Source organism: Stenella coeruleoalba (assembly GCF_951394435.1).
Source record: "Stenella coeruleoalba genome assembly, chromosome: X".
Taxonomy (NCBI): Eukaryota; Metazoa; Chordata; class Mammalia; order Artiodactyla; family Delphinidae; genus Stenella; species Stenella coeruleoalba.
In genome coordinates, this window is record NC_137152.1 from 120853198 (window position 1) to 121141555 (window position 288358).

Consider the following 288358-nt stretch of genomic DNA (forward strand, 5'->3'; position numbering starts at 1 on the left):
AAATTGGGGACAGAGCGTTCCACCTTCCACCGAGGGCGGTGGGGTGGGAGAGAGAGAGACTAGGCTTTGTAAGCCGTGCTTGTCAGCGAGGGAAGGGGTGCCCAGGGTCTGCCCCGAGTTGAGGAACAGAGGGACCTGTTCAGTGTTGGCTGACACCCCTCCTCCACAGGGATGACGTCTTTCCTTGAGCTTCCAAGTCACACCTGAGGGAGGTACGGGCTCGTGTTCCTGGTCCTGTCACATCACAGGGACCCATAGGGTGACCTTCCGCAACAGGGCCTCCCTCCTTTCTTTTATGCCTCCTTTCCTGCTTTCTCCCATCTGTCCACGCAATCTCATTTCCAGTTCCTGTGTATATCACCATCTTACCTGCAGCCACCTCTGCATCTCATCTGGGCCCCACTGCCTTGCCTGGGTGGTGGCGAAGACTGATCTCTGGACGCACTCTGCCCTCGCCTTGCTGGGCTTGTGGGCAAGCAGGCAAACAGCAGGCCTCTGGTAGATTCCAACTATGTGCCAGGCCTTGGGCCAGGGAAGCCATTCCCCTCCCCTCAGCCCCGTGGCCAGTGCCTTGGCTTCACCATCTGGGAAATGAAAGGGTTGGATTCTGTGATCTTGAAAGTTCCTTCCAGCTGCAACCTTCTAGGGGAGTATTTGAATGCCCTCCTTTTGAAGCTCCGAGTTCTGTAGGGAAATGATTACCATAAAAATGTTTCCAGGTCGGTGCACTGGCTTCTGTCAGGGCCTCACTGTTTGACAACCACTGTGCAGACTTAAGTGATATTTACACACAAAAATGTTTTACTGTGGGACGCCATCATTACTCCAATGTCAGGGGCCAAGGATAACACCCCATTACAGGCCTTCCCTGTTATATGAAGAAAGAAAGATTCATTCACTCATTCAGCTAAGCCCAACTGTGTACACAAATCTGTAGTAGGTGCTATAAAAAATAGGCCTGATCTCACCAAGGGCTCAGACAACACGAAATCATCCGATCTGGGGAGGAAGGGACTCGTCACCTAAGAGCATCCACCGTCCGCTTCCACCTCCACCCCAGGGGACGAGCCGACCAAGGGGGCAGATGCTTGCGTGCAGAAGCTCTAATAGTCTGACAGGTAGAAAGTGATTCTTGAGAATGAGAGGAAGCAAACTCCCCGTGGCTTCTGCCCTTGGATCAACTTCTCTACCTGCTCCGCTCTGTACTCCCTACTCATTTCATCTCCCTTCCCTGTGAAAGCCCTTCAAACACCTGAAGACAGAGCTCTTCCCGTCCTTTTCTTCCTCAGGCTACATGGCCTGTTCCTGCAGCCATTCCTCAGGTGACGCCAGTGTGCCAGAGGCTTACCACCCACTGTACTGACTCTCTGCTCTCATTCCTCTGAAGCAGCGTCCGGTGTTTCATCCTGGGACTCTTTCTCTTGCGGCAGATCACAAAACTGTCCGTGGAACAAAGAGATGCCTTGGCTCTTAGAAAAGAACGTACGCTCTCAAAAAACAGATGAATCTCCAACTGCCACCTTTCTTCACGTATCCTGGAAAGCTAACTGGACATGCCTTTGGTCCCAGCCAGATCCAGTTCAGACATTGACCGATGGGAAAGTGAAGAGACTTGCTCAAGGGCACACAGGAGTTGCAGACAGAGTCACACGTGGCCCCCAGCTCTTTTTGCCCCCAGCCCAGTTCTCTGTCTCCTGTGCCACATCAGGGCTTTGCAGTTTATCCAGTGACTACTACACCTGCTTGGTCATCAGATCCTCATAACAAACCGTCTCCAGATGAAGTAAACGAATGCCCAGAAAGGGATATCGACTTGTGGGTGGTCCCACAGTAAGGAAGTGACAGAGGAACCCAGATTCAAGTCCAGGTCCTTGGCGTCAAGTCTAGTCCTTGCCACCGTAACCCAGTTGTTTCCCCCACTGGCTCTTGTGTGTTGGCCTTGTGGACACAGAGGTGAGATGCCACAGTGACCAATGTGAGGACACACCTTTGGCTCTAAAAATCCACCTGGGACAGGACAGAGAAGACCTGCAGGGAGATGATTTGAGGCCCTTGTTGACAGTGAGATGAATGTGTTTCAGCAGTGAAATGTGGTCAGCAACAAGTGTTGGCAAGGTTAATAGGAGGCCACCATCCACAGGATACCTATGGAGGCAAGAAAAAAATTTTGGCCTTCTTGGGAGGCACTGAGCTCCTCGTTTCTGGAAGGGGAAATAGAGGCGGAATGGCCACTTGGCTGCAGTTCTAGGAAGGATTTCTTTTGTGGTGGTGTGAGCCTCCATTGCCTCACACATTCCCAGAGGCAATGTTTGCTCTAACTTGTCTCGTGGGGCTCAGGGCCTTTTTGAGAGGAAAGATAGGGATGGTGGCTGTCTTGGCCAGGCTCTAGGACAGGTGGAAAGCCAGATGCCAGTGCCATGTGTCCAGATAAAGTATGTGACACCAATGTCAAGGTGGCGCTCCTAAAGGAAATTGGGTGGTGGGTTGCTGCCAGGCTACCTTCTTAGTGCAGAACTTTCCAGGCAAAAGTTCTTTTAACTATCCTTCTCCTGCGGTGAGATCTCAGCCTGACCTGGAATCAGAGGACTGAGCATACAGCTTCTCCAAATCAGGATTTCCAAAAGAGCCGCAGCTATGTGGTGCAAATTTTGGCCTTCTTGGTTGACAGGGCCAGGGATGGACCCACCTGGACAGGCCTCTCCAGGAAGCTGGTTCCTCTCTCACCCCCTCTGACTTCCTCAGGCTTGAAGTACCAACTTGTCCCCCACAAGGGGGTGCTGGACATAATTCCTCGCAAGAAAACCTAGATTCCCTGGGGATTAACACAATGAATTGCTCAGAGCCTGGAGGGTGGGAGGCCACGTGGGGAGGCACGAAGCTTGGCCCTGAAATATTTCAAGTGCTCCGGGTCAGCTCTGTACTCTAAGGATTCTTAGTGGAATTGTTTTGGGAACAGATCTTGTAAATTCTTATTCTTCTGGCTTTAATATTCTCAGAGCAGAGTTTAGGGAGCAGGGAAGCAGATAGAGGGTGGGAGGGGGGAAGCCAGAGAGGTGGGCCTAGCAGGATTCTCAGTGCAGCTCTGACTGAGGGCACATGTTCAAGGCAGTAGAGAGATGAGGTAAGGGAGGAGCCAGGATATGTAGGAATTTTTGCTAAAAAAAAAAATAGTGTAGTTGAACATCAAAAGATTACTGTTAATCACAAAACCCAGACATCTCAAGTTAATGGATTTAGTGCTTTTCTGTGTATGGGAAGATGCAAGAGTCTAGGCTCGTTGAAATTAGTCCTTGGAGATGCATCCTAACTATCTAGGACCAGTATCCTGTTTTTCTCCATCCTGAATGCCCCTTAGGACTCACAGGTGGGGGTGGCTACGGCAGCTGATGGCTTGATGGCCGGCAGCATTTTCTTGTCCACAGCAAGATCGCAAACTACCACGTAGGCCTGAAGTGCTACAGGGGATACTGAAAGGAGAGATGGCACTTGGGAGGTGGCAGAAATGGGGGCAGTGTCACTTCCGGTGGGGACATGGAAGCTTCCGATCCATGACCGGCCTGTTTTGGATATCCTACAAAGTGGTCCAAGGTGTTTGTGTTGGGGTGAGGGGCGAGCACACTAGAGAGGTGGGTATCTTGGGGCCACGTGGGGCCAGCCCTGACCTGGGAGCCGAAGGAGCCAGCAAACGTATTCTATATAAATGTTTTTAATGAGTTTTGTTAACTGTAGGGTGGAGCTCATTTCTGTTTTCTTCACGGCTTAGTTCTTCAGACGCCACGCTGTGCAGAGATCCCTTCAGAAAGCATGGGTTGGTGTTTCAAGTATGACTGTTCCTCTGCAACCCTATCGCGGGCCACCCAAAGGGGGACTTGAGGGGGAGAGGATGTTATGGTTTCGAGTCAGTAAAGCAAATTGGGGATTGTTGTCAAATTGAACTTTGCGGGAATTCCCTGGCGGTCCAGTGGTTAGGACTCCGTGCTTTCGCTGCCACATGGGGGTTCCATCCCTGGTGGGGGAACTAAGATCCCCAAAGCCGCGCAGTGCGGCCAAAAACAAAATAAAACAAACAAAAAAAATTGTACTTTGGGTGTACACTTTCCATGTCACTGGGTTTATACTACAGAGTATAAAACGATACAGTGGAAAATAATTATTAGAAGAATTAGGAACTATGAATTCTCTAATCCCATCACTGATCCAGTGGATTTGAAGCAAGTCATTCCCCAACTTTAGCTCTCACTTTTCTCAACTCAAATGAAAGGGCCTGACTGGCGCTCTTTCAGTTGAGAATCATTTTCTGATTCACAGGGGGAAGACCGGAGGTGCTAGTTCCGGATGCCTCCGTAATGACCACGCCCCCTGACATGCCATTTCATTCCCATGGCAACAGCTCTGTTTGGGCTCCACTGGCCTCTAGCTCTTTAGCAGCTGCTGCAGGTCCGAGGTTTCAGGACTTTGTTCAGGGCCACAGGACTGGCTAATTTCTGTCTTTCTCTTACAGTTTCTGAGTTTATGCTGAAAGTTCTCTCTCCATTTACGGTGAGGTGAGCTCACAGTAAATCCTGGTAGAGTGTAGAACTCAGCAAGAAAAAGAGGTACAGAGGTTTAGTTTATATGAAACACTGATGTGCAAATAATATCAGCCAGGCATTTTGTCCCCCCTCAAATCTCATTTATGAATGGTTCTTGATTGAGTTATCACACAACTGCCCCAGAGGCTGCTAAGGTGCCATCCTAGGAGGCAAGACTTGAGCTACTAGATATATGTGTGACTCCTGAAAAGTCCCTTCCAGACCCGTTTCCTCATCCGTACAAGGAAGAGTTTAGAATACTGCTATGGGCTGAATCGTGTGCCCCCCTCCATCCCAAGTTCATGTGTCAAATTCCTAACCCCCAGTACCTCAGAATGTGACCTTACTTGGAAATAGGGTCATTGTAGTTGTAATTGGTTAAGATAAGGTCACACTGGAGTAGGTTGGGGGGTCCCTAATCCAATATGACTGGTGTCCTTATAAAAAGGAAAACTTTGGATACAGATACAGACACAGGGAGAACGCCATGCGAAGAGAAATACAGACATCAGGGGGATGCGCCTACAAAACAAGGCTCACCAAACATTGCCAGTAAACCACCAGAAGCTGGGGGAGAGGCACAGAACAGATTCGCCTTCATCACCCTCAGAAAGAACCACACTTGCTGCCACCTTGATCTCAGACTTCTATCCTCCAGAACTATGTGACAATAAATGTCTGTTGTTTAAGCCGCTCACTTTGTGGTATGTTGTTATGGCAGCCCTAGCAAGCTAATACAACTACATCAGTGGTTCCCCATCTTTTCACTACCAAGAATCCCTTTGCTCTTTGTCCTTTTGTGAACTCCATTTATTTAACAGATATTTATTGAGTACCTACTATATGCCAGGCTCTTCTCTAGTCATTGGAGATACACAAAGTCAAAAAGCAAAGATCCGTCCCTCTTGTGTTCATTCTATGTTTTAAAACATTTAGTTGGCCAAGTATAGTAGAGTTTATTTTAGTTTAGTAATAATTTGGGTATTTTCTCATGAGATAACCAGGATTACCTCATCAGTGTGATATAATTAGTGCCAAAAATCAAACGAAGGTGATGTTTTTAAGTAGCTGTTGATCCCTTATGGCAAGTAAATACATTCAATTCATTAGGTTTCTAAAAATATTAAAAATTGTCAGAACCCCCTTTACTACATTTATGGATCCCTAGGGGTTCAAGGGCCTCATCACAAGGTGATTAGCTAGAGCAGGGGTCCTCAAAATTTCCTGGTAAGGGCCAGATAGTAAATACTTTAGGCTTTGTGGCCCATACAGTCTCTGTCACAAACAACTACACAATGCTGCCATTGTAGCATGAAAGGAGCCATAGGCCATACAAAGAATGAGCATGGCTGAGTTCCAATAAAATTTTATTTATGGACACTGAAATCTGAATTTCATGTAGTTTTCTCGTGTGACAAAATGTTATTCTTCTTTTGATTTTTTTAAACCATTTGAAAACGGAAAGACCTTTCTTAACGCATGTGCTGTAGAAAAACAGGTGGCAGGCAGGCTGTAGATATTTGGCCGTCTGGCCACAGTTTGCTGACCCATGAGCTTAGATTCTAATTCTGCTCTAGTTCTGGCATTAGGTGGTTCTTATACCCCCAAGGGTCTAGGTGAGGACCGGTGAGGGATTACAAATTTAGTAATTTGAACTCAGACCCGGGCTTCCTGCTCTCCGGTCCGAGGCCCCTAACACCGCTCTAAGCTGCTGGTTTAGTCATGATTTCAGATGTGGTCTTTGTATCCATGTGGTGCAGAAAATAGATGTGCGGTCAGCGGCCCTTTCCAGGCGCTGACCATGTAAGGGCTGTCCTCTTATTAGCAGCCAGTGGCAACCTAATTCTGTCAAGCCTGACCCTAGGCTTACGCACCCTTTTCGTTTATATATCTCTCGGGTTGCGCAGCCCGGGAGGCCCATCTGTCCCTTACTATTTGAGTCCCTGTTGTCTCATTGGCAGCTTTCTGAGCAGCTGCAAAATGTTTTTAACTTTAAGTGGAAGCTGGGATCACCAGCGTCTGGCCTGGAACGGTCTCTCTCAGCAAGGGCTCTTTCAGCTCTGACATTCCCTAGCTTTACGGACTCGGTGAGTGTTAAACTAACTCCTCCCAGCTTGCCACGGCTGGACTTTCACTGGGGGCAATAATTAATGAGGCATTTACTCAAGGACTGGGGAATAATGTGCACTACTTTTTTGTGTTGTTGTCGTCGGAAACTGCTTGGTTGCCTAGCACCCCAGTCGTCTGCCTGGTCTTCCTTGCTCGCAGATCATCTGTTCCAGTCGCCTCGCAACCACAGCTCGGCGATAGGGGCCGGAACGGGGACGAGGAGTGCTCGCGCGCGCTCAGGGGGCGGCCGCAGCACCGCCCTCTCCGGAGGACCATGCTGCGAGGCAAGTCCCGGCTCAACGTGGAGTGGCTGGGGTACTCGCCCGGCCTGCTCCTGGAGCGCAGGCCTCTCTTGGCAGGGCGCACGCCCCGCAGCCCCTGCCGGTAAGTCACGTGAACGCTCGCGACCGCGCCTGCGCCTGCGCCTGCGCCTGCGCCCGGCGTCACAACGGCGCGCCGCGCCTGCGCGCTGCGGCCCAACGACCGGCGCTCGCCGGCACTTCCGGCGCGGTCTGCTTCGACCGGTCTCCCGCGGAGCCGATTAAGCGCGGACGCCGAGCCCAGCTCGCTTCTGAGCGCCTGCTGCGGGCGTGGCGACGCCATGGAGCGTTTTGATAAAGCGGCTCTGAACGCGCTGCAGCCGTGCGACTTCAGGTAGTCCGGAGCAGGGGCGGGGTCGGGCGGGGGCCTCAAGCACGAGGCGGACCGTCCCTGGCTGGGAGCGGGGCAGGAGGGAAGGCCTGGGCCGACCGGGCTGACCTGCGGTGGGTGGGCGTGAGGTCTGGACCCTCGGGGCCGGAGCTGCGGGCTAGAGGAGAGAGGGGAAGTAGGTTGGGACCTGCAGTGTTTGCATGCCCGGCCCCTACCCTTCGCTCGGGAGCAAGGGGCCCGGGGTCTTGGGGGATAGGTAGGGAGGCTTTCAGCTCCTGTTTCTGGCCTAGCACCACTTCTCGCTGTTGTCTATATTGCGGTCTTGCTGTCTGCAGTCTTTTTCCCCACTGCAGGGTGAGCTCCCTGAGGACAGGAACCTGGCCTTCTCCATCTCCGTCTCCCCCACAGGGCCTGCATCGTCGGGGCTTAATAAATGTTTGCTGTACGCATGAACGAATGGAAGGGAGAAAGGGCTCTCCCTGATTTGAGCCTTCTTCACTTGGGGAGTCAGTCGGATGGGGGCTGGTGGCCGAGTAGAGGGAACCTGAGGAGAGAGTGGGTGGTTCTTGATATCTCACGAGGCAAGAGGATGGGGAGGGGTTTAGCCGCCATTCAGTGTGTGCCAGGCTCAGCTTAGGTGCTTTGTTATACATACATTATCAGAATTAAGAAAGTGCTTAGTTTCCTGATTTTTAAAAACGATGAAGTTGACTCAGAATAAGTGACTTGCCCAAGATCACACGGTTAGGTCACACAATTAGTAAGTGTTAAAGCTGGCAGTTGTCCAAGCCCACTGACTCCAAAGCCCGTGATTTTTGGAGCCCCGTGATCTTTTTCACTCTCACAATGGCAATGTAGGTGTTTATTTTTTTTATTACTGTTTAGTAGTGACGCTACCAACAGGTATTTTTATTAAGTACACTTAGAATACAGTATAGCCCTCCTAGACTGATTCTAGTGTTTCCTAATGGAATTTGCAGTGAAATCTACTTGCAGTGGAAGTCTTGCTTGCCATAAAAGGGAACATGGTAAGCTCTATCTGCTTAGTGTTTGCTGCAGAAGTTTATATGAAGTGGGTAAACTCTAGATGGTTTTAAGAGTGGGGACACAGTAAGGTTCATCCTGAATTATTTGTTTTGTGTGAGGCCAGTTCTAATTCTGAATGTTCTCATTCATTTCTAACAAGTCTCAGTAACACCCGATCGGAGACACATAGGAGAAATCAGTTGAATGACATCAGTAGCTTTGTTTTAGAATAAATCACCTGTTATACCCAAGCTGGCAAGGAGAAAATGTCCTATAAACACTAGAGGAAGTTTGAAAAACTAGTTCTCAGAAGTTTGTGTGCTTAACTTTGTACTTAGTCCTATATTTGTGAGACTGAAAGTCAAATTTTTGGAGCTTAAGGTAAAGAGAGAGGTGAGAAGGAGTTGGAGATAAGCTACAAATTGTTAAGATATGCTATGTGTAGAGTGCGTGGGGCTAGAAATTAACATGCAGAAAAGATTCTGTTTGTGTGGTGGGATCATAAGTGATTTTGTGTGCTTTAAAACATTTTTATGGTATTATATCATCTTTTCAATAGTAAACTTTTCTCAAAGCCAGGCCAGATAATAGATATTCAAGAGATGATCTAAAGAACAGGAGAACCGGTTAACCTTCCCTTTCTCTAGATTCTCAAGCTTTGTTTCTTTATCAGGTTAGATGATCTGAATTTTGCACACCAAAAATACATACTTTATTTTATTTATTTATTTTTCTCTCACACACACACACACACACACACACACACACACACACACTGTATTTTATTTTTACAAGAGATAAATAAACTAACACCAAGCATTGTAAATGGGTGACCACAACAAAAGCAACAATGATTGCAATTACCAAACACGAAACACACTCACACTATGTCATAATACTGACATTCAGTCCAGGAATCCTCCACTGTAACAGCTCCTTTACTTTGCAGTGAAAACTGATTTGTATATTTTTTGCCCCTGAGTCCTTGTGGGATTTTTTTTTTATTCAAACAGAAAGTCACAAAAATTATAATCATCCTCATCAGTTCACTCAGTCCCATGTAATTAATTTTTTTCATCTTGATCTTTTGTTGGCACTTTTATGAATTCATCAGTTTTCCATTAGAGTTCTGAAAATGCTTATTCATTCAGTTCAGCAGTATAGTCAGTTACCAGAAACCTGTACTTGTCAGAGTCTTTTCCATGAATTCCTTGAAGATGAAACCCTTTTATAGGAACATTTTTGCAAAAGCATCAGAGTACACCCAGAACTGTCTGTAATGACAAAAGACTTAAAAATGACCACGGTTAAAGAGTTGATGAAAGTTCATAATAATGCAATTGACAAGGAAATTTAGTTACCTTTGAGATATACATTTTAAAGTAATAACTAGAATTATGACTTATAACATTATAGAAGAACATACAAGATTTTTAGAAATTTCATGTAATGTCTGAAACATTTATATTAACATATTTCTGTACAAATAACCCAAAGAAAGTTTAGTATTTTTTTTTTTTATATACTGCAGGTTCTTATTAGTCATCAGTTTTATACACATCAGTGTATATATGTCAATCCCAATTGCCCAATTCAGCACACCACCATCCGCACACCACCATCCCCACCCCACCGTGGTTTTCCCTCCTTGGCATCCATACGAAAAACACATACTTTAACTCCCCAAAGAAACACCATGAAGGTCAAGTTTTTTGTTGGGGTCCACAAAAGAATTGGCCAAATACCGACTTTATGTATGTATGTATGTATTAATTTTTTATACAATTTTTAAAGGGTTACACTCCATACATAGTTATTACAAAATATTGGCTACATTCCCCGTGTTGTACAATACATCCTTGTAGCCTGTCTACACAATAGTTTGTACCTCCCACTCCCCTTCCCCTGTATTGCGCCTCCCACCCTCCCCACTGGTAACCACTAGTTTGTTTTGTATATCTGTGAATCTGCTTTTTTGTTATTTTCACTAGTGTGTTGTAGTTTTTAGATTCCATGTGTAAGTGATATCATACAGTCTCTGACTTATTTCACTTAGCATAATGCCTTCCAAGTCCATCCACGTTGCTGCAAGTGGCAAAATTTTGTTCTTTATGGCTGAGTAGTGTTCCATTATACGTATGTATTGATATGTTTGTGTCTGTGTGTATACGTATATATATCGTATCTCCTTTGTCCATTCATCTGTTGATGGATACTTAGGTTGCTTCTGTATCTTGGTAATTGTAAATAATGCTGCTGCGAACATTGGGGTGCAAGTATCTTTTCAAATTAGTGTTTTTGTTTTCTTTGGATGTGACTTTTTGTATTTTTTATATAGAACTCCTGCAGACACTCATATTATTCATAAAGATTATGCAATAAATTTTTCTAAAATTTTTCTGTTAGGAAACAGTGTAAGGGAGCTTATGTATGTTAGATGAGAATGTATAGCTGAGTGATCACCGAAGTGGTATGTATTAAAAGATGATTCACTGAAGTATGGAAAGAAAATAGTAGAATTTCTACATAAATTAAAAAATTTTTAACCTTATCCCTTTTAGTGTCTGTTTTTTCCAGAAAGAATTAAGTTCAAGTGTTGACTCTGAGCATAAAGTTGGACGTGTGTTCAGGTTGTAGGGGAGCGACACTTGCCACCCCGAAGTGTCTCTTTGCTATGCAGATTATTTCACACTGAAAACAGTCAAGGCCCAAAAGACTCAGGAAGAAACTTTGACCTTCCCCTTAATTGCCTAAAAAAATTTAGATAGAGGGCCTGTTCCTGGAAGAGAGCTATCACCAGAGATACCTGCAAAGAGTATGGGCCAGGTGTGGGGAAATGGGGCATAGAGACCGGTGTCCACTTTGTGTCCCATAGACTCTGCATGGCCCAGCAAGCACTTGTTTACCAAACATTCGCTTTGCCATCTTCATGTGAATTGCCACCTTCCCCTTTGAAGTCCCCAATCCCTACCCGCAACATCCTCTTTTGTCTTTAGCTGAAGATGGTATTTAAGGCAAGGGTTTCGGCCATTTTGGCGAGTTACTCAGTTCTCCTGGGTCTCTTCCACGTATACATGTTACTCAACTTTGTTTGATATTTCTCCTGTTAATATGTCTCATGTCAACTTAATTCTTTGAACAGCCGGAAGAACCCAGGAGGGTAGAGGAAAATTTCTTCCTCTCTGACAAGGTAGTGTGAGGATGGTTGGATTTAAGGAAAAAAAGACTATCTAAAGGTTAAAAGCTGTAGGGCCTACTGCTTTTAAACGTAACGTATGAGGTGGTATGTATGAGGTATGTGTGTGTCCAGGGTTGCTGGAAGCTTACTATGCTTCACTGTCAGTAGTTGCTCATTTGTGACAGTGCATTAGGACAAATGCTGACGTATATCTACTTATCAGTAAAACAACGTTAAGGAATATTTGAAAGTGGGGAAATAACTTTATTATTGTGTATTAATCTGGAGTCCTTTTTCATGTGCACACATTTTTAACATAATTGGAATAGTATACATCGGGGTTCGCGAAGTTTTTCTGGAAAGGGCCAGATAGTAAGTATTTTAGGTTTTGAGGGCCACGTGGTCTGGCGCCACCACTAAGCTCTGCCTCTGTAGCTCCATGAAGTCTTAGGTGATGCGTGGACAAGCGGGTGTGGCTATAATCTTTACATTGCTAATGTTTTAAGTAACAGTTTATCTGACTTGTTTTTCTTTAAGCATATAATTTTAAAAGCTTAATTGCGTTCTTCAGAATCATTTTATTGTATTGTGGAACAAAACTTCCCATTGCATTATTTCCATTGATTTTAAAATAGTCTGGAAGAATAGAATTCACTGAACAAAAAGTGTCTCGATATCAAACTTTTAATGCATCCATGTGTGAAGGCCATCTAAGTTGTACTGTAGCTACTTAATTACAAAGACATTTGAGTACGTTTCCTTCAGCTGAATTGTTCTAGGCTCCTATTTCTTTGGAGATTCCCAAACCTTGTCTGTACTGTATTCAGCTAGCCACTGATAGGATGCTTTGTGAAGGGACGTTCATTAGTTGTTTTCGGTGTATCTTCTCCCTTGCTACCTCCATTGTGAATTCTGTAAATCGTGTACATTTGCATAGCACTTGGGAGATTACAAACCACTTTTTTGTACTTTATACTTCCTTTCACACTGGGTCTGCTGCTGGTTTTCTAGGATCTTCTAATTTTGAGTCCCTGGCACTGCCCCTTCTTCCTCTCGCCACTGCTTTCAAGGCAGGAGCAGTGTTCCCAGCATCTTTTCTGTGGGTATTTATAGCATTTATGGACACAAGAATAGTTGGAAATGGCTGTGCAGGCTCTGATTTTCTCTTTGTTTACTTTATTCCAGAAATGAAAGTTCATTAGCATCCACTCTGAAGACGCTCCTGTTCTTCACAGCTTTAATGATCACTGTACCTATTGGGTTATATTTCACGACTAAATCTTATGTTTTTGAAGGTAATCCTAGACCATAAAACAAGACATTTTCCCCCTTAACTATATTTGAGATTCTGTGCTTTTATGACTTCTTTATATCTTTAAACTGGGTATTCTTAATTTTGCTTCTTCTGTTTTGCTTTTCAAAAATCACGTTGCATGAAATGAACTTTTTCATCACTTGGTTATTTCAGTTTGACATCATACTTGCTTATGGTTTTCTGTGGAATAGCTTGCAGATCCTTTCTTTTAACAGCCCTTTGAGAGCAAGAGTTGCCTGACATGGGAGGAGGAATTTGGGGGAACGTACCTTTGGTGGAAGACATTGGAAGGAAGAGAAAATAAAGCTCCCTTTTTTAATGTCAGAGTCCTTAGATGAAGTGATCAGTTGTGGTTTTCATTCAACATAATGTTCTTCTTGTGTAGAATGTATTCAGATCTTTAAGTGAATACTTGATTTATCACCATGCAAATCATTCCTTTTTAATTGTCTGACTAGTGAAATATATAGCTACTAAAAATTAGTATGCTTTGTTTTTTGTATTTTGATACATTTTGGAATAAAATGGAAACTTTTTTTCTCTCGATAGGCGCCTTTGGGATGTCCAATAGGGACAGCTATTTTTATGCTGCTATTGTTGCAGTGGTCGCTGTCCACGTGGTGCTCGCCCTCTTTGTTTACGTGGCCTGGAATGAAGGCTCAAGGCAGTGGCGTGAAGGCAAACAGGATTAAAGTGAACATCACCTTTTGATAGCATTAAATTGATTTTTTTTTAAATGGTAAATGTGTCTGGAGTAAATGATTTTATGGTAAGTGGTAAATGATTTTAATAAAGTGAAAGAACATCAATCTTATGGAATCACGTTTGACTAGTGTAAATTTTGATCCTTCTAAAACAGTGGTTTGTATCAGTTTTAACTGTATGAGCCTCTCATTTGCAAATGAGAATTTGGAAAAGTTAAATTGGTTACAAATACGTATGTGAAATTAGTTACACATTATTCTGGGAGGAATTTGATTATCTTACAACAAAACAATATTTTATAGCATTTCGTCTTTTGGTTGGCTTTGAGTTTTACTCCTCTGGATATATTCAGATGTACATAGTGGAGCAAATCTAAACTTTATTTTTCGCTGGAACACTTTTCCTAACTATCATGAAAATACCACGTCATTGGGTTTTGGGTTGTAAATGCGTATGGGAAATTGCTTAAATGGTGGACACTGGAATTAATCTGAATGTTACTGAGAAATTTTGCATAAAGTGTAATCCCTCGTCGATAGAAATCTTTCATTACATTATTTCATGGGGAAACTGGGTTGAATCACACCCATTCATGTAAAAGGACTGGGTTTATTGAAGAATGCAGACGGCAAAGCAGAGAGAGCTACCTGCCTAGGCACCCAGCCTACTCCCTAAAGGCCCCTTTCAGGCCAGCCTCCTGCTTTCAGACAAACTCTGTAACGATCTGCTTTGCTCTGGTCATTCAACAATGAACTTACTCTTTAATTACAAGGTTGTGTGAACTCCCTTTAAATTTGTTTTTCCTACTTTTTAATAATGTATATGAGTGAATTTACATTTAAATGTGTTCATTTTTGCATAGTTAGGGAGTGTAAACAATCCTGAAAATAGGTTATTTTTATCATCCAGGAAGTATTCTTGGAATTTCTACTCTAGTCTTTTAAGTCAGTGCCGTTATATCCCAGATACATCAATAGATAATGTATCTAAGTTAGATAGTCCTTGAGGTCCTTTCTGGTAGAAAAAGACCCTGTGGTTTTACTTTCGTTTCCTTGCTCTGTGTTCTTTCTAGCCGCTTGGTACTACTTGTGTGCAATCTAAAAACACCCCCCAAAAAAGTGCATATTAAAAAGGAAGAAAATTTAAATTCCCTGTAATGTTGCCACCTGGAGATAACCACTATTTTGGTTTACATCCTGTGCGCATTTCTTAATGCTAGTTTGTTACACACTAAAACTTTGGTTTAAGTTCAAATTCTGCCCATTTTACCTGGCGGCTATTTGCATTTTTTCAGATGAGTGATTATTGGCCGTTTTCTTAAAAAGCACATTCTACCTTTACTTTTTTTTTTTAAATAGTAATAGCTTTCATTTATTGAGTCTTTTTTTTAACATCTTTATTGGAGTATAATTGCTTTACAGTGGTGTGTTAGTTTCTGCTTTATAACAAAGTGAATCTGTTATACATATACATATGTTCCCATATCTCCTGCCTCTTGTGTCTCCCTCCCTCCCTCCCTCCCGATCCCACCCCTCCAGGTGGTCACAAAGCACCCAGCTGATCTCCCTGTGCTATGCGGCTGCTTCCCACTACCTATCTATTTTACGTTTGGTAGTGTATATATGTCCATGCCACTCTCTCACTTTGTCCCAGCTTACCCTTCCCCCTCCCCGTATCCTCAAGTCCATTCTCTAGTAGGTTACTCTTTTAACTAGATATTTCATTGTACAAATTTCCTGTCATTGATAATCCCTAATACAACGGCTCTTGCTGTGAGTGTTTGCCATTACTGATTTTGTTTGTTCACCCCTACTTTTGATGTTGTGGAACTGGACTAAAGGAGTAGAGTGGTAGTTAGGCATAAAAGCAAAGAAGGCATTTGTGTTTATTTAATTGTTGAGAAGAAATAAAAGATTATTGTAGGACTCTTTTTTATTCTTGCTTATAGTTAAATGTTATCTACAGTTTAAATGTCTTAAGTAGTTATTCTAAATGTAAAATGTTTTCTTAAAAAGACTACAGTTTTGGTATAAAATTCTACAAATTTAATACGGAATTGTAGGGTACTCCAGATTGAGTCTAGTGTACTGTATGGTAGATTTCTAGATGGTCCCCTCTTTAGATGCCTTGTTGTACTAAAATTTGTCCACCTAATTTCTTTTTCTATAATGTCAAGGTTTTTCTTGTACTTTTGGGATCTTATGCTATTTGTAAAACGTTAATGTCCTGTGTTGGATTGTTTTGCTTGATTTCAGACATTTGCTGAGTAGATAACATGGGTGTGTTTCTGCAAGTATTTAAACCGGGGATTCATGCAAGAGCAGATGTAATTTCCTCTTGGAAAAGGTACCCAGCATTTGAAAGTTAGAATCGGATGCTAAGGTTGATGTTTGGGGTTATTACAATATAGACTTGTTTTCACACCAGTTAATATTTTCTTAGGGTTTTAACTGTTAAGTGAGTAGTTTGCTGCTGTTGAAATAACATGGTATTTGACAAGTAGATTTATTTTTCAAGATGTCTCAGTGATTTCCTCTTGTACAATGTATATACTTCCGGATGTATAGAAAGGAAAGCTACAATTGAGCCCTTATATAAATGTTATAAGGTAGGAATATGTTCACTATTGTTTGAAAACTGATTGTAAGAATAACCTCAATTAGGGAGTGTAACTTGAAGTGTCAGTACAGGCTACTGATTTAACACATGACCTTATTCACCTCACCTCCCATGTTGCCCCCCAGAATATAATCTTTATTCTCATTGTGCTAAAAAATGAAAAGTCTGCTGTAGAATGCATCTGATGTCATTAGCTCTTCAAGTGGATACCATTTTACATATGACAGCAGAATTCAGTTTTGAATTGCTGAAGAAATTGAAACCCTCCGTAAAAAAGAAAAAAAAACAACCTGCGTTTCATGGGAATATAACAGAAATATACTGTAAGATTATTTTCATCATAAAGGTCTCATCAGCTTTGCCCAAAAAGCAACTGCTTGACTTGTTTGGTGTTTATTTTCTGTTTTCGTGTAAATTTTATATATACAGCTAGAGTACCCAAGGAGACCAGTAAAAACAGTTAAACAGATAGGGTGTACCCAAGGAAAGATGAAAGCTGAAGGTACGTGAGACAAAGAATTTATATCCTGTTTTAAATGCATCTAGCGTATATGTCTTGTCTCCAGACAAGTTCATGTTTATTGTTTTATTTATGCTCAAGTGAAGTTGTACATTGTTGGTAGGCCATTTTATAAATGGCTTGCCTATGGTACAAGTTGATTCACGCAGCCTCTGCTCTTCCATTTAAGATAGCGTTTGCAAGAGCTGGCCTGAAGCAGCACGCTCAACAACTTGACAAGATTTCTTTTTCCTTTTTGTAGGGGGAAGGGTCACCTGAGAAAATAAATTATTTTCAGGGACTTTGGGAACCTAACGATAAATATTACGTGTAACCTGTGAACAGATTAAGCCTTTATATATTCATTAAAGTACTCTGGAATTCCTCAACCTAACATCACTCCTGGCCACACTTTCCTTGCCTGTTTTGTTGCTACGTGTGCTTGAAAGTAATATCTGCGTTCCTTTGAAGATGTTCTGTAGGTCATATTTGTCAGTTACAGACTAGTCTTCCTTTTTCTCAAGTTCAGTGAAATCTCACTGAACAGTAATAATAGCAATAGCTAACATCTGCACAGCACCTTACAGTTTGCAGAAAACGTTCACATTTTCTCGTTTTTTTTGCATAGTGAACCTGTTATGAGATTTCTCTTGACCTTGATGCTAAAAGTGTTAGAATCTTTGAAGTCGCTAGAGTCACTGAATATGCTGTAGTCTTGAATAGCGCCCTGACAAGGGGCAGATTTTAGATGCGCTACCTTGAAAGCTGCGTGTGATTATCCAAATGGGGGGCTTGAGTTCTTTACCCACTTGAATCAGATTTACTTTTGTGAGTGATGTTTTTCTAACTTATCTGGATGGATTTTGTATTCATTATATTCTAACCTGTAACTTGTATAAATTTACCGTCTGTTGTCATTAAAAAAGTGTTCGTAATTACACTTAGATGTCTCCTGATTAAATTAATAGTTAAGTTTATTAACCTCTTCATTTTTTTTTTACATTTGTTTGCCTCTCTGTTTATACTGTATAGAATATGAATAGAGCTGTCAAGGGAAAGCTTTTATGCAGTAAATGTAGGCCAGAGATGCTCAAATGGGTGGGGGCTGTGAGGGATGCTGAGACTGGAAGGGCTGTGCTGGGCCTGTCAGAATTGGTGTAGGTAGCAGTGGGGAAAAGAAAGCAGCTCCTTGCCTTGTGCCTTAAAAAAAAATCATTTGGGGGCGAATGGGCTTCAAATACCACTGAAGGAGTGACGGTGGGGAATACCTGTGGCTAATTAAAGACAGGGATAGTCAGTTCCTGGCAATGTCCAGCACACCACTCCCTCATGCCAGTGCCCTGTTTCCTCTGTCCTCTAGGCCACTTGTGGATTGTACAGTTGACCCTTGAACAACACGGGTTTGAACTGCATGGGTCCACTTATTCGCGGCTTTTCTCAGTAGTGAATACTACAGTGCTACACAATCTGGTCGGTTGAAGCTGCAGATGGGGAGTGTGGAGTTAGAGGAGTTCCCACTGTGGGGAGGGTCGGTGTCCCTAATCCCCGCTGGTTCAAGGGTCAGCTGTACTCATTCCAGCTCCCTGCTGCACTTTGGAGGGTTCCAGCTAGTTCTCATTAATAAATATCCACTCCAAAAAAAGATTTGAGACATCTTAGTATCAAAATGTACAGGTTACGTACAATTGTATTTATATACAAAAGTACAGATTGTAAAATGTCCAGGGAACTCAGGAGACAGGTAATGACAATGCAGAAACCACTGGAGTCACCTTGTGGGATTTAGTGCCCAGACCTAACCCAAACCTGAGTCAGAACCCCGGGGCGGTGGGGCCTGGAAATACATATTTATAACAGGTTGTGCTCTGATGCAGCCGGTTTGAGAACCACTGCTAGAGATGGAGAATTATACATGGATATTTTTAATGCTGGACTTGAAGATGTTTGTATAAAGCAGGCCTGAAATGGCAGGCACTTTATTAGGCAAAGGTAGAATCCTGTGTAATGCTATATTGAAGGTTTAGTTTAAAATCAGAATTTACGGGCTCCTTGACCATCCATATTGACTTTGCTTCACTATTAATGAATTATGTTAACTGAAAACTGTAGTACAGGAAACAGCCCACTTGGAGACAGCTTAGGTGTGCCAAGAAATGGCCACTGCTGCTCCTCTGATGCCTTCACCTTATTTGGAATCCTCACCGCTGTGGTCTTCGGAGAGAGGCGAAACCTAACCCAGGAGTTCAAGTGAATTTGGTCTGAACAGTAAAGGAAGTAGCGGAGAAAACCAGAAGGGTTTCCTAGGCATATCTACTCCATTAATAGTATGACTCCCCTGCCCCCGAATATTTTTCCTCGCATTGCTGCCATCGTTCCACTTCATTTCACGCACACCCCGCTGTTTTGCCCATTAAAGATGCGTTTAGGTTAATCCTCGTAGAAAATACAGGACTTGGGTGGAGAGCAGCTCACATCCTGGCGACTCACTTGATAGCGTCCCTTCAAAGGAGCATCGGGCTACCCTGAGGGAATGCATGCTAGAGATGAAAGTCCCTGTATCTTTCTGCTTCTCACCATCTTCCCTGCTACCGCCTGGGTCTGGACCAGCTTCACTCCTCCAACTGTAGTCATTTCGCCACAAAGCAGCTAGAAGGTTTCTTCCTTTAAAAATCTTCGATCGAGGGCTTCCCTGATGGCGCACTGGTTGAGAGTCCGCCTGCCGATGCAAGGGACACGGGTTCGTGCCCCGGTCCGGGAAGATCCCACATGCCGCCGAGCGGCTGGGCCCGTGAGCCATGGCCGCTGAGCCTGCGCGTCCGGAGCCTGTGCTCCGCAGAGGGAGAGGCCACAACAGTGAGAGGCCCGCGTACCGCAAAATCTTCGATCGATCGGGCATGCCATACCTCTGCTCAAAATCCTCCAAATAGCTCCCAGTCTCCCTCAGAGCGATATCCCGGCTCCATGCACAGCCTACAAGCCAGGCCTCCTCCCTTTGTTTCATTCGCTCCCCCTTGCTCAGCATTGGGCAGCCTGCTTTCCCTTCCGCAGATCTCCCATGACCACTCCCACCGCACAGCTTTGCATCGGCTCTTCCCTATCCCTTAGATCTTCCCTCTCCCCTGGCTCCTTCTCAGCCTTCAGGTCTCAACTCTCAAGTCACCTCCCCAGAGAGGCCTCCTAATCGAAAGTCGCAAGTCCCACATCACTCTCACAGAACATTGATTGAAATGATCTTATTTGTTTATTATCTGCCTCCCTCCATGAAAGCATAAGCTCAGGAGAGTAGGCACTGTCTTATTCACCACTGAATCCCCAGGGCCTAGCACTGGTTTTAATAAGGATGTTCTTGGTTAACTGCAAGTAACAAAATGCTGTTCAAACGATGCAGAAGGCCAGAGATGGGACTAAGCCATTGGCACAGTTAATTAGGGTGCCTGCTCCATTTCTCTGCGATTCTTTGCATGTCCTTCTCAGTGTGTTGGTAACATCCCCAGGCTTCCTTCCCTCATGAGGACAAAATGACTGCGGCCATTCCTGGGCTTCATCAGCACACCACAGACAGTCATCCAACCACCGAACAGCCCCCCTGGGCTCTTTACTCCGGAGTAACTCAGTTTATGTGCCCACCAGTGAAACAATCACTTTGGCCACGCAGTGCCAAGCATTGGTGGGTTTATGCCTGGACAAGTGCCCAGTCCCAAACCAATCACTTGGGGGTTATACTGGTTAACTCAGGCCACTCAATGCCCACCCCTGGAGGAGGGGTTAGATACTGGTGAGGCTCCCAGCAATGTTTGCTGCAGGGCTCAACTGATTTGTTAAGTGGATGAGGCAACGTGCAGTGTATACACGTATATGTACAATAGATTCGGATATGGCTGCGGGCGTGGATATGGACATACACGTAGATATGGAATGGAGGTGTGAGAGGCATGCATTTGGGGGTCAGGACAGGGCAGGGCCTGGGGCGGGACCATCTTCCAGAGGACTTTACAGCTGCATGAGGGCTTGGCCCTAGTAGGTGGCAAGATACCAATACAGTCCCTCTACGAAATTTGGTCAGCTCTGCCTCGGGAAGAAGGCTGAAACAGTTGGAGGGTCATCAAATTCTTTCTCCCATCGGCATCTGTGGCTCTCTGTTCCCAGGGTGTGCACTCTGCTCTGAAGCCCTAAAACACACTCTCTTTCTCAATCGCTCCCCACTCCCACCCTTCAGCACTGCATCTGTGTTTCAGCTGGGGTCCCGCTGAAGACATGTCCCAAAGACAACAGTGGCAAGAGGCGGCCAGACATCCCGGTCCAGGAATACTCTCCAGTGCTCTACTATGTGATTCTGCAATTATCGGTAACATCATCAAGTTCAGCTCTGGCCTGTTAACATGCACAAAAGCAGAAAGAATGAGAGTAGAAACAGAATCTGATTTTCTCAGCTATGTGCAAACTATACAAATATGTATTTTAAAGAAAAACGTATGTGGCATAGCCAGACTTTGTTATTTTAAAAAGACTCACAATAGAAAATGAAAATGTTTTGGGACTGTGAAAAATGAAGTCTGTTCACATTTCTATATTCCATTTCTTTCCGAAAAAAATTGGATGTAGGACAGATTGAGAGCGCTGTGCCTTTTTTCCTAGTATTTCTGCTGCTGTTAGCTAGAGACACAGTTCTCATCCTCCACTCTTTGCTCACTCTTCCCTCCCAGCCCACCTTGAACCAACTAGAATTTAAGATTAGTAAGCTGAGTGATCAAGAAAATAAATTTTAACAAAAAAGGTGAGTGGGAAAGGCATAGAAAGCTCGGTAAAATGGAACGAGCAAAGAGAAGTTAAATGAGTTCTTCTGACTGACTTGGCAAAAAGGGCTGGTGGGTAAGGCCCCCTGTGGAAGGCAGAATTGTAAGATACCCCCAAGAGCCCCATTCCCTATATACATGCTTGTACAGTCCCTTCCCCTTGAATATGGATGAAACCTGTGAATATGTTGGGAGAGTAGCTCCCTTGATTTGGTTACTGTATTAGTTTGCTCACGCTACCATAACCAGGTACCACAGACTGTGCAGCTTAAACAATTGGAAATGTATCTTTTCACAGTTCTGGAAGCTAGAAGGCAGAGATCCAGGTGTTAAGAGGGTTGGTTCCTTCTGAGATCTCTCTCCTTGACTTATAGATGGCTGTCTTCACATGGTCTTCCCTCGGTGGGTGTCTGTGTCCCTGTCTCTTCTTACAAGGACACCAGCCATATTGGGTTAGAGCCTGTCCTATTGACCTCATTTTAACTCAGTTATCTCTTTAAAAACCCTATCTCCAAACACAGTCACATTCTGAGGTACTGGGGGTTAAGACTTCAACATTTGAATTTTGGGGGAACACATTTCAGCCCGTAACAATTATGCTGTATATGTGGTGGGCAGAATAATGACTCCCCCGAAATGTTCACGTGTTAATCCCTGGAACCTGTGAGTATGTTACCAGACCTGGCAATGGGGGGTTGAAGGTGAAGATGAAACGAAGGTTGCTATTTAGCTGACCTTAAGAGGGGGAGAGTATCGTGGATTACCTGGGTTGGCCCAGTGTTATCACACAGGCACCCCAAAGATATATTCACTTACTAATTCCTAGAATCTGTGAATGGCAAAAGAGTGGATCTTACCTTGTATGGGGAAAGATGTGATTAAATTTAGGATCTTGAGAGGGGGGAGTGTATCTGGATTATCCTGGTGGGATAATCTTTGCTAATCCCTGATAACCTAAATGCAGTCTCATGTATCCTTATAAGAGGGAGGCAGAGGGAGTTTGAAAGAGACCCACACAGGGGAGAAAGCCATGTGAAGACAGAGGCAGAGACTGGAGTGATGTGGCCACAAGCCAAGGAAGCCTGCAGCCACCAGAAGCTGGAAGAGGCTTCTCAAAACACCAACCGCCCAGTGGCGAGTTTAAGAGAGTTCAAGGGGAGCTTCACTATTTGCTTCTCAACGGGCCTGACTCCCACCCCCAGTGTCTGCCTGGGCGAGCTCTAGTGTTCCATGCATTTCCACGCGGGCAGATACCACAGCAACCAATTTTGCTCACACTCTGTTTGCCCAGTGCCCTGCCCTGTGCCTGACACAGAATAGTTGTCCAGTGCGTATGTTGGGTGAATGAATGTTATTCCGTATCATGTGCCTTGTAAGAATTCTTTCTAGTGAGTTTGACATTTATATATGCTTCCCGTTTCCTTGAGTCCCTGAGGCAGCTGGATCTGCCATGGAGGGGGAGTCCTGGGGGCAGGTGCAGCCCTGCGAAGAATTCGGCCTCATATCTGCCCTCAACACAGTGTTTGCTACAGAACGCACATTATTCATATTTGACATCGTTCAAACACATGGTTCTTCGTATGTCAGAGATAGATGTAGTTTTCATTCTAGAAGGTGTGTGTTCTTTCTGTTAACGCAGTGGGTTTAAAAAGTTTAATTTGTGGCAGTTCCATAATAATAAGTGATAATTTTTGTCTTCTCATCTGTTTCATTAAGCTTTGGTTTTACTAATAGTAGTTAGTCTCCTCCTTATAATAACCTTCAGGTAACTTGATGATTATGTCCAATCCAACAGGCTTAGCGTAGACTGCTAGGGTAGCTGTTTCAGCATGACCCCTCTAACCAGAAATGACAGATGTTTTAATCATCACATTCAGCTCAAGGAACAAGCTTCCTGAATCCTGATCACACGTTAAAATGTATTTAATTGTTTTAACAAAATAAGCATTGGTATGTTGAATCTTTAATTATTTTCATTATGAATATGCCATGTGGTTGTTGATGCTTAAAGAGATCTTCTCTCTGTACTAAACATCAACTTCTTTGGGGTAAAGTCGTGATCTTTCATGTTCCAAAGAACGTTTAGTGAATTTTCTGAGAATCCATCTGACTGTCCCTTGTAAACTGCCCCAATGGTACACTCGGTATAAAGCAATGAACCCACACCCAAAGTCCGTAGTTTACATTAGGGTTCACTCTTGGTGTTGTACATTCTATCGTTTTGGACAAACGTATAATGACGAGGATCCACTATTATCATACAGAATGGTTTCACTGCCTTAAAACCGCCCCTGTACTCTACCTATTCATCCTTCCTCCCTCTGCCCCCCCCACCCCAACCCCTGGCAACCGCTGATCTTTTAACTATCTGCATAGTTTTGCCTTTTCCAGAATGTTATATAGTTGGAATGATACATTATATAGCCTTTTCAAATTGGCTTCTTTCACTTAGCAATATGCATTGAAGGGTACTGCATGTCTTTTCATGGCTTGAAAACTCATTTTTTTTAATGCTAAATAATATTCCATTGTCTGGATGGACCACAGTTTGTGCATTCACCCATTGAAGGACATCTTGGTTGCTTCCAAGTTTTGCCAATTATGAATAAGGCTGCTATAAACGTGTGTGCATGTTTTTTGTGGAGTTCACTTTTCAGCGCCTTTGGGTAAATACAAACGTGTGTGATTGCTGGATTGTATGGTAAGAGTATGTTTAGTTTTGTAAGAAACTGTCTTCCAGAGTGGCTGTACCATTTTGCACTTCCACCAGCAATGAATGGGAATTCCTGTTCCCTCACAGCCTCCCTAGCATTTGGTGGTGTCCGTGTTTCAGATTTTGGCCCTTCTAATAAGCGTGCAGTGGTATCTCGTTGTTGTTTTAGTTTGCAATTCCCTAATGATGTATGATATCGAGCTTTCCATGTGTTTGTTTTCTGCTTGTAGATCTTCTTTAGTGAGGTGTTAAAGCACATCTTTATAACAAATGCTTTAATAAAGATAAAAAACCTGACAAACTTTTCAAACCCTTTTTTTTAAAGTCATCTTGTTCGTTTCACTGTTGCTTCACATTACCAGTAGTAAGAAACAGTTTGTAAAATCTAAAGTCTACTAACTAAATATATACAGTTGACTCTTGAACAACGTGAGGGTTAACCCATGGACCATGCAGTAATGTAATATCTACTATTGAAGAATATTTGTGTGTAAGTGGACCTGTGCAGTTCAAACGTGCGTCGTTCAAGGGTCAACTGTGTAAATTAAGAATGTCCGATTTGGGGGAGGTGCATTGGTCAAGGAGACAGAAGATCTGAGTTCTGGTTCCGTCTTGCCACCAAATGTTTCAATTGAGGCAAGTCACTTCCCTTTCTGAATCTCAGTGTCTTCTATAAAGTAAGGGTGATGTCTAAGATTCAACTACGGCTTTCTTTTTCTTTTGTATTTTAAGTCAGTCACTATAATGGCCCCTGTCAGCACAGAGACATGTGAGCCCCTTGATTGCCTCATGGTAAATTTTATATTATCATCTTGAAAATTTTCCATATTTCTGTTCTGTGCTGAAATGAAGAGCTTTGAATGAGGCTGAAACCTAGCAACCAGCTCTCCTGAAATGCCTCATTGAATGTGTCGTACATAGAGTGTATCAGGGGAGAGTATATACAGCAAAAATGGTAACCACGCTTCAGCATTAATTTCATTTGATGACTCACCCACTTTGTCATCCAAAGATGGCATTGATCTAAATTGTGACCTTTTCTTCTACTTCATGTCATTAGAATAATGCCAGTAAAAGGGCAGTGACTCACCACTGGAGCAGATTCTTCTTGAGAAAATTAGCAGAGCTTTGTCATGGAAATCTTGGTCAAAGGGTCTTTTATTAACTTCATCAGGTGAGAAAGCCCATCCCTTGCCCAGCTGGTTAAGGGCCTCTTGTATAATATGTCCCGTGGATTCCATCTAGCCCAACCATATTATTTTGTTGATGTTTTCCCCTTCTGTCTGTAATTTAGGCTTTGAATGCACGAAATAATTTTTCACCGCATCAGTTGTTAATTGTCATTGCGTCTGTAATTGGAAGGGTCTTAGGGGGCTAGTTTTGCACTCTGGACTAGTTTTCATACATAGTTGGTGGATGCAAAGCCCTTTACGCATGTATGTTATTTGTGTGTCTGCACTTGTAGAAGTGGATACTCGATGGCAAGAGTGTTGAAATTATTGTTTTCCACTTACGAAATGAGCACATCAGGAGTTTGGGTATTAAAAATAAGGCCTTGTCATTAGACACAGTTTGCTTATTATTTCAACATACCCTGGTCTTATTCAATTATATGTCAAGGCAATATTTAATAAGTATAATAATTATCATTTGTGCTTAATTTAATCCAAACTTCTCTAGCCTACTTATATTCCTCTTGTAAAATACTAACAGAAAATCGCACGTACTTGAAAATTTGATAAATACCTCACACAACTGGAAGCAACTATCTCACGATCGATCATCTAGTCTCACCCTTCATGTGCATTTGAGGCCCAGAAAGGGGAAGTAGCTTGCTGAAGGTCACACAGCAAGCCATGGAAAAGCTGAGGCAACACTTTAATTCTCCAGCTCCCAGGCCAGCCCCTTGGTATCTCAGTAGCCCCTCTGAATCGGAGCCCCTGGGGATAATGTTGAGTGTTCAGGAGAGTGTTAAATGATATTCTGTGCCATCTGCTTGAGAAGTCTATAGTATATTTAGAAACATTGCTTTTCCAAGTGGTCCCAGCATATAAGGTCTGGGATTCAAAGAGGGTAAATTAAGATATTTTAAAAATTCCTTTCTGTGTTGCCTCTTGGTCTCTAGTAAGCAAGATGCTTTTAGATTCATGATGTGCTTGTAAGTCAGTAAGATTGATTTCCACAAGAGACACAAGAAATTTAGAGTCATAACTTCACGGAACACCATGTATAGACTTCTGCTTTGGCATAAGGTACTAAGAAAATCTTTTCCTCAAAGTAGTGGAAATAAAATCACTAATGTGTAGTCACTGGAACAGATCCTTCTGGTGAATAAGGGGCCGATTATCACCTTTTGGAGGCTATATTAACTCTTTTATCCCTGGGTTAGGTTACTAGTTAGTCTCTGGTCATCCTTTTTATAAATTCGCTTCCTAGTAGATACGGATTTTCTTCTTCCTAAAAATTTACATACTTTCACAAGAAGCCTGCCTGAACTGAAAGTAGATAACTGAGTCGATTGTTTATGTTTCCAAATCGTTTTAAATGAATTTTAAGAAAACTTAGGCAATTCAGTAATTGGTTGAATCATCAAGCAAAGCGAAGCTTCAAGGGCTATAAATAGCAGTATTTACTGGTTTCAAATATCCATGGGGAAGAGTCAGTTAGATTGGACTCTGTCACACACATCCTAGTCTGTGTAATTCTTGAATTCATCTTTCTGGGGGCTAATGCCATAGAGATCAGACTTTTTATTCATTCATTCAGATATTAATTCTTCAAATAGATTTAGTGAGTAACTTCCATTTGCCAAATCAGGGGTGAGGTCCAGAGAGGCATGAAGGACATGGTTCCTGAATGCAAGTAGCTCCCAGATTGGAGAGGGGAAGTGGCAAGGAAGTAGGGGTACTCCATGTTTAGAGGTGCTGGGAGGAGGGCATGTCAGAGACAGTGCAGAGCAGGAGGTGGCGTATCAGGGTGGGAAAGGGGAAGAGGGTGTGGGGTTTGGGGAGGTGGCAGGCTCAGGACACAGAGGGCCTTGTGAGCGCCATGCTTGCCCAAAGGAAAAGCATGTGCCAAGGCCCAGGGGTGGAAGGGAGTTCAATATGGCTGGAACAGAGCTGCAGATCTTCAAGGGCAGAGAGTAGGGGCAGAAGCACAGGTCTAAGGGTCATGAGATTGGGCAACAGGGAACCAGCGAAAGGTTTTTTGGCAGGAGAAGGACATGATCAAACCCGTGCTGTTAGAAAGCTCCCTTACCAACAGTGGGGAGAAGTGTCGGGATACTTTGCTAGTTTCCATTATTTTGCTGATACAACTCTGCTGCAGTGAACACCCCCATATAAGTCTCCTTGAGTGCAAGGAAAAGCATAGGCAAATGACCAACTTCCCCCCAAGCTGGGGAACCACTGGATGAATTGTGACTTATTCATAGAATGGCAAAACTGAATGAACCAACTGCACATGTATCAATGTGGATAGTATCGAGGGGGAGAAGGGAAGTTGAAAATAGGCTACGTGCAGTGCAATACCACTTATGTGAAGTTTAAAAACACACAATAAGGCACATTGTGGATAAGCAAGTGCATAGGGTGAATAGAAGAGCACACACCTACCTCAGCTATTGGGTGCCCCTGTAGTGAGAGGGGAAGGGAGCAGGGTTTGGCCTTCAGCTGTTTGGTAAGGCTTTATTTATTTAAAAAAAAGTATATGTCAATCCCAATTTCCCAATTTAGCCCTCCCCCCCTTTCCCTCTTGGCAACCGTAAGTTTGTTTTCTATGTCTGTGACTCTATACGTCTTGTAAGTAAGTTCATTTATACCATTTTTTTAGATTCCACATATAAACGATATCATATATTTGTCATATACACACTACTATATATAAAATAGATAACTAGTAAGGACCTGCTGTATAGCACAGGGAACTCTACTCAATACTCTGTAATGACCTATATGGGAAAAGAATCTAAAAAAAATGTGGATATATGTATATGTATAACTGATTCACTTTGCTGTACAGCAGAAACTAACACAACATTGTAAATCAACTATACTCCAATAAAATTTTTGTTAAAATTAGATAATAACAAAAAATTATAAAAATAAATAAATAAAAATAAAAAGTAAAATGTTAACATCAGTGAAATCTGGGTAATGGGGACATAGGTGTCTGTTGTATTATTTTCTGTGTTTGAAATATTTCAAAATTCAAATTTATAGTAGAACAAAGAAAAGAAAAATACTATTGTATCAACTATTGTACTCTTGGCTGCAAGTAAGAGAATAAGAAAGAGACCTAAGAATAGATTTTTAATTATCCCATTAAGCGTTGATAAACTACAGCCTGCTGTGGGCCAAATCTGGCCTGCTATTTTTTTTTTAAACATCTAATGATATCATCACTTTTTTAAAAAAAAGTTAATTAATTTTTGGCTGCATTGGTCTTCGTTGCTGCGTGCGGGCTTTCTCTAGTTGCGGTGAGCGGGGGCTACTCTTTGTTGCGGTGCGAGGTCTTCTCATTGTGGTAGCTTCTCTTGTTGCAGAGCACAGGCTCTAGGCGCGCCGGCTTCAGTAGTTGTGGCGTGCAGGCTCAGGAGTTGTGGCTCACGGGCTTAGTTGCTCCCCGGCATATGGGATCTTCCCGGACCAGGGCTTGAACCTGTGTCCCCTGCATTTGCAGACAGATTCTTTTAATTAATTAATTAATTTTTTTTTGAGGTATGCGGGCCTCTCACTGTCGTGGCCTCTCCCGTTGCGGAGCACAGGCTCCAGACACGCAGGCTCAGCAGCCATGGCTCACGGGCCTAGCCACTCCGCGGCATGTGGGATCTTCCCGGACTGGGGCACGAACCCGTATCCCCTGCATCGGCAGGCAGACTCTCAACCACTGCGCCACCAGGGAAGCCCAGCAGACAGATTCTTAACAACTGCGCCACCAGGGAAGTCCCTGCTCTTGTTTTTATATGACCCATGAGCTGAGAATATTTTTTACCTTTTTAAGTGGTTGAAAAAATTCAAAAGAAGAATTTCCGGGTTGTGTGAAAATTGTATGAAATTCCAACTTCAATGTCTATTAATAAAGTTTTATTGGCACACAGCCATGCCCATTCATTTACGTATTGGTTATGGCTGCTCTTGCATACCAAGGGCAGAGCTGAGTTGAGACAGAGATAGACTGCAAAGCCTAAACTATCTACTGTCTGGCCCTTTAAGAGTTTGCTGACCCCTGCTATTTAATGAAATGATCCAAACATCACGTATCACATGACAATGTCCAAAGGTTGAGGTGGGTTGGTTGGGAGGGGTGGCGGTATTGCCTCATGTGTCTCTCACTTTTTTAACAGGGAGGATATTCTTTCCCAGAAACTTTCTAGCAGATTCCACCTTAAATCCCACTGGTCAGAAGTGGGTCACATGGCTATCCTGGGGCTGAGGGAAGAAGCAGTCAGATCTTCTGAGTGTAGAGAAGGCTTCAGTTAGGAGGGGGGAAGGGATAGAGCAGCAAACAGGCAACAGTACCTGCTCCAAGTATAAAGTTAAAAATGAAAAGATTGGATTAGAACGGGCAAGAGGGGATGTGGGGAGACCACTTAGGAGGCCAGTGGCCAGTGCCATCGTCCAGGAGAGAAATGATAAAATGATGGGGCCTCGGACCCAGGGACCTTTCACAGAATGAAGGTGGTTGGATTCTGGATATAACTTGAAGGACAAGCCAATGGACTGGATATTGGGGGAAATAATTACATTAAGCAGGACCCCCAGGTTTCTGGCTGGGACAACCGGGTGTCATTCCAGGAGATGGGGCAGATGCAGTTTTGATGTAGATGTGAGGAGCCAGTCTCAATGTCTTGTTTCACCATATTTTCACGTAATAGAGGTGAGAAAATAAAGCAGAGGCAGTGTTTTTGCTTAAAAGAGCTATAACTCAGAGTGATATTTTTCTACTCGGAAGAAATAGAGCTGTTAACCAAAACAGGTTCATTTTGCCCAGACACGCAGCAAGTCAAAACGCTGACACCGAGGTTTGCAGCAAAGGCAGTGTTTATTCGCAAGGAAGCCAAGCGAGGAGATGGGAGAGCAAGTGTCAGATCCACCTCCCTGAAGGCAAGGGGTTTGGGGTGTTTCTGGGATGCAGAATAAAGAAGCAGGGTGGTCTGAGGCATGGGGAGCAAGGGGAAAGGTGATTGGAAAGAAAGTGTGGAAATTGTCCTTCTGGGCAGGTGTAACTAAGCTCCAGGCCTCTGCATGTTCAAAAATGGAGGTGCTTCCTAGGGTCTAAGGGTAGAATTTTCAGCCCTCTGGCGACAAAAGTTCCCAGCTGGAGGGTCAGTGGTCCTGCCCAGTCTTAACCCGCTCAGCTCCAACTAGACACAGTTGACTCCAAGTTCCTGGAAAACAACTTGAGCAAACATCTTATTGTTTAGGCTCCCTGCCAGTTGGAGGACCTGCAAATCTTTTGTAGCAACAAAACGACCTTGATTAGTGAAGGCAAGTGAAACGGATTTGACTAACGATTACCCACAGGTTCAGAGTCATTCATGAGTAAGTGGAACAATGTCATATACGGGTCCAGCATTCTGCAGTTTACAAAGTGCTTTCATATCCACTTTTCCATCTGACTCTCAACTCTGGAAGTTGGTACGACAGGATTCATCCTCATTTTCCAGGAGAGGAAACTGGGATGCAGAGAGGGGGAAGTCCAAAGGCTGGAATAGGAGGTGTGTCCTCTCTTCCTAGGTCAGAACAGGGCTGTTAAAACTGAGCCTTCAATAACAAAAAAACAAACAACCCAATCCAAAAATGGGCAGAAGACCTAAATAGACATTTCTCCAAAGAAGATACACAGACTGCCAACAAACACATGAAAGAATGCTCAACATCATTAATCATTAGAGAAATGCAAATCAAAACTACAATGAGGAATCACCTCACACCAGTCAGAATGGCCATCATCAAAAAATCTAGAAACAATAAATGCTGGAGAGGGTGTGGAGAAAAGGGAACACTCTTGCACTGCTGGTGGGAATGTGAATTGGTTCAGCCCCTATGGAGAACAGTATGGAGGTTCCTTAAAAAACTACAAATAGAACTACCATATGACCCAGCAATCCCACTACTGGGCATATACCCTGAGAAAACCAAAATTGAAAAAGAGTCATGTACGAAAATGTTCATTGCAGCTCTATTTACAATAGCCCGGAGATGGAAACAACCTAAGTGCCCATCATCGGATGAATGGATAAAGAAGATGTGGCACATATATACAATGGAATATTACTCAGCCATAAAAAGAAACGAAATTGAGCTATTTGTAATGAGGTGGATAGACCTAGAGTCTGTCATACAGAGTGAAGTAAGTCAGAAAGAAAAAGACAGATACCATATGCTAACACATATATATGGAATTTAAGAAGAAAAAAAAATGTCATGAAGAACTTAGGGGTAAGGCAGGAATAAAGACGCAGACCTCCTAGAGAACGGACTTGAGGTTATGGGGAGGGGGAAGGGTGAGCTGTGACAGGGCGAGAGAGAGTCATGGACATATACACACTAACAAACATAAGGTAGATAGCTAGTGGGAAGCAGCCGCATGGCACAGGGATACCGGCTCAGTGCTTTGTGACCGCCTGGAGGGGTGGGATAGGGAGGGTGGGAGGGAGGGAGACACAAGAGGGAAGAGATATGGGAACATATGTATATGTATAACTGATTCACTTTGTTATAAAGCAGAAACTAACACACCATTGTAAAGCAATTATACCCCAATAAAGATGTTAAAAAAAAGATAAAATACAAAAAAAACCAAAAAAAAAACTGAGCCTTGTCTTTCATGGATGACATGTTTGCTTTTGTTTACCTTTGACATGCACCCAGCTAAGAATCCACTTTGGGTTTTTCCTCTTTTAATATTACATGAAAACTTTGTTATTTTACACTTTAAAATATCTTCCTATTATTTTAATACTCCCACACCAAAAAAAGAGACAGTAATTGCGTTGTTCACTTATTTTTAGACAATTTCACGTGTTTTGAATCATCTCTAAAACCTTATTTCCACAGCACATAACAAAATTAATTAAATTGCTTTTTGAAGCAAGGCTGCTTTGTGTCCCACTGAAACGATGACTCATGAGGTCCGACTGAGTCTCATTGATATTCCTCCCCCAGCAAGTAATTTAAATGTGAGTTATATAGAAAGGAAAAGAAAGAACAAGGAAAATGAACACACAAACAAAGAAAACTTTCCCTTGCTTACCTCTTTGACAAGTTTTCCTGGTAACAGTATTGATAACCAGCATCTCCGTGTCCCGGGCTGTGTAAATGGGCCAGGGAAGGTAGATTTTGGCCCAATATGAGGAGACATTTTCTGATCCACTGAGATGCCCAGTGTTGGTACCATTTGGCTTTGGTGCCAGTGAGCTTCTTGAAACATGGATGTAATCATGGCTGCCTGGTGGCGGTGGTGGTGGGGTGGGTATAGGATTTTTTAGTTAACAGTGCATGGACTTGGCATATTGAAGGAATAGGAGGGAGCCCAGCCAATCTGAACCTTGGGAGACGAGGGCAAGGTAAGTCTGGGTAGTAAGATGTGGCAGGATGATGGGATATCTTGAGTTGAAACAATATCCTGAAGAAGAAAATGCTTTTGACAAAATCACTTTTTATTTTATTTAGAAACTTTTCAGCATTTGGAAACATAGCACCTAGCACACGACAGACATGTAATGAATGTTTGCTGAATGCGCCCCTACAGGGATTAGGGAGGAGGAATGACAGAATGAATGAGCCAGCGCTTAATAGAGCATGGTGGACTGCAGAGCAGTGGGAGGGATTCGGGATGCTTTTATGTGGACTTTTGAAGGCTGGCTTTGAACTAAGGGGAACTTGGAGGCTGCATTCTATATGAACATTGTGACTTTGCTACAAGCCTGTGTTCTTTGAGTGACGGGCCAACTGGGCATTTAACCTGGTGCTTCTTCTGGTGGCAGTGGGCATCAGGAGACTGTCCAACCTTCTACTTAGAGACTATTTTTCTTTGATTTTCAGAAATACAAGGGTGGGTAGCACCCAGGAACTGAGACTTGATGGAGATGATTTGGGCCCACGTTTGTTTTTTCCATTTTTAAGAGGCATGTCTCATGGACAAGCAATAACATTAGGGAAAGTGTATCACAAGTTTCGGGGGACACTTTTGGCTAATTCCCATAATCACCCTGTGTCTTAATGTCCTCATGGGTGAGCATGCTGCAGGGGGTGGGGTGGTGAATTCAATGTGCCCTTATTGAGATGATTACTCCTAGTTGCTGATTAATGGTGCTTATTTTGAAATTGATTTTGGAAAATGTACCCAAACAAAATGAAAATCCACTCCTGTGGCTAGCATGGTCCACTCTGTGAACTCACAAATGTCCCTCAAAGGCTACATTCTGCAGAAAATAACTGCAATGTAAAAATATGAGCCTCTACTAGAACCACCTTGGAGTCTGCACCTATTTCACTACCCTTCCAGCCACAGCACAATTACCTCCTGAGCTGTTTGCTAGCAACATTAATTAACTGCAGGCCTGGGGACAGACAGACACATCCAGGTCAGAATACTTTACCAGGCTGACACTTAGATGGTGAGCAGAAACCTTGCTTTTATCATTTCCAATGGTCACTGCTCAAGCGAGCTCTAAAAGAAACCTAACATTTTCTGTATCTACAGAAAACATTTTTTCCCGAGTGAACCTCACGGCCACCTCGGACCAAGTCAGATTACATAACTGCCACCGAATATCAGGAATTAGCTGCAAAAGTTTCAGAAAGACCTTCTTATTTTTCAAAGTCCAACATTTTTTCTTACCAAGTACCTATGAACAGTAAATAAAAGAATAATTCGTAATAGAATAACGATCCCCTCATTATTCCTTAATCTTTTATTAATCTCCTTATTATGAATTAGGGGAATATGCTAGAAAAGAAGATATTATTGCTCTTTCTGCTTCCATAATAAACAACAGTAATTTTCTGGTGGAATGCATCCCCCTTCTCTACAGGGAATGACTTATTTGCTTCAGGACTGAACAAAATGAGGAATTATGACATCACTGAATCCACTTTGAAAATTAATATGAAGCGCTTGTCATGAAAATATGGATCTTCCCAGTGGGGAAAAATGTGACTAACATCAAATGAATCAGAAATCCGAAAATGTCAGGCTGTCACTTACCTGAGCAGTTTGTTTTGGTTCTGTACAAGGAGGCTGGAAGGCAACTGACAATTGGGAATAGAAACATGAAGATAAACAAACAAGACCAAAAATCAAAATAAAAAACAAAAAACAATATTTTCACTGACTTCTTATCGAAGTATGGAACCAACAAAGCTTCCGTAGAGATCATAGAATCTTAGAGCTTGAAGAATCCAGAAGTTTCTTAACAGTCTTCCTTTTTTTTTTTTAAACAGAACATCTTTTCCTACCAGAATTTAATGTCATTATGGGAAAGTTTTGTGAGCAAAACTACCCTGGCTGAAGTGCACACACGTGTATGTGTGTGTGTGTGTGTGTGTGTGTGTGTGTGTGTGTGTGTATTGGGGAGCTGAGGAATGTTCTCTCCACCCATACCCACTACACCCACCTGCAGCCCCTGAGAAACTTTCCAGGAAGCTCATGGCCTTGAAGAGCTTGGGAAAAAAATTCAATCCATTCTGCAGTCCTCTGGTGATGGCAGACTCAGAGTCTCAGAGCTGACTCAGGACAGGCCTGAGATCACCCAGGCAAACCAGAGCCACAGCAGAGCCAACCCTTCAGGCCAGGCGCACGCACCCCACGCAGGGCTCCTGAGCTGAGCTGTGCATCTCTCCCCACACTCACCTTTTTTCTTGGCCCCTCTGAGGAAAGTTTGCCACCAAAGGGTATTGCTATCATTAGCCGGCTCCACATTTCAGATGTTAAGAAACTTCCCAGCTCTGCCGTTAATGTGGATCCCGTCGGAATTGAGTCTTAGGCACGAGTTATCTGTGGTCCTTTTGTCCTTGATTAATTTCGTGACATTTATTATAGAAAGGAAGTTTAGAAGCTTGAAACAGCCTTCCTCATTAATAATAAATTTTCTGGACTTCCCTGGTGGCACAGTGGTTAAGAATCCGCCTGCCAATGCAGGGGACACGGGTTCGAACCCTGGTCCGGGAAGATCCCACATGCCGCAGAGCAACTAAGCCCATGTGCCACAGCTACTGAGCCTGCACTCTAGAGCCTGTGAGCCACAACTACTAAGCCCACGTGCCTAGAGCCCGTGCTCCGCAACAAGGCAAGCCACCGCAATGAGAAGCCCACGCACTGCAGTGAAGAATAGCGCCCCCCCGCCACAACTAGAGAAAGCCCACGTGCAGCAATGAAGACGGAATGCAACCAATAAATAAAGAAATAAATAAATAATTTAAAAAATAATAAATTTTCCCTTTTGGTAATATAAACATCATTCAAGACCCAATTAAAATGTCCCCAGTGTTTTCAGTAAGGAAAGAACATTTATAACTCAACTTTGCCATGTGTTCTTGTCCCAAATGCTTGTCATCTCGATTAAATTGTTCATAACTGTTTGAAATGTAGAAGCCTTGGTGGACTTGGGCAGTCATATTTCAGTGCCTGTATATATAGCATTATCTGATCTGTTTGAATGGGTGATGGTAAAGGAGCCAACTTAGGTACTGGATCATGTGCTATTTTTAGTGCATTTCTGAGACGTTATTAATTGAATTCAGTTCATCTCTGCTTCAACTTGGCCTGCCATCGATTAATTGCGGAAACCTGGGACAGAACTAAAGGCTAGCAAAACAAAGTTCAAATTCAATTTGTTGGTCAGTCTACTGTCTTGAAACCAAACAGCATGATTAATAACATCTCACCAGTTCAGTTCTCTCACTAGAGAACCACTAAATAGGTACTGTGCCACAGCTGCTCCTCAATTCTGGAGCCATTCCAAAGAAAGGTGCCAGGGTCTGGGCCAGAAGCACAGCTGACTCAGCCCACACCATCCACGATGCCCTTACTCCTCCCAGGAGTAATGGAACCCAACCCATACACACCAGCTGGCTTGGCTGTAGGCGAGCAATGCCATGCACTTCCACTGGGCCAACCACACCGAGTGCCTGTGGTTTACCAGGCCCTGTACATGGCAACATCAGTATTGAGATGGGTAAGACATGGTACCATCTGAACGTAGTGACAAGCAGGCCAGTACTACGTGGAAAGTGCACCAAAGGAGGCATGGACAGGGTGCTTTGGGCCCATGAGAAGGAAGCGGCTAACTCAGGCTGGAGGGCAAGGGCAGCAAAACCAGAGATTAAGGGGAGCATCTGGGAGGCAGTGATGCCTGCGCTGAGTCTTTTGTAAAATTTAAAATATATCATTTGTTTCTTATTATCAGAGGATGTATATTCACTGTAGAAAGTTACTATTTCCAAAAAGCAATATATATACATATATAGAGCAAAACCACCACCAGAGATAACCACTGCTTACATTTAAAACATACCTGAAGTTTAGTCTTTCTATCATCTACCTACGTATGTTACACAAATGCTTTAACAATGTGCTCATAGAGTGAGTGACTGATTTGTTGCTTCCTCTAAGAAAACCTAACAATACACAATGAATATTTTTTCATGTCATTAAATACTCTTCCACATAATACTTCGTTGTATGAGGTGCCCTAATTGACTTAACCAATTCTCTATTATGGAAATTTAAATTATTGCAACATTCTCATATTATTAACTAAGATGAATATCCTTACACTTAAGTCTTTTTGCACGTCTATAATTATTTCCTTAGGACAGATTCCTAGAATGTAAAGTGTTGGGTCAGAGGTTCTGCACATTTTAAGGCTAAATACCAACCAGCAGTGTGTGAGAGTTTCCATTTTCTCCCACTCTTGGGAGAAAAGGGCCGAATGGGAGAGAGACCAGCATGCTTGCTGATGCCAAGTCACTTCAAAGTATTAACCAGGTAAAAATATCTCTAGTAGCCAGCTTCCAAGACAGCCTCAATTGTCCTCACTGCCTGATTTTCACACCTTTGTGTGGTCCCCTCTCATAAATAGGGTTGTCCTGTGAGACCAGTGGGATATTGCAGAAATGACAGGTATGTAGTACTTCTTTATTTTGATTTAATTTAATTAATTTTTGAATATTGTTTTCTTTTTTCCTAGCTGTATTCAGGTATAATTAATGCATAAAAATTGCATATACTTAAGGTGTGCAATTTGATGTTTTGATATGTGTTTACACTGTGTGTATTGTTGTATGATCATCACCATCAAGCTAATTAACACCTCTATTGCCTCACATAGTTACCTTGTATGTGTGTATGTATGTGTGTGTGATGAGATCACTTAAGATCTACCCTCTTAGCAAACTTCAAATATACAATATATCAATAGTATTGTTAACTATAGTCACATTGCTGTACATTAGATCTATAGAACTTGTTTATCCTGTATAAATGAAACCTTGTACGCTTTGACCAACGTCTCCCCATTTCTGCAAACCCCCAGTCCCTGGCAATCACCATTCTACTTTCTGCTTCTGTAAATTAAGCTATTTCAGACTCTACATTTAAGTGAGATTGTGCAGTATTTGTCTTTCTCTGTTTGGCTTATTTCACTTAGCATAATGCCCTCCAGTTTCGTTCATGCTCTCACAAATGGCAGGATTTCCTTCTTCCAGGCTGCATAATATTCCTTTGTATATATAACATAGGTACTTCTGAGACTAGGTCATAAGCAGCATTGCCGCTTCTGCCTTGCTCTCTTGAGTTAATTGTTCTAGGGAAGCCAACACCACATCATGAGGACACTCAAGCAGCCCGACTTGCCAGCCATGTGAGCAAATCACCTTGAAAGCAGGTCCTTCAGTTCCATTTAAGCTTTAAGGTCACTGCAGCCCCAGAGACCCTGAGCCGGAACCACCCAGGTGAGCCACTGTCAAATTCCTGACCCACGGAAACTGTGAGATAATCAATATTTATTGTTTCTGTAAGCCAGTCAGTTTGGGAGTAATATGTTATACAACAATAGATAACTAATGCAATATATCACTTTTGCTGTATTTTTTCTTTGAGTTTTAGTGAGGTTTACATCTTTTTCAAATGTCTATTGACCACTTTATTTTCCTTCTCTAGTTTATGCCATATTTTTAGGGTGTTGGTCTTTTTGGTTTTTCCATTGATTTTAAGATCTTCTTTTCCCTCAGTGTTTATTTTCCTGAGATGAGGCGTAAAGGCACCAGGCGAGATTGGATGATAGGGAGAGGACAGGAGATTGCAGGGACATGTGGAGAAGTCACAGGAGATAGAGGAGAATAACGAGGGAGGGAGGAGTGCCGGGAAACTAGAGCAGTGCTGCTCGCACTGAGTGTTCATAAGAATCGCCTGAAAATCTGCTCCAAATGCCAATTCAGTACGCCTGAAGTTCCCAGGTGATCTGCTGCTGCTGATCTGGGCAACACATCTTGAATAGCAAGGATTTAGAGAGACTGCTTAGGATGTGGGGTAGAAATTGGCCATTCCTCTGCATTCAGTGGGGGTTAGGGTTAGAGGGCCGAATGGGAGAGAGACCAGCATGCACAGCGTGTGCCTAGGTTGTAGAGGTGGGGGAGGGTTGGCAGAGAAGCAGGTGGGGCTGGCTGATGGGAGTTTCCATGTATCTTAGAATCCAAGGAGGTAGCTTAACGTTTATTTTTCTCTGAGTTTCGGTAATATCAAGGCGGCCTGACTGATTTCTCAGATAATAGACTAAATTTTATTCTTTCTCGTGAGAGAGCAGCTAATAAGATAAGACGCTCTGAGGTTTCACTCTGTGCCCAGCGATATGTGCATAGATACTCTCTCAAGACCTTGGGAGGTATACCCTATTTTAAAAATGAAGAAATTCAAGGTCAGAGAAGAAGTCAAGCAGCTTGTCCAAGGCCACACAGCCAGTATGTGGCTGAGCTGAGGCTTGGGTCAAGGTATGGCTGACTCTAAAATCCCTGCCCACCTTCTCGGTGCTTCCGTGGGCACTCAGAGGTGAGAAAGAGCCAGGGCGGCAGCCGCTCTAGGTGGGATCGTGGCAGGCAGGGTTGTAGTTGGGCAGGACAGCTGATCTTCTTAGAACGCATGGATCACTAGTAGTGCCACCAAAGTTCGTTCACTGTGAAAGACTTTCCTACAGTGGAGTCATGTCTTCTGTTATGGCAGCATATATCAGGCAGACCTTTGAAATAATCAGGCTGTATTTTCTTCCTCCGCCTCGAGGACTCAGTAGTCTGAGCCTGTTTCATCTTACTACACCGACTGCTACTTCTCCCTCTCTTTTGACAGCTCCTTCTCATCTAATCTCAAGGTCAGAGGGCCATAAGGCTCTTTCCACAGGCGTCCTCACTTCCCTCCCCAGCACTCATTGCCTTTCTGATCTTATTCAAAATCATGGCTTTAAAAACCATACAAGTGCTCCTCCCAAATTGACCTTTCCAGTCCAGGCCTCTCCCTTGAGCCCCAGACTTGTACACTGGACTGTGAACTTTGCATAGCCATTGGGGTGTGCAATAGATACCTCAAATCAAACCCCTAGTCTTCTTCCCTCAACTCACTCCTCTTGCCAACTTCCGCATCTCAGTAAAGAGAAGTTGCTCAGGCCAAAACCTTGGAGTTTAACTTGTTATCACTTTCTCCTACCCCATGCCTCATCCCTCAGCAAATTCTGTCCCTTTTTCCTTCTAAGCATAGCCACTGCTCACTCTCGCTGCTGCTTCCACCCAAGTCCCACTCAGCAGCAGCATCTCTTGCCAGCATCACTACAGTAGCCTCCTCTCTGCTCTTCCTGCCCGTACCCTCATCCCATTTGATCTGTTCTCTGCCCCATTGCCAGACTGACGTTCTAAAAGTAAAATCTGAATCATGTCCGTCATGGAAGCAACATAAATGTCCATCAACAGAAGAATGGGTAAAGAAGATGTGGTATATCTACAATGGAATACTACTCAGCCATAAAAAAGAATGAAATATTGCCATCTGCAGCATCATGGACCTAGAGATTATCATACTGAGTGAAGTAAGTCAAACAGAGAAAGATAAATGTCACATGATATAACTTATATGTGGAATCTAAAAAATGACACAAATGAACTTATCTATGAAACAGAAACAGACTGACAGACATAGAAAATAAACTTATGGTCACCAAAGTGGAAACAGCGGGGGTGGGATAAATTAGGAGTTTGGGATTAACATGCGCACAGTACTATATATAAAATAGGTAAACAGCAAGGACCTACTGTATAGCACAGGGAACTCAATGTTCTGTAATAACCTATATGGGAAAAGAATCTGGAAAAGAATACATATATGTATATGTATAACTGAATCACTTTGCTGTACATCTAAAACTAACACAACCTTTTAAATCAACTATACGCCAATAAAATTAAAAAAAAATCATGTCCCTTTTATGCTCAAAACTCTCAGTTAGAGTAAACCCAAAGGTCCTATATAATCTTCCTCTCAGTCACCCTACCTCCCCCTCCTGCTACCTCTCTGATTCCCTCTTCTACTCTCTCCCCCTTGCACTCAATGAGCAGCATAGGGAGAGGGGATACAATTTGCTTCAAAGGAAAGGTCAGGCATGTGTAGCGTAAGAGCAGACATGACCCAAAGGGAAACAGAGTCTTTTCTGTTTGCAAGAACTTTGCTTTCTAAGTATATGGACTCTGGGCAAGGTACCCAACAATTCTCCTCGCCGTGACTCAGGGATGAAGGGCCACCCACTGTGTAGAGTGATGACTGGGGATTCTTTTATAGACAGAGAGAGGCACTCCTACACTGAGGTTTGGTGTGTTGTAATTTCTGCTTGCTTGTTTGGTATTGTGTTGAGCCTTTTAATCCCCTAGGATGTGCCACAAAAACTGTAATAATCAAATGTAGGCTATGAACACAAAAATTAGAGGACCACTTGTCTTGATTACAATATTCTTGAACGTAATAATAATTTAAAAATAACAATTTTTGGAGCCTAATAGAATCTGGGATTGACTTGTCCACTGTCCTCTCATTTTGTAGACTGGGAGGTAACCTTATGCTGTGTTACCCAGGGAGTCCTACCCACAGCCCCATCCTGCCTCCTCTTGAGCAGTGTCAATAAGACTATTATGATGAAGGCTCCCGGCAATAGTTTTTTCAGGGGAATTAGTGAAGTACTCAGAGAAGAATTTTTCAAATATCAATGATCTCCAAAACGGGCTCACTGTTTTCTAATTTCACACGGAGTTGAAGTATTTATTTTAGAGGGTAAGTGCTCTAATCATCTACAATATGCTTCATGAGAGGTTTTGATTTAAGCCTTGTCAGTCAATTTCTGCCAAGGTGGTATTTTGAAATCAGTGTATTACTTCCAGTGCCCGTAGAACATAGGGCTGCACTCATGTGCTGCGCTGTCGTGGGAAGTTTAAAAGCTCCTAATGGATCAACAGATTTTCAGCAAAGTAGAAACCATTTAAAAGTATGCAAAAAATGGATTAGAAAATAAAGTCATTATAGTAACTTGAAAGTGATTACTGATCCACAAGACTAAATGGGCTAAAATTGCTTGTACACATCTAATTATGGTGCACTAAATTTCAACTTTTCAAGTAGGTTAGTTTTTCAGTTGTTAGTCTTTGAAACTCTTTGTTTGCACTTGGAAGACATCAAAGCCAATGAGATAAGTACAGACTTGACTGAACTGGGTCACATTGATCCACTGATGTTAGTGATGAGCCTGGGCTACTGTTGAATCTTGATGGTGTCATGTGGCAAACAATACGGCACCCTTCAGACCCGAGGAAGGAGGTCAGTCAAGAAGCACTCTGGAAGTGCCTGCTATGTGCCCTGGCGCTATTAGACAATGTGGGAGTGATGCTCAGTCTGGAAGGAGGAGATGAACCAGAAGACATGACTAGATCTGCGGTCAGGTGTGAGTTGAAGAGAGCGTGGGCTTTGGAGCAAGAGCTCCCTGAGTTCAAATCCTGCTGCTACCATGTCATAGTCATAAACCTGGGTAACTTAGTCTAACTTTTCTGAGCCTTGGTTTTCTCATTTGTCAGTTGGGGTTAATAATGGTGGCCACTATGGTGAGCATGATGTAAGAGTCTGTATGTAAAGTCTGTGCACTTAGCATGCACTAAGTGTCGCTTATTTCCCTTCTTCTGTTCACCTCTGTACATGGTATAGTACCAACATTCAGAATAAGGCAATTCACGGGTATCTTTTCACCTGAACCCTGAGAAGGGGGAAATCCAGCACTCACGTGGCCTGAGTGCTGGGCTGGAAATGACGGAGGAGAAATGCACAGAGGAGGTGGGAACAGATAAGGTTGTCATGGTTAGAGGAAGCAAGGACAACACATAGTCCGTGGCTTCCCAATGACTTTGCACATAAAATCCCACTTAGAAAATGATACTATTGTATGGCAGACTGGAATTAGACAAATGAGGCTATTCACAGCTCGAGATGTCCTTCCCACAGGTGGAGCCCCTGCCCCAGCCTCTGTCAGCCAACAGGAAGACTGAGGGGGTCAACCATGTGAGCCTGTGACTAGTTTGTAGCCCACTGGTTGGGAAGTTCTGGTATAGAGAACTTAAAAGTTCACTGCACTAGCCCCCTTAAGTCCTTTTTGGAATGAGGCAGGGGGTGAGCGAATAAGACTTCAAGCAGTGAATTCCCTACGCTTGGCACTGGTTCCTGAGGTATAGTGCCAGGGACTGGGGAGAGGGGGCCGCCTGTACACAAGGAGCAAAGGCCAAGTGGACGGATGTGTTCGGTGCCCTCCCCTCACTTTCCTGCCTTCTGTAGGTGAGCTCTTTGCACTGGCCTGCTCTAAGCCACTGAAGTTCTCTCTGCGTGGCCCATAATGCTTTGTGTGTCAGTACTCAGTAAATATATGTTGAGTTGGATTGAATATATAAAGCTACTGGCAAAAGGCCCTGACCTGCAGGTCTGAGCTCGTGCACTGAGCTCAGCATTTCTATGTTCTCCTTTATCTGTTTCTCCAAATCTTGCTCACTGAGCTCAGGATTCACCTCCAAACATAATCACTTTTTTTCAAAAATTTTGAAGTATAGTTCATTTGCAGTGTTGTGTTTAATTTTTGCTGTACAGCAAAGTGACTCAGTTATACATATATGTATTCTTTTTCATATTCTTTTCCATTGTGGTTTATCACAAGATATTGAATATAGTTCCCTGTGCTATACAGTAGGACCTTGTTGGTTATCCAGCCATAATCACTAGTTGCAGTTACACTTGGTCCTAGTGGCCTCTCTCAATTGAAAACGATCCAGTGGCTAAGTTTCCAAAGGTAGACCTCTCTCCTAAAAGAAGTAAAAGGAAGGAGATTCTGACACTTGCTAAAACATAGATGAACCCTGAGGATGCTATGCTCAGTGAAATAAGCCAGTCAAAAAGGACAAGTATTGGATGATTCCTCTTACGTGAGGGACCTGGAGTAGTAAATTCAGACACAGAAAGTAGGATGGTGGGTGCCAGGGGATGTAGGGAAGGGAAATGGGGGGCTGTTCAACTGGTGTGGATTTTCGGTTTGGAAAGATGAAAACATTCATGGAGATGGAATGTGCTGATGGCTGCCCAACAGTGTGGATGCACTTAGTGCCACTGAACTGCACACTTAACAATGGTAAACTTTATGTTACCACAATTTTTTAAGAAAAGAAATAAAAAACACAAGGGTAACAGATGGTCTGTAGACCTCAGAAAGAGAAAACTGCATGACGGTTGAACAATCAATTTGATTCTTCCTTTTATTATTAAAAGAGAAAGCTTAGCGTATGTCCAAGTTACTGTAATTTTCAGTCCCATTTTGTAATGAGCTGAGTCACCTCTCTTTATTTCCTCCTTCTGTCTTCTCTCTTATAGTCTGGAAATGGATTTAAAATGTACTTGGGTCGGTGAAAGAACCCATTTCAGTTGAGCTCACTGTCAGGCCTCATGGACACCAGGAAGGGATGAGGGCTGGGAGAAGGCCATGGGAGAGGCAGAAAATCACTGAGTGAAGTGGCCGGGAGTGCCACTCACCTGCCATCACGGCAAGACTTTGGGCAGCCTTCCACTCTGTGGGTTAGTCCTTGGGAAAGGGCACTCCTTTTGTTGTCTTCCCAGGACCTGCCCAAGGCTTCTGGTGCTTTCTAAAAACTGAGTTGTGGCCTCAACTGAGCCACTAACTTATGAATTTGGTATGGTTTCTAGGGATACCTTGTAGCCCTGTCCGTGGGTCCAAGCCTCAAAGTCTCTTACCAGCAATAGACCGTGCAATGTGGGAACAGTCCTTTCCCTCAGGGACCAGATTACAGGCTTGACAGGTTTTATGGGTTGAATTGTGTCTCCCCCATCCCCCCAAAATGATATGTTGAAATCCAAACCACTAATACCTCAGAATGTGACCTTATTTGGAGGTAGTATTTTTATAGACATAATGAAGTTAAAATGAATTCATTAGTGTGTGCCCTAATCTAATAAAAGGGGAAAATTGAACAGAGACACAGACAAGCATACAAGGAGACACAGGGAGCAGACAGCCATCGACAAGCCCAGGAGCAAGGCCTGGAACACATAGCCCTCAGAAGGAACCAACTCTGCCCATACCTCGATCTCAGACTTCCAGCCTGCGGAACCGAGACAAAACTTTTCCAATGTTTAAACCTTCTAGGTTGCAGTATTTATTTTTAACAGTAGCCCTAGAAAACTAATACAGCAGATAAAGCATATTTTCCCCACATTCCCTTCATTCGATGCTGACAATGTGACATATGGCTGTTCATAGTTACTGTAGTCCCCCTGAGAATTCCTTTCACCTCACCTCTCAGGGTGCCCCCACCAGCAGGCATTAGAGACATGTTGTGTTATTGGGCTCCAGGGAGAGTGAGTCACTCTGCAGAAGAGGCCTTCATCTCACTGATCGTTCCTGTCTCTTCCTAATGGGCAGCTTCTAGAAGTGGAAGGAGAGCGAGAGAAGGCTGATGATGAAGGACTTCTTGATCAAAGGGCTTTAAGCACCTTACTTGGAACAGGGGCCGCATCAAGTGTTCTCAGCTCAATGACTCATCACCAGAGCCTACCTGGGAGAGGATCACTTTTCTGATCTACACAACCCCCCTCTTAATATAGTCTTGTCACTTACAAAAGGAAGTAAAATTCCATGCTGAGATGGAGGGGTTATTCTAAGGAATTTAGAATGCTAAGGACTTAGTCATACGGACTCTCAATGCTCCCTAATCAGTATCACTGGGATATTGCTAAGGTTTTATTTAGTAAGTCCATTAACAGCCTCTTACCTCTTCTCAGTTCATTATTTAGTGCCGTTAGAGTGCCTATTATGGGAAATATGTACTGTCATCTGCAGCTTAGACATAAAATTATGCTCTGTGCATACTTGGTCAAAGCACTTCCACTCAGCTCATCACGATTTTTCAACCAGGACTGAGCAAATTGCTGTCTGATTATTCTGTCCAGCCCCATCAGTTAAGGGCTCTTTTCCAATCCAGTGTCTAAAGACTCAGACAAAACAAGTTTTTGTCTAAAAAGATCGGTTTTGAAAAATGAGATGAAGAGCTGTTCAAAGTGGTTTAGAGAACAAACTTCATTTCATCAAAGTACACTGTCTTCCTCACAAATCCTTTCTGGTTTAATTTCTCTCCAGTAAGTTTCACTGCCTCAATTGGTGCAAAATGTGCAGCAGTTGTGGTAGCAATATTGTCGTATTGGATATTAAATCAAATGTGTTGATTTTCTACGGGGATCCTGGCATTTTTCCACAAAGGTTTCTACCTTTTTCCCGCAAAGAACTTACAGGGAAGCAGCACATTCCTCTAACCCAGATCTCTCCTCTGAATTCCAGACCTGGAGAACCAACTGCACCTTGGACACCTCCACTCGGTTACACCCTAAACTCCTTAAACTCATCCTGTACAGCAAGTGAAAAATGAAAATCACCATCATCTCATCCCAACCAAATTTGTTTCCCCTTCAATACCCAGCATCTCAGGAGATGGCAACTACTGATTTGCCAGGCTCTGCAACTCCTCCTTCAACTGCCATCCTCAATGACTTGCCCTTTTCACCCCCATATCAGTAGCCAAACCCTGTTAACTCAGTCTTCTAAACCTCTTCTATCCTCTCCATCCTCGCTGTCTCTCCAGTAATTTAGTGTTGTTCTCTGAACAAGAAGATACCCATCTGGGATCCAAATTTGCTGTGGAGGATTCTCATCATGGCCCCATTCATGCATGGGTCTCCTCAAGTTTCTGTAAGTGAGCGTCCCCATGAAGCCTGTGCTGGCAGCAGATCAGGAATGGGTTTCCCTTTCTCGAGGGGAGGTCTGTAGCAAGGGGAAGGGGAGAAGCTCTGCTATGTGGCATGGAAGCAGGATGGATGGTATTAGCACACTCTACCTCTCCACCCCCAGACCCTGAAACTCCATGAGGGGAGGATGGAGAAGGGGCCAAAGTACACCCTTCTTCCTTGAGAGGCATTTCCCATGCTATCTGGGGGAAAAGGTGGGAGCCAGGACTGAGCCTGAGTCTAAATTAGGAAGTAGATGGGTTTGTCTTTAGTGCCTCCCACCTTCCTTTCTTTATTCTCTTCTGAAGTCCCCTGGGCACCCAGGACCTTCGTGGGATGGTAAGTCACATCAGCTAGACAATGGAAGTCAGCAGTGTGATTACACCCAAGAACGGTCATAGCAAAAGTCTGATTACTCACTGCTCTAGCAGGGGCTGGTTCTTATTCAAAGGATAAGAGATATCACTTTTCTTTTTCTTACTCCTATCCCAGACTTTGGTTGTACTACAGAAATGTTTGTGGTTAATGATGATGGTATTCACATAGATTGACCTTATTCCCGGGGATGTCTGTTTTAGTCTCAGTTCTACCCCAAGAGAATACCAACAAGGAGGAGTTTGTCTCTAGAGTGTGATCAAAGGATCTGGGCTGTCATCTGAGCTTACTCCTGTTCAAGTCACTAATGAAACGCCAGCCCCAAGAGCTCAGCATTCATCTGGTATAGTCATTTTCTATACATGCTGGTGGTCAAGCACATTGGCAGTGTCTCCACTTGGGTAGAGAGCAAGGATGGTGTGTTGCTCCCACTCACTTGCTGCTAAACTCAGAGCTTCTGTACAGTTCTTCTCTTTTCTATTCCACCTGATGATTTACCAGTCCTTTGGATTAATTTTTTAGTGTAAAATGTATCAGACATACAAAAAAGCAAAAAAAAAACCAAACAGAGTAATACAACCAGTGCTTATATGCCCACCATTCAGCTTAAGTAATTAAACAGTACAAAATACAATTGAAGTCCCTTGTCTACCCGACCCTGATTTCATTCTCCTGCCTCCTGCCCAAGGTAATTGCTCTTTTGTATTTAGTGGTTTTCATTCCCATGCCTTTCTCTATTCTTTTATTTTCAACAAAATTTTTTAACATCTTTATAAGGAGTATAATTGCTTTAATGTTACTTTCTGCCGTATAACAAAGTGAATCAGCTATACATATACATATATCCCCATATCTCCTTCCTCCTGCATCTCCCTCCCTCCCACCCTCCCTATCCCACCCCTTCAGGAGGCCACAAAGCACCAAGCTGATCTCCCTGTGCTATGGGGCTGCTTCCCACTAGCTATCTACCTTACGTTTGGTAGTGTATATATGTCCATGCCACTCTCTCACTTTGTCACAGCTTACCCTTCCCCCTCCCCATATCCTCAAGTCCATTCTCTAGTAGGTCTGTGTCTTTATTCCCATCTTACCCCTAGGTTCTTCATGACCGTTTTTTTTTTTCTTAGATTCCATATATATGTGTTAGCATACGGTATTTTTCTCTTTCTGACTTACTTCACTCTGTATGACAGACTCTAGGTCCATCCACCTCACTACAAATAACTCAATTTCATTTCTCTTTATGGCTGAGTAATATTCCATTGTATATACGTGCCACATCTTCTTTATCCATTCATCTGTCGATGGACACTTAGGTTGCTTCCATGTCCTGGCTATTGTAAATAGAGCTGCAATGAACATTTTGGTACATGACTCTTTCTGAATTATGGTTTTCTCAGGGTATATGTCCAGTAGTGGGATTGCTGGGTCATATGGTAGTTCTATTTGTAGTTTTTTACGGAACCTGCCTACTGTTCTCATTTGGCACATTTGCCAAAATCAATTGGTCATATTTGTGTGCACCTCCTTGGTTTTCTGAACTTTTCAGGGCTTTAACGGTTCCGTGTCACATCATGCATTGCCTTAATTTCCTCTGAGATATGTAAAAAGTGAATCATCATTTTGTAATGATACGCATATTGTAATTTAAAAAGATTTTGCAACAATATCTAATTAAGCCCTGATCATACAGTATGAATTTAACTTGATTATTGTTAGGCTCAACTCTTCAAGGGGCTAATTCTAACAATTAAATTAGCCTGAAGCCACAGAGAATCGTGAGGTGAATCAGAACTTAAAAGTATAAAGATACACTTTTCTTTTTTACTTTAAGAGACTAAGCGGGGAAACTTCAAAGCTGTTAGATCATAGAAATGTTAGAAGAGAAAACAGCAGATGGGAGTGGACTGGCTCAGAGGTTCTGCCAGCTAATGAAACTAAATGTCTCTTTTTATTGTATCTACTAAGTGGGCCTTCACTTATTTATAGTTATGTTGCCCTATGCAGTAGTTGTGTTCTTAGAAATTTTGAGTGCATGTCACCTGCACAGTGTAATGTACTAGAAAATAGCCCTCTCTAGACTGGAAGACAGTAGTCCAGGCATCTAGTCCCAGCTCTGTCTCGAACCCACTGTGTGACCTTAGACAATCACTTAGCTCTTTGGACATGAAAAACTGCACTTTATCAAGCACTTACAATAGCTGAGCTGCTATGCTGAGCACTTTACATGTTTGACTCCTTTAATCCTCACAGTAACCTTGTGAGGTGAGCCAATATCATCCCCATTTTACAGATGTGGAAACTAAGGCTTTGAGAGGTTAAGTAGCTTGTCCAAGGTCACATTCTTTTTCTTTTTAAATTAAATTTAATTAATTAATTTATTTTTGGCTGCATTGTGTCTTTGTTGCTGCGCACAGGCTTTCTCTAGTTGTGGTGAGCAGGGGCTACTCTTTGTTTTGGTGCACAGGCTTCTCATTGCGGTGGCTTCTCTTGTTGCAGAGCACAGGCTCTAGGTGTGTGGGCTTCAGTAGTTATGGCATGCAGGCTCAGTAGTTGTGGCTCGTGGGCTCTAGAGCACAGACTCAGTAGTTGTGGCGCACGGGCTTAGTTGCTCCGCGGCATGTGGGATCTTCCTGGACCAGGGCTTGAACCCGTGTCCCCTGTATTGGCAGACAGATTCTTAACCACTCTGCCACCAGGAAAGCCCTAAGGTCACATTCTTGGTGGCTCTTTAATGACCACATTACATCAATGGATGTCAGAGGGCAGAATTCAGGTGGTCAGAGGAGCTCTCTTTGGTCTGGGCTTCATATGTGAGGTAGGATCTTAATCCAGCAGGACTGAGGGTAGAATTTTGACAAGCAGAAGGAGAAACAGAAGTTACTTATATTTATTAGCACTTTACAGATGGGGAAGCTGAAATTTAAAGAAGTTATATAACTTGCCCAAAGTTACAATATTTTCCAGTACTTCAACTCATGTCGTACTTATAAGGGAATCAAGGCTCCTTTTCCAGGCTAAGGCCAACCTCTCCACTTGTCCTATGGATCCCATCTCTTTCTTCTTCTTGGGGAACTGACTCTTCATCAGTTATTCCCTGTCATCGATGAAAATAACTTCTTATTCTGGGCTGTCTCTTTTGCCCCAGCAATTAAATATAAATATATCCCCAAATCTTTCTGCATTAAAAATCCCTCCTCCTATCTTCATCTCAGCTACCTCTCAAGCTCATGAGCTATCTCTCTCCTGCTCTCATAGCCATTCGTCTGTAAGGAGTTGTCTACACTCAATGTCTCTACTTCCTCACCTCTCACTCACCCCCCTCCTACTGCCATCTGCCTTCTGTCCCCAACACTTCTCGTATACTGGGCTTACCAAAGTTATCAACGACATCCTTGTCACTAAGCAATGTTTCCTTTCTCATCTTGCTTGACTTCTCTGCAACAGTCAATGAACTTGATTAATACCCCTTCTCCTGAGGCTTTTCCCTTGGCTTACAAGACATGGTGTTCTTCTGTCATTTTTTTCCTATCTCTTTCTCTCCTTCCCTGTCTCTTTTGCAGGTTCACTGTCTTCCCACTTAGCCACTTTGTATTATTCTTCTAATATGTTTGCTGGATTCAATCTGCTATTATGTTGTTGAGGACTTTTGTGTTTCTGCTCATGAAGGATATTGGTCTGTACTTTTCCTGAAATGTCTTTTTTTTTTTTAAAAATCATGGTATCTCTAGCTTCATAAAGTTAATCAAAAAGTGTTCTTCTTCCATTTTCTGGAAGAGATTGTGTAGAATTCATGTTAATTCTTCTTTAAATGTTGGTAAAATTTTCCAGTGAAACTATCTGGGCCTGGACATTTCTTTTTTGGGACATTAAAAATTATAAATTTAATTTATTTAATAGTTATAGGACCATTCAAATTATATATTTCATATTGAATGGACTGTGTTTAGATTGTTGTTTTTTGTGTGTGTTTTTCAGAGAACCGGTCTATTTTGTCTGAATTATCAAATGTATGTGTGTAAAGTTGTTCACTGTATGCCCTATTGTCATTTTGATATCTGCAGCATCTGTTATGATATCTTCTGTTTCATTCCTGATAGTGGTTATTTGTGTTTTGTGTCCTTTTTGGGTGGTCAGTCTTGCTAGAAGTCTGTCAATTTTATTCATCTTTGCAAAGAACCAATTTTTTAAATTGATTTTTCTATTTTTTTCTGTTTTCAATTTCATCAATATCTCCTCTGATCTTTATTATTTCCTTCCTTCTGCTTGCTTGGGGGTTTACTTCACTCTTATTTTTCTAGGTTCTTGAGGTTGGAACCTAGATTATTTATTTGAGACTTTTCTTTTTTTTTGTATGCATTTAGTGCTATAAATTTCCCTCTCAGCACTGATTCAGCTGTGTCCTACAAATGTTGGTATGTTGTATTTTCATTTCCATTCAGTTCACTGTATTTTTTAAAATTCCCTGAGATGTCCTCTTTGACCCATGGATTATTTAGAAGTATGTTACTTAGCTTCTGTGTGTTCATAGATTTCTCCATTATCTTTTATTATAGATATCTATTTTGATTCCTTTTTGGTCAGAGAATACACTGTAAATTTCAATTATTTTAAATGTGTTGAAGTTTGTTTTCTGGCAAAAGATAAGGTATAGTCTATCTGGTATATGGTCCTTGGGCCCTTGAAATCAGATAATATTAGTCCTCTGACTTTGTTCTCTTTCTCAAACTTTTTTTCTTTTTTTTTGCTATTCTTGTTCTTTTATCAATCTACATAAATTTTAGAATTTTTTGTCATCTATATCTACTAAAAAGTTTTCTGGGATTTTTATTGTGATTGCTTTGAATCTATAGATCAATTTGGTGAGATTTGACTTCTTAACAATATTGTCTTTCAAGCTGCTGACATGGTATATCAATCCATTCAGTTTGGACTTCTTTCATTTCTTTCTTTCTTCAAAGATGTAGTCATTCATTAATTTATCCATTCTACAATTCATTTGTTCAGTGTCAACCCTGTGACACACTGGGGTTAGAGCGGTGAATAAGGCAGATGAGAGCTTGGCCTTTAGGGGGAGACAGACAGTAAATAAGGACGGTGTGATCAGGAGGGACACACAAAGCGTTGGTACATCATCCAGTAGGGGCTGCAGGGGAAGGCAATGAGGGGGGCATCGAAGGCCTCCACCAGGAAGAGCCATCCAAGCTGGGATCTGAAGCATAGATAGGAGTTAGACAGGTGAAGGGGGGAAAGGTATTACAGGCAGAGGAAGTAGGGTGTGCCAAGGCTTTCTTCCAACATTCAGCTGCATTATGGGCAATCTGGTTTCATGGGACACCAGCCTTTGGAGTGTGGAGAGCCCTCAGGGACTAGTTTTCAGAGAGGAACTCTAAAGCTGTGCAGGTGTGTTGCTGCATGAAATGTTAGGAGAACACGGATTCAGTCTAGTCTGACTGTTTGATGGGATGTTAGGAGCAGAAAGGAGGGATGTGAGTGTATATATGTGTGTCCCCATCTCTCTTAGGGAGGGGGCTGGATACCGAGTTTGGAAAGGTAAATTGGGAAGGGCTTGTGAAGACTTGAATGCCACGTTACGAAGCTTGGACCTTATCCTGAGGGTTGAATGGTAGTGCTCTGAAAGGTCAGATCTGTGTTTTAGAAAGAGCAAGCTGGCTATGGTGTGAGAATGGATTCAACAACTGGCTTAACCCTTGTCTCTTCTAGAATGTAAGCTCCATGGGAGGAGGGACTGGATATGTTTTGCTTACCACTGAATCCTTAGCACAGTACCTAGCTCATGGCAGACCCTCAATAAAAATTGGTTGAATAAATGAATGAATGAATTTACTGCAAGTGTCCAGACAAGAGATGTTGCAAGACTGAACTATGCAGTGACAGGTTTCGTGTGGTACTAAGGGGATCAGACCAATAGGACCAGGTAATCAGAATGTACATAAACTACTTAGCACTGGCTCAAGCACAAGGTAAACGTTCAATAAATGGTAGTCGTTATTGGCTTTTTATCAATGATGATATCTAGGCTCCTAAAGTTTCTGGCTTGGGGTTCTAGAAACATCGTGCTCAGCACTCATCAGCAGTCCACTGAGATAGAAAGAAGCTGTTGGAGGAGTAGGTAAGTCTGTAAGTGAAGATAATGAACTTCGTTAGAGACATTGAGTTTTGAGGGACTGTCATGAGATTGTTGGCAATGATGATCTGGGAGGCACTGGAGACAATCCTTAGGTACCATCAGTAGCAGCTTTACATAACACAACCAGGGCCCAAACAATGGAAAAAATGTAAGAGCCACTATCATCCTGAAGGCTTGGATGTGATTTGGGCATGGGGGAGTATGGTCCTCAGGAGCTTATGGTCAGGAGAGGTGGCTCTTGCTGATATTTTGAAGAGCTTGAGATGTTTTTTGGCTAGAGCTTGGAAAACAGGGAATGATGTGGAGTCTGACTGGTCAGTGTCATTGGGAAGAGGTCTACTGAGTAGGCTTACCCATGGTCCAGGCTCAGCAGTCCAAAGTTCTACCTCTTCTAGCTCTTAAGACATGAGAAGGAAGAGAAGCATGACACCTAGTACTCCATTTACTCTTTGAAATTTCTGAAGATCTTCAGCAACTGCAAATATCTAGACAGGACTCCAATCTCATTGTGAACAAATGATTGAGTTCAGGTAGATTATGTCTCCTTCCCATTCCCAGCAGGTCCCTGGGTACCAAGCCAGAGCCCTCATCTGCTGGCCCAGCTACCCACCTGCCTGTACATCTCCCCATCTACCTGGCCAACTGGCTGCCAGGGCTCTCAAAGTCCCTCAAACTCTTTCACTTCCAGTTGGCTTTGGCTGCGTGGGCCTAGAGGAACATCCATAAAAAGATTCCTCCTGTGGTAATTTACTTGCAAGTCTCCCGGTGAAAGGAATGAGTCATACAGCAAAGACAATCTTGTCAACCTAGCCAATTCTGCTCTTTGTAGTCCCTAGGCTTTAGTGAGAAGAGATGACATTTTAGGAATCACCCAGCTGCTTGAGCCAGGGACTGACAGCCTGTTCCCCCAGGGATTCTGCAAAGACTACATGGGGTAAGAAATGAGGAAACCTGGCTCAGAAGGAGGAGGACCAGGCTGGATGATGCCACCCTCCTCTCCGTGGGAGACTGTGTTGTTTTCTATCCACCAAGCATGTTTCCACCGTTTGCCACTGAGCAGTCAACAGTGGAGAGACCTGGCCCTTCCAGGAGCCATCAAGGCTGGTTGGGGTTGTGGGCAGCCTCCTCTGGTTCTGGGCACACAAGGTAAGTGCATCATTTGTGATTGTGACCAAATTGAATCCTACCCTTAAATCAAGTGTTGGCTTCAATTATTATCTCCTCTCTGTATTCTTCTAGGAAGATTCCACTGTTTGGCTTTTATCAAAACACTTACAGGGGAAATTTGAAGTGTGACTGATATTTCCCTGTCCAGCTGGTCACACTGAATTTTGACAGTTACTCTCTCATTAAAAGTGCATAACAATCCAGTGAAGGCCACATAGGGCAGGAATTGTCGCCATTGTCATCCACTTTGTAGATGAAGAAGCTTAAGCTCCGAGAGGTGAAACAACTGGCCCAAAGTAAAATAGCCCCAAAGTGGCTGGGCTGAGACCTGAACTTGGATTGTTTACTTCCCAGGTGAATACTTTCTTTCCCTTATACTAGCAGGGACTTTGCCTGTAAGGGATCATGTGAAGCCAGCTGGCAAATGACATTCATAAGAGTTATGTTGGAGAGGGGTGGCAGCTGAATTGGGCTTGATGTTTTGCTTTGCTATGTTGCAACTTTGCTCAAGTCATGTGGGATCAGGCTGCTTTGATTTTCAGCTCTTCAAGAGCTCATCTTCTGCCAAATACCTGTGCCTTCTACAGATCAGCTAATCCACAAGTATGCTCTCTAGTCTTGGAAATTCAAATCAGAGTACTTTCATTTTTACTGAGAAGAACTGACTTTTAAAAAATATCTAGAGTCATAGAATCTCAGAGCTGGAAGGTAATTTAGAGCATTAATCCAATTTTTTCAATCAACGGTCTAGGAAACCCAGGCTCAGAAGGGAATAACAGTCAAGGTCACACAGCTAGTTAATGGCAGAAATGATCTTCAGGGGCCATGACCTCTCTTCATATTTCAAAAGAGCTGTCATAGGGCAGAGGGAGTAGATTTTCCCTAGGTCTTCAAAGCTTGGAGGTAGGACCCATGGCAGCTTTTGGTGGGCTCTGAGGAAGCTGCCCACTCAAGTTTTTACTCTGGCCTTCTTTGGATTAGGGGAATGCAAGGAAGATGGCTACCGAGGAGTTAAAGAAGGCTATAGGATGGGATTTGGAGACTGTTGAGAAAGCTCATGGAAATCAGGCAGGACTGGGCAGGAAGCCATAACCCACCACTTAGATGTTTTATGATTTCAGACAAGTGGCTTAATCAAAGTTTTTGCTTTTGAGCCCCCTCTTATCTATAAGATGTGTGTAATATCCATTCTTGGGATTATCAAATGAGGGAACAACATGCATATACGTACGTGTATATATACATATATGTGTGCTCCATCAAAACATTTATAGATTATTAAGTATGTGGATAGATGATAGAGAGAGAGAGAGGTGATGGACAGGTAGGGAACCCATGGAGAGAGATCCCTCTCAATTAATGGGCAGCCCACAAAGTCCATGAGATCAGGCCCGTCCTGTCATTGTTACCCCCATCCTCCATTTTTGAAATGGAACCAACAAGCAAGCAGCATTAGCATTAGCACTGAAATCCGTCTGTGTCCTGGGTCTGTACAAAGATGATTTTGTTAACTGTTAGGGCTATTACAAGGATTAGGTGAAGAAAATACCACTGATGTATTTGCGTATGTTTGGGTAGAGTACATCTCCCAGTCTGGCACACAGGAGACCTGCAGAAAAGTGTGGTGAACCAAACATTTGTGGAATGAATTTTTAAAAAGCCATAAGTGCATCAAGCAGTCCTCTCAGTGGCTAGTAAAGCCCATGTGCTCAGATGAGTTGAATAGCGGTATTATATTAGTGTTTGTGAAGAGTCCCATAATCTTAATAGCTACAGCTCTCTAGGGGCACATTTAAGGACCTCAAATGAATTGGGAATATGGCTAAGAGGAAACAGCATTCAAATCAAAGGTTCTACAGTGGTAACTAGTTGAACTTGGCTGGAAATTAAATATGGACACAGATGTGGTCTGTTTCCATTTTTCTCCTATTACTTGGCAACTTATTGGACTGAAGCTAGGAGCACAGATGCCACTGGAACTAATTGGAATCTTCCCAGGCTCTGTGCCCTGAGGTTGGTAGATGACCACAGTGGTAACATGATGGTGGAACAACTAGGGAATTCCAACATCTCATGGTTGGGAGGGAGGAAAGTAGCCAAGACTTTCAGTGCTATAAACAAAATAGCCTGAGTCTTCTGTGGGGTCACCTGCCTATGGAGGAATCAACCAGGTCCAGCGTCTCAGAGCAGAGGAGCTGGGGTGTGTTGTGTCACTTATGAAGTGAGTGCTCCCTTGTGCCATAAAGAACCCAATCCAAGGCCTGGCACCGAGAATGTGCTTAGCAAACATTTGGTGAATGAGTCCAATTGGAGACTCATGGATAATTGAGGACCTCGAAGAGCTTTTGCTTATGTCAACATAATAGAAATTAAAGGTGAAAAATGTAAATATTTTCTTTGTTCATTTAGAAATAACATTTTAATGGAAAAAAACCTGTTTTCCAAAACAAGAAAAATTAGAAGAGTGGCATTGTTTGTTCTTTGCAAATCTCTTTAACATCTGTTTTAATAGAAGAGAGCTGGATTCTCCTACCTCCAATATATTGTGATATTATACGTCATGTAGCCTCTTGAAGACTCCCCTGTATACTCATGAGGAAAAAAATAAACAAGTAATGCCTTAGTATTATTATGAAAAGATTCTTGATCTAGTAGATCCCCTGAAAGGCTCTCAGGAACCCCAAGCAGTCTGGGGAACCATTGCTCTATGGTATATAGCCACCAAGGCAATTTCTGGGCGATAGGTTATGCACATTTTTAACCTTACTAAATATTTCCAAATTTCTCTCCAAAGTGGTTATGACAGTTTATACCATCAGAAGCAGTGTTTGGGAGTTCCAGTTTCTCACATCTGAGTCAAAATTTGGTATTATCAGAATTTTAAAATTTTACCAGTCATGAGGGGTATGTTTTAAATTTGCATTTCCCTGGTTACTAGTGAAGTTGAACATATTTTCATGAGTTTATTCAGGTGCTGTCTTCTGTGAATTCCCTGATTCTATTTTTTTGTTCAATTTTTAATGCATTTGTTTATTCAGCTTTGATTAATAAGAGTTTTTAGTATATTCTTTATATATTCTACTCCCAGAAGATATAAATATCTTCTTAATTTTTTTCTTCTAAGAGTTTTAATGACCTTATTTTCACATTTAGATATTTAATCTGCCTGAAGATTGACAGGTTTTTGGTATGATGTTAAGTAAAGATATACTTTTTTTTTTTTTTTTTTTTTTGCCATGCCACATGGATTTCAGGACCTTAGTTCCCTGACCAGGGATTGAACCTGAGCCCTTGGCAATGAAAGTGCAGAATCCTAACAACTGGGCCTCCAGGGAACTCCCAAGATATACTTTTTTATTTTCATATTTTATATAAAAATAACCAGTTGTCCTAGGATTATATAGTAAATGCACCATCATTTCCCCCGCTTATTTCCTTACATGTGGCGAGCTGTTTCCAGATTTTCTATTTTGTTCCATTAGTTTGAGTTCCCTCACTTTGTTTTCCTTCTGCAAAATATTTTTTTTATTCCTTGTTATTTTGTTATTCCTTTGTTATTTTGTTAATCATTTACTATTAAAAGCTTTTAATGAGATACATAATACAGTTGACCCTTGAGCAAGGCGGGGGTTAGGGGCGCTGGCCCTCCACACAGTCTAAAATCTGAGTATAATTTATAGTCGGCCCTCCATATCCACAGTTCCTCTGTATCCATGATTCCACATCCACAGATTTCAACCCATTGCAGATTGTGTAGTGCTGCAGTATTTACTATTGAAAAATATCCGCGTTGTTCAAGGGTCAACTGTACATACAAAAGAATATATAAATTGTTCACGTAGAGTTTAAATTATAAAATGAACACCTAACTAGCACCTTGGAAGTCCCTTTAAACCTCTACCCAATCACATCATTCTTCATCCCCCAAAGACTACAGGTAAACGCTGTCGTTAGTGTTGGGTTAATCATTCGCCTGCTTTTTTTTTTATAGTTTTACTGTATGTACCCCTACTACATATTGTTTAGTGTTGCCTGTTCCTAATATAAATGGAACCATATCATGTATTTTCTCCTTGTTTTCTCTTGTGACTTGCTCCCTTCCCTCATTATGTTCCTAAGATTCAGCTTTGTGAGGTGCATGTAACTATAATTTATTCACTTTTACTGCTGCATAGTATGCCATTGTGTGAACGTATCACTATGTATTCTACTATTAGTAGACACTTGGGTAATTGTTTCAGGCTTATGCACATTTCAAACAACACTACAATGACTATTCTTTTATATGCCTCCAGATGCCCATATGAAACAATTTCTCCAAACCAAGGAATATAATTGCTGGGTTATAGGGTAAGGGGATGCCAATTTCAGCAGGTAATGTCAAACTTTTCCAAAGTAGTTGTTATATTACTACCAGCAGTGGGTGCAAGTTCCTGTTGCCCCACATCTTGTCTATGAATACTCTCTGTTTTACCTTTGTCAATTTGGTAGGTATGAAATATATCATTTTTGTTTTAATTTTCATTTTCTGGATTAATATGGTCTTAAGCACATGTTTGTATGTTTATGGACCCCATGCAGTTTATTTCCTTCAAAATGTGTCTTTTGTCTAGTTTTTCTATTAGGTTTTAATTTTCTTATTGATTTTTAGAAGTTCTTTACAACTTCTAGATATTAATTCTTTATCAGCTTTATATACTTAAATATGTTATTCCAGCATGTAGCTTGTCTCTGCTACTTTCCTTAGGGGTTCTTTTAATGAACAGAAGTTCTTAATTTTAACGTAGTCGAGTTGATCATTTTCCTTATTGGTTTGTGCTTGTTTCTCTAACCCAAGATCATAAAGTTGTACGCTTGTACGATCTTCTGAATATTTTATAGTTTTGTATTTTACATTTAAGTCTTTAATAGAATTCTAAGTGATTTCCATGTGGTGTGATGCTGACATTTCTTTTCTTTTCCTTTCTTTTCATTTTTTTTGTGTATAGTTAAACTGTTCTCTCAGAACCATTTGTATTTGTAGTCCATCCTCCTCAATGATTTGCAGTTCTTTCTTTGTCATCTATTAGGATACTGTGTACATGTGCATTTATTTCTCGACTCTATGTTTGGGCCTTTGTTTTTCAGCATAAATTTTAGAATTAGCTTTTTGAATTACACACACACACACACAACCTTGGGAATTATATTGGTACTGCATGTAATATATAGATCGATTTGGGAGAGAATTGATATTTTTAAAATATTGAATCTTCCTATCCAACATCACTATATATTTCTCCATTTATTTATGTATTTTAAAAGAATTTTCAAAAAAATTTTACAGTTTTCTCCAGAAAGGGCTTGCACATAATTTGTTAGGTTTATTGCTAAGAGTTTTCTTATTTTTTGACACTATAAATTATATTTTTAACTTAATAGACTTTATGTTTTAGAGAGATTTAGGTTTATTGAAAAACTGAGTGGAAAGTACAGAGAGTCCCCATATGTGCCCTAACACCCACCTCATACAGTTTTGTCTATTATTAGCATCTTGCATTAGTATGGTACATTTGTTACGATTGATGAGACAATATTGAAACATTATTATTAATTAAAGACCAGAATTTACATTAAGGTTCACTCTTTGTGTTGTACATTCTGAGTTTTGACAAATGTGTAATGATTTGTATTCACCATTACACTATCACACAGAATAGTTTCACTGCCCTAAACCCCCCCTGTGCTCCACCTAGTAATTCCTTCCTCCCTCCCCCATGAATCTCTGGCAACCTCTAACCCTTTAACTGTCTCCACTGTTTTGCCTTTTCCAATATGTGGGTTTTTTCAAATTGGCTTCTTTCACTTAGCAATATACATTGAAGTTTCTTCCATGTCTTTTCATAGCTTGATAGCTCATTTCTTTTTAGCACGGAATAATATTGCATTGTACCACTATTTGAATGTACTACTCTTTGTTTATCCATTCATCAACTGAAGGGCATCTGGGTTGCTTCCATGTTTTGGCAATTATGCATAAAGCTGCTATAAACATCCATGTGCAGGTTTTTGTGTGGCCATAAGTTTTTAACTCCTTTAGATAAACATCAAGGAGTGCGGTTGCTGGATTGTATGGTAAGAGTATGTTTAGTTTTGTAAAAAACTGCCCAACTGTCTTCCAAAGTGGCTGCACCATTTTACATTCCCACCAACAACGAATGAGAGTTCCTGTTGCTCCATGTCCTTGCCAGCATTTGGTGGTGTCAGTGTTTTGAACCTTGGCCTCTCTAATATGTGTGTAGCAGTATCTCATTGTTGTTTTAATGTGTAACTCCCTAATGACATATGATGTGGAGCATCTTTTCATATGCTTATTTGCCATCTATATATCTTTGGTAGGGTATCTGTTAAGGTCTTTGGTACATTTTTTAATAGGGTCTTTTGTTTTCTTATTGCTGAGTTTTAAGTGTTTTTGGTATATCTTGGATAACAGTTCTTTATCAGATATTTCATTTGTAAAGATTTTCTCCTAGTCTGTGTCTTGTCTTGTCAGCTATGGGTTGTTTTGTAGATGCCCTTTATCAGGTTGAAGAATTTCCTTTCTATTCCTAGTTTGTTGAGTTTTTATCATGAAAGGGTGTTGGATCTTGCCAAATGTTTTTCTACATCTATAGAGATTATCATGTGATTTTTGTTTTTTATTCTATTGATATTATGTTACATTAATTGATTTTCAGATGTTGAACCAACTTTGTATTCCTGGGATAAATCCCACTTGATCATTGTATATGTATATGTTGCTGGATTCAGTTTGCCTGCATTTTGTTCCTTGTGTTGGATATTTTTACATTCTTCTTTAACTTTTTTTTCTGCTTTGCAATTAGGTTACTTGGAATAGTTTTATCTTTTCTTGTTTTCTTTAAAGCTTTAGGAGGAAACAGCAGCATCTGTTCTATACTTAGTTATTTCCTACCACAGAGGCAAGACGCTTCCGAATACTCTATACTATGCCCTGTGAATCATGAGATTTCCAGTGTGGCTGGTGGGAACTGGCTCTATTCCCAGCTCTATGAGAAGTCCAAGCATAGATTCCCTGAATTTGTAGGAAAGTTCTTTCTCTAGCCTTGGCTAGTTTTCTCATATGCATGTGCTGATTAGTACTCTGCCAAATCCTTGAGCGGGATCCTCTGTGAACGTCCTTCATTTTCTCTCTGGGCAGGTTTTTCTTCTTTTGTACTCTGTCCTAGCTAACTCTAGGTGCTTTGGTCTCCTCCGACTCTCAGAATCCCTCCTTATTTTCAGGGAAACACAAAACAGTTGTGGTGTAATGAAAAGTGAACTGGTTGTGAGTCAAGAGGCCTGGTTTCTAGAGTCTGCCGTACCGTTGCCTCATTGTGTGACTTTGATCATGTATCTGCCACCTCTATGAGAACTCAGGATCTCTCTATTTAACAAGAGGCTTGCTTTAGATGACTCTTCAGCTCTACAATGCATAACAACACATATGTGTTCCATGCTTCACAATTTACAAATAACTCTCATATCCATTTTCTCATTTATTCCTCCTCTGTGTGGTAGTCAGGGAAAGAATCATTGTGCTATTTTACAAGTGAGGAAACTGAGTCTCAAAGATGTGGTATCATAAGACTAATAAATAGGAGTATTTGGACTCAAATTCAGACTTCGTTTCCCTAAATCCAATGCTATTTCTACTTCATATACTAAATTCCATGACCCCACAGTTTCATTTGTTCACTCAACCAATACTAATGGACTATGTGTTCATCTGTGCTTTTGGGTCAGCAGACAACTTCAAGAATATCCTAGAAGTTACCAGAAAGCATGAGTCAATTTTTTCTTGAGAAGAACACTTTTATATTAACTGGCAGATGGTCAGGAGGGTTCATTCAGTATGGTGAAAATCCCCTCATATTTTTGCCATCTTAACTAGGATATCAGAGGGATTAGCCCAACCCAAATGGTTATTTGGTTATTTTTGAGTTCTGGGATCACTGGCTCAGTGTGGTATTTCCTTTGTCCCCTTGGAGGCACTGTACATACTGAGGGGTTTTCCTCTTTTACAATGACTACTTGGAACACATTTGATGTTGCAGTCTACGGAGGCCAGACTTCGATGTAGATCAGCCAGATGTCCCAGGGCCTGGCACTATGACACTCAGAGACCTGATGTTCCCTTAGAGGCTTGGCAGCAGTTGATTCTTGGCAGTGCATTTTCCTGACTCTCCAAATTTACAGTTCCTCTTCACATGACACTCAGGCTGCTGTAGCTCATGAAGACCTTTATAAAGACCAGCTTGGAACTGAGTATTAGGAAGCTGCACACAGAATATTGTTCTTGCGGGAGTTCTTTCAGTCGTTCAGCAAATATTTGTTGAGTGCCAATTTCATTCCGGGCAGTGTGCTAGGTGATTGAAATACATCAGTGAATAAAGCAAAGTTTCTTCCCTCATGGAACTTACACGTAAGCAGGAAAAGACAGATGGTAAACATGATCCATATATGAATTTTATGACAGTATACTGGAAGGTAATAAATGTTTATGAAAATGAAAAAGTAGAACAGGGTAAGGTGGATTGAAAGTACAATGTATATGTGGGGGGGCATGGTGAGGTTGGGCAGGATGATATATTAGAAGGTGGTTTGAATAGACCTCATTGAGAAAGTGATATTTAACCAAAGACTTGAACAAGGTGAGGAAATTAACCTTATGAAATTCTGGGGAAACAGCATTCTAGAAAAAGGGAACCATCAATGCAAAGGCCCTGAGGCAGGAGTGAGACACATGTTTGAGGAACAGTAAGGAGACAAGTGTGGCTGAAACAGAGAGAGCAAGGTGAGTGGCAGAAGAAGATCAGACAGGTAACAAGAAAAGGGACCTGATAGTACAGGGCCTTACAGGACATTTGTAAGGACTTGGAATTTTCCCTTTGAGTGAAATGGGGAACAAAGGAGTGACATGATCTGACTTAACACGTTAGAAGGATTTCTTTGGCTGCTGTATTGAGAATACACTGTAGGGGTCAAGGGAAGACCATTTAGAATGCTAAGGCAGTAACTAGATATGAGATAAGGGTGGATTGAACCAGGGTGGTAGCAGTGGAGGTAGTAAAAACTGGTGGGATTCTGAATATATTCTGAAGGTAGAGTCAATAATTTAGTTTTTCACATGTTGAGTTTGAGATATCTTATGTTCACACAAAGCCCTGTATGTGATTGTTTGTAAAGGTTTTATTCATAACTTTCAAAACTGCAGACAACTCAGATGGCCTTCAGCAGATGAAAGGATAAGCACACTGTGGTACATCCATGCAATGGCATACTAGACAGCAATAAAAGGAGTAAACTAGGGATACACACAACCACATTGATGAGTCTCAGATGCATTAACCTAAGTGAAAGAAGCCAGACTCAAATGGCTACATACTGTAAAATTCTATTTATATAACATTCTGCAAGAAGCAAAACTAAAGGCACAGAAAAAAGATCAACATTTGTCAAGAAATGGAAATGTCAGAAAGAGCTGACTACTCAGGGGCACAAGAGAAGTTTTAGGGGTACTGGAACTGTTCTATGTCTTGATTGTAGTGATAGTTATACTAACTCTACGTGTTTGGCAAATCTCATAAAACTATATACTAAAAAGGGTGAATTTTATTGTATGTAAATTATACTTTAATAAATCTAAGTTAAAATATTATGTAGCCCATTCTTCAAATTGCTAGGGTAGAACACATATTGGTTGAATGAATATAAATGAATCAATGAACATGAGACAGTGTTTGTAGTAGGGAAAAGCAGTCACCTTTTGTGCATTAAGTTTATAAAGTAGTGAAGACTCTTTATTTTGATTCCAAGTGCTAGTGCCCGAAAAGGGGGACCAGTCGTGGCCACTACTGTCAAACGCACAATGTATGACCATCATAGATTCTGATGGTCTTAGTAAGGCAAGAGCATGTGGATTAAAGCATTCACACAAAGCATTTGGCAGTGTAGGTATGATGAATGTTTCTTGGGTCTTTTCTTTCCTTCTATGGGGATTGTAGCTGTTTCATATGTTTCAGAGGGCAGGTTTGAGCTGTGTCGCAATGCGAACGGAAAATGGAAATTTCTGGAAGGTATTTTTAAAATTTGCCTATTATACAAACAGACTTTTCTTGATTTTTTTCTAAATTGTTTGCTCCAGTTTGCATCTGTGGGTTTTTGTTTAGAGAGCAGCTGTAGAGAATTACAGCTCCCAGCCTCAGACTTACAGATTCTATCTTTGCACATTCTGAAATCAGTCAATGTTATTTCAGAGGCTTGCTGCTTGAGGATTCCCTCAGAGCGCTTATGGGACCCACCAAAAAGAAACAGCCTGCCTTGGCCTCCACTCCCCTGCTCTGTCTTGAATTTACAAAGTTCCAAGCAAACACAAGAATTATGGTACCTTGTCAGGCACAGAGGAAGGCTCTACATCTGTCCCAGTTCTCATTATTAGCTTTGATAGAAACTTCCAGTGGGGCCTGGCTAGACAATAGTCCATAAGCCATTGCCATTAGATGGATTACAGTCACAAAAATAAGCCTTGGACTGTGAGCTGCCTGTAGCTTATCTTAATGCCACAAGAGCATTGAAATGACTGCCTCTAATTAGCCAGCCATATGGCTTTGCTGCATTCATGAGCTCTACCAAACACAGTCAATCAAAGTTTATGCGCTTGTTTCCATTCAGTCCCCAGTCTCATCTGCCCTTTCCCACCTCTGTACCATTGCTCTTGCTCTTCCCTCCACCTACTCTCTTGTTCCCAGCCCTCCCAGGTATGCCTGTTGAAATTCTCCCATTCTTTAAAGCCAAGTTCCCATCCCCTCTCCTCTTGGAGGCCTTCCCGAAACTCTGCCCTGGAACACTTCCTCCCTCCATTGACCCTCCTGAGTGATACGTATGTCCCTGTCTTAATACTCCTTCTAGACCACAAGTGATGGGAGGATAAATACAGGGCTTAGTCATCCCTGTACCTCTTCACCTCTCTCCTTCCTCCACCCTCTCCTCTCCATCTCATCTCTGGGTCTGCCACAGAGCCCTGTTCAGAATGCACAATCAGGAAACGTTTGCTGACGTGAAAAACCAGAAGTCAGGATGAGCAAATGATTGAGATTCTGCCCTCTGCATTAGCCCCTGGGAAATCAGACAAGTTTTGAGTGTATACCACCCAACATGCAAATATCTAACATTGTCTTTAAGTGTTTAGAATTGCAGTATATAAACTCAGCTATAATTAAGACTTCAAAACTCTATAGATTTCTTCTACCTCCACATAGAAATCAGAAAAAAATAACATCTCAGCAAACAAAAATGAATGTCTGCTTGAATTTAAGAAACGTGTAGATTCTGATTGTTTAAAGAAAACTTCAAAGCAGAAGGGAACTGAGCAGTATTTAATTCAAAGAGTTCATCTGATTACAGGTGAGACACACAGTTCCCTGTATAAATGGCAGCAAAAGGCTGCATTGTCAATTAGAGAGAGGAACACAAATATGGAGGTAGAATTCATACCTTGTCTGATTTGAAACCTGAATATTTACTGTTGAGATTTGTATGAGATTAGATTTCTCTGCTTAAACACTAAATCAAGCTTAACAGGAGAAGATATTGCATATAAACAATGTTCTCTCAAATGGTATCTTTAATCCTTTCATTAAAAAGGAAATCTAGCTGAGCTTTTTATTGCAGACATTGATGGCTCTATAAATTCTGATGAGCCATGTGCTAGAATTCGTGCACCCTTAATAAGAAAAGGTGTACCTTGCTGACTTATAGATGCAGCAGGGCTCACAAGGCACTGGCTTAACACCCAGGAATGTCTGGGTTCCAGTCTTGTCTCTGCTACCAACTTGGGCAAGTCCCTTCTCCTCCCGGGGCCTTGGTTTCCACGTCTAGAGGTAATTGAATTATGCTGGTATTTTCTATCAATGAACCTTAGGCAATGACGCAAAGTTCGTTAAGTTGCAGTTCTCCTTCTGTTTTATGCTATTGTTCATTATTTAGTCCATTTGCAACCACACCCTATAGTTTTTAAGTATGATAACAACTTAAGAGACTGACATGGTGTCAATATTTTTTAAATGTCTTTGGCGTTTCATCTTTCTGGATGCATTAACCTTCTCATCATTGTGATGAGTGTTAAAGTCAATCAAGAAAATGTCAAACTTCTGTCAGTTTCCTCCCTTGCATTTGTTACTGTGGAGAAACCTCACTGAAAGTATTGTATTTAAAGCACAGTCCCTTAGCTTAACTTCTTCATTTGTGGCAGGGAAGGGTCCAGAAACTGCAGGCATCAAAGCATACTGGGAAATTGGGTTGCTAGCACTCAGCATCTGGCCATTACACCAATATGTGTGCACTACCCCAGCCATGGATGCCTACAGAGTTCTGTTTGTGGGCCTTGACATAACATATGACACTCTCATGTGTTGGGACCCAACCAAGAGTGGCCTGCTCAGTGGGACTAGGAAATGATCTATCTTTTATCCAGATATTTTGACTTCACGTACTGGGCCTTATTACAGTGGGGTGTATTCAACTGGAAGGGCCCATTTTGTTGCTCTTCACTGATTGCCTGTCTAGAGACAGTTTCCTTCTGAGGGACTAAGGGTGTTGAGCAGGAATCTCAGTATGCATGGCCTGCAGAAACAGAAATCTCATGTCTGATGAGTTAGCCTTGCTGTTCAAAGACGTACCTCTGCATCTCTCTCCCTAACCATTTGCACTATCATATTTATAGAATATCAGGGGCATTCTCATCTGCTTCAAGAAGGGAGGTGGAGATGAAATGATTTTTTTAAAAAACCTGGTCACTGCTCTGTAAAGTAGTCAAGTTTACACTGATAATATGAGAAATTTTGACTGCAAAAATAAGGAATGAAATTTTCTTATTTCCTGGAATTATGTCGACACTGGTGATGATGAATATTTTCTTTGGAGTTACATTTTTGCAGTTTGAAATTTTAGCTGGGCTTCCCCCTAATATCTTTTTTTTTTTAAATCAATGCTATTCTTTGAAGAACAGTTAATAAAATTATTAAAGGAAATGAAGGAATTTTTTCCACCTTCTCCATTTTAAAAGAGATACTCATGATAAGGAAACTTAGTGTCTGATGCAAAAACACTCAGAAAGTTGATACCAGCCATTTCAGAAATCAGTGATAGTTATTTTTGTCAGTACAACTGAAATTACTTAGTGAAGTAGTGGTCTGATTATTCTTTTTATTAAACAAAATCCAAAATATTATCTACTTTCATGTCAGAACCTTATTTGAACTTCATTCTGTTTTGAACTTTATAACTTACTTTACAAATTTGGGAAATCCCTAGTGGTCCAGTGGTTAGGATTCTGGGCTTCTACTGCCAGGGGCCTGGGTTTATCTTCAAGCCGTGCAGCATGACCAAAAAAAAAAAATCGAATTACTTTTCTTCTGTTCTTGGTACAATCTGAGGCTCAAACCATCTTGACTTTTTTTGACTTTGAAAAATGTGAATGCAAAGTGATACTACTATTGGTGCTATTACTTTTTTCATTGAATTCAACAAATATTTGTATCATTAGCCAGATATCAGGCACCTTGTGTGTTTTCAGTGGTCTGCCACTATGTCAGCCTTAAAAGGCAGGTTGGCTCTGTGAACATCAGGTATACAGAGCAAAGGGCAAGATTGATTCTGGAAAGTGGAACATACTTATTAAATGGCAAATCCCAAGAAACCCCTCAAGAGGGCTTGTACAATACACTCTGAGAGAACCTACCCACTGAAGGAACATGCACGTGGTTTGATTCTGTAAGGAATGCCAGATCCATTCATGTCTGTCCTCTTCACTTTGGTGTTCTCCAGTGCCTCGGGTAGCACCTGGCGCTTAGTAGATGCACAATTAATATTTCTTTTGTGGATCAGTTATGGAAAGAGCCTTCTCACAATGAGTTGCTGTAAGCTTTTTTCAATAATATAGTCTCCCATAACATTTAAAATCGAATCCAATTTAACAGAAATGCACACTAAACCCTCGTCTTCAGAAACATGTCTCAGGTAAAAAAGACGTGCATTTAAAATATATGACCATAGGTGTGTAGGTTTATTTCTGGGCTTTCTATCCTGTTCCATTGATCTATATTTCTGTTTTTGTGCCAGTACCATACTGTCTTGATTACTGTAGCTTTGTAGTATAGTCTGAAGCCAGGGAGCCTGATTCCTCTAGCTCCATTTTTCTTTCTCAAGATTGCTTTGGCTATACGGGGTCTTTTGTGTTTCCATACAAATTGTAAAATTTTTTGTTCTAATCATGTGAAGAATGCCAGTGGTAGTTTGATAGGGATTGCATTGAATCTGTAGATTGCCTTGGGTAGTGTAGTCATATACACATTACTACATATAAAACAGAAAGCCAACAAGGACCTACTGTATACCATGGGGAACTATACTTAATATTTTGTAATAACCTATAAGGGAAAAGAATCTGAAAAAGAATATATATATGTATATATATATATACACATATATATGTGTATATATATCATATATGTGTGTATATATGTATATATATACATATATATGTGTATATATATATATAAATGAATCATTGCTGTACACTGGAAACTAACACATTATAAATCAATTATATTTCAATAAAAATTTTTAAAATAAAGTATATGACTACTCAAAACCATTCTCGGAATGAAGAGGTTACATAGGTCTCTGTTCTAGTCAAGAGCTGCTGTAAGTCCTTGGTGTTCATCACTTTGATTTCTAACTCTCACCATCCTTGGCATTTGAGCATCTCCATCAGCTGATCTTCTCACCTTTTTGCCCTTTTAAAGACTCAGACACTCTCTGGTTTGGATTACCTGGGAGATTATCTACAGCCACCTTCCATGTGATGACTGAATCTTCTCTCCAACATCGCCAACAAATGTTCAGGCAGCCTCTACTGAGGTGTAGGGGAACAAATGGGCCTGCGCTTTGCAGTCAGACAGACCTTTGGGTGAACCATGGCCAGGTTGTTTCACCTGTTTGAGTGCCAGTAAAATAGGGATAATAACACCTCAGTTCCAGTGTTGCCATGATGATTAAATGCAGTGGTATATGGGTGAAGAGTCAGGGACCTCAGTGACAGTGCTGAATTCTATTCTGCCTGGAGAACAGTCTTCCTCTACTCCCAGTTGAAGATACTGCTTCCCAGATGCTGGGACCCAACCTGTTACTCAGGAAGAGGAGCAACGTCAGGTCAGGATCTCAGCACGCTCAGCTGCTAGTTGGTCTGGCTTCTGGTCTCTCCCTCACCTTTCAGGACCAGCCTTTGTCTGCCTGCCTTTTCCTCTTGTGCTGGCCTTCAGGTGTCAGGGGCAAAATGCCTCACCAGCTCCCCAGATACCCACAGATTCATGAGCCCCACATGGTGACTCTGCTGCCAACCACCTCCGATTCTAAAGCAGTCATCCCTCAGGTAGGCAATGTCAGAGCAAAGTTCCTCCTTTCCCTCCCTGTTCCAATACCATTGTCTCCATAAACTTTGCAAAGTAAAATTGATCATTTTAAAGTGATAAGAATTTTTTTAAGCCGAAAAAGATCTGATTTCTTTTTTGTTTGATCTAAAATTCAGTGTGCAATAACAAATGTAATAAAGACCTACTATGTGCTGGGCATTGGATCAGCCACAGGAAGGGATACAAAGTCAAGCGAGGCACAGTCTCTGCCCTCGAGGGCCTTGTGGAGAAAGGTGAGCACGATGTGGAAAAATACTCAGCAGTGTCCTACATGTGGTAGTAGAACTGCATCATTTGGGGAGGCATGGAAGGGGATTCAAAGGAGTGAGGAGCTAACTTCTACAAGTTGGGTTCAGGAAAGGTGTCACTCTGCTCCCTTGCACTAGGGGTCTTAGTGAAATGTGACCCAAACCACTACTTAGAATCTGCTGGGGAGCTTTTGAAAAACTGCAGACTTCCTGCATCAGACTCTCCTTAGGGCTGCTGTGAAACAGGTGGAGAGCCAGGGCAGTCCTTTAAATGGGGGCAGCAATTTGCTCTTCAGAAAAACAGTATGTTTTAAGAGTTCTCATTTCAGAAGTGCATCCTATACTAGCAAAACTGTTTTCTCCCTTTTCTTTCACGATACGAATTGGAATGTCAAAATAAATCCAGCTGATTTTTTGGAAAAATTAGAACATCTAATTATCTCATGCCTCTACCATTGCCACTGGTATCTGGTCCTCCAATTACAGTTGGGAAACCGAAACAGTTCTTAGGGAAAGGGTGCATATGCTCTGGATACATGTAAGAGAGGGAACGGCATTTTATGTGTGGAGGCAGCGGAGAGATAAGAAGAGGCATAATGCAATGACATTGGCAATGAGCCTAGACTCAGACCTAGACTCAAATCTAGGTTCTTTACCTCTTACTAATGTGTGACCTTGAACAAGTCTCTTAAGTTTTCTGAGCCTCAATTTCTTTTTTTAAAAAAATTATTTATATAAATTTTTGATGAATTAATGAATGGATTGATAAATTGTAGTCACTCTGAAGGCAATCTGGAAGCACTCGTTGGCATTTAAAATATTTGATTTCATATTTCAGAATCTAAAGTATAGTACAAATGCACCGAGAGGTAAATTCTGGAACAATAACTAAAGAGATAACTTTGGTCACCGTCTGGGATTAGTGTAAGCGTTAAGGAGAATCTTTACTTTTATCTATGATTTAAAAAATATTAACAGGGTATTTTGTACATGTACTGCTTGGATAATTAAAAGAATTTAAATTTTAGAAAACCAAATACAGTAATTGTCTTAGAGCCAAGATAAAATAATTATTACCATTAATCATTCCATGCATGTGACTTTTTGGTTCCTGGCTGCCAAAGGAAAATGAAAAATATAAACGATTACATAATATTGTCTAATGAAAGGAAACAGACCAGTTGAGATATTTTATTTCTACTAAGCTCCTCCCAATATTAAATACTACACTTCTATAAATTCTTTGTATAAACTATCATATAAATGACAGAAATAACATTCGGGGTGCTATCTTATTAGAAGTTTTAAACAAATTGCAAAAGCATTCTTCATAAAACATTTTCTTGGGAATTCCCTGGTGGTCCAGTGGTTAGGATGCTGCTTTCACTGCCGAGGGCCCAGGTTCCATCCCTGGTTGGGGAATTAAGATCCTGCAAGCCACGCAGCAAGGCCAAAAAGAAAAGTTTACATAAAGATGAAAGATAAGGGGGAGGCATAAATAAATATAGGTCAAAAAAACACATTTTCTTCCACCAACTAGTTAAAAATGATAGACATTACTATTTGAAGGCTCAGGGAAGCAATTAATGTAATCCAAATACATTATATTCAAGTAGTATAATCTGAATAAGGATAAAGATACCATATTTTCATTATTTTATACAATATGATATATTATTTACATTAAAGTGTTTTCATAATGATGGTTACATAAATGTAACCTTTTTAAATTAAATATTCTCACCAAAAACAGTGGTAGTCTAACAATAAACTCACACTAAGATATAGTAGATGATCTGCTGCTGTTTTTCAATTATTCATCTTTCATGTATAGGTAGAAAAAGTACTAACACATGGGCCACAGAAACATGATTTATAACACAAAGAGTTTATATGATTTCTGAAATGTATGCACCTCTTCTCACCTTGATCAGTTCATGTTTAAGCACTCCTTGATAGAATGCATTTCTTTTTTTATTGAACTATAGTTGATTTACAATGTTGTGCTAGTTTCAGATGTACAGCACAATGATTCAGTTATACATATATATATATATTTAAATATATATTTAATAATAGGTGGAAAGGAGAATTTAACCCAAGTTTTCTCTGAACACTTTGAGGTTCAGAATAACTCACAAAGCTGGAGGCAGGAAATCTGGGCAAGACAGTTAACCTCTCTTTTTTAAAAAACTTTTTATTTATTTATTTATTTTTGGCTGTGTTGGGTCTTCGTTGCTGTGCGCGGGCTTTCTCTAGTTGCAGCGAACGGGGGCTACTCTTCATTGTGGTGCATGGGCTTCTCATTGCAGTGGCTTCTCTTGTTGCAGGGCATGGGCTCTAGGCACGCGAGCTTCGGTTGTTGTGACACACAGGCTCAGTAAGTTGTGGTGCATGGGCTCAGTAGTTGTGGCTCGTGGGCTCTACAGTGCAGGCTCAGTAGTTGTCGCACACGGGCTCAGTAGTTGTGGCTCGTGGGTTCTAGAGTGCAGGCTCAGTAGTTGTGGTGCACGGGCTTAGTTGCTCCGCGGCATGTGGGATCTTCCTGGACCAGGGATAGAACCGTGTCCCCTGCATTGGTAGGCAGATTCTTAACCACTGTGCCACCAGGGAAGCCCGAGACAGTTAACTTCTCTTAACTCCAGTTTCCTCATATGCTAAATGGAGATTCATTTTAAAAATTGAGACATAATTCACATACCATAAAATCTACCCTTTTGAAATGTGTGATTCAGTGTTGATAGTATAGTCACAGTTTTGAAACCATCAATACAATCAATTAACACTCCCACAAGTGTTACAACACTCCCCTGTCCTTGCCTGGCACACACCACAACCTCAGCCCATACTCCTTGTCCTGAAGCCCCTGTTCCTGTCCATCTCCCACACTCTTTCCCCCAAACCAGTGCCCCTCTGTGCTCACCCTGTTGTCTTCCCAGGCGGCCAAGAGAATCATGCAGGTAAAAAGATGCCTTCAATGGAGTTCAAGAAGAAAAGCCTCTCTAAAAACTCACACTCCTTCAATTAAGTCTAAGAAAACTAGACTATTCGGCCATTATCACAGGGTGAATGAGACACTGAATCAAAATCAAACAGCCAGAGCAAAATCAAGAGAGTGTGGAGAAGCCATTTCCAGTGATGACCAGGGCAGCCAGAATTTAGAAGCGAGCCCAGAATCCTCAGAAATACCTGAGAAGTCTCTAACATCTAGCCAATGAGAAATGGCTAACTACTAAGAGACCAAACTATGCACTAACAGGGTACACCCATGGTGATGAATAAAATAAAAACCTGTTGTGAAAATCTGTGTGTGTCTCTAAGTTCTCTGATGGTTGGGAGGGAAGAAGGGAAGAGGTAAGTGTGTGAGAGACAGGTGGGGTTCTGTGAGGTTGGGGGATAGACCAGAAGGTCTACAATTAGCCAGAAATTGAGAATAAGAACCAGGTGAGGTCTGAGAACTTAAGACAAATTTCTCAACACTATCCCCCAGGCAAGGGGATATGGCCTGGTGTTTCTGCATGTGCTTGCAAGGAGTTGGACAGTAGCCACATCACATCATGGTGGAGATTGCAAGAACCTATGTTAGGTGAAGTGTACCACCCCCCGACCCCCAAAGGCAGAAAGATACATCAAATAATCACCTCTAGGCCACCTACCACTTAGTGGTGTTTGTTGCATCCTACCCTGTGCTGTAAGCAGCTAAAGGCCTCCAAAAGGACCAAAAGCCTCACCCTACTAAAAGTCATTGACAACACGCCCAAGAAACGAATAGTGTTTGGAGGCTACAAACGCAACACTGATTAGGCCACTTGTTAAGAATACTTGGGATGGAACAGTTGGCTACCAAGGGTGGGGCAGTGGGAATGATTCCTCCCTGGTGCAGGCAATAAAGGGGGCTGTAGTCTGCAGACAATTTTTTTTTTTTGCTGTACGTGGGCCTCTTACTGTTGTGGCCTCTCCCGTTGTGGAGCACAGGCTCTGAACACGCAGGCTCAGCGGGTATGGCTCACGGGCCCAGCCGCTCCACAGCATGTGGGATCTTCCCGGACCGGGGCACGAACCTGTGTCCCCTGCATCGGCAGGCGGACTTCCAACCACTGCGCCACCAGGGAAGCCCTGCACACAAGTTTTTAATTAAACTTTTTATTTGTAGATAATTATAAATTCACATGCAGTTGTAAGAAATAATATAGATAGATCTTATGTACCCTTTAGCCAATTTTCCACAATGGTAGCATCTTCCTTCTAAAACTATAGTACAATGTCACAAGCAGGATTTTGACGTTGATGCAGTTAACATACAGAACATTTCCTCCAAATGAAGCCTCATGTTGCCATTTTATAGACATTCACTTCTCTCCTGTTATGAATTGGAGTTTTGTGTCCCCCTAAAATTCACATATTGAAGCCTTAAATCCCCAATGTGATGGTGCTTGGAGGTGGGGCCTTTGGGAGGTAATTGAGTTTGGATCAGGTCATGGGGTGAAGACCCCATAGTGGAATTGGTGCCTTTATAAGAGGATGAGGAGACTGAAGCTTGCTCTGTCTGCCATGTGAGAATACAGCAAGAAGGCATCTGTCTTCAGACCTTGAAGAGGACCCTCACCATGAGCCGAATCTGCTGTCACCATGAATTTGAATTTCCTAGCCTCCAGATCTATGAGAAATAAATTTCTGTTAAGCCATCCAGTCTGTGGTATTTTGTTATAGCAGATTGAGCTAACCAATACATCTCCCATACCCACTTCCTCCTCCTTACCCCCTGGCAACCACGAATCTGTTCTCCAATTTATAATTTCATCATTTCAAGAATACTATATAAATGGAATAATACAGTATGTAAGCATTGGGGATTTTTTTTTCACTTAGCATAATTGTCTGAAGATTTATCCAGGTTGTTGTGTGTACCAACAGTTCATTTTTTATTGTTGAGTAGTATTCCATGGCATGGATATACCACAGTTTGTTTGTCATTACCTCATTGAAGGACATCTGGGATGTTTCAAGTGTTTGATTATGGTGAATGAAGCTGCTATGGGAATTCCCTGGTGGTCCAGTGGTTGGGATTTGGGGATTTCATTGCCAGGGCCAGGTTTGATCCCTGGTTGGGAAACTAATATCTTGCAAGCCACATGGCATGGCCAAAAAAAAAAGATTAAAAAAAAAAGCTGTTATGAACATTCATATACAGGTTTTGGAGTGAACAAAAGTTTTCATTTCTCTCAGGTAACTGCACAGGAATCTAACTGCTGGGTTGTGTGATAGTTGCTGGGTTGTGTGATAGTTGCATGTTTAGTTTTTCAATTATTAGACTTTATTTTTTTATAACAGTTTTGAATTTATAGAAAATTGAATACATAGTACATAGGTATCCCACATACTCCCCTCCTTGCCCCCCAGTTTCCCATACTATTAACATCTTACATTAATGTGGTACACTATTGAAGAAATAATGACTGAAAACTTCCCAAATTTTGTGAAAACATACATTTACAGATTCAAGAATCCCAATGAATTCCAAACAATATAAACCCAAAGAAAACTGTACCTAAACAAATTGTAATCAAACTGAAAAAAAATTAAAGGCAAAGACAAAGTCTTGAAAATAGCCTGAGAAGAGTGACATATTACTTATAGGGAAACAATCATTTGAATGACTGTGAATTTCTCATCAGGAACCATGGAGGCCAAGATATAGAGTGGAGCAAAATCTTTAAATAGCTGATATAAAAGAATGGTCAACCCTAAATGCTATCCCCAGTGGAAATATTCTCCGGTAATGAATGTGAAATAAAGGCATTAACAGATGAAGGAAAACTAAGATATCTCATTGCCCATAGACCTGCTCAGAATGACATGCTTGGAGGGATTTCTTAAGATGAAGCTCTTTAAAATATGAATGTCAGTTGAAGCAAAACTTATATCTGGAGGATTTCATTGTATACAATTCATATAATACAATCCATATCATAACTACACCGTTAGAAAGTACAAAGAGGCCTATACAATTGTGTGGCTTCTACATTTTACTTGAAGTCATGTGACACTAACTTTAAGCACACTATAAAAGATTACATGTATACATTATAATCTCTAGAGCCACCATTAAAAAAATAAAAGTTGGACTTCAGGTTTCTGGTTGACATGTAAGGATCTTGGAAGTCACCACATTGTCCTAGCAAGTAAAAAGCTGAACAAACTGAAAAGTCAATCCTTCTTGGATTCTTAAGAGAGGAGAGAATCCAGGGCAAACCACTGTCCTTAAGATTGGAGAGACAGACAGGCAAATACAGGGAGCTGTATTTACAGCTTACTAGGAGAGAGAACCAATAACTGAAACTGTCATGGGAACCAGTGCAGGGTAGGAAAGATAGAACTGTAATTGCTGCATTGCTGGAGGCTCAGTTCAGGCAACTCTAAGGATTAACTCCAGGGAGACCCAGTCACAGGGTGGAGGGGGAGAGGAGGGAGAGCAATAATGTGAGATCTACCTCCAAGACCTCAATCAGTTCCACAGTAAATATCAGAGAAAAATTCCCTTGTGCTTCTGGTAGGGGGAGGGGAAAAGGAACCATTTTAAAATACACCAGATCACTCTGTTATTAACAAGGCCTGCTCTCAGCAGACCCTAGTTAACCAGAGCCTAAATGACCTAGGGGAAAGAAAATACTCAACTCCAGTAAGCTCTAGCTTTCCATGTGGGAAAAAGGAAATACCCAACTCCAGTGCATTCTAGTCATCCTGTTCCAGTTGTCAGGGAACCATTGACCGAATGACACCACCTTCTTTGGCCAGGCAGGATGATAACCACTTGCATGAGCTGTCTCACAACAGGAGGTCCTGATAAGGAACATGGCGCTGCTGCCAAAACGTTTCTTTTTTATGGCTGAGTAATATTCCATTGTATATAAATACATACTACATGTTCTTTATTCATCTGTGGATGGACATTTATGTTGCTTCCATGTCTTGGCTACTGTAAATAGTGTTGCTATGAACATTGTGGTGCATGTCTCTTTTCAAATCAGAGTTTTCATCTTTTCTGGATATATGCCCAGGAGTGGGATTGCTGGATCATATGGTAGCTCTATTTCTAGTTTTTTAAGGAAACTCCATACTGTTTTCCATGGCGGTTGCAGTAATTTACATTCCCACCAAGAGTGTAGAAGGATTACCTTTTCCCCACATCCTCTCCAGCATTTATTTGTAGATTTCTGATGATGGCCACTCTGACCAGTATGAGGTGGTACCTCATTGTGATTTTTATTTGCATTTCTCTAATAATTAGTGATGTTGAGCAGCTTTTCATGTGCCTGATGGCCATCTGTATGTTTTCTTTGGAGACATGTCTATTTGGTTCTTCTGCTCATTTTTTGATTGGGTTGTTGTTGTTTTTTTTAGCATATGCAAAATTCTTTGTAATGTTTTCAGTGATCATAACCAGTTGTGATAGCATTTTATATATAGATGCTGTATGTGTAATATGGGATAAAACAAATGAGTAATTCTGAAATATTTTATTTCTCTCCTCTCCTCCCCTGTGTCCTTGAAAATCAGGATTCTTGACATGGAGATACATATATCACATAGAAGTTGTTGAGTAAAAACCCTGTAGTCCTGAACTGAAATAGAAATAGGATGAACTCACAAGGTATTTTATCTTTTTTTATATGCATTCTTTTTTGTTGTTGTTGGTTTGTTTCATTTATTTGTTTGTAACCATTTTTTTTAAATTGAAGTATAGTTGATTTACAATGTTGTGTTAGTTTCAGGCATACAGTAAAGCAATTCAGTTATATATATATATATATATACACACACAATATATACATATATATTCCTTTTCAGATTCTTTTCCATTATACGTTATTATAAGGTATTGAATATAGTTCCTTGCGCTATATAGCAGGTCCTTGTTGTTTATTTTATATATAGTAGTGTGTGTATGCTAATCCCAAACTCCTAATTTTATCTCCTCCCCCTGCATCCCCTCTGGTAACCATAAGTTTGTTTTCTATGTCTGTGAGTCTATTTTCATTTTGTAAATAAGTTCACAGACTCACAGACATAGGAAACAAACTTAGGGTTTTTTTTTATATTGAGCTGTATGAGCTGTCATTAGTATATATTGGAAATTAATCCCTTGTCAGTTGCATCATTTACAAATTCTTTCTCCCATCCTGTAGATTGTCTTTTTTTTTTAAACAACTGTATTGGAGTTTCATTTTGTTGATGGTTTCCTTTGCCGTGCAAAAGTTTTCAAGTTTGATTATGTCCCATTTGTTTATTTTTGCTTTTATTTATTTTGCCTTGGGAGACTGATCAAAGAAAAAACTGCTACAATTTATGTCTGAGAATGTTTTGCCTACATTCTCTTCCAGGAGTTTTATGGTGTCATGACTTATATTTAGGTCTTTAAACCATTTCAAGTTTATTTTTGTGTATGGTGTGAGGGAGTGTTCTAAGTTCATTGATTTACATGTGGCTGTCCAGCTTTCCCAACACCACTTGCTGAAGAGACTGTCTTCTCTGTTGTATATTCTTACCTCCTTTGTTGTAGATTAATTGACTGTAGGTGTATGGGTTTATTGCTGGGCTCTATTCTGGGTTCCATTGATCTATATGTCTGATTTTGCCTGCATGTGTTTAATATATACCATTTGATGAATGTGGACATATGCATACACCCGTGATACCATCAACATAATCAAAGGAATAGATACATTCAACACTTCCCAAAGTTTCTCTGTGTTCTTTCATTTTTGTTTTTTGTGGTTTTTTCTATGTGTGTGGTAAAAACACTTAACATATCTACCCTCACAATCTTTTGAGTGTACAATAGGGTATTGTTAACTATAGGCACAATGTTGTATAGCAGAGCTCTAGAATGTATTCATCTTGAATAATTGAAACTTTATAACTCATTGAATAAAATCTCCCCATTTACTCTTCCCCCAGCTCCTGACAACCACCATTCTAGTCTCTGCTTCTTTGAGCTTGGCTATTCTAAATATTTCACACAAATGGAATCATGCAGTATTTGTTCTTCTGTGACTGGCTTATTTCACTTAGCATAATGTAAAGAAGAACCATCCTTTACAGTAGCCCAAAATAATGGAATATTTAGGTATAAATCTAAAAAATTATGTGCAGGACCTGTATGCTGAAAACTACAAAATACTTGTGAAAAAAATAGGATCTAAATAAATAGAAAGTCATAATGTGTTTGTAAATTGGAAGACTCAATACTGTTAAAATGTCAATTATTTACAAATTGATATATGGGTGATGTCCCCATGAAAAATCACGGCAATTTTTTTTTGTAGACATAAACAAACTTTTTCTAAAATTTATGTGGAAAGGCTTTTGAAATAGAAGAGGAAAAGTTTTGGAAAAGAACAAAGTTGGAGGACTCACCCTACCTGATTTTAAGAGTAAGTTATAGTAAACAAACCAGTGTGATACTGGTAGGGAGATAGATACATAGATCAATGGGAAAAGACTTTAGAAGTTAGAAATTGACCTACACAAATATGGCCAATTGATTTTTGACAAAGACTGCAATGGTAATTCAATAGAGAAAGAATAGCTTTTTCAAAAAGTGGTGCCTGGGGCTTCCCTGGTGGCGCAGTGGTTGAGAGTCCGCCTGCCGATGTAGGGGACACGGGTTCATGCCCCGGTCCGGGAAGATCCCACATGCTGCAGAGCAGCTGGGCCCGTGAGCCATGGCTGCTGAGCCTGTGAGTCCAGAGCCTGTGCTCCGCAACAGGAGAGGCCACAACAGTGAGAGGCCCGCATACTGCAAAAAAAAGAAAAAAAAAAAAAGAAAAAAAGAAAAATGGTGCCTGTACAATTGCATACCCATGTAAAAAGCAAAAAAAAAAAAAAAGAAACCTTAAACCTTGATTTATACCACAAATCTCATACATAAATTAGCTCAAAATGGATCATATACCTAAATGAAAAGTTTTAAACTATAGGACTTCTAGATGAAAATAAGAAAAAAAATCTGTGTGACCTTAGGTTAGACAAAAAGTTTTTAGATACAATACCAAAAGCATGATCCATAAAATAAAAAATAATAAATTGTACTTTATATAAATTAAAAACATTTTCTCTGCAAAAGACACTGTAAAAAGAATGAAAATATAAGCCACAGGCTGGCAGAAAATATTTGCTAATCACATATCTGACAAAGGACTTGTATCTGGAATTTAATAAGAACTCTCAAAAGTCAAAAGTAAGATCAAACAACCCAATAAAAATGGGGAAAAGATTTGAAGAGACATGCCACCAAAGGAGATATAGACAAATAAGTACATGAAAAGGTGCTCAGCATCATTAGTTGGTTTGGAAATGCAATTTAAAGCCACAGTTAGAACCACTACACATCTATTAGAATGACTAGCATTCAAAGATATATAAAAAAGAAAAAACTGACAACCCAAGTTCTGGTGAAGTTGTAAGACTACTAGAAGCCTCGTACAATGCTAGTGGGAAGACAAAATGGTACTGCTACTTTGGAAGACATTTTGGCAGTTTTTTTTTTTTTAAAGTTAAACATACTCTTCTCATATGACCCAGCAACCTTACTCCTAGGTATTTACCCAAGTGAAATGAAAACCCATGTTCATACAAAAACCTGTACATGAATGTTTATAGCAACTTTATTCATAATTGTCAAACAAAAACCAGAAACACTCAAACATCCCTCAACTGGGGAATGAATAAATAAACTGTGACACATCCATTCAGTGGAATACTACTTAGTAATAAAAAGAACAAACGATTGACAGTCACGACAACATGGGTGAATCTCAAATATGTTATGCTGGGTGAAAGAAGCCTGTGTGAAAAGGCTACATACTCTAGGACTTCATTCCTATGACATCCTGGAAATGGCATAACAACAGGGATGGAGAACAGGTCAGTGGTTGCCAGGGGTTATGTGGGTGGGACAGAAGCTTTGATTGTGATGGGGTAGCATAAGAGAGCTTTTGGGGGGTAGTTATGGAACCGTTCTCTGTCTTGGCTATGGTAGTGTGGCATGACTCTGTGCTTGTGGCTGTCAAACTCATCAAACTGTACAGCAGAAGAATGGATTTTTCTGAATGTAAATTAGAAAGTTTTTAATTTTAAAAATTATAAACTGGAAAAAAATCCCTCCAGGCGTTTTATGGGTAAAAGTTTGTGAGGGAGCAAGGGCAGATGTGAGTAGACCAGTTCTCTAAGTTATTTCAATTTTCCACTGAAAGATACAGGTGTACTGGGCCAGTGTATTGACAGAAGAATTGGATCAGAGTGGACAGATTTGAGAGCTTTAAGGAGGTGGAATAAACAGTGCATGGTGATTGAGTAATCATGTGGCAGTGGGAGTGCGATGAGTCTAGAATGACTCCTAGGTTTATAGTTTGTTAACCAGTCAGTATTGCCGTTTATAAAATAGAGAGCAGAAGAGGAAGGCCAAGAATTGGAGGAAGGATACTATGCTCATCTGGGGACAAAGGACATGGGAGAACAAGTTCTATCTGTGTATGGATGTCAAGGTAGAGACGGTCAGCAGTGGCTTGGATGTTCAGGCTTGGGGCTCAGGGGGAAAGGTCTGGACTAGAGATCAAGATTTGGGAGCCCATCAGCTTGGAACTATATCACCGGTGTATGCAACATGTTCCTGTCCTGATTTGGCCCTTAGTTGCATTTGACAGTTGACCTCTGCCTCCCTTTTGATACCCTCCACCCTCTTAAGTTCTGGGACACTGCACCATCCAGATTCTCTTCACATTTCTGTGTCTTTTCCCCAATCTTCTTTGTAGACCTCCTCTTTGTCCATCCAATAACTATTTCTTGAGAACCTACTACGTGTAAGGTGTCATACTAGGTGTTGAGGATGCAATATTAAGTAAGAGCTAATTTGTGCCCCGAGGACTGTATGGTCTAGTGAACTCTTCCTTGGCCTGCCCTTTATTTATTTATTTTTCCTCTTTTCTTTTCTTTTCTTTTTTTATTGGAGTATAATTGCTTTACAGTGTTGTGTTAGTTTCTGCTGTACAATGAAGTGAATCAGCTATATGTATACCTATATCCCCTCCCTCTTGGACCTCCCTCCCACCCCACCCGTCTAGGTCATCACAGAGCACCAAGCTGAGCTTCCTGTGCTTTATAGCAGGTTCCCACTAGCCATCTATTTTATGCTTCGTAGTGTATATATGTCAGTCCTAATCTCCCAATTCATCCCACCCTCCCCTTCCCTCACTGTGTCCACATGTCCCTTCTCTACGTCTGCGTCTCTATTCCTGACCTGGAAATAGGTTCATCTGTACCATTTTTCTAGATTCCACATATATGCATTAATATATGATTTCTTTTCTCTTTTTGGCTTCCTTCACTCTGTATGACAGGCTCTAGGTCCATCCATGTCTCTACAAATGACCCAACTTCGTTCCTTTTTATGGCTGAGTCATATTCCATTGTATATATGTGCCACATCTTCTTTATCCATTCATCTGTTGATGGACATTTAGGTTGCTTCCATGTCCTGGCTGTTGTTTTTACCCACCTCCAAGAGTAATGAAAATAATGACAAAGATAAACAAATGTGACCTAATGAAACTTAAAAGCTTTTGCACAGCAAAGGAAACCATAAACAAGATGAAAAGACAACCCTCAGAATTGGCCTGCCCTTTAAATTATGGCATGCCTAGGCTCCTGCCCACCATTCTTCCTGGTATTCATACACTGTCCTGTCTGAGCCAGGCCAAATAATTCGCCATGTTTACCCCCCAGACTTCTTTTTAGACTTTGACTAATTGGGCACTATTTATCCTGAGAATATTTGAACCTGTGCTCCAAGTGGTGGCCTAAGAAGCAGAATAAATTGATTTCAGCCCTGGTTCTGCCATTCAGTGGTCGTGAGACTTCAGTATGTCCCTTGCCCCTCTCTTGGCTTCCAGGCCCTGTCTGTCCAAAAAGAGGGTGGTGCTAGGCAATGTCTTTTTAGGACAGGCTATAATTCTGTTTGCTCAGGCTCTTCTCCAGACCTTTATTTAGCTTGCTTTTTCCTCAAATTCTTTAAACTTTATACCATCTATTATATCTTAGAGCCTGAAGGGCACTTACAATTCCAAGATTCTAGGTTATCTCCCAGATCCTGGGCCTTTGGTCCCGTGTGCAGTCATCTCTTGGCCAAAGTCAGCTCATTCCTTGAGGAAGATGTTGGAGCTCCTTCCTTATAATTTTATCAATAAGCACCCCTTGAGCCCCTGATGCCAGCCAACCTGAAACATGTCCGCCTCGCCCTGCCCACCTCCTGCCTGCTTTCTGCCTACCCCCACCTTTCCAAGAATATAGGTACGCCATTGGGAAGGAGTCCTATTCATCACCAAGCATGATATGTCTGTTCTCAGACCCCAGTTCCCACCAGGAGCAGCCATCCTGCCTTGGGTGGAACTTTTAGCCACTTAGGCACAGATACCTCCGGACACACGTCTGTCCATATGGCACTTGGCTTTTGTAACATCATCTTTAATCCTCTGCAAGCAATGTGTACCATTTTAGTCAGGGCTCCCCAGTCTCCCAGAACCTTTTCTAACAAGGATTTAAGATTTCCATTTTTGTGGAAATCCAGCTGACTTGGTCCAGAGTTTGAAATTGCCACCTCAAAGAAGCTCCACTACCAATTTCTGGAGGGTAAAAAGAAGATTTTCATCATACAGGGATGAAAATATTGGGCTCATCTATTCCCCAAGTGGTTTGGGTTCCCAGAGAAGAGAATATCTGAACCTTGTTATCTCCCCAGCTTGCAGAAATGTTTCCATTCCCTTCTTCCTGCAGGGCGCAAACCATTTTCCCAGGCTTGATGGACCCACAGGCATGAGCAGAGTCGCCATGCATTTGGGCAACTTGCTAAAGACATAGTACACTTTTTTTTTTTTTTTGCGGTACGCGGGCCTCTCACTGTTGTGGCCTCTCCCGCTGCGGAGCACAGGCTCCGGATGCGCAGGCTCAGTGGCCATGGCTCACGGGCCCAGCCGCTCCGCGGCATGTGGGATCTTCCCGGACCGGGGCACGAACCCGCGTCCCCTGAATCAGCAGGCAGACTCTCAACCACTGCGCCACCAGGGAAGCCCCATAGTACACTCTTATTCAGGTCCCAGGTGAAGACTTCTCTGTGTAACTGAGGTTCAAGACTCATTGGCCTTGGAAATTGCTCAGATGGCTTTCACTTTGATTTTTTGCTGCCAGAAAACAAACACCATGAAACCCAATAAGCTTCCCTTTATGTCTTGACTGCCAGGAAGCTGCCAGCAAAGGCCAGTGCTCCATGTAACCCCTGACCCCCTGTCTCCATAGCAGGGAACACCCTCTGCCTTTCTTAGCCTTAACTGCCCCACTGGTCACTGTGTTTTGCCTCTAGGTGGCCCCAGAGCATCTAAGATGAAGGGGATGGGGCCTGAATAATAAATCCCTGAGTATTCACAGGGTCCTCGGGAATCTAGGTCTCAGACAAGTACATTCAAAGGAGGTTGTCCCTGGCCTTCATGATCTGGCCTCTGTTCACTTTCCAGGCTCATCTTTCTCCAATTGCTCTTCACTCATTCCATTCTGGCCACGTGCTTCTTTTCTTTCTTCCTCTAGTGCACCAAGCTTGGTCCTGTCTTAGGGCCTTCACTCCTGTTGTTCCATTTGCTCTGTTCACCCCTCACCCCTGCTACCTGACCATCCTCAATCAACTCTTTGGGTGACTCCTACTCTATCTTTTAGATTTTAACTTCTTAAATATGCTTCTGTCTGAGAGGCTTTCTCTGACCTTCCCAAACTGGATCAGGTTCCCTTTTTTTTTTTTTTTGCGGTACGCGGTCCTCTCACTGTTGTGGCCTCTCCCGTTGCGGAGCACAGGCTCCGGACGCGCAGGCTCAGCGGCCATGGCTCACGGGCCCAGCCGCTCCGCGACACGTGGGATCTTCCCGGACCGGGGCACGAACCCGTGTCCCCTGCATCGGCAGGCGGACTCTCAACCACTGCGCCACCAGGGAAGCCCGATCAGGTTCCCTTTTTATTCTCTTTCATAGCACCCTAAACTCTTCCTTCATAACACCTCTTACAATTTATAATTATTTTAGTAATTTTCTGTTCAATGGATCTCTCCTCCACTAGGCTATAAGCTCTAGGAAGTCAGCAACTGTGTTTGGTTTTATTTTCTGCTGTACTTGCAATTCAGGAAAAAATGTCAGTCCTGTAGGTAGGTAACCCAAGAGCAACTATTTGTATTTACCCCTACATTACCCAGGCACCCTAGGTACTCAGGGCTCTTGTAGTTCCATTTCAGCCAGAAGGCTGCCGATCACAATGTAAGCAGCTCTTTGTAGGAAACTAGCCTCAGCAGGAAACCCCTTTTCTTGTTAAGCAAAGCTACACTGTAACGTTTAAATCAGGTGTCCTCTCTGGCCCTAGCACACTTTTCAAATCTTTTGATCACACAATACCTTGCTTAACCTATTGGTTCTTTCCTTAGCTCAAAGAAGTAGAAATGAAGAATAAGTAACTAACAGATGAGATGACCAGATTTCTTCCCTAGCTTCCCCTTCAGTAATCTCTCAAACAAACTGTGTGAACAAACTGTGTGAACAAGGTGGCATCCAAAGAAAAATCATGAGGAGCTGAGAAACCTGCACGCAGTGGGGGACGGCAACGACTGACCTCCTATCCCAATGATTAACTAACATTACTTCCCTGTTTCCCTTTAAAAACTTCCATGGCTGAGCAGAATCTTCAGAGTTGGTTTTGGGGGGACATGAGTCCGCCCTCTCCCCAGATTGCTGGCATTCTGATTAAAAGCAACTTTCTTTTCTACCAACAACTGCCTCTCAGGTATTGATTTTCCAGTGGCGAGTGGCTGGACCTGAGTTCGGTAACAACAGGAAGACTTTCTCCCTCTGAACTCTGGCTCAGAGGTCAAAAATCCTAGATTCTTCTTCCAGCTCTTCTACTTACTAGTTCTGTGATCCTAAACAAGCCTTTTGCCTCCCTGGGCCTCAGTTTCCTTCTATGATAAATGGGAATAGTAATTCTTGTCCTGCTTACCTCACATTACTGGGGTGATTACCAAGTGAGATAAGATATCCTATGACGGGCTTCCCTGGTGGTGCGGTGGTTGAGAGTCCACCTGCCGATGCAGGGGACACGGGTTCGTGCCCCGGTCCGGGAAGATCCCACATGCCGCCGAGCGGCTGCGCCCGTGAGCCATGGCCACTGAGCCTGCGCGTCCGGAGCCTGTGCTCCGCAACGGGAGAGGCCACAGCAGTGAGAGGCCCGTGTGCCGCAAAAAAAAAAAAAAAAAAAAAAAAAAAAAAAAAAAAAAAAAGATATCCTATGGCGCTTTGTAAATAATGATACACTTGTATATGAAAGAGGGCTACCGCTATTAATATTTCAGCTCAATTGTTACCGTTATTGCCATCAAAGATTTCCTCAAAACTCTTCAACACCAAGCACTGTGCAATGCTTTGGGACTCTGGAGCGAGTCGGTTGCTTCCGGTGCAGCCAAAGGAGTTGCTTGTTAGAGAAAGCACATGTACCAGCCCAACCCAGCCTTCTGGAGTAGGTCACACTGTTTTTCTTTCCTGAAATGCTAGATCATAGCAATTTAATGGAGGATGGGACATTTTGAAGCCACATCTCACTCTTCCTGTGGCAGCATGCTTAGAATGGACCCAGGGATGGCCTGGACGGACTAACAGCTCATCCATGATACGCAGAAAGTGGGCAGTGGTCAAATTCCGAGGATGGGTCACGTCACAAGGGGACTGGGTGTTCATTTGTTACACACAACAGAGACTCCAGGAGACATCTAATCCAAGAAGGGCTACACTCAACCATGCCACACAGTAAAGAGGAATTTGCAGCCCAGGCTTAAGGAGACAAAGATTAAAGAACACCTAGCAGTTTTCGAGGATCAAAGCCCCTTTGCCCAGACGCAATCCATCCCCTAGGCCTGAGGAATTTTTCGATGGAATAACAAACATACTATTTGTAACAGCAGCACCTGTTTGGCTTATGGTGGTCATTTAAATATTTGTTAAACAAAAAACAAATTTCTTTGCAGAATCATAGAGTGAGACTTGAAAGAAGCAAGTTACTCTGATTTTCCATAAACAAAGAGAAGCAAATTCCAGAAATTAAAGACTGGGTAATTTTGAGGGCTGGTAGGACATCTATTCCCAAAGTGAGCTGATTAAAAACTTGCTCTCAGAGTGGAGGAACACGTGCCACAAGATCGTCTCTGTCATCGTTCTAGTCACTATTTCTGTTAACACCGTAGGTGAAGACATACGAACCAGCCCATGACATTGGAAGGTTCTCTACCTGCCCTCGTGGAAGTAGACCTGGTCTGCTCTGAGGAGATATCTACTTCTGTGCAAAGGTATTGGCAGGTTCAAGAGTGACCTTGAGTAAGGGAGGAAGAACATTGAAATAAGCAGAGCTGTGGGCGAGAGCACAGCCCCAGTGAGCAGATGAGATGATGCAGGACACTTTCGAGGATCAGGGAGCAAACCGTTTGGGCTGGAATGGAGTCTACGTTGGGAAGGAGAATTTAAGGTGATAAACTTTGTAGGACAGGGTTTGTAGGACAGATCAGGAGAGCCCCGATACTGGCTAAGAAGTTTGGATTTTATGATTCTGGCAATGTGCAACAATTCATTCACTTATCAGTTTACTCATTCAGCAAACATTTATAAAGACTCTACTTTTCTGCCAGCCCCTGCACCTGCTCCTGGCTAGGCATGCAGAGATGAGGAAGATGGGAAGGCATCTGTCATGAAAGGCAGTCCAACTCATCAATAAACATCTGATTATAAGAATGTGCCAGGGTTTCCCTGGTGGTGCAGTGGTAGAGAGTCCGCCTGCCGATGCAGGGAACACGGGTTCGTGCCCCGGTCCGGGAAGATCCCACATGCCGCAGAGCGGCTGGGCCCGTGAGCCGAGGCCGCTAAGCCTGCGCGTCCGGAGCCTGTGCTCCGCAACCGGAGAGGCCACAGCAGTAAGAGGCCCGCGTACCACCAAAAAAAAAAAAAAAAGTGCCAGAGAGCAGGGAGGAGGGGCTGTTAGGAGAGTCGTGGCGCAGTTGCTGGAGTGGAATGGGGTGAGGGTGGGAGTTAAGGGTTCGGTCAGATGTGTTCTTTAGGTGAGTGCTTCCAAAATGCCCGCCCATGGTCCAGTGCTTGCTGTGTGACTGTGTACCACAGGACAATGTGAAGACTTTTTCATTAGTAAAATGTATTCAAAATGTTTTACTGCAAGATTTTGAATTTTCCTACTTTCCTGATAATAAATACCCATCTTTTTTTGAAACAGTGTTGATTAAGTATATGGGAACTGGACATCTTTTATATGTCCTTAGCTGGCAAGAAGTTGAACCTTACATCACTCCCTCCCCAACTGGCTTGTCATGCCCAGTGGGTGCCTTCTGGAGCATGGCAGATGCCACCTTAGAAAGTACATGGGCAGCAGCAGCAAGAAGAATGGAAGTGAAAGGCACACAGCCTAGTGAAGACAGAAGGAAAGGGAACCAAATTGGAACCAAAATCAAGCTGACAGGAACAAGCCAGGTGCTCTCCTGGCCCATGCCTCCATGACACACTGAGGCAAAGAGAGTACAGAGAGCTGGACAAGTTCAGGGAGGACCAGTACAAGAAAGGGGGCTGATTTAAAATGGAAGAGATTCATCTGGGTATCAAAAGGACACAACCATTTAAGGTGTCTGGAAATTCAGAGTGTTCAACAAATAGGGAAACGTTTCTTTTTAAAAATCTACTAAACCTCAGTAAGAACAGTGACGTGCTCCCTTATGTAACCCCCAGCTCGTTATGTTGGAAGCTCAAATTCTCCCAGCTGCAGCTCAGGACCAGTGCGGTCCCTATACCCCCAGCTTCCAGGCCAGGGCTAATATTTCTCCCCAGGGGAGGCAGGCTGTCAGCATTTCTTATCCAGCTCCATGTTGTAGAGATTTGGAGCTCAGGGGAGGGGAGGGGACTATTCAAAGAAGCTGGTTCTCTGAAAACATCAATAAAATTGACAAACATTTAGATAAGTAGACCAAGGAAAATGTAAGAAGACTCAAATTACTAAAATCAGGAATGAAAGAGGGACCATCACTACTGATCTGACAGAAATAAAAAATGATTATAAAGGAGTACTATGCCAACAAGTTAGATAGCCAAGATGAGATGGAAACATTCCTAGAAAGACACAAAATGTGAAAACTGATTCAAGAAGAAATAGGAGAGCTAAATAGACCTATAAAAAGTAAATAGATTGAATTTCATAATTCAAATAATTTCCCACAGTGAATAAACCAGGCCCATATGGCTTCATGGGGCTGAATTCTACCAAATGTTTAAAGGAGAATTAACACCAATCCTTCTTAAACCTCCAAAAAATAAAAGATGAGGGAATGCTTCCCAATGCATTTTATAAGCTTAGTATTACCCTGATACCCAAACCAGACAAATACATAATAAGAAAACTACAGACCAACATTCTTTGTGAATATTAATGCAAAAAACCTCAACAAAATGGTAGCAAACTGAATCCAGCAACATATAAAAATGATTATATTCAACGATCAAGTGGGATTTAGACTGGGAATGCAATGCAATGTTGATATACACACACACCGTGAGATATATATATATATATATGCACATATATCTGTGTATTTTCTACACTATTCTAATTTTCTCTGTAGAGTACTTCACAGATTTTATTATATTGGGTTGGACAAAATGTTCGGGGTTTTCCGGGACTAAATCTGGCCTCAAGTTGCCTGTTTTGTAAATAAGGTTTTAGTGAGACGCATACGACGTTATTACATATTGCCTATCCTGCTTTTGTGCTACAATGGCAGAGAGGAGTGGTTGAGACAGAGACAGAGACTATATGCAGCCCTCAAAGTCTAAAATATTTACTCTCTGGCCCTTTATAGAAAATGTTTGGTAACCTGATATTTTTTCAGAGCAGAAAATTAAATTTCCGAGAAGTTCAATAACCTGCCCAACTCATAGTGCTGTGAGTGTGATAGCGTTGAAATCTGGATTCAGGCCACCTGATTCTATGGCCCAAGTTTATAGCATATATCATACTGCCTCATTTTCCGAAAGTGCTTTTGTTATCCCACCATGTCCAACAGTGGCCCTTCTGATTTAATGTTTCCTTTCCAAAATTTTGCTATTTCATTTTTTAAAAAATTTATTTTATTTATTTATTTTATTTGGCTGTACCATGTGGCTTGCAGGATCTCAGTTCCCCGACCAGGGATTGAACCTAGGTCACGGCAGTGAAAACCCAGAATCCTAACCACTAGGCCACCAGGGAACTCCCCTATTTTCTTTTTAAAATTAAAAAATTAATTTTTATTTTATTTTCACTTCTTAAATGATAACCAAGTCACAAACCAATTTTGCTGTACAGCAGAAATTAAACACAACATTGTAAATAAATTCAGTAAAATTTTTAAAAATATTAAAAGGCATCTATTTACCTCTGAATACTTCTTCACATACATTTCATAGATTTAATATTAAGTGTATTGGTTCTCATTCTTGTACAATCTATAATTTACTGCCTATTTGACCTAATTGTTGTAAGCCCTTCTTATTCCTTCAATTTTCAGGTGGATGCAATTACTTCTTAATTAAAATATAAAAACTTGTAATATTTTGTCTTCCAGTGAGTGTATAGACAGTTTTCCTTGCCTGCAAATGAAAGAATATTTTTCGTCCTATACCTGACTTACTGAGTTGGAGATTTCTTGCCTCTATATAATACATGATTTTTAAATGTGTTCAGTATAACATACTTAGAGAAGAGTGCACAAACCATAAAGAACAGATTGGCAAAGTTTCAGAAAGTGAGCAATCATGTAATATCCATTCCAGACCCCTTGCTCTATGAAATCTTTGGTTAATAGTAATAAGGGTATCTAGCTTGTTGTTATCGAAATAGAGTGAAATGGACTGGGTGGTCAAAGTTTAAAATTGTAGGCATTTTTAATATTAAAAAATCCCCTGCCATCCAGTACAGTGCTATGAGAAGAACGCTGGGTTGAGACTGGGGAGAATTACAGCTTAGTCTCAGCTGTGTCAAGATTCCCTGTGTCACCTGGGGCATGTCCCACGCCCTCTTTGCTAGTCAAATCCCCTTCTGTAAAATGAGTTGAAACCAGATGCTCACCAAGATGCCTCCAAGCTCTGACCATTCAGAAGTCTAGCAATATTTTCATATGTATTAAGCTATTTGTTATTTGATAGCAGAAAGTTCAGGAGTGAAAGAGAAAAACAAAGCTCTGCTGTAAGGAAATATGCCCCCTTTTAAAGTCATTCAAATTCTATTCTACTTCGGAACTGGCCAGAGAAAAATCTAACTGAAGAATTTAGTCATGAAAAACAGTTTTTAGTCATCTTTAAACAATTTGACAATTTGTATCAAGAGCCATAAGACTTTTCTCAACCTTACAATTAATTCCATTTCTTTGACTCTACTCTAAAGAAATAATTTCATGCACATCATTTCTTTGACTCTATTCTAAAGAAATAATTTCATGCACATCATTTCTTTGACATTATTCTAAAGCAATCATCTCATACACAAAGATGATAACCACATTATAATAGGGAAAAGTAGAAACAACCTAAATGTCCAATAATAGGTGTACGTTTAAATAAACCATGGTATCTCCATATGATATGTTGTTATGCAGCCATTAAAGTCAGGTTGTAGACTTTTATTAATTACGTGAGGAAGAAACTTATTGTAATATTAATTTCTAAAAGCAGAATATAAAATTGTATGTGCAACATGGTCTCAATTATGTAAAGGAAACATAAACGAAAGGAAATGTACCAAGATAGAATCATGATTGCTTCTGCCTGATGAGACTGTTTTTGAAACTTGTTCTTCAAACTTTTCATTTTTCTACAAAGACAAGCATTGCTTTTATAATCATAAAAAGAGACAAAGACGATGTATGTTCAATTGTTTCAAAATAATTGGAATAATGTACTTCACAATGATAGTGAAAAGGGCCATGTTTTCTTTCTGACGCATTATTTATAGGGAAAACAATTCCTATTAGTCCCTGTCTTCAAAAAGCACAATGTAAACTCTTCACGCAGTTGCCAATACAATATCGGAGTAATACTGATAAAAAGCACAAATGATAACCCCAGAGATCTCTCTGTTGATTAGGTGACCCTTTGAAATTACGACATGATAAGGTCACTCACTCTCTAACAAAAATAACATTTTGTTTATGTCCTCTAATTTCACACAATGAGAGCGTAATTTAAATATATATATATTTTTGAAAATTTCAATTTCGTTTGAAGAGGTATTATGTAAATATTTTAAATATTCAACTTAAAGTTCAACACAATGGAATGGTACCTATTTAACGACCAGGCTATTCCACCAGGGGACAAAGACAACTTTCACAAGTTTTAACTGGCAGGGGGACCTTTTCGCATAGAAAGGTTACCTTCATTTGGATCCTCTTCGTATTTCTGTGGCCCTAACTGCCTTAATAGATCACGAATCAGCTGATAGAGCATCTGTCCCCATTTGATAGATACATCTCTCAGATGCAGATCAATCTATTTTGAAGGGAACAAAGGGGCAAGGGTCCTTTCTGAGCTGTTGCAGAGTAGATGAGTCTGGAAATGGATGCTGTAAGGGCCCTTCATGCGCCAAGGTGCTGCTGACTCAAAGGCATTATGTTCTGTTTGTCCAGCCGTGTGGATGGATGGAGGCGCGTTCAGCCTGCACATTCTCTTCTCAACTTGGTTTTGGTTCAAGCAGGTGCATTTCCAAAATAGTAAGTTGACAGTGTTTGGGTAGTGACCGTTCCCAGGGAAATGGTACACAAGTCCCACTTCTTGTACCTTATTGTCATAGAAGGTACCAACCAACTAACCATCAAGCTTGATCTGGCCCTGATCTCAGCCCATCCGTACACTTAGTTGTTGTTTTAGCGCCTGTTTGCCCTCACCCCCCTGCATCACCTCTTCTGTCTGTGTTCTATTCCAACCTTCTAACTGCCAGGGTGACATCTTTCTTTCTCAATTCAGGACCAGACCCTGGCCTGTCTCTGGTTTGATTCTGCTTTCACTCCTTTGGAAGCTGATGCCGGTTTACCTATGACCCTGACCTCCAGCTCCTTCCTCCTCATCCTCCACAGGGGTCCTGTCTAGAGACTCAGACATCTGCTGATATTAGCCCTTTGCATGTCACCACCGACCATAGCTAAGACTAGTTCAAATAAACAAAGAATTAGAATTGAAAAGAGATACGTGAATGTTCAGCAACAAACCAACAGGCAACATTATCCAGAAGGGCCTCTAAATTAGAGCTTATTTGACCACAGCAGTAAGGAAGCATACAATTTGAAAACAGTCAAAGGGAATCATTTTCCGCTCTTTTGCCTGACACAGAACATTATCCAGTCACCCGGTCCAATGTTGCACGTGAATCCGTTTTCAAGTATTAGGTGTGAATAAATAGTTAATTCATTTAACAGAAGCATAAAGCTTAGAGTCCTGTAAGGCTAAGCTGATTGGATCCTATGGAACGTAAAGCCATGAAGTGTAAGGGAATCTGTCCCCAAAGGAGACTTGAACATTTTGGTTAAGGCGCTGTTTTGAAGGGCCCTATTGTTTGGACGCACTGGGCAGCTTATGTCTTTTCAGATGCTTGTTAGTTTGGAGTGTTCTCTCTCTCACAGACCGTTAAGTGATTTTTTTAAAACAGTGGGATGCAGGGTGCTAAAGCAAGCTGAGTGCGAGTTTCCACCGCTCCTGATGTATCTGTGGGTCTGGGTGATCAGCTCATTCCTCAACAGGCAGTGAATACTAGCAAGTTCATTAACAATTTTCAACTAGCTGCGTAAATCCAAGAAGAAGCTAATTGCTTGTTTGTCAGGCAGGGTGGGCCTTGTTCTTTGGTTCCTGGTGATGGAGATAACTGAAACTTGTTTGTATTTTTCCAGCCAGAAGCTATTCCACTTAATTCTTTCAATATGGAAACACTCTAGTTAAAGTATTGAGCAGAATTTAAAGGAATTGTTGAGTCTTCGAAAGTAAAGTATAAACAGAGGGCAATTTTAAGAATTTGTAAATCCTTCCTGGTTCTGAAGTCTTTCCCTGGGGCTGATATTAGGCAGGACTTGATCATTTTCCTTGAGGGGAAAGACACTAAGCTAAGCTCCCCAGGAGACATTTTTGACTTGACTGGACGTGAGTTTCCTTTACAGTCAAATGTTACAAATTCTGAATTTATGATAAATCGAGGCAAGAAAGACTGAAGTTTCCTATTTGGTAGCTCTCAGGGTGACCTTTGCTAAGTAATGTGTGTGCATGAATTTGCAGAGTGGGGGATGGTAGGGAAGGGACAGAGGTGAACACAACTAAGGAATACATCTTAAGTGAAGTAAGTCTTAAAGTAAATTTAAAATCATCCAGTTCCAAGGGAGTAGCATCTTGTTTGCATAGCATTCCTATCTTTTTCTCGGTGCAGACTCCTGGTAATTGTTTTCTCTCCTTCATGTGTGTTGCTGGTGAACACAGAAATCAGAAAATTACCTGTCTTTTAAAATATTCTTTAAGCTCAACTTTTGAATGTTTTAGGGCAACTCCCAGCCTCTGCTAGGATTCCTGAGGCTTGACTGCGTTTCTGAATGACTTTTATGGCTTTTCCAGATTTTTAGAGAGTTAATATGTATATCAATTGCCTTCAGTAATTTCTCTGCAGATTTTCTAAAGGGTTAATCAATACACGTTTACTTTTTGTGTTCTCGTGGTCTGCCCAACAGTAAAAAGCATTGAACTAGCAGGCCTGGTCCCCATTTCTTGCACAATTACCATCTGGGTGGAGAAGTAAGTCTTCGAGAATGTTTATGATTAGAAATCGGTAATTCAATACAAAAACATATGTATGACAGACGATCGATATTAAAAGTCAGAAGAAGGGACCTATATTCAATATCCTATGATAAACCGTAATGGAAAAGAATATAACAAAGAATGTATGTATATGTATAACTGAATCACTTTGCTGTACAGAAGAAGTTAACACATTTTAACTCAACTGTACTTCAATTTTAAAAAAAGTCAGAGAAGAGCAAAAATCAGTGCTAGACTAAATGGTTGGGGGGCTTAATTAAACAGGTGAAGCAAGTGAATTTAAAGGAAGTTGGGAATGTGGACACAAAATGAACAGTTATATCAAGCATTGGAAAAATGATGCTCCTTCTGATTTAAAAATAGTTTCTTTTGACTAGAAACTGGAAAGTGGGGCGGGGGTGTGGGGAGAAGTTGAATAATGGGGCATTTCACTTGATTAATATGTAAATAACAATTCCCCCAACCTGAACACCATTGTATGTAAAGTAGCAATTCAAATGTTCTCAGGCTACGTATTTCCCCGAGGAAATAGCTCTGAAATGTTGCTGCTGAGATATTTCTGATGAAATATTCCTAATAAAATATGTTGCTTTGTGTATAGTAGTCAATATGTATTTATAAAATTTAGCTGAATTGAGAATTAAAGCCACTAGCTTAATTTGTATGGTTATGAACAAATTAGTGGAGAAAAAACAGACTCAGCTTCAGAAATATTCAGTAAATAATACTAGGCATGGATTTATTAATTAGGGTAGAGTTTTTGCTTTTCAGTTAATAAAAGATATAGATGAAGATAATGTATATATAGATTTTAAAAAAAAATTCATACCCTTATTTGGCAGGTAAACTGTGCCCCAAATATATAGTTTGTCTAAAACACAGCAGGATTTAAAAGAATAATCTGCATGCTAGTCTTAAAAATCAAACATTTTCAAATATGTTTGGTTCGATTTCATTCAAAATATTTGAAACTGCATAGTTGAATTAGGAGTTAATGCTGATTAGGAAGTGTAGTGACCATGAAAAGTCAAGTCACCGGAACAAAAAAATTGCCAAAAATACGTCTTGCCTCTAACCAAGATGTTCATTAACTCTTGTTCCTCTTTATGTCAAAGTAGAAGATTCAGTATGAGAAATGACACAAACATTCAAATTGACTTTAACTGCTCTCTGAAAATACCTCAAACATGATACCTCATTCAGGCAGCCTTTTAATCTTCCTTATTTATTAAAATCTTCATAACTTCATCTATTTATTTTGTATACTCATTTTACTTTATTTAGTCCTGGAGTCATTCATATAGTGTGTAAAGCTATAATGAGTAGCTTTATGTCTACATTTGTGTTCTTTTGGAAATTATGATCAGGAAGGCGATGACTGTGTCACACATGCCACCATATTGTTTTCTGAGGATTGCCGGACTTACTGGCAGAATGAGTCACCCAATGGTTAGCTACAACACAGAGATGCAAGATATATTTTATTTGCCCCAACTTTGCATAACCGGGGCTTCCAAATCCTTACTCGAGTTATGCAGTTTTTTTGGCTCCCTTTCCTTACCTGTTTTTGTTTTGGTTCTTTCTCATTTGGGCCCCCAGCATATATAGAAACATCAGGCATGCGTTCATCTACTTCACATTGTTTTTCCTGTTTTGTTTTTTCACTTTCTGTGAATGTTTTCACATCTTCTCCCATTGGATTTTGTCAATCTTATGGACTCTGTTCACTGCGACAATAAACACAGTCCTAAATTCCATCCCATCTACTCTCAAACGTACATTAATTAGTGTTCTAATTAGATTTTATTCCACATAGTATTCCTCTGCGTGTTTTACAAAATCATATTATAACCTTTCGCTTATGTGTTCTCTTTTTTTAAATTTAGAGCAGAATTTTTTAATTAAAAAAGATGTAATCTAGTTTGAATATAAAACAAGTCCAGAAGTTGCTAAACCTACAATTAGGTAATTGTGAGCACAATTAGCTACCGGCTGTTCATTCTAAAGTAACAAGAGTTTACCTGTGTCACTAATTATTTATACATAAAATTTTGCACTTTGCAATTTGGCAATTAATTACATCATGCAGTTAAATCACGCATGATAATTGGGCATGAAAGGACAAAATGCAAATAGAGAAAACTTAGAAAAGGTAGCCCTCATGAAGAAAATATTTTCTAGCCATATAGGAAGATCAGTGTTGAGTAGCCATCTGAAATGCCTTTTTATGAAACTAGTTTTGCAGTTAAGGGGAGAGATTTGCTAGAAACTCTTTCCCTTTATGCTGTATGTCCTGGCTTCCCCCAGGAATTTCTGGGGACCCAGGACAGGTTTGGGGGTCTCTGAATGCCCTCCTGTTTATCTCTGCCTGCTGAAACCACCCCCCCACTTTCTGCTTCAAATTACAGAAGTCTCTGGGAAGTGACTTGTCATCTCTTCTAATACCCATTTTCCTGATCTGGCTGTAGGCAGCAGTCACTGTTCTAAGCACTGGAGTTACAGCAGTGAACAAAGCAAAGTCCCTGCCCTCATGGAACTGACTTTCTAGAGTGGGGAGACAAGATAAATATACAAGTAAATGCACACGATTTTAGGTTGTGATAAATCCTGTCATAAAACAATAAAGTAGGAGAATGGACTAGAGATTGGGGATTGAGGTCTATTTTAGTGGTTGTTGGGAAAGAATTCTTTGAAGAGGTGATATTTGATCAGAGACCAGAAGGAGGTGAGGTAGTGAGTCATGCAGATATCTTGTGGGAAGAGCTTTCTAAATGTAGAAAGCAAAGGGTGAAGCTCCCAGAGTGAAAACATGTATGGTTCAGTGACCACTAAGAACACCAGTGTGGTTTGAGCAAAGAGGGTGAGGGGAAGAGTAAGATGAGTCCAGAAGTCCTCCAGATCAGAGGATTTTGTAGGCTACAGTAAGCACTTATTTTGGATTTTACCCTGAGGGTCCTGGGAAGTCAAGGGAGAGTTTTGAACTGTACAAACAAATCACCAAACAGAGAACTTTTTATGGGGCCAGACACTTGACCTCACCCAACTGCAAGGGAGGCTTGGTCCTAAAGTTCTGGTGACAGAAAAGGAGCATGTTTAACACGACTTATCTTCTGGATTAATTAACAACTGCTCTACTGTGGCATAACAAATGACCCCCAAACCTAGTGGCTTAACACATGTTTATTATCTCATGGTTTCTGTGGGTCAGGTATCCAGGCAGGGCTTAGATGCAGTCTCTGCTATAGAGTCTCTAACAAGGCTACCATCACAGTGTTAACTGGGGCTGTAGTCTTATCTGAAGGCTCATCCTAGGAAAGATCTGCTTCCAAGATCACTCACATGGGTAGGTAGCAAAATTCAGTTATTTATAGGTCGTTGGAATGAGGCCTGAGTTCCTCATGACCCGTTGACTGGAGGCATCTCTTGGTTCCTTGCCATGTGTACCTCTCCATAGGGCATCTCACAACATGGCAGCTAACAAGCAAGAGGAGGAGACAGTGACAATGAGAAAGAGAAAAAGAGAGAGCTAGTGAGATGAAATTCACAAATCACAGTCTTTTACAATCTAATCATAGAAGTGTCATCCCATTATTTTTGCCATATTCTATTAGATAGAAACAAGTTACTAGATCCAGCCCACACTTACTGGGGAGAGGATTACACAGGTCATGAATACTAGCAAGTGGGGGTCAGAAGTTGCCTACCATATCCTTTATCTGCAGGGGGCTCTGATTGGCCTACAGCATCTGCAGTGTGGTTCAGACCAAGGCCCAACCCAGGCTCAGCATGTGAATAGGAGCTAAGGACCTGGGACAGAGTGAGCTGGAGCAAGTCAAAGGAGAAGATAATATGTTCAAAAGATCTTACAGTATTCAGGAATATTAGCAATCAGAAAAAAAGAAGCAAGTAACAACCAGAGCAAAGGGCTGGATTAATAACACTCTTCTGGGCACATTCTCATCATAAGTCTATGAAAAGCCCTGCTTACATTTTTATTTACTTATCTATATCATGTATTCATGCATTCATTCATTCATTCCTTTTTTATTTTTATTTTTTAAATTTATTTTTTATTCTTTTTGGCCACACCATGCGGTTTGCAGGATCTTAGTTCCATAACCAGGGATCAAACCCGGGCCCTGGCAGTGAAAGGGCCGAGTCCAAACCACTGGACCACCAGGGAATTCCCCATGCATTCCTTTTTTAAATAACAGATTTATTGTAATATAATTCACATACCACAAATTCATCCATTTAAAGTGTACAATTCCATGGTTTTAGTATATTACAGAGTTGTGTAACCATCACTACAATCTAAGTTTAGAACATTTTTGTCACCCAAAAAAGAAATTCCATACCCATTATCAGTCAAGTTCCTTCTCCCCCCACCTCTAGCACCTGGCAACCAATAATTTACTTTCTGTCTCTGTTGATATGCCTATGCTAGATATCTCATTTAAATGGAATCATACAATATTTGTCCTTTTATGTCTGGCTTAGCATGAATCAATACTTCATTTTTATGGTTAAATAGTATTACATTGTATGGATAAGGCACATTTTAAAAATTCATTCAACAATTGACAGACATTTAGATTAGACTGGCTATTATGAATAATGCTGTTATGAACATGTGTGTGCAAGTTGAGATTTTATATATATGTATGCACACATATATACATATAAATACATAAAAACATACCTATGAAAGGAAAATTGCTGGGCCATTGGGTATACTTTTTAACTGAGTAAAGCTTGACTGCTCTCCAAATGGCTGGCCCTGTTCTGTATTCCCACAGCAAAGCATGAGGATTTCAACAATATCTCAGCTTTGTCAACACTTGGTAACCTTTAGCTTTCTAATTTTTCTGGGCCAATGGGTGATATCACATAGATGTTTTAATTTGCATTAATCAATGAGTAGGAACATCTTCTTATATGTTTGCTTTTAGAGTCGCTTCTTTTATAAATGTCCTGGTCCTTTATCCTTTGCCCATTTTCTATTAAGCTTCCTATCTTTTTTGTAATGCTTTTAAAATATTTTTGTAATGCTTTTAAAATATTAGTCTTTGTTGTTTTTAAATATTGCAAATATTTTCTCCCAGACTACCATCTGTCTTTTTTTTTTTGGTATGTTAGTTTCTGCTTTATAATAAAGTGAATCAGTTATAGATATGCATAGGTCCCCATATCTCCTCCCTCCTGCATCTCCCTCCCTCCCACCCTCCCTATCCCACCCCTCCAGGTGGTCACAAAGCACCCAGCTGATCTCCCTGTGCTATGCGGCTGCTTCCCACTAGCCATGTATTTTACGTTTGGTAGTGTATATATGTCCATGCCACTCTCTCACTTCGTCCCAGCTTACCCTTCCCCCTCCCCGTATCCTCAAGTCCATTCTCTAGTAGGTCTGTGTCTTTATTCCCGTCTTGCCCCTAGGTTCTTCATGACCATTTTTTTGTTTTTTAGATTCCATATATATGTGTTAGCATATGGTATTTGTTTTTCTCTTTCTGACTTACTTCACTCTGTATGACGGACTCTAGGTCCATCCACCTCACTACAAATAACTCAATTTCGTTTCTTTTTATGGCTGAGTAATATTCCATGGTATATATGTGCCACATCTTCTTTATCCATTCATCTGTTGATGGACACTTATGTTGCTTCCATCTCCGGGCTATTGTAAATAGAGCTGCAATGAACATTTTGGTACATGATTCTTTTTGAATTATGGTTTTCTCAGGGTATATGCCCAGTAGTGGGATTGCTGGGTTGTATGGTAGTTCTATTTTTAGTTTTTTAAGAAACCTCCATACTGTTCTCCATAGTGGCTGTATCAATTTACATTCCCACCAACACTGCAAGAGGGTTCTCTTTTCTCCACACCCTCTCCAGCATTTATTGTTTGTAGATTTTTTGATTATGGCCATTCTGACTGGTGTGAGATGATATCTCATTGTAGTTTTGATTTGCATTTCTCTAATGATTAATGATGTTGAGCATCCTTTCATGTGTTTGTTGGCAATCTGTATACCTTCTTTGGAGAAATGTCTATTTAGATCTTCTGCCCATTTTTTCTTTTTTTCGAGAACCATGTAATACGGTGTTTATTTAGATGATCCAGAATATGGCTATATTAATTTTTCATATCTTCATCAAAATGAAAACACAAGAGTTAAAAATTCTTACAGAACTAATAGATGTCCGTGAATATAGCAGCTGATACCACCTGCAAAATACTGTACTCGCATGGTTGATCATTCATGCTACAAATTAGTAGATTTTTGTGGGCTGTCTTGGAAACTAGAACCTCCATATAAAAAGATTTCTCTGAGGATGTGCCAAATCCAAAATAATTGACTTGCAAGTAGGCCTTAAAATACAACCTACTGATAATTTTTTACTGTCTAGATATTTTTTGGATAGTCAGTAGGATCAAAAGATATTATAAAATAACTTTCTCAAATTGTCCTAAAATCTACAATGTCTCCTTGGCATCTGTCAAAAACCACATTTCCCTCCCCCTTTCAGCATTTGGTTTCCAAAATGTAAGACTTCCTGCCTGATATTATACCCATGATTAGTGTAAGTCAATTGTTCTTAACAAATGTGATAAAATGTGGTTCTTAGAAAAAAAAAATAAAAGTGGAGATTATCTCAAGAAGTCAGAAACCTGCTGCACTAAACATTACTGTAATGAAGATGCAGTATCTATACCTTCTTTACATTATTAATATATACCACCAATGGACAAAAAGTTTCCACCCACATTATCAAAAATTCACTATCAATGGGAATAGTAAAGTCTAATAGTAATAAATAAGACCAAAGTTTACAGAATATTGAGCAGAGTTCCCAGTGCTCAATATTCTATAATAACCTAAATGGGAAAATAATTTGAAAAAGAAAAGATACATGTATATATATATATATATAATTGAATCACCTTGCTGTACACCTAAAACCAACACAACATTGTTTTTTTTAAGGCATTTTTATTGGAGTATAATTGCTTTACAATGGTGTGTTAGTTTCTGCTTTATAACAAAGTGAATCAGTTATACATATACATATGCATATGGCTGAGTAATATTCCATGGTATATATGTGCCACATCTTCTTTATCCATTCATCTGTTGATGGACACTTAGGTTGCTTTCATGTCCTGGCTGTTGTAAATAGTTCTGCAGTGAACATTGGGGTGCATGTGTCTTCTTGAGTTATGGTTTTCTCTGGGTATATATATGCCCAGTAGTGGGATTTCTGGGTCACATGGTAGTTCTAGCTTGGCTCCATTTGCATTCACCTTGGTAATTTTCTTCAGTGCTAGGAAAATCATAACTTTCCTCAAAAAAAGAAAAGAAAGAAAGCCAAGTTTGGAAGACAAACCTGAGAAGAGGCTCAGCTGCTGAATTCAGTGTAACAACCCCTTTGGGGAAGAATTAGGTACACTGTGAAGAATATCCACTCCAGTGTGCCACTAGTTCCAAGGAAGGGCTCCTTGTAGAGTTGAAGGCTCAGTTCGGTTTCCAAGAACTTCCTCACTGTTCTTCATTCTAAAAGATTTGTGGCAATTCCTTGCCCCATGAGGCAGCCAGGAACTTGTGTTATAAACTGCTATAAATCAAGAACTTTGATGCTGTTCTGAGTAATCCAGTAGGAACAAGACTTTCTCAAATAGTTTAACTAAATGATGCTTATTGTTAATTTACCCTAGCATCCCATTAGCTGTCCACAGAGATTTTTATTATCCAACATAAATAGTGAGAATGAGGTGGGTCTTATTTGAAAGACATGGAGTTAGGGTATATAATTACCTTCAGGCGGTTTCAAATAGAGTATTAGTATATATTTATGTTATACTTATTTTTGAATCCTCTAGTTAGCCATTATGACTAGTATCAACTGTGTTTTACAGTGATCTTGTGTCATGTTTAAAATAATCATAAGGATGTATATATATTTTGCTCAAACATTTGATCTCCAGATGAAGCCCACCCTTGGTTTGAGCCAACTGTGGTTCATGATTGTGTGCGAGCAGAAAACGATGAGATCTTTGTAGCCGGGCATCATCATCAACTTCCTACCCTTCTTCTCAGTTTCATGTCTGCCATACACACCAGCTCCCACTCCTAGACTTCTATTTTATCATATAAAATTTGTAATCGGTATATGATTCACTGATCCTAAAATATACCCTTTAGAAGAGTACACTTTAGTGGTTTTTCAGAGTGTTCAAAAGGCTGTGCAAACATCACCATTATGTAATTCTAGAACATTTTTGTCAACTCCCCAGGAAATCCCTTACCCATTAGTAGTCATTCACCATTCTCCTTCCCCCCAGATCCTGGCACCAGTAATCTATTTTCTGTCTCTATGGGTCTGCCTATTCTGGACAGTTCATTCATTATAAATGGAATCTATTTTTATTGTGGTTAAATGCACATAACATAAAATTTCTATCTTAACCATTTTTAAATGTACAGTTCATTAATGTCAAGTACATTCATATTGTTGCATAACCAATCTCTAGGACTGTTTAAATCTTGCAAAACCTAAGCTCTATACCCATAAATGACAATTTTCCATTTCCTCTTTTCTCTAACCTCTGGCTACTAGCCCACCATTCATTCTACTTTCTGTCTATATAAATTTGACTACTCTAGGTACCTCATATAAGTGGAGTTATACAGTATATGCTATTTTGGGAACAGCTTATTTCACTTAGCATAATGCCTTCAAGCTTCATCCATTTTGTATCATCAATTAGTACTTCGCTCATTTTTATGGCCCAATAATATTCCATTTTATGGATATTCCATATTTTGTTTATCCATTCATCAATTGACTGACATTTGGGTTGTTTCCATTTTTTTGGCTCTTCTGAATAATGCTGTATGAGCATTCCTGTACAAGTTTTTGTATGGACATAGGTTTTCAATTCTCCTGGGCATATACCTAGGAGTTGAACTGCTGGGTCCTATAGTAACTCTATGTTTAACCTTTTGAGGAACTGCCAGACTGTTTTCCAATGTGGCTATATTGACATTCCCACCAGCAGGGCATGAAGGTTCCAATTTCTCCACATCCTTGACAATACTTCCTCACCCACCACCCACCCTCATACTTTGTGATCCAACCCAGGGCAGAGGGAGCCAGATGAGAGGGGACTATAGCTGTTCCCAAGGTATACTGACAAGAAGGCCAGTAATTGGATCAAAAAAATTTTTTAAACAAGAACTGTTTGTTTTCTATTTTTTTTAAAGCTCATTCTGAACCCTTAGTTTTTGACAGGTGATTGGACTGCTCGTGGTAGGCTGGGTGGAGCCAGAGTCCACTCTGGGTTTGAATGCCAGTTCTATCTCTTGGGACTAGTTATTTAACTTTCCAGGGTCTGTTTCTCTCTTCTGTAAAAAGAGGTCAAATCACACTTACATGAAATGTATGTGAAAGAATCTACACACATCTGGTGCAGAATAGGTACACAGTAAATCTCCATTTATTTGTTTTTTTATTGAATGTTAAAATCTTTTAAAAATTGAATGTTTACTAAAATTTCCTTTGATTTCAGCCCTTGGGTATTTCTTGTTGAGGTCTGCTGGTTTTTCATGACAGGTAACACAGAGAAAGTGGTGAATACTCGGGTGGCTTTTCTGGAGAGAAGAACATTTGGTTGATGTTTTAAAAAGGAGGGACATGAAACCCCTACACATTTCAGTATTTTTTAAGCTTCATGGCCTGAGATGAGCTGCGCACCTTGCGGCTACAGTTGTCACGGTAAGTGGTGTTTTCTTTCCATAGCAATGGAAGCCACAAATAATTACACGAATGCTGAAAAAAAAAAAAAAGACCAGAGGGCAAAAGCTTGCCTTGCTCACAGTCTTTAAGTGAGGACGTTTTCTCCTATGAAGTCGTCTTAGGTTCTGCGCCAGAAGCCTGTGCTTTTGGTTTCAGCTGCCCCAGGATGGCTCAGGCAGTAGTAACTACTTCAGAACAGAGAGGAATAGAGTCCCAGGGCTCTTTACTTGGGGTGGGGAAGTCAGCTCTAGGGTCTTTACCAGCCACCTTAAAAAGATGGAAGAGGTCAGTGATGGCCCAACCTTCCTGAGGTCTCCCATAAAAAGAGAAATGAGCAAAACGGCTGGAACTAGGGTGAGCAAGGGAGGTGCCTAGGGCACAAAATTTAAGGAGGCATTCAGTCTCAGGGCTGTGGAAGACTACATGGGCTGTTTGGAAATATGAAAGGTGGGATGCTGAGGCTGCTCAGAGGAGAAATTTATCTGACCTACCTAACATGAAATCACAAATTAAATTCACCCCCGCACCCTGCCCTGTCCTGTTCCTCTACCACACATGGGCTTGATGCTGTCAACCCCCATGGGATCTCTGGTCTCTGGAGTTGCAGGCGGTTGTGGTGGAGTGGAAGAGCATCAGAGTTGAGAAGCTTTGGGCAGGTGAACAATGCGGCATGGCTAGCACAGAGGTAGTACCACTGCAGGAACCAGGAAGCTGGAAAGGAGGCCTTGGGCTAGATTGGGGAGGCAAAGACAAACTAACATCTATCAAGTCCGGTATTTGTCAAACAAAGGGAAGCCCCCCTCTCTCCGCAAGCCCCAGCCACTGGTTTGGGTGGCTAGAGAGGCCAGAGAAAACCAGGACAGCTAAAGAACCATTGTCATGGTCTAGCACCAAGGTCTACACTAGGGGTCCAGAGCAATGACCAAGATCCTCAGCTGAAACTGACTTGAATGCACTGGAATGGGAGATGTCTTGTGCCCACTCTATTATTTCCTTACCAAAGAACTTCCTGAAGAACTGCGTATAGTTTGGAAGGCAGCTTTTGCCAGAGACCCCTTTCTTTTCTTTCCTTTTTTTTTTTTTGTAAAAAACAAACAAAGACAAACAAACAAATGAACAAAACTTGTTTGCTTTTATTTTTGGCATCTTTATTTTTTAAAAAGAAAGGTTGATCTTAGGAAATTGGGATAGCGACTCATCCTGCCATGTGAAGTCCAGGCCACCTGTGAACTCCCCCAAATCCCATGCCCACATACATGGGCATGCACACACCACGTACCCATATGAGAGTCCTCTTAGATTCCGATAAGAGGAAAAGATGGTGTCAGTGGCACAGAGCCGGGGACTCGCTGGTCACCTTGAACCAGAGTGTTCCCTGTTGCAGATGTCCCAGAAACATGCCCTTCTATTCTTTCTCTTGTTATCAGTTTATTATAAAAGGATATAATTCAGGAACAGCCAGATGGAAGGGATACATAGGACAGGTATGTGGGAAGGGGGACCTCCTTGGTTAAGTTTATTTCTAAGTATTTTATTCTTTTTGATGCTGTTGTAAATGGAATTGTTTTCTGTTATGTCTTCTTAAATTGACTCTTTTATTATTATGAAATGTTACTCTTTATCTCTGGTAGTATTACTTGCTCTGCAGTCTACATTGTCTAATATGAATATAGCCACTCCATTTTTCTTATGACTAGAATTTGCATGGTATCTAGTTTTTCATCCTTTAACTTTAAACTTCTCTTCATCATTGTATCTAAATATCTCTCCTGTAGAAAAGAGTAGAGGTCAGCCTCGATTTATTTCTCCAGTCTGACAATCCTTATCTTTTAATTGAGGTTTTTAGACTATTTTCATTTAATGTAATTATTGATATGCTTCTGTTTAAGTCTATCTTTCTATTTGTTGGGGATTTAGGAAGAGCTTTAGAAGCCCGTTCATCCTCTGTTTCAAAGCAACCATTTTGTAGGGGCAAAATACACGTGGGCATGATAAAGTGGGAGCAGCCCAGGCTTGCCGTCTGGGCACAGCTGAGCTCTAGCCCTCAGATTCTGCACTATCCTTCTCACGGGATTCAATGGACCTCAGTGTCCTCAGTTAGAAAGTGATGGGCTGGGGCCGGGCCACCTAGGAGGCCAGCCTGGATATGCCAGCATCACCAAGGCAGGAGCCCCAGCAAGTTCCCTACTCACACCCACCCACATCATTGTGGGAGCCTTTGGGGAGCTTCACGAACACTCTGTAGGTTGGAGAACACAGGTAATATCAATGTTCTAGACTGATTCTTTAAGTTGGGAGTAGAGGAAGAAGAAAGCATGTTTGTTTGAGCTCTCTGAGAACATATTTTAACATCTTTTTTTTTTCTTTTTAGTTAATGATCTCCCAGAAGGAGAGATTATTTTTTTTCAGGGTTCCAATGTCAGAACATGTCTTTCCATAGTTTGTCACATCAAAATATTTAGTAAAAGTTATAGCAAAGTTATATGTATATAAAATAAGATATATATATATAATATATATAATAAATATCGTGTATATAGTGTAAATATCGTGTAAATATCACCTATATTTATGTATATAATAAGATTATATATATATCTTCTAACTGTTGTGGAGTGAGGACAGAAAAGTAGCCATTAAAATTGGGATGGTATTAGAGGAGGTGAGAATGGGATTGGGCCTTCCCCAATAGCCAGGAATGAGGGAAGCCAACAGCATCCCCGCCATGGGAATGATGTGACATGAGCACTTTTAGAGGCCATTCTGGCTGCTGGGGAGAGAACAGTTTGGAGGGGCCGAGAGTGTGGGTAGTGAGGACTCTAGTCAAGAGTGCAGGTTAGAGCTGATGCCGTCGTGGACTTAAACAGGGCTAGTGATGGGGGAGGACAGTTCACACACCTTTTTCGCCTAAAGAGCATTTTTAGCACCAGAAAGTATGACTCTGTTTTTGGAATTTTTGCACGGTTGTTGCCTGGAGCAACAACCATGCCCTATCGGAGGGGCCTGGCATCTAGAAGCAGATCTTTTCTCAGGCACATACTCCTGGCTTAATGGAGAATGTAGTACATAACAAAATAGTGGCCGTCCACTTTCTATTTGATGGATAGAATGGAAAAGCATAAGGACATTAAGAGAAGATCCTTCCAGAATTCATTAATGGATTTTTAAAACTTCAAAATGAATTAAAATAACAGTTCTTAAGTTCCTCTCATGTGTATATCATTGAATTTTCCGAAAAGTAAAATAGACCATAATTCATTAAGGTATACTACTATATATTCATATCATACGAGGAAAAATGGGGGACTTTTAATGGAACCTCAAATCACACACTGATCAGTGTATTTCAGATGTAGTAGAAATATTACCACAGCTCCACAAAATGAACTCTGAATGAACTGGAGATGGACGAGTGTGTGGGTGTCCTTACAAGCCAGGAGTGACTTGATGTTGGTTTTGTGCAAGCGCGTTCTCTTTTCCCTTAAGTGATGTGAAAATGAGATACTTATCTCCTTTGGGGACGAAGCAAAGAACCAGCAGTTTGATGGTCACACAGAGATAAAACCTTACATCACTTTTTTTTTTTTTGTCTTCCAGGGAATTTCTTTGGAGACGTCCATGGAATTTGGGGGCTTGCTATAGAGGCTACTCATGGCTGTCCTTTCTTTGCAGAGGAGTGCTTACCTAATGTCCGATATCAGCTGGTCCCCTGTGAGAAAGACCAGAGATAAGGTGGTGCCTCTAAGCAAGACCAGTGGAAGCTCCTCAAATCCTGCCTGCTGTGTCCAGGGGGATGGAAGCCCTCCCTGGTTTGGTGAGTATTCTATTGTGAATACTGATGGTAATTACAGCCCCACTGACCAGGGCCTCCTTCCTCCTAGGCCCAGTGCCAGGCACTCTGCATGCATCGTCCCATCAAATCCTCCCAACTCTATGAGGCAGGTATTATTTATTATTGGGCCTGCCATGGCTTCAGAGATGTTAATTATCTTCTCCAGGACCGGCCAGGATTTCTACTCAAGCCCAAGGTCTTCCTGCTCTGCTACTGCTAATCTCTCTGTTTTGGGGGGCGAGTTATGCCTCGTTTCCAAGGAAGCCTGGCTGATGGTTATTAGGATTAATGCATTTAATAATCCCTCTGTTTTGAATGCTGTCTCTGACAACTCAGCACTAATTGCATAATTAAAGTTAATTAATGCTAATGATGTGCTCTACAAATGACAAGCATTACATACCTATATGCTATCATTACCCACTTGCATGCAGTCTGGCACTGAAAGAATCCATTTATTTAAGGATAAAAAGAACATGAAAGTTGGTGAAGATGGGACCTGACTTTTCTGCCCCCCTTGCAACATTGTGCTTTGGCATTTGGGAAGTGTTACCTAAATGCCTGCCTCACTAAACATCTTTTTGCTCTATTGTTTCCTGGTTGTTGCAGATGTCATGCCATGCTGAAGCTTTTAAACTTAATAATTAGAGTTTGTAGTGCTTGAAAGGTGTAATACAGCTACAAATCAGAATGATCTACTTAAAATACACTTCGGGAGGACTCATGTTGTTTCAAAATCAGTCCCTCCTGGAACTGAGTTCAGGAGCTTCTTTCTAAACTCCATGAACGTTTAGGATTTTTATCTTTAATTTTAGCATGGAGAAAAGACTACTCCACAGAGTGGTGCATCCCACCTCCCCGAGTTTTAATGAGATATGATTGACAAATTAAAAATACATATTTAAGGTGTACCACGTGATGTTTTGATATGTGTATACATTGTGAAATGATTGAGTGATCCAGTTTTTTGTTTGTTTGTTTGTTTGTGGGCTTTTTTGCTGCACCCTGCTTGGCTTGTGGGATCTTTGTTCCCTAACCAGGGATCGAACCCGGGCCTTGGCGGTGAAAGCACAGGGTCCTAACTACTGGCCTGCCAGGGAATTCCCTTCAGTGATTCAGTTTTGAAATCAGAAGCATTGCACTGGAGATAGAAAGTTCTGGAGAACTTTTTGTGGCATATCCTCCTTGTCTGAGGGTCAAGAGTTGTCACTATTATGAATTAAGTTTAATATTAGTGGTGTTAAATTCACACTTCCTTTGTTCATCGTGCACTGCATGCTGGATCTGAATTAAAGTTGGGTACCCATCTTTCAACTCATTGAAGGTCCTTTTCACTTGTCACAAAATTGGCCAGCTTGAGAAAACATGTAGTGTTAAATCTTTCCTCAGGAAGGATTATTTGATTCTGGAGGGACTGACTGAGGGAGGTTGTGGAATTGTCTTCCCTAAAGAGTCTTCAGAAACAGACTTGAGACATCAGATCATGTAATGCAGGGCAACCGTGCAAAGCTCTGGTGGGTGTCTCTCCAGGGAAAGGCAGGAAACGAGGGCAGATGGGGAAGGGTGAAAGTAACTGCCTTGCCCTTTGGATGGCCATGCTTTTGGCAGGTGAAGTGCAACATTCTTTAGTTGCTCTCCCTTTGATCTCTGGAGGTTCCAGGCACAGCTCAGCCCACCCTGCAGAGCAGCGAGCAGCGAGAGGCGAGCAGTGAACGGCGAGTGGCGTCACCTGACAGGACTGAATATTCGACACTTCGGTATGGCCGAGATTTTGGTTCCTCTCCAGCTACAGCAGCCCTTTTGATTAGGAGAGATGTGGAACTAACCACATTGGAGCCCAGATTGGACCCGAAAGGGCTCCATCTTCCGGCTCCACACCCCTCATCCGGCGCTACTTGACGGGAATTCGGGGATCGAAGAAGGGCGGAGTGCCTGGCGCGGAAGGAGCTTTCCCAACTTCGGGTTGCGAAAAGGCTTCGGGAGCCCCAGCACCTAACAGTGTGAGTGGAGACGCCCCTGCTTTGCATCCTGGGAGTCTCATTTCAGGACCTTCCGCACCTTCAGTGACGACCGGAGGCCACGGAGGAGCTTCGAGGGCTCACTGTGCCCACCTCTTACGTAAACCCCTGGCCCTCAGCTCCCTGCTCACGGTGGAGACTTCGGACAGGGTGAGTGCGGTGGGCTGGGGCCTTGCAGGTGAGGGCCACTCTGACGCAATGGGCCTTGAGTGGCGGGAAGCCATTTTGCCCCGTGCTGTGTGAACCTCTTGGAGAGACGTTTCCCCTGGGCCTTCGTCTTCCTGAGCACCCCGGCAGGGAGGGCTGGTTGGGAGGCCCACGGGGTGCCTCGGTGTGAAGCCAGGCATTTTGAGGCCTCCGTGTGGCAGCCATTACAGGTGTCCTGGCAGGAGGCACTCTTTGACTCCTCTTCAGAAACTTCGAGAAAGTTCCCAGCATCAACCTAAACTTCAGAAACAGATTGAGGCAAGTGAGCAAGGAACAAAGCCAGAGGCTCTCCTGGGCAAGTGGACCCGGTGGGCCTCCATTAGCACAGTGGAGGGGGTATGGAAAGCAAGAGACCAGCCTGCTTTAGACCAAGCAGTTGGTCTGCTGGGAGGCTTCACACTTTCTGATTCTGAGGGCCGCTTTGCAAGGGTAGCTTTTCAAAGGATCCACTTGAGGGTTTTGTTTGTTCTTGTGAGTTTTTTAATATTAAAATTTTAACTATTGCATCATTTCAGTGTTTTTTTAGAAATTGAAGTACAGTTAATTTATAATATTGCATTAGTTTCATGTTTACAGTGTAGTAATTCACTATTTTTGCAGATTATATTCCTTCATAGGTTATTGCAAGATAATGGGTATAATTTGCTGTCCTATACAGTACATCCTCGTTGCTTATCTATTTTATACCTAGGAGTTTTCATCTGTTAATCCCATACCTCTAATTTGTCCCTCTACCCTCCTCTTTCCCCTTTGGTAACCTCTAGTTTGTTATTCTGGCTCTGTGAGTCTGTTTCTGTTTTTTAAATAAGTTCATTTGTATCATTTTTTAGATTCCACACATAGGTGATATGAGACTTGTCTTTGTCTAACTTACTTTGCTGAGTATGGTAACCTCGAGGTCCATCCATGTTGCTGCGAATGACATTATTTCATTCTTTTCAGTGGCTGAGTAGTATTCTACTGTATTTATGTACTGCATCTTCTTTATCCATTCCTCTGTCGATGGACACTTAGGCTGCTTCCGTGTCTTGGCTATTGTAAGTAATGCTGCTATGAACATTGGGGTGCAAGTATCATTTTATATTAGTGGATACTTTTGTTTTTCATTTTTCGAATGCACTGGCATTCGGATATGTGTGTGAGTGCATCAGGACTCAGAGCACAGAATACCTGGCTACACCAGAAAATCCCTTCTTGTAAAATGCAGTAAAACATACAAGCTGAAGCCACATCTATGTACTTAAAAAGCTGTAGTATATGTGACTGAAGCCTAAATAAATATAAACAAATGCCCCTAGAGCCATAAGTAAATAGGACTCCCCAAAGTAAGGAAAGTCAACAAAAACTAAGTGAACAACTCAGTCTGAGGAAAAGCTTTTATGGTTGGTAGAACAACTTACGTTAAAATGGCTTTATTGTGTTTAAATTGATGTTTCTAAAACTGTTCTTTCTTTGAGGAATGTAGTCGAATTGGTTCAGAGAGGGAAGGAACTCTTGAGGTTTTGAATTCGTTTTCTGTAGAATGGCATGTTCTGGACCTCCTTGTGTGGGGAGAGCGGAGACTGTGGCTTTTAACTCTTCTGTGAATTTTAAAAATGGAGTTTTTACTTAATAATGGGACCAGATGAGCTCGATATATAGGTAGAGTCACTTAATTAATTATTTTCCTGATTTCACTGTGTTACTGGCAAACACTTACCGGCTTCGTTCTATAAATTCAAATTCTGCTTGTAAATAGTGACATCGTTTACAACTCTGAAAGTCAAACTACCATGAAGCCGTGTGCTAGGGGTTTGAAAATGGGAATATCCAAAAAAATCTCCATGAAATGTGATCAGGTCATAAATATTTTAAAACAGGGATGCCTAGATACCCGCGCAGCCTGTGCTGATGTTGGCTGTGGAGGTGGCAGTGGCGAGGTTAGTGGCTAGCAAACTAGGGAAGTGTTTCCTTAAAGGTACCAAGTGATTTGGAGGTTGTAAGCAAGTAGGAGAAGCTAGGATTTTTAAGATTTCAAGGAATTCTGCTCTTTCTCAGGTGGAAGCAAAACCCGAAAGAGAAGAGAATAGATAGATAGCTGAGGAATCTGGCAAGGCTGGGAGAGAAAAAGAAAAGAAGAGAGAAAAAGTAGAGGGCAAGGTCTGTATCGTTTCCCTGCTGTTTTTCTGGGGCTTACTGAGCAGTAGATTGCTAACTTCTCTGACCCCAAACATGAATAAGGAATTTGAAAGCAAGAATAATTATCATAGAGAAATTTTGCATCGTGATTTTTCAACCTATTTCTTTAAACAAAATGAAATAAGAGGATCAACTTTTCACATAATGACTAACCCCTCAAAAAAGGATGATTTTTCCTTTTTTAATTTAAAATGGCGGATGGGGAGCCCCAGAGCTGTAATTGCTTGATATCGAGGGAGCAGTGTGGGCAGGCAGGCCAGTGAATCATCCAGGGGTCTGGATGGGGCAACCGGGGTTACTTTATGCGTAACTGAATTAAAATGAAGATGGCCCTTTGCTTGTATAGCTCAGTAGCTTGAGGTGTTCCCTGCGGAGGACCTTGGCTGGTGGGTGAGGCCAGTGGGGGTGGTGTGATGACCCAAGGAGGGACAGTCGGCTTTTCTCATCGTGGCTGGTTATTTCACCACTAAATGATTCTCTTTTGGGTCCTTGCCTTGTGGATGTTGCTATTTCTATCAGGAAACTGCATTTTTAAACAGTGCTATGAACGATTTTCATGTACAGTATATCTTCATAGGATCTTAATGGAACAAACACCTGCTTTGATCCTACGTATTCTCCCTTATTTTGAAATTAGTTGCTTAACTGAATATCATGGCAGAGGGAATTCTCAGGCTGCAAGTCCATCCCAGACAATGGCAAGACCTCTTAGTAGGTCTTTTCTAACCCAGGGCTGCAGCTGTACAAAGGAGAAAATGTCATTTCCTGAGTAATCACACATTCCTCCTGCTTTATAAAATAAAGCAATTCTGCACTCAGATAGCCAGTTTATTTTAATTACTCTGGAAGGCATGAACAGTGATCACATTTAGAAATAAATACTGTCAACAGAAGTGCTTGCTCCAGAAAACAGTCCAGTTGTGTCTGAAGTACCTAGTTTTGCTTTGGTTATTTCTCTGCCTGTTCTAGAAGAAAAGGGAGGATTGAGGTGTGGCTACACCAAGGCATCCAAAAAGGATCCTTTCCATGAAATTTCAGGGAATAGTTGGAAAACATTTGACCCATGACTTTGAAAGTACTTGGGCCAGTGTGGCCAGGTGGGAGAGGCCTCTGGGCTTAGTGATGAGAAGGCCTGGGTACCAACCCTGTCATCAGTCAGTCAGTACACAAGGAGATACCTGCCTCTGAGCATGGGCCTGGCACTTGCGGGGAGAGGAGGGAACTGGACCCTTCCATCTGCCAAGAGCAGGCTGAGCTGGAAATAAGACCCAGAGTCGTCGAGGTTTCTGTGGACTCTTGGCATCTCTTGATGGCTCTGGTGTGGGAAAACTGAGTCATGTCTACCTGCTCTACCCATAAAAACTGCTCTGTCTGTCATGCCCTGGTCACTTATGCTATGTCTGAATGTTGATAGCTGCAAGCTACGTGTGGCAAAGGTTCCCACTGGGTTTTCAAGGTGATAATCCCGGAACATCAGTCTCTTGAAAGACAAGAGGCAAATAATTGTCAGGTTTTGTAATAGAGCACATAAACCTCCTTTGAAGTTGGCCTCCCTGTTTAGGCCCTGCAAAGAAACTTTACATTTTCCCTTTGTCCTTTATCAAGAGCTTAAGATCTCTGGCAGACTTTTCCTAAACACCACATAAATATTAAACTGACTTACAAATATTGTTTATGAGAAACAGAATATTGTTCTTGTGGTTTGATATATATTTTTGGGTATGTGTCTTGACTTGAGTCTAGCTAATGTCCCACTCGGGAAGGATGCTTTGGAGGTTGATGAGTTTTTCGTCTGATTCTATTTCTAACTATTAAGTGCACTATTTAAGTAACAGGTTGTTCTTTAATTATACAGTGTGCATGACCACTAATAAATGTGCCCCATATTTAAATATACAAGTGGTTCCTTTGGGAGGGCAGAGAGCCAAGGGCAGTCAGCCTTTCATATGCTAATACCTGAGATCAAGGCATACTAGATAGTACTCAATCAAGCCATAATATTTAGCTTTGGAAATTAAAGCATAAATTCATGAATTTGATTAGCATTCTTCTCTCTGCATTATATATTTAACCATAATATATGCATGCACCAATGTTCCAAGATTTTTCCTTTCTGTTTTTATGTCTTGGCAATGTATGTTTTACTTCCTACAGTATTTGTTAAATTTGTGAAGGCTGTTGTTTTTCAGGACAAAACCAAGCGATTTTGAACTCCTAGTGTGTCTTCTTGTTGCTTGTCCCCTTATTAATGTAAACCTTAGACTTTCCATGGAGCTGCCCCTCCTTTATGGTATCTGATGCTACTGAGAGAGACCTTATGGGTTCGTGGTATTAGGGCTTAGCACCATTTTACAGGTGCTCAGAGAGGCCAGGTGACTTGCCTAAGGACACACAGCTACTGCAGAACTGGGACTGGATTCTAAGCATTCTGACTTCAAGAATGTTGATTTCCACTTTTTTTTCTACTTTTTATTGAAGCATAGTTGATTTACAATATTCTGTAAGTTTTGGGTGACAACAGAGTGATTCAACATTTTTATTGATTATACTCCATTTAATGTTATTATAAAATATTGGCTATATTCCCTGTGCTGTACCTTGTAGCTTATTTATTTATTTACTTATTTATTTACTTATTTTCTGGGACAGCGTTCTCTCAGTGGGGAAGTAGAAATGAGGTCTCCACCTCACGCCCCAAACTAACTTCAGATACCAAGTGGCTTAAATAGCTAGATGTGAAAAGCAAAACTTTTTTTTTTAATCTTTATTGGAGTATAATTGCTTTACAATGGTGTGTTAGTTTCTGCTTTACAACAAAATGAATCAGTTATATATATACATATGTTCCCATATCTCTTCCCTCTTGCTTCTCCCTCCCTCCCACCCTCCCTATCCCACCCCTCCAGGCGGTCACAGAGCACCCAGCTGATCTCCCTGTGCTATGCGGCTGCTTCCCACTAGCTATCTACCTTACGTTTGCTAGTGTATATATGTCCATGCCACTCTCTCGCTTTGTCCCAGCTCACCCTTCCCCCTCCCCATATCCTCAAGTCCATTCTCTAGTAGGTCTGTGTCTTTATTCCCGTCTTACCCCTAGGTTCTTCATGACATTTTTTTTTCTTAAATTCCATATATATGTGTTAGCACACGGTATTTATCTCTCTCTTTATGACTTACTTCACTCTGTATGACAGACTCTAGGTCTACCCACCTCATTACAAATAGCTCAATTTCATTTCTTTTTATGGCTGAGTAATATTCTTTTGTATATATGTGCCACGTCTTCTTTATCCATTCATCCAATGATGGACACTTAGGTTGTTTCCATCTCCGGGCTATTGTAAATAAAGCTGCAGTGAACATTTTGATACACGACTCTCTTTGAATTTTGGTATCAAGGTGATGGTGGCCTCGTAGAAGGAGTTTGGGAGTGTTCCTCCCTCTGCTGTATTTTGGAAGAGTTTGAGAAGGATAGGTGTTTGCTCTTCTCTAAATGTTTGATAGAATTCGCCTGTGAAGCCATCTGGTCCTGGGCTTTTGTTTGTTGGAAGATTTTTAATCACAGTTTCAATTTCAGTGCTTGTGATTGCTCTGTTCATATTTTCTATTTCTTCCTGGTTCAGTCTTGGCAGGTTGTGCATTTCTGAGAATTTGTCCATTTCTTCCAGGTTGTCCATTTTATTGGCATAGAGTTGCTTGTAGTAATCTCTCATGATCCTGTGTATTTCTGCAGTGTCAGTTGTTACTTCTCCTTTTTCATTTCTAATTCTATTGATTTGAGTTTTTTCCCTTTTTTTCTTGATGAGTCTGGCTAATGGTTTATCAATTTTGTTTATCTTCTCAAAGAACCAGCTTTTAGTTTTATTGATCATTGCTATCATTTCCTTCATTTCTTTTTCCTTTATTTCCGATCTGATTTTTATGATTTCTTTTCTTCTGCTAACTTTGGGGTTTTTTTGTTCTTCTTTCTCTAATTGCTTTAGATGCAAGGTTAAGTTGTTTATTCGAGATGTTTCCTGTTTCTTAAGGTAGGATTGTATTGCTATAAACTTCCCTCTTAGAACTGTTTTTGCTGCATCCCATAGATTTTGGGTCGTCGTGTCTCCATTGTCATTTGTTTCTAGGTATTTTTTGATTTCCTCTTTGATTTCTTCAGTGATCACTTCGTTATTAAGTAGTGTATTGTTTAGCCTCCATGTGTTTGTATTTTTTACAGATCTTTTCCTGTAACTGATATCTAGTCTCATAGCGTTGTGGTCGGAAAAGATACTTGATACAATTTCAATTTTCTTAAATTTACCAAGGCTTGATTTGTGACCCAAGATATGATCTATCCTGGAGATGTTCAATGAGCACTTGAGAAAAATGTGTATTCTGTTGTCTTGGATGGAATGTGCTGTAAATATCATTTAAGTCCATCTTGTTTAATGTATCATTTAAAGCTTGTGTTTCCTTATTCATTTTCATTTTGGATGATCTGTCCATTGGTGAAAGTAGGGTGTTAAAGTCCCCTACTATGAATGTGTTACTGTCGATTTCCCCTTTTATGGCTGTTAGTATTTGCCTTATGTATTGAGGTGCTCCTATGTTGGGTGCATAAATATTTACAATTGTTATATCTTCTTTTTGGATCGATCCCTTGATCATTATGTAGTGTCCTTCTTTGTCTCTTCTAATAGTCTTTATTTTAAAGTCTATTTTGTCTGATATGAGAATTGCTACTCCAGCTTTCTTTTGGTTTCCATTTGCATGAAATATCTTTTTCCATCCCCTTACTTTCAGTCTGTATGTGTCTCTAGGTCTGAAGTGGGTCTCTTGTAGACAGCATATATAAGGGTCTTGCTTTTGTATCCATTCAGCCAATCTGTGTCATTTGGTGGGAGCATTTAGTCCATTCACATTTAAGGTAATTATCAATATGTATGTTCCTATTCCCATTTTCTTAATTGTTTTGGGTTCGTTATTATAGGTCTTTTCCTTCTCTTGTGTTTCTTGCCTAGAGAAGTTCCTTTAGCAGTTGTTGTAGAGCTGGTTTGGTGGTGCTGAACTCTTTCAGCTTTTGCTTGTCTGTAAAGGTTTTAATTTCTCCATCAAATCTGAATGTGATCCTTGCTGGGTAGAGTAATCTTGGTTGCAGGTTTTTCTCCTTCATCACTTTAAATATGTCCTGCCGGTCCCTTCTGGCTTGTAGAGTTTCTGCTGAGAGATCAGCTGTTAACCTTATGGGGATTCCCTTGTGTGTTATTTGTTGTTTTTCCCTTGCTGCTTTTAATATGTTTTCTTTGTATTTAATTTTTGACAGTTTGATTAATATGTGTCTTGGCGTGTTTCTCCTTGGATTTATCCTGTATGGGACTCTCTGTGCTTCCTAAACTTGATTAACTATTTCCTTTCCCATATTAGGGAAGTTTTCAACTCTAATCTCTTCAAATATTTTCTCAGTTCCTTTCTTTTTCTCTTCTTCTTCTGGGACCCCTATAATTCGAATGTTGGTGCATTTAATGTTGTCCCAGAGGTCTCTGAGACTGTCCTCAGTTCTTTTCATTCTTTTTTCTTTATTCTGCTCTGCAGTAGTTATTTCCACTATTTTATCTTCCAGGTCACTTATCCGTTCTTCTGCCCCTGTTATTGTGCTATTGATCCCATCTAGAGTATTTTTCATTTCATTTATTGTTCATCGTTGTTTGTTTCATCTTTAGTTCTTCTAGGTCCTTGTTAAATGTTTCTTGCATTTTGTCCATTCTATTTCCAAGATTTCGGATCATCCTTACTATCATTATTCTGAATTCTTTTTCAGGTAGACTGGCTATTTCCTCTTCATTTGTTAGGTTTGGTGGGTTTTTATCTTGCTCCTTCATCTGCTGTGTGTTTCTCTGTCTTCTCACTTTGCTTATCTTACTGTGTTTGGCGTCTCCTTTTTGCAGGCTGCAGGTTTGTAGTTCCCGTTGTTTTTGGTTCTGTCCCCAGTGGCTTAGGTTGGTTCAGTGGGTTGTGTAGGCTTCCTGGTGGAGGGGACTAGTGCCTGTGTTCTGGTGGATGAGGTTGGATCTTGTCTTTCTGGTGGGCAGGTCCACGTCTGGTGGTGTGTTTTGGGGTGTCTGTGGACTTATTATGATTTTAGGCAGCCTCTCTGCTAATGGGTGGGGTTGTGTTCCTGACTGGCTAGTTGTTTGGCATAGGATGTCCAACACTGTAGCTTGCTGGTCGTTGAGTGAAGCTGGGTGCTGGTGTTGAGATGGAGATCTCTGGGAGATTTTCACCGTTTGATATTATGTGGAGCTGGGAGGTCTCTTGTGGACCAGTGTCCTGCAGTTGGCTCTCCCACCTCAGAGGCACAGCACTGACTCCTGGCTGCAGCATCAAGAGCCTTTCATCCACACAGCTCCGTAATTTGGGATGATTTGTTGTCTATTCATGTATTGCACAGATTCAGGGTGCATCAAGTTGATTGTGGAGCTTTAATCCGCTGCTCCTGAGGGTTGCTGGGAGAGATTTCCCTTTCTCTTCTTTGTTCCAATAGCTCCCGGGGTTCAGCTTTGAATTTGGCCCCGCCTCTGCGTGTAGGTCGCCGGAGGGTGTATGTTTTTCCGCTCAGAACAGGACGGGCTTAAAGGAGCCGCTGATTCGGGGGCTCTGGCTCACTCAGGCCGAGGGGGAGGGAGGGGCGAGGAGTGCGGGGCGGGCCTGCGGCGGCAGAGGACACTGTGATGTTGCACCAGCCTAAGGTGCGCCGTGCGTTCTCCCGGGTGAGTTGTCCCTGGATCCCGGGACCCTGGCAGTGGCGGGCTGCACAGGCTCCCCGGAAGGGGGTTGTGGGGAGTGACCTGTGCTCGCACACAGGCTTCTTGGTGGCGGCAGCAGCAGCCTTAGTGTTTCCTGCCCGTCTCTGGGGTCCGCGCTTTTAGCCACGGCTCGCGCCCGTCTCTGGAGCTCCTTTAAGCGGCGCTCTTAATCCCCTCTCCTCGCGCACCAGGAAACAAACAGGGAAGAAAAAGTCTCTTGCCTCTTTGGCAGGTTCAGACTTTTCCCTGGACTCCCTCCCGGCCAGCCATGGCGCGCTAACACCCTGCAGGCTGTGTTCACGCCGCCAACCCCGGTCCTCTCCCTGCGGTCCGACCGAAGCCCGAGCCTCAGCTCCCAGCCCCGCCCGCCCCGGCGGGTGAGCAGACAAGCCTCTCGGCCTGGTGAGTGCTGGTCGGCACCGACCCTCCCTGCGGGAATCTCTCCCCGCTTTGCCCTCCGCACCCCTGTGGCTGCGCTCTCCTCCGCGGTACCGAAGCTTCCCCCCTCCGCCACCCGCAGTCTCCGCCCACGAAGGGGCTTCTAGTGTGTGGAACCTTTCCTCCTCCACGGCTCCTTCCCAGTGGTGCAGGTCCCATCCCTATCCTTTTGTCTCTGTTTATTCTTTTTTCTTTTGCCCTACCCAGGTACGTGGGGGGTTTCTTGCCTTTTGGGAGGTCTGAGGTCTTCTGCCAGCATTCAGTAGGTGTTCTGTAGGAGTTGTTTCACGTGTAGATGTATTTCTGGTGTATCTGTGGGGCGGAAGGTGATCTCCGCATCTTACTCTTCCCCCATCTTCACGGAAGCCGCTTATTTATTTTATACATAGTAGTTTGTACCTCTTAATTCCCTACCCCTTTTTTGCCCCTCCCCCCTTCCCTCTCCCCACTGCTAGCTACTAGTTTGTTCCCTGTACTTTGAGTCTGTTTCTGTATTGTTATCTTCACTAGTTTGTTGTGTTTTTTTAGATTCCACATGTAAGTGATATCATACAGTATTTGTCTTTCTCTGTCTAACTTATGTCCCTAAGCATAATACCCTCCAGGTGCAGGAGTGAGCAAGCGTGTGTGCACACTCTTCATGAGTGGAGTCTAGGTTTCCTACAGCCCTCTTGTAAGTGCCACTGGTTTTCATACTAGCTAAGAGGTCTTTGAACTAACTGCTCGCTCACCAGGGGGTATCTCTGAGCCCATGATATGCCCCTCTTCTCCTGTGTCCCCTCGTAGGGGAGTGGGTCCTGACCTGCTCGCTTCTCTTCCCTTCCTACCTGACTTTGTGTGGATATTTGTAGCCTTAGTTGTAGAAGGGTCTTTCTGCCAGTCTCCTGTTTGTTTTCAGTGAGGATTGCTTTTCATGTAGATGTAACTTTGATGTGTTTGTGAAGGGAGGTGAGCTCCAATCCACATCCTCCTACTCCACCATCTTCCTCCTGTCTGATTTCCACTAGTTTTGCAACCTTGTTAAGCCACTTGAGTAATAATTTTTAAAGTGTGGATTAAAGCAAGTTTTTTTTTTTTTTTGGCTTGCTATACTCTAACTTCAGGTCTCCCATTTGGGGGAATGAACTTGTAAGTCAGTTGCTTCTTCATTGAAAGCAATAAATATATCACTTAGTCTAGGCATAAGTTGTGAAAGCTTCACTGTGCTTCCCAGGCTGGGTCAAGACCACTTTGAAGCATTCCTGGGTACCATGCAGACAGAACTTAGTCAAGGCTGTTTATTCTTTGCCTTCTCTAGTATCGGCTCTGTTTGCTGATCTTCTCAGGAAACCTAGGAGCGAGCTCTGCTGTATAGCATGGACCACACAGCGCTTTGAAATGAGGAAGCTTTAAAGTCACAGGCAAGAGTTTGACTGGGAAGTTGAAGGGTCTGTCTGCAGGAAAGGATTGTACTTTGAGGTGAAGTTCACAAACAAAGTCAATCAACATGAAGAATCTGGAAACTCTCAGTGCGAGCTGTTTCATTTTTCTGTGCATTCCACAGGAAACAAGTGGGAACCTCTTGTGTAAAGTTCCAGCATATGTGGTCACAGAAGGTATTTGAACTGTACTGCACAGGGAGGATATTGCAGCTGTCAGTGAGGGCGTTCGCAGAGCTTCCCTTTAACGTGACTGTGTCTTAACCATCAATTCGGAGAAAAGGAATTGTGCGAGAGTGGAACCGGGAAGAGGGTGTTCGGCGTGGGCGCAGCCAAGAGTCAGCAACAATGAGGGAGATCATTTTAAGTGAGGAGGTCCACAGTTTTTCATTCAGGAAGTGGAAGGTTTCTTTGGCCCCTCTTTCTAAGTTGAGAACTGTGTAGCTAATAAATTGAGAACATTTTTAGTAAAGTGGTATGTATATTTTTTAATCTTTTATGTGATATTGGCACATAATTCATATATAGATCTTAAATTATTTTTGTTTTATATGGGTTTTCATTATTGAATATGGCCCCTTTTAAAGAAAATGTTCAGCAGCTTCTGGGAGACAATTTCCCTGCTTTATTGGGTAAGGCAGCCTAGGGTACACAGAAGAATGGAACAGAATTCAGGAAAACTGGGGAATTACCTTAAGGTAAGGGGGTTAAGATAACTTAGGAGAAACCACTTCAATTTGAAAGGGCTTATTTGTTAGTTGAAAAATAGGGATCAGTTAGACTTGCCCGAGAACAGACTGTATTTACAGAATTTTCAGAGCTCCATTAAAAAGACTGGAAAGAAATCATCTGAAACGGCAGCATGTGCCTCTGAGTGGTAGAATTGTTTGCGTTGAGTCTCCATTCTGTTTTGTAAATTTAACACTCTCAAAAGGAAGAAAACAAAAATCAATTTCTTTAAAAAAAATGAAATCACAAAAGAAACCAGAAACCTGGCTCTTTCCCAGCGTTCTAATAAGAAATGATTATAGAGTTCTACAAAACTGTCGAAGGGCCTTCAAGGTGCTGAAAGGTTTTTGATCTCTTTAGCAAGTATCGTAGGGAATGGCTTTGCTGGAGCTCCCAGCTCCCTCAGCCCCTTTCCTCTGCGGAGGTCGGGCCCCAGGACCTTGGTCTTGAGTGGTGAGTGCCCAGCATGCAGCCAGGAGCACTACAAGTAGGCACTCCCTCGTGGAGCACCTTTTGCGTCTGAGGCTGACAATTGTCCTGCCTCGTATTGGGTAAGCCCTCGGCCTGTGGACTGCCAGCTGCCTGAGTGTTACCAAGAGGAGATGGTTCATTCACTCTTTCACTGTGGATTGTCAGCTGAATAAAGCGGCCCACCACAGCCTGGGGGACAAAAGCTCTCCATTAGGATTACACTGCCAGGTTGGAGAATGGCTCTTTAAACGCTGCAAGGCCTCAAATAGGGGCTGTACTCAGCAGACCACCTTTATGCAAATCCCTCTTCTTTGTCCAAAGGCCCCCGTGACAGAGGCCAGCTAAGCCTTTCTGGGCAGATGGGCTTTGTGCAGGGCTGGGAGGGAGATCACCCAGGTTAGGTGTTTCCAGGAAGAAAAGCAGATAGAACTGGTTTTGTAAAATGCTAGTACTAATAAATTGAATGTGTCTGTTGTTTCCAGTTCTCTCCTGGTTTCTTTCCTGATCCTGGACTTCCTCATAATTTTCCGGGGTGGAGAAGCTGCTTGGTCTGTGCTCCTCGCTTGCTTGGGCTCTCTTCTCTCTCCCGGCTGCCGCTCACTCCCTCTATCCTTCTCATTGAATATTTCCAAGGTCTTATATTCCCCTCCTCAGGTCAGTCCCTTGGGGCACTATAGTGATGAATCGAATTTCAAATATTCTTTGTGTGCGTCTTATAGAATAAACTAGAAGAGATCGCCAAGTCATGTGTCCAACTATTGTTCTTATCTATTGGTCAAATCGATAATTCTTATCAAATAGAGGGTGGGTTTTCCTACATGTTTCATTGATGCCTAAACAAGCAAGAGAACCCACAGCTGGTGAATTTTCTCTCCAGACTCTTCTGTAACCCAGTTTCCCTCTAGTAAAGGACACCTTTGACCTTGTGACCTTCAGCCTCTTGAGCCCCCGCTGCCCCCAGGCCCATAACGGCAGTATCACATCTGCCTTGTAACCCATTCTTTGTCTCTTCTCATTTTTGTCTGCCTCCTTTATGCCATGTCTGAAATCTGTCCTCTCTCGCAACTTTCTTCTGTTCCTTCAGTAGACCTGCTAAACTCACGGCTTTCTTCAGCCTGTCTGCTTCAGCCCGTGGTATCATCTCTCATAAAGTTGCTTTGATCGTATAGTCCCTTCTCAGAAATTTGCTGTAGTGCCCAACTAGCTTACAAATTAAATTAAAATGTTAACATCTTCAGTTAGAGAACCCAGCCTGTCTGACCACATCAGTTTCCCCATTTGGTTCTTTTACTTTTCAATATTCCACCTTCTCAATTTTTTATTTTCATTTATTTTTGGCTGTGTTGGGTCTTTGTTGCTGCTGGCGGGCTTTCTCTAGTTGCGGCGAGCGGGGGCTACTCTTCGTTGCGGTGCACGGGCTTCTCATTGCAGTGGCTTCTCTTGTTGCGGAGCACGGGCTCTAGGTGCACAGGCTTCAGTAGTTGTGGCACACGGGCTTCAGTAGTTGTGGCTCACGGGCTCCAGAGCGCAGGTTCAGTAGTTGTGGCGCATGGGCTTAGTTGCTCCGCGGCATGTGGGATCCTCCTGCACCAGGGCTCGAGCCCACGTCCCCTGCATTGGCAGGAGGATTCTTAACCACTGCATCACCAGGGAAGTCCCCCCTTCTCAATTTTTAAAGAATTATTTTGACAGTTACGTAGGTCTTTGAAATAATTATTGTTTCTCTGTAGGTCTTCTAGCTTTTTTTTTTTTTTTTTTTTTTTTTTTTTTTTTTGCGGTACGTGGGCCTCTCACTGTTGTGGCCTCTCCTGTTGTGGAGCACAGGCTCCGGACGCGCAGGCTCAGCGGCCATGGCTCACGGGCCCAGCCGCTCCACGGCATGTGGGATCTTCCCAGACCGGGGCACGAACCCGTGTCCCCTGCATTGGCAGGCGGACTCTCAACCACTGCGCCACCAGGGAAGCCCGGTCTTCTAGCTTTAAGTGCTAACAACAGCAACAAAAACAAGCTGGCACAGTGCCTCGCACATAGTCGATAACTATTTGGGACATGAACAAATAACTAAATCCATGGAAGCACTTGATATTGCTGAAGACACCTCAATTTGTCCAGAAACCAGAAGCATAGGCCTCAATGTCCTGAAAACAGAATTCTTGCTTCCTTGGTAACTTCCTATGGAGTCAAGTAGAGTGAAGCTTAATAAATATGGACCAAGAGTGGCCTAAAATACTCCAGTGTAATATGTAATACTTTCAGGTTCTTGACTCAAATTCAGTATTTCTGTGAGTTTGTATATGTGATTCTTCCTGTTTAGAAAGTTCTGCTATGAAGAGTTCCTGTATAATTTTCTTCAGTTTGTTTCAATAGTTGATTCTCAGATTTTAATCTGAAAATGGACTGAAAACAGAGAAAACTTACCTATTAGATTCCTTTTTTTTTGGCTGCACCACACGGCATGCAGGGTTTTAGTTCCTCGACCAGGGATCGAACCCATGCCCCATGCAGTGGAAGTGCAGAGTCGTAACCACTGGACGACCAGGGAAGTCCCCAGATGCTTAATTAAATGATTCACTAAGATCTCTTTCAGTGGTTCACTTAAAATATACTTTTATGTAACGAGAGATGGCTATCTACATATTGTCATCTCTCCTACATTTTTTCCTACATCTTTTTCTATACCTTAGATTATTCTTTTCCTGAATCTTAGGGTCTCTGGAGAAAGAGAAAACTCTTGTCACAGTCCTCAACGAGCTGAATGCAATTTATTCTTCACAGTTTTGCAGGCTAGGTTCAGACAGCCATGTATTGTAGGGAGGAACTAATCTTATTCCCTGCACTGAGGGGAGAAACTGACAACATGTGACTTTCATACAGGGCCAGATAGGGCAGGTGCCATCAGGACTACAGGAGAGGGGATCAGAAAGTGCTTCTTGGAGAAGGTGCTTTGGAGAATGTGCCTTGAAGGATAGATATGGCTTCAATTAGTAAAGATGTGGAGAAGGGCCTTCTAGGCAGGGAGACTGTCCTGAGCGAAGCCTGGGTGGGTGGATGGAAGAGTGTGTGTGACTGAGTGATGGTGCATACTTCCTGGAATTCAGAAGGCGTAAGCTATGGTGTGGCTGAAGAGGTGAGTTGGGTCATATTGTAGAGGGCCTTGGGTGACAAGCTGAGACAGTTTGACTATGAGGGATGTTTAAAAGCTGCAAAGAGAACACATGTAACCATGATATGATATGCACATTCGCATATTAACAAACATATGGAACCCCTTGTGTTCTCCCTTTAGTAACGTGATCTTATCTGCAATGAGGTGAGATAGAATCAGCCTAGTAAACGAAGCCAAACCCAAACCTACCTAACTAGGTGGGCCCCAGGATCCACATCACTGCTCTTGCTTGCTTCACAGGGGTTTCAGATGACAAATTTTGTCAGAGGCTCTTCCTCTAGGTCAGAGCTGTGCCAAGCCAATAGTTCTGGATGCCAGTCGCCAGTGGAGTAAGCATTGGGTGTGAATGCCACCACAGGCACCCAGTCGGCTTCTTGCAGATGCCCTTTGGCCAATGTGAACTGAGGTCACATGTTGAGAAGCGGCCCCAGTTCCCTTCAGTGGATGCCTCTTGAGCTGCCATCTGTGCCAGGTGCTGGGGACAAGCAGTCACGAGACCAGATTCTGGCCTTGTGCTCACACTCCAGTGACAAAGGCTCGAACAGTGATCAGACATCCTAGAAAGTAGCAAGTGCCCTGAAAGATAAGTAGACACTGAGCTCTAGAGGGCTGAGGGAAGAGGAATCTGGGGAGAGCATGTGCATGATTCTGGAAAATCTTGAGAAAAATGGTATCTTTTTGGACACATTCATATATCCAGATCCCCAGATCCCTTCAGGCCTCATAGATGCTGTGGAGTATGTTTGGCAAACATCAGAAACAGCTTTTTATTTGGAGACCATGCTATTTGGCTTCAGCATTAGTACCATCCAGATAGTACAAGGATTATATGTTTCTCAGAGAAGGTGGAGACACTCCCTGTTTAATGCAAAGAAAATCCATAACACTTGGTAGAAGAAATTTGTGAACATCAACATCACTTCCATATCTAAAAACCATGTAAAGGATTCAAGTAAACTTTTTTTCTAATTACACATAAAGGAGAGTTTGTATAGTGGCAGATCTTAACATCATCTCTAGGCTTGTATCAAGGTGACTGGACAAGTTAGCATGAGAAAGCTTAGTGCCTTCGGTCAAGTAGGCTGCCATTGTGATTGATGGGGAGCTGAAATTAGGGAGAGACTAAAGAAATTTGACTTCGTGGAGAAGCTGGCAGCAGTTTAAGAGCATTCTTGGGTGAGGAGCAATCCCAGTTTCTCCAGCCCATAGCATTGCTATGAGAATCATAGCACTGTGTGCCAAAGTCAGTTCTAACCTGGGAAGTCTTGGTAGTTGAAAACAGGTTCTCTTATCTTTATTTGAAATGTACAGTTACATGATTGTTGACTTCCCTTGTGTGGCTAGAAAGGCTATTTTTGATCTAGAAACATCTCTTTCTTCAAAGGTGAACTGAATAGACTATCCAGTGTCCACAGACAGCACTCACCAGTTTCTTCAATTCTCGTTCTTGGGTAAGAAAATGCCTTTCATCTTTTAGATTTTTGCTTTATACTTACTTTTTATATTGTACTGTGTGTTTGTAATCTAATGGAAGTAAGAGTCCTCTGTGTTTTGAAACTGATTGCCAAGTTGTAAGTGATTGGGGGTAAATCTAAGTAATGAACTGCATTTTAAAATAATAACACCTGAATTAGTCAATAATTCAATAATTCATACAATCAAGATGTGCTCAGTTAAAGCACAGGTCAAGATGTAACACCGTTCGACTAGTCACAATCAACTCTTAACACTGGTGAATTGAATACATGTGAAATTGTGTAGCAAATATTATTTGTGTAAACAAATAATAAAAATATCTGTTTAGAGATGTCATTGATTTTTACCAGCTACAGATTTAAAATGCAAACCGTATCTTATTCTACTTAGACACTCTAAAGGTAGCACTCTACCCATTTCCCTTAGAGAATTATAAAATCAAATGCAGGAAAGAAAAGATGTCTTGGTTTTGGTAAATTGGAGATTTTAGATCAATGATGTGTGTGTGTGTGTGTGTGTGTGTGTATGTATACATGCATGTAAACTCAATTGTAGAACAAATGAAAAGAGAACTGAACTTGAATGCAAATTTTTTGCATCTAATATTATATTTATATAGGTGTGTATATGATGATATACTCTCATAAATGAAAAATCAACCTGAAATCAGGGAGCCTGATTCCGCCAGCTCCACTTTTCATTCTCAAGACTGCTTTGGCTATTCGGGATCTTTTGTGTTTCCATACAAATTGTGAAATTTTTTGTTCTACTTCTGTGAAAAATGCCAGTGGTAGTTTGATAGGGATTGCATTGAATCTGTAGATTGCTTTGGGTAATAGAGTCATTTTCACAATGTTGATTCTTCCAATCCAAGAACATGGTATGTCTCTCCATCTATTTGTATCATCTTTAATTTTTTTCTTCAGTGTCTTATAATTTTCTGCATACAGGTCTTTTGTCTCCTTAGGTAGGTTTATTCCTAGATATTTTATTCTTTTTGTTGCAGTGGTAAATGGGAGTGTTTTCTTAATTTCACTTTCAGATTTTTCATCACTAGTGTATAGGAATGCCAGAGATTTCTGTGCATTAATTTTGTATCCTGCTCCTTTACCAAATTCATTGATTAGCTCTAGTAGTTTTCTAGTAGCATCTTTAGGATACTCTATGTATAGTATCATGTCATCTGCAAAAGTGACAGCTTTACTTCTAATTTTCCAATTTGGATTCCTTTTATTTCTTTTTCTTCTCTGATTGCCGTGGCTAAAACTTCCAAAACTATGTTGAATAATAGCAGTGAGAGTGGGCAAGCTTGTCTTGTTCCTGACCTTAGTGGGAATGCTTTCAGTTTTTCACCATTGAGGACGATGTTGGCTGTGGGTTTGTCATATATGGCCTTTATTATGTTGAGGAAAGTTCCCTCTATGCCTACGTTCTGCAGGGTTTTTATCATAAATGGGTGTTGAATTTTGTCAAAAGCTTTCTCTGCATCTATTGAGATGATCATATAGTTTTTCTCCTTCAATTTGTTAATATAATGTATCACGTTGATTCATTCGCATATATTGAAGAATCCTTGCATTCCTGGAATAAACCCCACTTGATCATGCTGTATGATCCTTTTAATGTGCTGTTGGACCTGACTTCAGACTATACTACAAAGCTACAGTAATCAAGACAGTATGGTACTGGCACAAAAACAGAAAGATAGATCAATGGAACAGGATACAAAGCCCAGAGATAAATCCACGCACATATGGTCACCATATCTTTGATAAAGGAGGCAAGAATATACAGTGGAGAAAAGACAGCCTCTTAAATAAGTGGTGCTGGGAAAACTGGGCAGGTACATGTAAAACTATGAAATTAGAACACTCCCTAACAGCATACACAAAAATAAACTCAAAATGCATTAAAGACCTAAATGTAATGCCAGACACTATCAAACTCTTAGAGGAAAACATAGGCAGAACACTCTATGACATAAATCACAGCAAGATCCTTTATGACCCACCTCCTAGAGAAATGGAAATAAAAACAAAAATAAACAAATGGGACCTAATGAAACTTCAAAGCTTTTGCACAGCAAAGGAAACCATAAACAAGACCAAAAGACAACCCTCAGAATGGGAGAAAATATTTGCAAATGAAGCAACTGACAAAGGATTAGTCTCCGAAATTTACAAGCAGCTCATGCAGCTCAATAACAAAAAAACAAACAACCCAATCCAAAAATGGGCAGAAGACCTAAATAGACATTTCTCCAAAGAAGATATACAGATTGCCAACAAACACATGAATGAATGGTCAACATCATTAATCATTAGAGAAATGCAAATCAAAACTACAATGAGATATCATCTCACACCGGTCAGAATGGCCATCATCAAAAAATCTACAAACAATAAATGCTGGAGAGGGTGTGGAGAAAAGGGAGCCCTCTTGCACTGTTGGTGGGAATGTAAATTGATACAGCCACTATGGAGAACAGTATGGAGGTTCCTTAAAAAACTACAAATAGAACTACCATATGACCCAGCAATCCCACTACTGGGCATATACCCTGAGAAAACCATAATTCAAAAAGAGTCATGTACCAAAATGTTCACTGCAGCTCTATTTACAATAGCCAGGACATGGAGGCAACCTAAGTGTCCATCATCGGATGAATGGATAAAGAAGATGTGGCACATATATACCATGGAATATTACTCAGCCATAAAAAGAAAAGAAATTGAGTTATTTGTAGTGAGGTGGATGGACCTAGAGTCTGTCATACAGAGTGAAGTAAGTCAGAAAGAGAAAGACAAATACCGTATGCTAACACATATATATGGAATTCAAGAAAAAAAAATGTCATGAAGAACCTAGGGGTTAGACAGGAATAAAGACACAGACCTACTACAGAATGGACTTGAGGATATGGGGAGGGGGAAGGGTAAGCTGTGACAAAGCAAGAGAGAGGCATGGACATATATACACTACCAAACGTAAGGTAGATAGCTAGTGGGAAGCAGCCGCATAGCACAGGGAGATCAGCTGGGTGCTTTGTGACCACCTAGAGGGGTGGGATAGGGAGGGTGGGAGGGAGGCAGATGCAAGAGGGAAGAGATACGGGAACATATGTATGTGTATAACTGATTCACTTTGTTATAAAGCAGAAAGTAACACACCATTTTAAAGCAATTATACTCCAATAAAGATGTCAAAAAAGAAAATCAACGTACATATTTCCTTTGAACTGTGATGTATAAAATAAAACGTAACATATATTTATTGCAATTAATGTAATATGGTGTTTAGGTACCCTGGGAACTTTGATACTTCTGTAATGAAAATAAATATGAAAAATAAATTTATAAATCTTAGGATGTAACAGTTATACTCAATGTCACCCATTTCTTCCAAAGGGGGCATTTTCCCAAGTATTCAACTGGTGAGTTCCATAAATAATTGCATTTTCAAAAATTGCATGGGACTTAGATGTGTCTCATGCCAAGTTGCTCATTTTATAAAAACATCTCAATAGATACACAAGTTGTCCTTGTGCACCCTTGAAATTCCATACTGGGAATATTTCCTTAGTATAGGAATTCCAATGTGGTGATACACCTGATGGACAGCTTTTACCTTGTTCCTGGCTTCGAAGTTATTTAGACGTCAGAGATTAAGGTCATATTAATTTATGGTTCATACTGTTTGCAAAAAGGAGAACATTACCTTACATAGATAATTCTGAAAGAGAAACATATGTAATGCACAGTCATTGCAATTGCTCTTTTTTATGTTGGAAGAAAGTCTTTCCTGTTTTCTCTTTTTTAAATTTCAGATTTATTGAAGCATAATGAACATGGAAAAAATATGGAATGCTTCACAAATTTGTCCGTCATCCTTGCAAAGTGCCATGCTAATCTTCTCTGTATCATTCCAATTTTGGAATATGTGCAGCTGAAGCAAGCACTCCTTGTAATAGTTCTTTAAAAGAGAAGTTTAAGTGAGAGTCCTTTATCCATAGTGCAGGCTATGCTGGGCACTTTTTTGGGAGTACCTGGGACTGAGACCAGTAAACTAGTTAAAAGTGGCCTATGTAGTTACCACATTCATCTTTCCCTGGACCCTTTATAAACTTTGGGGGGCTCCCAGACTAGCATTTTTATCCCAGAGCTCATTAAATATTTATTGTTAGGTTTTCAGATTTTCCTTTGTGTCATTCCTAAGTTAAAATGTCTTTGGCCATCGAAGGTGCTTGAGGATGGGAGATAAATCAAAACAAAGACATGTTCCCAGTGATCCTAAACCTATGAAAAGCCCTGAGATGTCTTGTAATCAAGAAATCTGCTTCACTATATTTAACTCATCATTTTCCAAACGTACCCAACCAAGGAACACTTCACTTTTACTTTTGCTGCACACCTTTTAACACCGTTTGGTGCTAGTGCTCTGTGGGAGTAATGACCTCTAGGAAAGCCTTGGGTTACTTGTACTAGGCTATTTCATATATGTGAGCAATGGCATCTGGCCTTAGTATTCTGGAAATCCCCAGGAATAAGATTTGCCAGCCCTTTCTGAGCAAGAAGAAGACCAGCAGTTAATCGCAACTCTTAGGAAAACAGACCATGAATGTTTGCATTGATTTAGGCTCTGGCAGGTTTGGAGGTAGCAAAAACTGCTGGGCTAGCTCCAGTCGGTTCAGAAACTGTCTTTCTAGGCTTAGCACTTTTTCTGCTGCTGAGATGAGGACAGAAAACGACCCAACCCCCCAAACCGAGAATGAGATTTGTTGACATGGTCCCCTCTGTTCTTAGATGCTGCTGCTCAGGGATGCGATTCGCCAGAGATCTCTCCCCTCCCCCTCTCCACTTAGTGGTTTTGAGAGGACAGGCTTTGGTAACTGAGTCCATGTCTTTGGAGAGGAGGTTCAGGGGGACCAGCATCACACCTGTGACAAACAAAGAGGATCCCCCTCTTCCAGTGAAGCCTGGAAAGTGTGTTGCTTCGGACAAGAGTTAAAGAAGAGAGTTTCAGAATATCAAGAATTACTTGATTTTTTTTTAAAGAATCCTTTGCTGAGCCACAGAACAAATTCAATTCCATGTTTCTGAGAACCCATCTTTTTCCACTGTGGAAAAGTGAGTTTGCCTAAGGTTGGACAAATTAACTTTTTTTTTTAAGGAAACAGTAAAAAGTAATTTTCTCATACTGCAAAATTTTGAAATACTTGGCTTCAAGTTTCAGTGAGTTTTCTTTTCAATGAATATGATTTGCATTCTATTTAATACAGAGTTTTTAAAAGTCAGCGTCTGTTTATGTTGCATATAAGGTAGATCTAATGTGGACAGTTTTATACCAAATGTTTATCTTATGAGCCAGTAAAAGCTCGTAAATAAAAAACTTGAAAGTTTAACATAAGCCTTTTATTTAGTTGTGGTGTATCTTGGTCATTTTTATCAAATCTTTGAATTAGATGAGTGACTAGAATAACCTTTAGTTTCTATAAATTCTAATATAATGTGCAGTAAACTTGTACCCCCACGAGTAATAATGGAAGAGTTTTAAAGTGTTATGCAGATCTATAGAATCCAAGTCAAAGGATAAGTTATTACTCAGCTTTTGTAAGGGGCAGAGGAATTACTATGTAGGAAATCTAAAAGCCCTAGACATTTTAGGGAAGGAGGCATACAGATATCGATGTGAAAGTAACATGGGGATAATCTTGATTCAACTAATTATTTATGTAATCATTTTCAAATTCCAATGCTTTAACCAATATTAAAGCATGATTACTTCATTTATTCATTTATTCACTCATCCAAAAACAATTTTTGGGCCAAAGTGAGGAGGGGAGGTCCAAGGCAGGTGGGCAGGCAAGAAAGAGCTTCTTTATTAGCAACTCACTTTAGGAGCAGGATGGACCCTGGCAGCCTGGAGTCGGCCCCGGAAGTCCCTGCCCGAGGCCCAGCCTATCCCTACAGGCTCCAGACCCGGGGAACCAATTCTGGGGAGCTTGGAAGCTGAGTCATGCAGCATGCACCTGCGCAGTTCAGACTCCTGCATGCTGGTCTTCAGGCATCGCGGACCTCTAGGCCTGTGTGGACAGGGGCCACTCACAGCCAACAGCCCATCTTCTTGGGGTCAGCGGTTCCCTACACAGCGAAAAAAAAAAAGAGCTTCTCTTCTCCTGGAATTTTGGAGGCTGTACTTTAGTGCTTTACATTATTTTTATTGTTAGACAACATTATGCACATTGGTTTTCCTCGACGGATTGAAATCGAAGTTCTGTTGAAATACAGTGGATCAAAATAGTTTTTCTTTGATAATGGTTTGCTCTCCTCTCCTCTATCGCAGTTTAGTCTACTTTCTCTGTGGTTCTAAGACTGGCAGCCTGAGCTTTCTAATAGTCAGGGAACCCTGAGCTTCACAGTGGCAGAGTTCAGGGGGTTGCATTTAAGGAAATGTATAGTTACTTTCGCCCAGGTGCACTCTTGCTACCTGTAACATCTGATTCCAGCTTCTGTGTCTCTATTTAGTCCTGTGTTTCCTCTGTGCTCCTTGTCTCTATTCCCTCCTCTCAGCTTCCAGAGCATTTTATATGAATTTAAATCTTGCCGCTTTCGACCTTGTAGTTATCTATTTACAAGTCTGATCTCTCAGCTTCATCTCTTTATACCCCAGAGTCTGCCATAGAGTTCACACTTAGAAAACTTCTATCAAATGTCAGATGAATAAATAGGATTTCACTTACACACAACTCCGCAGGAAAGATGTGTTATCTGATGAGGGGAAACTTATATTTACTTCCAAAATTGTGTCTACTTTTTACATGAGAGCTATCTGGTAAAGAGAACCAGCATATTAGGAGGTAGAATTTTCTCCTGTGGACCTTTTCCCTTTAACATGTTCTCTCTACACTATTTCTTACAGATGAGCTATCTATTATGCTTTTTGAGTTTCTCATTCTTAATTTTTGGTAAATTCCTGGGTTGATTCTTTTAGAGATGAACCAATATTGGAACATGGGGACTAAATGGTGAAAGGGGGGAGAGAAAAATAATAGGGTAGAAGAGAAAAGTGTCCATGACTATGCCTAGAAAGAGAGGCAACGCACAACCAGCTTTGTTAGCTCAATTTTGCACAGTATCAGTGAGTAGCTGAAATGGGGCAGAGTTGTGATGTGTCAAGGGTAGATAAGGACATTTTTCTATTTCAATATCTGACTCTAGGAGACGTCAGGAACTATTCTCAACAATGTGTCCTTGGATCTTGAATGAGTCTAAGAGTCTTAGCCTTAGTTTGATGCCATGGTCCACTTGGATAATGGCAGCAACAAACACTCAGAAGGGCTCTGGGAGATCTCTTAGGTGGGAGAGAGGTGTAGCAGGGAGAGAGGTGTAGCAGGGGCTTGGGACCCATCATCTCCAAGCACTGGAGGAAGGAGAGGTGGGAGGGAATTGATGGAATGCGCTTCAAGATTCTTACCACCTACAAAGCCCAAGTGCTGTTGTGCTTCAGCCTCAATGATGTCTAGAGTCTTGAAGTACACTGGACTGTCACTCTTTGCTATAGACCAGAGATTCTCAAATACTCAAATCTTGTGTCTCACAAATCACTGTCAAGGGACTGGGCTCTCACCAGGATAGAAACCAAACTCCTCTGTTTTTCAGCAAAGGGCATTGATGTGTTTAGACAGTTTGTCAGCATATTTATGATTTTTGGTGAATTTCAAGGACATGATCAATTGCAGAAAGGCTATTGGACGTAAATGTGATTGCTACAGAACTTCAAAGTAATTTGTTGATAGGCTAGGGAACCAGAATTGGGAGAAACATGAGATGTTCGTGCTTATTCCTAGTCAGTGGGAAGCTCACAGATGGAGAATGGAGGGGAGGGTGCGAGGAGAGTAGATGGGAGACGACACGTGACATTTGCAGATGGGTAAAGTGTTGAAAGAGGGCCAGTGCTAAGTCATGGAGAGGCCATATGCTAGTGAGAGAATGCTCAGGCACTGCCACTGACTCTCAGGGTGGCCCTGAGAAAGTTAGCTAACCTCTCTGGACCCCATTTTCCTCATATATAAAATGGGCAAGATAATAATAGGGCCTGGGATGTAGTAAGTGCTTAACAAATGTCACCTAATGTTATTCCTATGTTTAACTTTTCTGAAAAGTCTTCTATCTTCCTACAGTTATAAAGCTAAATTCAGTAAATATGGTTGAATCCGAGCCCTATCCCAAGGGAGGTTATTGCTTAAATACAAGAATAACATAATGAGAATGTTTTCATCTCCAAGGATCTCCTATAGCAAGGGGCCTGAAGACAGCTTGCTAGCAAGTCCCACCCTAGTTTCTTTGTGATTTCAAAGAGGAAGGATAGCAATATACTCTCGGTAATTAAATTGAAAAGTTTGCAGTATTTTTCAGTTTTACATGTTTTTTTCTTGCTGCTGTTTTTGTTTTTGTGTTTTTTGGAATTCACAGACTGTTTTAACTTGATGAAATCCTTTTTAATAGAGGGGTTATAATTAGTGGTTTAAATGCTTCCCTTTATCGACTATGAACTTTACAAGAGCAGAGACTATGTCACCCTCATCTCTGGATTCCCATGCTTGGTATTGCCAAGCCAGGCATAATGTAGGCACTCTGTGAATGCATTTTGAATAAATGCAGTCCTTTAGCTTTTCAAGTGATGGTGCTTTCCATATGTCCTAGTCCTAAGAGAATTCAGATGAAGTCTAGGGGAAATCAAAAGAAGATATAAAAGAGCTATGACAAAAATATACTGATGCTTTATATTCATTCTCAGCTAGATTTTTAAAATGTCAATTACAAATTTCATGGATTAATAGAAGATCAAGGTTGATATACAGTGCCATAGCTATAAATGTAGGGACCACAAAAAATATTTTTGAGTACAAACTTCCCAGAATAAGTTCTGGAGATCTAATGTACAGCAGTGTGACTACAGTTAATAATGCCGTACTTGAAGTTTGCTAAGAGAGTAGATTTTGTGTTCTCACCGCCCCCCCACACCCCAAAGATAATTATGTGAGGTGATGGATGTGTTAATTAACTTGACTGTGGTAATCATTTCATAGCCTATACATATATAAAATCATCACATTGTACATTTAAATATATACAGTTTTATTTGTCAATTATACCACAGTAAAGAAAAAATAGAAATTTATTTCTGGAAAAATTACAACTCCCCTCCAAACCCCACAGTAGATCACTCTAATTGCGAAGTGAAGTCTAGCCCTGATAATAGAGGTTGAAGGATGGGTCAGGGAAGGATAGTACCAGACAGGCCATCCAGAAGCAAAACAGAAATATTATCCCCATGAATCTTCCATCATTAAAGCTCCTTTTCTCCATCTCAGCGGTTAGGGCTTCTCTAAGGATTGGTATGTAGGTTTAATACTAGGACATGCTTTGGGAATAATGAAAAACATTAAGTTATGCAGGCTGATTGAATTCTACTTAAAATGTTAAAAATCTTGTTTGTCACCTGGATATCTATAGGGCTCATTTGCTAGTATTTTCATTGTCCAGCTATAGTAACTAGCAAACATACCATGCACATCAGAGCAGCAGAGACTTGGGATCAATTCTGCTTTTCCAGGAAGTGAAGTCCTCAGAGATGCCTCGTTCTTTTAGCGGAAATCAAACCGAGGCTGCACTTCCTGTTGCGTTTCGGAAATGGAGGTAGCCCTGGACAGTTTAAGATAGTTTGGAGCAGCAGTTTAAAAATGCTAGAAACTTGGAATCCATTTATCTTGTAAATGCTTCCATAGGCCATTACACATCCTCTAACCCTTTGAAACAGTTTAAGACATGCTAGGGTTGGTAAGCCTCACACAGAATTCACTTTGGACATTGAATAGGTTGGATTTTTTCAGAAAGGATTTATTCTCTAAAATCCTGGGACTCCTAGAGACCACATCCCTTTGATTTTTGGCATTCTAAATTCCCATTTCTTCTCTTCTGTCATCTGGGTGTATGGGACCATACTCAGTCACTGCAAACTTTGCAAAGAAAAGGGAGAGCTGTTAAGGTCAAATAGTTTGTGTCAACACTCTCACGAGAGGTAACGAAGTTCTCTATATCGTATTTTGTACTTATGTACATTTAATTGGATTAAACAAATACCCAGTGCTTTGTGTGTAAGGAGAACAGTTCTAGGTAGTTTAGGATATAGAAAGCAGGGTAAGAGTCCAACTGCCCTGAGGAAGCTTACACACAGGACACAGTTTGTGTAGGGGTCTTCAAAGGAAAGACTTAGGGGAGATCTGGGAACACTTCTTAGAAACAGTGACATAAGGATGGAAGGTGGTCGAGTGTAGTTTTTAACGCCAAGGCCTGTCTCTCTGGATTCAAACCTCTGATGTACCCTTCACTAGCTGGGTGATCTTGGGCTTCCTTCCTGTGCCTCGTTTTCCTGAGAAACTGAGATGATAACATTAGAGCAGACATAGAAATGTTGTGAGAATCAAATAAGTTGCTTACTGCAGAGATCAGGGCCTCTCCATCAGTCTGGGATAGCAGAGGACCCAGGGGAGGGCTTTAGGAGGAGGAACAGGATTAGTACAGAGGTGGATGCTGATCAGACGGGCCCAAATAGGGGCAGAGAAAGAAGAGAGTTACGGAAGGTAGCTTGGCAACCTTCGTGTGTAGGACTAGATTGACGATGCTCATGCTTAGGACTTTGGTCCTATAACTGGGATTTTTCTCTGCTACTATCTTGGTAAAGGTGAAGAATTTGACTTTCTACTCCTTTTAGAGAATTACTGTACAATGCATGTGGAAATTTAATTCTGGAGAACTCCTGTAGTTGCAACCAAGGGAAGGAAATATTGAGTCTGTTGATAAATGAGGAAGGGACAGGAACAAACATTAGATTACCTCCCTGCTGTTGATCAACCGGATTCCTAGGTAGCCTTGGTATTTGGGAGGACAGGGTTGTTGAAGAGACAGTCAGTTTGACCATGGACAAATTACAGATTACTTATTGAGATTACTTAGGGATTTCATGTACAACCCAGGCAAAGGCTGGGAGACAGGATGTAGAAGACTGCATCTGAGTGGTGGGTGGCCGGAAAGCTCAGACGTGTCCCATCTATTCGTATGTTGTCTTCTACAACAGTGGGCTTCCAAAATAGTTTAGAGAGCTTTCAGAGTAATCATCTCAAGGTTTAATAAAAGAAAGAAAGTGGGTACTGTAGCAAGACAAGGAGAGCTCATTTTCCCTGAGGTTTGAAAAGCAGTACAGTGGAGATGATGAAGCAAATGTACACAGACTCATTCAAATCCCACTTCTGTCAGGTACTAGCTGTGTAACCTCAGACCAATTATTTCAACTGCAATTTTAAAACTTTTTTCCCAGTTTTATTTAGATATAATTGACACATAACATTGTATAAGTTTAAGGTATACAACATAATTATTTGATATATGTATTATATATTGTGAAATGATGACTGCAATAAATTTAGTTACTATCCATCACCTCACATAGTTAAAATCTTTTCCTTATGATGAGAACTTTTAAGATCTACTCTCTGAGCACCTTTCAAATATACAATGCAGTATTTTTAACTATAGTCACCACGCTGTACATCACCTCCCCAGAACTTATTTACTTTATAACTGCAAGTTTGTGCCTTTTGACTTCAGTCATCTATTTCCCTCCATCCCCCCCTCCATGCCCTGCCTGTGGAAACCACTGGTCTGTTTTCTGTTTCTGTGAGGTTTGTTTGCTTCTTTGTTTGTTTTTAGATTCCACATATGAGTGAGATCATACAGTATTTGTTTTTCTCCGTCTGACTTACTTTGCTTAGCCTAACGCACTCAAGATCCAGCCATGTTGTCGCAAATGGCAGGATTTCCTTCTGTGTTATGGCTGAATAGTATTCCATGTGGGAAGTGAGAGGAATAACACCTTATACACAGGACTGTTGCGAGGATTGAATGATGGTTCGTGAAATACTCACACCTAGCTACGTGTGTAGTAAACCCCATAAACATCGGCCGTTGTGGCTCCACCCTGCTTCGAGTCCTCAGCCTCTCCCAGCTGAACTCCTCAGGTCTTCTAGCCCAGTGCTTCCCAAAGGTTACTGTGCATAGGTGCTACTTGGAGATCTTTGCACCACGATGATTCTGATTTGGCAGTTCTGGAGCAGCCTGAGACTATGATTTCAGGTGGGACCCATTCTGCCGAGCTGGAGACCACATTTTAAACAGCAGAAGTCTGACATCCTTCTTTCAGCCTCAACTTCTTTCTAGCCATCTAATCCACTCCAGGGTGATATTTATAAAATGGCAATATCAGTTACACCTTTTTAAAATACAAGTTCAAGTCATAGCACTTCCAAGTGTTCCCACAGGGCACTTGGTAGATCAAGTTCACATTTCTCCTCAGCCTGACGTTCTGGCTCCCACTTCCCTTCCTAAGTAGTCTCGATTTCAGTCACACTGTGATGCTTTGCCGGGTAGGCCTTTCGCTTTACTTTTGTTTTGTTTGCATTTTTTATTGTGGTAGTAAAATATACGTAACATAAAAGTTACTATTTTAACATTTTTTAAGCCTACAATCAAGTGGCATTAAATACATTCACATTGCTGTGCAACCATCGTCGCTCTTCATTTCCAGGTTTTCATCATCCCAAACTGAAACCCTGTCCCCATTAAACTGTATCCTCATTTCCCCCTGCCCCCAGCCCCTGGTAACCACTATTCTACTTTCTGTCTCTTATCACACTTTGTTTACAAGCATTTATTGTGTCCTTACTCTATATCTGGCACTAGGGTAGGCACTTTGATATCCATTATATCAGTGAATCTTCACAAGCGCCCTGTGAAGTGGTGCTATTATTGTTCTCATTTTATAGATGAGGACACAGAGGCTCAGAAAGGTTAAATAAGTTGCCCAAGTTCACATGCTAGGAAGCAGTAAGGACCATTTGTTGTAACCATGACATTTCACGTTGGTGCCCTTACTCAGGCTCTGTTTTCTGCCTGTGATGTTCTTTCCATCCACTGGTTGAAGGCTTCTGTGTCCATTACACAGTAATTTCTGGTACCACCTTCTGGGAAGCTTTTAGTTCAGCAGTGTTTATTCCCTTGCCTTGAATCAGTGGATTTACGTAGATTACCCAAAAGTCTCTGTGCTTCCAAGGAATAGTAGGGACGAGGATTAAATGAATTGCTGACATTTCAGAACTGGCCAGACCATGGGAGGGGTTTGTAGAAGATCCAGAGACATAATTGGAATAAGACCAGGATTAGGAATCAGGTTCAGTTTTTACTACCCCACATAGAAACTTGAACTATTCTGCCAGAGTGGTGAAGGATGTAAGAACATTTTGCCTTTTAGTTTTCCTTATTGCCTCAGGCTAAGAGAACATGCCAGGCAGAATTCCCCAAAGTACAAAACCAATAAGAGATACACTTTTATTTATTTACTTTTGGCTGCGTTGGGTCTTCGTTGCTGTGCACGGGCTTTCTCTGGTTGTAGCCAGCGGGGGCTACTCTTTGTTGCAGTGTGCGGGCTTCTCATCGCAGTGGCTTCCCTTGTTGTGGAGCATGGGCTCTAGGCGCATGGGCTTCAGTAGCTGTGGCACATGGGCTCAGTAGTTGTGGCACGTGGGCTTCAGTAGTTGTGGTTTGCGGGCTCTAGAGCGCAGGCTCAGTAGTGTGGCGCATGGGCTTAGTTGCTCCGTGGCATGTGGGATCTTCCAGGACCAGGGCTCGAACCCATGTCCCCTGCATTGGCAGGGGGATTCTCATCCACTGCACCACCAGGGAAGTCCCGAGATACACTTTTAGATCTGACTTTGTTTCTCTACAGATCTGGGTTTGCCATTGTTTGTTTGTTTCTTATTTTTTGTTTAACTCATCTGTCTTTTAGGAACAGGATTAGCTGGGTGAGAGGTGTTCAGCAACGTTTGGCTGCTCATCCGCATTTTGGCAGTTAGGACTCGGTGCTTTTTCATTCATTTATTCATTCAACAAATATATATGCAGCATGCATTTTCTGCTAGGAACAGTGCAGGGTACCTGGAAATACAACAATGGACACAGTTGACCTGGCCCTGTCCTCAGAAGAGGCCAAAAAATATGCAGAGAATGAGCCTCAGCTTCCGTCTGGGAAAGAGTGGACGTGTGACCTGTGTAGATGTGTGTGTGCCTGTGCTGTTGGGATCATTTCCTTCATTGCTGGCTTATGAAGGAATGTCCTATAAATATCAATTAAGTCCATTTTGTTTAATGTATCATTTTAAGCTTGTATTACCTTATTTATTGTTCTTTTGGATGATCTGTCCATTGGTGAAAGTGGGGTGTTAAAGTCCCCTACTATGATTGTGTTACTATCAATTTCCCCTTTTATGGCTGTTAGTATTTGCCTTATGTATTGAGGTGCTCCTATGTTGGGTGCATAAATATTTACAATTGTTATATCTTCTTCTTGGATCGATCCCTTCATCATTATGTAGTGTCCTTCTTTGTCTCTTGTAATAGACTTTATTTTAAAGTCTATTTTGTCTGATATGAGAATTGCTACTCCAGCTTTCTTTTGGTTTCCATTTGCATGGAATATCTTTTTCCATCCCCTCACATTCTGTCTGTATGTGTCCCTAGGTCTGAAGTGGGTCTCTTCTAGACAGCATATATACAGGTCTTGTTTTTGTATCCATTCAGCCAGTCTATGTCTTTTGGTTGGAGCATTTAATCCGTTTACATTTAAGGTAATTATCAATATGTATGTTCCTATTACCATTTTCTTAATTGTTTTGGATTTGTTATTGTAGGTCTTTTCCTTCTCTTGTGTTTCCTGCCTAGAGACGTTCCTTTAGCATTTTGTAAAGCTTGTTTGGTGGTGCTGAATTCTCTTAGTTTTAGCTTGTGTGTAAATGTTTCAATTTCTCCGTCAAATCTGAATGAGATCCTTGCTGGGTAGAGTAATCTTGGTTGTAGGTTTTTCTCCTTCATCACTTTAAATATGTCCTGCCACTCCCTTCTGGATTGCAGAGTTTCTGCTGAAAGATCAGCTGTTAACCTTATGGGGATTCCCTTGTGTGTTATTTGTTGTTTTTCCCTTGCTGCTTTTAATATGTTTTCTTTGTATTTAATTTTTGACAGTTTGATTAATATGTGTCTTGGCGTATTTCTCCTTGGCGTATATCTCCTTGGATTTATCCTGTATGGGACTCTGTGCTTCCTGGACTTGATTATTTCCTTTCCCATATTAGAGAAGTTTTCAACTATAATCTCTTCATATATTTTCTCAGTCCCTTTCTTTTTCTCTTCTTCTGGGAACCCTGTAATTTGAATATTGGTGCATTTAATGTTGTCCCAGAGGTCTCTGAGAGTGTCCTCAATTCTTTTCATTTTTTTTCTTTATTCTGCTCTGCAGTAGTTATTTCCACTATTTTATCTTCCAGGTCACTTATCCATTCTTCTGCCTCAGTTATTCTGCTATTGTTCCCTTCTAGAGAATTTTTAATTTCATTTATTTTGTTGTTCATTACTGTTTGTTTGTCTTTAGTTCTTCTAGGTCCTTGTTAAATGTTTCTTATATTTTCTCTATTCTACTTCCAAGATTTTGGATCATCTTTACTCTCATTACTCTGAATTCTTTTTCAGGTAGACTGCCTATTTCCTCTTCATTTGTTTGGTCTGGTGGGTTTTTGCCTTGCTCCTTCATCTGCTGTGTGTTTCTCTGTCTTCTCATTTTGCTTAACTTACTGTGTTTGGGGTCTCCTTTTCGCAGGCTGCAGGTTCGTAGTTCCCATTGTTTTTGGTGTCTGCCCCCAGTGGCTAAGGTTGTTTCAGCGGATTGTGTAGGCTTCCTGATGGAGGGGACTAGTACCTTTGTTCTGGTGGATTAGGCTGGATCTTGTCTTTCTGGTGGGCACGTCCACGTGTGGTGGTGTTTTTTGGGGTGTCTGTGGCCTTACTATGATTTTAGGCAGCCTCTCTGCTAATGATTATGGTTGTGTTCCTGTCTTGCTAGTTGTTTGGCATAGGGTGTCCTGCACTGTAGCTTGCTGGTCGTTGAGTGGAGCTGGGTCTTGGCATTGAGATCTCTGGAAGACTTTCGCCATTTGATATTACCTGGAGCTGGGAGTTCTCTTGTGGGCCAGTGTCCTGAACTTGGCTCTCCCACCTCAGAGGCACAGCCCTGACACCTGGCTGGAGCACCTAGAGCCTGTCATCCACACGGCTTAGAATAAAAGGGAGAAAAAAAAAAGAATGAATGAATGAAGAAGATACAATAAAATAAAATAAAGTTATTAAAATAAAAAGTAATTATTAAAAAATTTTTAAACTAATTAGAAAAAGAAAGAAAGAAGACAACATCCAAACCACAAAACAAATCCACAAATGATAACGAGCGCTATAAACTATACTAAAAAAACCAAAAACCAAACCAAACCAAAACAAACAAACAAAAAATGAACAGACAGAATCCTAGGCCAAATGGTAAAAGCAAAGCTATAGAGAAAAAATCTCACACAGAAGCATATACATACACACTCACAAAAAGAGGAAAAGGAGAAAAAATCATAAATCTTGCTGTCAAAGTCCACCTCCTCAATTTGGGATGATTCGTTGTCTATTCAGGTATTCCACAGATGCAGGTACATCAAGTTGATTGTGGAGATTTAATCCGCTGCTGCTGAGGCTGCTGGGAGAGATTTCCCTTTCTCTTCTTTGTTCGCACAGCTCCCAGGGTTCAGCTTTGGACTTGGCCCCGCCTCTGCGTGTAGGTCGCCGGAGGGCATCTGTTCTTGTGTCAGACAGGACGGGGTTAAAGGAGCGGCTGATTAGGGGGCTCTGGCTCACTCAGGCCGGGGATGAGGGAGGGGCACAGAGTGCGGGGCGGACCTGCGGCAGCAGAGGCCGGCGTGACGTTGTACCAGCCTGAGACGCACCGTGCATTCTCCCTGGGGGAGTTGTCCCTGGATCCTGGGACCCTGGCAGTGGTTGGCTGCACAGGCTCCCTGGAAGGGGGGTGTGGAGAGTGACCTGTGCTCGCACACAGGCTTCTTGGTGGCGGCAGCAGCAGCCTTAGCGTCTCATGCCCGTCTCTGGGGTTCACGCTTTTAGCCACGGCTTGCGCCCGTCTCTGGAGCTCCTTTAAGCAGCGCTCTTAATCCCCTCTCCTCGCGCACCAGGAAACAAAGAGGCAAGAAAAAGTCTGTTGCCTCTTTGGCAGTTCCAGACATTTCCCCGGACTCCCTCCCGGCTAGCTGTGGCGCACTGGTCCCTTCAGACTGTGTTCATGCAGCCAACCGCAGTCCTCTCCCTGGGGTCTGACCTCCAAAGCCTGAGCCTCAGCTCCCAGCCCCCGCCCGCCCTGGTGGGTGAGCAGATAAGCCTCTTGGGCTGGTGAGTGCCGGTCGGCACTGATCCTCTGTGCGGGAATCTCTCCGCTTTGCCCTCCACAGCCCTGTTGCTGCGCTCTCCTCCGTGGCTCCGAAGCTCCCCCCCTCCGCCACCCACAGTCTCCGCCCGCGAAGGGGCTTCCTAGTGTGTGGAAACTTTTCCTCCTTCACAGCTCCCTCCCACTGGTGCAGGTCCCATCCCTATTCTTTTGTCTCTGTTTTTTCTTTTTTTCTTTTGCCCTACCCAGATACGTGGGGAGTTTCTTGCCTTTTGGGAGGTCTGAGGTCTTCTGCCAGTGTTCAGTAGGTGTTCTGTAGGAGCTGCTCCACGGGTAGATGTATTTCTGATGTATTTGTGGAGAGGAAGGTGATCTCTACGTCTTACTCTTCTGCCATCTTGAAGCTCCTCCAGAGTTGTTATTTTTGAAGAAAGTCTTGATTGAAAATACATTGGAAAATCCCACTGACTTACTTGATATATTTATGCCATACACATTTAACATCATTACTGTCTACATAAGAATTGTAAATATTTCACCCTTCCTTGCTGATTAAATATCTTTAATAAACCTTATATGAGTGAGAGTGGATGACTTCAAATTGATGAAGCATGCCATCATGCATTTTTTCCTATCAACTTAAAAAAAAATAAGCCAGCATCCTACTGAGATTTTAAAGACCCCTTTTCTTGAGCAATTGTTTATAGAAAAACGTGTGTGTCTCTCTGTATAAAGACAGAGTTGATCCCTGATGATGCACAGCAAATTTTATAACTCCAAATACGTGGCGTGATTGTCTTCTACAATGTCATTTTAAATACTTTGAGTTTTTTACTTGAAAATAAACAAATGTTCTAACCACAGTAATAGTCAAAGATGCATTCACCCCTATATTCTGCTTTTCTTCAGACCCTCTCTGGTTTTCTTTAAAATTCCATATAAATATTTAAAATGATGTTTACTCGAGCCAAACACTTTCTTGCCATTATTGTGTGGAGGAGGCCACAGGGGCTTCCTTGTCTCTGTCAGGCTGGCTGAGCTGACTGACAGACTGGCAGGGGGCTGGGTGGAGGAAGCTCAGCACAGTTCTGGCTGCTGCTGAAATAGGACTAAATCTGCTTGACTAGCTCACGAGGCCTCCCAGCGACTGCCTGGAATTCAGGCAGCCCCGCAGAGAGGGCAGTTTTTCCTTGGTGATAGGGCACTTCCTAGTTAACTTCAGCCCCTTTGGGGATGTGGAAAGGTAAAGATGTGGTCGCTCTCTCTCGCTCTCTCTCTCTCTCTCTCTCTCTCTCTCTGTGAAAAACAGTATTTTTCATGATTGCATTTGGTATTACCAGAACCGCTGGTGACATTTTCGGCTAATTCTCCCCAGTGATGCCCCTAACCTCCTCTTCTTCCATTGCCCTTTCTGTGATACGTTTAGTACCCTTGCTCATCTCCCTCTTCTAATTCATTCCAGCCACTTGACTGCTGTCCTTTTTCCTCAGGGAACCTCCCCCATCCCTGCCCACAACTTCTTTACTTAGTTAATCTTTACATTATGGTCCAAGACTTCCAGTACTTTTTCTGGCCTATATCTTTAGTGCCTCTTGTCCTCCTTGGTGCCCAGAAAAACTCCAACCAAGGGTCAATCTGTTCATCCCCGCCTCCATACCTAAAGATGGGCAGCTGCACGCTGCAGGAGGAAATGAGGCTTCTGTGCAGCTCGGTACCACTACAGGGTCAGGCTCTTCCACCTCACGTTGCTGATGATGAGGACATCCATTAGGTGTCCTGATGCCGTGACTATACCCAGACCTGAGACACCACTTGTCCATGACATGTTAGATTTACCCAGCTTGATCTCAAGGTTCTCTCCTTCTTGCCCCAACAAGTGGCAACAAGAAACCTCCCTGTATTGCCAATTTTTTGCCATTGCTTCCCTCTCTGAGAAGAATGGAACTTCTTCACAGTCCTTTAGATTTCTTTCTTTCTTTTTTTTCCCCGACCAGGATTGAACCCGTGCCCCCTGTAGTGGAAGTCTTAGCCACTGGACCACCAGGGAAGTCCCAGTCCTGTAGATTTTATCCTGCTGCTAATACCTCTGATTAAAGCTACAACTTATTGAGTGGCTACCATGTGCCACTTTATATATATGTCAACTTAATTCTTATAAAAACCTTGACATGTAAGTATTGTAATCCAAATTTTACTGTTGAGATACTTGAGACTCATAAAGGTTAAGGAACTCACCAAAGGTCACACAATTATAAAGAGGTAGAATTGGAATTTGAACCCAGGTCCAGTTGATTCCAAAGCCCAGACTCTTCACTGTTCAACACTCGCTCTCATATTATTTTTGAGAGGTGTTTCTTAATTTTGAATGCCACACATACTAATTAGAGCAAACTTTAAACATGCAAAAAAAGTTTTAACCTTCCAAAGTTCCATCACCCAAAGACACCTCTGAATGTTTTTGCCCCCTAGTCCCGTTTATACACAGTATTTTATTTCTTCATTCATATATCATGCTTTAAATGATTGGCCTGATATAGTATATACAATATTGTTATCTTTTCAAGCTATACTATAACAATTATTTTTTCATAATACTGATTCTTCACAAACTTGCTTTCCAGTGGACTCTGCATTGATTAAAAAATATGAAAAATCTACTGGGGAGTGTCACAAAATTGCTGTGAAATAAGGAATGTAATCTTGGGAGGAGAAGGATAAAGAGAGCTTGGACTCCTTGTCCTGGGAAAATGTTACTCTATTTCAAATTGCAGAATGCAACAATTGTAGATATTCACATGGAACTTCATTAAAATTCAAATGTATAAATCCTCAAGCAGAACAGGCAAAGGTGGCTGAGTTCCTGTATCTATCTGAATTGGGGGAGAATTTGTTGGAAAGGTCATCAGCCCTGAGATATGTAAGTAAATTCCTTACATTACAGTGTTGCAGTCTTTGTTCCAAGGCTTTCTGCTGCCCTAGGTTTGCACCCAGAGAAAGTCATGCTCTTGCTACTCTGTTGCTCGTTAGCCTGTTTTCTCTGCTTTGGCAACTGCAGAGTGTAGCAACTCTGAGACTCTTGAAAGCAGTCCAGGGATGAGGGAAGGTTGAACACACACGGGGACTAGCTGAGTCCTGCAATAGTTCTCAGGATGTGTTCACTTTGATTCTAATTCAGGATTAAACTTTTAGTGTCATTTAGTCCTGAATTATTTGTACTGGGAGACGATGGCACATGTTATGTGTGTCACATAGGCCCCAGACATGGCCCCTGCAATATGTTTTCAAGAGCATTAGCAGCAGAAGCCCAGATTTGATCATCCAGAGGTGAATACTGCCACGGGGTCTGAACTGTGAGTATGCTAATTTATTTGGTTCTGGCAGGTATGAGACTGAGAAACTGAGTGAAGATTCCTTTGACTGTGAATTTTATCCGAACAGAACATTGATAACCTATGCCATCATAATTGTCACACTAGAAAGTATCTGCATAAGTGATTCTCAACCACAGAGAGCTAATCGTAACCCGTCTATTCAGTGTGCTTTCTTGTGAACTAAAAATATGTGTGTACACGCACACACACACACACACACACACACACCAGAAAATTGAAAGTGCCTTGCCTTCCCAAAAGAAGAAATCTTTGCAAGCATGACCTGCTTGAATTTTGACCTTTATATTATACTTTAGTAATAAAATTTGATGAGATTTTAGGTTATTTCCCATTGTTTTTGGAAAAAGGCACTCACACTCTGCTATTCTGAATGAAATAATTGTTACTTTGCATAGGAAGGCTGGCTACTTTTGGCCTGAGAACTTTTAATTAACTATATTCTTTTTTCAGTCTTTGTATGTTCTCCCCCCCCCCCCGCCCCCCCTACCCCGTGTAAGTTTTTAAGTCTTTGTTTTAGAATGAATTACTGAGTGGAACAGGCCAGTAATTAACAGGTCTGTGCTGACCCTGTCCAATGGATAAGGAAAGTCGTCAGATATTTAGTGGTGTGAGCTTTTTCAAAATAATGATGAACATTTATTTAGTACTCAGCATTTACCACTATGCCAAAGTAATTTACATACTCATTTAACCTTTACAACAAGCCTATGAAAGTGGGTACCATTATTATCCCCGTTTTCCAAACAAGGAGATTGAAACTTAGTTTAACTTGCCTAATCAATGGTGGAGCCAGTATCAAATCCTGCCCCTTATACTTTATATAATCTGAGAATTTATTTGGAGATTCTGGCAGGCGAATTTAATGGTGTGTTTTGAGTGTCTTCTCTGTGTAGAGCTGGGTGCTGTTGGAAATAGCAAAGACATATAAGGCATGATGCTTGTATTTAAATAGCTTGCAAACAAATTTTGTTGCCTCAGTATACAGAAAGGACTATATTAAAACACACACACACACACACACACACACACACTCCATGTAGAAATTTCAAAATTATAATGCTTCTTTTGTCACAAATCAAATTTCAGTTTATGCACCGATCTGTTCCTAATGGGTCTCTTCTGTCCCGTTTTTCTCTACTTATGCTTTGCACCGTTATCCATTTACCTAAGCACTATATAGCTTTACAAGAATCCTTGATGTCTAGTAGAGAACATCCTTGTACATTGTTGTTCTTCAAAATTATTCTAGATATTTCTGACTTTTTGCTTTCCATGGGAATTTTGTAATTAACTTTTGAAGTTATATAGAAAACCAAACCCAAATCAAAATATCTACTGAGTTTTGATCAGTTACGTTAATTTGTAGATTAGTTGGGGAGATGTGATAAAGTTACAATATTGGTACTTCTGTCCAGGGATATGACCTACCTTTCCATTCATTTAGAACTTTTTTTATATTCATCAATAAAGACATTATTTTCTGTGAAATAATTTTGCTCATTTTTGTTAAATTAACTACTAAGCACTATATAGTTTCTTTTCTATATGAAGAAACATAAATGTAATTTTAGAACATGAAAAAGTGATTTGAGCAATTATATAGATTTGACTTTTTTTGTACTTTATTTTTTTATTTTTACTTTTTTAACATCTTTATTGGAGTATAATTGCTTTACAATGGTGTGTTAGTTTCTGCTTTATAACAAAGTGAATCAGTTATACATATACATATGTTCCCATATCTCTTCCCTCTTGTGTCTCCCTCCCTCCCACCCTCCCTATCCCACCCCTCCAGGCGGTCACAAAGCACCCAGCTGATCTCCCTGTGCTATGCGACTGCTTCCCACTAGCTAACTACCTTACGTTTGGTAGTGTATATATGTCATGCCTCTCTCTCGCTTTGTCACAGCTTACCCTTCCCCCTCCCCATATCCTCAAGTCCATTCTCTAGTAGGTCTGTGTCTTTATTCCCGTCTTACCCCTAGGTTCTTCATGACATTTTTTTCCCTTAAATTCCGTATATATGTGTTAGCATACGGTATTTGTCACTCTTTCTGACTTACTTCACTCTGTATGACAGACTCTAGGTCTATCCACCTCATTACAAATAGCTCAATTTCATTTGTTTTTATGGCTGAGTAATATTCCATTCTATATATGTGCCACATCTTCTTTATCCATTCATCCAATGATAGACACTTAGGTTGTTTCCATCTCCGGGCTATTGTAAATAGAGCTGCAATGAACATTTTGGTACATGACTCTTTTTGAATTACGGTTTTCTCAGGGTATATGCCCAGTAGTGGGATTGCTGGGTCATATGGTAGTTCTATTTGTAGTTTTTTAAGGAACCTCCATGCTGTTCTCCACAGTGGCTGTATCAATTTATATTCCCACAAACAGTGCAAGACGGTTCCCTTTACTCCACAGCCTCTCCAGCATTTATTGGTTTTAGATTTTTTGATGATGGCCATTCTGACAGGTGTGAGATGATATCTCATTGTAGTTTTGATTTCATTTCACTAATGATTAGTGATGTTGAGCATTCTTTCATGTGCTTGTTGGCAGTCTGTATATCTTCTTTGGAGAAATGTCTATTTAGGTCTTCTGCCCATTTTTGGATTGGGTTGTTTTTTTGTTATTAAGTTGCGTGAGCTGCTGATAAATTTTGGAGATTAATCCTTTGTCAGTTGCTTCATTTGCAAACATTTTCTCCCATTCAGAGGGTTGTCTTTTGGTCTTGTTTATGGTTTCCTTTGCTGTGCAAAAGCTTTGAAGTTTCATTAGGTCCCATTTGTTTATTTTTGTTTTTATTTCCTTTTCTCTAGGAGGTGGGTCAAAAAGGATCTTGCTGTGATTTATGTCATAGAGTGTTCTGCGTATGTTTTCCGCTAAGAGTTTGATAGTTTCTGGCCTTACATTTAGGTCTTTAATCCATTTTGAGCTTATTTTTGTGTATGGTGTTAGGGAGTGATCTAATCTCATACTTTTACATGTACCTGTCCCGTTTTCCCAGAACCACTTATTGAAGAGGCTGTCCTTTCTCCACTGTACATTCCTGCCCCCTTTATCAAAGATAAGGTGACCATATGTGCGTGGGTATATCTCTGGGCTTTCTATCTGCTTTGATCTGTTTTTGTGCCAGTACCATACTGTCTTGATTACTGTAGCTTTGTAGTATAGTCTGAAGACAGGGAGCCTGATTCCTCCAGCTGTTTTTTGTTCTCAAGATTGCTTTCGCTATTCGGAGTCTTTTGTGTTTCCACACAAATTGTGAAATTTTTTGTTCTACTTCTGTGAAAAATGCCAGTGGTAGTTTGATAGGGATTGCATTGAATCTGTAGATTGCTTTGGGTAGTAGAGTTATTTTCACAATGTTGATTCTTCCAATCCAAGAACATGGTATATCTCTCCATCTATTTCTATCGTCTTTAATTTCTTTCAACAGTGTCTTATAATTATCTGCATATAGGTCTTTTGTCTCCTTAGGTAGGCTTATTCCTAGATATTTTATCCGTTTTGTTGCAATGGTAAATGGGAGTGTTTTCTTGATTTCACTTTCAGATCTTTCATCGTTAGTGTATAGGAATGCCAGAGATTTCTGTGCATTAATTTTGTATCCTGCTACTTTACCAAATTCATTGATTAGCTCTAGTAGTTTTCTAGTAGCATCTTTAGGATTCTCTATGTATAGTATCATGTCATCTGCAAACAGTGACAGCTTTACTTCTTCTTTTCTGATTTGGATTCTTTTTATTTCCTTTTCTTCTCTGATTGCTGTGCCTAAAACTTCCAAAACTATGTTGAATAAGAGTGGTGATAGTGGGCAACCTTGTCTTGTTCCTGATCTTAGTGGAAATGCTTTCAGTTTTTCACCATTGAGGATGATGTTGGCTGTGGGTTTGTCATATGTGGCCTTTATTATGTTGAGGAAAGTTCCCTGTATGCCTACTTTCTGCAGGGATTTTATCATAAATGGATGTTGAATTTTGTCGAAAGCTTTCTCTGCATCTATTGAGATGATCATATGGTTTTTCTCCTTCAATTTGTTAATATGGTGTATCACGTTGATTGGTTTGCATATATTGAAGAATTCTTGCATTCCTGGAATAAACCCCACTTGATCATGGTGTATGATCCGTTTAATGTGCTGTTGGATTCTGTTTGCTAGTACTTTGTTGAGGATTTTTGCATGTATGTTCATCAGTGATATTGGCCTGTAGTTTTCTTTCTTTGTGACATCCTTGTCTGGTTTTGGTATCAGGGTGATGGTGGCCTTGTCGAATGAGTTTGGGAGTGTTCCTCCCTCTGCTGTATTTTGGAAGAGTTTGAGAAGGATAGGTGTTTGCTCTTCTCTAAATGTTTGATAGAATTCGCCTGTGAAGCCGTCTGGTCCTGGGCTTTGGTTTGTTGGAAGATTTTTAATCACAGTTTCAATTTCAGTGCTTGTGATTGCTCTGTTCATATTTTCTATTTCTTCCTGATTCAGTTTTGGCAGGTTGTGCGTTTCTAAGAATTTGTCCATTTCTTCCAGGTTGTCCATTTTATTGGCATAGAGTTGCTTGTAGTAATCTCTCATGATCCTGTGTATTTCTGCAGTGTCAGTTGTTACTTCTCCTTTTTCATTTCTGATTCTATTGATTTGGGTCTTCTCCCTTTTTTTCTTGATGAGTCTGGCTAATGGTTTATCAATTTTGTTTATCTTCTCAAATAACCAGCTTTTAGTTTTCTTGATCTTTGCTATTGTTTCCTTCATTTCTTTATCCTTTTTTTCTGATCTGATTTTTATGATTCCTTCCTTCTGCTACCTTTGGGCATTTTTGTTCTTCGTTCTCTAATTGCTTTAGGTGCAAGGTTAGTTTGTTTATTCGAGATGTTTCCTGTTTCTTAAGGTTGGATTGTATTGCTCTAAACTTCCCTCTTAGAACTGCTTTTGCTGCATCCCATAGATTTTGGGTCGTCGTGTCTCCATTGTCATTTGCTTCTAGGTATTTTTTGATTTCCTCTTTGATTTCTTCAGTGATCACTTCTTTATTAAGTAGTGTATTGTTTAGCCTCCATGTGTTTGTATTTTTTACAGATCTCTTCCTGTAATTGATACCTAGTCTCATAGCGCTGTGGTCGGAAAAGATACTTGATACAATTTCAATTTTCTTAAATTTACCAAGGCTTGATTTGTGACCCAAGGTATGATCTATCCTGGAGAATGTTCCATGAGCACTTGAGAAAAATGTGTATTCTGTTGTTTTTGGATGGAATGTCCTATAAATATCAATTAAGTCCCTCTTGTTTAATGTATCATTTAAAGCTTGTGTTTCCTTATTTATTTTCATTTTGGATGATCTGTCCATTGGTGAAAGTGGGGTGTTAAAGTCCCCTATTATGAATGTGTTACTGTTGATTTCCCCTTTTATGGCTGTTAGTATTTGCCTTATGTATTGAGGTGCTCCTATGTTGGGTGCATAAATATTTACAACTGTTATATCTTCTTCTTGGATCGATCCCTTGATCATTATGTAGTGTCCTTCTTTGTCTCTTCTAATAGTCTTTATTTTAAAGTCTATTTTGTCTGATATGAGAATTGCTACTCCAGCTTTCTATTGGTTTCCATTTGCATGAAATATCTTTTTCCATCCCCTTACTTTCAGTCTGTATGTGTCTCTAGGTCTGAAGTGGGTCTCTTGTAGACAGCATATATATGGGTCTTGTTTTTGTATCTATTCAGCCAGTCTGTGTCTTTTGGTGGCAGCATTTAATCCATTCACATTTAAGGTAATTATCGATATGTATGTTCCTATTCCCATTTTCTTAATTGTTTTGGGTTCGTTATTGTAGATCTTTTCCTTCTCTTGTTTTTCTTGCCTAGAGAAGTTCCTTTAGCAGTTGTTGTAGAGCTGGTTTGGTGGTGCTGAACTCTTTCAGCTTTTGCTTGTCTGTAAGGATTTTAATTTCTCCATCAAATCTGAATGAGATCCTTGCTGGTTAGATTAATCTTGGTTGCAGGTTTTTCTCCTTCTTCGCTTTAAATATGTCCTGCCAGTCCCTTCTGGCTTGCAGAGTTTCTGCTGAAAGATCAGCTGTTAACCTTATGGGGATTCCCTTGTGTGTTATTTGTTGTTTTTCCCTTGCTGCTTTTAATATGTTTTCTTTGTATTTAATTTTTGACAGTTTGATTAATATGTGTCTTGGCGTGTTTCTCCTTGGATTTATCCTGTATGGGACTCTCTGTGCTTCCTAAACTTAATTAACTATTTCCTTTCCCATATTAGGGAAGTTTTCAACTCTAATCTCTTCAAATATTTTCTCAGTTCCTTTCTTTTTCTCTTCTTCTTCTGGGACCCCTATAATTCGAATGTTGGTGCATTTAATGTTGTCCCAGAGGTCTCTGAGACTGTCCTCAGTTCTTTTCATTCTTTTTTCTTTATTCTGCTCTGCAGTAGTTATTTCCACTATTTTATCTTCCAGGTCACTTATCCGTTCTTCTGCCCCTGTTATTGTGCTATTGATCCCATCTAGAGTATTTTTCATTTCATTTATTGTTCATCATTGTTTGTTTCATCTTTAGTTCTTCTAGGTCCTTGTTAAATGTTTCTTGCATTTTCTCGATTTTATTTCCAAGACTTTGGATCATCTTTACTATCATTATTCTGAATTCTTTTTCAGGTAGACTGCCTATTTCCTCTTCATTTGTTAGGTCTGGTGGGTTTCTATCTTGCTCCTTCATCTGCTGTGTGTTTTTCTGTCTTCTCATTTTGCTTATATTACTGTGTTTGGGGTCTCCTTTTTGCAGGCTGCAGGTTCATAGTTCCCTTTTTCTTTGGTGTCTGTCCCCAGTGGCTTAGGTTGGTTCAGTGGGTTGTGTAGGCTTCCTGGTGGAGGGGACTAGTGCCCGTGTTTAGGTGGATGAGGTTGGATCTTGTCTTTCTGGTGGGCAGGTCCACGTCTGGTGGTGTGTTTTGGGGTGTCTGTGGACTTATTATGATTTTAGGCAGCCTCTCTGCTAATGGGTGGGGTTGTGTTCCTGTCTTGCTAGTTGTTTGGTATAGGGTGTCCAGCACTGTAGCTTGCTGGTCGTTGAGTGAAGCTGGGTGCTGGTGTTGAGTTGCAGATCTCTGGGAGATTTTCACCGTTTGATATTATGTGGAGCTGGGAGGTCTCTTGTGGACCAGTGTGCTGAAGTTGGCTCTCCCACCTCAGAGGCACAGCACTGACTCCTGGCTGCAGCACCAAGAGCCTTTCATCCACACGGCTCTGAATAAAAGGGAGAAAAAGTGGAAAGAAAGAATTAGTAGAAGTAGGGAGAAAGAAAGAAAGAAAGAAAGAAGGAAAGAAAGTAGGGACGGAGGGAAGGAGGGAAGGGGGAAGGAAGGAAGGAGGGAAGGAAGGAAAAAAAGAAAAGATAAAGTAAAATAAATAAGATAAAATATAATAAAGTTATTAAAATAAAAAAATAATGTTTAAGAGAATAAAAAACAGATGGATAGAACCCTAGGACAAATGGTGGAAGCAAAGCTATACAGACAAAATCTCACAGAAGCATACACATAGACACTCAAAAAAGAGAAAAAGTGGGAAAAATCGTAAATCTTGCTCTCAAAGTCTACCTCCTCAATTTGGGATGATTCGTTGTCTAAAGATGGGAAGGAAGGAAAGAAAGAACAAAGATAAAGTAAAAGAAAATAAAGTTATTAAAATAAAAAGTAATTATTAAGAAAAAAATTAAAAACAAACCAAAACAAAAAAAAAACCGGACAGATAGAACCCTAGGACAAATGGTGGAAGCAAAGCTATACAGACAAAATCTCACACAGAGGCATACACATACACACTCACAAAAAGAGGAAAAGGGGAAAAAACCATAAATCTTGCTCTCAAAGTCCACCTCCTCAATTTGGGATGATTCGTTGTCTATTCATGTATTCCACAGATGCAGGGTACATCAAGTTGATTGTGGAGCTTTAATCCGCTGCTTCTGAGGCTGCTGGGAGAGATTTCCCTTTCTCTTCTTTGTTCTCACAGTTCCCAGGGGCTCAGCTTTGGATTTGGCCCCACCTCTGCGTGTAGGCCTCCGGAGGGCGTCTGTTCTTCGCTCAGACAGGACGGGGTTAAAGGAGCTGCTGATTCGGGGGCTCTGGCTCACTCAGGCCTGGGGGAGGGAGGGGCACGGAGTGCGGGGTGGGCCTGCAGTGGCAGAGGCCGGCGTGACGTTGCACCAGCCTGAGGCGCGCTGTGCGTTAGCCTGGGGGAGTTGTCCCTGGATCCCGGGACCCTGGCAGTGGCGGGCTGCACAGGCTCCCCGGAAGGGGGTGTGGATAGTGACCTGAGCTCGCACACAGGCTTCTTGGTGGCGGCAGCAGCAGCCTTAGCGTCTCATGCCCATCTCTGGGGTCCGCGCTTTTAGCCGCGGCTCACGCCCATCTCTGGAGCTCCTTTAAGCAGCGCTCTTAATCCCCTCTCCTCGCGCACCAGGAAACAAAGAGGGAAGAAAAAGTCTCTTGCCTCTTTGGCAGGTCCAGACTTTTCCCTCGACTCCCTCCCGGCCAGCCATGGTGCACTAGCCCCTGCAGTTCACGCCGCCAACCCCAGTCCTCTCCTGGCGCTCTCTGAAGCCCGAGCCTCAGCTCCCAGCCCCGCCCGCCCCGGCGGGTGAGCAGACAAGCCTCTCGGGCTGGTGAGTGCTGGTTGGCACCGATCCTCTGTGCGGGAACCTTTCTGCTTTGTCCCCCGCACCTCTGTTGCTGCTCTCTCCTCCGTGGCTCCCCTCCGCCACCTGCAGTCTCCGCCCGCGAAGGGGCTTCTAGTGTGTGGAAACTTTTCCTCCTTCACAGCTCCCTCCCACTGGTGCAGGTGCCATCCCTATTCTTTTGTCTCTGTTTTTTCTTTTTTTCTTTTGCCCTACCCAGGTACGTGGGGAGTTTCTTCCCTTTTGGGAGGTCTGAGGTCTTCTGCCAGCCTTCAGTAGGTGTTCTGCAGGAGTTGCTCCACGTGTAAATGTATTTCTGGTGTATCTGTGGGGAGGAAGGTGATCTCCACGTCCTACTCCTCCGCCATCTTCCCGGAAGCCTCGAGTTGACTTTTCTTGATGGAAATATATGACACCATAAATATGCATAATGCAATTTTAATACATTACAATTAGATTATTGAAGTTTGGGGAATTAAAAGTTAATATTATCATTCAGTTAGAAATATTGTCTAATTTTCTTTGTTTAAAGCTTTTCCAAAGGTTTCTTCTTTGACTCAGAAATGATTTAGAAGTATATTGTTTAATTTCCAAATATTTGGGGGTTTTCCAGAAATTTATTTATTTATTATTGATTTCCTTTTTTTGTTTGTTTTTATAAATTTATTTATTTATTTTTTGCTGCACTGGGTCTTTGTTGCTGCATGCGGGCTTTCTTTAGTTGTGGTGAACGGCGGCTACTCTTCATTGTGGTGCACGGGCTTCTTACTGTGGTGGCTTCTGTTGTGGAGCGCAGGGTCTAGGGGCATGGGCTTCAGTAGTTGCAGCACGCGGGCTCAGTAGTTGTGGCTCGCAGGCTCTAGAGCACAGGCTCAGTATTGTGGCACATGGGCTTAGTTGCTCCGCGACATGTGGGATCTTCCCAGACCGGGGATCAAACCTGTGTCCCCTGCATTGGCAGACGGATTTTCAACCACTGCTCCACCAGGGAAGCCCTACTATTGATTTGTAATTAATTGTTTTCATTAGAGAACATAATCTGTATGATTTTAATACTTTAAATTTACTAAAACTGGTCTTATGGCTCAGCACATTTTGAATCACTATTTCTGTTACAAATTGAATGGTAAATGTGTGTTTTACAGTTGCTGGGTGTAGTATTCTGTCAACAAATGGGGCCAAGTTTGTTGGCACTATAGTAAGTCTTCAATATCCTTACTTATTTTCTGTTTACTTGTTCTACTGATTACTGATAGAAGAGAGTGAACTCATCAGCTGTAATTGTGGGTTTGTTTATTTCTTCTTTCAGTTCTTACTTCATTTTGAAACTTTATAATTAGGTGTATACCTATTTGGGATTGTTTTGTCTTCTTGATTGACTCCTTTATCATTATGAAAATGATAAAGGAGTCAGGTCAATCTTTTTCTCTAGGACCATTCCTTACCTGGAGTCTTTGATACTAATTAGCCACTCAAGCTTTACATCATTAGGGTTACATGGTATATATGTTTCTATTCTTTTACTTGCAAGCTATCTGGGTCTTTATAATTAAAGTGAGTATCCTGTAGACAAGATAGTTTGGTCTTACTTTTATACCCAGTTTTAACAATCCTAGGCTTTACATTTGTGCTTTTAGTCCACTGACAGTTAATATAATTATTAATACGGTGAGATTTAAATCTACCATCTTGCTATATGTTTTCTGTTTGTGTCATTTGATCTTTGTTTTCTTTGTCTTTTTCTGCTTTCTTTTGGATGTAGTGAGTAATTAGTATTTCATTTTATCTCTTTTGATTTATAATCTATATCTCAGGTGAGTTTTATTTGTTGCTCTAGGCAGTTTATAGTATACATCTTTAATTTATTACTGTCTCTGTGAATTAATATTGTGCCACTTCATGTATAATGTAAGAACCGTGCAACAGATTTTTGTTTTCCACCCTCCTGTTTTCTATGTTATTATTGTCATAGGTTTGATGTCTACATGTATTATAAAGCTTAGAGTTCTTTGCTTTTATTTCAGTTATCTTTTAAAGAAATTAAAGATAAAAAATTTTATTTTTATTCCCATATATATTATTTCCAGTGCTTTTCATTTCTTTATCTAGATCTGAGTTTCTATCTGACATCCTTTTCCTTCTACCCGAAGTCCTTCCTTAATATTTCTGGTAGTGCTAGTATGCTGGCCTTGACTTCTTCCAGGTTTTATTCATCTGAAGATGTCTTTATTTTACCTTCAATTTCTTTGAAGGGTATATTTTTGCTGGATATAGAATTCTGGGTTGATCTCTGCCCCCAGAACTTTAAAGATGTTTAATTTTCTTTTGGCTTGGGTTATTCTGATGAGAAGTCAGACAGAGGACATTCTTCCCTACTCTGTATTAAATGTATCTTTTATTTCTGTTTGCTTTCAAGATTTTCTCTTTGTAATTGATTTTCAGCAATTTGTTTATGATGTGCCTTGGCAAGTTTTTCATTGTGTTTATTTTCTTGGATTCATTGAGCTTGAATATATGAGTTTATATTTTTCATCCAGTATAGGAAAAAGATTGGCCATTATTCAAATATTATTTTTCTTGCCCCTTCTGGGAATCTAGTTACATATATTTTAGATTGCCTGATATTACCCCATACCAAAGCTCTGTTAATTTTTTCAGTCTTTTTCCTACACTCTGCTGGATGAAACTCAAATGACTTCCAGCCATGTGTAAGCTGTGATTGTTATTTAGTTTTGAATTTATGGTATTTGTTCCTGGTAGTTATTCTTTGACTGGTCTTGTAGAGTGTCACCTTGCACAGGCAAGCTTAGTATTCAGCCAAAGATTCAAGACAATGTGTATTCAGATTTCTGGAGGATTCTACCCCACCCTGATCCCCACAGGTTCTTTCTTTCTGGTGTTCTGCTCCACAAATTCCCTCCATCTTGGCCTTCCTGAACTCTTATTTCTGTCTCCTAATTTTAGTGAGACTGCTGTGCTCTGCTTAGGATTCTGCTCCCTGAACCATGGTCTGGATGTAACTTTAGGTAGGGCTGCTCTCATTTTTGTTCTTATCTCAGTGATCACAGTCTTGAGCTGCCTACTGTACAGTGTATCCAAATAGGTATTTCCTATGATTTGTCCAGTTTCCTAGTTGTTCATGGTAAGAAGGCTAGTCCCATATCAGTTATTTTGTGGCCATAAGCAGTAGTCCCTATAAATTTTGGTTGCTATTGTATCTTTAAGAATATTTTCTAATTTTGGTTGCCAGTATATAGAAACAAAATTAATTTTTATATATTTTTCTTGTATACAGTAACCTTGCTGAACTATTATTTCTAGTAAATTGCAGAATCTCTTGGATTTTCTATGTAGATAATTATAGTATTCATGACTGAGAACAGTTTTATTTTTCCTTTCCAAGAGTAATTCACTTTATTTTTTTATATTAATGCATTCGTTTGTACCTTCAGCACTATATATTAAATATTTTAGCAACCACTCTTGTTTTTTTTTCCTGAATGTAAAGAAATCTTTAATGTTCCACCTTTAAGTATGTTTTTAGTTGATTCCCTTTACTGGGTTAAGAAAGTTCCTGTCTATACCTAATCTGTTAAGAAAAATTTTTAAAGTCATATATGTATGTTGAATTATATCAAATGCATTTTCTGCATCTACTGAGGTGATCACATTCTTTTTCTCTTTTTGTCTGATATGTTGAATTATATTTTTTCTAATGTGAAATTATCCTGGTATTTCTGGAATTAGTCCAAATTTTTAAATACTATGCTGATTTGGGTTTGATAATTTTATTTAGAATTTTGAATATGAATCACAAATAAAATTGGCTTATAACATTTTCCCTTTTTCCCATTTTCCCTTCCCAGTTTCCCTTTTCTGGTTTGGTATAAAGAATATACTAGCATTATAAAATGAGTTGGGTGGGTAGTTTCCCTCTTTATCTGTTTTCTGGCATAATTTGCATGTAATAGGAGATACCTGTTATTTAAATATTTGGAAGCATCCATCTGTGAAAACATTGGGGCTTTTTTGTTTGAGTTTGGTTAGGTTGTTATTCTGTGGATACATTTTTAATTACTAAATTTCTTTACATTTATAGGATTTATTCAAATTTTCCTTGTATTATTAAATAGGTTTGGGTAAAATACATTTTTTTCTAGGAAAAACTCCATTCTGTCTCTGTTTCCAAATGTGTGGGCACAGAGTTGATAATACTGCTTTTACCATCTCTTTTATTCATAGGTATGCATTTTTCATTCCAAAATGTATCTTCTCCCTTATTTCTTGATCTGGTTATAACAATGTTTTTGGAAAATTTTATTTTAGAAACAGATTTTAAAAGTCTATTATATCTTTATTTTTTATTGCATCATTTTTTTGGTCCTATGTTTATTATTTCCTTGCTTCTCCTTTCTTTAGCTTTACCCTTATTTTTACAATTTGTTTTGATGAGTGTTTAGCTCATTTACTTTTATTTTTATTTTCTGATAAGCATTTATGCATATAAATTCCTCAGTACTGCTTTAGGTGCATTTTAATATGTAGTATTCTTGCAGATCCTCAGTTCTGAATATTTTCTGATTTCTAAAGCTATTTAGGAAATGTTGTTGTCGTTGCTATCGTTTTAAGTATTCAAGTGTAGAGCATTTTATATTATCTTTTTATTCTTGATGTCTAATGCAGTTGTATTAGGACCAGAGCAGATGGTCTGTATGATACTATTCTTTGGTATTGATCTGTTTTATTGCCTAGAATGGCCTAGCTGTCTGTCTTTTGTGTTCTGAAATTTTGCTATGATATTTCTAAATGTGGTTTTATTTTAGTTTATCCAAATTGGGTTGCATTTTACATTCTGGAAAAATTTCAGCTATTGGCTCTTTACTGCCTGTCTCCCATTCTTGCTAGTCTTTTCATATGGAACTCCTATTAGATATATTAGGCCTTTCTATTCTGTCCTTCATGTTTCATAACCTCTTGTTTCATATTTTCCATTTCATTATCTCTCTGTTAAGGCAATATGGTAAATTTCCTCATATCTGTATTTCACTGACTAATTTTCTCATCTGGTTTGTCTTAATATATTGCTTAATCCATTCTTTTGAAATTAAATTCATTGAACATGTCTTTACAGAATTTCTCTTTTATTCTTTTTTACATTACCTGGTCTTTTCCCATATTTTCAGTACCATCTATTTTGTTTTAAATATTTTTAAACAATTATTTTATAATGGCTTTCAGATATTTTAATTATCTGAAGTTCTTGGAGATCTCATACTGCTGGAGGGGAAGGGGGTATATGTGTGTGTCCTAATTCTAGCATATGGTAGATTGGTTTCTTTCTTTCTTTTCTTTTCTTTTTTATTGAAATATGGTTGATTTACAATGTTGTGTTAGTTTCAGGTGTACAACAAAGTGACTCAGTTTATATATATGTGTGTATATATATATTCTTCTCAGATTCATTTTCCTTATAGGTTATTCCAAAATATTGAGTACAGTTCCCTGTGCTATATAGTAGGTCCCTTTTGGCTATCTATTTTATATATAGTAATGCATATATGTTAATCCCAAACTCCTAATTTCTCCCTTGGTAGATTGTTTTCTTATGTATTTTCTAATTTTGGATGGTGAGCTCATCTTCAGCTGGTGCCTTATCTGTGGAAATTCTGTGGAACCTGGCTTTAGAGAGTCTCTCTCAGAATGGGTTTGTCTTTGCTTCTCCTGGAACCCTGAGGTTTACCCAGTCTAATAACACCCCATTTTTTTCCCACCCCGAGAATATGCTGAGACAGACAAACTTTCTTGTTTTCTTCCTTTGTTGGTGGGACAATTCTTTAAATGAAATTGTAGCCCCTGGGAGTCTGGGCTATACCTAGGGACGGGGCGGTGAATTTTAGTTTCAATTCCCTGCTTGGACTCTCCTTCACCAAATAGGGCATTTAATGCCCAAGCTCCCTTGTTGCATAGCTATGCTTCCCCATCCCCACAGCATCACAGGTTGGTGTACTAACCAGCTTGTTCTCAGGATCTTCCCAGTGTTTGACTCCTGAGCTTTCTTTTACTTCCTTGAGAGCATTTAAAGATGTTTGCCATATTTTAAGAGTTCCTTCTTATTTAACACACATGTATTTGAATGTCATTGGCTTCTATCTTGAGGTTTTGACCTTGAGGTGATGTGCGAGTCTAATTATACAGTCCAAAGGAGAGGACTGTGGTGATTTCAAGGTCATTTTTATATGCCGAGGATTTCTGTGATATCAACGATAAATACAGATTTTTGTCTATTGTGACATGATATTGTAGCTAGATCTGAAGCTTTCAACGTACATCTGTCTTTGTTTCACTGTGTTCTTGAAATCAGTGGAAGTTAAAGGAATCTAAGGGTATGCAATTAAACCTACAAATACTTGACTTTGGGATTAAGTTATGTAGCTTCACAGAGTGTTTTTGTAACTTTTTCAAATATATTCATTTGTAATGTTATTGTGACAGACATTCATCGGGGATCACACAATAAAGCAAGTCTTCAGCATCTACATAACGTATGAGAAGGTTATTGGTATTTAGTGAAATTCTATCTTTAAAAGAAGTAGGCATTCCTTGAGGGAAAAGTGCTATGCAATTGAGAACTTTGATTAGTCTTATTGCTTTATGTGATTCATCATAGACTGATTTCTTAGTAAAATGTGGCTCCACCTTGATTTCAGAATTTTTTGTTACAGCACTGAATAATGGATGAGGACGGGAAAAAGAGAAAGAAGAGGTATGAATTCCTAACTGATATTTCCGTCAAAGCCCTCTCCCCTGCCCTCCGTTCTTATTTCACATCTAGCAAAATTCTCCTTCCTCGGGGAAACCTGACTCACAAAGGGAAATGTGATCTCTCTGGCGGGTGTTCCATAACCCCAGCCCCAACTCTATTATAATACTGTGTACACTACCTATGTCCTGACAGCCTCCCTCATCAAACTGTGTCCTCCATGCCTTGCATAGTGGCTGCCCAGAGCTGACACTGAATAAATGGTTTTATAGTTCCTGATCGGTTGAGAAACCTGTTTGGAGGCCTTGGCTTGCCTAGAGTTGAAATTCATTTACATTTGAGAAGATAAATTACCGTATTTTTCCAGTTTGAGAATCTAAAGTAAATTCCAGTCTACTCAAAAAGTTTTGGTCAGGATTTTTCAGAATGGTCTGTGTTTTTTTAAAGGTAAAAAATAAAATCTCAATTAGCATTTCATTGCTCAGCCTTCTCTCTGAGAAGGAACATTGGCTTTTAGAGAGCCTCTTGAATAATTATAGATCATTTAGAAACAATTGTATTTAATCAGAAGTACTCTTGAAAAAGCAGGTAAGAATATATGGTGGAACAAAGACCCACCATTACATTCAAATTATTTTGGATTTATTTTATATAATTCATAGGCCACTGTGCCAGACACTGTGTGGGCTTTGGTATGGGAGACATGGAGACAGATACCCTCAAGGGCCTCACAGTCTGAGGGAGATGAGATTGGCTTTCATTTCCTTATTTTAATATTCACAGTTTTTGTTGCTCTATGAGTTATCAAGGGACCAGATTTTTGCTCAGATGTTGACATTAACATCTCCCTTTCTCTCTTCTTATTTCTCCCCATCCATTATCCATCTTCTGAATTCCTAGCCCTACCCTTATTATTAATAACCTTGATTGTTTTTTGTCAATTAGGGATGCACCTGATGCATCTGAAAACAAACCGAAGGACCGCGTCAGGAACTTCTTCACAGAACTGCGTGCTCTGCTGCAAAGTCACGGTTATCCTACGAAAGGACGCAAAGTTAAAACATCGCAGAGTGCTGCTGCCCTTTCACAGAAGAATGGAGGTTGGAACTGAGCACCCCGACCCATCCTTATAGCTGTGGGTGGGACAGCTGGGTCTCTCCCTTTACCTCAAACATCTCTGGGAGGGATTAATGACGAGATGATCTCCTGAGGCACCTTCTGATACATGGCTATTTATTTTCTCTCCATTCATAAGTTTGTTATAGTCAATGCTGAAAATATTATTGAGGTTCATGCAAAAGTAGAAAAAGGAAATGAGAATTAGTAGAAGTATTCTGGGCAATAACAATGCAAATTTCTGTATCTTAGGCACTTGAAGGCATATGATAAATTTTGCTAAGGCAAACAGAGCCCCAAGGGTGTCAAACGGTACCTGTAATATTTAAGTAGATTTAACTCAAAACATCTGAGCAGGTTATACCCATAGCATGTAACCGTGCTGTAAAGAGCTCTTACCTAAAAAAAATTTTCTTGACCAGATGATACCTTCAGCTGTTGCCTTATTTCTGTGCCCTCTTCACAGCAAAGCTTCTTGAAGTGATTGTATAGACCCTGTGTCCACTTCCTCATGCCCCATTCTTTCCTCAACCCACTTCACTGAGGCTGGAGCTCCCACCAATCCAGGACAACTACTTTTGTCGGGAATAGCAGTGGCCTCCACATTGCTGAATTCTTTGGTCCCTTAACTGTCCTCATCTTTTCTGATATTTCAAAAACATTGGACAGGTGACCACTCCCTCCTTCTTGAAGCATTTTTCTCTTGGCTTCCAGGATAACTGCATAACTTGATTCTGGTTTCTCTCCTAACCCATTGGCCATTCCTTCTCTCTCTCTCTCTCTCTCTCTCTCTCTCTCTCTCTCTCTCTCTCTCTTTTGCATCCCCTATTTCCCTCTTCAACTTCTAATCATTGATGTGCCCCAGGGCTCAGTCCTAGGACCTTTTCTCTTCAATATCTACACTCATTTTCCAGCCCCTTAATTCGAAGCGCTACCTGGATGTCAATGCCCCCCACTTTTTAAATCTATCTACAGCGCTGACCTCCTCCCTGAGCTCCATACTTGAGAATCATACTCATTATTAAATCAGCAAGAGAGTTTCCTCTGTGACTTCTTTGCTTGGATATCTAACAGGAAAGTTAACATGGCTATTCAGGACCTCTTGATTCCTCTCCACTCAATTGCCTCTCACACCCCCAGCCTTGGTTCTCCCAATTTCAGTAACAGGTACCACCATTCTTCTAGCTGCTCAAGATAAAAATCTAGATGTCATTCTTGTGTCCTCCACCCCCTCAACCAATCCATCAGCAAATCCTTTTGGCTTTACCTCTAAAATATATCTCAAATCCATTCACTCTGCCCACTTCCATAGCCTTGGTGTACCACCCTAATCCAGGCCATCATCATCTGTTCCTTTCAGAGAAGCTTTCCAGCGAGACTCCCTTGCTTCTACTCTTGTTCCCCAGTTTGACCTATCTTTCACAAACAACCATAGTGATCTTTTAAAAACATACATCACTCTCCTGCTTAAAAGCACGTCCTGTTCCACTCAGAATATTGCCAACTCCTTACCATGTACCCTATATAATCTGGTCCTACCCGTCTCTCAGACTTCATTTCCTACTGCTCTATCCCTTGGTCACCCTACAGTAGCCCCTTTGACCTCCTGTCTCCCTTTGTACTTAACTGCTTCCTCTGCCTGAGATGCTTTCTTTGCTCCCAGGTTTTCACATGGCTCTCTTCCTGTCATTACTCACCTTTGCAGCAAGGCCTTCCCTGAGCACCCTGTCGAAATTACTGTGCTTAAAGATATATGAAATGATCAGTTCCATGGTCTCTGTGTTGGTTATCTGTCTCCCCCACTAGTCTGTAAGATACAAAAGCACAGTCACCTTATTTGTCTTGTTTGTGCTCTATCATCAGCCTCTAAAAGATACATAGTAGGAGCCCAGTAAATGTTAGTTAAATAAATGAATGAATGAGGTTCAGCATAATGAGAATTACCAAGTCCCTATTGTGAGTTAAGTACTATGCTGTACACTGGGGTTTTAGTGAAGAATTGGGTATGGTGCCCACCCTAGAAACGAAACAAGAACATGTTCATGGGTAATAGTAAGGTAGAAAAGCATTTTATGGTTGCTTTATAAAATACATTGGCTTTATTTTCTGGCAATATATGGACTCTCTTCTGTCTTTTTTATTTCTTTGTAGGGAGTACAGGAGATGAAAGTCACTAGGTGGAGCTGAAAGTCAATGGGGAAATGACCTCAGAAATCAGCCATGGGAGAGTGACATGGGTTGTTTCCCGAATTTGAGAAGTTGTGACCAGAATTGAGTTTCCAGGCTGGGGCAGTGGTCAGGAAGACTGATTTTGAGGCAGTTGTGCAATTGGCATGGTTTATTTTTCATGTTATTTCTACTCTCCATGTAGTTATACACCCTCTTCTCATTCCCTCTTGAGTGAGGGTTCTGGAGCTGTTCTACTCATGCTTGGCTCCCTTGTTATCCACATCTACTCATAGAAAAGGATATGAGACTCCTACCCACCAAGAAAGCAAGTCTGCTGTCAGAGCTGTCCTTGTCAAAGGATTTAACATTTTGAATAGGGAGCAAAGTTTTATGGGTCTCTAACACTTTTGTGAGGAGAAGAAACGAACGTTTATTGACATACATTAAAATAACTGGAGACTGGAGGGCTGTGTTAGTGAGGTCCCTGAGTTACTGAAGTTAGGGGTGTGGGTGGGGTTGAGGGAGGTGGAGAGGGGCAGATGTTGATAGCAAAGTCTCTGAATGAGCACAGGAGCCGGAACACTGCTCAATGGGAAAACCAGAAAACATTGAAGAATGTGTGAGAGATAGAACAGTGTCAGCAGCTTTGGAGAGTTACAAGATATGACTTAAAGATTTTCTAGTTAAGGGCCCTTGCTAAAGCTTAATTCGATGAAACTAAATCATGGAATTCCTTATTTTACCCAGGGATTGAGGAGATTTTAGACGTCTGAATACACCTAGAGCATTCGACACAGCCTGTACCTTATCTGGTATATTATGAATACTGGGTTTTGATAGAATTCAGAAGACTTAAAGAAGTCAAGAAAAGGAAAGAATTGGGGGTTGAAAATCATAATGTTGTTAGAAAGGTCATCATGTAGATCAGTAGAAATTCAGGTGGATGATCTTCAAGGTCTTTTTCAATTCTGAACACTTCTTTGTTTATAATAATTTATAAGCAATTAGTTAGTCTACTTCAGATCCTTCATTAGCACTCAGCATTTTCTCATGAGAGTCTTTTTCATAAAATTATAACTTTGAAAAATCTAATACCCATAAGCTAATCATTTTTTTTTCTTTCTTCCTTTTTCTAAAAAGGCAAAGTCAATCCAGAAGCCTCTAGAGAGAAATCTAATTGGATTCCATCACGTCATAGCTATGAAGATCTCAACCAGATGATACTACAAGTAAGAGGGAGTTTGTTCTTTGATTACTTCATATGTAGAATACGTGCAATAGAAGATAAAGAATAGTGGTTTTTCAAAGTGTGGCTAGGAGACCATGCATTCAGAATTACCTAGGGAGCTTGGTAAAAATACAGGTTCCTGGGACCCACCTTAAACTGTCTGAATCGGAATCTCAATCCTGGTAAGACCAGGAGCCTTCATGTCTAACATGCTGCCCAGATGCTTCTTATGCCAAGTGAACCCACTGATCTTGAGTGACAACAAAAATGAACAACTCTTTCTATAGTTTAGTGTCAAGTTAAGTAATTATCTGGTAGAGTCATTCAGCACAGGTTGCTAGACTCTACTGAATAAGGCTTTTAAGTCCTTATTTTTTCCTCAGTGACATGAGGAAACATGTTCATGGTTTCTATCTCCAATGGAACTGGTAAGTTTCACTGAGTTCAAAGGCCACAAACTAAAGCCCGAATGACCATGGTCTTTCTTTTGAGTCAGACAGACAGAGATATGAATTGTGCCTTTGTCACTTACTCGTTATGCATCCTTGAAAGAATTACTATCTCTGAGCTTTGATTTCTTTCTCTGTAAAATATCTCTGTTTCACAGAGTTGTTATGAGAATAAAGTGAACATGTGTGAAATGTCTAGTTCACTTTTTCACTCTCTTCTTTGTGTCATTTAATTTCTCTTATTTTCCATCCCTTTGTCTCCTTGTGTTGCAGTCTGAGTCACTTCTTCAGCTCTGTCTTCCAGTTCAAAAATTGTCTTTCCAGCTATGTTCTAACTTGCTATTTAACCTACATATTGAGTTTTTATTTTGATGATATTATTTCTAGACATTTTGTTTGATTATTTTTCACATCTGCCTAGTCAGTTATGAGTCTCTTGCTCCTTCATTATGTTTTCAATACCCTTTTAAAATTTATTTAAGCATATTAAGCATGCTTATTTTATAGTTTATCCCTGATATTTCCAGTATCTGCGCATTTAAAATCTGATTTGCATTTTATTATTTATACTGCCTCTTGTTCATGATGTTTCATTTTTTCCTGTTTGTTAATCATTCATTACAATCTCATGTTATTTGGGAATTTATCTGCATGAATTCTTTGAGGGCTTTAAAATCATTCTCTAGAGATGATTTCAACTTCTTTTTACTAGATATCTGGGGTCAGGACCATGTGAAAGTAAATAATAGGCTTGGAGTGTTGAGGGCTACACAGGTAGTTCTGAATTCCAGCTCCGAATCTGTGCGAGTGTAGGCTTCTGTTTGTAATTCCCAGATGACACTCGTTTTTCTTTTCCTTTTCTAGTCTGAGTGGAAGCTGAGGCAGGATGGGCAGGTTGTGAATCCCCTGGCTTCCTTTGCTGGATAAGATCTTTCTATTTTGTCTGCCGAGAGAGTTACCCTTTGGGAGGCCTGGCTTTATGCAGGAGTCTCTGATTTCACCCCCGACCTTGTGCGGGCGCAGGCTTTGCTTTCTGTCCTCCCAGCTCTATGCCATCAGTGTTGTGTAGATATTCCCAAGGCATATGCAAGCTCCGTTATCCCCTTACCTCTGAATTCTCATGTTCTAGTCATTTCTGATGTCAGATCGTTTCCCTTACTTTACCAGAAGCTTGGCCCTGTTTTGAAATATAAGTTTTAATATATTTTAATCATCATTTTAGGTATTCTCTACCAGGAGGCATTTGTCTGGATATCTAATCCATTATATAGCAGGGCAGTGATGGCAATACCCATATTTATAAATAGATGACTAAACTAACCACAAACGAAAATGCCCTCCAAGATATTCTTACAGTTTTTAAAATTAATTTTGAATTGAATATGAAAAACCTACACACGGAAATGAATCTTCGTAGCTTGTGTTGGAGAGTTTTGTGTTAATTGGGTATACATTGAAATTTGTTTGTCTAAGTGACACATCATTTGATAAACGTCTCATGCTTAAGGTTAAGTAGATTCTGTGTAGGAGGCAGAATAATGGAATTTTAATTAAGTCTGTGCCTGCTTTATTGATATTTAAGGACCACAATACACTTTCAGTGTGTGATTATAATTATGCATTTAGAAATAAAGCTATCATTTTATTATTGTTCCACTATTTAATTACATTATTATTCTCTCTTCATTAGTCATTAGATGGCTTTATGATAATAGTGAGCACAGATGGAGTGATAATTTTCGTGACTGACAACATCTCTTCTCTCCTTGGCCATTTACCAGTAAGTTCTCCCAGCTTTTGGGAAAGGATCATTTGCTTTGTCGTTTAGGGGTTTATTATTTGTTTTCAGCAGCGTATAACTCATCAGAGAAGACATTCTCAATGTTGTCAAAACGCGCACCTGTTTTACTGTCCTCTCCATTGGTTTCAGTTTTAAAGCTATGAAAACAAACTCTGATATAAGGTAATGAAACGGTGTGTGTGCGTTGGTGTATGGTTTTTAAACTGCCCCTGAAGGAGAGCTCCAAAGAAGACTCAGGGGATAATCCCCAAGGTGACTACTTTGCAAGACAGCCCTCACAAGATGGATGTGTCTGATTTTGTACATTTCTTGAGTCCACCACATACTGATTAAACAATGAATGTCATGCTTTGGTCATGCTGGCTCATGGCATCCATTTCCAGGTCTGATTTGCTTTTTGTTTCTTTATATTGAAGAGCAAATCCTGATCTCATTTGGAAAAAAAATTAGAAATGATTGCCTAATTTAGAAATGTTGTAAATATTGCTGGAGAGACCTACACATGAGTTATAGTCAGAGTCTCTGATGTTCAAATTAGTCACTCATTCCTGAGCCCTTTGGTGTCACTATATCCCTCTCAGGAAAGCTTTCTATATCTTCCTAGCACCATTGACTTAGAATATATGACTTCCTAAAATTTTTCTGGATCTTCAGGCTGGACACCTACCAGATATATCACTTAAACATGAAAGCACTGCATACCTTCATATTGCATGCATGCCTGTGTGTGAAGAGGGGCTGTGTAGAGTACATCCACCACCACCACTCCTGAATCTGTCACTTGGCTGGTTGTGTTAAACACATCTGGATTGTTGCTTTCATTGCATATTTCTCACTCCACAGAGTTGTCTTAAGAACTTGACCCACAGATCTATAGCACTCAAGTTTGAAACACATAAATGAATAGAAGTTTTGTTAAATTATTATTTAGTTAAGTTAGAAGAAGATTAGGAGCTTATCCCGCTAGTTATGCTGTTCCAGCCGGCATGTTCTACGGCCCACTTGGAAACTCAGAGAGCTTTTCTGCTCTTTTCTTTTTATTTAAAGGTACTAAGGTCCATTTCTTTATTTCTCATTCTCTTACCTTTCTTTTAGAAAGCAGTTTGGATTTCGAAATTCAGCTTATATTTATAGAATAACAGAACAGCTGAATAAAATGCAAATATTAGAGATATTCATTGCATTGGGCCTCAGAGGAGTTATATCATAGGAGAATGGTCTTATTAAATGCACATTAAAAGAAAGAATGTAGGAGTATAATCCATTACACATTAAATTTTGTTATAGTGAAGACCAGAAAACTACCCAAATTTTTGAGGTATTTGACATTACTTAAACCAAATTTGCCATTGACTGAGACTGGAAACTTTTCCCTGAGGATCCTCACATGAAGATTTTTCACAGCAATGGTGTTAGTTATATAATTTTCCTTGATTCCTTATGTATTTTGGTTCAGAGTTTTCACTCTTAAGAGACTCTTTCACCCTTCAACATTTGAAGTAACACACAGACACACATACACACACACACACACACACACACACACATAGTCACCCTAAGGTAGAGGTGTCTGGGACATGGGTTTGAACTGTTAATCTTAAACCATGGACTTGATAATCTGAGACTGGTGTACTTAAAAATAAAGCTATAACTGTTATTGATTCATCTGTACATAAACGTTAAGTGGGAATGAGTTTATATATTCTTTTAAAACAGGCTTGAAAAGGACTATACCTGAGGCACAATTTCACACTTTTCCTCATTAAATCCTAACTTGTAATTTTTAACAACATGCAATTTTTCCCAGGCTTTGATTAAAAATTTCATTTTATAAGTCACTCATCTTATATTTATATGGAAACCAAGCCATTTCTAGAGTATCTGCCTGGCTCCAGGAATCTACAATTTCATTAAAAATCAAGGAACCTCTGTCTGTTGGGCACCTGTCTGTGAGGTGGAAAGAACTTGGTCTTTGGAGTCAAATAATCTGGAGATTAAAATTTAACTCTCACTCACTAACGACATGAGCTTTAGTTTCTCATCTGTCGATAGGGGACAGTATTACTTAGAGAGTGACCGGAGGTGGGATATTACAAATGGTGTGGTTAGTATCACTGATCAGGTGACATTTAGACAGATACTTGAATGGAGTGAGTATGTGAGTCATGCAGATAAGTGTGTTTCAAGTAGAAACAAAAGCAAGTGAGAAGTCACTAAGGCAGGAGTATACTTGGTGTGAAAAGCTATGGTAAAGAGGCCACTGGGACGGGAGTGCTGTGAGTAAAAGGTAAAGTGGTAGGAGGTGATGGGGTCAGAGCAGTAACAGAGGTCCACCGTGTTTAGGGCCATTTGCCTTTTCCTCTGAGATGGGAGGACGCTATTTGGAGCAGATGCAAGAAATGATCTGAACTTGTTTTATCAGGATCACTCTGGGTCTTGTATTAAGAATAGGCTATAGGGGTAGGCATGGAAGTGGGGAGTCACTTGGAAAGCTGTTACAATAGTCCAGGCAATAGATGGTGATGGATTGCATTAAGGTGGATGTGGAAGTAGTCACTGTTTTGTAGGTGAAATAAGTTTTGCAGATGGATTGGATAGGGGTGTGACAAAAAGATGGGAGGAGTCCAAGTTATGATGTTATAAAACACACCATGACTGAAATGATGGCTGTTATCATCATCGTGGTGTTAAACTTATGTCTGAAATCTGGCACCACATTTTCCCAATCACTGATGTCATTGATGGTTTTTCCTTTGGAAAAACTTGTAGTCACTGGTAGTAGTAATGTGTAGTTACTTGTATTCACTACCCTCTGTCTTAGCAGCCTGCTTTCCTAGTCACTCTACTTCATCACCTCCTCAAAAAAACATATAATTGTTCTCTTTTATAATTTTTAACCAAAATAAAAATTTAAAATACAGATTTCATCATGGAAAGAGTTTCTCAGGATTGAGTTTTTAAGAGTCTTTAGCAAATTTTAGACATAGGTATATGGCTATTTGGTGATAATTGTGATGAGTTTTGCTTCTCCCTGCGAAGTTTACAGTGTAGTAGAGAATCACTAGCAATGAGTCTTGTTTGATTCAGGGTGCAGTCTGAACCTCGTACAGAAGCTCTTATCCTTCCTGGTGCCCTATACAGTTGAACAGTTTTCTAATGCATGTTTAATGTGGATGTCTCTGCCAGCAAAACGATGCTGCTTGCCTGGATTCTCAGTAAATGTCAAGGAGTGGAGTAAATTCCTTTATTCTTTTTTTGCCATGACTGAGACTCAACTTACTAATATTTTTAGGACAACTAATGGTTATTTTCAAACTTGGCTTTTAAAAAGCCTTAATTTTTCACTGGTATTTATCCTTGCTTCATTAAGCTCTAAGTACCTTGATCTTTCTGTCTTGTGTAATAAGAAGAGCAAATGCCAAAGATTTACGAAAGTAACATGGTGTTGATAATGCTTTCAGATCTCTGCCCTTTATCTAATATATAGCAGGGTCACTGGGATGATCATTACGTCCACTATTTGTAGTTGGTGGTCAGTTATAAGGCATTCATTGTCACTGTCACCTTCCTTAAAGAATGTAGTTAGTTAATAAGAAACTTATTGCCACTATTTCCATCCAAGGAATGTGCACCATCAAAAGACTGCTCACTTGGAATTCTTTTAGGTGACAATGCTATACTTCCTTCTGCCAATGAAAGAACTGGTGAGCCTTAGCATTTTGTACCTCTTGTTAAGGTATTATTTTATACTTTGCATCAGAATTGTCTGTGCATGTGTTGTCTGCCCTCCTGAACTATGCGTTCATTGAAATTAGAATGAACATGTCAGGTTCATTTTTTTAAACTCTCATAAGTTTCAGCAAAAAAATAATAAATTAATTCATGTAGAATGTCCTAAATGCAGAAACTGGCCCAGTAGCAAATTGGCTGCTCTTGGTGCAGATTGGACTCAAGGTAGCTATGTTGTAGTGGAAGGAACAATGGATATGGAATTAGATGGAGCTGGGTGTGAATCTCATCTCTGAACTTGTGACCTCTCAATAATCGGACAAGCCTTCGTTTCATCATGAATTCAATAGAGGAGAATTCTTCCTCTCACAGGAGTTTAGGTGAGCTAGTTCGTGTGAACATACCTAGCATAATGTTCTGGCATGAAGCAGTTGTTAATCAAGTGTTAGGTGAAGGAATAAATGAGTGGTCTCTACTGACCAGAGGTAACTTGGTTTGGTACCTAAAGTGTATTTTATAACTAAATCAATAAAAGCATTTTTATTGAAAAAGTTAAGTTGAATGAAAAATATCTTTTTCTTTGGGGAAGTCAGTTTCTTACTATGTGACTTTCATTGTCAAAATCTGTTGCCTGGCACTTCTCTGGCGGTCCAGTGGTTAAGACTCCACGCTTCCACTACAGGGGACAAGGGTTCAATCCCTGGTCGGGGAACTAAGATCCCACATGCTGCGTGGTGTGGCCAAGAAAAAGAAATCTATTGCCTGTTAATTTCATGTTTTCTTTGCTAAATTAGTGTTACATTTCTGCCCTGAATTGAGCCAAGACTTTTCTTGATTGAGACAGGATCCATCTGCTAATTTGAGCATTGGCCAACTCGTAGGCTGACTTCTACAAATGGGCCATAAAAATATATTTCTTAATTTTGACTGTAGATTATTAATATTAAAAATTAAAAATTAAAAATCATTTGAATTTGTTGTTCATCAACCAAAGCCATAATTAAGCTACAAAGAGTACTTTGTTTATTATTTTGTTCCTATCACATTAAAAACTCATTACTTAAAGGCTGATATTCAGTTTATTCATGTGTCACCATACTTCAACTACGTGGTACAGTATTTTTCACTCATTCAACTAATGTTTATTGGGTGCTCACTTGTGCCAAGCTGTGTTCTAGGTGTTGAGGATGTTGCAGTGAATAAGATGACCAAAGTCTCTGTTCTAATGCAACTTACATTTTATTGTGGGAGACATAATAAATAGATAAACATATACATGTGACTATGATGTCAGGTAATGATAAGTGGTATGAAAAAAAAGGCAGGAAGAGAATGTCAGGGGATTGATGCTATTTAAAATACTTTTGAGTAGAGACTTCAATGAAGTAAGGGAGAAAGTCATTGCAAATATCTGGGAAAGAGTGTTTCACATTGAATGAAGACCAAGCTTAAGGGCCCCAAGATGACTGTTTGCTTGCTGTATTTGAACATGAGCAAGGAGTTCAGTGTACTTAGAATGCAGTGAGCAAGAGGGAGGGTAGGAGAGGCTAAGGTCAATAGGCAGCAAAGAGCCAGAACATAGAGCTGTCAAGGACGTTGGAAGTATACTTTGGCTTTCACTCTGAATCACTTGGGTAGCCAGTGGAAAATGTTGAGCAGAGGAATAACTTGATCTGACTTATGTTTTAAATTGATGACTCTAGCTGCTCTGTGGAGAATGGAGTGGGAGCAAGGGTGTGGCAAAGATAGATGCAGGGAGACCACTGAAGGCTATTGCAGGATCCAGGATAAAAATGATGGCTTAAACCAAGTGCTGAGAAGTGGACCGATTCTATATGTATTTTGAAGGTAGAGCCAACAGAGTTTGCTGATGGACTGGATTTGGGGCTTGAGAGAAAAAAGGCAAGTAAAGGACAAGCATGTGGGTAAATGGTGGTGCCATTTACTGAATTGGGGAAGACTGAGAGAAGAGCATGTTTGTGAGGGGAAAATATCTGGTGCACTTGTTTTGGATGTATTTTTATTTTATTTTTTAAAAATTTATTTTATTTTTGGCTGCATTGGATCTTTGTTGCTGTGCGCAAGCTTTCTCTAGCGGCGGCGAACGGGGGCTACTCTTCGTTGCGGTGCATGGGCTTCTCATAGCGGTGGCTTCTCTTGTTGCAGAGCACAGGCTCTAGGCACGTGGGCTTCAGTAGTTGTGGCACGCAGGCTCAGTAGTTGTGGCTCGCAGGCTCTAGAGCTCAGGCTCAGTAGTTGTGGTGCACGGGCTTAGTTGCTCCGCAGCATGTGGGATCTTCCCAGACCAGGGATTGAACCCGTGTCCCCTGCATTGTCAGGCGGACTCTTAACCACTGCGCCAGCAGGGAAACCCTATTTTGGATGTCTTAAAATTGAAATCCTATAAGACATCCAAGTTTAGTTATCAAGCTGAGTTCAGGGAGAAGTCTGGACTGGAGGTGAGAAGTTGGTAGTCATTAACAGTTAGATGGTATTTGATGAGGTGGAACTGGAAGAGACCACAAGAGACAGGATAGTAAGAGAAGAGGTCCAATGACCAGACCCTGAGCATTCTTGTGCCAAGTGGCCAGGAAGAGGAGAAAGATCTAGCAAAGAAACTGTGAAGCAGTAGCCTTTGAAGAAAAAGGATATCCATATGTGTATGGTGTCCTGGAAGCCAAGTAAACAAAGTATTTCAAGCATGAAGGAGAGGTCAGTTGTATCAAATGCTGAGATGTTAGGCAAGATGAGGGTTGAAATTGACTATTGAATTTGGTGATATGGACATCACTGGTAACCAGAAAAGTGGAGTGGTTAGGATAAAAATCTCATGAGTGTGGTTTTAAGGGAGAGTGAGAGGTGAAGAAATGAGAGACATCAGGTATAGTTCCTTTCAATGATTTTTGTTCTAAAGTGGACCAGAGAAGTTAGTTAGAGATGGAGGAGAGGATGTAGTGTCAAGGAAGATTTTGGATTTTTGTGTTGTTTCTGTTTTTAAGATGACAGACATTATAACATCTCTGATTTAGCATTTGTGTGCTAAGGGAAAGACCCAGCAGAAAGGGAAAGCTTGAAGATGTGGGGGATAGGGGGAGAATTTCTGAAATGATGTCCTTGAATAGTCAAGAGAGGATGAAGGACAGTGCAGTAGACTTAGGTAGGAGCTTATTTGGTGCAATAGGAGAGAAAGCAGGTCTCTGGCCACAGGAGCAGATAGGTCGGTAAGATTTGGTGCAGGGAGATATTGACATTTCCTTCTCCCTTTGTTTTTAATTGAAATAAGAAATGAGATCCCAGCTGAATATGAGGAGGGTGGCAGCGGAGGGGACGGTTTCGCAGGTTTGAAGGAGGAGAAGGCAAGAAATAGTCATATTGAAGAGTAGAAGAGTGAATTATCTAGGGAAATGTGGAATGATTTCTAGGCAGAGCTGAGTGCCCATTTAAAATAATACACAGTATGGGTGTGGGGTTTTCTCCATACACATTCAGTTGCTTGGGGGAAGGTACAGGGTAGCTGAAGAGTTGAAATTAAGCAGAGTTGGGACTTTCCCAGGCAAATAAGAGCTCATGGCAGTGATTAGAATGATCGACTATGGCATCTGAACTGGGTAACGAGGGATGTGACAATTTGAAGGAGATAATGTTCAGTGAAAATGGGATGTGAATGGACTGGAGGTCTCAGTGGGTGGGATAATTGTTGGAGAGGTGGGGTACTTGCATGAGTGCACTGGAAAGGTAGGTGGTGATGGTCATAGAACGGGGTAATGTGAATTGGGACTTTAGACTTTAGAAGTCTAACAGGTCTGACTGTAAGATGGCTGACGTGGGGCAGATGATAAGCTTTTTATTTTATTTTATTTTATTATTTATTTATTACTTTTTTTAACATCAACTTTCTGTCTGTATGGATTTGCCTATTCTGGACATTTTCTGTAAATGGAATCATATAATACATAGTCTTTTTTTTTTACATCTTTATTGGAGTATAATTGCTTTACAATGGTGTGTTAGTTTCTGCTTTATAACAAAGTGAATCAGCTATACATATACATATGTTCCCATATCTCTTCCCTCTTGCATCTCCCTCCCAGATGATAAGCTTAAGTAAGGAGACAGAGGAAGTAAATATAGTAGTACAAATAACAAAATTTATTCCCTCTTTCCTTCTTCAGGGTGACATCATGGGTAAAAATTTATTAAGCCTTCTGCCTGATGAAGAGAAACATGAAGTCTACCAAAAGATTTCTGTCAAACTTCCTTTGTCAAGCTCAGGTACAGACTATTTGTTTCAAATAGTAAGTTCTTAGATTTTAAGAGACAGATAACAATCACTTAGAGGAATAATATAGACATTTCACAAATTATATTTCTAGTATTAAAAAATCTCTCCTCTATTAAATCTTGTTCTTAATCATGAACCCTGATTATTTCAGCTTTTGTATAATTGTATTAGTGTTCTATAAATTATGTTCTAGCTGATACCCCACTCTACAGATACAACATAGATAACTGTGCAAGTGGTAATGTTCATGAAAAGAAAATAATATTTTTGTAAAATCTAGTCTAAATAAGACAATAATCATATGAAAGAATCCTACAGAATATAGATAAGTACAAATGTAAGCACGTTTTGTATCTGTTTTCTTTTAGCAGAAAAACATATTGATTTTTGCTGTCATTTAAAAAGAGGAGGTGCTGAACATGATAGCAGCCCTGCTTATGAATGTGTGAAATTCATCCTGAGTGTAAAATTTATTTCTAATGGTAAGAAAAACAGTTTTTAATCTTATCTAGATGAAGTTCATGAATTATGCAGCCCTTCATTGGTAATATAAATGCCTTTCTACTGTTGGTACTCTCACACTCTCTCCTACCCCTATGATCACAGGTTTTGATGGACCACAGACATTAATTAGACTTTTAAAAAAGTAATAGCAAAATTTACAAGGTGGGGTCATATGGTAACATGGTGGACTGATCTGATAAGGATGGCTCTTTCCTTCTACAAAAACAAGGAAATTATTGTTAAAACATAATCTAAGAAGTTTATTGCATAGCCAATCTTAAAAGAAAGGGAAATCCATGGGTGCTAGAAATTAAAGGATAAAGTATGAGACCTAGTGATAAGAGGGAGCTGATTTTGTGCTGGGCCTAAGTGAGTCTTAAGTCATACATTGGCTCCATTGGCTGGGGTCTGGAGTTCTAACACTCATTCAAGGACCAACACATAAAACCTAGAGACTTAAAATGATCAGTAAAATTCTGTCCACTGGCCTAGAGGAAGAGTAAGCTTGTTATCTCTCTCAGAGTTTGAATGGAAAAAAATGTGTCATTTACAGGAAATCAAAACCCAAATCTGTGTGTCTTACATGTGGATATGGGATCTGAATTTGTAATTTTTAAGGCTTCAGGAACCACAAGCTGATAAATTAACATAAACATTGATTTGGGGCCATTAAAAGATCTAGGGCTTGAATCAAAGGTAAATAGCCCAGCAAATATGTGAAAAGATGCTCCAACTCACTAGTAAGCAAAGAATGAAAAATTCAGAGACCAATGAGTAGCACTGTACACGCATCAAAATGTAAACAATTAGGAGTGTGAATAATACCAAATATTGGTGAGGATGTGAGAAATGAAAACACTAATACGGTGTCGAGAGGAATGTAAACTCATGAAGCCATCCTGGAAAACAGAGTGAACTGAAGTCAATTATCTTGTAACTCAGCAATCCTATCGCTGGGTGGAAATATCGCAGAGGCGAAGTCTCAGACAGATCTGTGTCTAAGGGGACATGTTCTATGTATGTCATAGTGTTGTTCATGGTAGGAGGGAGGAATGATGCACAGCCTAGGTGTGCATCATTAGGGAAATGGACAAGTAAAATCTGGGGAAATACACAATATGGAAAACTTTGTAGTAGTCAAAAGCAACGAACTGTAGATATACATAGTACAACATGGTTAGACCTTAAAACCGTATTGTTGATTGACAAACAGAATGAGATCTATAGCACAATGCCACTTTTGTAAATTGTAAAAGCATATAGTACATAGAACCAGACTACACATTTTACAAAGTTATATATTAAATGTGGTAGATGACAGTGGGTACCTGTGGGTGGGAAAGGGACAGAGAAAAGAAAAAAGTAAAAACAAGAGTGGGAATTTTATCTGTGTTCATAATATGCCATGAACTAAGAATATAATTAACTCAGTTCTTTGCCACTGAGGTCTAAAGATACAACAAATGAATGAATGGGTAAATAAATAATGAAAGTTAGCTCACACATGGTCCTCCGATATCTTTGTCACGTGCCTTTGGAAACCAAAGGTCAAATACCTTTAAAAAAACTTGACTACATGCACACACAGATTATACACACATTTTTGATACCCACATGGTCTATGTAAAGAAGGGGAGCTGAACTATTTTGGAGACTAAAATGTCCATTCACAGGGTAAGAACAGAAGACTGACGATCACCCTGAACTCATACTTATTTCTCAGTAATTACTTCATGTTTTAGTGGAGATCAGGGTGGGGAGGGTGACTGGGAAGGAAGACAGAAAAAATTGGTGGTTCGGAATTCTGAAAATTGTCAGTGGGTTGGCAAACGGCTCACTGATACGGCAGGTGCCCATCCTCTTGTGTAATCGCCCCACTTTTCTATTAGATTGTCACGTGTGTGTCTCTGTCTCCCTTAGAGCCTGTGGTGTTCTTCCGTAGCTTCTTCCCCAGCCTGTCTGGTGAGTTGTCTGCCAGAAATCTTTCTTTGGAGGATCGGTTTTGTCTGGTGGGGACCGCTTGTGTTCTCAGGATTCAAATTCTAATGGTGAGTATGTTGTGTGTGTGCTTCCCCCATTGTGGCCATGTGGGCTTCCTTTAAAGGGACATGTCCCCTTTGGTCTCTCAGCCACTGCACAGCACTGCTAAAGCACCTGATGTGTGCAGAGGGTTGTGTTAGGATACGTGAATGAGAAAAGATCAGCTCCTGTGTTTCAGAAGTTGAACATCTGAGTGGAGATCTGGACATACCCAGAAGAGATGCACACTCATTGACAAATTGTTTTGATATAATATTAAACAGGTATACAGGGGCTGGGGGTTGGGACATAGTAAGAGAAGTGACCATTTTGGCAGGTGGATAAAGAAAGGCTTCTCTCACCAGGTGAGTTTTGAGGCAGCTCTCCTGCTCGTCCAGTGCTCACTTAGTATCTTCCTAATAGAGAACTCACAGTTTCTGTCTCTAAAAAGAAAAATCAGTCCTTGGAATTCATCTGATCAATTCAGGCTAATGAATTATTCACTAAGTAACATACTTAGTAAGCACCTACTATGTGCCAGGTACTGTGCTAGGTGCTGGGGAAACAGGCAATAGACAAGTAATATTGATAAGTGTCATGGAGATGTTAAAACAGAATCTTGTGCTAATGACTGGTGTGGGTAGGGAGTTCAGCAGAGTGGTCAGGGAAGGTCTCTCTCTGATGACCTGTCTTTTGAACAGAGACCACGAATGATGATAAGGTGCCAACCCAGTGAAGACAGGAAGGCAATTCAGGTAGAGGGTTCAGCAGCTGTAAAAGTCATGAGGTAGTAACTAGCTTGGAGAGTTCCAGGAAACAAGGACCATCATGTGACTAGAAAAAGGTGAAAGAGGGAAGGAGTAGTAGAAAATAAGATACAAGAGGTAGGCAGGGGCCAGATTATGTACAGCTTTGAGTGGAAAGTAGGAGGATGGCATGATCTGATTTGTTTTTAAAAGATCAGGTTGGCTCCTGGCTGGGAATGGAGTACAGGGGAACAAGAATGGAAGCAGGTGGAGCTGTGTGGGAGGTGATTGATAGGGATTGGACTAGGACTGCAGTAACACAGATAGAAGCTCACCGATTTGGGTGACATTTTGGAGGTAGAGCCCTAAGTCCTTGCCGATGCATTGGAAGTGGATGGGAGAAGACAGAGAAATGACTCAAGGATGACTCAGCTTTTAGGCCCGAGTAGCTCAGTGGATGGAAGTGCCACCGACTGACTTGAACAAGACTGGGACAGTGTGGATTGGGCAGATGAGGTGGAGGGCATGGGGACAAAATCAAAAGGTCTGTTTGAGCCATGTTAATATTGTGATGATGTTGTAACATACAACGCATTCAACTGCCTTACAAGAGAGGCCTCTGGATCCAGGTTTCACATCCTTCCTTACCTAAGTCACTTACATCTTTTAGCCTCAGTTTCTTTTTCTATAAGTGGCGATAATAGCACCTCCTTGAGGGTCGTTGTGAAGTACAAATAAGACAGCACCTCTTATCCTCTTATCAGGTAAGCACTCAGTAAATATGAGCCCTTACAGTCATGATCATTGTCATTATTATCATTATTATTGTTATCATTACGATCCAGAGAGGGCAAAAGACCTGCTTTACTTTTCCTCTCAAGTTTAAAATCTGGGCTTTAACTGACCACATTTCAGAAGCTGTGAAGGACCCCTTTACATTCAATTGTAGAATAGTGATCTATGTCATCATTTTTCCAAATTTAAGACAGTGAGAAAATTGGTCGAGAGAAAAGCAACTGAAGGAAGTTGCTGGGTCTGATGGCCCCACTCAGTATCCCTCTCCGGCAGCTCTCTGGGATTTGAGCTCTCATATCTGCCATGAGAAGGCAGATATCCCATCTAGAGGGTCACCCCCCAAATCTTCCTCCTCTGAGAAAGAAAAATCTCATTTGACACACCACCCTCACCCTAGGCCCCCTCTTAGCACAGGGATCTCTATTTGTGATCTATGCCAGTTTTTCTCTGGGTTTCTGGGATATTTGTTCTATACTAGTGGTCATTTTAGAGAACAAATCTTGTGAGAAAAGAGGGCTTTTTGGAGGAAGGTTTTGTTCACAGGGTGGCTGTGTAACAGTGGAAGGGAAGTGAACTCAAGAGTTCAACTTTGAAATGGACCTACTTTGATCCTGCATGTACTAGCTGTACTTGCTTGACCAAATCATTCTATCTCTAGAATCCTCAGTTTTCACATCTGTAAAATCAAGTGCCTTTCTCACACTGGTATACAGATGAGTTGGATTTTCAAATTTACTACATCCTACACAAATATGTCAGGTATTTTTACTCTATAAGTACATTTCAATTATCTAACATGCCACTTTTTCTGCAGGACCTTTTCACTGTAAAGGAGTCTGGTGAAGATGTTCTGCTGGCCCCAGATTCGGAAGAGGAACATCTACCTGTGGACCACAGGTGAGAGGCTAATGTTGCCATGAGTAATGGAGACCTGCGGCACAGTTTCATCAAACAAAACTGAAACAAGACAAATCACTATGAATATTTTTCCACCAAAATGAAAATTAAAAAAACAAACAACTGAATCCAGATGAGCAATCTACTAGTTTGAATTTCCTTTTCCAGCTAGTATAATTCATATTTTTCTAACTGAATATAAATTCAAGTGATTGGCTTTCTATAAAAGAAATAAAGCAATAAATAGAGCAACCTTAATTGATGCAGACATTTAATTACTTTCAAATTAAGACAATACGTTTACAAACAGACTTGATTGCTTCCTTTTCTTGAAACACTTTAAATGGTAGAAGAACAAATAAGCATTGTGGTAACTGCTATTAATTATGCAGGTGTCCCTCTTTTTTGTGAATCTAATCTATTCTTTAACATTTGTTTGTTAACAAATTTTCACAGAACAAAGTGAGTAATTCCATTATTTTGAGTGGGAAAAACAAAAATGCATTCCTAACCCACAGGAAAATGCCAACTTGCTAGGTATCACTAAAACCCCTTAATACAACTATTTAATAATCTACCAAGAATTTCTACAGAATAGAAATTACTTGTAGTACTATCTAGTCATTGCATATTTGATAAACTCATTAGTAGGTATTTTGTATGTAGTAAGCCATAATAGTAGACACTGCTCAATGTAGAATATTGAGAATGGATTACATTTTCCTTCTGTATTACAGTGTACATGGATATGTAAATAAATAACAAAACAGTACATTAAAGATGAGCACTAGATGCCAGTAATACTTAGCAAAATAAAATAAACTAGATGATGTTTTGAGAGGCTTCTTCTGATTGAAGGCGCGTTTGTGTGAGGTCTGGTGGGAGGAGGAAGCTAGAGGCTGTGCTGTCTGTTACTCGTTGGTGGGGGGATGAGGTAAGGAAGAAAGAGCTGGTGAAGAAATGAGTTAAACAGGAAATGTCTGAGGTTCATCTGTGTTTGGATCTGAGGAACAGGGGAGAATCTTCCCTTCCTGGCAGGAGAGCTCAGAGGTGTTTGGCTAAGAACCGTTGTCTGAAGCTACACACAGAGCCATGGGATGCAAAACAGAGCTTGAGGTGGCAGTCTGTTTGCATTCCCTTTGCTGGGTGCTCTACAGCTCTTGCTAACACGAGACCGAGTTTGTAATTGTGTGTTGAGTGTCACATGTCTGCTCGTGCCACCATCACACTCACTTGCCCCAGCGAGATGTTTTATGCAGAATCTCAATTTCTTGTAAATATTCACCATTGTATTTGTGGTTCATAGGAGTTAGGGACATGTGCACCACCAAGCTTAAGACTAATAGCCATTCAGCTCTCTTAATGTGCTTTATCATTCCCAATGGTTCTTGTAGTGTGTGCGCTTCTTTGGGCCTCTTAGGCTTACCCATTTCCCTTATTAGTTCCTCTACTTTATTAGAAGACCTTTTACTGAATAAGGTGAGAGAGAGACATCTATAAAGCATAACGTGTTTAAGCAGCGTGAACTCTAGGCACTATTCTGTGAGAATACCTGAGGTACAATAGCAGCCTACCATATCCTTTTCACCCAGGAGTACATGACTTAAACATATTCTTGCATGCAACCTAAAACAGATTTGTTTAGTAGGTTTGTGTAGTGAATTTTGTGTAAATTAGCAGGTAATTATGGCAAATCTTCAGAGAGTGAGAGTTCAGAGACAGAGGAGACCTACATTTTATTTTTAAGTAGAACTTAATTGGATGAAAAATATTCTGATGCAGAAAAGAGCCAGTTACTACATCTGTGCCACTTGGTCTTCACACAATACAAGAAAAGTGTTTTCTTAAGGCTTAAAATCATATCCTTTCTAATATAGTAAGAAATTATCATTATTGGGTGAATGCACTACAGTTTTATATATTTTAGTACTTTCATAAAATAGTCCTAGTTTCTTCAAATATTAGGCAATGGATTGTTTATCATGTAGACAGTAACATGGAAAAATGACACTTAGGAAACAACTGATGGATTTGATGAAGAAAATTCTGTTTAATTCCAGCTCCCTTCTCTTCCCTCTTATATCCCTCTGCTCTCCTCAACACCATGGCCGCTGTCTGAGGTCTATAAAGGAGGGCCCGTCAGCCTCATTCCTGTCTAGCACAGACCTTGACATTGAGCAGGCAGAAATGAACATCTGCTCAGGGACTGATTGATTGATCCTATCAAAATGGTAATCCATTCCATGCCATGAGACCTCGCAAACATAGTGCAGTATTGTTATAGCTCAGTGCAAACCAGTATTGCATTATTGTTTTTCATAGACTTACTCTTTGTCTTCAGGATATTTTCAGATAACAAGAAGAAGAGATTGTGGCATGTTGGACATTAGTTTGTAGGCACCCTGAGCAGTCATTGATAACCTGGCTCCCATTTTACAGTCTGAGGGATGGTTAAAAAAGTAATCAGGCACAAAGGTCATAGGGACCTAGAGCTCCCCAGATGCTTCTGGAAATTTCCTTGGTAATTCTCAATGTTCTTTGAAAGGGAAGAAGCATCCTGCTAAGAGGCTTGAAAGCTTTGTCTGTGCCTATGAAAGAAACACAAAGAGGGGAAGTTAAAATGTTTAAAAGAAAGGGTCTGTTTCCATGTAGGATGTCCTGTCCTTGCATGTTTCAGATTTGAGGCTAAAGAACCTTTCATTTCAGGAGAGGGACTCAGCAGCTGGATTTTCCATTAGAGCTGCAGATGCACTGGAGTAGCAGGTCTTGCTTGAACATAGAAAGAAGTAAGGAACACTTCAGAGTTGGTGACGGGCAGGCACAGAATTGAATACTATGGAGTCCTTTCCCATCTTCCTACTGCTAGAGTTAGAGGAAGCAGCGAGCTACTCTTAGTTTGTATGTGTAAGTGAGACCCAGAGTTCTGTCATAGCATCATCTTAATAGAAATGCATCCTGTACTTTATTCTTCATGATGCGATTTCATGTTTATTGACTTACTCTCCACAAATCAACAACATAGATTTTAGACCCATTGTAAAGATGAGAAAGTGCAGTCGCAGAGGATGTATGATTTTCCCAAAGTCATGCAGTTGGTTAAGCAGTAGAGCTGGAATTGGGACCCAGATTATCCTGGGCTCGTTTCTCTTAGGACATCAGTTTCAGGAGCTGTGGCTGGTATGGGATTCCAAGGAGAAAACTCAAGAAGTCTTTGGGAAGTACTTGATTGGGGATGTTACTGTGAGAAAACTTTTTTTTCTTTAATTTCATCTTAAATGTAGGGAGAGAGAAGAATTAGTAGGAAAGGCGATCACACTGATTAGCCCTAACACTTTTTACAAAGATAGTATCTTTTCACCCAAAGGTAGAGCAGACAATACTGGAAAATCAAATGGCAGGTATTTCCGACAGTTCTAGTAGCTCTTACCTTTGTTTGCAGTCTTTAGAAACTGCTACAGAGTTGGTCCCCCGGGGGTAGTCTCCACCTATCAGCAACTGCACTGCAAAGAATGTTCCTGGCTAATTCCCCTTTCAGCTTGTTTCAGAGAAGAGTTATCTGTACAAAAGTGTGAGGAGAATTTTGCAAAGATGCACAGTGGTCCTCATTAGTAAGGTTTTGTTGTACGGATCCTTGGTACTATTCTGTACTGACTTCATCCCATATGTCTGCGTCATCTCGACCAGGGGGAGGGCCCTGTATCTCATTGTATCACACGCCATTTGGTTTGGTTTCTCTAGCACTAGATATTTAGCTTGCCCAGTCTCATCACTCCAGCCCAATGAAACTTATTCATACAGCAAATATTTAGCACCTACTATGTGGGAGTTTCTGTTCTAGGCTCTGAGGATACAGCAGTGAACAAAAATCCTTATCTTCCTGGGAAGCTTATATTCTAGTGGAGGAGAAAGAAAATCAATCAATAGACCAAAATAAGTTAGATGGTGAGGAGGACCGAAGGAAAATATTAAACATTGAAGAGAGGTAGGGAAGGTTGTAGGGGAAATTAAATTGTATTAGGTTTTGCCATATGCAATTGACTTTTTTTTTGTTTAAGAGATGGTATGACATTGGCAATTTCCAATGGTCAACATAATAGATAGGGTGGCCAGCTAAGGCCTCGACAAGAAGGTGACTTTTTAGTTAACACCTGAAAGGAGTGGAGGAGCAAGCCTTGTGGATTTGGGAGGAAATATTCCAGACAGAAGGAAGAGCAGATGCAAAGTCCCTGAGGCAGGAGCACATTGGGTATGTTTGAGAAGCCAGTGTGGCTGGAGCAGGCTCAGCAGTGGACGACTAGTAGGAGAGGGGGGCAGAGAGGATTGGAGGATTAGAACCCACAGAACTTGGAGAGGACTCCAGCCAAGCCGGTGAGAGCTGCTTTCCGGGAGGAACTGGGAGCACACCAGCTCGCCCCTGCACTGGTGGAGCAGCCCGGAGACAGCCTTGTTAGTCATCCACCATTAACCAAAACATGGGGTTGGGATTTTTAAAGCTACAATATTTGTTTTTGTTTTTTTCTTAGCTTGGCCAATTACAGGCTGTGTGATCTTAGAGAAGCCTCATTAAGTCTAATGAGATCTATCTGTTTTGATAAGTAAATGAAAACCATATGCTTTGTAAAATACTATACAACGTCAAGTTATTATCAGTTAGGAAGTACTTCCAAATTATAGAATAGTTACAGTTCTTGTTTGAATAGTTAAAATTTAAAACTGTACTCAATCCTGGGAATTCCCTGGTGGTCCAGTGGTTAGGACTCCATGTTTTCACTGCCAAGGGCCCGGGTTCAATCCCTGGGCGGGGAACTGAGATCCCATAAGCCGTGTGGCCAAAAAAGCAAACAAACAAAAAACCAAAAAAACTACTTAATCCTTACTGAGCTATAAAGACATTATTAAGTGCAAAGGGCTACCTGTAAACCCGGCTTACGGACATGATTTGAAGTCTATGTTTGGTGATTTCTTCAACTTTTCTGTTAATTTAAGGTTGTTCTCCTTTTCTGTTTCAAGCCAGCATCTTTAAACCTCCATCCTTATGAGACGGTTCTGTATTTATTAACACCCAAATTGTTCCATGAAAAGTGTCTATGCCTCCTCTCTGGGTGGAGGAAGTGTGACCCAGTCTAAAGGTGATGGAATTCTCAGCTTGGAGGCCGCATGCAGTCAGATGATTCTGGGCCCTCACACCCACCTGGGAGGCAGGCTAACAGATAAGGAAAGGAGTTGGGGCTTTCCAGCAGCCTGGTGTCAAAGGAAATAGCCCCTAAGCTATTTAACTTGTCCTATTGTTATGTTCAGGGTCTGGTCCTTAAGAAGGGCAGACATAAAACAAAAGACAGAAGAAGGGGTGCAGTCTCAGGATTCTGGGTTTTAGATTTCATCGTGTTTCTCTGACCTCTAGCCAACTGGTATCCCATCTTCAACTACATAACAAATTATTTTGATCATCTAAAAGCATAAAATCATTAGACAGTCTTATTAGATTTATGATTGATAAGAGCAGTTTCAATGTTAATATTTTTACTTATTTATTCATTTATTTATTTTTGGCTGCGTTGGGTCTTCGTTGCTGCGCGTGGGCTTTCTGTAGTTGCGGCGAGCGGGGACTACTCTTCGTTGCGGTGCGCGGGCTTCTCATTGCGGTGGCTTCTCTTGTTGCAGAGCACAGGCTCTAGGCACGCGGGCTCAGTAGTTGTGGCTCATGGGCTCTAGAGCGCAGGCTCAGTAGTTGTGGCACACGGGCCCAGCCGCTCTGCGGCATGTGGGATCTTCCCAGACCAGGGCGCGAACCCGTGTCCCCTGCATCAGCAGGCGGATTATTAACCACTGTGCCACCAGGGAAGTCCCTCAATCTTAGTATTTTTTGAAAAGCTCAAAGTAAGTTTTGTGCTCCAAACTCATGGAAGCAACCCTGAAATCAGTGAGGGTTTAGACCCTAATGAAAAGAAGTCTAATAAATATCAAAGTTTAGAGAAACCGGGGTTGAATTATCTGAGTATTAGCCTATTTAGGAAAAGTAGTTCTGGAGAAATAGGCTGGCAGCTGCTTGTTCTACTCATACAATTAACAATGTAATATATGTTTTCCTGATGGTATGCATTTGTCATCCTGTAATGAAGATGTCAGGCTGTGTATTAGGTACCTGAAGAAGTGAGATAGGATCCTGCTCTCTTTCAACTTAATACTTTTTGCTTTACCTTTTTTTTAAATTGAAGTATAGTTGATTTACAAGGTTGTGTTAGTTTCAGGTGTACAGCAAAGTGATTCAGTTATGCATATATAGGTATATATTCTTTTTCATTATAGGTTATTACAGTATACTGAGTAGAGTTCCCTCTGCTATACAGTAGGTCCTTGTTGGTTATATATTTTCTATACAGTAGTGTGTATATATTACTCAAACTCCTAATGCGTTACCTTTTTTTAAATCCCAGGATATTCTTTTGCTTTAGCTCCATTAAATATTTTCTTTTAACTTTTTATTTGAATCTGACAGGAACTACCATATGCATCCTCCTTTACTCACAACTGTTTACATTTTGTCCCATTTGCTTTATCATTATTCTCTCCTTCCCTTCCCCCTCTGTCCCACTTCTGCCCTCCCTTTCCTGTCTCTCCCGTCTCCTCTCCTCCCCTCACCCCCTTTTCTCCCTTCTCTTCTTTCTCTCTCTCTCCTCCCCTCTGCCTGATTCATTCATTCATTATTTATTCATTTGTCTATTCAGTGGATTTTAATCTTTTGCTATTATTATTTATTTCAATGCTCTGATTGTCCTAGCATCGACCAGTGACAGCCCCTTCAGTCTGGCTCTTGTGTCATTTTGATACTTCACACCATTCTTGGAGCATTCCTTCCTTTCTGGCACTATGTGATGTTCCAGGTTCGTTTTGTACTGTCTCCACCTCAGCCATGAAATCAGCTTGTTCTCTAAGACTTAGTCGAAGGGGAATCCTGGCTTCCTTAAGGGCAGCTATTTAGAAACTCTCGGTGCTACTTGTACTCATTGTTACTGATTTGCTACTGCTTATAGGTGCTTTTTGAACTGGGAAACAAATACACACACAATACACATACTGTATACATAGGCATAAAGATCTATATCTATATTTATTTCCACATCTACCCATCTGTATGTATGTATACCTTTGTGTATGTGTCTGTATCAAATAATAACACGCCATGACTTCATACCGATACCTCCAATCCTGAGCCAACACTACAAGGCTCATTCCAGTCTTCCCGTTTCCACTTTTGCAACACTCTTCTCCACTAGTCAGAGAGGCCTGGGCTCATTATCCTCCATATATTTACTTATTTGCTCAAATCAGGAATGCACAGAGAATAATTGTAGGGTTGCCATGTCATGTCATTGTGAAAAGCAAACCTCCTCAATTAAGTTCATATTACTTACATTTTTTAAGGTGAAATTTACACATAATGAAAGGCACAGATCTTAAGTATATTTGACAAATGCATGAACCCATGGGACCCACATTCCTATCAAGACATACCGTATTTTCAACACACTAGATAGCTGTTTTGTACCCCTTCCCTGTTATCCCCGCACTTAGAGGCAACTCCTGTTCTGATGTTTTTAACCATATATTAAATCTTCCTTTAATAGAACGTCATAAAAATGGAACCATATAATATATAGTCTGTTGAGTCTGCCCTTTTAAACTCGGCATAATGTCCCTGAGATGCATCGTGTCACATGTATCAGTAGTTCATTCCCTTTTGTTGCTGAGGAATATTCTATTCTATGGATAGACTACAATTTGTTAGGCACTTTTCTTTCAATGAACATTTATGTCTAGTTTGTGGTTACCGTGAATAAAGCTGTAATGAACATTCTTTTACAAGTATGTTTGTGGACACATATTTTCATTTTTAAGTTATTAAACACATTTGTTCAATTATACAGTAAAATTGATCTGTTTTCTCTTGGTGTACAGTTCTATGTTTTGTAACACATGCATCGATTTGTGTAACCATGAACGTAGTCAAGATAAGGACCAGTTCCATCACACCTCCAAAAGTTCCTCGTGCTGTCCCTTTATAGTCAGTCCTATCTCACCTCACCCTTAACCCCTGTCAACCACTAATTTATTCTGCAGCCCTGTAGTTTTGTCTTTTTGAGAATATCATATAGAGTCATACAGTATATAATCTTTCAAGATTGGCTTCTTTCCCTTAGCATAATTCCTTTGAGATTCGTCTGAGTTGTTGCATCAATAACTGTGTATTGTTGAGTGGCATTTTGTTGTATGGATGTCTCACAGTTTAGTCATTCACCTGTTGAGGGACATGAGAGTTGTTGATGGGTTTTGGCATTTATTAATAAAGCTGCTGTAAACATTCGTGGACGAGTTTTTGGTGTGGATGTACGTTTTTATTTCACTTTTTCAGGGTATTGAATTATGCTTTTAACTTGCATTCCAGGACTTCCCTGGCAGTCCAGTGGTTAAGACTCCACGCTTCCACTGCAGGGGGCACGGGTTTGATCCCTGGTCGGGGAATTAAGATATTGTATGCCACACGGAGTGGCCAAACAGACAAACAAAGAAACAAAAACACTAACTCGCATTCCACTAATGACTAAAGATGTTGAGTATCTTTTCATCATTTGAATGTTCAAATGTCTTGCCTATTTTCAAAATTATGTTGTTTGTTTTCTTATTATTGAGTTTTGAGAATTCTTTGCGTATTCTGGATACAAGTCTTTTGTCAGATATTTAATGTGCGAGTACTTTCTCTGGTCTGTAGCTTCTTTTTTCATTCTATTAACTGTGTTCTTTTGCACAACCAAAGTTTTTAATTTTGAAGGGGATGGATTCTGCCATGTCATGGTGCCATGTCTAAGAATTAACTGCCAAAGCGAAGGTCACATAGATTTTCTCCTTTTTTTTCTAAAAGTTTTGTAGTTTTATGTTTGGGTCTATGATCCATTTTGCATTCATATTTTTATAAAGTGTGAGTTTTAGGTTGAAGTTCATATTTTTTAGCATATGGATATCCGATTGTTCCAAAACCATTTGTTGAAATACGATCTTGTCCCTCTTCTACTCAAAAACTTTCAATGGTTTCCCCTCGCTCTTAGAAGAAAATCCACAGTCCTTTTGTATGATCTGTAAGATATGCTGCTCTCATGCCTGTCTAGTCCTCAGATCTCATTTTGTGCCACACTCCCTCTTATCTATCCTGCTCCAGATGCACTGGCCTCTTGTCCTCTGTGAATTCTCCAAGCTCTTTTCCAATGCAGTGCCTGTGCACATGCTTAGGTCCTCAACCTGAAACACTCTTCAACTCTGCTGTCACGTGGTTGGCATGATGCTCTCCTAGGTCCATCTTGAGTTCTCTTCCCATGGCACCCTGCCCTTTTACTTCGTCATGCTTCTTGCAATTTGTAAATGTATAGTTATCTTTGGACTATTCGTTCATTGTCTGGATTCCCCATGAAACTATAAACTCCACAAGGCTGCATTCTCAGTGTCCAGCACTGTGCCTGCCCTCAAAACTTACTGCCTGGTGTGGAGATGGACAAGTAAACCAGAAACGATAATAAAGTCACCGTTCCATGGAAATGCCATCGAACCCCTTTCACTGTACCTCCATTCTTGTTTTCTGCATGGACTAAAATGTCTTTTCCCTCTGTGTTTTGTATGCTCACACCCTCCTCACCATTCAGGAACCAGTTCATTCCTCCTCTCAGAAGTCCTTCCTGCCACCCAGGTTGGAAGAGCTCTCCCCTCTCTACTTTCTACTTTCCTACTGACACTCTCCACTTTGCCTTGCAATCACAGGGACTGGCTTAGCTCTTCTTCTAGAGAATCAAAAGCTCCAAGAGGGAAGTATCCAAATTACATTCAGCTTGTGTCTCCCTCAGTTCAGAGAATAGGTCATCTTCTCCAGTTAACTCACTTTCTGATTTCTAGGAGACAAGCGTGTGATAGGCTGTGTGTCCACCTGGCCACTAGAAGCTAAGGGGTCTAATTTGCAGGATGAAAAAGGAAAAGAAGGCCCAATTTAAAGTCGTATCTCATATCTACACAACCAACACTTAGGCCACCAGTGCTTTAATAAGCACCAAAGACACATAAAAAGTTTTTTTTCTTTAACGTATGTTGGGACTTGACTGATTTCTGTTGCTTTATTTCCACAACCGGCTCAGTACTAGTCCTATAAAAGTGACAGAAGAAACACACGGAAGGTCACCTTTGAGAAATGACTGAGAGAGTGGATTTTAAAGTAGGAAGATTGGGATGCCAAATAAAACAAGGCTGTTTGGCAAAACCTTACCATGAACATATGTCCCCAGGCCCGGCCCTCTGGAGCCACTGGCTGTATTAAAAAGAAGTTGGTCCTGCTCTGTTTTGAGATGTAGAAATGTTATGTGCGTTTCCTTCCTTTGAAGTGCTGTGTCAAGGGAGTCATCTTGACTGAACAGTGATGAACTTCAATTTTTTTTAATTAATTAATTTATTTTTGACTGTGTTGGGTCTTCGTTGCTGCACGTGGGCTTTCTCTAGTTGCGGCGAGCGGGGGCTACTCTTCGGTGTGGTGCGTGGGCTTCTCACTGCGGTGGCTTCTCTTGTTGCAGAGCACAGGCTCTAGGTGTGTGAGCCTCAGTAGTTGTGGCACGTGGGCTCAGTAGTTGTGGCACGTGGGCTCAGTCGTTGTGGCTCGCGGGCTCTAGAGCGCAGGCTCGGTAGTTGTGGCACACAGGCTTAATTGCTCCACGGCATGTGGGATCTTCCCGGATCAGGGCTCGAACCCACGTCCTCTGCACTGCCAGGCGGATTCTTAACCACTGCGCCACCAGGGAAGCCCCGATGAACTTCAATTTCTAAAAAAGTTTTTAGAACATTTCACGCTGGAAGAAATATTTGATAGTAGATCAAAATTTTTGATCATCAAATATTTGATAATATGAAAATAATGACATCTGCAAGTAAATATGGTAGCAGATGAGCTATAAAAACACATCTGAGCTGTCAGTTCTAGTCTTTCAAATACTTTGGTCTCTTGGAGTAGGAGATGCATCCGTATAGAACGCTCTGTCCTCTACTGAAAGGCTTGGCCTAAAAGGCTTATTAGTTAGTGGGAACAGAGCAAACTCTCTTTATATCTTACCACACAGTGCTTAGTATAGTCTCTAGTCTGATTTATGAATTTCTCCTGGAATGAATTTTCCACAAATATATGATGGAGAACTGTGTAGCCTTGACATTCATTCTGCCTATGAATGTCTTTAGTGTTAGCAGCTGGCATCCAGGCTGGGTTCCAGGCATGCTCCAGTGACTCACCAACCAACACTATATGTCACCTTCTCTACATTTGAAAGAGGAGCAGACCACAGAACACTAATCAGATTCTAAAGGTGCCTTCTTATTTGCTTAATATTTCTACACTGTTCAGGAGAGGCCAATAACAGCAATATTCTTTTCAAGATGATACAATCTTGCAAAAAAATATTTTGGTAATTGATGGCCTACCATTATTTTCATAGCAATAGGGTTTTTGTTTGATTGGTGTTTGTCTGTTTTCTCTTGATTCTTTGGCATCAGAACACTTCCCATCGTAGATTACTTGCCCTTTGAGGTACAGGGGACATGAGACTAGGATTCTTACCGTGTTGATGATTTGTATTACTTTCAAAGTGTTATGAATGTTATGCATTTCTTGTTTTTCCATTCTGGTGAGGAAATACCACTGAGTGCCATTAGATGTTTTTCCTCTTTTGATGTGTTTGTGGAAAACTGGCGTAACCAAAAAAGCACATTAAAGAAGTTCAAACTGGCCCTTTAGAGAGTGATGTTTTCTATGAAATGGATGGAGTAAGCCTCGGGTGGAAACTTTCCCATTTGGACTCCATCCTTTGTAAAACATCGAAATATATGAGGGTTGGAGCATTTGAGTTTTGTTCCTTTTTAGTTGTGTATGAGTAGTGTTTTAAAGCAAGTCTATTAACATATAACTAAGACAGGGATTGAGTTTTCTTAGCTGTGTGATAAAAGTAATTACCTACCAGATAATTTTAAAAGCGGCTCCATATTTTAAATAGTTTAAACTCAGCATTTTGTTTTAAATCTTCATAATCTAATATGTAAAACCATCTGGACTATTCTATATAAGTTCAGTTATATATCAGCTTAGATATATTAGCTTCGGATCAGATATGTATCAGCACACACAAACAGTACGATTTTTAAAGCCTCAGGAATCTATGTCCATGGCTTGAGCAGGAAGAATAGAAGGTGCTATTGGTAAAGTACATTTGGCTTGCAGACCTGATGTCATCCTCTAATGGGCACCAATCATCTCTGCACTTTTTGGTCAGGGAGCAGTGAGGGATGTGGTGCTCATAGTAGGGAGTCTGAGAGAAGAGCCGAGTATTTCCCAAGCCATCTTATTTCATTTTCTGCCTATCCCCCAACACACACACACACACACACACACACACACACACACACCAAACATTCTCCTGCTCTACCCTTTTTGACCCTGGAGTAATGGGTCAGAAAATGCATATTCTTTTTGCCAGAGCTTGAACCTAAAAACTGCCAGAGCCTTTAATATCTGATAGTGAACAGTATGAATTTCTCTACTGAAGAAGAGTCTGGTAGATTCAGATAATACACTCCTTCTATTCAGAATATCTGAATAAAATATCATATTTTGCCCCTCCCATCAAAAAAAGAAAGAAAGAAAAACTTTTTGAGACTGAAAATGATCATTTAATCTAAAAATATTTCCGGAAGCAGCCACTCAGAAAGTGTTTATATATTCAAATGCTAAAATGTTTTTTTTTTAAAGGGAGGATAGATTTGTTGTCTGTTTGTTAGCAGGAAACTATAATCTTTAACAATTTCAGATCCTTCAAGATCTTTCCCAAGTGAGAATAGACGGGGCTTCTTTGATGGGACTCTTGAGTTTTTCACTGGCTTCCATAGTCATTGGGGGGGAAAGAAATCTTTTACCTACTTGTGTTTTTTGAAATTGTGATATGTTTATTCAGTGTCTTTCATTTGGGAGAAGTCATGACCAGCTCCAGGTGAATTCGTCAAAAACACGTTCTTAAAAAGCTTTCTGCTAAATGGTCAATTTGTCCAGTGGCCAAATTGCCAAAAATTAATTTATCCAAAAATAATCCATAGAATGACCAATGTAAAAAATTTACCCAAATTTATTGATTCATCAAAAAGCATGTCTTAAGAAATACTCTTCCAGATTGTATTTCAAAGATTGAAAACATTTTTCTGAAAGGGACCAGATAGTAAATATTTTAGGCTTTATAGACTACATAAAGTCTCTATAGCATATTCTTTGTTTGTTTTACAACCTTTTTAAAAAGTAAACATCATTCTTACCTCGTACAAAACCAAGCTGCTGCCAGTTTTGGCTCACAGGCTGGGCCCTTATATATTCAAATAATTTGTATTTTTTCATATGAATGTTATTCTCAATTATATGCAATGACTACATTATTGAGTATATTCAATGACTATATCCTTGTGTTGATCTAAAACAAATAGACTGCCAGATGCTTCTCCAGCAAAGATGTGTTTATTTGGGATCAGCACTGAATTGCAATTCAGGGTCTGCAACCATGACTAGCCACATGCAAGTCCCTGCATATCAAGGAAAGGGGAGCACATTTCTAGAGAGGAAAAGGAAGTTGGGAGGCCATAGTAAACATAGTCCATGGCTTCTCATTGGCTGAGTCCGTGCCAGGAAATAAAAGGAGTCTTTCTCTTCCTGTTAGGCTCTGTTATTGTCACAGGGCATGACAGGTCTCCTTTCTGGTCTCCCAGTTCTATTTAACTGAGACTTCTGTTTATTAAGTTTTTACATTCTCTGAAAGCATTGCTGATCAAGAGTCATTTTTTTTAGTTTCAGCTACTTTTTGTCCCTCAACGTCAGGAAGGACCTTTCCTGGGTGTAGTGTCTCACGTCAGAGGGAAAGTGCACAGAGTGGACACATTAATTTATTAGTAATGTTAAACCTATTAACATTTGAGTAATAAAGATGGGTAAGAGGGAGAACTCTCAGACGCTTTTTATCTGAAGTCCATATGTTATCAAGATCATAGATATTGAAGATCATCCAAAGCCTTATGCCATCATCAAAGGTTTGGCAACAAATTTCCAACAGGCCTGGTCTGGATATCTTGGGAAAGCTGTGACATCAGATGTTGTATACTTCAGTTCTGGTAAATCTTTACTTTCAGGTCACCAGATGATGTGCACGTTCAGTCAGGGTTTGATGTTTTCTTTAGGTGTGTCACGTGAATCCAAGAGTCTGTTCCTTTCAGTCTGGTGGCACAAGGGTTGGTTAGCAGTACTTCATAGAGGCCTTTCCAGCAAGGCTGAAGAAAGTTCTTCTGGAGTTGTCTTTTCTAATAGATAAAATCTCCACATTGCAAAGTATAACGCTTAAGATCTTCATTTCCCAAAGGTGCATGGTAAAACGATTGCTTGAACAAAACATGGATATTTTTAATGGAAACAACTAGGCCTTTGCAATTTTGGAATCTCTCTCCTTTTATCCATTGTGAGTTAGAAGAAGCAAGAGCCAAGTGCATTGGGTGTCCTGTGACTATCTCAAAGGGTGAGAGTTTATATTTCCAAAAGGGATGGATGTGAGATTTAGAAAGACCAGCAGCAGTGCTTGTGGCCAGGTATTTAGAGAGCCTCTGCATATTTTGCCAATTGAGTCTTAATAATGCTATTAGTGCATTGGACTAAACCAAAAGATGGAAGGTGGTAAGCACAGTGAAAGTGTTGTAAAACCAGCCAAACAGCACAGACTTGTCAAAGCACCTGGCCAGTAAAATGGGTTCTCCAATCACTATGAAGTTCAAGAGGAGTTTTCCAGGTAAGGATAATCTTTTCCAAAAGAACATACGCCACCGAGATAGGAGTAGCCTATCTTCAAGGGAAGGCTTTAGTCCAGTGTGAAAACATACAGACCATGCCTAAAACATGTTTATATCCATCAGATGGAGACAGTTGTGTGAAATCCATTTGCCAGACCTCGAATGGTCCGTTAGGCAGTTTAAAATGTCCAGGAGCAGTACGAACAGACTTCCCTGGGTTGGACTTAGAACAAGTGGGATAAGTGAGGTGTAGGCCCTTTTTGTGACCTTATTGATGTTTCTCCACCAATATTGGTGCATGAAGACTTATCATTTTGTTATCAGGCCAGTTATTTAATCCATGTACAGTGGTGAGAAGTGGGAATTTTAGAGTCTCCAGTAGGACTGGGTCATTATTTGGTCCAAACCCAGAGCTTTCTCTTTTTCTGAGGCCAATTTTGGGGCTTCTCTAGCCAGTTTTTCTAAATTATCATTTGGGAAAATATCCCTTTGAACCATGACAGAGGTTTGGCTGCTGTTGGTCCCTTGAACGGCAGCAGTCCTTGCAGAAATATCAGCAAGCTGATTTCTCTTAGCTTCCAGAGAGTCAAGTTCAGAAAAAGCCCCGGAATCTTAATAATAGCTAAACTGACAGGTAAAAGTATTGCAGTGACTGTGATGGCTCTAAGGCAAGGGGTGTATCCCTGTGACTCAGGGTCCACTTGCTGTGGGTTAATGGTCATCCCATGTTTTGGGGGTGAGTTTCCCAAGGGCATTCCCTTCCTTTTCATGTAAAACAAGGAAAAAAGGGGATCTGGTAATTGGGATGGCCAAGGGCAGGTGGATTCATCAGACTCTAAGGCTTTGAAGGCTGTGCCATCCAGTTCATCCCATAAAATTGTGTCGGGGTTGTTACTGTTTAGTAAAACATCCAGAGGTTTGACCGTAAGAGAGAAATCTGGAATTCAATTTCGGCAATAACCGACCAGCCTGTGAAAACCTCACAGTTGGTGCTTAGTTTGGGGTTTGAGGAAGCTTAGGACACCATGAAGTCTAGCTGGATCTAGGTGTGACCCTTGTTCTGATATGAGATGGCCTAAATATCAAACTGGGCAAACTGTAATTTTTCTCTGGCACCTTATGTACCTTTAAGGCTAAAAGCTTTACAAGTGGATGGCGTCTTCCTGTGAGGAGGCTTGAGAAGGAGAATAAAGAAGCAAATCATCCACGTAGTGCAATGAAGTAGATCCTCTAAGGAAATGCATATCATCCAGGTCAGCCTTCAGGGTCTGTGAGAAATAAGGACTCTCAGTGAAACCCTGAGGTGTTACTGTCCGGGTGAATTGTTTCTCTTTCCCAGTGAAGGCAAAAAGGTATCGGCTAGCTTCATCAACTGGAACACTAAAGAATGCACTGCATAAATCAATTATAGTAAAGAATTTGCTTCTGGTAGGAATGTATGCTAGTAATGTATGAGGCTTAGGAACAACAGGGTGTCAAGGGATAACAGTGTAGTTTATTGCTGGGAGATCCTGGACAAACCTCCACCCTCAGCCCTTAAGTTTTCTCACTGGTAAAATGGGAGTGTTCCAGGGGCTAGAACAAGGGATAATAATGAGGCCTTGAGCCTTGTAAGCTTCTATTATGGTCTCTATGCCTTCGTGGAATTCTTTACTTATAGGATATTGGTTAATTCTGAGAAGAGGTTTTGAGGGGTCTATTTTAATTTTGATGGGAGGTGTGCTGTGAATTTTGCTAACATCAGGTGGAGATTTTACCCATAAAGAAAGCGGTAGCTGATTCAAGAGGGATAAATGATCAGTGTTTCCAGAATCTATTTTATTATCATCAGAGATGAAAAATAAAAGATGCCAAAGGGTCACGTAATTCATCTGGTGAGTTACTTTGATGACTGCTGTCAATTTCTAGAATTATTTCCCCCTTTTGTGAGACAGAAATTCTAGCATGATACTTCCCTAAGAAGTCTCAGCCTAGTAAATGGACAGGAGCAGAGGAACTCAGGAGAAAAGAGTATACATCTCTCAAAGGGCCTAAACAAAAGGGAATAAATTCAGAGACAGGAACCTCTTGAGGTTCATTAGAGATGCCCCTATTTGAATTGTTTTAGTACTCTGAAGCAGGGGCTGTTTTACAGCAGTGGAGTTGAGCACTGACAGTGTGGCTCCAGTGTCAATTAGGACTGGAAGAGATTCACTCCACATCTGGAGAAATAGTTCTCAAAGATGATTGAAAGGCCTCCCTTTTTTTTTTTTTTTTTTGTGCAGTACGTGGGCCTCTCACTGTTGTGGCCTCTCCCGTTGCAGAGCACAGGCTCCGGATGCGCAGGCTCAGCGGCCATGGCTCACGGGCCCAGCCACTCCGCGGCACGTGGGATCCTCCTGGACTGGGGCACAAACCCGTGTCCCCTGCATCGGCAGGCGAACTCTCAACCACTGCGCCACCAGGGCAGTCCCAAAGGCCTCCCTCTTAATGGGATTAGGAAGAGCCCCTGTAGTTCCTCAGAGCCCATCACTGGGGGTTAGGAGAGCATTGAAAAGGCTGGTTAGAGGGCTAAAGGTGCCTAAAATGCTTAAATTTGTAACAATCTGTTTTCCAATGTCCTGGCCCTTTGCAGTAATAGCAGAAACTGGGAGGGTTTTGGTTTCATTTAGCGGCCTTTATTTACTTGAGTTGAAGATTAAGAATTTTGGTGGCCTTCCTTTTAGGTGACTTATCTAGAGTGTGAGAGAGCTGGTTTGCCAGATTAATTAAATCTGGAGTGGATATAGTTTTGCATTCCATCCTGGTCCTTCTTACTAGGAGGAAAATGTCTCAGTTCAGTCCATTGATAAACATAGAATTAAAAGCTACCCAGGTGGAATCGACATCTGAAGGAAGACCAGAATTTGTTTTTAATAATCTGAAGTCAGTTATAATATTCATGAACAGGTTTGTTGTATTTTTGTGTTCAAGCCTGAATTTTGTTCCAATAAACAGGCTTTAGCAAAGCCCTGGGAATTGCTCACAAAGTTGCCTAGTGATTGCCTGAGCCTGATCATATAATAAGTCAGTGGGTTGGTCTCCCCATTGTAATTCTAGAGACCTTTCAGGATTTTCCCCATTAGTGGTTTTCATCTAGTGCTGGGCCTGGCCTTCACAGACAAACATATGAACTAGCTCATGTAAGCAGAGAAACCACGTTGATAAGTTTGAATGACTATATTAAATTCTTCAGAAAATCTGTGAGGATCTTTGGTTACTTTGGGAAAGCCTTTGACTATGGCTTGCAGTTCCGCTTTAGTCCAAGGAATATGAGAAATAAATGGTTTAAGCCTTTGTATCCTCAGAAGGCTTAACTTCAAAGGGACAGGTCCTGACAAGTTCAGAGGAGAAGAGAGTGGAGAGAGTTTCAGAGAAAAGGGAAAGTTTGGTGGGAGAATTCGTATGGGAGATTTGAAGGTGTAGAGGAGGCATAGGTGGCGTAGAAGGGAAGGAGGAAGATGGTGCTGGAAGTGAGGCTATGAGGAAGTGAGGGAGAGAGACAAGATGGTGCCAAGGCAGAACCTAAGACAAAGAAGCCAAGGAAGAAGAGTCTGAGGTTTAGGGAGCCATTTGATCTGTCCATAATCCTTTGTTTGCCTCAGTTAATCTTAAAATCTTATTTTGCAGAGAGGCAATTTTAGACTCCTAATAATATTGGGAAGCCTCAAAATACCAATCGAAGTCAGCATTCCACTCAGTCCTGGAAAAGTTTTGAGCTACTATAGTCCAATTCAGTTTTAAGGAAATTAAGTGTGGGGATTTCAAAAGTTCCCCGTCATGGCCATGGATATTCTAAATTGCCTTTGGTCAGGTCAGTGCATTTAGTTAGAAATGTGCATGAGGAAGGACCAAATGTTTTTCAACATAAAACGGGCCAGAGTCCCTGTCGGCGGGGGGTGCCCACAAAATACTTAGATAACTGGGACCCATCTCCTAGAGGTTTTTCCTGTAAAGAACAGTTTTCAAACAGCTTAAACAGCTTACAGCACAAATGGCTCAATGCATACAGCTTGCAAGCGAATCCCAGCCAATCTTAAGGAAATAGCTTGGTTTTGCAGGAGCCACGCTGAAGGTTCTTCTAAAAGCCAGTCTCCAGAAGACAGCCCTTCAAAGGAGTAGGCTGAAGGCTGAACTGGCACAGTTTTATTTGAAGCAGCCCCTTCCTGATGGAATTGGGCCAAAAGCATTTTCAGCCAGCTCTGGTTGAAGCGATCTGATCTCAAGATCAGACCTAAGTGCCAAATGAATACCCGTATACAGAACAAGGCCTTTACCAGAAAAATGAAACCTTAATATAGATACCGAATAACGCCTGGAGAGCTTCAGACGCAAAGAGGGTGTGAACCCAGATCCAGGAGAAAGACATACCTTCAAACTCCAGGGTTGGTGAGAAAAACAGTGAACAACAATGGGCTCAGTGTAGGTACCACACCGGCTTGCTCACCAGTCCTGGAGCCGTTGTGAGTATTCTCTGGTCCCTGCAAGGGCAAGCAAAGTGTTGACCTGAGACAACTAGACAGCCAGATGTTTCTCCAGCAAAGATGCATTTGTTTGGGATCAGCAGAGAATTGCAATTTGGAGTCTGCAACTATGGCTAGCCACTTAGAAACCCCTGCACGGCAAGGGAAGGAGAACCCTTTTATAGAGGGGAAAAGGGAGTTGGGGGGGGGCTACAGTAAACAAAGAGTCCATGGCTTTTCTTTGGTTGAGTCCTTGCCAGGAAATAAAAGGAGTCTTTCTTCTTCCTGTTGTGCTCTGTTGTTGTCACAGGGTGTGAGTGCGCCCCCTTCTTGTCTCCCAACTCTACCTAAATGACCTTTCTGTTTATTAATTTTTTACAGACCTTATACATTATTCACCTTATGGAGCTTTATTTTCCTCATCTGTAAAGTGGGAATTAAAACAAAACACATACCACTGACTTACTTTAGGATCCAAAAAGATAATATGTGTAAGATACCTACCACATGATAGGAACTCAGTAAATGATGGTATCTCCCCTGCCAGTCAGAGGTGAGATTGGTGGTGGGTAAGGAGCAGGGTTAGTTAACAGTTACCTTACGATAACTGAAGGTGATGGATGAGCACTCACTTCAAGTTACTGATTTTCTGAACTGATCAAAATCATCTCCTTTGCCTATCTGCCTTTGGATAAGGTTCCTGAAATAAACTAGTTCAGTCTTCAGATCATCTAAGTCTATTAAGATGACATTTTCCAATGGTTTCTTTACTGAAAGAAGCTATATTGAAAGAGAAGAAATATTTAAAAAGCAGAGTAGTTATTTTTCAATAGGGGGGATCAGTTTTTACATTCATTCAGGGGTTATTGACAAGAATGAATTGTATGCAGAGCCCTGTAGCCATAAAACACCCCTCTTCATCCCTCCATCCCTGCCCAAAGGAGAGTACTGGTCTAGGTGGTGGATAGCAATATCAACTCTTGATCCCAGTCTGCTTACATGAGCACTGGAGAGTCTGCTTCTTGGCTCTGAAGGAATAAATGATAGCACATGCAGAATTCATCTCTGAGGAACACATTTTCTCGAGAAGAGAATTAAAATCGTAAAAGAAACATTTTGAAGCAAATTACAGTCTTATACGTCTTAAATCATATATTTAAGTGGAGAAGAAACATAGAGGAATGGAGCGATCAAAGGGAGAATGGCTAATGAGGGCGTTTGAGAGGCTCATGTTGGACGGTACAGATTACCAAGCACTTTTTTCCAAACACTATTTTATCTTTACAAGACACCTACAAGGTGTGTATTATGAGTCTCACTTTAAGCACTGGGAAACTGGGGCTCAGGGAAGTTGAGGCTTGCTCTAGGTCTCACAGCTAGGAAGTGTCAGAGCTGAAGTTTGAGCCCAAGTGTGTGTGACCCCCAAATTCTCTCCATCTTCCATGGCAACTCTGACATACTAGGCACAATGGTGGGGGCTGGGGAAAACAGGAGGCCATTTCAGGCATGATCCCTAAGGAACCACTTAAGTGCATAGTGACTCTTGGGGACAGGTAGGCTCCGGAGATGCTAGTACTAATGCAGTTGCCAGAGATGGCTGAGATGCAGTTGGGCCTGAAGGAAAAGAGGATACCTACAACATGACTCAAGATGTCACATTTCAGACATGGGGTGGTAGTGGGTTTCCTCTGTGAGCCTATGGAGTAGCTTTGGTTAGAATTATCTTAAAAATTAGCTCCTTAAACTTTGGTCACAGCCTGTAACCAAGAAATGGAAATCTGGTTTTCCTTTCTTCCATCGCTTCAGATTAGATCATCTCGGCTGTAAATTAAACAAGCAGAGACATTTAGGATTATATTTTTACTGTCATCAGTTTCCTGACTCTGTGCCACAACTGTTCAAAACACACCTTAGTTTGTGCCTCATTGACGTATGAAAGGACAGTATTCATTGGGGCGTCTTTTTCATATTTACAGTTTCATTTATATAGCAAGTAGAAGTAGATGCTTTTCTGAGCCAAGAACAACCTTCCATTAAAGTAATTCAGCAGCGTTGACTACTTAACCAATGAATATCAAACCTTGGGGAAAGATTCAAAAAGAGTAAAAAACATTAAGGGCCCAATTTAAGAGTAACATTTTGAGATTTTACATAATGAGACAGAGGTACTTTTCTTCGTAAAATTAGAAACTGTTCTTTTCATGTAAATATAGCTAGGAAAGTGTTCTTTGATCGTTTTCTTTCTTTTTGAAAATTAACTGATGCAATTTGTAAAAGGAAAGTTCTGTTTGTATCCATTCCTAACCAAAGACCAGCAATGGATGTGACTGCAAACCCTCTATTTTATACATGCATAGACTGGTTAGGTATGAAAGACTCCTCAATACTTTTCATTAACAATGTATGTGTTTATTGGTTATTTGTACATTCTGATTTTAAGTCAAATATTTGCCGTCTATATTGACATATAGAGGAGTATGAAATGTAAATTCATGGAAGAATTTGGAAAACTTTGCTTTTCTTTATTTTATATTTTCAGTATTCAAGCCAGTGGATTTAAAGCAAAACCTAATTGCTTCATAATGTTTTCTTGTCAAAGTTAGCGTCTTGTCCAGTAACACCCACTGCATCCTTTGATATAACACTGTTCAATAGAACATTTTTTGATGACAGAAATGCTCTTTAATCTGTTCTGTTTAATACAGTAGCCACTGGCCACATGTAGCTATGGAGCACTTAAAATATGTCTGCTGTGACTGAAAAACTAAATTTTAAATTTTATTTAATTTTGATTTTAATTTAGCCACATGTAGTTAGTGGATACCATATTAGACATTCATTCACATGCTGTTTATCTCAGGCATAAAGATATTTAGTATTTAGAAGTCAATATGGAGTCATTTAATTGCTCTTAAGGAACAGATGGAAGCCTCAGCTGGTCCTTGAAAATAATTGTGTCAAGCTGCGCAGGCCTGGGATGAGGAATGTGCAAATATTTTAATGAACTAACTGGTCAGTTTGTTTATTCCTTTATGCACTCAGCAGATATTCATGAAAACACCTAGTAAATGCTCTTCACTGTGGTAGGTGCTGGGGATACAAGAGGTTCAAAGGAAGCACACCACCTTCAAGAAATACACCAGGTAGAAAAGGCAGACAGAAAGTAATAACAAACTTTCATACAAATCAGAAGAGAGTTGAGAAAGAGGGAAAAGTCAAAGATAACTACCATACGACCCAGCAATCCCACTACTGGGCATATACCCTGACAAAACCATAATTCAAAAAGAGTCATGTACCAAAATGTTCATTGCAGCTCTATTTACAATAGCCAGGACATGGAAGCAACCTAAGTGTCCATCATAGGATGAATGGATAAAGAAGATGTGGTACATGTATACAATGGAATATTACTCAGCCATGAAAAGGAACGAAATTGAGTTATTTGCAGTGAGGTGGATGGAGCTAGAGTCTGTCATACAGAGTGAAGTAAGTCAGAAAGAGAAAAATATTGTATATTAACACATATATGTGGAATGTAGAAAAACGGTACAGATGAACTGGTTTGCAAGGCAGAAATAGAGACACAGATGTAGAGAACAAACGTATGGACACCAAGGGGGGAAGGTGGCTGGGGGGTTGGTGGTGGGATGAATTGGGAGATTGGGATTGACATATATACACTAATATGTATAAAATAGATAACTAAGAAGAACCTGCTGTGTAAAAAATAAAGAAATAAAGTTCAAAACTTCAAAAAAAAAAACTTCATTCTAATGAGGGTCCAGATGATTTACTTTATTATAGATACGGTGCAGAACAACTTTCTCTGTAGGAAAAGTGACACGTCAAAGATTGATGATGTTATGTATTAAGAAAAATAGATTTTTTTTTTCTTATTTGAACTGTTAAAAACCAAAATTTAACTGAGTAAATTTGAAAATCGAATTGGCTTTATTAGGCGATTCATGAATTGGGCAGCGTCCCATCTAGCAACGGGAAGAGTGCTCCAAGGGGTTGTACAGAATGGAAGGTTTTTATAGGAAGAGGGGTGGGGCCAGGGAGTTATTAGCAAAAGAAAAGAAAGGATTATTTTTAGGCCAGGACATCTTTTGGGGGAGAAGAGTAATGTCAAGGGTTTAATCCTGCAGGTTGCCTCTTCTTCCCTTGGGGGATAGAGAGGACCCATGTGACAGATTACTTAATTGGTGCTGACCAGGAAATTCCAGACTGTAATTAAGATTACATTGTGGTAAAGGTTGAAACTAAAGTTAGGTAGATATTAAATCTGGGTTTGGTATCATGGACTTTAGCGCAAGCGATGCCATTTGGGGCCTATGGTTTTTCTCTTTAACAGACCCTCATTTTTATTGTATTATAGAGAATTTAGATTTAAATGGCAAGTGAGATGTGTTTACCATCTGTCTTTTCACTTATTTATAGAAGTGTTCAAGGCCAAAGAAGCAGCTCTGGAATGGAACTTCTGCATGCTGAACCTGATGCTCCTGCCTCAGAAGTACGTGCACTGAGTACATAGAGTAAACGCTTGGACCCTTATTCCCATAATGTTGATTCTTTTGTTAATGTGTGTTGCCAAGGTGGGGGAAGAAAACAAATTTCCCTCTACACTTCTAGGTTCTTGGCTGAGATGCCCCTGTAATAAAAAGACAGGATTAACAGGAGAAAAACAAACAGATGTTTAATAACATGTACATCTCCTTGTATACGTGGGAGAGACCCCGGAATACTGCATAACTCTCCAAAATGGCTCAAGCTACCAGCTTAAAGGCCATTTTCAGCTAAAGATAAAAGAAGATGTTGGGGGCGGGGAGTCAGTTGTGGGGAAGCTTGTTATGCAGATTTGAGTTCTGGCTTTCTGCATTGATAAGAGCTCCTAGAAATTTCAACTCATCCCTTTCTTCCCGGTGCAAAGAGGAAGACACACTTACAAATGGAAGTATCTCTTACAGTAGAGTAACTTCTGTTGGTTTTCAGAGCTTCTCCTCTGTCTGCTGTTTCTTAAACATAACCAGCTCAAAATAATCCTTATGCCAAGGAGGCATAATTTGGGGTGGCAAATTCAGCTTCCCTTGTCCTACATAGGTTTTAATTTCAAGAAATATCCCATATGGGCATAGCACTTGAGCAGTGTTACACAGTTGCCTTTTTGTAGCCATTTCTTATTGGGAGCCAGTAATGGCCATGCTTAGAATGATCCCTGTAGTAGCTTTAAAAAGAATTAAGCTGTGCTCTATGTCAGACATTGTTCAAGGTCTTTTTGACTTGTGAGTGCATTTCGAAATGAGAGGTTAGTGACCTGCCTGCTACTGTAGGCTATATGAGTAGAATCATGAGATGGCAGAGTCATCTGCCCATTATGGGCAGAACCCAATTCCTAATTAATCTGGATTGTCCTCCATCCTTTCCTTTTCTTTTTTATAAACTTATCTATTTATTTATTTTTGGCTGTGTTGGGTCTTCGTTGCTGTGCACGGGCTTTCTCTAGTTGTGGCGAGCCAAGGCTACTCTTTGTGGTTGTGCTCGGGCTTCTCATTGCGGTGGCTTCTCCTGTTGTGGAGCACGGGCTCTAGGCACGTGAGCTTCAGTAGTTGTGGCACGTGGGCTCAGTAGTTGTGGCTCGCGGGCTCTAGAGCGCAGGCTCAGTAATTGTGGCGCATGGGCCTAGTTGCTCCGCGACATGTGAGATCTTCCTGGACCAGGGCTCAAACCCGTGTCCCCTGCATTGGCAGGCGTATTCTTAACCACTGCACCACCAGGGAAGTCCTGCCTCCATCTTTTTCTTAAGCCATTCAATGTATCATCCAATTATCCATTCACCAGACGTTCATCTAGAGAATTCTATAGGGATACACATTAATAGAAATATGACACCTGGTTCTGCCCTCAATGATCTAAATTCTAGTCTGGGAGATAAGATCAAACTGCAAGAAAAACAGATATAGAAGAACAGAAAAAGCATCCTAGGAAACCTTCCCAATGGATAGTCTCACCTTACCTGTCACTCCATGGGTGCATGTAACATATCTGCTAGGCTGGTTCGCTGCGGTGGTGACAGTACTACAGAGAGAAAAGACGACCCACACATCAGAAGATAAGGGTTCAATTCCTGATTCAGCCATTTACCAATTATGTGACTGGGGGAATGTTATTTTACCATGGGGAGCCTCAGTTTCATTATCTGTAAAATGGGAGTGGTAATAATCTCTGCCAGGCTACCTCATAAAGATATATGATAATGCTCAAAGGAACCTCATTTGTTAATATGTTGTCTGTATTCATGCAATAGAATGAAACTTCTGTGAGAGCAAGGGTACTCTTGTTCATCAGCACATCACCAAATACCTTGAACAGGGCTGGCCACACATAGTAGGTGCTCATAATAAATATTAGATGCACAAATGAATACTGTATGTTAAAGCACTCTATTATTTTTATAGCACTCTTTAAATGTCTGGTAAAGGGATTTCAAGAACAGTATCAACAGGTTGGATGTGTAGACTCTCACTTTGGTTTTCAGGCTTCCATGTGATTTTGCTTGAAAGGATTTTCATGTTCCGTGGACTATGCAGGTATTTAAGTTCTTCTGTAACATGGAGATGCTGTGAACACATATTTTCAATATGAAGTGCTGATTTTTCTATTGTATTTTCCAACTCTTGCTCATTCAACAAGCTACTTCTGTGTAGATAAAACTTTCTCCCTTCTGGAGACGTACCTCTGCTTAACCTAGCATTCTGTTCAAGACAGTAGGAAACAGTGAGGAAATGAGGTAGAAGAAGGTTAATTTAAATAGAGCAGTGCTCTGTTTACACACAAACTAATTTTCAGCTATGCTAGGAAAAAAGGCCAAGGCATCCATATAGCTCTGGCCATCAATCTGACATCTACACAGCTGACAGCCGGACTTCATCAGTCAGTCAACAAATATTTACCCAGGATCTGTAGTGTGCTATGTGTGAAGAATCCATTCCTTCAACTTAATGTTCTGAGGAAAGTTGGATTAAAAAAATTCTCACTTTATAAAATTTATAAAACCTAAGTAATTTGAACATTGAAAGGTAAGTTTTTTTAAAAAAAATCATAATCTTATCACAATGGCATAGTTGCTATTTAATTTTGCTAATTTCCATTCAGTATCAGTCTACCATCACATCTGTTTTTTACTTAGTTATAATGATAGCTTGCCTAATACTCCATTCCCTTTGGCTTTCACTTATCACTAAATTCTACCTATGTACAGTCCCAAATTTAATCATTTCAGTAACTGTACAATATACTATGGAATTGAGGGACTTCTGTTTCCAATCAAGATGGAGTGACAGGACTAGATTGACTTTCCTGCCCAAAACAGCCAAAAATAAAAGACAAAAATATATGAAATAACAGTTTTCAAGATAATGGACATCAGGCAATAAAGGACAGGGACTCTTAAGAGATGGGAAACGAAAGGTCTTGCCTTAGTTATAGGGAAAAATTAGCCCTAGGCTAACTATTGCTCTGGTTCTGACTATCACATCATTAAGGCAAGACCAAAGGGATCAAATCAAGTAATTTAACTACATTCCAGAACAAAGATGAAGAATGTTTATAGGATGCAAAATTATCCAATACCCCCAGAAGGTAAAATTAACAATATTTGGCATTCAGTCAAAGATTACCAGGCATTCAAAAAAAGCAATAGTAATATGTAACTCTTCTTGAAGAGAAAGCCCAATCGATAGGAACTCACGCAGATCAAACACAGGTTTTAGAATTAGTGGACAGGAATATTAACATATGTGTTACGTATGTTCAGAATTTTAAGTAGGGACGTGGAAGATGGGGAAAAATCTCAAGTTGAAATTTGAGCAATGAAAACAACACCAGATGGGACTGATGGCAGATTAAACATTGCAGATTTAGTAGATTGGAGGATTTAAAGACAAAGCAATAGAAATTCTCCAAAATTAAACACAAAGAGAAAAAAGTTTTAAAAGAACAAGAAAAAAGAAAAGAGCATCAATTAGCTGTTAGAAACTCTTCAAGTGGCCAAATATATGTGTAAATGGAGTCTCCGAAGTGTAGAGGGAAGTACAGAAATATTTGAAATAATAATGGCCAGAGAATTGTCCATGTTTGATAAAAGCTATAAATCCAGAGATTCAAGGATCTCAACTAAACCTAAGCAAAAGAAACATGAGGAAAACCACACAAAGTATACACTGGCCCCTGCCAGGGATCATCATATTTTGATCTGTCAGCTGTTACTATGGACAATGCTGTATTCAAAAAAGGCATGTTCTGTTGAGAACAGCTGTTAACTGGCAAGGAGTTGAGAACAAGGCGATGTATTGAGAACAAAGTTCTTTCCACAAAACCACCACCTCACCATTTGAACAGCAGTGGCTTTAAGTAGTAGCATCAATGCCAATCCAAAGCAAATTCTTCCTAATTGACTCTGTCCCAAATACTTTATTTTAAATGATGAGTTTAGGTGACTTGTGTTGCCAGCTTCTGACATTCTGTCATCCATCCCTAGAGATCTGTTGTTCCTGGACGGTGTTGCACTACGCAGGCATTGTGGCAAAATTGGAGCTTGTACATTATCAGGTTGCTTTTTCACTCAAATCCATTGTGCCTGGAGCTGGTAGACTGTTCTTTAGAAGGAGCTGGCTTTGAGCATGTACCAGGGGCTGGGTGGGGCAGGAGAGCCATAGTATATATCAGACTCAGAAGCACTCTGCCCAAGCTGATTATGTGTTAATGAGGAGGACAGGACAAACCTGAGTTAGGGAGCAATCATGAAAGCATCTGCCATTGATTTTACGCCTACTGTGTGCTAAGCACTTAATCATGTGTTCATTCAGCAGATACTTATTGTATCCAGAAAGTGGTCTAAGAAGGTCAGCCCTAACTCAATCTAGGGGTGTCCGGAGTGGGGGGCGTGACATGGTACTTAGGATTAAGTTTTATTGAGGACTTACGTGTCAAGCATTGGACTAGGTGCTTGACCCCCACAGTAACTCTACAAGGCGTTATTATTCCAGTTTTACAGATGGTGAATCTTGGATTCTTGCTATTGAAAAACTTGCCCAAAGTTACATAATAAGTGGCAGAGCCCAGATTAAAACCAAGGCCTGTCTGGTCCCAATATCTATGCTCTTCCTACACAGTGAAGCATCTGCCTTCAAATCAAAGCTCTTTGTTTTCTCATATTGTCCTATTCTTTGTTTCATGACTTCCTTTTCTTTATATTTTTGAGCATTTTAAACATACCTAGTTTTAAAGGCCATTTTAGATTCATTTATTAATTCATTGACCAAATATTTATTCAACACCTACTTTGTAACATACACTGTTTTAGGTGAGGGGAGTAGATACATCAGTTAACAAAACTGAAAAATTCCTGTTCTAGAGGAGCTTACATTCCAACAGGAGGAGATAGACTTAGATAAACAAGATAAGTATAGTAAATAAACAAATCATATATTAGAAGGTGAGAAGAGCTATTGAAGAAAGAGTAGGAAGCAAAGGATTGGAAATGCAACAGATGGGGGAGTGCAGTGTTAAGTATGAGCAAAGATTGAAGGAGGTGAGAAAGCTAGCCATGAAGATATCTGGGGGGAAATTCAAGAAGAGGGAAAACCAGTGCAAGGCCTTGAGGTGGAAGCATGCCTGGTATTTAGAGGAATAGCTGGAGCAGAGTGAGCAAAAGTGAGAGTAGGTACGGATGAAGTCAGAGATGTCATGGCAGTTGGGTCAAGTAGGGCCTTGGAAGCCATTGTATGGATTTTGGATTTTACTCTAAATGAAATCGGGAGCCATTGGAGAGTTGTGAGCAGAATGATGTGATATGTTTGGTTTATTAAAAAGAGTCACTATGTTGAGAATAGGCTGTGGGGAGCAGAGGCAAGAGTGGAAACTGGGAGCCTAGTTAGGAGGTTGTCTCAGCAGTCCAAGTGAGAGATGATGATGATGGCTTGCACCAGGGTAGTAACAGTGGAAATTGTGAGAAGTGGTCTCTTTGTAGATATATTTTGAAGATAGAGCCCTTGGATTTGCTGACATCAGATGAAATGTGTGTGAGAGAGAGAGAAGTTAGGGATGACTTTAAGGTGCTTGACCTGAGCAACTGGAAGGATGGTATTGCATTAACTTTGAAAACAGTGGGAAGAATTTGCAGGCTTAGGAGTGTTTGTTGGGAGGTGTAATACAGGGTCTCAGTTTTGAAAATGTTTGAGAAGCCTACTACATAGTTAATTGGAAATGCAGAGCTGGCCTGGAGATAAGGATATGGGAATCATCAACATGGATGGGTCTTAAAGCTAAAAACTTGGATGAAGTGACCAAGGGAGGAAGTAAAGATATAGATAAGGACGAAGGACTAAGCTTGGAGCACCCCCAACGTTAAGAGATCAGAGAGAAGAGAAGGACTCAGCCTTGAGACTTGAGAGGGAGAGACCAGTGAGGTAAGAGGTAAGCCAAGTGAAGAAAGTATTTCCAGGAGGAGGGAATGATGACAGTGCCAAACACTGCTGATAGATTAGGTAGGTTGATGACTCAGAAGTGACCATTAGATTTAGGACCTGGAAGCCATTGCTGACTCAGAGAAAAGTTTTGATGGAGTATAGATGGGGGCAGGGAGATAACATCTGATTGAGTAGGTTTAAGAGAAGATAGTGGAATTGGAGATGTTGAGGACTTCCCTTTGAGAAGTTTTGCTCTCAAGGGAATCACATAAACAGAGCAGTAGGTGGAGAAGTGGTGGGATCCAGAGAGAATTTTTAAAATTTATTTTTATTTATTTTTATTTATTTTTATCTTTTATTTTATGTATTTATTTATTTTGCCACACTGTGTGGCCTGTGGGATCCTAGTTCCCCGACCAGGAATCGATCCCAGGCCCTTGGCAATGAAAGCATCGGGTCCTAACCACTGGACCACCAGGGAATTCTCCAGAGAGAATTTTTTTTACCCTATTTTTAAAGAAAATTTATTTTATTGCCGTAAGAGTCATAACATGAGATATACCCTCTTAACAAATTTTAAGTATACATTATTGTTGACTATAGGTACAATGTTGTCCAGTAGACCTCTACTCTCTAGAGCTTATTCATCGTGCTTTTGATCATTCCTATGACTTTTAATTTATTTCTGTCCTTTTTTTTAAAGGAGTGCATTTGTAAAATTCTATTCTATTTTACCTAGGGTTTTCCCCATGGCTATTCAATCTGTCATCTTGACTGGAAGCCCTATGGCACTTTTTTTTTTCCAAAAAGTAAAATGCAAGCATCTCTTAAAAATTAGGCAGAACACGTTTGACATTAAGCTAATCAAGGGGAAAATGTGAAAATTGGGGGACATACTTCTGGAGTGCCACCCCCACAATGTACACTCCCTTCTAGGTCACAAGAGCATCAGGTATTGGAGGCTGCCTTGGAAGCCTGCTCTGTGTCTAGCCTCAAAGGCCATGCTTCTCTTTAAAATCCTTTAGTGTATTGTTCATGGAAACTGTTATGGAGTAAAAGTGAATCCAAAACTCCTCTTGAACTTGTAAAAGCTTATCGATTGCCTTCCTGCCCCCATGTATGCATGTTCATTTCATCTTTCTTTTTAGCTTCTAGCTGCCTCTCTTGAAAGACTATCTTCAGGCCTTCGTCCTAAATTGTATTTTAAACTGGAATCTTTTAGCTTTCAAAATAGTTTCTTTGCGTTGTTTTTTCCCAAGCCATTTTGTATTACTGCACATGATTCCATCAGTTGAGATCATTTAAGCTCACTGCATTTATATTGATGGGCTAAAAATTATGAATGCACAAAAATGGACATCTTAACACCCAAGTATATACATTTCTATTGAAAATCATCCAGGAAGCAAGGAGCTAGTGATTAAATTGACATATGGCTATGATAAAGAGCAGAAGCAAGAAGACACAGAAAGAGAGGTCATATCCTATCTCAATGAATACCACCCCAGCAGAATATCTTTCTAAATAATGAAAAGATTGCCACATCCCCAGAAACATATTGCTTATCTTGAAGAGTACAAAACACAATGTACTTGAACAGTGAAGTTGCACAATTTCCTGAAGTTCAAATGCTGGGATTTGATCTGGATGAAAGTGCTCCAACAAACAGCTTCCTTAAGGAAAAATGAGCATGAGTCTATGTCTTAATCCAGTCCCAAACAAACAAACACACAAACAAACAATTTTTTGGCAGAGATGTACAAGATTTCACTGATAAACCAGTTACTTAAATTTCATATGAGCAGTGAGCCCCAGCCTATTCAGAAAGGATCCAGTTGTTACGGAAATGGAAGTGCATCACTAAATGGGAATATAATGTATATGGTTTAAAGTAAAAAATGGCTTAAAGTGAGGTACTAGGGTTAGGGAGAGTGGTGCTGAATTTGAAGTCACTGGATTATATCACTCACTCTGCTCCTAACTTGCTGTATGACCTTCTCCTCTTTGACACTATCAAATGGGGAAGTTGCACTAGAAGCTCCCCAGGGCCACTTCCATCTCTCTGCTACTATATATTAAAGGTACTTTTGCTACTAATACTTTCAACTTTAATTTGTGTAAAAAACATGAAGTGGTTAAACAGCCCCCCAGTCATCCTCTCCTTTCTCTAAGCCTAGCCTGTACATGCAGGACCTCTAGAAAAATGGCCCCATCAGTGGGGGTAGTTCTCCTACAGCCTTCCCACTTCTCTGCACCGGCATGCTACCAGCACCTCTGCAGTGCATATATATATATATATATATATAGCCACGGCCTTTGGTTGGCACACAGTTTTCTTATGCTTGTGCTTTTAACACATCTATACTGTATTTCTCTTCTGAGTTTTGACGTTGGATAGCATGTGGCACCCATAATCTTTTTTTGTTGTTATCTTCCAGCAATTTTTTTCAAGTACGTGTTTCATGATGGTTTTGTGTTAGGTATTCAATTTATTGAAACAATCTTAGAAATGAAGTGAAACACAGCAAAGTTTGTGTTCTGCCAGTTTCTTGTTGTTTTGTATATCTTTGTCACCAAATTGAAATGTCATCTTCTCCATCCCTTTTGGAAATTCCTAGGGTCGAGTTAATGTTGTAATGGTTGACCAGTATGGATCACAAGAATCTGCTCGTGTCATTAAAAGAAAGTCTTTTACATATTATGACTCCAGCACATCCACCTTGGAAACCATACCTGAACCACCAGGTGGGTACATTTGGACATTTGGATGGGGACTCTCAGAAGAAAAATAGTGGCCTACAGAGTAGTTACAGTTTTTCAAATGAAGGTAATGTTCTATTTATAATGGTGTGAAATTGCAAGAGTGATTTCTAACTTTCTTCATCTTCTGTAAATTTTTTGAGATGATGATTTGAGAGCAGTGAAAATGAATATCTTATCAATGGTTCAAGTGCTTCGGAATGGTATTATTCTCTCCCACTTAATTTTTTAAAGTTTTTATTGAAATATAATATGTGGAATCTAAAAAAATGATACAAATTAACTTATTTACAAAACAGAAATAGACTCACAGACATAGAAAACAAACTTATGATTACCAAAGGGAACTGGGGGGAGAGAGAAATTAGGAGTATGGGATTAACTGATAAGACACCACTATATATAAAATAGATAGATAACAAGGACCTACTGTATAGCATAGAGAACTATACTCAGTATCTTGCAATAACCTATAATGGAAAAGAATCTGTATATATACATATACATATGTATATATATATTATATACATATAACTTATATATATATATATATATAAATAACTGAATCACTTTGCTTTACACCTGAAACTAACAAAACATTGTAAATCTCCCGTTTAATTTTAATCTATAGATTGGTGCTAGATCTCAGTCCTAGGAGGAGTAGCATCTTATCTTCTCATACTTGTGCAGCCTCTTCTGCTATGGTATAGTAGTTGCAGTCCAAGGAAACCTCTTGTTTTTTAAAAACTGTACTATAAAAAGAATTCTTAGTAAAGGGCGAAGTGATAGTCTCTCAAAAACAATGATACTTACTACAGGAGTTTCAATATTAAAGACATTTCATAAATATAATTGTATAAAAAATACGAAACTTAAAGCAGTGGTGGATACATAATGCAAATCATGTCCTCCAATTAGCTGACCTTATCATACTTGTATTGTGGAATGTCCACATATAGAAGTAATGCTTCTATTTTTGAAATATTCTAGTTAACAGTTCTTCCATTATTGCTGTCAATCTCAAAGCTTTGTTTAAAAAATCCTTTCAAAACAAAACGGGGACAAAGTCCATGAACCCATTATTGTGATTTCAAAAATGTATAAGAGCAATTTACTTTACGCACAGTAAAATCCACTCTTTGGGGTGTGCAGTTCTTGACAAAGGCAAAGAGTCATACATCCATCACCACAGTACCAAACAGAACAGTTATGTCACCCCCCAAATTCCTTTGTGCTGCCTCTTTGAACTCAAACTCTGTCCCCCATCCTCTGGCAACTATTGATCTGCATTCTATCTCTGCTTTCCTTTTATCAGAATGTCATGTAAATGGAATCATACAATGTCTAGCCTTTTTCGGTCTGGCTTTGTTAAAAAAAATAAATTTCAGATTCATACATGTGTGAGTCAATGGTTCATTCCTTTTTTCTTGCTGAGTAGTACTTAATCTTATGAATGCACTACAGTGTTTTCTGTGTGTGTGGTTTTTTTTTTTAACTCATTCACCTGAAGAAGGACATCTGGGTTGTTTCCAAGCTTTGGTGATTATAAATAAAGCTACTGTAAACATTTGCATAGAGGATTTTTGTGTGCCTATATATTTTTAATTCATTTGGGTAAATTCCTGGGAGTGGGACTACTGGGTCATATGGGAAGTGCGTGTGAAGAGAACTGCCAAACTCTTTTCTGAAATGACTCTATAATTTTGCATTATTCAAATAATGTTCTCCACTTTGCTTTTTGTGGCTGCCGAAGGAAAGTCATGTCACAACACCTCCAAGAGTGCTTCAGGCACTCCCAGGATCCCACATTCTGGGAAACCTAGTTTTACAGAAGTGATTTATGACTAGGTTTGATTTGGTTTTATCAGTTGGAAGGTACCAAATTCCAGAGGCAGAGCCAAAAGAACTTTTATAAAGAAAAGACACTTAACACGAATGGGTTGGGTGCCTGCTTATGCTTGGATGGATGGAGGTAAAGTGAGACATTCCCTTCTTTTACTTAATTTTCAAATACGAACAGATTTTTTTAAACAATTTTTAAAAAATTAATTATTTATTTAATTTTGGCTGTGCTGGGTCTTCCTTGCTGCACGTGGGCTTTCTCTAGTTGTGGCGAGCAGGGGCTGCTCTTTGTTGTGCACGGGCTTCTCATTGCAGTGGCTTCTCTTGTGTGGATGGAGCACAGGCTCTACGTGCACAGACTTCAGTAGTTGCAGCACGTGGGCTCATTAGTTGTGGCACACAGGCCCAGTAGTTGTGGCTCATGGGCTCTAGAGCGCTGGCTCAGTAGTTGCGGCGCACGGGCTTAGTTGCTCCGTGGCATGTGGGATCTTCCTGGACCAGGGCTCGAACCCATGTCCCCTGCATTGGCAGGCGGATTCTTAACCACTGCGCCACCAGAAAAGTCCCTCAAATATGAACAGATTTTTAAGTAGTGTTCTGTATTACTCCTGGTACCTGGCACACCTAATCATTAATGTGGAATAAAACTGGACTTTCCTGTTTTTATAATTTATAACAGGAAATAAACAGAGAAATTTGTGTAATCTGTTTGATAGTGTTAGTACTTTTGCTTTTTTCATCATGAATTCCACTGTCTTTTCTTCCTCAGCACCATTATCTTTGCCGAGCTTTGAAGTCAAAACTGAGGTGGAACATGTGGAGCAGATGGACCAGATGGGTGACATGGAGCAGGTGGATGAGGAGAAAGAGGTGGACAAGGTGGACCAGGTACCCCAGGAGGACCGGGACACCATCTCGTTCCCCAGTGTCACTGCTGACGTCGGAAATCAGGTATCTCTGGGAGTCTTGCTCCACATATTTGTCTGTACCACTAGCCTGCAAAGCCCCGAATTTCCACTCTTGTGCTCAATTTCACTTTGCAAAAAGCATGCTCTTTGTTTTTTTAAACTGTATCACCGTTTCTGTTGTACTGGACTTTCTGATGCAGCTGAGAATCCAATGGGCTGTAGCCAACAGGGAGATTGGAGGTTCTCTAAGACCAAATCCTGTTCTCCTCTTAATGTGAAATATGCAAAGACACTTTGTGCTTGAGAGAAAGTTCGAGCCAAATAGGAAGCTTAAATACTAAGAAAGGGCACTGTTTTTAAGAGCTGTGCTCATCACCTGTGAGGGGATGCTAACTATCCCATGGGAGGATGACTTTCCTGCCTACCCATACCAACACTGCCTACCCATACCAACACTTCCCCACCACGAGCTAGGTTTCCGCAATGGAATTGTTATTAGGTTAGAAGCACCCCTTTCAGAATGTTAGATATATCCAACCTCCAACTGTCAGCACCAATGTATGGTTCAAGGCCAAATCAAAACAGTTGGATTAACTATTCTGTTGCTCTTCTACCCCCAAATTTGTGTACATAATCACAAATTTGGGTGATCATCTTTTATATTAGACAGGATTATTATAATCAGGATTGGCAGCCAAGATAATGAATTTATGGTCTGTTATGTGGAATTGTATGCATTAATTACCAAGCCTTAGACGAGGCTCTTCATTCCTAATGCCAAAGGCATCCTTTTCTAATGAGAAGAAATGAGGGCTGGAAAATAGTTGTTTGAGTTTGGCCCCAGTACTGTGACCTTGGCACATCCCTGAGCCTCAGTTTCTCCAACTTGAAATGGTCTGCTTGCCTTGAAGGGATTTTTAGACTGCTATGAAAATTCTTTGAACTATTTAAAAGAAAATTTCTGTAGAAATACATTTGTCTTTATGTCTCTATCATGCTAAAAAGTTGTGGTTCCCCTTTCACTGTTGATAGGTTTCTCTTCTCCTTCGAATTAATTTATATTTAAACTTTAAATATAACTTTACTTTAAAATAGTCAAAATAACCAGCAATGCATGTGTGTAGCCTGGCTCTGCACATGATAGTGTAATAGGCTTGTTTCTGGGTGCCATGGGTTGACAGACTGGAGTGTACCCAGAAGATTGAGAGCAGGGTGGAGAGGGGCTGAAAAATGTCACATTGCCTTTAGTGGAAAGCACTGGAGAAGGGAGACTGGGACGGACGGACAGGACAGGTTCATCCAAATAGCTGCAGGGCCGTCCTGCTCCTTAAGTGGAAGATATGTCTCCAATGGATCAAACTATGGCAAAGAGCGAGCAGCTCAGGGTGGGCAACTTTCTTGCTCCCTTCAAGGAAGTCCTTCTAGATGGGTTAGGTTCCCCCCCCAGGTGGTGAACCCCCTCCCCTTCAATGGAAAGGTTTGAGCCAAGGCTTGGTAGCTCGTCTGCCAGGGACAGCAGAGAAAAGATTCCTACCTGGAGAAGTGAGGGTAGATGTGATGACCTGTAACGTTTGTCTCTTCCAGTCCTGAGTTAAGAGATTTTCTTTTGTCTAATGAATGCCTGCTTTCTTAGAGGAACATATACACTATATTGTGAAAGAAGGACAATTGGGCAATTTTCAATGGATTAAAAATAACATATAATTTTTTACTCCAAATGAGAAAAAAACAACTTGAATGTTTTTTTTCTCTCTCTCTTTAATAACTCAGCTATATGCTTCCACTAACCATAAATAGGTTGAAGGACCACAGTATATCTTCTTTTTGTCTTTAGTGATTGCCATGTGTGTGTACCTTTTTCTCATCATTAATATGGGGATTGTGGATTGGCACTGTGACTCTCTCGTCTTGTTATACACACAGTGTCTAGCACAGATCAAGGCAAGCAACAGTTGTTTCTAGGTCCTACTTACAGCTCTGACAGCTCTTTTCCAAGAATCTCACCTCTTTGCTGTCTCCCTCAGCCAGTCAGTTGAGAAGTCCTATCCGCTTCCTTAATTTCTCTAAAATGTGTCCCTGCATTTGGACTTTTAAATTTTCTTTTTTTTTACTTCCAGTTTTATTGAGATGCAGTTGGCATTCAGCACTGTAAAAGTTTGTGTGCAGCATGAGTTGACTTACATACATCATGAAATAATTACCACAATAAATGTAGTGAACATCCATCATCTCACATAGATACACAATTAAGGAAATAGAAAAAAACTTTTTCCTTGTAATAAGAGGCCTTAGGATTTACTCTCCTAACAGTTTTCATATATAACAGACAGCAGTGTTCATTATATTCATCATGTTGTACATTCCATCTTAGAACTTATTTATCTTTGACTTGGAGTTTGTATCTTTTGACTGCCTTCATCCAGTTTCCCCACCCACCCCCTTACCCACCTGTGATAACCACAGATCTGTTTTCTTTTTCTACGAGTTTGTTTCTTTGTTTGTTTTTGAAGTGTAATAGACCTACAACACTATGTTAGTTCCTGGTACACAACACAGTGATTTGATATTTCTATACATTTCAAAATGATCACCACGATAAGTCTAGTTACCATCTGTCACCATAGAAATATATAATTATTGACTGTGTTCCCCACACTGTACTTTTCATACCCGTGACTCATGTATTTTGCAGGTGGAAGTTTGTACTTCTTAGTCTCCTCACCTTCTCCTCTAATCCCCCACTCCCCTCCCCTCTGGCAACCAACTGTTTGTTTTCTGTATCTATGACTCTGTTTCAGTTTTGTCTTTATTTGTTCATTTGTTTTGTTTTTTAGATCCCACATTTAGTGAAATCAATGTATTGGTGTCTCTCTGTCCTGACTTATTTAACTTAGCTTTATACACTGTAGGCCCATCCATGTTGCTGCAAATGGCAAAATTTCATTCTTTTTTAAGGCTGAGTAATATTCCAGTTGTATATATGCTGCATCTTTATTCATTTATCTATCAATGGGCACTTAAGTTGCTTCCATATCTTGGCTATTGGAAATAATGCTGCAATGAACATAGAGGTACCTATATCTTTTCTAATTACTGTGTTTCTTTCTTTCGGATAAGTACCCAGGAATGGAATTTCTGGATCTTATGGTAGTTTCATTTTTAATTTTTTGAGGAATCTCCATACTGTTTTCCGTAGTGGCTGCACCAGTATACATTCCTACCAACAGTGCAGGAGGGTTCCCTTCTCTCCACACCCTCACCAATACTTTGACTATTTGTTGTCTTTTTGATGATAGCCATTCTCACAGGTGTGAGGTGGTAGCTCATTGTGGTTTTGATTTGCATTTCCCTGAAAATTAGTGATGCTGAGCATATCTTCATGCGCCTGTTGGCGATCTGTATGTTTTCTTTGGAAAAATATCTATTCATATCCTCTGCCCATTTGGGGGTTGTTTGTTTGCTGTTTTTTTTTTTAACATCTTTATTGGAGTATAATTGCTTTACAATGGTGTGTCAGTTTCTGCTGTATAACAAAGTGAATCAGCTATACATATACATATATCCCCATATCTCCTCCCTCTTACATCTCCCTCCCACCCTCCCTATCGCACCCCTCTAGGTGGTCACAAAGCACCAAGCCAATCTCCCTGTGCTATGCGGCTGCTTCCCACTAGCTATCTGTTTAACATTTGGTAGTGTATATATGTACATGCCACTCTCTCACTTCGTCCCAGATTACCCTTCCCTCTCCCCGTGTCCTCAATTCCATTCTCTACATCTGCGTCTTTATTCCTGTCCTGCCCCTAGGTTCTTCAGAACCATTTTTTTTTAAGATTCCATATATATGTGTTAGCATACGGTATTTGTCTTTCTCTTTCTGACTTACTTCACTCTGTATGACAGACTCTAGGTCCATCCACCTCACTACAAATAACTCAATTTCGTTTCTCTTTATGGCTAAGTAATATTCCATTGTGTATGTGTGCCACATCTTCTTTATCCATTCATCTGTCGATGGACACTTAGGTTGCTTCCATGTCCTGGCTATTGTAAATAGAGCTGCAATGAACATTGTGGTACATGACTCTTTTTGAATTATGGTTTTCTCAGGGATTATGCCCAGTAATGGGATTGTTGGGTCGTATGGTAGTTCTATTTTCAGTTTTTTAAGGAACCTCCATAGGGACTGTATCAATTGACATTCCCACCAACAGTGCAGGAGGGTTCCCTTTTCTCCACACCTTCTCCAGCATTTATTGTTTGTAGATTTTTTGATGTTGAATTGTATCAGTTCTTTGTATATTTTGGATATTAACCCCTTACCAGATATATCTTTTGCAAATATTTTTCTCCCGTTTGGTTGGTGGCCTTTTCATTTTGTTGATAGTTTCCTTTGCATTGCAAAGGCTTTTTAGTTGGATGTAGTCCGATTGGTTTACTTTTCCTTTTGTTTCCCTTGCCTGGGGAGACATATCCAAAAAAAATATTACTAAAGACTGATGTCAAAGAGCATACTGCCTATGTTTTCTTCTAGAAGTTTTATGATTTCAGGCCTTACATTTAACTCTTTAATCCATTTTGAATTTATTTTTATACAAGTTGTGATATTCTTTGGCATGTTGCTGTACAGTTTTCCCAACACCATTTATTGAAGAGAATGTTTTCTCTCTGTTGTATATTCTTGCCAACTTTGTTGTAGATTAATTGCCCATATGAGTGTGGGTCCATTTCAGAGCTCTGTATTCTGTTCCATTGATCTATATGTCTGTTTTTGTGCCAGTACTATTCTGTTTTGATTACAGTAGCTTTGTAGTGTAGTCTGAAGTCAGGGAGCATGATACCTCCAGCTTTGTTCTTATTTCTCAAGATTATCTTGGCTCTTCAGCATCTTTCGTGTTTTCATACAAATTTTAGAATTATTCTAGTTCTGTGAAAATGCCATTGGTATTTTGATAGAGATTACATTGAATCTGTACATTGCCTTGGGTAATATGGTCATTTTAACAACATTAATTCTTCCTATCCATGAGTACAGTATAGCTTTCCATCTATTCATGGCATCTTCAGTTTTTTTCACAAGTATCCTATAGTTTTCAGCATATAGGTCTTTAACCTCCTTAGGTTTATTCCTAGGTATTTTATTCTTTTTGATGCAGTTGTAAATGGGATTATTTCATTAATTTCTCTTTCTGATAGTTTGTTGTTAATGTATACAAATGCAACAGATTTCTGTATATTAATTTTGTACCCTCAACTTTACCGAATTCATTTATAAGTTCTGGTAGTTTTTTGGTGATGTCTTTAGACTAGGTCCTGACAGGGAAATCTATGGGGCTACGGTGGTCCTGGAGCTGGTGTCTGCCTGCCAGTGGGCAGGGCTGGGGCCCAGGGGGTCTTGAGGCCAGTGCCAGCTCCTGGTGGACAGGTCCATGTTCTGAGCCCTCTGGTGGATGGGGTCAGGTCTTGGGGTAGCTGGGAGCTCAGGTGGTCCTAAGGCAGCAAGCCTGCTGGTGGTTGGGGTCTGAGTCCCTATCTGGCTATTGGTTTGGCCTGAGGCGTCCCAGAAGTGGCACCTATAGACTGTTGGGCCAGGGCTAGGCTGGGTCCTGGGGCTAATAAGCTAGAGGGAGGCCTCCAAAATGGCTCTTGCCAGCACCAGTGTCCTTGTGCCAGAACCCCATGGCTGCCACCAGTTTCTGTGTCCCAAGAGTGACCTACATTTGCCTGCTGCCTCTCTGGGAGATTCTCCAAGATCAGCAGGTGGGTCTGACCCAGGCTCCTATCCAATTACTGCTTCTGCCCTGGGTATCAGAGTGTGTGAGAGTTTGTGTGCATCCTTTAAGAGTGGAATCCCTATTTCCTATGCCCCCTGGCTCTCCTGAAAGTAAGCCCCACTGTCCTTCAAAGCAAAATCTTCTGGGAGCTCATCTTCCCAGGGCAGGACCCCCAGCCTGGGGAGTCTGATGTGGGGCTCAGACCTCTCACTCCTTGGGGAGAACCTCTGCAGTTGTAATTATCCTCCTGTCTGTGGGTCACCCACCCTTGGGGTATGGGTCTTGACTATCCTGTGACTCCATCTCTGCCACCCATCTCTTTATGGTTACTTCTTTATATATGTAGCTGTAGAAGATCTTTTCTGCTGGTCTTCAAGTCTTCTGATCAACAGTTGAGCTCAGTGTCTTCCTACTCTGCCATCTTGGACACTCCCCTGACCCTTCCTTTCTGTTTCCTGTTTCTGATCTGTTTTAGGCCCCTGTTATCTCTACCTTGAATTACCTCTACAGCCTCCTAACTAGCTTCTCTCTGACTCTAAACTTACTTCCTCCTGTCAGTTCATCTTCCACACAGCTGCCAGAAGGCATGTTGTACAACACTGATGTGAGCATGTTACTTCCCCAATCAGATTTGTGTTTTAGAACACTCCTCCTGGCAGCAGTGCAAGGTGGCTGATGAATAAAATTCAAGTTCCCCGGCCACCTAAATGTGTATGGTTTGCACAATGCTCTTTTCCTGGCTTCCCTTCCACGTGTGATTTGCCTCATCCCTCCTTTCCAGCCAGTCCGAAGCATTAGTTTGTCCCCCAACACATTCTCTAATTTTATCAAGCTTTACATTTGTTTATTTCCAGATCTGAGGCTGGTACTCAAGTTAAAATTAGATTTCTAGGGCCAAGCAGAAAGTATTCCACCAAGTACTATGGTTGTGTATGGACAGTACCTACTTGATCGGGGACTGTGAAAATCGGATCTGTGAATTCTGTACAGTGCTTAGACGAGTGCCTGGAATAAAGGAAGTGCCAGTTGAGCATCCTTCTTCTTCCTGCATTGCTAGCAGAGGCATCGATAAGTGTTTCCCCATGTCTCATTTGTGAGCTGACCTGCTTCACTCTGACTCTTTCACTAAGGACTTTGGGAAGGTTACTTCATGTCTCTGGGCCAATTCCACAGCTTTATGTTTAGGGGGAAAATTAGACTAAATGATCCCCGTAATCCACTTCTGATATAGAATTTCTGGATTCCCTAACCATTTCTTTAAACTTTCTAGTAGTGAATGAAATCAGGGTTGGAGTGTCACTTTTCTCATTCTCAGTCTTTCAAAACTTGGAAATAAAACAATATGGTAGAATTTGGAGAACCCAATAGCCCTGTGTATGAACCATAAGTGATTCCTTCACACAGTCACTACACCCACCGCCGTCCGTCATATGGTACGTCAACAGACGGGAGGAGGAGCTGATGAAGAGGTTCCGGGAGCAGCTGGAGGAGAGGACGCAGATGCTGCGGGGTGAGATCTGGAACCAGAACCATGCGCTGGAAATGTTGAAGGAGCAGCTCCAGTCAATGCAGGATTCCAAGTTGCAGGTCAGAGGCCAGTTCTATGTAAGTGGCGGAAGGGAGAGGAGAAAGGGACCTTGACAGTCTTCAAGGAGTTAGTCAATAGGGCCTGCTAATAGCAACAGCTGCTGCCTCCAGGGCAGCATGGGACATCTGGAATGATCTTCAGCAGGGACTTACGGCTTTGCTCCTTTTCTCTTGGCTGCAAGAGCTGGGATGGGCCCAGCCAGGCCCTGGCAGTGGCAGATGTGGCTCATGTACAGCCAAGGCTTCCTGTGGGCTGGCCTGTAGGCAGTCTTGCTCCATGACCAGCATGTCTTGTGCCCTAAGGAAAGCTGTGGCCTCTGAATAAGACCTTTGTGGTACTGTGTCCTTACAGATTCAGCCATCTACCTCACGCCACATTCACAGTCCTGAGCCCCAGCCTTTGGAGCCAGTGCCCAAGAAACAATGCATTGGGCCGATGCATAGGTCCCTCCCAGACTGCAAGGGGGCCAGGCATTTCTGTGGTTCCTGTTCATCCTACTCCTTCCGATTCCCTGAGGAGCTTCAGCAGCCCTGTGACGCCTCTTCCCAGGTATGGAAAGCCTGTTTCATCTGTGTAGCTGAAAGGGGATTTCATTTTCATGAAAATGTGGGCTCAGCTGTTTCTCCTTGAGGGGCCAGTGGCTACCCAGTTGGCTGCAATTCGTTTGCCTGAGATAAAAATATATCCTGGCCAGCCAGACCTGGACACACACGCACATGTGCGTGTACATATGTGCTGCACCGCAGATTCTCACAGCCGGGAGCACGACTGCAGCTCGTGCCCAAACAAGCAGACAGTCACCCGAGAGGCGGCATTGCTGTTGTCTTCCACCCTTGGGAGAATGGAGTGTTTGTGTTCCATTTCTGAGAGGCTCTGTTATCTCTTTTCTTTTGACACAGCAGCCCGCTCAGGAGCTGGTGCAATACCTCCCACAGCAGGCGGGGCTGCAGGAGCTGTCACAGCAGCATAATGTTACTGTGGAAAACCGTGTGCTGCAAATACTCGTGCCAAGCCAACCTAACGTCTCCTTGCCCCTCGATAACACCCATATGTTTACGTCGATGCAGCACATCACGGTTCCTGTCCAATTAGAAGCTGAGCAACAGCCCTCCAGCAGCTATCATGGTGAAAACCCTGGGGGCCAGGAAGGCAGGAGTCATAGGTAAGAAGTGCATGGAATGGTAATAAGGGCTGAGGTCACTGCTCTCCCCTCGTGGCTGGACACCATACCTGAAACCATGGGCGACTTGCCCACGGGCACCCAAAGTCCCCTCATCCCAAGCAGTGTGCTCCCCCTCATCCTGCTCTGCGGCCACTGAACCCCGCCTCCACAGGCGTGGCGCATAGCCGAGCACGCCTTGATGGAACAGAGGCATCTCCATGAAAATAAAAGGACTAGATCAGGACGTCTCCAAGCTAGGGAATGAGCATGCCACTCTTGAAATCACTTGACTTCACGCACCCAAGCCCAGCCTCACAGCACAGGGTGTCTATAGTAAAGTCTTGAGTGTCCCCAGGTGAATGACTCCTGGCTCCTAGCTTCCTTCTTCCACTTCCCTGGGATCCGGTGGTCACAGTAGACCAGGTGAAGGGGTCTCCAGGGCACTGACGATCTCTATGGGGGAAGCAAGTGTGAAAGAGTTGCTAGATTGCCATTGGATGCCTAAAGAGCCAAGAACACAGAAGGACCAAGTCCTGGGAGGCAGTCTGAGCACACGAACACGTTTTCTGCTCAGGGATAAAATTTTTGGCTCCAAATGCCAGAGAAAGAAGGTTCTGCTCAACAGTGAAGGGTTGTGTAGCACATTCTTGGCACCCAATAACTAGTTTTGAATGAATGCCAGTTCTCTGAGCACGTCTCCCAGAGCCCTCTGGATTTCCTTCTGCGTTCCTTTAGGATCAGTGTCCCTGACACGTGGGGTGCGTTAGTGCCTGATCATCCGAATCAACCTGAAGAGGTTGTTAACAGTACAGATTCAGAGTTTTGGATGATGCTCAAAAACCTCTGTTTATCACACGACCTCCAGGTTTAGGGTGATAGAGGGAGCCCCAGACTTAGAGAAGGATAACAGACCTTGCAAGCTCCTCTCGGCCATGAGCTCCTTCAGTGACGAAGGGCACGTTCCTGAATTCGGGGTAGGTGAAGCGACACAAGGCCACAGAAGTTACCATCGTGGAAGAACCAGGACTGTCCAAGTAATAGAAATAAAACCACTTGATATAAATGACTGATTTTTCTTAATATTTACATTCGCTTTACTTTGGCAAATTGAGACTTATTCGGGCCAAAGTGAGAGTCCAAGCAAATGAATCCTGATTTAGCCACTCGAAGCATGTTCCTTGAGCACCTAGTGATGAGCAAGACAGTGTCTCCTGGGCCATCGTTCCTAGACCCGTGTCACTGTAACATGTTTCTTCTCTTACAGTTTTCTTCTTGAGGACCAGCAGGGGCCCTGCCTGAGTCCATTGCTCCTGGCACATAACCCAAGCTCTGAGATGATTTCTTCTACCGTCATCCCTCAGTGTCAGATAAGTTCTGACTCAAACTTAGTCATGCTGCAGATCCCAGAGGATTCCAACCAACTTTGTCAACAGCCAGAAGACCCACAGCATCACCTTTACTTCCAAGTTGCAACTTGGCCTTCCAGTGAGCAGGCCTCCCTGCAGGACCAAGTTACTTGGGTTCAGGTATACACCCCCTTCTCCTCTGCCCCCCGGCCCAGGTCAGGAAGTTCTGCACCGAGGCTGGACCCTTCCCCATATGTTCCGTGTGTGAAATCCACACTTCAAAGCTCAAAGAAATCTGAGGGTGGGTACCCACATGGGGTAGCAGTCACGGCTGAGCAAAAAGATTCTCTAGGCTTCCATGGAAAAGTGAGCTGTCCTCGGCGATATTAAAGGCAATCTGATTTGGAAACCTCTCACAAATATGTTTCCTGGGCAAAATGAGTCCTGCCATATGCTGAGCTCAATGCCCCAGCCCAGACCCCTTTCTGAACTTCCGGATCTTTAGTTGTGCTACAAAATCCAAGGCCTGGTGTGGCATGTTCCCTGGAGTCCTTCCACTGAATGAATGTGCAGGGTATCCATCCATGGGGTGCCCCGTATTTGGCAGGGCAGACCCCACCTTGGGGACCATCTGTCTTGGCTGTGTTGCTAGGGCAGTGGCGGGAGCTGGTCCAGATGGCAGTCACATAGCAGGTTTTACTTCCCGGGGACACTCCCAGCAGGCCCCTTGGGGACCACAGACTCTCCATCTGACTAACAGCATTTACAAAGGGTGTTTGTCGGGATTCTGGCTTTAGAGATCTTAATAGAACTTAACCTCTTAAAAAAAACTAACAACAAGGGAAAAAAACAGTAAACTAAGGCAGAATGAAGGGGATTGGATATTTTAAATGGCTATGATTAACTTCACATAGACCTCTTGACCAGCTGGGCCACCAGCCCTCCAGAAAGTTGGTCCATTAGAGGGACTGCCCACACGAAGACATCAGATGGACAGTGGGTCCTGTGGTTCAGTTAGCAAGCCAGGCTCTGATGAGAGCCTTCCTCATGCCTGCTCTCAAGGCACTTACCCTCTGGACGGGCCCTGAGAGGCAGAGCAGGCTGAGCAGATGTCCCAGGGAAGTGGGGAAGGGAGGACCCCGCAAGGTTGCACAGATGGGAGAATGCAGTGGACCAGCCAAAGGTAGGACTGTGTTGGAGGCCCCCTGTCCACGAGACTTCAGGGGCTCCCCACACCCTGCTCGGGTTCGTCTTCTCCAAGCTCTGGACCCTCCCTCTCCCCGGGTCCCCAGACACCTTTGGCTTTCTGCCCCTAGCGCAGCCCTGCTCTTTCTGTCTCCTCTACCTTCTCCTCCACCCTCTTGAATTCCACTTGTTGAAATCTTATATCACCTTCAAAACCCAGCCCAAGGGGTCCCTCTTTCTCCAGCAGAAAAGATTCGCACAGCCCACTCCTTGGAACACCATCTGTGTGTCTGTCCCGCCTGCCCTGTCCACAGCCCAGAGTGGGTTGTTACCTCTCCCTGTCTCATTGCTCAAGTGAGCCTGGTAGCTGCCAGTCAGGCTCAGTGTGGAAGTCACCTAGCCTGAGCAGAATGGTGAGGGCCAAAGGTAGGGGCAGGGAGAGACCTTCTAAGGCCTCGGCTGGCCATGGCTGGTAGGGAACTGGACCGGGAGGGCCAGACACGGGGCCCAGTAGCCTTAGGCATTCAGACAAGTTTGGGAGAGCCCAGGACTGCTTCTGCTGGTCTTTAAGGCAAGATGCCATTGGGAGAGAGAAACAGGGGTGATCCCATTTCCTTAGCTCCAACTTCTGCCGGCACCTTGCAGGCTTGTGTTCCAAAGACCTGCTTCTCACTGGCTTGCTGACTCGGACTAAAGGGATTCTCCCACCGCTGCAAAATGGGCCCAGGCACTCTAGCAAAGGACTCCACTTTGTCCCCCTTTTTCCCGGCAGGTACCAACCCCTGAGACAGAAGTCCAGGGCTCTTCAGGTCTACAGATTATCCAAGACGACACGGAACACGGGCCAGGCCAAATCTGCTACTTCATGTCTGCAGCGCCGTCCAACTCGTACGAGTAGCAGCGCCACATGTACTTTCCTCTCTAGCCTCGAGAGAAGAAGGGGAGACAAGATGCTGAGGCCTGCATGACAAGGGGACCTCCAAGGCGCACAGAGTCCCCTGGAGTAAGGGGTAGGGGGTGGGGTGGATCCTTTATTTTCTTTTCTGACAAGTTCTTTTTGTAATTGTTACTTGAGCACAACCTGTTCTTTGAAATCATGCTACAGAGGCAGCCTGTGATCCCTAGCGTGTGCTGCCCAGCCTCGCAGACACCGATTCTACCATGGGCAGGCAGGCTGCGGAGTCTGCTCAGGGTAGAAGAGCCTTTTGATGACAAGAAGTATTTTCCAGCATGGTTTGCAATCTAGTTGGAGCTGTTCCGTATCAGGCTGTGAAAATTCCGAGGCCTTGGCCTTGACGATCAAGGTCGGCACTTCCTCCACAGTCAAGCTGGGGAAATGCATGGAGAACAGCAATCCAACTGTGGAAAAAGCTGAAACCAGGTCCAAAGTTTTATGCTAAAGTACTCACGGCTTTGCTGCTTAATAAAAATTGTGTTTTACTACAACTCTCTGTGAACTTATAACTGACTTTTGGAACCTAGAAATGGTACCTGCCTTCCTGAGTGGCTGTGTGCCCAAGTCTTCTGGGTAGCTGAGGCCCAGCACAGTTGGCCTGGGGCTACCCACTCTGTGTTGACTGTGCCCATGCCTAATGCAGCCCGTGAGAGGTGAGCCTGGCTGCTCAAGGGCACAGTGCCCATTTGCTTTGCGTGCACGTTCCTTCTCTTCTTTCTGGCAGGAGTACTTCCTGGAGGAAGAGTGATTTGCTCTCCGTCAAGCACCAAGGAGAGCATCTTCCCAGCTGTCTGCACAGAGGCGGGGAAGCAGGGGTGGGGGGGGCTTGGATAACCTAGCCTGAAGTCATCATGTGCCTTGAATGTCAAGTCTTAAAGTAATGAACCATTGCAGGAAGAAGGCAAAGGAAGCCCCAGTCCCCAGTGGCAAGTTACAATAAAGGGGACAGTGAGGCCACATACCCACAGGAGAAGCTTGACACCCCCCAGGTAGCCTGATCTCTACCAGGGTGCTGTGGACTGAATGGGTCCCCCTCAATTCACATGTTAAAGCTCTACCGCCAATAGGACGGTATTTGGAGGTGGGGCCTTTGGGAGGTGATTAGCTTTAGATGAGGTCGTGGGGGTGGTGCCCTTATAGTGGAATTAGTGCTCTTAGAAGAAGAGACACAGAGAGCTTGCTCCCTCTCTCACCTTGTATGCACAAAGAGGCAGTCACATCAGCTCACAGCAAGGTGGTGGCTACCTACGAGCCAATAGAAGAGGTCTCAGAATAAAACCTACCTTGCTATCACCTTGATCTTGGTCACCTTGACAGCCTCTAGAACTGTGAGAAATAAAAATCTGCTGCTGAAGCCACCCCCACCCCCCGGCTGTAGTATTTTGTTATGGCAGCCTAAGCTTCGCAGCCATTGGGAAGAAGCAGCTGCAGGCCCAGTCACTTGTCAGAGTGCCTCCTTGGTACGTTCAGGTACATCTCCCATTGTGTCAGCACGTGCAGAGCATTTCCAAGAACCAGTTCTCTTGGGCTGCCCCACAGAGATGGAAGCAAAGGTTAGGGTCATTCTTGGTACCCTCTTTGACTTTGGATGGGTAGAGGTGGAAGTGGCTGGTGTTCTGGGATGTTGGCAGGGACTCTGTCGCCTCCTTGTCTCGGGAGGCCATGGGACCACCATACCCCCTCCTGCCCGACACTACAGGAAGGACCACACATGTACATGGCCACGCCACGCTTGTTAAAGAGAGTGATGAGAGATCACAAGGCAGCAAGAGGCACTGCTTTGCTGGCATGCGGAGTGGCCCAGGCTCGGGGTCAAGAACTACCTCTAGACCGTGGGGTGGCGGGGCGGGGCATTCGGGCAGGCAGGCTCCTTCCAGCTACTCAGCTGGTAGCATTCCAACCTTGGGGACAGCTCGGGGGCAGCTCACAGGCTGACTCTGCAGCGTCAGTAGTCTCCCTAGCCAGATCTGGTGTTTCTAACAGAAGGATTTGGTCCTGCTCTGTTTTTTCCCTTTACATGGAAAGGAGAGGCGGTCAGGCAGGCCCTAGAGTAGTGCAGTCCCGAGACACACAGCTGATGCCACTTTCTACCGTGGACAAGTCGCTGAAGCTCTCTGGCCTTTGTTTCTCCATCAGAAAAAAAGGAGAGAGGTGGAGACAGTGCCTTTCCTACGTAGCTCCCGGAGGAGATGATGATCAATGGCTTTGTAGAGCCTTCAGGAGAGGCACTATAAAAGCTGACTAGGCGGGATGCATTCAGTTGGGGTTATTGTTTGAATTCCAGGCTTCACCACCCTCTGGATTTCAGACAAGGCTCTGCCTCAATCACCAGCTTAACTCCCGGCTCAGCCCCCAAGCCAGGTTGCCAGAGGGTCAGAGGGGCCAGCTGCCCAGTTCTGCGGTTTTCCAAGGATCCCCACAGGAGTAACTACGAGGCTGCCCCATCTCAGAATGGGGAAAGTTGAGGGCACAGGGGCTAAAAGCCCAGAACCAGTGCTCATGTGCTGGCAAGTCCCATCGTGAGTTTGGATACGACTGAAGTCAAAGCGTGGTGAGTGTGTTCTCTCAGTCAGTTCCGGGCCCAGCCCCTGCTCCGAGGCATTCTTGGTACTCCTGGCCGAGACCTTAGACTTGGCTGCCTGGGCAGACCAGTGCCTTTAACTGGGATCAGTCTGTACTTTCTTTTCGCTTATCTTCCCAGGCACAGCCCTAGAGTGTCTCCTGATGATTGTAGCCCGGAAGAAAGTTGTCAGCCCTCAGGCTCTGGGAGAAGCAGGGCTGACCAGGCCAAGAGATGCCAGTGTCCTCAAGAGGGTCAGGGGTGGCTTTAGCAACAAAGAAATGAGAAACTGGTGACACTTGCACGCACTCCAGATCATGAACTGAGTGAAGGGTGGGTTCTGTCCCAGCCTTGCCCAGGGCAGGAGAGAAGTCTGGGCATGACTTGTGTCAAGAAGACTGGTCATGGGACAAGCTTCCAAGGCCACAGTTCCATCCGGAATAGCTGTGGCTGTCCCCATGGTCTGTGCTAAACTGCTCCAGGAGGTTCTGGGGACTCTGCAGCCCAAACCACAAGTGGACGCTACACCCGGAGCTACTCAGGACAAACGTTTTCTGTCCATCACGCTCCCTCCTGGTCCCACGGGCCACACGCACACGGTGCACAGCTCACACAGCCACCTCGCCTTTACTCTCAGACTCTGCAGATGAATGAGACCAGACCCTTCCAGCAGCCCTAGAGCAAGCAGATCCCCAGGAAGGGGACGCCCACTCCTAGCACCCCAGCCTCGGCCACCCGGGTCCCCTTCCTCGGTGGCCTCAGAGAGGCAGCAGCGTTCAGCCGCAGGCCCTGAGCACCGTGACCCACATAGCACTCGATGGCTGGGCACGTGGCCTGGGACACGAGGGCTGCTATCCCCAGAGTTTCCTGGCCTTGCTGCATGCGTCTGCTGGACAGCCTTGCCCTCACCCCAGCTGCCTGGCCCACACCAGCTTCGTCCTTGGGGGAGGGAGGGGCGGAGAGACAGAGTGCCCAGAGCATCACGATCTTGTGGGCACGGGGCTCCTACAGCAGAAGTGGGCCCAGACACAGTCCAGGATCCCAGAACTTAGCCTGCCTTCCCTCGACACTGGCACCAGCAGCCCCAAGTTGCAAAGCGGGCAGCCCCTCGCAAGGAGGTCAGCAAGGTGGACCCTGACCCAGAGCATCATTGCCTTACCGTTACCCCACAGGACCTCAAGGTGGCTTGCTGAGGATTTCTTTACCCCTCTAGCACGAAGCCGAATTGGCATCCCCTGTCTGCAAAATTATGGGGGTTGCATTTCTCTGGGGGTTGATAGGGCGGAGGAAGTTGGAGGAACACGACAGAGCTGCCCCTGCTGCCACACGTGGCAGACCTTCCAGACACAGCTGCCATGACCCCCGCCCCCATCAGCTCTCCCCCAGGTGGGCAGCACAAGGTCCTCACTGAGTAATATTCCAAGCACAGACTTTAACGGCTGAATATTCATGTGGTTTCTATGTCACCAAATATTTATAAATGTTCCTATTCCCAAACGACTTTGGTAATAAAGAAGGAAGAGTCATTGAAACGCCAGCCCTGAGCCATGCTCTTCCTTGCCTGCATCGGCAGGACACAGCACAGCACCGGCCAAGGCCCTCCATGGTGTCTCGAGTGTTCCAAGTACTTTGAAGGCAATGAAAGTGAAGGCGGCCTCTGAACGTTCTGGGCTGTGAGTGTTGTCCACTTCGGCCAAAATCCCTGGGAAGGAAAGATTGAGGGAGAAAGGTCAGGCAGAAGAGAAGGGGCTGAGGTGGGCCTGGGGCCGCAAATTCCATCCCCATCTCTCAAAACGGGCCCCGACAAACATAACAAAGACTCCAGTTTGTAGCTAGGACCCAATTAAATGTTCCATAGGGCATGGGAAATCATTGGCCTGTTCTGTTTTCACGACTAAGCAAGACAGTGTTGAATGGCTCTCCATTGCTTATCAAATAAAGCCCGAGTTCTCAGCCTGGCGTGGCCCGGCCTCACCCTTCCTCCACAACTGCACGGCCCTCTGCCCGTCACACACTGCCCCTGGCCTCGTGGAACCGCTGGGTTGGACACAAGCCAGGGCTTTCCTGCCCTCATGGATTCGTCTCTCTTCTCTACACCTGGAACGCGCTCCCCTCCCGTCTCTGCATTTCCGAGCTTTGCCCGTGAGGCAGAGCCTGGCCGGAAGGCTCTCTCTGCTCCCCTGTCCTCCTGTCCCTGCTCAGCGGGCAGAGAAGCTGGGGCCCCCAGAGCACAATACCTGGCGGACCGAGCCTTCTCTCTACACGTGTTCCAATGAGTATCTTCAGCCAAGGTCCTTCCAGTTACCTGGAGAACGTTTCACAAAGAAAAGCAGCTGCTTGAGGCAGGATCTTCGAGTGACAAGCCACGCTGGTGAGGCCCACGAGCCTTCTCGGGCAAACTCCCAGCAGGCCGTCCCTGGGGCCAAAAGGCAGCCCACCTTCTAATGAGCTCAGGTGTAAGTTTTCTTAAGCTCCTGAACATTAGCCTGCCAGCTTGCCGCCCTTCCTCAGGCTTCGTCCTCAGGCAGGGACTCAGAGATGAGGGCGGGCAGAACCTGCCGTGGGGCCACAGTCTTGGCCCCTGAATCACCATTTTCCAATGGGACTCAGCGGAGGGCTTGGTGGATGAGAGAGCCGGGAGGAAGTCGTGAAGCGCGAAGCATTGCCCTGAGTTGGCACGTCCCTTTGTGGCCCAGGCGAGGCAGGAATACTGCAGGGAGATGGGGGGGGTGGGGAGAGAGGAGTGCAGGGTGGGGTGGCAGTGACAACTAAATGCCAAGAAACTCCCGGAGCCGTGGATGTTTCCTGCCCAGATGGAGGCCCTGACCCCAAAGGTCAAAGGGTAATTAACCACACAGTCACCTTGTTGATGAAACAAAACCCACACCCCTGGAGAATCAAAACATGTCAAAGGCATGGAGGCAAAGGTCAACAGACAGGACAGACAAATTGTAGTATTTAGTACTGCGCTTGCAAGTGTTTGTGCAATCTATTTAGAGGTTAGCCTGCCAGCCTGGGGGGAGGGCAGGTGGGAGAGGGGCTGGAAGTTCAGCTGAACTGGGGTGTGATTTCAGCTGATAACAGGGTGCAGGTCTCCGGGAAAGAGCTGGGCTCACGGGGAGATTTACACCCAGAACCTTGGAGCACGTGGTCCACCAGAAAAGCCAGACTTCGTGCATAGAGGGGCGTCTATGGACAGCAGGGCACCCGGAAAGGACAGCAGCTCCCTGGCAGCCACCCTTGAGGCCCACCTCCACCTCGACTACTGCACTTCCCCCTCCCCAGCTCCTAGCCCCCACTTGGGAAATGACCATGGCTCCCAAACCCCAGTACCCCACCCTGTTTTCCCCGCTGGCCACCGAACCCTTCGATCCAACTGCATATGGGACGTCTCCCTGTGGATGTCTCCTGGGCACCTCAATGTCAATGCAGCCAAAAACCGGCTCTTCAGCATCTCCGGAAAACAGCTCCCCTCTCAGGGACAGGCACATCCATCCTCTCAGTTACCCACGCCAGGAGTCAGACATTGGTGCCACTAACGCACAGTAGGGGGCAGGGAAAGTGTGAATGAATGAGGGAGTGAATGGATGAACAGATGACTGGATAGTTGACGTTGTCTTGTGTTCCCAACGTGAGCTGGGCACACAGGAGGCATCAGGGAAGATGTATTGAGCAATGGGCTTCTCCTCTCCTCCAGAAACTTCCCAGGCCCCCGCTTCAGCAAAACACCTTTCCAGGTTCTGGGTACGTAGCTCTAGGGTCCTTCTAGGGTCCCTCTAGGTCAGGGGCAGCATGTGAGGCTATATCCCATGGTACTAGTCTCAGAGGGAAGGTGGGATGGCTCCACAGGGCCAACACATAGGTTGGGCTTCTTGGTACCAGTTTTCTGTACCTTAGGGTGCCCAAGAACACCTAGTATGTGATTGCATTTCCCAGAGCCCAGACATGAACCAGGAGCGCAGGACAGGAACGCACGAAGGAGGTTCCTTTATCTCTGTCTTAGGGCTCATGGTTTCTTCAGTTCCTGCCCCCCACACTCCACCACCAGCCACCTGGTGGTGCCTACAGTAGACTCCAGCTTGGGTAGGCAGCATCATTTACCTCCAGGGCCTTGGGAGGCATAGAGCAGGCAGGAGGGCCCCTGGACCTCTGGCCACCCAGCCCCCAAACTTTAGGCGGGGCTTGGTCAGACTCATTTCTTGTCGTCTCTTGCCCCCTGGCGTATGGTCGCAGTATTGCCGCTCCCCAGTGGGCTCCCTTGTGACCAATTCAATTAATATTTCCTGAGCACCTACATTGGGCCAGGCTCTACGCTGGACAGAATGCTACTCTCAAGATTTCAGTCCAGCCCTTGGTCAGCTCCCTGGTATATCTCGCTTCTGTACTCTCCAAACGCCCTCGGAGCCATGATCCATCATATCATCACTCCCTGTCCCCTCTTTCCCTCTTTCCCAATTGACTGGCAAATCCCCAACCTTGGATGAACCCAACTATTTGTACTCTGTGCGCCTGCACTTAAGCATCTCTGTGCTGCTAGAGAGAATCACACAAGCTGGCGGGTTGTACAGCCCTATAGATTTATGGTCTCCAGCCTCACCCGGGCACACCTCACTGTGCAGAAGGACTTCTGTGTTTTGTGTTTTTCCAGTCCATTCTCAGAATGGTGATTTGCTCTCTCCTCCAAGTCCCCATGTCTTTCCACTTCCCTCCTGCTTGCCTTGTCCATATTCAATTTAGAAATGAGAACATATGGAATGGAAATTCTCTCACCATACCATCACCAAGCATATTAACCTGCCTTCCTCTATAACCAACATTTCCTCCTCTCCTCGAGCTAAAACAGTGGACATCTCCCTTCTCTTTTCTAAGGCTGATGCCTTCTCTGTACTCTAGATCCCATCCCCTCCCACTTGCCACTCTGTCCAGCATCACTGGATTCCCTCTCTCTACTCAACTAGTCCCCTCACCATGCAAACGTGCTGTCATCGTTCCTGTCTTAAAAAAAAAAAAAATCATCTCTCGACTCCCACCTCCTTCCCCAGAAAGTGCCACATTTTTTTCCTTCCTTTACAGGCACTTGTCTGCAGGTACTGTCTTCAATTCCTCTCTCTTCCCAGTGTAGTCATCAACACACTTGAATTCAGCCTCAGCTGCCCCCACTCCACTGAAATTTCTCTTACCATGGTCGCCTATGAACTCCATGTTGCCAAGTTCACCCTTCATTTCTCTGCCCTAGTGTTACTCTGGCTCTCAGCAGTGTTGATTCACTGGACAACATTTCCTGTTAAACACTCCCTTCTCTAAGATTCTAGGACACCTCACTTCTGTTTACCCCACCTACTACCTCACTGGCTCTTCCTTCTCACTCTCCTTTGCTGGTTCTTCCTCCCGACTCCTAAACTTGGGTCTTGGATTTTTCCCTACCTCCTTTCACACACTACGTGATCACATCCAGTCCCATAACTTTAAATCACACACACACCACACACACACACACACACACACACACACACACACACACACACACACCACACCACACCACACCACATTTCTTCACCGAACCAGACTCATATATGCAACTGCCCCATAGTCTTCCCTCTTTCAGTAGCTGGAACCCCTCGTTCCCCCAGTTCTATAAGGCAGCAATCTGATGTTATGGGCTGAGCTGTGTCCTCCAAATATTCATATGTTGAAGCTCTGACCGCCAGGACCTCAGAATGTGACCTTATTTGGAAATAAGGTCATTGCAGATGTAATTAGTTAAGCTGAGGTCATACTGGGGTAGGCAGGCCCTCATCAACTATGACTGTGTCCTTATACAAAGAGGAAATTAGAGCACAGACATACAGAGAGAGAACATGTGAAGATGAAGACAGAGATCAGGGTGTTGCTTCTACAAGCCCAGGAACACTCAAGATGGCCGGTAAACAATTAGAAGCTGGGAGGCCTGGAGCACGTTCTCCCTCATGGCCCTTAGAAGGAACCAACCCTGCCCACACCTTGATCTTGGACTCCAGCTCCCAGAACTGGGAGACAATACATTTCTTATTTAAACCACTGTTGTGGACTGAATTATGTACCCCCCCTCCAAATCCATATGTTGAAGCCCCAACCCGCAATGGGACTCTTTTTGGAGAGGAGGTCTTTAGGGAAGTAATTAAGGTTAAATGAGGTTGTAAGGGTGGGGGACTAATCCAATAAGCCTGGTATCCTTAGAGGAAGAGGAAAGGACACCAGAGATTCCTCTCTCACTGCGCTCACACAGAGGAAAGGCCATGTGAGGACACAGGGAAAAGGTTACCATCTGCAAGTAAGGAAGAGGGCTCTCAGCAAGAACCAGATTTGCCACAGCACCTTGATCTTGGACTTGCCAACCTCCGGAACCATGAGAAAATAGATGCCTATTGTTTAAGCCCCGCAAGCCTGGTACTAATGCTCTTGGGATCAGCCTTAACTACTTTCGTTTTCTAAACTCTCTATATCCACTCAATAGCCACGTCTTGTTGGCTCGACTGCCAAAATCCATCTGCTGCTCCTCACCTGCGAACTGCCCACCACCGTCTCTCCCGTGCCTCACTGCTAAGGCTTCCTCACTGGTCTCCTTACTTCCATTCTTGCTTCTTACAGTCCATTCCCTACACCACTTCCAGAGTGGTCTTTATACAATGTAAAGCTGATCACATCACTTGCTTACTTCAAACCCTCCAATGCATTCCATTGTACTTAGAGAGATTGTGAGCCCCTTGCAAAGTCCTCTAGGGTCCCTGCCCTCTCTTTGAACTCCTCTCCTGTCTCTGCCCCACCCTTGCTCACCAGGCCCCAACCACGCCAGCCTCCCTTATGGCCCTTGAACATCAAGCACTTGCCAGAAATGCTTATCAGCTAATACCCCCTTACGTGGCTCACTCCACCTCTCCCTTTAGGTCTCAGTTTAAATAGCTCCTCCTCAAAGCGGAAGTTGCAACTGTGAGTGGGATCTGTTTCCATTATATTTCCTAGCTGGTTATTGCTGATTAATAAAAAAGTTGGGTGTTTTGGGTAAAACTGTCTTGTAACCATCCGCCTTGCTAAAAAGATTTCTTAGTTAATCATCTTTAGCTTTCCAAGCAAGCAATCATAGAATTTGCTCTTAATGATGCACCTTTGCCATGTATCGTTTTCCATATGTATGCCTCTTGTTTCTTGTTCTAATGTTACTATATTATTTTAACTATAATCCTCTCCCCTCTCATAAATGCTCCTAACAGCACTAATTAGATCCATGTGTACTTAGATATTATTTTGTTGAATAAATAAGTGAATCAATGGACTTAAACATATTGAATAAATAACTATTTGCCTTCTGCCCCTGCTTCTGAACTGCAAGTATCATAGAGTGGGCTCGAGGCTGATTTCCCACTCTCTCCAGAGCCCAGGAAACAGGGTGGACAAGCATTAGATGTATATTGAAAAAAAAAGTGGAAGACGTGGAGATGCTCTAACGGAAGCATGTAGTAGTTTGTCGAGTGGAGGTAACAACGATGACAAGACCCTTTCTAGCTAGAAGGGGAGTCCAGGTGCAGGCCTCTACTGGATCTCAGCTCCAAATGAGTGTCACTGGTTGGAAAAGGGGGGCTGGTGGACATTACAGGGAGAAGAAACCTCCACAGCAAAGGCCTGGGAAATTTATTTTTTTCCTGAAACTATAAAGCCATAAAAAAAAAAACCTAAGAAAAAAATGTATGAAATATCTTTCTGATCCCTGGATGGATGAGGTTTTCTATGTTTAAAAGAAATAGAGTCACAAAGGGACAACAAGAAGATATGCAACAATAAAAGGCAAGCGAGAGTGGAAATACGTACAAAGGGCATATGTTCATCAAGGAGAAAAAAAGGAAGATTGCAGCCAAAAAATGAGAACATACAGATAATTCACGGTAAAGAAAAGGAGAATGGTGAAAGAAAGTGTGAAAAATTGAGCATGATAGAAATGTAAAATAAAACTATGAAAATTTTTAAAAATTTATTTATTTATTTATTTTGGCTGTGTTGGGTCTTCGTTTCTGTGCGAGGGCTTTCTCTAGTTGCGGCAAGTGGGGGCCACTCTTCATCGCGGTGCGCGGGCCTCTCACTGTCGCGGCCTCTCTTGTTGCGGAGCACAGGCTCCAGACGCGCAGGCTCAGTAGTTGTGGCTCACGGGCCTAGTTGCTCTGCGGCATGTGGGATCTTCCCAGACCAGGGCTCAAACCCGTGTCCCCTGCATTGGCAGGCAGACTCTCAACCACTGCGCCACCAGGGAAGCCCATAACTATGAAATATTTTAATAAACTTTGCAAAGAAAATTAAACTACCATATTTTTTTTTTTGCCGGCAAAAGCAAGGTGAAATGAATACTTTTACACACTGGGATTTGGACCAACCTTGTTGTATAGCAGCTCAGCTCTTCAGGATCAGACCCTGTAAAAGTTTATATTTTTAACCAATAATTTTACTGCTAGGGACCCATAATTCTACTTTTTTTTTTTTTTTTTGGCCATGCCTCGCGGCTTGTGGGATCTCAGTTCCCCAAGCAGGGACTGAACCCGGACCACGGCAGTGAAAGCCCAGAATCCTAACCTCTAGGCCACCAGGGAACTCCCCATAATTCTACTTTTAAGAAACAGATGCATATTCTCATTTACATGAGGACGCAATGACCAAGAGACCCTTAAAAGCAGAGGCTGGGTAGAATCTGCCTTTAATCCACACCTTCCCTTATTCACAAGAAGCACTCAGTGGTTATTTATTGAGCTAAATTAAGCTGAAAAACGAATAGAAGTCTAAAAAATAGACTCCTCGTTCTGTGTTAGCTACCTCCTACTCATTCGAAAATTCACCAAAACTTAACTGCTAGGAGTGTCCCCCAACTAATTCGAGCATGGATGAATCAGAGAGATCAGCAGACTTGACACACCATTCCTGATACCAGATCCATAGGCGATGCTTGACAATCTAGGTCACTCACTTTTCTTCCTCCTCATGTAAAAAAAAAAAAGATGCATATCTATATTTTTAAAGAAAGATATTCATTTGCAGCATCATTTGCAATAATGAAAACTAGAAAAAACCTAGGCCTCCCATTCCCTGAGGAATGGTTAGGTACATTTTGAAACCTCCATGCAATGAAATTGTATTCATTTAAAAATATGGCAAATCAACAAAAGTTATTTAATAAAATTCAACTTCTATTTCGGATTAAAATAACAAATACTAGTGAACTAGGACTAAAAGGATTCTTCCTCGACATGATATATTAAATGTATCTGAACCAATGGTAAATGAAACATTGGTATGCATAGTGAATCCCCAGAGGGGTTGCCATGAAGGCCAAGCTCAGGACATTGCAGTGGGAGCAGAGCAAGAAACAAATGGGAGGCATATTGGAAAGAAAGAGATATATTTATCATCATTTTCAAATTCTATGATCACCTACTTGGAAAACTACACCTGATTAAGAAACGTTTTTAGTCAGACAGATGGATACAAGAGAATTTTACAAAAATCAGCACCTTTCTCATAAACCAGTAAAAACTAGCCAGAAAAAAGATTCCATTCACTAGTGCAACAAATATATATACATTACATATTATATAATACATGCTAATATATTATATGTTATGTAAAATGTATAATATATACAATAGAATAGATATAACATTATATAACATATGTTAACATATATGTTATATATTTATACACACACTCTACATAAAATATTAAAACATATGTAGGACATATAAGAACAAAACTTGAAAACCTTACTGAGGAACGTGACATAAGATTTAGGAAAATAAAGAGAAATACCATGAGCTTGATTGAAAAGATTTATATTGTAAAGTTATCAGTTTTCTCCAAATTTAATGCATAAATTTAATGCAGTTACAACCATGATATCGATGCTATTATTTTTCTTTCGCAACTTTATGAAACTATTCCAGAGTTTTGATAGAAGAGTAAATAAGCAATAATGAAATTATGGGGGGAGAGAAGTAGGTATGATTGGGCGCAGAGGGTAAGAGGGTACTTGCCCCAGCCTATATTAACAGGTGTGTTAGAGCTACACTGGTCTTAACAGTGTGTGGCTGACATAGGAGGAGATGGACTAGACCAGAAACGGAGGACTGGCACCTCAATCAGTGTGGCGTAGCTGTGGCTTCAGACTTGCTTTAGAGATGAATCTTCAGGGTGGCTCTCTGGTCAGTAGTGGGGGGTGAATCTTGAAGGCTGAGGGAATATTAACTGTCTATATCAAATATATGCTGGGGAGGGGAGGTTAATTAACATAGCTATTATAGGGGCTCAAGTCCCCTAAGCCACCCTTTCTCTCCAACCCGGATGGAGAAATGATGATGTTTTACAAACAGATTAAACAATTAGAAAAAATACAGCTGATCCCTAACTTAAGTATTAAACCAAATTCAATTCTGGACAGATTAACAATTGACATGTTAAGTAATGAAAACGTAAAAATGGTGGCATGAGTCAGTTTTGGAAAAAAAATGTTGAGGGTGGAGAAGGCCTTTGCAAGCATGAAAGCAAAAGGAGAACATGGTCAAATGCCAAGGATGAGTGTACCAGTGAGGCCACAACAGCGTTGTTTCCAATGGAAAGAGAGCAATGGGAATTGGAATCAGAAAGAAGTGGGAAATCGGGAAGCTTTGGTTCAGTCATACGCTTTGTCAATGCAAGGGATGCCCACAAAGTCATGAGATCTTGTCAAGGGGAAAAAGCAGTGGAAGAAAGCACACAGAGGGAAAAATCTCAAATACTAAAATGATTCTCACCAGGCGGTGGGATTATAGGTGATTTTTAACTTTCTATTTTATACACGTATGTTTGCCTTAACGTTTTTATAATGTGCATACTATGACTTGTATAATCAGATAAAAACCAAAGTAAATTAACAAAAATCTTTACATTGCATACACCAAATGATGTAAATTTGGATTTATAGAGTGAAAAACAGGACGACGATATATACAAAGTTTAATAATGGCTTTGTCTGTGAGTGGTTCTTTCTAAAATTGCCGCAATGGGAGCATATTATTTTTATAATCAGAACTAAGAAAAATATGTACATTTCCTGGGCTAGATGGTAGGAAATGAGATGAGAGAGGCAAGAAGCCAGGGGTTGGGAAGGAGCCCAGAGTGGGGAGAGGCGGCCTCACCTGAACTTATCTTCTCCCACTGCTCCACACTGAGCTCCTGTCACCTCCTCGTGGCCTTAGTTCCACAAGGATCAGGTGACCGGCAGCACAAGACATGGAGTGTTGTGTTTGGAGGAGACAATTCCATACTGAAGCCAAGCGGTCGTGTAGCTTGAAACTGCGCCCTGAGGTGGGGCGGGGCATGGTGGAAGGTCCTATCTCTCACCACAACCAGGAAAGTGGATGAGAGACTCCTTTCATTTCCAGGAACCAATGGCCATGGGGACCTGGTGGAGAGGCGGTGCCGAGGTAGTTAATCAAATGTGACCAGCTAGATGAACTACATTCCCCGAGCAGCAGTCCAACGTGGACTAGCCTCTGGAAATCATAAAGCCTGTTTTAGGGCTTACAGGCTTTTTTTTTTTAAACCAAAACATTATTTAAAGAAAGGCCACCTCCCCAATATTCCTGATGACTCAGAGGACAATGGTGTGTGGGAAAACAGTGCCGTCAGCAAGTCTCAGTCAAAAGGTGATTCAGGAGAGCTGGCCTCAGAAGCAAGTTTACTTTAATTAATTTTACTTATATTTTCCTTTTTCTGTAAACACCAGAGAGATCTATGATAAAAATAAATGTCTGATGACGTCTAAAATAGCTCTCTCAGTAAGTACAAAATAAAAATTGTGTGTGCTAAGAAAGCATTGTATCGTGTCCTAATGGGCGGCATGGCTCGTGCAATTGGTGTCATCTTAGATTTGATGGAATATGGTCTATATTGTGCTTATTTACTAATGCGCTGTCTTCCCTCGCTGTAACGTCCGTGAAGGTGAGGCCTTTAGTTGACTTGGGTCACTGCTGTGCCCTCAGCCTCCAGAACATACCTGTGCATAGTGAGTGCCCAATAAACATTTTCCGTAAACTTTGAACAGAGAATTCCAGGCAGAGTGTACAAGAGGTGCAAACATCCTGAGGCAGGAACAGGCTCCTGGTGCTCCTAGAATAGCAAAGAGGCCACTGTGGCTTGAGCAGCGTGTGGTCTGACCACCACAGTTGTCATTCGACCTCTAGGATCCTTCATCAGCGTCCTCTTCCCTGAAGTGTCTACTGAAGACAAGAGGCTGGTGGCTCGTGGCACCTCTGATTCCTGGTGAACATTCCTATCAAGTCAGTGGCTCCAGGAGGCTCAATCCCTTCTGAAAACATGATTCTGGCTCCCCAGCCCCAATCATCAGAGTCAGGGACAAGGAATGTATTTGGACTTGAATTTGGAGCCCTCAAGCATGGTTGTCGCAACTTGTGTGATCATGGTATCCAGAGAGGAAAGGCGTGTGCTTGCTGGGAACCATGATTGCAGTCACCATGCCCACAGTGTCCAGGAGAGGGCAGCAGGGAAAGTGAAGTGCACGGGGGCTGAGGGCCTTGGGAGCTTATCTGCTTAAGCATCTTTTCCTGACTTAGGCTGTGTGTGTGTGTGTGTGTGTGTATGTCGGGACAAAAGGAGCGTGTGGGTATGATGAGCTATATAATGGCCACCCAGCCCTGGCTTTGGTTCCTCAGCCCTAGACAACCTGGCTAGCCCAGATAACCCTGTTCAGACCCCTCAGGAGCCCTGTCCCAGTCTTGAGATGCTTTTGCTGGCTCCTAGGCTTTCTGAGGACCTCACGTGCTGGCTCATGTTACAGTCCATCCTCTGGGAGTCCTCTGCTGGGGTGTATGTGTGTGAGAAAGGGGGAGGGCACTTGCCGAGCAGAAAGTCAAGATCAGAGCAGTGTTTCTGAAAGTGTGGCTCACCCGGGCCCCACATGCACATCACAGAGCCACCAGCACGCTGGATATTGGGTAAGCACGCAGACCTCGGGGTCCCCATCAGGCCTATCGTTTCTGTATGGGATACAGAGCAAGCCATGAGAATTGCCACGATTAAAAAGCATCCCAGAGGATTCTTGTGCATCATAGTCTTTGAGAAATACTGGTCTGGGGTTCTTCTACCCCTAGTCAGGGCAGATGGCCAAAGGGAAAATGATTGGTCAGTGAAAGGGAGGAAATTCCACTACCAGGGCAGGAGTGCCAGGGACCTCTCAGCCACTGAGGGATATTTTCTTCCTCTTTACAGAAGGACCGACCTCTAATCTCAGGCAGCTCCTCAGCTGTCCTCAAGCCCCCAGGACCCGCAGACCCTGGCTCCCCAAGGAACACTCTGGGCCACATGGCGGGGAGTTCTCAGAGGCAGTGCGACACCAGCTGCTCTGATCCCCCTAGACCTGCAAGCTCAAGGTCAACAGCCTCTCTTCTTGTCCCACTTCCCCTGCCAGAGTTTGTCAGAAGAGCATCAGGACTTGCTGGGACCGTTCCAAAGCCCAGGGTGAGGGTAGTGCTGGTAAAGGTAGCAGATTTCCAGGCTGGATGAAAGAAATCAACCCAGAAGCACCCACTGTGCCAGGCCATTCGCCCAAGACTAGTGTAATTTTGTACTTAACGTTGATTGAGACCCCTTGAACCAGGTGCTGTGCTAAAGTCCTGGCTTGCCCTGTCTCGTTCAGTCTTCACATGGATTTTTGAAACTGAGATCTATTATTATTCCCATTTTTCATATGAGAAACCTGAGGCCTGGAGAGGTAAATTCACTTGCCCAAGGCACCCAGTTAGCAAATAGAAAGGCTGCCTTTGAACCTAGATGGTCTGACTCCAGCGCTTGTGCTCCTAGCCAGAAATGGTGGAAGACATGGGGATGCAGGAAGCTTAGAGATGTGTTGTGTGATCAAGGATGAGGTTGTGAGAAGATGCAAGATGAAGTGAGGGGCAGGCAGGGGTACTGAAGGGGATGTAAGTGGTCTAGAATAGGAGCTAGAGTAGGAGCTGGGAGAGGAGGAAGGGAGGGACAGCAGATGGAGTCCAGTCTGAGTGAGAGGATGGGTAGTATTGGAGTGGAGCTCAGGAGCAGATCATGAACCAGCTGACAGTTGGGGAATAGATGAGGGATGTCATCGGGGGCTGTTCTGAGGTCAAGGCCAGGAAGAAGGTGAAGGTCAGTGCTGGGGTTGGAGTGGGGAGACTCTGGGGGAGTGATTGAAGCTCTCTATTGCCACCATGAACTGGCCTGGGGTGAGAACCCCACCAGGCTGGGCTTAGAATCAGTATGAGGTAACAGTCAGTGTTCCTGTCCCCCTTCCCAGCTTTGCACCTCTACCAACTGCCTTGTTAGGTCTTCTCCATGTTTGCTAATTTATTGTCTCTCTCCTCCAACAAGAAAGGAAGCAGGGCAGAAACTTGGTCCATTTGATTCACCTTTATGTCACCAGCAGAAGGCAGAGTGCCTGGAACATAGCAGGTACTCAGTAAATGCTCAGGGAAGGGATGACGGATTAGCACATGGGGTGTGGCTCTCGCTAGCGTGTAGGTTCAGGAGAGGTGACCTCCAGGACAAGTGAGTTTGAAGGAGGCGTGAGGCTCTGGGAAGAAGTGAAGCTCACAATGAGGTGCCCCTCAGGTTCACAGAGTCCAAGGAATGGAGTGAGGGGTCGGGGAGGAGGTAAGGCTCCAAAGGCTCTGGTACAAGAGCTGCTTAAATATGTGCCTTCTCAGTGACTTCAACATCCACGTAGATGATTCCACTCCTTGGTCTCTCAGTCCATTGACCGATTCTCCACCAATGCTTTTCCCCTTCTCCCTACGTACCGCAGCCACTTACTCCTCTGGTCATATCCTAATACCTTGCCTTATCTGTCACCATCACCCCTGCATAATCACCATTACATCCTGCTTTCCGAAAGTCAGCTCATTCCTTTTAGTACTACAAGAACTCCAACAATCCTCCAACTCCAACCACCCACAGGACCCTTCAACCAGTCCCACTGTTTTTTTGTTTCTTTTCACTGTCTTTCACCAGACCTTGACTCTATCTTTACCTTCCCTAATTACACAGCCCCAAATCCACGATCAATCATCATCATTTCTCTCTAGAGTCCACATGAAACTCCTATGTCCCACTGCCATTTCTTTGTACTCAGCTAGCAAAACTCAGCCCTGGTAAAATCCAACTTTCCACCTACTCTGGGTCTGCATCCGCGATGTTGAACGTGGCTGGAGAAAACCATGCAGACATGCTGAGTAATTTCACTTTAAATTAATGGCCGTTAAACCTCAAGTGAGCCCTTAGCACAGCCCAGCAATCATGTTATATTTCCATAGAACATCCAACCTCTCTATCTCCCAGAAGACAATTTCAAGCCTTCTCTCCTCAAACTGCTGACACCCCTCTCCCACCCTCACTCCCAGCTGGTAGCCTGGCTTCCTGTTTCACTGAGAGAATAGGAACCATCAGAAGAGAGCTGCTCTGAGCTCCGCCATCACCTCTCCCACCTACCCACATCCGGGCATCTCTCTCCTGCATCATCAATTTTTCCCTCTTTACTGGCTCGTTAGCACACACACGTTACTGTGGTGTAGTCTCTCCCATATTAAAAAAAACGCTTTCATCTTGTCCCCACGTATCCCTACAACCACCACTCTCCCACTTCTCTGCTCTCCTTTACAGCACAACTCTTCAAGAGAACGGCCAGTCGTTACTCACTGGCATTTCTCTTTTCCCACTATGGCTTGAAAACATTCTCGTCTGCCTTTGTGCCCCCATGTCTCCCTGGAAATTGCTCTTAAACATCACCAATAACCTCCATATTGCTAAGTACAATTCTTTGTCCTCCTCTTACTTGTCCAGACAATAGGACTTGAGGAGTTGATGACTCTCTCCTTCTTGATACACCTTCTTCAGTTGGCTTCACATTCTTCTGGTTTGCCCCTACCCCACTGATCACTCTTTCCCGGTCTCATTTGCTGGCTCCTTCTCAGCTACGACCCTTCTAAATGTTGGCCTGCCCAGGGTTTGGTTCTTGAGTTGCTTTTCTTTTTCTACAATCACTTGCTTGTTGATCTCATCCAATCTCATGACTTTGAATACGGATTAGACTCTAATTATTCTCCTATTATATCTCCAGCCCTGACCTTGCCCTTGAACTCCAGAGTCCTCTGTCCAACCTACTCCACTGCTGTCTTCCTTAATTCAGTTCATGTACCTCCATCCTTCTTGTTCCTCTGACCAAAATCCTGAGAGCTGTCCTTGACTCCTGGCTTTCTGTCATAGCCCAATACCAATCTGTCATCAAATTCTAGGGACTCTACCATCAGAATTGACCCAGAATCGGCCTACCTCTCACCACCTCCACTGCGTCACCACTGTCTCTCACCTGGATTACTTCAATAGTCCCTAAATAGTCTCCCTGCTTCCGTACTTGTCTGTTCACCTCACTCGAACAGTCCAAGTCATTACAAAGGCTTTACGGCCCTGCATGATCGTTCACCACCCCCATCGTGGCCTCTCTGGCTTCATCCCCTACCATCTTCCTCTCTCACTTGCCCCACTTCAGCACATTGGCCTCTTGGTTGACACGAGGACATGCAAAAGCTGTGGCATCAGGGCGGAGAGTGTTTACATGCAGTGGGCAGGGAAGACCCCACAGAGAAGATGGCATTTGAGCCAAGACCCTTCTGTATTTCATTTTCATCATCACCCAACATCCTGTATCTTTGACTTCTTTGCTTTTTTGTCTAACCTCCACGAGGGTAGGAATTGTTTGTTTTGTCGGCTTCTGTAATCCCAGGTCCTAGAACAGTACCTGGCACATAGTAGCACTGAACAAATACCTGATGTCTTAGTGTGGCTGCCACAACAGAGTCCCACAGGCTGGGTGGCTTAAAGAAGAGACATTCATTTTCTCACAGATCTGAAGGCCGGAAGTCTGAGGTCAAGGTGTCATCAGGGTTGGTTTATTCAGAGGCCTTACTTCTTGGCTTGTCGATGGCCGCCTTCTCCCTGTGTCCTCACATGCTCTCCCTCTGTGTATGTCTGTGTCCTAATCATCTCTTCTTATAAGGACACCAGTCAGATTGGAGTAGGATCCACACGAATGACGTCACTTTACCTTAATTACCTCTGTAAGGTTCCTGTCTCCAAATATGGACACATTCTGAGGGGATTAGAACTTCAACATATGAGTTTGGGGGGATGCAACTCAGTCCAGAATACTTGCTTGATTTGTTGATCAGTGTACAGAGATGGATTAAGACTCTTCTGGAGTAAGGACCAGTGTTCAGACTCAGGAATGGGGTGAAGGTCAGTGAGGACGTAAGAGGATGGGGGTCAACAGGGCTTATAGGAGGGTTCAATCCTGGGCTGGACGATGGTAGGGTAGAGAGTGAGGCGCCAGGATTGAATGAGGCTGGAAGAGGGTACTTCTCTCAGTCAAAGGGAGAGGCCACGTGGAGGAATTTGATGGAGTCAGTGCACTTGAGGGGTGAGGACAGGAGAGACTGGCCAATGTCGGCAGAAAGCAGGAGGGGAGGAGTCAAAGAGTTGCAGCCTTCCCCAGCCAGTCCTTGGGAGTGCCTGTAGCCATCTTGAGGGGTGGCAGAAAACCCTCTAAGGGAGCCAAAATCTGGAGGAAGCCAGGACTCAGGCTCCCCACAGGGAGGATTCAGGGGCCAGAGCTGCTGGTGGTGTTGGGAACAATATCTTGGTGGTAAGTTGAAGGCTGACCGCCACTCCAGCTTCTCATAGAAGCCCAGCCTCTCCTGCCTCAGCTCTGCAAGCGTCTACTAAGCCTGCTGTGGACGAGGCTCTCTGTTGGATGCTAGGGACACTCGAAGAGGCAAGGTCCCCGGCCTCGAGATAGAAGAGGCAAGCGTGCAACACAAGTGAGAAACCAAATGAACACAACGCAGCTAGAGGCAGGCAAAACCCAGCATGCGTCACGCTCATACTTAAGCACCAGGAACACTTGACGTGACTGTCCCATTTGCGCTCTTCCTCGCCGTTTGAGGCAGGTACTGTTATCATCACTCCTATTTGACAGATGAGGAAACTGAGATGCAGACAGGTTAAGTCACTTGCTGAGTATCAGAGAGCTGATCTGGGGCACCGCCAAGAGTTGAAGCAGGCGGTGTGCTGCAGAGGCACTGCTATTGTTCCTTCCTGCCCTTGGCATCCACAGAAGCCCGCACGTTTATAGTCTCTGCCGACAGAGAGCTGAGAATAGAACAGTCAACACAGGTGGGGGTGGAGAATCCCACAAGACCTCAAGAGTAGAGATGACATCTGAGATGTCATTTGGGAAGAATGAATACAAATGCACAGAGGCTGACGGTGGGAGGAAAGGCATCCTGGGCAGAGAGGGAACTAGAATTAGACTGGCTTTGCTGGAGCCAGAAGCTTAGCTGGGGATGCCAGAAGGCGGTGGAAGCCATGGACCCTCACCTCACCCTGAAAGCTACATAAAGTCATCTGTGAACACAGCGGATGTTAAGATCAGGATGGGACAGGGTGGTGGACTAGGAGACCCAGGAAGTCAGTTCCTGAAGAGCCTCAGACCATTTCCCCCACCAATCAGGGCCCAGGATCTCACCCTCTGATCTGAGGGTGCTTTGAAAAGATACATAGCCCTTTGGGCCCCAAAGGAGCTCCATTCTCAATCCCAGGTGAACTTGATTTTTTCTGTGGAAGCCCACCCCACAGGCCAGGGGTCCGGCCCTGCTGCCTTCTTCATTGGGGAGGGTTCAGATGGTCTGTGCTGGGCAAAGAAGGCTCCTGCCGCCTTGGAAGAGCAAGCAAGCCAGGGGAGGACTCTGCGAACAGGAGGCAGGGGTGGAGAGGAAAGCACCACTGGGAGTGGGGAAAGGGGAGGAAGATGGGGAGCTGGGCCCTGGCCAAGGCTGCTTTCTGCCAGCCCAGAGCTGAACTGGAAGCTGCTGGGGTGATGGAAGCTTTCCCTCCCTATTTTCACCAAACCAAGGGTGGTGGGCAAGTTGCTATTTCTCTGCCTGGAATGGGGGGTGGAGGTAGTTCGGGTGACGCCTTCCAGGCTCATTCTGCCCCAAAACACCAAATTAGGGGGGTGGGCTTGTCAACTCCCATGCTGGGCTGGGCTCCAGAAGCGCAGAGAACAAAAAGAGCCCCGAAAACCCAGCAGGCCGCACAGGGCCCCTCGTGGGAGGCTTTGGCAGACCGAGACCCTGAGCTCCCCTGGAACCGTCCTGCCCTCTCTTAGCAGTCCACCTCTTCCCGCGGTTCTCCCACGACTAGTGTCATCCTTCTGCTACCAGCGTCTTGTCCTGTCATGCTGAACCTCCCACATCGCGGCCTCCTGAGGGCCCCACCCCCACCCAGCGCTCCCCTTGCAGGCCCAGAAGATTCCATCCTCTCCCATTTCTACGCGTCAAGAGTTTCCCAAGCCCATTTCTTCCACTACTTCGCTGCAGCCCCGCGAGGGCGGCAGGATGCTCCCCATTTCCCAGATTTGACCAGAGAAAAGACTGCCGTCCTGGGACAGGGTCGGGGGGAGGTAAGTGACGAAGCCAAGGTCACCCAGTCATTGGCTGAACGCGGCCTCGACCCGGCCCTTCTTCTGCAGGCCCGCTGGCACGCTGACGAGGAAGGCCCGGGCTGCGGGCCCCCGCCCCTCTTTTCTCGGCTGGTAGTCGGGGGCGGGCCCGCCGGAATGACAGGTGAGCCGGGGTGGGGGACAGTTGGGGGGTTGGGCTGCGCGGGGACGCCTGGCGCGCTGGCTTTGGGTGCGGCTGCCCGAGCCCGCTGCAGCGCCGGGCTTCCGAGGGCCCACGCCCGGGGGCACGACGGGGCCCGCGCCTTCGGCCGAGGGTCCCGGGATCGCCCCGGGCCCGCCGGCCAGGCCCCGCCCCCCGGCGGCAAGGGCGGGGGCAGGGGCGGCGCTGGCGGAGTGGGGCGCGGGCGCGCGGTGCTCGGTGCGCGCCACCGCCCCTCCGGCCCAGCTCGCCGGCCCGCCCTCCCTACCCCCTCGGCCCGCTCTCGTCGCCCCCTACTCCTTCTACTCTCCTCGGCCCGGCGGCCCGGCGCGCGGTGCGGCGCGACGATCGCGGCCTGGCGCCCGGGGCGCGGTGGTCGTGGCGCTCGAGGGTGGCGCGCAAGGCGCGGGGCGCGAGGCCAGACCTGGCGCGGCGGGGTGTGGGGGGCGGGCAGCGGCGGAGCCCCCAGAGGAGAGCAGGGCCAGGGGGGTACCGAGGTATGGGTAGGGCCTGGGCGTCCGGCTGCGAGGGGCGGGAGCTCCAGGCGCATTTCGGCCCTGGCCGGGCTGAGCCACGGGGCGCCCGGGGCGGTGGGAGGGCAGCGGGGCGGGGAGGGAGGGTGGGAGGAGACGGCTGGGCCGGGCCGGGGGGCTTGGCCGACGGGGAGCAGGTGGGCGGGGACAGGGGCCCTGCTGGAAGAGGCGCAGCAGCGAGGTGGCGGGCTGCGTGCGCAAACAGGGCTGCCGCCTCCTGGGCCCGGAGAACGGTGAGGCCGCTGGGGTTGGGCGCCCCAGCCCCGAGGGCACGGTGCCGCGTCCAGGGCCACTGAGCTGGGCGCTGGGCCCTGTTGGGGGAGGATCTGGAGGCCCGGTCGGGCCAGGGCGCTGGGGGTTCACCAGCAGACCCAGTTGCTGGGCCAGAAGCAGGAGTTCTTGGGCAGGGCTCTGGTGGCGGGCACTGGTGGCGGGCACTGGTGGCGGGCGACGGTGGGCGAGCACGGGCACTTTCAGGGCTGGCATGAGTGGAAGGGGGACGAGGAGGGCCCAGAGTTTGAGTTGGAGCGTAATTTGGGAGTACCGTGTCATCGGGTGGGTTGATGAGTCATGAGATTTGGAGATCACAGAAGCCTTTCCTAGTGATCAGTTCTGAGTGAGGGAAATGAAAAGGGCTGGGATTTGGAGAAACGTTTCTGAGGCCACGTCTTGGGACACTAGATGCTCAGATGGCTGCCAGTCCCCATGCGAGGGACTTTGGGAGTGATGTCCCAGAGTGGTGGGACAGGTCAGCTGCAGCCTGGCGGGGGTGGGGGTGGGGGTTAAGGAAGGTCTTTGTGGTGGCCAGTCCCTGCCTTCCTTCCTTTCCAGGCCGTCAGGATTCAGCTGTGTTCCTGTGGGGAGTGGGTTAAAAATTCCTCCGGCCTCCACTCAGCCTTACAGTATCCACCAGGGGCAGGAGGGACATATACATGCGTGACTGCAGCAGTATTCTCTGTCGTGGAGCCCTCGCGCTTCCTCACTGTTGCCATAGTAACGGCCTATTGATGGTGTATTTATAGGGGAAGAAGCAGGCGCTAAATTTTGGGGAAGGAGGGGGAGGAGGCCTTAGGGCAGCAGCAGTAGTGAGGGTGGCCACAGAATTGTTAATGGAGTGGGCCATGCCTGGGAGCTGTTTGGAGGAGTTCCTGGCATGTCTGAAGCTTAAAAATGAACTAATGACTTATGCAGGTGTCAGGATAACACAGTCTGGCCTATGATACGTGTGGGTGTGTATGCACCACGGTCGGGTGTGTTTGGGATAAGACATAGCTATAGGGAAGCTGTTACGTAATTTCTCCACAGAAAAAATCTAAATGCAGTTCTCATTGATAAGCAATGACACATGTATTTTTCTGTCATCACTTATTATTAAAGCCTTTGCTCATTCTTTTCAAACCCTGACACAACAGCTCCATTTTTCTTCAATCAAAAACCTTGCTGTCAGGCATGCCACACCCACCCCCTAGACACGTGACTGGCATTGGCCTTAGGGGAACCTCAGAGATCCATAATTGAAGCAGGATTTTGAGATAATATTACATCTTCTCTCTCATAAACAAACACTTGGGGTCAACTTTTCTCACAATGGCAGGCCCATCTGTTGACAAATTCCCACGCTGATAGTTTCGGGTGGGATAGTTGTGGGGTGCAAAAGAGAAAGGCTCCCTTAACACAGTGTTTCCATAGACAGATGCTACGTTTGCTAGTTTTCCTTGAGTTTTAATTTTATTTATGATTACTATTCTACCTGTTTGCCAAAAGGATTAGAGGGTATAGTTTAAATATACATAAGATTGAAAGCATAAGTAGAAAAGTGGATACTGTGTCACAGGGGAGAACGCGTAAGTGTTTAACAGCTGGGCTTCCAGGGCGCCTGTCCTTCACGGTTAATGTTAATACTGAACTTCCTGGCAGCCTAGGCAAAAAGGGTTACACCGTTCCTTTGTCTTACATCCAGTTAGTCATAAAACCAGAGCTTCTGCTTGGGAGGGGAGCAGTGGGGTGATTGCTCCCAGATGTGGACGGCTTGGCCAGTGCTCTGGAATATGTGCATGAGTGGGAGTGTACGTTGCTGCCGTGTTGTTTAATGCAAAGAGAAGAGAGATGAGTCTGTTTCAGGAGATCCTTGCCACCCTGTCTGTGGAAGACGAACACAGCGGGTCATCTGGGCTTGGGCCATGACTTTGGAGATGGTTGTTGTTGCCCCTTGTCTCTGAGGTCTTTTCCAGCTCAAAAGTGCAGAGATTCATCGAGGAGAGTGAGGAAGGCGGAACCTCAGCCTGTAGGAGTTTTTCTTTTTTGAAAAGAAACCCTCAACCCTTAGGTCTAGACTCTGAGTGTGTTCTTGGAAGAGGATGAGAGCGGCAGGGCTGTAAGTGGCTGCGCAGAGGATGATGTGCCCCATGGGGCGCTGCTTTGCCCTTTGACCCGGCCACTGTGGGTGGGAGTCACATCCCAGGACCAAGAGGGTGCCCTGTAGGTTTCGGGGTGTGATTTCACCATGACTCTGCTTTTCTCCTTTGTCAGGGAAGTGAGACACTGGATCTGAGGGAGCGCCATGGCAGGTGAGTTTTTCCGGGCCCAGGCTGGCGGGGAGAAGAGCCATGCCTAGGGGCTCATGGGAAAGGGGCGAGTCTAACTATCAAGTTCTTTCCAGCTTTCCTCTCCCTGGGGGTTTTCCTGTGGCCCCTGTCCAGTTGGCTGGCTCACATCTTTACCCTCTCAACTCTTTGGCTCCCTTCTGGAGCACGTGCTCCCTTGGAGATGCGCAGCTCCCCAGGCCACTCTGAGAGAAACTAATATGGCAGGCCATGGAGCCTGGGGAGGGGTGCCTGCCTGGGCACCAAGAGGGGCTGCTTGACAGGAGGACTAGGAAGTCCCACCTCGAGGGGAGTACCAGGAGCAGATGTCACCTCTTCTTTCATCCTCTAAAGTCTCAGCTCAGGCTCATGGGGGTGCCAGTCGGCTCAGCTGGAGCTGGGGTTCCCCTTGAGAATAAGTAGATACGGTTCCCACTCCATGACATTTCTGATGGATGCATCTGTGCCCAGTCTCCAAAAGCCTAGATTCTCCATCTAGACCCTGCTACCCCGCTTCCCAGAGGCGTTCTCCGGTTCACATGCATCCAGCCTTCCGATCTACCGCAGGCTGGGTTTGTACCAGACTGTCTGGGGCAAGACTATCGATGCCAGGCCACCTGACGGCACAGGTGTCCATTCAGGTGGAGGGACACCACCCTGGCAGCGTCTTCTGGGGCTCTTTGGTGTTGGCTACAGCGTCAGCCTCAAAGGGGAATACATTCTTATGATAAGGGCCCTGATTGTCTCTTTTTGAGGCAAGGCAGAAGATACTAGGTACTTTTTCACCGAAACACTCAAAATCTGTCATGTCCATGGTTCCCATGCAACATGCACTTCACTCTCAGAAGGGCCCCATTCTCCTCCAGAGTCTTGTCGGGTCCATGGTATTCTAGGCAGATACACTGTGGCGTCACAGAAAGTCAGCCCTTCCATCCCTTTTACGTGTCTGGGGTGGTGTCCTGCCTGCTGGCTCTGTCTTGCTTCCCTCCGTAATGGTGCCTCTGTGCCTGGGCTGAGTCTGGTCGGCAGGAGCCTCTGGGCCCCTCCCCATTCCAGACCTCAGTGTGACTCTCTCCTCAGTGTTTCTGGAGGCCAAGAATGCCCATTCGGTCCTGAAACGGTTCCCTCGTGCCAATGAATTCCTGGAGGAGCTGCGCCAGGGGACCATCGAGCGGGAGTGCATGGAGGAGATCTGCAGCTACGAGGAGGTCAAGGAGGTGTTTGAGGACAAGGAGAAAACGGCATGTACCACCCTGGGGCTGGGTGCCGGGAGCACAGATATAGCCTCAGGATTAAGCAGAGTGGGCCCTGGGGATCTCAGACGAATTGGAAGCAATGAAGGGAATCCAGCCGAGTCCAGGCCAGGGCCACTGGGACCACAGAAGAACAGATCACCTGTCCTTAGAGTCCCATCTGCCTGACTCTGGGGGGCTCCTGACTTGTGAGTGGTGTCCTTTGTCCTCGGGGCATTCCACAGCCTCTTTGATGGCTCTCAGAGGCTAGTGAGACAGGGCGGGGCGGGGGCAGCCGCAGACCCCGCTGAACGTAAACCCAGACCTGCTGAAGGGCTCTGAGCTCCATCTGGGATCCGAGCGCTTACGTGTAAGTGTCAGCCGCCTTCCTCCTTCGTTTGCAGATGGAGTTCTGGAAAGGGTACCCGAATGCAGTCTATTCAGTCCGAGACCCTGCGCAGAGCTCAGATGCCATGTACGTGGTGGTGCCCCTTCTGGGGGTGGCGTTGCTGATCGTCATTGCCTTGTTCATCATCTGGCGGTGTCAGCTGCAGAAGGCCACCCGTCATCACCCCTCATATGCTCAGAACCGGTACTTAGCGAGTCGCGCGGGGCACAGCCTGCCCCGGGTCATGGTCTACCGGGGCACCGTGCACAGCCAGGGGGAGGCCTCTGGGCACCGGGAGGCAGGGAGCCCCCCGCAGGTGGTGCTGGGGCCTAGTCGCGGGGGTAGAACCACGGTCCGCCTCGAGAGCACCCTCTACCTTCCCGAGCTGTCCCTCTCCAGGCTGTCCAGTGCCACCCCTCCCCCGTCCTATGAGGAGGTGACTGCTCCCCAGGAGAGCAGCAGCGAGGAAGCGAGCGTCTCTTACAGTGACCCGCCCCCAAAGTATGAGGAGATAGTGGCCGCCAACCCTGACTCAGACAAGTAGTAGGACTCGTGTCCTGTCCAGTGTGAAAGTCTCGTTCAGGGGCCTCCTGTTTTCTTTTTAACTTTTTTAAGACTGTGCCACCACAAAACAGCCTTAGCCTCCTTGTTGCCAAATAATTTCCTATCCGTGGATTTGTAGGAAGTCGGTTGTCAAAGACAGGTGGAGGGGGTAGGGATCATAAGCATATATATCACCTCTGAGGAGAGCCGCAGGCCAGAGAGCCCAGCTCCTCCAGAAGCCCTCACGCCCCTGCCATCCTGTCCTCCTGTCAGGGACTGGCTTCTCTTATGCCAAAGGAATCACCCTGTTGAATTGATTGTGGCCAGAACGTCCACAGGCTCGGGCCCGGGGGCCACGCAGCTGGCCAAAGACCTGCTTGTCTGAAGCCTCGCCACAGAGATGAGGGAGAGAAGCCAGCCCTTCAGCGCCCTTTTCCCTCACTAGCCCTGTGCTTTCTGTCCTTGCTCACGTTTGGCAAGGACAAGGACAGAACAGAAACGAAAAGAGTAATAACGCAACGAGACACAATAAAACAAAACGATATCACCTGGGCCACTCATAGGGGTTCAAGGGAAATCAGTCACGCAGGTCATCTGTGACACTCCCCTCCCCCGACACTCACCCCACACTCCCGACCAGGTTCAAAGGAGTGTCTGGAGTCACCTGGAAGGATGACGGGGTGCGTGAAGGACGAGGGACAGGGCCTGGCCGACAGAGCTGCCTCCTTCAGACTGGGGACGTTGCCATCTGGAGGGCAGCTCTGATCCTACTGTGCTTGGCCTCCCCTAGACCCTGGCTCTCCAGGCACGTGTACCAGCTGTGCTAAAGCCGCTACCCATTGGCACGAGCCCTATCAGAGCCTCGGGAAAACGGGCGCTGCTGACCCTGCCTGTGGAGCCCATGGCCTTTGAACGGGCGGGGTCCAGGCTAGGGCAGAGAGCTGAAGTTTTCTCCTTGTGAGGTTGGCCCGTAGGATGATTAAACCCACAAACTGGGCTTCCTCGGCACTGTGCTCTCTGGCTGTGAACTTTTAGGCTACTGCCCTTTTCGTGAGTGGGTGTGTTGAGATGAACTTGAATTTCAGATGGCTGATTTCTTCTTAATGATGGGGCCCACCTGGGGAGAAGATCCAAAAGTGTCCCTTTTTAGAAATTTCTCTGTGGGGGAGATGGGGAAGCTCGTGACCTGGGGTTGACGGCCCATCAATGATTTGCTCTGTCATTAGCAGATGCTGGTCCACTGTTAGTAACCCCTTTCTGTGGCCCAGGAGCTGCCCACCTCTCCATTTCAGTGAGGCTTCGGGCCGCAGCGGGGCAGAGGTGGCCCGCCCTTTAACTGTCAGTGACCGCGCAAGAGACACTGTCAACACTGCCTCCCTACCCTTCCATCTTCATCCTCCTGGCCTCAGCACCAAACCGTTTTTCCTCTGTGGTGCTTTAAAAAATGTAGCAAATTTTTGTGGGGCCCCAAAGAGTGCACAGCCAGGGTCTATTGGCAACCACAGCAGTTTAAAACCCACTGAGAAGACAAGCTTCTCTCTGTCTAAACCGCTCTCCAAGGCAGGCCTCAGGCCTCGTTCTTTGAATGCGGCCCTGCCTAGAGGCCACAGATGACTTCTGGAGGCCCCTCCAGTCCTGGGCACTCACCCAGGAACACGCTTCAAACGAGGAGGCTTAGTGTTCTTACCCCAGCGAGGCCACCAGCTTGGACAACACAACCCTGTGGCCGGGGTTTTCCATCCTTACCCCTACCTCACAGGCCTCCTGGAGGCTGACTGAGCTAATGCCTGTGTAGTGCTTGAGACACCGGGAAGCCAGTGCAGTTTGCCCTTAGGAAGGTTCTTCTAGAAATATGTAGGTTGTAAGGGACCAGTTCTAGTGGAGGCCTTTGTAGGACTCTGAAGTCGAGTCTCAACCTGGGGAGTCAGTCTCCTGCGAGTTGGACCGTTCCGCACCCCTGCTTCCCTTCCGCGAGAGCTCCCTGATGCCAGAGGTGCTGACCAGGTGGCATTCCACCTTTCCTTCCTTCCTCTTTTCCTCCCTCTGGGCCTCCAGCACCGCACTCCTGCCCTTTCTCACGAAGGCATTTGGGGCCTAGAAAGCCCCTGCTTTGTCCATGAGGGATGCTGGGGTCCATCCTATTCAGCCATGTTGGAGGACCCGGGGCAGCCTGAGGCTCCGGGGCCGGTCCCTGCCATCCCAGCCTTTCCTCGGGGGCCGTGCCTGCGTGTGACCCGGGAGCACGGGAGAGAGCCAGGCGTGGGCCCCACTCACCAGAGCCAGAGGGAGGTTGCCCGGGACTGCCTGCTCCCTTTGGCCCCCGTCGAGCCCCTCCCTGCTGAGCTGCTTGCTGTTTGCAGCTGGCTGGAGGTGGGAGCGGGTGGGATGCAGGAGCCCGGCCCGTTGGAGGGCGGCCTGCATCCTGCAGGCGCCGAGCTCTCCGGTCCAGGTGCTTTGCAGCGTTCTTCCACGTGGGGTTGCCACCGTGGTCTCTGGGACGTTTTTCGCAGTATATCATAGAAAAAAAGATTGTACCATGGTCATAACTCCTCGCGGTGCACATTTGGCTTTTACGAATGCCCTGTACATATCTTTTCAAACTCTGTCTTTGTATGGTTGTTGATTTGATACAACGCTTCATCTGCGGTAGCCACATTTTCATTGTTTTTGGACTTTGCGTGTGTGTGTGTGTGTGTGTGTACACGTGTGAACGTTGCCTTTTCTCACAATAGCCGGCGTGTGGCTATATTTGTACCAGGAGGGTTCCGGTCTGAAGGGAGGAATGTCACCTCCCAGGGCTAGGCAGCCTGAGGACAGGACCCTGAGTCAGGAAAGCCAAGATTAGCTGTTGGAGCAAGCCCGCCAGAGTTGCCGCCTTCTGCCCTCCTTCACAAAAGGTTTTGGATGAAGATGAAGCAGCTCTATCCTGTGGGCCTCCCCACTGTGGGACCCCCCCCCCCCACACGCCCTTTTGGAGCAGTGCCCCCAGCCTTGGCTTCTGTTCTGTGGGTATCAGCAGCTGAAGGAAATCTGAGCACTCCTGGGCCTTTTTGTTTTTTATTTTTATTTTTGGTGGAAAGATGTGTGACTGTTGACTTTGGGAATGGCAGGGCTGGTTATTTAGATAATTTTCACTTAAAAGAAAACAGAAAAGCCTTTGACAAATTCCTTGGAATGTGACTGTCACATGTTTTCAACCAAAATCTTTTAAAGACTTTTCCAAACAAGCATCACAATCTTGTCCCTCCCCTGCTACTCCCCATCACCCGGGGGTTTTCAAAACAAAAGCACAACAGGAAGTGGAGTGCGCAGGTGCCCAGTGTGTGCAGCCCTGCACAGCTGTGACGTGCCCTGGCTGACGGACACGGAACACTGCGCCGTCTGACCCGGAGGCCGGGGCCCTCCTCTTCTACTTGCGAATCCCACTGCCACTAGTGTGAGTTCCTTAGGGTGCTTCGGAAAATAGGAATCTGCCCAGTTTGTTGGACTCTGTGTTTTTGGTAGCTTGAAGATGACGGATCCGGGTCAGGAAAGCATCTTTTTGCTAAGGAGTTAGAGCCACATGGTTCTTCTCTGGCTGGGGGGTTGATCTTTTCACAACCAAATGGCATCCCACAAGAAGAACTGAAAACAACACTGCCTCTAGATTGTTCCTTTGTCGGGGTGGGGGGAGGGAGAGAGGGAGATTATTAAGAGAAACTCTTACCTACACTGTCTGTTTCTAGGAGTGTGCGTGTGTGTGCTTTGTGTCATGCGTGTGCACTCACGTTCAAGGCTGAGATGGAGAGCTGACAAGAACGCAGCCCCATCTCAGGATTGCACCGATTCAGAAACAAGCACATCCTCCCCACTGAACTCTACTCATTCTAATCAGTATAATTAGCTAATTTAAAAGTACTTGAATCAGACTGCCTGCAACTATGGTAAAAGCCCATTAATTCGAAGCCCACTAATTCAAAACTTAGAGAAAATCACAACTTAAGATAATTCGTGGTATCTGCGATTCTCACTCCGTAGAAATATTCAAGATATTCTTCCCTTCAGGTCGTTTTCAGGGTCATATGTGTAAGAGGGATCTAGTTTAAAACGAGTACCTTTTTCAGATAAAAGGCTCAAGATAGTACGGATCCCTTCACCGTGCCTTCGGCAGTTCTCATTTGTCGGGCTCTTCGCGTACAGGATGAACTCTGGTTCTCTGTCTACTGTGGGAATGTTGGGTATGGCGGCTTTTCGTTCTCCTCCTTTATTTGCTCTACGAATAAAATAGTTTGTGAACTAAACTGCAATTTAAAGTAACATAACTGTATATCTTGCTAAATAGTCTGTAAAGCAGATGTTTCGCTATAAGACCGGCCGCTCCCATCATTCGCCCCCAAATATTCAAACATATCGAGCTTTTCCTTTCACAGGCTGTGGGCGGTGAGTCTCTCTGGAGCAAGAATTTTCCTGACAAAGATATCCTAACAGCGCAGCACACCCCCTCGGGCTCAGTGCCTCAACAGTTGTCCCACTGTACTGAGCTATGTGACCGTTGCCCAGTGCCTGCCCTTCGCCCGCCCCCAGCCCAAGTATTAACACAGATATTCAAGATTGGGACAAATCCCACAGCTGCTTATGCCTCCCAATCTGTCTCCCCTTACGGATGCCACTTTCCCAGGCCTGAACACACCTGCTCTTTCACTCTGTGGTCGTGAATTTGTGACAGTGGAAACCCTGATATGTGCAGCTGAGCTTATAGACAAGATTACTGTGAAATGCATTAATTTTGGTACCACTTTAAACTGTGCTCGTAATTCATGTGTTGACCCATGTCAGCTGGGAAATCTGTACATTCAGTAATATGTCAGGATTTCACTGGAGCCTGGGGGCAACAAACAAACGCACTTCTGATTTCTTTCTCTCTCTCTCTTTTTGTAATTGTTGGGTTTAGCTGTTAAGTTTGTCTCTTTCTGTACCAGAAGATAATGAATAATAATAAAGAGCAAATGGTATTCATTTGTGTTCTGTCCTCACCCATCTTGGATCCCTGCTGACTCTCAGACTTCCATGGGGCATGGATGGTTGTGGGCCAAACTTGTTTTTCCGAAAGTCAGGCTGTAGATAAGGAAACAGCCCAAACCAGTTTAGAAGCAGGAAGCAGAGAAGTCCTGGTTCCTAAAGTTTGACCCATACGTGTAAGATGATCTGCTGACCCATCCCGCTGGGATGAGGTTAGTAAGGTCTGTCACAAATCATGTTAACAAGTTCCCTGTCACCTGATCCCTGGTTACTAATAGAGGTGTCCTTTACTAGAAAAGATGTCCTGCTTGCTTTCAGCGCTGGGGGAGGGGTGGAAAGGAGAAATTTCTCTGTGCCCTACATAGGGGGGACATAATACTCAAGTTTTGCCCTGGCTCAGCTTCCTGAATTCTGAGGATGGCAGGAGTACAAGACTGTCCAGAGGGCGATGATGCCTTAGCCTCCCCTTGGAGGAAGTGTGGTCTTAGCCCCGAGCACTCCCAGCTGTTGCGGTGGAGTGAGGTATGGCCATGGGAAGTTGTTGGTGAAAGTTGTGCCCATCCCCAGTAATGAAAGTAATCCACCCTTTAATAGGAAAAGTCATGGCAGTGAGGAGACAATGGCAGTGAAATTCAGGGCCTCTTTCAAGGATTGAACGTGGAGGCTCAATGCCAAGAATGACAGCCAGAGGCCTTAGGTTCTATTCTTATCCCGAGCTGGCTTATTGAGTGATGCCAAGCTTCTGGAGATGCTGGAAAGTCAAAGGAAGACTCTTCAGGCAGACTCCAGCGCACACAGATGGGATCATGTTATGAACATGGGTTTTGAACTTTAGGCTCTTTTTGTTAGAAACTAGCACTCTAGGCAGCCGCTTAGGGTCCCAGCCTAGTCCATGCAAGGGAGCTAATACATGAGGTCTTGGGAAGGTGGGACCCCTCTTTTCACCCTTCCCCCAGACCCCATCCTGTACCATGGCCACACCCTTACAGCAGTTGGCTTGAGATCTCACAGAATGAAGGGACTGAAGGGCAGTGGAGAGGAGCCACGAGCTGTGCTTGGAAATGATCAAAGCCAGAATTTATTGAGCACTTTGTGTACGCCAGGCCCTGTAGATGCATTAACTGAGATGATCCTCCCAATAAACCCGTGACATCTGAGGGAAGCAAGGCCCGAAAGGCATGCCATTCGACCAAGGCCTCCCAGGGAAGAATTGCCGGCCTCATCATGTGAACCCCAGTCTGTCCAGATTGTCCCAGCGCAGGCCACTCATATGGCATGGCTGGTCTCCTTTGGAGATCACTTTGCTTTGTTTTCTTGTTGACTGTTCATCCTCCCAGCACACCCCCCGCCGCTTCCTGCCCACCTGTTAATTCCGCAAGGGCAGAGACCATGTATAACTTCTTTTTTCTCGCCACTTCTTCCCAGAACTCAGCACAAAGGCCTGCAGACTGGATGGCTTAAATGACAGAAGTGTATTGTTTCCCATTTCTAGAGGCTGGAAGTCTGAGATCAAGGTGTCGGCAGGGTTGGTTTCTCCTGAGGCCTCTCTCCTTGGCTTGTAGATGGCCGTCTTCTCCCTGTGTTTTCATGGGGTCTTCCCCGTGTACATGTCTGTATCTTAATCTCCTCTTCTTATAAGGATACCAGTCATATTGGATCAGGGACCACCCTATTGACCTCATTAACTTTAATTACCTCTTTAAAGACCCTTCCTCTCAATGTAATCGCATTCTGAGGTACTGGAGGTCAGTATTTCAACATATGAACTTGTGGAGGGGGGACACAGTTCAGCCCATACCACTCTATTCATGGCAGGGGGAGTCTTTGTTGCCCCTTCTCCCAACCCTGAGCACATCATACACACTCTGGAAAAGCTTGGGGGTGGACATCATGACTTCTCTGAGATGCCGACAAAGACAGGGGCACCTTGCCATTCTCAAACCGTGCCCCAGGGCAGATTCTTACTTGCCACAGATGGATGGGCCTGGGACAGCTGCTGAAGGCCCCCACAGGGCAGGTGGGGTTGGGAGAGGCGAAGTGGGCTTCAGAATGGTTTTCCCAGGGTCTCTCTGTGGAGAGTGATGGGAGAACCCAAAGCCTGAAGCATAGACAAAATATTTGTGCCCTCTCAAATTTTTTTAATAGACAAAACATGTTGTTTTCATGAATCACAAGCCTAGCAGCTCCAGTAACAGTGGCTTTCAACAATTTCTCTGAAGAGCTCAAACTGTGTAATGGATTCAGTTTCACCGGGCTTTATGTGCTATAAAAATAGAGGCTATAGAGGCTGGGTAACGTTCATATCAGGCTGGTTACACTTAATCACAGAAGCACAGTGGGTGGGCTGGTTGATGCCAGCATCCCAGAGTCCTGGGGCTGACCGGGCATAGAGGGAGGGGTGCTGGCAGAGCACTGTGTCCCCCAACCTGGGGGTGTCCCTGCTTCCACCCAGGCCATGGGGCTCCGGGAGGGCCCTACCTGTTTGGAGCTCTGGGCCTAGCTTGGTCGGGGAGGCATGAGGCAAGCCATAGCCACAGAGCATGTGGAACTTTCTGCTAGGTGGGAGCCGGGGGCTGCCAGAGAAAGCCTTCCTGAAGAAGCCGTATCCAACCTAAAGCTTGAAGGATGAGTAGGAATCAGTCAGGCAAAAAGAATAGAAGACAATTAAACCAGGCAGAGGGAGAACATGTGAAGAGACCTGGAGGCCAGCAAGGCCATCATGTTTTTAAGGCAACAGGAGAAGCCAGGGTAGCAGAAGGGGAAAGACTTGTGCCAGATGAGACTGCAAAAGGTAGAGGGAAGTCAGTCCATGTAGGGCTCCCCAAGCCACACTCAGTATTGTAGTCTTTAATGATAGTGGGAGCAAGAGGCCATGACCACGCCTATTATATTGGCAACAATCTCTCTGCCTGCCGTATGGAGAACGGGCTCAACACGATCAAAGAGATAAGGTAGGAGGCTATGGCAGTCATCCAGGCAAGAGATGGTGATGGGATTGGCTAGGTTGGTGAGAGAGGAGACGGACAGAAGTAAACCACGGAGAAGATGTTTCTTCAAACACTGAATTACATGTTTAAGAGGTTGTATGAGGGTTCTCCAGACACAGAACCCACATGAGATATATTGATAGATATAGAGATATAAATATATATCTCTATAGATATCTATCTCTATATAGATATAGAGATAGATATAGAAAGAGATTGATGTATTGTAAGGAATCGCCTCAGGCAATTGCAATTATGGAGCCTGGGAAGTCCCACAATATGCCCTCTGCTAGCTGGAGTCCCAGGAAAGCCAGTGGTGTGAGTTCCAGTTCAAAGGCAGGGGAAGATCAATGTACCAGCTGAAGTAGTCAGAGAGAGGGGCAGAGGAAGCAAATTTCCCCTTCTTCTGCCTTTGGTTCTATTCATAGCCCTTAATGGGTTGTATGATGCCCACTTACATTGGGGAAGGCCATGTGCATTACTCAGTTCACCAATTCAGATGTTGATATCACCCAGAGCACCATCACAGACACATCTAGAAATCATGTTTAGCTAAATATCGGGGCACCCTGTAGTCCAGTCAAGTTGACACAAAAGATTAACCATCGCAGAAGGAACAGAGAACCATGCATAGTCACTGACTGGGTTGGGAGGGGATTGGGAGGAGTCCCACATGACTCTCAGCTTTGGGGGCTCAGACAGTGGGTTAGATGGTGGGACCATTCTCCACGAAGGTAGAATAGGTTCACTTCCCCTGGAGGAAGAGTAGGCTGCGGGGAGGATGTTGAGTATGTGGTGTGGAGCGTGTCTGAGGGGGACTAAAGAGGGAGGACTAGGGTGAAGCATCAGATAGCAGAGTCATTTGTGTTACCACAAAGATGCTAAATGAAGTCTGGGTATGGGCCCAATGGGCCACGAGAGATGACAGACAGGCAGGGGGAACCCACTGGAGTATAGAGTGCTGGAAAGCGGGGGAGGAGAGGGTTTCTAGCAGAAGAGACGAGACAATGATATGAAATGCATCCAGGAAATCAAGTAAGATGAGTGAGGTGGGTCCATTGGATCGAGATGCTAGGAGGTCATTGGTGACCTTGGCCTGGGGCACTTCCAGTTGAGTAGTAAGCCAGACTCGAATGAGGAGAGGAATATCTGGGAGGTAAGAGAGTGGAGACAGAGTCTGTGGTGGGGGCAACACTTTCCAGGAGTTGAGAAAGGACATTAGCATGAGTGAGACCAAACCCCATGGGAGGACAGTGGCATGAGGGAGACGAACACCATGGGAGGACAGTTGGGATTTTTTATGTTTGTTTGTTAGTTTACCATTCAGGTCATTTTTGTTCAACAGTTGATGAGTTCCTACCACGAGTCAGGCAGTGCACTAAGTGCAGGGGCGACAGAGAGAGGTGAGCGAAGCCCACAAGGTCTCTGCCCTCGTGGAACTGCTATCCTAGAGCTGAGAAAGATGTGGCAATGTTTCTGGGCTGAAGAGAGTCACCCTCGTGAGGGGAGTAGCCGAAGGCCCAGGAGGATGCAGAGATAGGTCACTGATAGAACTGAAGCCGGGGCCCAAGCTCGAGGGCCACCAGCTCTGCCAGCAGTGGACAGTTCATCCTTTGAAACGAACAAGCAGGATGGTCTTGAGAACGGTGTGCAAATCCCACAGCTCCAGCTTCAAGCTCGAACTCTGCTAGGAGCTGAGTGCCTCACATTCCATGGCCCCTTCCCCATCGTTTTCAGGTGGGATCAGCAAGTCACATTGCCTAGGGCCACACAGCCAGTAAATGAGAAGCCATGGTGGGAGGGGTGGCCGAGAGCAGCCAGACTGCTGGCCCCGTCTTCCAAGAGTGAAGGGCAGGGCAGAGTGGGTCAGGGGCTAGAGGATGTTTGCTGGAACTCCCTTGAGCCATTTCCTCCCTCAGACCTCCTCCTGTTCCCACAAAGACCCTGGGTGGCCAGTCTGAAGACATGGGTTTGCATCTAAGCCCCGCCACTGAACTGGCTAAGTGAACTGGCTCACATCCCGGCTCTCCATGGGCTCCAAATGGTCGATCTGTAAAATGGGGGATACTGGGAAGGGGGTCGGCTTCGTGGATGGGAGAGCTTGTCATTAGTTTACCGGGACTGTTTCTCACTCACGCAGGGCTCTCCTCTCTGTGTCTTCCCCCAGATCAGAGGCGCTGTGGCTGCGTGTGTTTTTGAGCCGCTCAGCATCTGCACCTTTACAGCAACTTTTTCCACCTCTTCGTTATTGTTGGACATTTTCCTTTGGCCCCCGACTCTCTTGAATTTTACATACACGTCACATTTCAGTCATTGGTTATGGAGACAATTGAAAGCAGATGCAGTGCTCTATGAGGAATCACCTGGCAGGCAAAGCCGAGGACTCTGCAAGCTCAACTTATCCAACCCCATCCCTGGGGAATCAGGAGAGAGGTCCTTCCCCACCCACGACAAGGGTTCCCTGCACCAGAGGCACAACTGACCAATAGGCAAGTGCCTATGCCCTCCGGGTTTCAGAATCTACCGCCAGCTTTGTGTGGAAGGGAGTCATGGGCCAACGGAGAGACAGGAAGGAAGAAGGAACAGCGGGGGCAGCAGCTGCTACACCGAGGTGGGGTGGGGTCTGGGGACAGAGGGCAGGTTTCCTGTCATCATGCTTCGCTCTTGGTCCTGCTCTTGCCCCACCTGTGGGGCAGTCCAAAGTTATCCCTCAGGCCATCAGCCAGGAACAATCACCCTAAACTAGGTGGTTGCAGCTCCCCCTGCCTTGTCCGGGCAGCTGCTCTTCACAGGGGGAAACTTTAGTAGCTGATCTGAAGCGACCCAGAGCATCTCAGCAGCACGGTTCTGCCGGTAGGCTTGTCAGCCGGATCTGGAGCTGTGTCAATGTCTTTAACTCACTTCTGCTGGAGCTGCTCCCTCCCAGACTGGACCAGAGTTCAGGAGGCGTGACCAGCATTTCCACTCAAAGCACGGAAGACTTTTCTATCAACCTGAGTACCCTGGGAAGGCAAAGCTCTAGGGAGCACCCACCACACTCCCAGGGAAGCAGAAGGTGGCAGGATTAAGGGCAGGACCGCCACAAAACAACCCCGTGCTACTGTCGCCACAGACCCATGGACTTCTGGCCCATCTGTTTCTATGTGCCCTCGAGAGCAGGAGCTCCGCGAGGACGGGGACCTTGTCCCTAGCCCCAGTGCCTGGCACCCAGCAGCCTTGACTCAAGGTGGTCACTCTGGATGAGAGAAGCCCACATGTGGAAAGCGAGGAGCTTCCTGTAGCCTCCTGCTGATGGCCCTGTCCCCAGGAGGGGTGGGTTCTAAGGGCTCCCCAGGTGGCCCTGCCACTTATTTCCTTCTCTCTGCTCATGAGGTGGCCCTCTTTCCCTGGGCCAGCTATAGTCCCTGACGTTTGCTTTCTGTCCTTCCTGTCTTTTTAAGGAATGGAAGGACAGCTGCCAGGCTCTGTGAGTCCCCCTTCCCTTTCCCCTCTGTCTTGGGGAGGGCCCTGGGGCTCCAGGGATGACCTCAGTACCAGCTGCTTCCAGAAGCAGGAAGCAGAATTGTTTACAGGTTCCTAAGTTTCATTAGCAAGTAGAGAGGAAGCTCCCAGATGCTCGGAAGATCTGGGTTTGCAGCCAAAATCAGGCTCACTTACTGGGGCTTGAGACTAGCTGCCTGAGACTGTGCTGTGAACAGAGCTGGGGGGCAGCAGACCATCGCACCCACTAGCTTTGAAAGGCCTCTCCCATAGCACCCCAACATAAGAAAGTGATAAAAAAAACAGCACTGCACTGGGTGAAGAGAGGCTGGAATAGCCCTAACACACTTCCCTGAAACCATGAAACAATTGGAAACAAGATTTTAGCCCAATCTTCCATGTGAGATGGGAAACAGCCTCAGAGCAGAGGAAGCAATTTGCTTAAGATGCCCCAGTGTCAGAGGTAGGAGACACTCCCAGGTGTACTGACCCCGGGCCTGGGTTCCCTCTACCTCCCTCTTCTGCTTGCAAGGGAAGTGGGAGCAGGTAGCAGACATGGCTATGAGACCTCAAGCCGGTCAGGAGTCTGAGGAGTGCGTGGCTATCTGAACAGCTGGGAGAGGCCAGTGGTTGGAAGGTATTGGTGGAGGCAAGTGGTCAGGCAGGCAGACAGACAGACAGACACAAGACAGACGAGGGCAGACAGGCAGACAGGCAGGCAACAGCCCGGGGTGAACACTTGCTCTGTGGGGAGGAGGGGGCTGGATGCCCTGTAGATTTCAACACAAACTTGCATGCAATTATCTGGGTTTGTTTGGTCCCCAGTGAAGGCCCTAAGCTCACCATCACCTTCAGGGAAAAAAGATGATATGTTTTCTTTGGAGACGCTTAGCTCGAAGGGAGGGAGAGCTTTCGCCCCCATCCCTTTCTGTTAATAAAACAGCTCCTATTTTAATAAAGATTGAAGCCCTCCAGCAGACAGTTCAGAGGAAAGAAATACAGAAGATCAATAAACATATGAAAAAATGCTCAGGTTTATTCATAATTAAAGCAATATAAATTAAAACAACAACGAGATAGAGATCATGTTTCACCCATCGCAATGATGCCTTTTAGAAAGTTTCATAATATCTTCTATTGACAAGTCTGTGAAGAAACCAGCACTTTCTTCCCCTTGGTGAGGGCCCCTTGGTGCAGCCTCTTCAGAGGGGACATTGTCAATATTGGTCAAAATTGTCAGCACACGTGCTCTAGAACCCCACAATTCCACCTCTAGGCACCAGCTCCACAAAAACATGTAGACACATGTGCAAAGAGGCATGTCCAGGAATGTTCCCCACTACATTGTTTATAAAAGCAAAAGGCTCTAGACACCCCCCAGATGTCCACGAGCATGTGAATAAACAGGGGTGCAGCCGTGCAGCAAAATACCGCACTGTGTTCAAACGACGTGAGGTAGATTTGTTCTGACAAGGGAGATCCCCAAGGCACATTGTTCACTTCAAAAAGTAAGTTTCAGAACAGCACGTACCTCAGATGTATGATCTCATTTATGTAAAACACTGCAAACATATACACACACACATCTAAGCCAGATGTTCTCTGCACCCCTCCTCCCCACTCCCAGAGTCATCTGTCTAACCTCCATGTGGGAAGACCCTCGGGCTCCCTGGCTCTCTTCTCTGGGATCCTTCCACTGGGGTTTAGGTCTGTTCAGCCCTCCACTCACACTTGGCCATGGACCATCCTCCTGGCCCCCACAAGACTTGCAAGATCACTCTGTACCCACGCTTCTCTAGCTCTTCGGGCCCCTGAGGTTGTCACACCAGACAGTGGGGGATTTGGGGAGTGTTTGGAGTAAGGGTTTGGGGCAATTTCAGAAGGAAATTATGCTGTTGGAGAGAAAAGTTCAGCATGCTAGAGAGACATGGTAAGGGACAAGTTCAAAGTCACACAGCAAATTTAGTCTCCCACAGCCCAGCCATCCTTGGTACCCAATTCAAGAGAGGCAGACAGGCTAAGGTGGTGAAATACCAGGGTTTCTGGGTGGCACTGGGGGCCCTAGGGATTGGGAAGGAAGTCTCCCCACCCTCTCTGCTTGGCTTTAGGTGGTGGGGTCCTTTGCCACCAGGGGTCAGTTCTTCTGCATACACCTGGACCCGGTGACCCAGGGCCCAGGAAGCCCCACACTGGTCAAGGCCAGTTGGTAGTCAGAGGGGAATCTGATCTGAGGTCAATAGCGCAAGGTCATGCCCATACCTATCCAGCTGACTTGACTGCTCTCACAATCAGCCACCCTGTAGGGAAGGGACCGTAAGTTCCATCCATCGTCCAATGGGGAGACTGAGGTCCAAAGACTTGCCCAAGGTCAAATCTTGAACTCATGTGGAGGATGGGCAGGGCATAGGGTTGCCAGCTAAAATACAGGGTACCCAGTTGAATGTGAATGTCGGATAAACCATGGATAAATTTTTAGTGTATGTAAGTCCCAAATACTGCATACTTACACTAAAAAATTATTTGTTGTTTATTTGAAATTGAAATTCAGTTGGCATCCTAGATTTTTATCTGTTCAATCTGGCAACTCTGGCCTGCCAGAGACGCGCGGCTCCTGCTTCCCAGGCTCCCGAGTCCCACAGAGCACACTTCTCTGCTCCTGAGGTGGCCCTCCAGAAAGCTCGGATTTCATTGCAGCTGCTCTCCTGGAGCTGGACAGGGCTTCTCCCAGGGTCCTCAGGAATGCAGGCAGGGCCTTTGTCAGCTCTGCTCCGGACAGCTTGTTCCCAGAGCTGGACAGGTGGGGCCAGGGAGGGGGTCGGGCAGCCCACATCTTGCCACCCTCTCTAAGCGAGCCCGGCCCCTCCCCTTCCTCTCCTTTGCCCCTTTCCTTCCTCCCTTCCTCTTCCCCTCCCCCCTTTCCTCCTCTCCCTCCCACCTGGTCCCAGCTGTGCTTGCTTTCTTTTGCAAATAACCTCCTCTTCCCCAGGGGCTCTGGGGCTGTTCCCAAGAGCTGAGGGTTCACCTTTGGTGCTTGTATGAGTCGGGGTTCTCCAGAGAAATGGAACCAATAGGATGTATGTGTATGTACATAAATGTGCATATATATGTGTGTGTGTACAGAAAAATTTATTTTAAGAAATTGGCTCATGCCACTGTGGGGCTAGCAAGGCCAAATTTGCAGGGCAGTTCAGCAGGTTGGAATCTTGGGGAGGGGTTGATGCTGCAGTCTTGAGCAGAATTTCTTCTCTGGGAAACCTCAGTCTTTGCTCTTAATGCCTTCAACTGATTGGAAGAGGCCCACCCACATTATCAAGGATTCATAATGTCCTCTATTTAAAGTCCACCAATTGTAGATATTAACAACAGCTACAAAATGCCTTGATAACAACACCTAGACTAGTGCTCGGAATAACTGGGGGCCTTAGGCTAGCCAAGTGGACACATAAGCCTGACCCTCACAGAGGTTTCATCAGTAGGGAAGCTGAGGGAGAATTTGAACTTAGACCGGGGGGGGGCAGGGCTGGGGACACTCGGGGCTTTGGTGGCCGTAGGCAGGTCCTTCTTCTCCTGCCCGTCCCTCCTTTGGTTCTCATGGCTCTTGTCCAAGCTGACCCAGGGCATCAAAAAGCCATGTCCCCTGTCTGGGAACTCTGGATTGGGGAAGGCAGGGGATGCTCTGCAGAAGGAGCTTTCTTAAGTGTGCTGTGGCCTGGATTATTAGCCAGAGCTGGCCTTGCAGAAGCCATGATGGGATCTAACCCTGCTTTGGCCACTGACTGACTCTGGAGTCCTGTGCTAGTCTGCCTCTATCTAGAAATGATGCCGGGTGGAGCCTACTTGCCCCCCAGTGGGGTCAAATCAGATGACCCGAGAGCCAGGGCAGTTCTCACAGGCAAAGGTTCCGAGCCTTGTCACTTCTCCTAAGTTGCTTACAGAGTAGCAGGGGAGAAGGCCTCGAACCCAGCCAGCAACATACAGCAGGAACAGAAGGTGCTGGGTCCAAGGCTTAAGCCCATAGAGGGAGTCTGGCTCCACCCCCATGTCCAGGTGTATCTTCCTTGAGCGCCTACCCCTCAAAGAGCTGATTTGCCAAGTGTCTCCTCTGTGCCTTGCTCCCTGTGCATTCTTGGCCACAGCTCTTTTTGTAACCTGTGAGGGAGGAGGTTGTGACCAACATCCCCCCGCCCCACATCCAAGCCACCAGTGTGTCTATTGCAAAACATTCAGAAAGCTCAATTTATGAGATCAATCAACTCAACTCTCTCTCCGAACCCTGCAAAGCCTTCTTCTGCCCTTTAGAGTAAAATCCAAACTCCTTGCGATGATCTACAAGATCCAAACAAGGTCATCTCCTCAATATACTTCCTGCTGACCCACTCCACTGTGCCTTTATGCCTGTCCTTATAACACCCCAAGAGTGTTTCTTCTTCACAGCCTTTGTGCAATGTATTCCCTCTGCCTGGAATGCTCTTTCCCCAGATTTTCCATGGCTGGACTCTTTTTCAGGTCTCTGCCTCAATATTGTTTCTGACTTTTCTAGAAGTAATCCCTTCCTTCTGTTATCCTGTTTTTATCATTTTGGGAGCATGTACGTCTTGATCTGAATCTACACTGGTGGACTATTTTCTGCCCCTCCCCCGTTCTCTCTACACACACAGATGGTCAGTTTCTTGATTCCTGCCATCTTGTCTCTTGGCCATTGCTGGCTTTTTAATAACCTAGTTCAGATATTGACACTCAGTAAATACTTGCTACATTTCGAATAGACGAAGAAACTGAGACCTGGGATGAGCTGGTAGACATCAGTGAATGGGTGTTGAGTGATTCCTAAGAAGTTGGGAGATCCTATCCTTTTTCTGGTGTGTTCTGTGCCCATGAAGCCTTGGTATAGCCTCTATGGTTGTTCCTGGGTCCTCTGTTCTTCACCCTAGAAATGAAGGGGCAGGGTTCCCAGTCCCTGGGTGTTTCTCAGAAGCAACAGAAATTGGATCTAAAGGCTGCTGGCTCTGCTGCAGTTTGGAATATGCCTGCAACCTGGTCCAAGAAAGTGGTACTGTATGGGGCCCTTGAAACTTGGTGGCTGGGTTGGGTTTGGGAGTACCAGCTCTAGTCTGAAGGTAGTAGGTCGAGCAGGGCCAGATGTTGACTTTGGGGGAAGGATGAAGCTCCTGTGTACTAGGCAGGCAAACGAGGACAGCAAGGTCCAGCAAGAGGTCAGGGCCATTATTTATTTGGCTGGCAGTTCAACCTAGAGCCCAGAATGCCTGAAGCACACATAGCTTCGGGAGTACATATATACTTTACTGTACAAAAGTCCAGGGTGTGTGAAATGACACTTTCTTTTATTAATAAATGAATAAATATATTTATGTTTATATATGTACATCTATATATGTATATTTTCTCTCTATATATATTTTATATCTATCTATTTCTATAGATAATTATGTATTTCTACATAAAATATATAAAAATAATTATATATAACTATATATAAATATGTAAATATTTATACATATATACATATAAATATATCTATATTTATATCTTAGGGCTGGGACAAGGGTAAGGCAAGTGAAATTCATATGCTCCCTGGTTATTAGGAAATCCAGTCAATTGAATCTGAGTATATTGTGGCCAATCCTTTAAGCTACATTCAATTTGAGTGAGGGAATGTTCTAGAAAAAATGGTGGCTATACTGTTGCAAAGGATACTGGGAAAAGGCAGCCATTTTGGAGAAGAGGAAGACCTGACTGTTCTAGAGAATCACATGAGTCCCTGAGTTCCGTCCTTCTGTAGCCAATCCTTTCAGCTACGTTTGATTTGGGTGAGGGAAAGTTGTAGAAACATGGTGGCTACACTGTTGGAAAGGTTACCGGGGAAAGGCAACCGGGTTGGAAAGGAGGGAGAACTGATGTTCTAGAAAATCACCTGACTTCCATTGTTCTGTAATGAATCTTTTAAGCTACACTCACCATCTGAAGGAATGTTCTAGAGAAAATGGTGGCCACGTTGTTGCATAAAATACTGTGGAAAGGCAGCCATCTTGGGGAGGAGGGAGACCTGACTGTTCTAGGAAACTACTTGAGTCTGGTAGTTCTGTGGCTGATTCTGTTAACTACATTCACCTTGGATGAGGGCAAGTTGCAGAAACATGGTTGTTATACTGTTGCAAAGGTTACTGGGGAAAGGCAACCCCACCTGAGAGGAGGGAGACCTGACTGTTCTAGGGAATGTTACAATAAATGCTGATATTATTCCATCCCCAATGAATAAAGAGAAAGAGAGCTCCCAGGTCACAGACCTCCTGGGAATGAAAATAAGCCAGAACTATTGAACTGGATTCATGTGTCCTAAGGCTGAACTCAAATCAAGATGCTCCAGCAGGTCAGGTTCATGCCCTGACACTGACACGGGAGGCGGAGGTGCTATAGGGGGATTTAATTAACTTCTGGATTAATTAACGTTACCTCTTAGGACCAGGGGAGTACACCTTTAAAAACTAGAGTCCTTATATTGCATTTGGAAATTAAATTTAGACATTTAGAGTTAAATTTCTCAATTCTACTTATTTACTCATTATTTATTTTTGAGTAAAAAAGTTAATGGAACTCTTACTGCCTCTGAGAGAACCACAACCTGAAAGAACAAAAAATTCATAATACTGTTCTGTTCATTGGGGGAAAAAATGTAATGTGCCTTAAAAAGTGCATGAAGATAAAAATAACAGTTTTGGAAATAATTAACAGAGGGAAGCTGGAACTTGCTGCAGTTCATAGATTTTCCTAATCTCCATCAAATGTAAATAAAAATCCGATGTTTTACAGTGTATATAATTCTAAATAGAGGGTTTCTAACATTAAAATCAAAAGAGTAAAAAGGCAACCCTTTTTGGACAGTTAGACCTGTCATCTGATGGGTGATCATAAGTTATCATTGAGCTTACAGATGTTGTTAAATTAATTCTTATGATATTGATGTGTTAAAATATGTTATCTCAAACAAACGAACAAGCACACCCCAGTCACTGATCCTTATTTTGCCTTCAACTCTCTCAAAAAGCTTTTTCTCCTTCTGATCCCAAGATATAGGAAAATCAAGGGGATAGTGTGGAAATTGTTCTAGGAAAAAACTCTCCATCTAATTCCCCATTATAGTCCTGGAGTCTTGTTAACATACACTGTCCTTTTAATGCTATTTTTGAGGTATCTTAGGAAGAAGAAGGAGGAGAAGGAGAAGGAGGAGGAGGAGGACGAGGGGGAGGGGGGAGGGGGAGGAGGAGGAGGAGAAGAGGAGGAGAAGAAGAGGAGGAGAAGAAGAGGAGGGGGAAGAAGAAAATAAAATACTATGGCTCTGAAGTACTACTGTTCACACACACAAAAAAAATCACACACAAAAAAATCTGTGTGCACTTTTGAGAAAAAGAAATGTTGTCCTACCACAACAAATGGAGCATGGTGGCAAAGTTCTTATGAAAATCCTTTGGAATCCTTTAGACAGAAGATGTTCCACCTTGCACTTTAACATTTTCTAAGGAACAGAGGAGGGCTGCAGGTCTTTCTCAGGTGACAGGTAAGCCTTAGTTGTCTATTTCCTTCTAAGAATGAGGCAAATAGAAGAGGCAGCCCAGAACGCTGAGTCTGGGTGAGGCCTGTCAGATGGCAGGTTCTGCTTTGGCTGTCCTGCCCAGTATCCTTAAGCACTGCGATTCAGAGGGTCCTACTTTGAGGCACCATCACCTCCGCTTTCCCACTCACTTAGTTCAGGTTTGGGCTTGAGGGTAAGTGCCCGGCTGCCTACCAGATGGGATGAGAGCAGTGGGTGACTGTTCCATGTCCAGACCTTCAGTTAGTGCCCCTATTTTCCACCTCAGTCCTCCTCCACCCTAGCGGCCCTGCAGACTCCAGGTCTGGGTCCTCTCGGAGGGCTGCCGGGAAGGGAGCTCCCTGCTCAGCTGCTCCCCATTTGCTTCCAAGAGCCACGAGCCAAGCAGAGGCCTGCTTTGCTGGGTTTCTTTATCGACACTTTCTGAATTCCACAATCTTGTTGAGTGCTTTCATTCTTCATTGCCTCTCCCGTTATCTTGTTTCTTACGGGTTTATACTATTTTCCTGTCTTTGCTGTCACTTTAATGGAGTCTTAGGTGGAAGCAGTGTCAAAAAGGAGAGGCATGATAGTGTCATGGTTGAGAGCACAACCTCTGGAGTGAAACGTCCTGGGTTCAATGACTGCTCTGCTACTTACCAGCTGTGTGACTTGGGCAAGTTATTTACCCTCTGCGTCTCAGTTTTCCTCTTTCAAAATGAAGTGATAGTGATACCCCTTTCGAAGGCTCATGATGACGATTTAATGACTTGGTATTGGCAAGTGCTTAGAGGATGGTCCCTGGCATGTGGTGAGTGTGTGTTAAACAAGCAGCTGGTGAAATAGTTCCTCCTGCACTGGAATCCTAGAGCTGAGATTTGAACCCAGGCAGGTCTGGCATATTCTGCTTCTCTGGCCCACACTGGCTCTTCAAGGCATGAGACCCCTCTGACCCCAGAGCTCTGGGCCAGAGACCACTCCCCCAGTCCCAGGAGTCATTAGCAGATGGATCAAAACGAAGGCTGAGGGGATGACTGGGCTCACCCTGGTTTCCCAGTAGCCAGGGTTCTCTCCTGAGCTCCGGCGCTTCCTGTGTGCCCCTGGGAACTGTGGTCACCTCGCTAGGCCTCAATTCCCTTGGTTCTGAAAGTGAGGTTTTCCTCTCCCCTTCAGTGCTTGCTCAGACTCAGCTGATGTCTGCATGTCACAGTGCTGGCAGAGGACAGCTACCCGGGAAAGGAAGGACTGCAGGCCGACAGACTCACTGTCCAGAGAAGCTGGACACTGTCGCCACCTTACCCACCTGCCTTCATGGCCCTCCTGTGCATCCTGGCAGGCCCGGCCTCAACCCTGTCTCTCTCCCTGAGATGAGGGAAGGGAGAAGGGGAGGAGAAAAGGAGGAGGTAGAGGGGATGGCAGAGGATAAGAGAAGTCTATGCAGAAAGAGCGGGCCAAGAGGTCTGAGCAAGGGGTCGCCTGCATTCACGCCAAGTCCAGGTCTCCTCAGGAAGAGACCCCAGCAGGCACGGGTGTGGGCATGGAGGGACATCTTCCCTGGCGGCCCTCTCTGGCCCCCGCGTGTCACCCCATCCTGGGGCCCTCCCTCTGGGGCTGCTCTCCCCACACCTTTCCCGGCTCCCCCCGGCACAGCTGGGACGGGCTGGCTTCTTCCGGACAACGGGAAGGACACCAAGGTCGGGGCGAGGCGGCCGGGCCTGAAAACACAGGCAGCCCCGCCCCCGGGTCCCTCTGGGCCCACCCCAAGCCCCTGGTCTCAGATGCTCTGCTTTCTTCTTGCCCAGAGACACTTTGGCCTCCCAAAGGGCAGCAGAGGCCCTCCGTGTGCTAACGTCCTACTCTTCCCCCCACTGGTGTGCTGTGGGCCTCCCCAGAAGAGACTTGCTCACCAGCTGGCCCCGGTCTCTCTGCAGCTGCCCGTGATCACCGGTCTGTGCGCCGTGGAGGACCAGGGTGCCGCCTGGCGCCACAGGGAAGCCGTGTTCTTCGCCATGCTGTTGGCTACCCGCATCGCCAACCTCTGGCTGTGGAGGCACAGTGGTGCTTCGTGCCGACCCGCCGTGCAACTGGAGCTCTTCCCCCCTCCCCTTCTTCTCTTCTCTCCCTCGGCCACCCCTGCCCATCCTCCTTTCAGCTCTCAGCAGCCATTTCCCAACTCTGCCTGAGAGAAGCCCTAGCTGCTGGAAGGTGGAGGAAGTGTGGAATTCCAAAGGTCTGAATGCGCTGACACGCAGCCCCTTTGGAGGGCGAGGAGGGTGGCTTCCTGTCCCCACAGTAACACCAGTGGCAGGTAATTCCTGCTTGCCTGTCAGGGCTCCATGGTGACCATCTTAGAGCTAGACCTTGCCTCCGGGCCCTCAGCGTCCCTTCTGTTCCATCCTCGGCAGGGGCTGGGCTGTGTCTTCTCCGTTTTCTTCAATGTTGTGCGCAGGACTCTGTGCAGAGAATGTTCTCAATAAAAGTTCAGTGATAGCAGCAAACACTGGTGGCTGAGCTCCTTGCATCCGGGACTCATGTGGGGACAGCCCGTCTAGACAATGACCTTGGTTCCCTCTTCCCAGCCCCTTCCTCCCTCCCCGTCGCCAGACCAGTCGGGGGCCTCCTTATGGGCAGGGTTTGGCAAGGTCCTTCCTGTGCTGCTCCCACCAGCGACAGCTTATGGGGAAGCGGTTCTGCAGCAGTAGCTTGTCCTGGTCGGGTGTTACAGGAACTCAATCAGAGGAATCTCCTGAACAGGAACAGAAACTTTTCCATTTGTTCGGGAGGAAATTGAGTCCCAGAGAGGGGAAACATGGCCCCGGGGTCATCTAGCAAGACTGAGACAGGGTTGGGTCTAGGATGGGGTCTCCTGAACCCATCTAGGGTCTAGGGCTCAGCCTGCCTCCTACAGACTGGTCGGGGACCAGCCCCGACTCGGCTCTGGAGGCTGGATGGGAGGCCACACAGAGGGCCTTTGAACCCTTCTCCCCTGTGTCCACAGCCCTTTAACATTCACCTCATACAGGACAGATTGCTGGGTAGGGCAGTGGGACTTGACCTAAGAGGGCAGGAGTGTCACTGCTTGGGGCCTGGCCTCAGGGCGAATGTACTGGGCTGCAGGAGGCCTTCAGAAGAGCTGCTTCTCTTTCCCTGGGACCAAAGGATAAACACACATTTCTCAGGGGCAAGGACCTAGATCATTACATTGTCATTGGCTTTAGCGGCTAAACGGACCTTACCCAAGGCCCCAAGTGTCTGTCAAGGCTTCTCCATCTATAAAGGTGAGAGAGAGTGTTGGTTACTAGATATAAAATAAACATGACCCTGTGTGTGTGTGTGTGTGTGTGTGAGAGAGAGAGAGAGAGAGAGAGAGAGAGAGAGACAGAGAGACAGAGAGACAGAGAGCACAAGTGAGGAGGGGTGGTGAGAGGGAGAGAGACTTGAGTCCTTGAGCCTGCTCTGCCCCTGCCCCGCCCCTCTCTGGCCCTCAGTGGGCTCCACACAATGAGGGAGTTCCTGAGCCTCCGGGGCCTGTGGTACTTCTGAGAGCAGGGTGTGGGTCTCCTGTCAGCCCTGTGCCGTCCAGTGCACATGGCTGCTGGAGCTCGGGCTCTGCTGAGAGCAGAAGCAAGAACATTTGGTGAAGAAACAGTTGGAAGATTCCCTCTCTGGTCCCAGAGAAGAGAGGGTACTGGGGTGCCAGAGGAAGACCCCTGCAGAGTGGGGAGAAGGCAGTGCCCAGACACAAGCGCTTCTAGTCAGGAGAGCCAAGAGGCCCAGGGAGGACCCCGCCAAATGGGCCCTGGAGCCCCAGGAATCCCCTGAGGACCTGGAGGAAGGCCGGGCTGCCTCTTTGCAGGCCACCCGTCCATCCCCCCGCCCTCAGGTGCCTCTCCTGAAGCTGCTCCTTTCTTCTGCTCCAACCCGGCCATGCAGGGGTGTTCAGAGGAAGGGACGGCTTCTGAGGGGCTGGGCAAGGTCTACCCTCTGGGACGTGGGAGTGCGTGTGTGTGAACGAGCACAGACATGTTTGCAGAAAAATCTGCTTGAAAATATGCTGTGAAACAAAGGTTCACCCTTGGGAGCGCTTTAGCTGAGGTGCAGACAAACAGTGTGGAGGCCGCTGGAGAAACGCCGCCTCCCGGGCCGTGAGCAAAGGTGGAGCCCTGGCCTGGGCCCTGGCTGCCCCTCCACCCCTGTGCTGTGACTGCTCGCTGCTCCTAGCCCTGCCTGCCCGCTCCATGCCCAGACGCCTCCAGAGGGCGGAGCCCGAGCTGTTCCTTGCTGGCCCCTCCACAGGGCTCCACGGCTGGCGGGATGGCCTCTGCCCAGGGTCCCAGCAAGCAATCCTGGCCTAATTGCCTCCTGAAGGGAGGTCTGGGTCTTGCCCCCTTTCCCTTCCCCAACCCTGGCCCCTCTTGGAGGCCAAGTCCAGGGAACCCTGGAGGGGAAGGAATGGATTCCCCCCAACCCTGCCCCACCTCAGGTACCTCTTGTCTCTCCCAGGTTTCCCCCGTAGTTTGCCCTCTGGCCAGGGAGGTAGGCTGGGACTGTGAACGAGGCCGGAGGCAGGTGAATGGGGGCGGTGAGCAGGTGACTCTGGGTCCCCAGACACAAAACCCTGAGCAATATGTGCTCTGTGTAAGGGAGGCCTCCTCGGGGAGCTTGGGAGGGGCTGCCTCTTGGGTCTGGGCAGACAAGCAGCTTCCACACCAGGCAGCCTGGCATCCAACCCTCACCTGCTGGCAGCCTGGGCTGTGCAGGGTCCACAGTGAGAAGGTCAGGCGTCCAGCCAGCGGGCAGTACAACTTCTCCAGTGGGCAAGAGCTGCTCTGGGACTTGCCTCTCCACTCTGCCTCAGCTGTGGGCATGACCTCCTCTGGGCCACGGCTGGCCTCGGGCAGGGTGGGCAGGTCTTTGACTGAGAGCTGAGAGGCTGTGAGCTGCTTGGGGGTTCGGGGACCCCACTGGCCTGGGGACAGGAGCATTGGGAGGTCTCTGCTGGCCGCAGGTGCTGATGAGTCCCCAAGGGCTCGTCTCTGATTGGAAGCTTCTCGGACAGACCAACAGATGCTGACTGTGGCCAAGACATCTTGCCTCTGAAGCCATCTGACTGGTGAGGAAGGGCCGGTGGCCTCCACAGGGTCAGGGTTAGAGCCCGTGAACGTGTGTAGGTCCTAGAGCTGGGCTTGACATGGGCCTTCGTGTGCCTGGTTTGCCAGGGAGCTGAGCGAAAGTGCCTGTGTGGGGAGACTTTGTCCCTTGTCAAAGTACACGAATGCAATCTTGGGGACTTTAGGAGCACGGAGGCACTGAGTGTGATGCTAGGCTTGCCTCAAGGCAGCTGAGCCTTTGCTCCAAGACTTTTCCAGCCACCCTCCCTGCCACCCTCCTAGGGGACAACGGAGGGGCCAAGAGCCTGCCTGGCCAGGAGGGGTGGGTGGGAGAGAGGGAGGAGTCTGTGGGCCTCACCACTTGCATCCGCCCCCACTGCCTGCCTGGTCCAGGACATTTCTGGGCATCCGAGCCTCAGAGCACGAGGACCGTGCCACTTGGAGCTCCTTGGATCCCTGCATATGAGGAGTAACGGATGTAGGAGTGGGGTTATATATGGTGCTTCTGTCATAAACCCTGCTGGGCTTGTAGCCTCTGCTTTCAGCCCTTCGAGCTGCAGCCTGACCTCCTCAGGACAGCCTCGAAGGAGAGCGCCTGTTGCACGCCTCTCAGGCTTTGGGGGCCAGCACCTTTGCCATATTTTATTTTTTTATTTTTTGAATTTTATTTTATTTACTTTTTGCCATTTTGACAAATGCATCTGCAGTGAAGCCATTAGAGCTTCTGGCTGAGGGAAGATTCCGGAGCCAGCCAGCAGGCCTGGGGCAGGGATAGGCTTCCCATTTTGGCTGTCCAGCTGAGCTTGCCACAGACCACAGCTTGAGCCCAGACCAGCAAGTAGCAGTTCCATCCATGTCAGACTGTGGCCCTCAGTACCACTTGTCAAAGGGAGGCTTCCGGGGTGCGGGCTGCCTTCTCCAGAGGGAGGGTCACTGGGTGCTTGGACTGGGCACATGTGCTTGGAGTTGAGTCCCAACTGTGACTGACAAGGTGTGTACCTGGTGGGCGCTTGGGTGCCATGGTGGCCTCAGAACTGCCAGGACTAGCCGTGTCCACCCCCCACCAGGCTCCAACATGAGATGCTCTCACTGGAGATGAAGCTGAAAATACAGGTCTGCTCAGATCCGGAAGGGGTTTGAATGCCCAAATACAGAGTTTGAAATTTATTATACAGATGAACTTTCAATTCATTCAACGAGTACCTGACACTATCTTTAGTCCTGGGACACAGCAGGGAACTAGGCGCTCCCGGTCCCTGCTCACATAGATGTAATCATCTTGTGGGGGACAGAAAATAAGCAAATAAATCATTGTGAAGACACGATAAGTCTATGATACAAATGAAGAATGAAAAAGTGAACACGAAACAAGGTGTGGATTTTGGAATGTGCAGAGCAAGTTTAGGGAATTCATTCATTCATTCACACATCTGAAATATATATGTGCTTGCCGTGGGGCTAGGCTCTGGGGATTAATGAGAAAGCGAAACATACAAGTCCCTGTCATGATGAAGTTTATTTCTAGGGTGAGGGCATCTGTCCACAGGTTTTAGAAGCAGGAGTGACAGATAGATCCAGGTGTGGACTGACTGAACTCACCCTGGTGGTGTGGAAGAGGAGAGGACGGGCTGGGGCCAGGCCTAGGGCAGCAGCAGTCAGCATAGACAGAGAAGAAAGTACCGGAGAGAGATTTCAGCAGTACAACCAACAGGATTTGAGAATGGGGAGGGGGTGTCAAGGATTACTCCTACCTTGGTTTCCGGATTGAGCGCAGGTGGGGAGAGATGCGCCTTTCTCAAGGTAAGGCACTGGGGAGATAGGAGCTGGGGCTGGGGTCACAGGGTCATGTCAGTTTGGGACATGTTGAGTCCAGGAGTGGCTTCTCAGTGAGGACAGCAGGGGCTGGGGGGATGGACTGCTGTCTCTAGGGTGTCGTCTGTCCTAGGAGGAGCCTCCCCTGGGGTGTGGGCCGACTGTGGCTGATGTCAGATACACTGCCCCAGTCCCATCTTTATCTGTAAACAAATACAGCCTCTGGTGGCAAAAGCAGCCCAACCTTGGAAAGTTTCTGATTTAATGGTGTCCACGCTAGAGGCTCCAGCCCCTTGTCAAAGGAGTGACGAAGCGCGCTGGTCTGCCAGACCTCTTGGGCAGAGTCCCGTTTCCCGTACGTCCCACTGGAGATTTCATTCATTCAAAAGACAGTGGTCAAGCATCTTTTTCATGGAGGTGCTAGCCTCGAGCCTGACCTCAAGGTGGCTGATGATGGCCACAGGCGGACTGGCCTCAAGGAGCCATGCCTGCCCAGTGAGTGCCAGGCCCTCACTCCACCTGCTGAGCCCCTTCCAACTGTCCCTCCAGGCCTGGGGCACAAGGGGTCACTGCAGCTTCGGCTCCACACTCAAAGTCAGCCCTGAGAGCCTGCTGTGCCTGGTGCAGTGCTGACCTACTTCTCCTCTTGGTACTCATGCCCAAGTCCCTGGCTCTGTTCACCTTCCAGGCTGGCCCTGTGGTCGAGTGTGGAGCCAGATTGCTTAGGTGTGACTGTGTAGAATGGGGCTAGTAATAGCATCAGGCTTGCCAGAGTTTTGTGAGAATTAAATGAGTGAACTTAGGTCAAGTGTTAGCAGCAGTGGTAGCTGCTCAATGAACGAGAAGTTGCCCCCTACATCCCCACTCCCCATTCTAGCTTCCGCTTGGCTCTCCTTGTCTGTGTCTGCCTGCCTGCCCACCTCCCTGCCACCCATGACGTGCACAACCCTCCCCTTGGCACGGTTCTCTGCCTGCTGCCCAGAACTTTCTCTACTGCAATGGCCAGAATTGCTACTAGCACATGATTTGCAATGTGTGGCAGTATGAAAGGGAGGAGTTAAGGATGACTCTAAGTTTTTTTTTAATTTTATTGGATTATCGTTGATGTACAATGTTGTGTTAGTTTCGGGTGTACAGCAAAGTGATTCAGGTATACATATACATATATCCACTCTTTTTCAGATTCTTTTCCCATGCAGGTTATCGCAGAATATTGAGTAGAGTTCCCTGTGCTATATAGTAGGTCCTTGTTGGCTTCTGACTTGACTAACTGGGAGAACAGGATTGCCTTTGTTGAGCTGCTGACGAGTACTGGAGGATAAGGTTTTGAGGGGAAGATCAAGTACTCGGTTTTTGACATATTCAGCCCGAGATTCAACATCCAAGTGGTAACGTCAGGGAGACAAACTGGAGTTCAGGAGAGAGGCTGGGAAGTTGTTATAATTTGCAAGTATACAGTATACAGTATCAGTATACAGGTGTGTTTAAAGCCAGAAGACTGGATGAAGAAGTGACAAAGAGAGAAAAGATAAGGAATCTACTCAGTCACTGAGTTCAGGACACTGCAAAGTTTAGAATTAGGAAAGAGGAGGAGGTTTCTTCAGAGGACACTAATAAGAAGTGGCCACTGAGGCAGGAGCAGAACCAAGAACATGGAACCCATTATTTCAAGAAGGAGAGAGCGCCTAACTTGTGTCAAATGCTGCTGAGAGAACTTCCCTGGTGGCGCAGTGGTTGAGGGTCCGCCTTCCGACGCAGGGGACACGGGTTCGTGCCCCGGTCCGGGAAGATCCCGCGTGCCGCGGAGCGGCTGGGCCCGTGAGCCATGGCCGCTGAGCCTGCGCGTCCGGAGCCTGTGCTCCGCAACGGGAGAGGCCACAACAGTGAGAGGCCCGCGTACAGCAAAAAAAAAAAAAAAAAAAAAAAATGCTGCTGAGAAACACAATAGATGTGGACAGAGAATTGACTCTGAGGATGACCTGTGTTCCTGGTTTTCTCTTTTATTTTGGGAGCAACACTGAGGTCAGAGACTCTGCCAGACTCACCTTTCTCAGCTCAGCACCTTGCGGAGACCTGGTGCACACCAGGTGCCTTGACCATACGCATGGAATAGACGAATGACTAAAAGCACTGGGCAGCGGTGAGATTTGAACGAGCCACAGACCGGAAGGTAGTAGCTCTGGCTTCGAGCCTTGGTTGTAGTTCCAGCTTGCTCCTTCTCTTCCTGGCCTTAACATCTCTGAAAGAATCGTCATCAGAATGCTTCTAACCAGGGTCCAAGAGACTCCCTGGACCAGGCTGGTGTTTCTAGAAAACTCTTGGGCTGGCTGATCAACTAGTGGACGACGAGAAGGGAGGCCCAGAAGTGCACTACGATTGCTGTTGGGCTTTTTACAGAATTAAGGTGCCTGACCTTTGGTTTGTAAGCTTCCCTCCTATCATCTCTCTTCTCTTGGCCAATTACACATCTGCTGTCTTCCTCATGCAGCCTAGCCCTGCCCTCACACTTGCTTCGTTTCTCCAGTGCCTTCCTGCAGCGGCTATTGCAAACTTTCTGGCCTCCTGCAAGGTCCGCATCTACCACTGCCTGATGCCTCTGAAGATGAAACCCCCTCCCATTTTGCTGAGAATGCTGGGGATTGGCATGAGTGAGCTTCTTGCCCTGTTTCTCACTGTTCCCCTACCCCCATCTAACATGTCTGCCTATCACCTCCTTCCCCTCCTGGCCTGTTCATCAGGGACCCCTCCCCTCTGCATTCTTCATAAGTCACCTCTCATCTACTCTGGTACCTGGACCCACCCGTTCTATCCATCTTTCATGAGCTGCAGCCCTAACCGGGGTTGGTCACAAGCACAGATATTTTCACCATCCCTCCTCAAAATCCCTTCCACTTGCTTTACTATCTCCTTTGTGTAAAAGGAGTCTGAAACCCTACAAACAGTCCTCTCTACCAGCACTCCTTGAGGCTGCTCCTGATGAGGTCACCAGCGAGGCCCCTAGCGTTCGAGCAGGGCCACTCCAGCTCTCATCTCAGTGGGAGGAAGGGTAAGCCTCTGCCGGCAGCCCTGCTCTCCTGATGTGACCCTGCAGGCTCCTGCCTCCCTGAGACTCCGTCTCTGGGGGCCTGTCCTCCACAGTCTCCTCAGGACTCTCCCCTCAGCCTTGCTCTCATGCTGTGGTGGGGTGAGGGGTGACGCTCATCCCCTCTCAGAGCTTTAACTGCCAGCAACCCAGGTGGTGTCCATGTCTCCCCTCCAGTCCAGACCCCAGTGAGTGCTGGGCTGGTCAGAGTCTGCTGCAGCAGGCCTGGAGAGCGACTCTGAAAGCTCGAGACCAGGCCGGGGCCTTGGGGACAGAGGGCAGTGAATGGAAAGATTTTTGACACTTTGTAGGGGGGACTGAGAACAGAGACTGCTTGGAGCAGATGACTGAAGGTTTTTGGCTTGGGTGACTGCGTAGAGGACAGGTCCCTTTCTGAGTTGGGAAATTTGAGGAGAAGCTGATTTGTAGGTGAAAAATGTCAAGGTCAGTTTTAGGTAGGTTGGGTTTGAGGCACCTCAAAGAAGGAGGTGTCCAGCAGGCAGCTGGAGATATGAGTGGGCAGCTTGGAAGAGACGCCTGGGTGGGGACATAATGGTAAGCGAGGTCTGGGACTGGATGAAGTTTCCAGAGCAAACGCGCAGATGGGAAGCAGTGGCCTAGCTGCCTGCGGGCTGGGGATAGCTGCCTGCCCTTGTTCCCTGGTGAGAGGTCTGAGGGGGCATTTCTCGTGAAGGGGCACGTGGGTGGCAGAGCATGCAGGGCAGCCAGACAGAGGGAAGAGCCTTTTCCTGGCAGAGAAGGAGCAGGGATCATGGGAGAGGAATCTGTCTCGGTGCCAGAAGCTTATTGAGGGCATAAATGTTGTCATGTGCCCCCAGAGCTGTCCCTCTTGTGGGCTCAGTGCCACTGCTATTGGGGATGATCAGTAAGGAGGGGAGGGGTCCAAGTGGTGGCAGGCAGGGCCAACGCTGGCTCTCTATCAGCAAGAGGCTGTCCCAAGTCCTCGGCC

The 288358-nt window shown here is 43.2% G+C and overlaps 3 protein-coding genes across 12 annotated transcripts; all 3 read left to right on the forward strand.

Moving 5' to 3' along the window:
* Nucleotides 1-6942: 6942 nt before the first annotated feature.
* On the forward strand, nucleotides 6943-17625 carry VMA21 (vacuolar ATPase assembly factor VMA21). Of its 2 annotated transcripts, none has more exons than XM_079910568.1 (3): nucleotides 6943-7064; nucleotides 12721-12830; nucleotides 13400-17625. In XM_079910568.1, exons 1-3 carry the CDS (start codon nucleotides 6955-6957, stop codon nucleotides 13540-13542), a joined length of 363 nt encoding a protein of 120 aa, XP_079766694.1. In that variant the 5' UTR covers nucleotides 6943-6954; the 3' UTR covers nucleotides 13543-17625. The 2 variants fall into 2 exon arrangements, with proteins under 2 accessions (XP_079766694.1, XP_079766695.1); XM_079910569.1 differs by lacking the exon at nucleotides 6943-7064 and adding an exon at nucleotides 7144-7334.
* A 92590-nt stretch (nucleotides 17626-110215) lies between these two features.
* PASD1 (PAS domain containing repressor 1) lies at nucleotides 110216-231224 on the forward strand. Of its 8 annotated transcripts, none has more exons than XM_079911564.1 (18): nucleotides 110216-110727; nucleotides 127351-127417; nucleotides 163619-163659; nucleotides 164602-164756; nucleotides 168082-168170; nucleotides 170309-170398; nucleotides 178321-178420; nucleotides 178799-178912; nucleotides 180855-180982; nucleotides 183309-183391; nucleotides 207196-207268; nucleotides 215840-215966; nucleotides 218593-218774; nucleotides 225910-226092; nucleotides 226445-226642; nucleotides 226993-227255; nucleotides 228520-228781; nucleotides 230559-231224. In XM_079911564.1, exons 3-18 carry the CDS (start codon nucleotides 163628-163630, stop codon nucleotides 230682-230684), a joined length of 2205 nt encoding a protein of 734 aa, XP_079767690.1. In that variant the 5' UTR covers nucleotides 110216-110727; nucleotides 127351-127417; nucleotides 163619-163627; the 3' UTR covers nucleotides 230685-231224. The 8 variants fall into 8 exon arrangements, with proteins under 8 accessions (XP_079767690.1, XP_079767691.1, XP_079767692.1 ...); XM_079911566.1 differs by lacking the exon at nucleotides 110216-110727 and adding an exon at nucleotides 112906-112923; XM_079911565.1 differs by lacking the exon at nucleotides 127351-127417.
* A 21478-nt stretch (nucleotides 231225-252702) lies between these two features.
* PRRG3 (proline rich and Gla domain 3) lies at nucleotides 252703-263310 on the forward strand. Of its 2 annotated transcripts, none has more exons than XM_079910932.1 (4): nucleotides 252703-253019; nucleotides 256118-256155; nucleotides 257251-257411; nucleotides 257807-263310. In XM_079910932.1, exons 2-4 carry the CDS (start codon nucleotides 256149-256151, stop codon nucleotides 258332-258334), a joined length of 696 nt encoding a protein of 231 aa, XP_079767058.1. In that variant the 5' UTR covers nucleotides 252703-253019; nucleotides 256118-256148; the 3' UTR covers nucleotides 258335-263310. The 2 variants fall into 2 exon arrangements, with proteins under 2 accessions (XP_079767058.1, XP_079767057.1); XM_079910931.1 differs by lacking the exon at nucleotides 252703-253019 and adding an exon at nucleotides 253736-253821.
* Nucleotides 263311-288358: the final 25048 nt, after the last annotated feature.

Coding starts and splice junctions, on each gene's coding strand:
- PRRG3 (XM_079910932.1), top strand. Junction 257,412..257,806: donor TTGAGGACAAGGAGAAAACG/GCATGTACCACC, acceptor CTTCGTTTGCAG/ATGGAGTTCTGGAAAGGGTA.
- VMA21 (XM_079910568.1), top strand. CDS start 6,955: ATGCTGCGAGGCAAGTCCCGGCTCAACGTGGAGTGGCTGGGGTACTCG. Junction 7,065..12,720: donor ACGCCCCGCAGCCCCTGCCG/GTAAGTCACGTG, acceptor ACTTTATTCCAG/AAATGAAAGTTCATTAGCAT. Junction 12,831..13,399: donor TAAATCTTATGTTTTTGAAG/GTAATCCTAGAC, acceptor TTCTCTCGATAG/GCGCCTTTGGGATGTCCAAT.
- PASD1 (XM_079911564.1), top strand. CDS start 163,628: ATGGATGAGGACGGGAAAAAGAGAAAGAAGAG. Junction 164,757..168,081: donor CCTTTCACAGAAGAATGGAG/GTTGGAACTGAG, acceptor TTTTCTAAAAAG/GCAAAGTCAATCCAGAAGCC. Junction 227,256..228,519: donor CAGGAAGGCAGGAGTCATAG/GTAAGAAGTGCA, acceptor CTTCTCTTACAG/TTTTCTTCTTGAGGACCAGC.